This window comes from Eschrichtius robustus, chromosome 12 (genome assembly GCF_028021215.1).
Source record: "Eschrichtius robustus isolate mEscRob2 chromosome 12, mEscRob2.pri, whole genome shotgun sequence".
NCBI classification, from domain to species: Eukaryota; Metazoa; Chordata; class Mammalia; order Artiodactyla; family Eschrichtiidae; genus Eschrichtius; species Eschrichtius robustus.
Window position 1 is genome coordinate 83311603 of NC_090835.1, and position 255949 is coordinate 83567551.

Consider the following 255949-nt stretch of genomic DNA (forward strand, 5'->3'; position numbering starts at 1 on the left):
TTTTCAGGTAATCGATTCCAGAGACCACGGAGTGATAGAAATGAAGGGTAGAGAGCATCTGACTGAGGGACACGCCCTTGCAAGGTGTCATCTCTATAGTCACTCACTAGCCACACCCCCAGTACTTCCAAACCTGCAGGTGGGTCATTGAGTTTGCTTTTCAGAAACCTTGCTGTACCGTTTTTGTCCAGCAGAGGGTAGTAACGCACCACAATCACTGCAGAAAGGCCCGCCCGCGCGCGCACGCAATCTGCTTGATATCTGTCCTGTGATGTTAGGTACTGAAGAATAAGGATGTCCCAGGATTTTAAACAAATTCTAGGTAAAGCCAGCTCCGGGAAAAATGCTGAAAAAGGAGACTTTTATTTTAGGTGGCTGCTTGCAGCCTCTGCCTTCCGACCCCTCCCATCAGGAGTCCCTGGGAGACGTCATCCAGCCCCAGCGAGGCCCTCTTTCAGGTCTGGCCTCCTGGCAGTCTGATCTTCCCATTTTTTCCATTCCCCAAGCTTTGTAGCACCCTCTAAGGTCATGCAACGTCCCTGTGGCCTTCTGAGTCCAGGCTTTATGTACAGCCTTCCAAACATCGCACTTTCTACTTTAGCTGCTGGGGGTGGTCAGGCTCCCGCCCTCTCCTATATATTCCACAGGTGGGAAGTGGTGAGTGCAGGTTGATGGAGAGTGCAATCCATGCTGAGTCATCCTGATTGGGAGAAATAGGCTGTCAACTCTTAATTACACGCACCCTTCTCAGGGTTCAAGCGGTTTTCTGACGCCCTTTTTCCCCCCTTCTTCACAGACCTGTACCTGCGCTTTTTAGCACTGATGCAGTATGGCCTGGCTTCCCCTCCTCAGAGGTGATGGCATTTTTACAAGGCCAAAGGCCAAGAGAAACTTCCTTCACCTTACATTTTTAGGTCCGAAAGTAGTTAAAACACTGTTAACCATTTAACTAGTGTGCTCTTCTGGGAAAGAAAGGCATTTGAGCGGAAGGCACTCCTCCAATAGAAACAGATGCCACAAAGAACAATAGATTTAGGCATGATTCACCTTTTCCAAGCCCCACTGGCTCCTTCCCTATCCAGCCCAGGGAATACAGACCCAAGTGCAACCCTGCAGTTAGTCCAGGAGGGCTCTTCCGAGTGTATCCTAATGCCATGGATTTACTTTTATTAAGAGAAAGGGCAGGAAGGGATCATATAACTGGGAAGAGTTTAAGGTTACCATGAAGAGTCAGCAAGGATTACAGTTCCCAGTGATTCTGAGGTTGAACTTGCCATTTTGAAATATTCTCCCAGTGGCTGGCTTCTGTTGAATGAAAAAAAAAAAAAAAAAAAGCACAACCTCAAAGGTGAGAGTTATGTTTTATTCGGTGGACTTTCTGAGGACTCCAGCCAGGAAGACAGCCTCTCAGATAGCTCCGAGGGACTGTTCCAAAGAGGTAGGGGAGGAGCCCGAGTACATAGGAGTTTCTGCAACAAAAACCAGATAGTTGGAACATCAAAAGATTACTGCTAGTCACAAAACGCAGACATCTCAAGTTAATGAATTTAGTGCTTTTCTTTGTATCGGAAGGTGCCAGAGTCTGGGCTCACTGAACTCATTCCTTTGATATGCACCTTAGCTATTTGTGCCAGTAGCCTGCTTTTCTCCATCCTGAATTCCCGCAGGGTGCACAGTTGTGGGGAGATGCAGTGGCTGCTGACTCGATGGTTGGTGACATCCGTTATTTACTGATATGGCAGGTGACATGCTTTGTCCACACTTCCCTTCTAGGTCAGTGGCTAAGATATAATGCAATGGACAGATACTTTTAAGGTCTTCAGTATCTTCAACAATGCATTGATTTTTTTTTTTAAAAAAGTATTAAACACCTACATTAAGGTACTACACCAGTAGAAATTTAAAAAAAAAATTGTAAAGGTGAAAAAAAGAGAGGGGACAAAAATGGGAACTAGAAGTAGTTGGGGAGAGGAAGTGTTATTAGAAAAGAAACTCGGGGGTGGCGCGGTGGTTAAGAATCCGCCTGCCAATGCAGGGGACGCGGGTTCGAGCCCCGGTCTGGGAAGATCCCACATGCCGCGGAGCAGCTAAGCCCGTGTGCCACAACTGCTGAGCCTGCGCTCTAGAGCCCGTGGGCCACAACTACTGAGCCCACGTGCCACAACTACTGAAGCCCACGTGCCTAGAGCCCGTGCTCCGCAGCAAGAGAAGCCACCGAAATAAGCTCATGCACCACAATAAAGAGTAGCCCCTGCTCACCGCAGCTAGAGAAAGCCCGCACGCAGCAACGAAGTCCCAATGCAGCCAAAAATAAAATAAATTAATTAAAAAAAAAAAAAAGGAAAGAAACTCTTTGGGCAGGGTGTGGAGACAGCCACCAATAACTGCTTCAGGTGCCACTAGTGGATTGATGTCCTGGGCCCCATGAGGTTTACACCTATTAGTGAAACCCAGCAGGGTGATTTGCTTGGACAAGCAGCAGTAAAACTAAAGTTGCAAGTTGCTGTCTGTATTGGCAGTAAACTACCCCATGACATGGATGCCTTCTGATTGAGGTCTGTTACTCTATCATGTTCCTAAACTGGCTCATTATCAGAAACAGCTGTTACAAAAATCAGATGCCTGAAACCCATTTCAGACCCGATGAATCCAATGTCTGGGCAGCTGGGTTTTGTTTGCTTTTTTTCTTTTTAAGCTCCTCAGTGCTGCTGGATAGCTTGTTTTTTCTTTCCTGAAAATGTTTCAGGAATAGGATTACATTTCTTTTAAGGGATAGTAATTTAAACAAGTTTTGTAAAAAGAGTACCTATGATTTTGATAATATGTCACCACACTTATTTGCTTTTTTCTTATAACTTAGTTTTCTCTTTGAAGGAGATGCGTTTCCCCTCTTGGTTCTGATCTTTTCATTGCAGCTGCAAGTACGTATATACTAGAGACATGGAGAATTGACACGAGCGCCCTGTAGCTCTTCAGTCAACAAATATTGAGTGTCCTGCGGTGAATGTGTAAGACCCAAAGGCCCGGCCAACAACTGGGAGGGTGCAGAACTGCAGAGATTGACAGTAGAATAAAGAAAGGTAAAGTGGAAAAAAACCAGAATGCTGTAGTGGGAGGATTAGGGTCCAGGCGGTTGCATTTGTTCATTGAACATCCTTGAGCAACAGAGTTATAACCACGAATAATCCGCAGCCCCTGGCCCCAGGGAAGCACGGGTCCGAGAGAGGTAACACTTTCAACCGGAACCAACCATTGACACTTCAGCGCGAACTGGGACAAGAGCCCTTTTCCCACAGGTGGGAGAAGAGAGAGCGGGCGGAGCGCGGTGAGGACTGCGGTGGAACGAAGGAGGGACCGCCCCTTCCCCTGTAACTGATCTAAGGGCCCGCCCCGACCCTGGACCTCACGGCTAAAACCATCGCGTCATCACAACAGCCTCCTCCCGCCCCTCCCACCCGCTCTCACGTCGCCGCGGCCCAAGAGGGGAGGGGCGGGGCCAGCTCGCTGCGGCCACACTCCCGCGAGAGCGCCTAGTCCCGCGGGCGGCGCACGCGCAGGCCCGGCCCCTCTTCCGTGAGCGCTCGGGATGTTTGGCGTTACCAAGGAGATGCTGGGGCCCTTGAGAACGCCGCTGGTCCCCGCGGCAACCCGGGAGGACCAAACCCGACCGAGGTGGCCGCGGCGAGAGCGGCTGCGATGATGTCCAACCCAGTGCATGGCCTGCCCTTTCTCCCGGGCACGTCCTTTAAGGACTCCACGGTGAGCACTTCTCTGCCCAACCCCCTGTCCCCACCCTCGGGCGGCCTCGGAGGGCTCGCAGCTGCTCGAAAGATTGCGTCTCCTTTCTCGTCCGCGCGAGTTTGTCCTCTTTCCCTTCAAACCCGTCTCTTTGCCCCAACCCTGTTCTCTTTTCTCCCTCACCCAGCCTCACCCTCCCTGTCCCATTTTGCCCTCCGCCCATCCCTCTCTAGTTTTTCCACTCCACCCTGGCATTGTGTTGGCCTCCCAGCGTTCTTACTTGCTGCTCTCCTCCTCTAGATCACTGATTTACCCACCTTGCTCCCGAGCTCTCCCTCGGTCCTCTCCCTAGCTCATTCTCCCACCCCGTACCCCTCTCTGACCAGCTCCATCCTTAAACCCTCCCCCCTAGTCTGGGCCCTTTCCCGGACTCAGCCTCTCTACACCTTCATCCTTATTTCCACAGCCCCATCCCACCCACTCTCCCCAGGCCTGTCTTTCCCGCCCGCGTTCTTCCTCTTCTGAATCCTAGACCCAGTAATCGCTCCCACTCCCAGCTGCATTTCCTGTGTTATTTACCGCTTCCACCCATTGGCTTCTTTCTGCCAGGTCCTTTACTGCAGTCTTCTCCCTTCTCATTTATGCGTCTACCGCACCTCATCCCTTTTCTACAGTCTAGTCCCACCTTCACCCTGTTCTTGTTTAACCTTCTTTCCCAGTTGTTCTTTCTCCAAAAGTTAGACTTTCAACACTTGGCCGTCTTCCTCCCAAACCATCCTCAGCTGCTTTGTAGGAGATAATTCCACATAAATTCCCTCCACTACAGTTGATTCGTTGCTGTTTTTTCTTCTCCTAGCCCTTTTCTTTTCGCTTTAACATTTTTATAAAAGATTCCTGTTTAGATTTTGTTTCACTCTTCCCCTACTTTGTGTTTTTAGTTGCATCCTCTAGACAAAATTGAAGAGAAAAAAAAAATAGGCTTGTGGTTTTTTTTCTTTGACATAGTTTAGCCCTTGACAAAATTATTATTTAATTCTGAAATTTCAGGGTTACTGAAATATATGTTGGAATATCAACATTAAGATTCAGTAGGCTGATAGGCTGATTATCAGAGATGAAACAATAATAATTTATATGTATGTAGTTTAATAATTTAAACTATAAGTTCCTCTCCCTGATCATGAAGGTCAGATAAAATACATAGTCAATTTATTTTCTTTGGGAGAATGAATTGAAATTGAATGTTTGGTGAGGGAATTTGGATTCTGAATCTCTTCTTCATAATTCCTGCATTAAGACACAGCATTGTAGATTTTTTGCTTCAGTGGGCTTTTCAGTTTTATGAAACTTAAAAATGTTGTAGGCACGTTCTTGCCCTGTGCAGGAACAGCTTACCATTTGCTGTTGGTGAGTGTGGGTTACCCATGGGGCAGGGTTGATTTGATTTGGGATTACAGAGGTGTGGGTTGGAGGTGCCAGGCTCTGAGAACATATATTGCCGTACTACAAGTAAGATGAACTGTGCATTGGACATATTTCAGATTTTAAATACATTGGCCAAGTGTCAGCCAATTTGCCTTATTTTGATATGTGAAAAACATGGTCACTGTCTTCAGCCCTGAAAGACTAGGTATGTGTAACTCTCAAGACCTTCAGAAGATGAACCACAGGGACTAAGGTGGGGAGCCTGAGGTGGCCTTGCCTGGGGTGCCCTTGAAGTCCACTGATAAAGGTCGTATAGCTGAGTGATGGTAGAGATGTCTGTCTCAAACGGGAAAAGCAAATGAAGCAGCTGATGTTGCTTCTGTCTTTAGAGGTGGGAGAAGAGGAGCTTGAAGTTACACAGGTTACCCAGTGATGAAGTCAACTCAGCCCATTTTGTTCTGTGTCATTTGTGTTATGTCCTGTCAACTGATAGGTGACCCTGAATGTACAACCCATAAAGTTCACAGTCCATAACTCTTAGCAAAAGAAGTTTACTCTATTGCACCTTTTACGTTAGTACAGATCCTGAGAGATGGTAGGTTGGGCTGCAAAGAAATTAGGTAAGTCAGTAATTTTTTTCATAAAAAACATTTTATGATTTATGTGTGTGCATATATGTATGTGTATAAATATGATTTTGAAAGCAACATTGCAAAGAACAGAAAAAGGAAAAAATTTCCATCAAATTAACATAATCTCTAATTTTCCTTTCCACTTTTTTCCAACTTTATTGAGATATAATTGACATATAAATTTAAAGTGTATAACCTGTTGATTTGATATGCTTGTATTTTGCAAAATGATCACCACCATAGCATTAGCTAACACCTCCATCCAGTCATATAATTACCATTTCTTTTTTGTGATGAGAACATTTAAGATCTACTCTCTTAACAACTTTCAAGTATATAATACACCATTGTTAGCTATAATCATCATGCTGTACATTAGATCCTCAGAATGATTTCATTTTATAACTGAATAAACTGGAAGTTTGTATCCTTTGACCACTCTCTCCCCATTTCTTCTACCTCCACCCCCTGGTAACCACCACTCTACTCTCTGTTTCTATGAGTTTGGATTTTTTAGATTCCACATATAAATGATATCATGCATACAGTATTTGTCTTTCTCTTGCTGATGTTTTTCACTTGACATAATGCCCTCAAGTTTCATCCAAGTTGTCAGAAATGGCAGGATTTCCTTCTTTCTCATGGCTGCATACTATTTCATTGTATATACATGTATAAATATGTATATACACATTCATACACACATATATGTCATATCTTTATCCATTGGTTGAAACAGATTGTTTCCATATCTTGGCTATTATGAATAATGCTGTATTGAACAAGGGGGTGCAGGTATCTCTTCAAGATCCTATTTTCATTACCTTTGGATATATACCCAGAAATGAGATTGCTGGATTGTATAGTAGTTCTGTTTTTAATTTTTTGAGGAACCTCCACACTGTTTTCCATAATGGCTGTACCAATTTACATTCCCACAAGGGTTCCCTTTTTTTCTCCATATCCTTTTCAACAGTTGTTAGCTCTTGTCTTTTTGATGATAACCATCCTAGCAGGTGTGAGATGTTATCTAATTGTGGTTTTAATTTGCATTTCCTTGATGATTAGTGATGTCAAGCACCTTTTCACATACCTCTTGGCCATTTGTATGTCTTCTTTTGGAAAAATATCTATTCAGTTCCTCTACCCATTTTTTTTTTTCCTATGCCTATTTTTTAACCAGACTTTGTTTGTTTATTTGGATTGTTTTTGTTTTGCTATTGGGTTGTATGAGTTCTTTATATATTGGATATTAACCCCGTATTAGATACATGATTTGCACATTTTCCTCCCATTCTGTACGTTGCCTTTTCATTTTGTTGATGGTTTCTTTTGCTGTGCAGAAGCTTTTTAGTTTAATGTAGTCCCACTTATTTATTTTTGCTTTTGTTTCTTATGCTTTTGTTGTCAGATCCAAAAAATCATTGCCTAGAACAATGTCAAGGAGCTTTCCCATGTTTTCTTCTAGGAGTTTTACAGTTTCAGGTCTTATGGTTAAGTCTGATCCATTTTGAGTTAATTTTTGTGAGTGGTGTAAGATAGGGATCCAATTTCATTCTTCTGCATGTGGTTATCCAGTTTTCCCAACACCATTTATTGAAGAGACTATCCTTTTGTCATTGTGTATTCTTGGCTTTCTTGTCAAAGATTAGTTGACTGTATATGTGAGGGTTCATTTCTGGACTTTCCATTCTGTTCCATTGGTCTATGTGTCTATTTTTCTGCCAATACATACTGTTTTGATTACTGCAGTTTTGTAGTATAGTTTGAAATCAGGATGCCCCCAACTTTGTTGTTCTTTCTCAGGATTGCTTGGCTATTAAGAGTCTTTTGTGGCTCCATAAAAATTTTAGGATTTTTTTTTTCTATTTTTGTGAAAAATGCCATTGGAATTTTGATACTGATTGCATTGACTCTTAGATGGCTTTGGGTAGTATGGACATTTTAGTAGTATTAGTTCTTCCAAAACATGAATATGGGTTTCTTTTCATTTATTTGTGTTATCTTCAGTTTCTTTCATCAAAATCTTGTAGTTTTCAGTGTACAGGCCTTTCACCTGCTTGGTTAAATTTATCCCTAAGTATTTTATTGTTTCTGATGCTATCATAAATGAGATTGTTTTCTTAATATCTCTTTCAGGTAGTTCACTGTTGGTGTGTAGAAACACAACTGATTTTTGTATGTTGATTTCTGTATCCTGGAATTTTACTGAATTTGTTGACTCGTTCTAACGGTTTTTTGATGGAGTCGTTAAGGTTTATAAGTATAAGATCATATCATCTGCAAACAAAGACAGTTTTACTTCTTCCTTTCCTATTTGGATGCCATTTATTTCTTTTTCTTGCCTGATTGCTCTGGCCAGGACTTCCAGTACTGTGTTGAATGTAGTGGTGAGAGTAGGCATTCTTGTCTTGTTCCTGATCTTAGAGGAAAAGCTTTCAACCTTTCACCTTTGAGTATGATGTTAGTTGTAGGTTTGTCATCTATGGACTTTATTGTGTTGAGGTATGTTCCTTCTATACCCAATTTTTTGAGCATTTTTGTCATGAAAGGATATTGTATTTTGCCAAATGCATTTTCTGCATCTGTTGAGATGATCATGTGATTTTTATCTTTCATTCTGTTGATGTGATGTATCACATTTATTTGCACATGTTAAACCATCCTTGCATCTCAGAAATCAGTCCCACTTGACCATGGTGTATGACTCTTTTAATGTGCTGTTGAATTTGGTTTGCTGCTATTTGGTTGAGGATTTTTACATCTGTGTTCATCAGAGATATTGGTCTGTAATTTTCTTGTAGTTTCCTTATCTGACTTTGGTATCAGGGTAATGCTAGTCTTATAAAATGAGTTTGGGAGTGTTCCCTCCTCTTCAGTTTTTTGGAAACATTTGAGAAGGACTGGCATTAATTCTGCTTTAAATGTTTGGTAGAATTCACCAGTGAAACCATCTGGTCCCAAGCTTTTCTCTATTAGGAGGTTTTTGATTACTGATTCAGTTTCCTTACTTGTTATTGGTCTGTTCAGATTTTCTATTTCTTCATGATTCAGTTTTGGTAGGTTGTACATTTCAAGGAATTTATTGATTTCTTCTAGGTTATCCAGTTTGTTGGCATGTAATTATTCATAGTAGACTCTCATGCTCCTTTGTATTTCTATACTATCAGTTATAATGTCTCCCTTTTCATTTCTGATTTTATTTGAGTCCTCTCTCTTTTTTCTTTTTTTTTTTTTCGCTCTCTTTTTTCTTAATCAGTTAGCTAAAGGTTTGTCAATTTTGTTTGTCTTTTCAAAAAAACAGTTCTTAGTTTCTTTGATCATTTCTATCATTTTTCTAGTGTCTATTTCATTTATTTCTGCTCTGATCTTTATTAATTCCTTTCTTCTGCTGACTTTGGGCTTAGTTCTTCTTTTTCTGGTTTCTTGAGGTATAAAGTGAAGTGGTTTATTTGAGATCTTATTTCTCAATGCAGGCATATATCATTATAAACTTAAACCTGCTTTTGCAGCATCCTGTAGATTTTCATTTTTGTGCTTCCATTTTCATCTGTTCAAGATTTTTTAAATTTCCCTTTGATTTCTTTGACTCATTGGTTGTTCAGGAGTGTGTTTTTTAATTTTCACATATTTGTGAATTTTCCAGCTTTCCTCCACTTATTGATTTCTAGTTTCATGCCATTGTGATTGGAAAAGACACTTGGTATGATTTCAATCTTCTTAAATTGCTGAGACTTATTTTGTGGCCTATCATATGATCTATACTGGAGAATGTTTTGCACATGCTTGAGAATAAAGAGTGCTGCTGTTGAATGGATTGTTCTGTATGTGTCTGTTAGGTCTATTTGATCTAAAGTATGGTTCAAGTGCAGTGTTTTCCTTGTTGATTTTTTTTATCTGGCTGATCTGTCCATTGTTGAGAGTGGGGTATTGAAGTCCGTTGCTATAATTGTTTTGTTGTCTATTTCGCCCTTCAGATCAACAGTATTTGATCACATAAAAATCTACCCTTTTACTCCCTGCCCCTTATTTTTTTGATGTCACGATTTACATCTTTTTGTATTGTGTATCCATTAACAAATTGTTGAAGCTAGGGTTAAGTAGTCTTTATACTAGAGTTAAGTAGATAACACATCACCATGTTACAGTATTAGGGTGTCTCCGTTTACCTTTACCAGTGTGTTGTATAGTTTCATGTTACTAATAAACACCTTTTTGTTTCAGCTCAAAGAACTCTTTTCAGCATTTCATGTAAGGCAAGCTTAGTGGTGATGAAGTCCTGTAGCTTATACTTACTAGGAAAAGTCTCTATCTTGCCTTCATTTCTGAAGGACAACTTTTCTGGGTAAAGTACTCTTGGTTGGCAGTTTTTTTCTTCATCACTTTCTAGAGGCCTAAGCTGGCTGCCCGTGTGGTTCCTGGGCTCTGCTGGGGACAGGGGAGAGGAGGGAGCCAGGAGGGACTCAGGTGGTGGCCTGGGCAACCCTGAATGCCTGTGGGACAAAAGCTGGTGAAGTCTGCAGGGGCTACATGGCAGCTGCAGCAATGCTGGCTGTTGGCTGTGGGTCAAAATCTGCTGTTTGTCTGCCAAGCAGGTCTCTGTGAACCACAGTGGCTCCCACTGAGTGGGTGCTGCCAGTAGCCCCTGCTTTTCCTCCTTGTTCCTAACTAGCTCTGTACACTTCTGCTTCACTAGTCTGGGTGGGGTGAAACTGAGGTGGGACCTTCGTGCAGTGTCTCCGAATGACTGGAGAGCTGACTGCCCACCCTGCTTTTCCTTTCCTGGTTGAGGGAAAGTTGCCTCCTGGGGCTGAACAGTGCTGGCTTGGGGGATGGAATGATGCAGACAGAATGGGTTGTCTTCCTTCTCTTCCTATGTGAATATCCTCAGTTTTTTGTTTTACTGTGTTGCTGAAACCTCCTAAATGGACTCTGGACCTCTTCCAGAGGTGTTGTTCATGGACAGCTGTCCAACCGTTGATCTTTGTGGAGGGATGGGGAGGCTGGGTATCCTATGCCACTGTTTTCGTCTCCTCTGCCTTCAAAAATATTTCCTTTCCACTTTTTCTGTAATCTTTTGTTTTTTCCAATTACCAATGAAAATGTGTTGATTGTAAAAAAAAAAAAAAAAGCAACATAATTCAGAAATGTATAGTACAGACAGAGAACATTCTCCAAGTCCAGTCTTTTTTGTGCACTTGTTTGCATGCTTGTAATTAATATGCATATAATTTTGTAAGCTGCTTTTTTGGACTTATTAAATCATAAATATTTTTCCCAGATTACCACATGGTCTTTAAAACCAATATTTTAATGGCTGCATAATAGCCCATTAGGTGAGCCTTCCATCAGTTACTCATACTTGTCTTTTAGATTGTTTCCCATGCCATGTCTTACTATTGTAATTATAACTATTATAATTTACTATTGTAATTATAACTATTGAACATTATAATGGTCAGCCTTAGGCATATTGTTCTTTCCTGTAATTTTGGATTATATCCTTAAAGGATTGGGGGTGGAATTATTGAGTTCAAGTCTGTTCAATTTAAGTCTGTAATAACCATTTGCTTTCCAAAAAGTTATATGAATACATTAGCATCACTGTAGCAAGAGGGCCTTTGTTTCATTTCAGGTAAAAATTCATTTCACAGAACTAGATCTTCTCAGTTCCATGGTTTATGACCACCAGATAAAATGAAAAACATGGGAAGACTAGTACAAAATTAGGAGTATACATGAGATAATATTTTAGTTTTTTGTGGAAAGTGAGCTGGTAATTAAATTGGACGTTCAGCAGCAGGGCTTTAAGTTTTATTTTAAGCTCAGGCTGCTGCATCCCTCCTCCTTTCTGGCCGAGTGTTTTAGCTTAAAATACAAGAACCTTCTAAAGTAGGTAAACTTTTTGATGTAAGGTTTGTGGATGTTTATAAACAAAGGTTGAAGTTATGATATTTTTGAAAGTTAGCTTTTTTACCTAACAAATATTTATAATATAAAGACACATTTCTTTTTTTTCTTCAGAAAACAGCATTTCATAGAAGCCAGACGCTTGGCTATAGGAATGGCTATGCAGTTGTTCGACGTCCAACAGTTGGGATCGGCGGGGACCGGCTCCAGGTCAGCCAGCTGTCTCAGGCTGAGCTGGACGAGCTGGCCAGCAAGGCACCAGTCCTCGCGTACGGCCAGCCCAAGCAGGCCCCGCGTGCAGAATTCATTCCTGCCTATGTGGCTTTCGACAAAAAGGTATCATCTGGGATGGAAGGGTACCCCTTGAATTCAAATTTCTGAGAGCCAACTGTTTGCAGAAAAGTCAACAGTAAACCACAGCCTTTCCAGATACTCTGAGGAGAAAATTGTTCAAATGCCTCAACCCTTAGTCATAGACAGCTGAACTCAGGATTGAAAGACCCTTTCTTTACTCAGGAAGCCGATTACAGAAAATAATTCCCTGTAGACGTCACTGAAATATTTTCTAAATACAGTTTAAAAAAGTTGGATGAGTTCTGAATTCTTGAGTTCATATTGCTATGTTTACCTGTTCTGTGTTTTCTACTTTTTAAATGTCCTGTATTCTGTAGTAATGACAAATCCTTAATCTCTGTGTAGTGCAGAGTGTCATCATGACAGTGACTTCATCTGTTGTCAGGTTTCTCCAGGCTGTCTCCGTAAGTTTTGTTTTTCAGGGAACATTTCAGATTTGGCATAATATAACCAAAGGGTAGTATAACATTTTTGTTTGTGTCTTATTTACCCTTATGCTTTTGTAATGTGAGTTGCTTTATTTCCGTCTGTTAACATTTCCACATCATCCTTGATTTTCCTTGTCACTGAGCTTCCTCTTTTCACTAAGGTGAGCTTGTCCTAACCCTAGCCATGCAGCAGAATTACTGATGGGACTTTTAAGAAACTTGGATGTTGCCCCAGCCCTCACTGATTCTAATTTCTAGATGACTTTTATGTATAACTGGCTGTGAGAACTACTGACTAGTTTTTATAAGTTAGCTTTCTTCATTTACTCCTAGCCTATCTTATTTCTCTCTTTTTTGGTCTTACTTTTCATTTTATTATTTTTGTTAAATGTCTATACCATTTTCATCCAGCTGGCCAATCTTTATTAATAGAGTACCTGTTGAAGCTAGAGGCTGGAAGTTACAAAATCATCTAGTGGTGGAAATATGCCATTTACATTAATAATCACTTAATTTAAAATTTTTTTAATGTATCAGCTGTAATCTATATCATCTTCCCTTCCCCATCTCAACTAACTCATTTGATACAAACACGTTGACATGTCCACTTATAGGCTGAACCTAAACATCCATATCAATGATATGATTGGGTATTTCTTTACCTTTTTCTTGTTTCTCTTGTGTATTTACAGCTGTGACAGGCACTGCAAAACCAGTAGAAAAGGGAAAGGGGTGAAAATACAAGAGGAGTGGGATAGGCATTTAACAGTTTATCAAGATATAAATGGTTAGGTTCAATTTTTACTGAAAACAATCGCAAATAACTATTGTAAACTAGAAAGTGATGAAGTATTAATGAGGGACTTCCCTGATGGTCCAGTGGTTAAGACTTCACCTTCCAATGCAGGGGGTGCAGGTTCGACCCCTGGTCGGGGAGCTAAGATCCCATATGCCTCGTGACCAAAAGACCAAAACATAAAACAGAAGCAATATTGTAACAAATTCAGTAAAGACTTAAGAAAAAGAGTATTAATGAAATTCAAAGAGGGAGAATTGTGCCAGAATAGGAAATAAGCTTCGTATTTTTTGTTTTTCTATGTAATTTTGTGCTAATTGTCATTACTTAATTTATACTTTTAAAATATTATTTGTAATTCATTTCTTTAAAGATAGTGCTCATGAAAAGAATATTTACATTTTTGTTTTCCTATTCGTTTTACTTGGATCATCACCATTTCTCTATAAGTGATTCTTACCATAGATAATGAGGTAGAGTAGTTAAATGCATGGTTTTGAAACTAAGATTTTTTTTGCGATAGGAAAACTATGGGTGGTCTGAATTAAATCAGAGTTTAAATTTTTTGGTAATACCCAGAAGTCCACTTAATAGCCAACGTATTTGTCCATGTTTTGGACATTCTTTGTACCGTTCCTCATCCTTAGAATATAACTATTTCTTATGTAGATTATAAAGATCAGGATATCTCCAAGGAGTGCTTGCATCTTTTCTCTTTGCTCCCGTACTGTTCTCGTCATCATCACCCACTGTATCCATTTCCCAGGCTAACTTCCCACTCTGTGTTCCTGGTGTTCTTCTTCTTTCATCTTCTTCATCTTTAACGTCCATCCTACTGCCATTTCAAACACTCAGGCGACTATTTCTCTACCTAGGGTCATACCATCCTGTCTTAAGAAACCTTCTTTCTACTTGTAACCCTTTAAGCAACATTTTTCCTCACTTGATTGTCACTTCACTTAGAAGCTGACTTCTTCACCCTCAAGCCCCAAACTACTTTTTCTTAGTAGCCAGTGTTGTTTTTCTTGTCAGATCTGGAGAGGTTTTCTTTGCCAGCATTCTCTTTGACCTGTTTACAACATCTGCCATTGCTGACCCCCCTTCCTCTTTGAAACTCTACTTTTCTTTTGCTACCAGGACTCTTCACTCTCCCGGTTTTCTTCTCTTTCTCTCTCTCTCTCTCTGTCTCTCTCTCTCAATGCTCCTGCTCTGGACTTCCTTCCTCCTCTCACTTTTTAACGGTAAGTGTTTTCAAGGTTATGTTCTCATTCCTTATTCTCTATTGTTGAGAGATTTCACCCACTTTTCTGTTTTCAGCTGTCATCTCAAGGTAGACAACTATCAGTGTTTATTTCCAATTCTGACCGTATTGAAACTCCAGACCTGCCGCGGGATCTCTTCACCTGTTGAGCTGTTGGCCCCTCAGGGTCTGTGTGTCTCTAGCTCAGCTCATCACCTTTTCCCGCAGGTGTGCTCTTTCTGTGCTCCCCGAGGTAATCCAAGCTTGAAGAGCTTGAAACCTGAGCTGCGTTTGGCTCTTTCTGGCTTCACTCCCCACATTCAGTGATTTGCCGAATCAAGTATCTCTCACTTCCCTTTCCTCTCCCGCTATCTTAGTTCAGACAAGCAGCATGTTAACAGCTAACATGTCGTTGACTGTTGTATTAGTCTCTTTCTTGTTTTTTATGCTCATGACAGGTCTACTGCTTGGTTTATTCCCCAAAGCACAGCTCTGATGATATCACTTCTCAGGGAAAACATTACCACTACCCAGCTGCTCTAGTCCCCAGTTGAAAGTCATCCTTTTTTAAAAATTTTTTTAATTTAATTTTTTTAATTGAAGTATAGTTGATTTACAATGTTGTGTTTCAGGCGTACAGCAAAGTGGTTCAGTTATACATATATATATATCTATTCTTTTTCAGATTCATTTCCCTTATTATTGTAAGGTTATTATACAAAATATTGAGTATAGTTCCCTGAGTTATACAGTGGGTCCTTGTTGGTTATTTATTTCATATATAGCAGTGTGTATCTGTTAATCCCAAACTCCTAATTTATCCACCCCCTCCTGAAAGTCATCCTTGACTCTTCTTTTCCCTCAAAACCCACATCCAATCTTATCATCAAGCTCTGTCATTTCTGTCTCTAAAATATATAACTAATCCATTTACATATTTCCAACTCCACTATTACCATTAATTCATTTTCCACAGAACAGCCAGGCCTATCTTTTAAAAATAAATATCAGAACATGTCACGTACTGACCTAAATACTTCTCCATGGCTTTCTCATCATATATACAACTGTACAGGTTCCTTGCAGTCACCACGAGACCTGGCCCTCCCTGCTGTTTCTGCAGCCTTTTCCTGGGCCTCTCTTTTCCTCACCCACTGTGTTTCAGTCCCACTAGATTTATTTTCCTTATTTTCTTGAGATTGTAATACACCACCCCAGGACCTTTGCATGTGCTGTTCCCCCTACCTGGAATAGCTTTCCCTCTGCTCTTAAGCAGCTCACTCCATCTTATCCTTCAGTGTGACTTACTATGAAGCTTTTTCTGGACACTGTGCTAAGGTGGTCCCTCCGTATTTTTCTCTATCATTTTTTTCTTTGTTTCCTTCACAGTAGTGTAGTACAGTTTGTATTGCTGGTTTGTTTAGTGTTTATCTGTCCTACTTGAGTGTATACTTCATTAGCGCAAGGACTCATCTGGTCTATTCTGTGATTGGTACTCAATAAATATTAGTTGAAAAAAATGAGATGAATCATTATTTAACAAATAAAATTAACATATTTGTGTCACTGCTGAAAATTGGCAAGCTGAGCATACAACGCACAGATATAATAGAGTAAAATAAAAAATAATAAAAAAAGTGTAGCTAGGCTTTTTATAATTGTATGTGATATGAAAATATTCAGCATCTTCCCCATCAATTTGACATCATTGCGAATAGTTCCAAGTTTTTTGGGGCATTCTGAGCACTTCCTGGGAGTTAGGAGACTTGGATTCTAATTCTGAGTGTTGTGTTGGCACCTTGAGGAGTCTCAATATTTAGTGTCTTCATCTATATAATTAGTTAGAATACATGTAGGAATCTATCCAGCTGTAAAATTCCATGAAAAATAAATTTTTAAACACAGTATCTAAATATTACTTTTTCCTTCCTTTTTACATAATATATTTCCTTCTTATTCTACCTGGGAAAGCTAATGTTATCTTAACTACTTGCTAAACAGTTTTCCTAGATTAACTCTTTTCCAGTCATTTCTTTCTGGGTGGAGCACAGAACTCTTAATTCTGTTCTTAATAAGTAGCTAAGTGCCTTTTTGATTAACAGTCGAATAAATAAGTACATTCAAGGTTAGAGTGTTTTTTCCTGAGTCTTCACATGTTGGTCTGGCTCTCTGTAATATGACTTACATGGTGAAAACATGTAGTTTTAGCCATATGTATAGATCATATGCCAGAGGAAACCCAAGTACTTTATTGCACAAACTGATTCATATTAAAAAATCAGAGATAAATGTACAGACAGAAAAAAACTTCTAGGGTTTTTTTTTAATGGGTAAAATTTTTACCACTTACAGTTTATGTCAGAAAACAAACTCCCAAATAACCGAGTACTTAAGAATTTAGTGTCCTAGTTAACTGAATAGTCAGTTTCTTCAATAAATACCAAATATACCATATATACATAATCAGTTACTTCTTTTCCCTGCACAATCTGAATGTACTGAAATGAATATAAAGCAAACACTTAACTGTGCATTATTTAATTTTGCATTATTTAATTTTTCTTTGCTTCAAAAGGAATGTTTTGGATTTTACAAAATGATTACGTGGTCACAATTCACTACTGTAAATGTACGAAGATAGGAGATTAGGATTCATTTGTACTGATCACATGACATAATTCTATAAGGTTTGTTTTTAAATAACTCATTATCATTAACATTTTAAAAAACAGAATGCAAAAAATTCTGATTATTTGAGCCTTTAAAATGTGTGTGTATCTTTTCCCTGCCTCCCATTCTGAGGCCGGGTTCCTGTTGCCAAAAGTATTTTCATCCCCTCCATCTTAGAAAACAGATGGCATAGGAAACTGGGGGTGCCCCAGGCTTCAATCTTTGGTCTTCTTCTTTGTCTATGCTCACTTCTTTGGTCCAGACCCATGCCTTGAAATGTCCTTTACACAAGCGGTCCCCAACCTTTCTGGCACCTCAGACTGGTTTCGTGGAAGACAGTTTTTCCACGGACCCGGGGGGAGGGGCGGGGAAAGGTTTTGGGATGATTCAAGCGCATTACATTTATTGTGCACTTTGTTTCTATTATTATTACATTGTAATATATAATGAAATAATTCTGCTGACAGGAGGCGGAGCTCAGGTGGTAATGCGATCGATGGGGAGCAGCTGTAAATACGGATGAAGTTTCACTTGCCCGCCAGCCACTCATGTCCTGCTGTGTGGCCCGTGGGTTGGGGACCCCTGCTTTACACAGTGAATTGTGTCCTGAATTCTACGTGTAACTGCCTATCTGACATCTCCTCTTGAATGTTCAATGGATATCTGAAACTAAACGTGTTCAAAACCGAATGCCTAATTTTGTTCCCACACCCCCCAAACCTGCTCCACTGCATTCTGCTCCGTATCAGGTTGATAGCAGTTCCATTTTCTCGGTTGCTCAGGTCAGAATGTTGAGTCATCCTGATTCTCCTCTAATACTGACTTCTTTCCCAAAACCCAGCCCTGCATCTCAGGTTGCCTCCTGCCACAGTAACTGTGCGTGCTGAATTCAGGAAGTCTAAAATCCAGCTCACCGTCTGTGCTACAGAGTTGTCTTCTCAGGTAAATCTGTGTAAGCCTGTGGCTCAGGTACAGACCATTTCGTACGTGAATTACTGATCATGTCCTCTTTCAATTCTTTGCAACTGTTGTAAAATGTTACTTTAAAAGGATCTTTGTCTTTTGCTTTTACCATATGATTTTTCTCCTTTAAACATTCCATTACATTCATCCATCCCATCTTTTTATTATGAGTTTTAAGGTCTTGACTCCATTATATTCATATTTCTCCTATGCAACTGCCCGTTCTCTTTTGCTTTTTATCTTGTTCTTCCACAGCAGACATTATACATTATCTCATCTTCCCATCCATTGAACCATAATTGTCTTCACTAAAGAGTCTCCTTGGTTTGTTCCTCTTACTCTAGTAGAGGTTTGGGTTAACACTCTTGCCTCCCTGAAGCATCTTTCTAATACGTTCTTGCCCTGAAAAGAAGTATTAAAAATAGAATTATAGAAATTTTTAAATCCCAACGCATGTCAACATAAGCTTTTTTTTTTTTTTTTGGCCACGCCACACCGCTTGTGGGATCTTAGTGCCCAGACCAGGGCTCGAACCGGCGTCCTTGTCAGTGAAAGTGCAGAGTCCTAACCACTGGACCACCAGGGAATTCCCAACATAAGCTTTTTATATTATTTTAAAATGTTTTTTCAAATGTACAGTAGATGTGTCATTTTGACTTTACACTGTTGCTGATGCTCCCAGAGGACCTAGGATTTGCTTCGTCTAGGATAGATGTTTCTGAGCGCAATGAGGGTATTGACACGCCACCCAAGAGTCTATGGTGGATTGTTGATTTGAGAGTCATTCATATAAAGTCTCTAAGAATGAATATGTCATTAATGTGCATTTACAAGGGACTGCACTCCTAAAGAAATGGACTGGAGACTTCATTTTCATTTTGAAACCAAAAGTCATAGTCTCTTATTCTTTCCAGAAATTCTAAGAGGAATTTTTGACATTGAAGTAAAGCTAGTAGAGTTAAGTAAGGTCTTTAAGCCATCTTGTCAAGGAACATGTTAATAAACAGTCTACATGTAGTTTGAGTATTTAGAGCAGAGGTCAGCAAGCTTTTTCTGTGAAGAACCAAATAATAAATATTTTGGGCTTTGCAGCTGTCTTTGTCTGCTTGAGCTGCCGTAATAAAATACAGACAGACAGGTGACTTAAACAATAGAAATTAATTTTCTCACAGTTCTGGAGGCTTCAAGTCCAAGATCAGGACTCCTGCTGATTTGGTTTCTGGTGAAGGCTCTCTTCCTGGCCTCCAGAGAGATGCCTTCTTGCTGTGTCCTCATGTGGCCATTCCTCAGTGCCTGTGGGCTAAGAGAGGGGAGAGCTCTCTTCCTCTTCTTACAAAGCCACTGGTTCTGTTGGATTAGGGCCCCACCCTTAGGGCTCATTTAATCCGAATTACCTCCTAAAGACCCTATTTCCAAATACAGTCACGTTGGGGGTTAGGGTTCCAACATATGAGTATTGTGGGGGTGGGAGACAGTTCAGTCCATAGCAGCAGCCCAGCTACTCAGCTCTGCCCTCGTAATGGGAAAGCAACCATTAGCAATTACGTGTTAACTATTTCGTATAGTTTCCATGTGTTTTGAAATTTTATTCTTCTTTTGATTTTTCAACCATTTAAATATGAAAACATTCTTAGCTTGCAGGTTATACAAAAACAGGTGGCAGGGGTAGGTTTGTCCCATGATCGTAGTTTGGCAACCCTTGACTTAGAAGATGGGAGTGATGAGTATTCGAATCTCCCTGAGTGGTTCTCGGCACAGGAAGGTACTTGGTATTTTTGGATGAGACACTAATGCACCATTTTTCCTTCCCTTTTGTATTACAGGTGCTGAAATTTGATGCCTATTTCCAAGAAGATGTTCCTCTGTCAACTGAGGAACGTTACAGGATCCGCCGAGTGAACATTTACTACTATCTGGAAGATGACAGCATGTCTGTCATAGAGCCCGTTGTGGAAAACTCCGGGATCCCTCAAGGCAAGTTAATCAAACGACAGCGCCTAGCCAAGAATGACCGGGGAGACCATTACCATTGGAAAGACCTAAACCGAGGAATAAACATCACAATTTATGGCAGAACTTTCCGCATTGTTGACTGCGACAAGTTCACGCAGGTATAGTATATGTTTTTGGAAGCTGTGGTGCTGAGGCATTATTCTAATCTACGCAAGGATACATGTCACTTGTTAGGGTAAGAGGAGGGCACTGATCATCTGTCCTGAGTGGATTATCGTGGAGGTTAATTTGGCATTTGTTTGTGTCCTATGTGCCATCACTATGTAGTGACATCTTTTTTTCCAAAATGATATTGCTGCATATCCATTCAAATAAAGTTAAATTCCCTTCACAGCTGAATTATTTGATAAGAAATCAGTTCACATGCCAGTTCAGATAGAGAATAGGGGAGCTAGTTCCCTTGATGGGGTAGAAATATGGAAGAGGCATTGAGGAATTTAGCTGAAGTTTGGGTTTACAAAAATAGCACTACCACTGTTAACAGATATGAGCCTAAAATTTTTTGTACAATTTGTATTTTTTCCATAACTCATACTTGCTTTGTTCTAGGGAAACTTGCTACCTAAAGAATTCCTGGAATAAAAGCATTTTTAAAGGAAAACACTTTTTTATAGTGAGAAAAATCCTCCATTTCTCTATTTCGTAAATATGGATTTTCTTGATAGCTTAATCGTAGAGAGAGAAAGAAGCGCGCGCGCGAGAGAGAGCGCTTTCTTTAGCACAAAGTGTAGGTATTAGGAAATCAATTCCAAATTTGTTTCACTTAAAACAAATTTTAGTAGCAAAGGTATAGTTCCTGAATTTTTTATGCCTTTAATCCCATGTGACCTAATGCCAAATGTGATTAATTTTTACCATGCACTGAGCTCCTGTGAGTTCACTCATTTATTTTCTTCATTTAGTAATCTATTTAGCAAATGCTTACTGAGTGCCTGCTGTGTGCCAGGCACTGTTCTAGGTGCCAGGTATAAGTATTTGCCCTTATGGAGGTTATTACATTCTGGTTGGAGGAGACAAATAACAAGCAAACAAATGTATAATATGTCAGATGCTGCTAAGAGCTATGGAAAAAACTAAAGAGAGTAAAGGAGATGGGAGTTGGAGGGGGCACGATATGTAAAGGCTGGTCAGGGAAGGCCTCACTGATGAGATGGTGCAGGGACAGGACCTCAGGGCAGTGAGGGAAGGAGCCATGGCATCCGTGTCGCCCCAGAGCTGCCGAGAAAACCGTATAGAAGGTGGAGGTGCCAGACCATCTTTGAGATATTGTCCCCTTCAAATGTGTTTTGATCTCTCATTTTTTAGGTTTTTGACGTTCTTTTTATCATAGGCAGTTCCAGAATTGTGCCGACAGTGAAAAATTATGAAATGTATAAATTTAAGGTATTACAATTGTTTTTACAATTGTGTCTTTACAGACAGTTTGAACATTTGCAAGTTGATCACTGAGCCATTGATCTAAGCCAGTTACAGTCAGTTCTCATTATTAATGGTAGTTATGTTCACTGCAGTCGCCACAAACACTGAATTAGCAAATACTGAACCATTGCTCCTAAGAGAAATACAGAGTTAGGTTCCTACAAGCCTCTGGTCAAAACGTTACCTTGTTCTGTGTGTTCTTTCTGTTTACAGATGCCATATTTAAAATATATTGTTGATTCATTAACATTGAGGTCATGGCCAATAGCACTGTAAGTCATGCCTGAATGAAGCTTAGCTGACACTTGTATTTTTTCCTTAAGATACATCACAGCTGCCTTTTTTTCTGTGGTAAAATGTACATAACCTGAAATTTAGCACTTTAACCATGTTTAGATGTACAGTTTAGTGGCACTGAGTACATATCACAGTCTTCTTGTACTGAGAACAGAAAACAGCACTGCTCTTTGGGGGCTATTTCAGACAGCAAAATCACCAACAGAAAGCACGTAAGTGAGAAAAAGTGGCTCCAAATAGACCATGAAAAGGACACTTTTCCACCAGGAAAGCTGAAAACAAGAAGGCAGAACTTCATGTTGTTCAGCCTCAGCTGGCAACTCAGAATTTTCACTGCTCCGTGCACAGCTGTAAAGGACCACAAAAGCGCCACGAGGGTTGATTACAAATAAGTTTTAGCAAGTGGACAAATTTGTAAATACAGAAATTTGTGAATAATGGGGATCAGCTGTATTTTAATTACTAATGATAGACAAGAGCTGAGTATTTCAGGCACTGATGATTAGATTGAATTATGTTTTCAATAATTGATCTGTTAGGTTACAAGTTGGCTTCTATAACAGTTTGAGATTTGTTCACATCTTATCTAATTTGATGGTTTTCACTACAGCTGGACCTGTGAGTGGATAAGGAAGAGACTGGCTTTATAGTGTGATTTGGACAAGGAACCACCTCCATTCACACATATCATCATCACCATCCCTTCTCACCCCCTCCTCATGGCTCCACATAAATGGTCCTAGAGACAGAATGAACTGAACACGTTAAAAAATAAAGCTTCAGAACTCAGAGAGCTAGAATTTATTATCTCCACTAAAGTATTATCGCTGGTGTCACAGATGTGAATCCTACTCCACAGATACAGGTGCACAAGAAATGTTATTTTGTTTTTTAAAAGTAACTTAAGACCTAATTGAGCCCCAGTCCAACTGGCCTGGTGTTTCTGTTCGCCCTCAGCTTTGCCAAAGATTCTAAACCCGAAGAATAGCAAGTAAGCAGCAGCACTCCCAGACCCAAAGGGGTCATCTGTGCAGGGTTCCTAGGTTGTCCAGTGACCAAGGGCACCTCCCTGAAGCTTGGTGCTGAGTAAGAGACTGGGCTCTGAACACCTGTGCTGACTGGCTGCACCTGTGCTCCGAGCGTCCCTGCAGAGACCTGGGGAGTCTTGCTCTTCTAAGGCCCACCAACCTGTGTCTGCTTTCCAGTCTGGGGGAATCTCCCCCTTTTCTGTCTTCTTGCCCTCAAAGACATTCCCTTCTCACCCCTCCTCCTGGGACACTTTAGAATAATCACTGCAAAGAGTTTAGGCTTTTTCTAAGAGACAGGAAGTACAGTCAACTTCAGGAAGCTTCTACATTCCTGCCGAAATCCCTAAAGTAAGGTTGACAAAGGGCCTGGTTATCAGTTGTAAGCAACAAAAAGGAGTAAAACACCCATTAAATTTCTCAATCAATAATCCTGCTACACTAGTAGACCATCTCAAGGGAGGGGAGAATTTTATTGTCATCTGCAGTTCAGTAGTTTTAATAGATGTTGAGATCATAATATTTTAATATTGAAAGGATATTGGAGGGACTTCCCTGGTGGCACAGTGGTTAGGAATCTGCCTGCCAACGCAGGGGACACGGGTTCGGGCCCTGGTCTGGGAAGATCCCACATGCCACAGAGCATCTAAGCCTGTGTGCCCAGGCTACTGAGCCTGCGCTTTAGAACCCGTGAGCCGCAACTACTGAAGCCCGTGCACCTAGAGCCTGTGCTCCACAACAAGAGAAGCCACTGCGGTGAGAAGCCCGTGCACCACAATGAAGAGTAACCCCCGCTCGTCACAACTAGAGAAAGCCCGCATGCAGCAATGAAGACCCAACACAGCCAAAAAAATAATAATTTTTTAAAAAGAAAGGATATTGGAGACTGCCTAATAAAACTTTAAATACTAAGATGATAAGCTAGTTAGCAGAGCTGATACTAGAACCCATGTATTTTGGCCCTGAGTTCTGTATATTTTCTACTGAATTGTCCAAAAGCAAACCACACAATTCCCAAAAGAAACCCAGATTTCAGATTAATTTCCAGTTCCAGAATGTAAACAGATCCCAGGAAATTGTTCTTTTCTGATCAACAAAAAAGATAGTTTATTGTGCTTTTAAGAAGAATCGTCAAGTTGTATTAAAATATATAGTGACTTAAAATATTTTATTTACTCATAATTAGCAAAGTAAAATTCAATGATCACATCAAGTTCAGATGCTTTCACTTTTTTTTAGTGAGATTTGAGCACTTGATTCATCTTTCCTATTTAGCTGAAATATTTTTTGGTCTAAAATAACCAGTGGGTATGCTTTCTTTTCTTTTTTTTGTGGGAAGTACTTAATCATATATTTGTTTTAAATGAGATGGAAAGCTGGGGATTTGATTTCAGCTTAACTTTGCCATTGTGCAGCTTGCCCCCATACCTGATACGAATTACATATTGTTCCGACTATGGTTAGGTTCCCGATGTATGTATGTAAGCAGTTCTAGTACTTCCTCTGTTCCTGGGCACCTACTTAAATCTAATTGATCGGAATTCATATTTGAAGCCAGTTACCTTACCATCATGTCTTCCATTTATACTTAAGGTAATTATCAATTATTATCTGCATTATAGAACTGGGTCAATCAAAGGCTTAGTACTGCTAAGACATGCTCAAGCTGCAAACTAATGGTTAAGGTGGGCAGTAGCTTAGAAATTCTTATTATACTTATAGCATCACTTAATATTTACTTTGAGAAGCTTCAAGAAAGATAATCATTATTAATTTTGAATTATGTAGGTATTTTTGGAAAGTCAAGGAATTGAACTAAATCCACCAGAGAAGATGGCTCTCGATCCTTACACTGAACTCCGGAAACAGCCTCTTCGTAAGTATGTGACTCCAACAGACTTTGATCAACTCAAGCAGTTTCTCACCTTTGACAAACAAGTAAGTGACCTGGTAGGTTTACTTGTTTCCAAATGCAGCACTGCTTATTAGCAAGTTATTTTGGTAGATGTATATTTTGAAACATCTGTAATTTAACTGGTCAGATACAGTGCTATCTTTCTGGGGTTAGAGGTACAGGAATGCCTAAGTTTCATATCAGAGATTCAAAGATGATTGTGGAGTTAAGTCTTGTGGGCTCCACCAAACTTTTAAATCTTAAAGCAATTCCTGAGCAACATCTGCTCCCTGCTTTATACTTCTAACCACCTGCTTCTTTTCTCAAATATGAATTAATGTCAAAGAATCCTTTGGGAAACCTTAAATGAATTATTGGGATATTTCAAAGCTATTGCATATATGTAGGTTTCTAGTTTTAAACTAGTAATTTCACAGCATTCCCATTGCAGATGATTCCTTGTTCAATTTTATATTGATGTGTGAGTACATAATGTTCTGGGTATTTTCCAGCTCTGTTCCAACCTTCCTATCTTCCCCTTGTGGGCTGGTGTATTTGAGTCTTCTCCTTTACTGTACTAAAGGGAAAGAGAAAACAGAGAGATCACCCTCAGTGTTTCTTTGCTGCTTTTTTCTCTCAGACATGTAATTCCTTTTAGTTCAGAAAATTTTACCTAGCACTAGCAAGGTCTTTTAAGGACATTCTTTATATCAGTCATATGTCTGTCATTATTTTGTATTTAAAGATTGTGTTGTTGATACTGTTACTAGAAGGAACAGTTGAAAGAACTAAAAAAAAAATGATTAATAAATGAAAATTCTTTCCATACTAATTATATACAAACCATTCACATGTACCTTTATTAATACGCATAAAGCACTGAACAAAGGACCCACTGCTCTTTCAATTCAGCTTCTCTTTCACTGACTAATATTTTGGATCAAAATGAATCATTCTTTCTCAGCACAAGCTTATAAGACTATTATTTAATACTTTCCAGCTGTTGACATCTGGTATATGATTTCAGATGTTTTTATATCTTTGGTGAATACTTTGTTTTTAACCATCTGAGATTATGTCATAGTCTTTCTGGTTAATCTTTTCATCATTGTCTGATACAGAAATGCCAAAGTAGCTAAGTTAAACTCTCCACCTGTAGAATTTTTAGTTAAGTCACTGCTTTGGGTTCCTCAAAGGTTCTTCGATTCTATGCGATCTGGGATGATACAGACAGCATGTTTGGTGAATGTTGGACCTACATCATTCATTACTATCTTATGGATGATACAGTGGAAATTCGAGAGGTCCACGAACGGAATGATGGGCGAGATCCCTTCCCACTCCTCATGAGCCGCCAGCGCATGCCCAAGGTTTTGGTGGAGAATGCAAGTATGTGTGATTCAGTTTATCCTCTGTTAATTGGGACCTTTCCTGGATCTCAAAGGAGTTAATCAGTGTGGTCATTCCCTTTACACTTGGGAGGTGCTTGCTGTGTTCTCATAGGTACTCAAAAAGCGGCTTTCCCATAACTTCCCTCCTTTACTGGCCCCTCGATCCAAGCTTGTATCTCAAATGGTCTGGCAGAGATGACTGATACCAAGATCAAGGGAACAAAACCAAAACAGCAGTGGAAGATTTGTTTAAAGTGTGGAAGAGCAAGGCTTCTGAGCTGAAGCAATTTCATGTCAGATTTTTAATGCATTTCTAAAACAAGCTTGTTTTCATTCAGAGATACAGCGTACCATTTCCTTATGTGCTTTTCAGACTTTGCTTCTCACCTCAACCACTTCCTAATCAGGAAGTTTCTATGTGGGATAACTTCAGATGGGAAAAGGCATGTCTGTGGTTCATAAAGGTGGATCCCCATTGTATCAACCCCTTGGTCTTTCTTTGCTGGTATTAAATAACCTTATCAATTGGAGTGTGAGAATGCAAACAAAATGCAGCTGAGACAGGCTGTCTGTCACTACTTCTCTGGAATAAGTAGATTTGCTTTAGTTATTGACTTAATAGTTTAAGAATTTTCTCTTACAAGAGTGTCATCTTGGTCACATGTAATGACCAATGTTTGGATGGCTGACAGAACTCTGTAATAAAAATACTTTGTTTTTTTGGGTTTTTTTTTTTAACTCTATTTTTTGGAACTAAGAGATAAGAAATTCCAGGTATTGAGCAAGAGATTTGGCTTAGAGGTTATAAACAAATTGGCAGTCTGAAAGCTAAATCCAACCTACCCACGTGTATTGCTTGGTCTGCAGAGTGTTTTTTAAAAATGCAGAGTTATTTGGGGGCAAGGAGGTGGAGTTTTCGATCACTGGGAGAGTAGATAATCAGAATGTGGTGAAGGTATATCTTGATAAATATGTAATAGTTAGAAGCAAAATGTACAAGAAAGCAAATGGATGCATCTTAAATGCATAGTGCTGTGTAGAAAAAAAGTAAAAGGAGATGTATAACGCAATACCATTTACATGAAGTAAAATGCACACAAAACAGTGTAAATATGCATATAATCAGAAAGCTGCTCATTAGCATGGTTGCATATGAGGCAGAGGAGAATGAGATTGGGGAAAAGGATAAAAGGGAGTAAAAATTGTCATCATTTTCAAATTAAGAGACTTAACATTAAACACCTCTTTTTTTGAAATGAGAATAATTGCTAACACAGTTTACATTCTCAAATAGCGATAACTGGATCCATGCCCTAGTTCAACTTAGTCCGGCTGCTGCCTGCCGTGTTTCTTCTACTTAACTCCCATAGAACCCTCTTAGAGTTCTGTGACACTGGGACTAATATACTAATTTTGGCCTTCCAGAATGCTTAAATGAGCCTGCAATGCCTGCCATCTGGAGCTGACAAACGTCAGAGTTATGATTAAGAAGAAGAATGGGGATGTATTCAGGGTGGCATGAAAAAAGTGTCACTAAATCTCTTGAACTCTCAGGTTCCATGTTTGTGTCTGCCTTATCAGTGTGCCTTACCATTATGGCCTATGTTTAGACTTTTCAATATGTAATCATCCTCATCTATAACTTCCCAAATTTTAACAATTTTCAGCAGGGGTAGATGGAAAGGCAGCCTGGTGACCTATGTAGGGTCCTTTGAAAAGGTAGGACACATATCTTTTTGTGAAAGTTATTGTTAGTCTTGCAGACAGAAAAGGCTAAGCTTCCATCAGCTAAATAATTCCTTTAACTGGAACCACGGTGTTAAAGTGTCTGACTGACTCCCAGGGGCATTAATCCAATGGATAATTTTTATTGAATTCAGTTAAACAAGAGTTAAATATCTGCTATGGGAACTACGTCATGTGCTAAGTGCTGTGCTATGGAGAATAAGATGAAAATGTAACTCCCAGACCTAGAATCCCTGCCCTTCAGTCACTTCTAGCGGCTGGGGAGACAAGTCATATAAATACTCAAAGTGCTTAAACGGTAACACAGGTGCTCCAGATTATCTGCATGCTAACCAGTTATGTCATGTAGACAAAGCTCAGAAGAAGAGGTGTGAGCTAGAAAGACTAAAGGCTTTGCGGGAGAGCTGGGAGTGGACCTAAACAATGGACCCTTACTAGGAAAAATCTAATGTATAGAAAGAAAATGATTCCAGAAGTAAGATCTGAGATATAAGAAGTGATAAATAAAGAAAATGGTAAAATGTAGGTAAATCTAAATAAACATTGACTATACAAACTAAAGGAACAATGTTAAATTTGAGGGGCTTAAAAAATATCAAGGTAAAATTAAAATATATTACAGTAATGATATTGGAGCAGTGATAGGATTAAAAAACAACAAATTTTGAAAAATGTTTGGGTATTTTTATGGATTATTTATTTTTATTGAAATAGAATTAACTTACAATGCTATATTAGTTTCAGGTGTACAACACAGTGATCTGATCCTTTTATACATTACAAAATGATCACCAGGATAATTCTAGTTATCATCTGTCACCACACAAAGTTATTACAGTATTATTATTATTATCGTTATTTTCAGTGTTCCCCTGACAACTCTAATGCATAGCCAGGCTTTTTTTTTTTTTTTTTTTTTTTTTAATATTTATTTATTTATTTGGTTGTGGCCGGGTCTTAGTTGTGGCACATGTGCTCCTTAGTGGTGGCTGGTGGGCTTCTTATTTGTGGCTCACAGGCTCCTTAGTTGCTGCTTGCAGGCTCCTTAGTTGCCGCTCACTGGCTGCTTAGTTGCGGCATGTGGGCTCTTTAGTTGCGGCTTGCCAGCTCCTTGGTTGTGGTGTGCATGTGGGATCTAGTTCCCTGACCAGGGATCAAACCTGGGCCCCCTGCATTGAGAGCATGGCATCTTAACCACTGCGCCACCATGGAAGTCCCTACAGTACTATTGACTATATTCCCTATGCTGTACATTACACCCCCATGACTTATTTATTTTACAACTAAAGTTTGTACCTCTTAGTTTCCCTCATCAATTACACTCATCGTCTTACCCCACTCCCCTCTGAGAACCACCAGTTAGTTCTCTGTATCTATGAGTCTGTTTCTGTTTCGTTATGTTTATTCTTTTGTTTTACTTTTTTAGATTCCACATACAAGTGAAATGCAGTATTTGTCTTTCTCTGTCTGACTTATTTCACTTAGCATAATACCCTTTAGGTCCATGTTGTCAAAAATGGCAAGATTTCATTCTTTTTTATCGTTGAGTAATATTGTGTGTGTGTGTGTGTGTGTGTATACAGCACTTTCTCATTATCCATTCATCTATCCATGGACATTTAGATTGCTTCCATATCTTGGCTATTGTAAATAATGCTGTAGTGAACAGAGGGGTGCATAAATCTTTTTGAATTAGTGTTTTTTTTTTTCCCAGAAAAATACCCAGAAATGGAATTGGTGGATCACATGACAGTTCTGTTTTTAATTTTTTGAGGAATCTCCACACTTTTTTCCATAGTAGCTGCACTAATTTACATTCCCACCAACAGTGCACAAGGGTTCCCTTTCCTCCACATCCTCGCCAACATTTGTTATTTGTTGTCATCTTGATAATAGCCATTCTGAGAGGTGTGATGTGATATCTCATTGTGGGTTTGATTTGTGTTTCTCTGGTGATTAGCGATGTTGAGCATCTTTTCATGTGCCTGTTGGCCATCTGTATGTTTTCTTTGGAAAAATGTCTATTCAAGCCCTCAACCCATTTTTTTAATCAGGTGGGTTTTTTGTTTGATGTCGAGTTGTATGAGTTCTTTCTATATTTTGGATATTAAACCCCTTATCAGATGTATTATTTGCAAATAGCTTCTCCCATTCAGTAGGCTGCCTTTTTGTTTGGTTCCTAGTTTCCTTCACTGTGCAAAAGCTTTTTAGTTTTTTGTAGTCCCATTGGTTTATTTTTGCTTTTGTTTCCCTTGCCTGAGGAGACATATCCCAAAAAAAAATGTTGCTAAGACTGATGTCAAAGAATGTACTGCTTATGTATTCTAATAGAAGTTTTATGGTTTCAATTCTTACATTTAAATTTTAATTCTGTTTTGAGTTAATTTTTGTATATGGTGTGAGTAAGTAGTCCAGTTTGATTCTTTTAACGTGTGGCTGTCCAGTCTTCTCCACACCACTTATTGAAGAGTCTGTCTTTTCCCCATTGTGTATGCTTGCCTGATTTGTCATAGAGTGATTGACCATATAAGTGTGGGTTTATTTCTGGGCTCTTTGTTCTGTTCCATTGATCTATGTGATCTATGTGCCAGTACCATACTGTTTTGATTATTGTAGGATTATAGTATAGTTGGAAATTAGTGAGCATGGTACCTCCAGTTTTGTTTTTCTTTCTCAAGATTGTTTTGGCTATTCAGAGCCTTATGTGTTTCCATACAAATTTTAGAATTATTTGTTCTAGTTCTGTGGAAAATGCCATTGGTATTTTGATAGGGACTGCATTGAATCTGTAGACTACCTTAGGTAATATGTTTATTTTAACAATATTAATTCTTCCAATCCATGAGCACAGTGTATCTTTCCATTTGTTTGTGTTGTCTTCAGTTTCTTTCATCAGTCTTAACAGTTTTCTGAGTAAAAGTATTTTACCTCCTTGGTTAGATTTATTTCTAGGTATTTTATTCTTTTTGATGCAGTTGTAAATGGATTTGTTTTCTCTTTCTGTTCTTTGTTAGCGTATAGAATTGCAACAGATTTCTGTATATTTTGTATCTTATGGCTTTACTGAATTCATTTATTAGTTCTAAGTTTTATTGTGGCACCTTTAGGATTTTATATATATAGTATCATATCATCTGCAAACAGTAGCAGTTTTACTTTTTCCTTTCCAATTTGGATTCCTTTTATTTCTTTTTCTTGTCTGATCGCTATGGCTAAGACTTCCAATACTACGGTGAATAAAATTGGAGTGAGTGGTCTTCCTTCTCTTGTTTCTAGTCTTCGACAAAATGCTTTCAGCTTTTTACTGTTGAGTGTGAAGTTAGCTCTGGGTTCGTCATGTATGGCCTTTATTAAGTTGAGGAAAGTTCCCTCTCTGCCCACTTTGTTGAGAGCTTTTATCATACATGGATGCTGAATTTCACCAAAAGCTTTTTTTGCACCTATTGAGGTGATCATATGATTTTTATTCTTCAATTTGTTAATCACATTGATTGATTTGTGGGTTTTGAACCATCCTTGCACCCCTGGGATAAATCCCACTTGATCATATTGTATTATGCTTTTAACACAGTGTTGTATCCTGTTTGCTAATATTTTTTGAGGGTTTTTGAATCTATGTTCATCAGTGATATTGGCCTACAATTTTCTTTTTTTGTGGTGCCTTTGTCTGGTTTTGGTATCAAGGTGATGCTGGCCTCATGGAATGAGTTCAGAAGCATTTCTCCTCCTTCAATTTTTTGGAATACTTTAGAAGGTTAGGTGTTAACTCTGCTTTAAATGTTTAATAGAATTCACCTGTGAAGCCCTCTGGTCCTAGACTTTTGTTTCTTGGGGGTATTTGATTACTGATTCAATTTCATTACTAATAATCAGTCTATTCATATTTTCTATATCCTCTTGATTCAGTCTTAGGAGATTGTGTGTTTTTAGGAATTTATCCATTTCTTCTAGGTCGTCCATTTTGCTGACGTGTAATTGTTTGTACTAATCTCTTATGATTCTTTGTATTCCTGTGGAGTTGGTTGTAACTTCTCTTTCATTTTTGATTTTATTTATTTGGATCCTCTCTCATTTTTTACTTAATGAATCTGGCTAAAGGTTTATAATTTTGTTTATCTTTTCAAAGAAACACCTCTTAGTTTCATTGATCTTTTCTGTTGTTTTTTTTAGTCTCTATTTCATTTATTTCCTCTCTGATCTTTATTATTTCTTTCCTTCTACTCACTTTGGATTCTGCTTATTCTTCTTTTTCTACTTCCTTTAGGTGTAAGGTTAGATTGAGATTTTTTATTTCCTGAAGTAGGCTTATATTGCTATACACTTTCCTCTTAGAACTGCTTTTGCTGTGTCCCATAGCATTTTGTATCATTGTGTTTCCGTTTTCATTTGTCTCCAGGTATTTTTTATTTCCTCTTTGATTTCTTCAGTGACTGATTGGTTGTTTAGTACTATATTGTTTAGCCTCCACACATTTGGGTTTCTTACAGTGTTTTTTTCTTTTTTTTATTGAAGTATAGTTGACAATGTTGTCTTAATTTCTATACAGCAAAGTGGTTCAGTTATATGTATATATACATATATATACACACACACACATTCTTTTTATATTCTTTTCCATTATGGTTTATCACAGGATGTTGAATATTGTTCCCTGTGCTATACAGTAGAAACTTGTTATTTATCCATTCTACATATCGTAGTTTACATCTGCTAACCCCAAACTCCGAATCCATCCCTCCCCCACCCCACCCCTGGCAACCACAAGTCTGTTCTCTGTCTGTGAGTCTGTTTCTGTTTTGTAGATAGGTTTATTTGTGTCATATTTTAGAGTCCACATATAAGTGATATCGTATGATATTTGTCTTTCTCCTTCTGACTTCATTAATAAGATAATCTCAAGGTCTACAGTTGTTTTTTTTTTCCTTGTAGTTGATTTCTAGTTTCATGGTGTTGTGGTTGGAGAAGATGCTTCATATGATTTCAGTCTTCTTAAATTTACTGAGACTTGATTTGTGGCCTAGCATGTGAACTGTCCTGGAGAATGTTCCATGTGCACTTGAAAAGAATGTATTCTGCTGCTTTGGGATGGAATGTTCTATATATTTTTATTAAGTTCATCTGGTCTAATGTCATTTAAGGCCAGTGTTTCCTTTTTGATCTTCTGTCTGGATGATCTGTCCTTTGATGAAACTGAAGTGTTAAAGTCCCCTTCTATTATTGTGTTACCATCAGTTTCTCCTTTTGTTTGTTAATATTTGCCTTATGTACTTAGGTGCTTCTGTGTTGGCTGTATATATATATATATCTTTTTGGATTGATCCCTTTATCATTATGTAATGCCCTTTTTTGTCTCTTTCTACAGCCTTTGTTTTAAAGTCTACTTGGTGTGATATAAATATCGGTACCCCAGCTTTCTTTTCATTTTCATTTGCATGGAATACCCTTTCTCATCCTCTCACTTTCAGTCTGTCTGTCTTAGGTCTGAAGTGAGTCTCTTGTAGGCAGCATGTAGATGGATCTTGTTTTTTTATTCATTTAGCCCCTCCATGTCTTTTGATTGGAGCATTTAGTCCACTTACATTTAAAGTAATAATTATTGGGGAATTCTCTGGCAGTCCAGTGGCTGGGACTTTGTGTTTTCACTGTCAAGGGCCTGGGTTTGTTCCCTGATCAGGGAACTGGGATCCTACAAGCCACATGGCGTGGCCAAAAAAAAAAAAAAAAAAAAAAAAACAACAATGCCACAGAGTCATGAGCTGTGTCCTCCACTGCCCATCACTTCCTGGGGTAACTCAGAGAGCTCTAGTAGGGTTGGGCACTAGACACTGGGAGAAGGAACCCTTGGTCTATAGGGCGTTTAAGATGCATGATTGGGAAGCAGCCAACCCTTTTCTTTTGGCAAATCAAGGACTGGAGTGTTAGGTTTTCTGAATGCTGTAGCAGAACCTTAGCCTCCTTCCTTATTTTCTTAGCAATTATCAGTTAGGATAGTACCAACCCCCCTCTTATGCCCCCTGTCATCAGAGTTCTGGGGCCAAGCTTTGTGGTTCCAGCTACAAAGTGTGGCACCTTACTAGAACTGACTGATGATCTTATGGTTTCCATGGAGGCCAAGCTGCAGGGAATCAGTCTTAAACAGTCAACACCTAGTTTTCATAAGAGAGTGTGACAAATTAGATTTATTCCAAAAATGGAAGGTTGATTCTACGTTTGAAAATCTGTTGATTTCCCAGATGAACGGATTACCGGAACCATCGTGCTGACTGTCCCTCCTGTGCCTCTTGGCACAGGACTAGATCAGACTGCCCTCATAGCAGTGACCACAATTGAAATGAAACCATGTTTTGTGTGTTTAGAGTCTGTGGCCCCGAAAAGAATGTTTTCTCCATCAAGGCAGGAATTTTATCCATACTGTTAATTGTTATAATCTCTGTATTCAGCAGTGCACCTGGTACACGGTATATGTGGTCACTAATAATTTGTTAGATGAACGGATAAATGGGTGGGTGGTTGAAGTAAATGACTTGGCCCCCCCCGCTCTAGATCCAATACTCTGTCTTTATAGAAGGACATTTATTCTTTTCTCTTGTAATGATTCCTTCTAAGCGTTAATTCTACTAGATTGGTGACCTCTAGGGATAGTTCAAGCCGAATATGGGAGAGAGACTTTACAGAAACAGTCTGGGCTATTATTTATGTGTCCTGTTCGCAGATGGAAATACTCAGCCCTGTGTTCTGCCGGGAGTGTGGAGGAGCCCCTGACCCTCGGTCAGAGCTGAAGCCTGCACTCCCTCTGGTTCTCAGGAATGCCTGGCTGCTGGCTGCTGTGTGTCAGTCTTTCTTCCCATCCTCATTCCTTTTTCTTTCCTCTCCCTGCTGTCTTTTGTTAGAGAACTTCCCTCGGTGTGTGCTGGAAATCTCAGACAAGGAGGTGTTGGAATGGTATACTGCCAAAGACTTCATTGTTGGGAAGCCACTCACTATACTTGGGAGAACTTTCTTCATTTATGATTGTGATCCATTTACTCGGCAGTATTACAAAGAAAAATTTGGAATCTCCGATTTACCACGCATTGATGTGAGCAAGAAGGAGCCACCTCCTGTGAAACAGGTAACAGGACACTGGTTCTGAGGTTAGAGAGAGAGTTCATCTTCTGATGCATTAATAGAAGTTTAAGGAAAGGGATAAAAAAGGCTCTTTTGTGAATACCCAATTTAAAAAAATGGACAAAGCATGTGAAATAGAGCAGTTCACAAAAGAAGAACTACAAATGGCTAATGAACATACGGAAAGACCCTCAATTGATAATCAAACAAAGAGAAATGAAAATAATGAGGTTTAGGATCTATTTGATTTAAAAAGACTCACAATATCCAGTGTTTGCCCTGGTGTGATGCAATAGGCATTTCATGTACTGTTAATAGGCGAACCAATGAGAAAAACTTTTCTGAAGGGCAGTCTGTCTCATTTTAACTTTTTCAAAATAAAATATCACGTATCTCTTGACCCAGAAAATCTGGTTTGGGGATTATAAATAGATATGTGTGAGGATGTGTAGTATAGCATTACTTATAATAAAGTGTAAGGACATTGGCAGAATAAATTATGGTATATCCATCCATATCATTAGAGGACTATAAGACTTGTTAAAAAAAGAGGGAGTCTATGCATATTAACATGAGAAAATGTCCATAACATTTTTAAGGGATTGTGAATACATGACATGGCACTATTTTTGTAGATTACTGTATACAACATCTGCTTATATTACTGAGGAAAAGACTGGAGGAATGTTTCCCCGGACTGTTAACAGTGGTTAGTTCACCGTGGGAAGGGGAGGGAGGGAGGGAAGTGGGAGATGACCAGGGAGCTTTCTTTCTATACTGTGTGGTTTTAATTTCGCTTTTTTTTTTTTTTTTTTTGGCCATGCCACGTGGCTTACGGGATCTTAGTTCCCTGACCAGGGCTTGAACCCATGTCCCCTGCAGTGGAAGCATGGAGTCCTAACCACTGGACCACCAGGGAGTTCCCTTAATTTCAGTTTTTATACCAAGCCTTGTGTTACTTTAATAATTTAAAAACTTTTTGATTAAAAAAAAGACATCTTTTAAAATTCCAGACCCCTAAGGCATTTCATTTTTTCTTGCCTATTTATCAAACCCTTTTACTTAAAAAGTGATTGAGAGCAAAACAAAAACTGATTCACTGAAGATGTTGGAAGATGGTGTTCTTTAATTGCAACATCGCTCTCCTTAAAATCACGCAAAACCCCAAAATTCAGTTCTGTGCACCTCAAAGTCCACTCTGAGAGTAAGTTCATGGTGTCTTTAATGCACCAAAATAGTAATTTAATAAACTTGAACCTTCAGAGTGGCTCAGCCACATATTTTAGGGTTTGAAATGACAATTGCATGTTTTCAAAATTACACATTACACAGCAGATTCAACAAGCATCTGAAGTATTAAGGCCCACAGTGTCGTAGACCAAAACACTGGTGCTCGTTGTACCTATTTGGGGCAGGAACAACTCAAACAACCTCTCTGTTGCCCATGTATAAGATAGTGTGTTAGCACCTGTGGCCCATCTTTATTTTGCCAGCGTGTGTATAAAATAATGTCCGTGGGCTCTTTTCTTTTTGAAAGACATGACTGGAAGGATGGAATGATTGAATTCCTCCAGCCTGGGCTCCTGCCTTCCGCGCATCTGCTGCCCATGCTGCTTGCACTTAGCCTCCAATTCTACTGAATTACAGGTGGTTCTGCATCCTGTTTTATTCCCCTGGACTTCGCTAATGCTCGTTCTCCTGCTTGAACCACTTCTCCATCATTTCTCTACACGGCTTTTTCTTACCTCTCACAACTCAGTGTAGGCTTTCTCTCTTCCAAGAAGGCTTCTCTGAAGTCCCAGGCAGGGCTCGCCCCCCATCGTCTGTGTTCCTGGGGTACTCTGTGCCTCCCTCCACTAGCACTTATCGTATTTAAACATCTGTTTATGAATTTTTCTATGAGACTAAGTTCCTTGACAGCAGGACCACTGCTCATCTTTGTGCTCCTAGCGCCTAACACAGTGCCTGGCAAATAGGAGGTATGTGGTGTGTTTCCTGGATAGACTGAAGAAGACTGCCTAGGCAGTATGTATTTGTTCCCCTCAAAGGCAAGTGATATCTTAGGCAAGGCTTTTAGAACCAACATCTCATAAAAACAGTTACAAAGAAGGATTTGGATTTTGGTGCTAGGCCTTCCTGGGACAGTAAAACTTCCAGAAGGGAGTGTGGGTGATGATAATGCCTCTTGCTGTCAGTTTTTCCTCTGATAGAGCTCCTTACCCATGAATGTGCTCATGGATTAAGAATTATAATAAAACCCATGTCCCTATGCCCCAGTTTTGGGGGCAGCATTTGATGCAGTCTACGGGAAAAATACCATGTGAACAGATCTAGATTTTGATCAACCAAACTACTCCACCACTTGAGTTTATAGATAAGTACTGTGTGAGATTGCAGTCCAGGCATCACAATGAAAAGTACAAGGGTGATCCTGTTAAATGTCAAACATTCTCATAAGGAGGAGTCTCGCGTAACCAGGAAGTAGGATGGGGAGGGCTTGTAGCACACTGGTGCACTTTTCCTAGTGGACGGCTTTGATCTGTCTTTTGAGCTGATAAAAGCTTTGAGTCCTAGAATAGCCCTGCTCTCCATCCTCATTACTATCACCTTTCCACCCCCCAAACTTGTCTTCTAAAGAAAGAAAGGGAGGGAAGACTTGGATAGAGAGCAGAGAGAACTGAAGAACCACTATAGATTTTGGTTTGTTTGTTTTGCCCTGTCTCAGTCACTCTGTATAATACAATGAATTCTCCATCCTTACATACGGCACATTAATTGTAGTGTTTGGTCAGTTTATTTTCTCTATAATAAATAATTCTGCTACAAATAAATCCTGTCTGCCTGTCCATGAAAGCCTTTGTTGGAAATGAGTAGGAAAGCTCCACTTACCAAACAGCAAATACCTTTTAGCTCTCCTCAATCATTACCTCTCAGTCATCTAAACTCTACACAATGTAGTTGGAACACAGGGATGAGAGCCGTAGCAGGTTCTAGAGGGACCAAGCCAGAGTCAAGCTGACGGGCAGGGACAGAAGTGGATATGCAGTGCATATATTTAATTTGAGAATCTCGATACCCAGGTCAGGCTGATCTGCCAGATCAGGAGTAAGTCCACATGGATCCAGAAGCCAGATGTGCTGGATCTCAGGCTGGATGCATCTGGAGACATGCTAGTAGGGAGGAGGAAGAAGCCAGGACCAGGAGAGCTCATCTGCCGTGGAGCTGGCCTCTGAAGGATGAGGGACTCTAAGACTTTGTGTGTGCGTGCATAATTAAGAAAGCCTGGGCAGAAACTCTGGAAGGTGGGTCATACGAACAGGAGTGTCTAGGCGTGATAATGTCCACAGTCAGAGGAATGGCTCTCGTTTAGAACAGGACCCAGACGGTAGCTTGGAGCATGAAAAGCATGGTGCCAGGACCACAGGCACAGGGGCTGATATTTAGAGAAAGTCTTTATTCCAAGCAGAGAAAATGAGATGCAACTTGGGAAAAATAGGTAGAAACCTGTTAAAACAAAAGGAATTTGAGAGGAAGGTGCTCAGAAACTTACCTGCCTATTTTAAAACTCCTTAACCTCCCCCCACACCCCCCAACCAGGCTGCTCTCACTGTATATTGATATTAGACTCCACCACTGTGCATTTCCGCCCACCTCCAGAGTAAGTCAGAGCTTAGCATGCAGTATCGCACCCAAAGTCCCTCTGTCCATGGCAACTGTGTATATTCACTGAGTAGTGGTTTTGCATTTGGAGCAAATTAAGTCATCGTCCATCTACTGGATCCGTTAGTCATATTCCAACCATGAAGATCACATTAACTACAGCCCAGGAAGTGGGTGAAGGATCAGTGTTCTAAGCACCCCACCTTGGACGAAAATAGCAGAGTCCCTGGTTTCTGAGGGAGTCCTTTGTTGCAGATGGAGCAGGGCTCATATAGACTAATTTGTTAAAGTCCCTGAATACAATATATTAAAAGATTTGGGGAGGGTATCTACTAGTAAAAGCGTGGTACAAGCTAGTTTGCTGAGAAAGCATAGCAGAAAGGAGTCAGAGAAAAAGAACTCAGCTGCAGTCCGCCTAGCATTGATGAGAGGGAGGAAAACAACCTCTGAACTACTTAAGTTTTTAGACAAACAGATCTTAGCATCCTATAGTGGTGCTTTCAGCCCTTCATGGAACCTAAATGAAAAATATAAGTTCATCCTAAACTTTCACACTCACCAAATAACCTTTGCATCTGGAATTTAGTTCCATGAGTTTGCTCCTTCACTAGGAAAGGGGAATCCTGTGTGGACAGGGGGGTGTGAGTTCTCAGTGAAGTATGGCTGTCATTCTCTTAGGCAAAAATGAAGAAATAAAAATAGGGACTTCCCTGGTGGCGCAGTGGTTAAGAATCCGCCTGCCAATGCAGGGGACATGTGTTCGAGCCCTGGTCTGGGAAGGTCCCACATGCCGTGGAGCAACTAAGCCCGTGCACCACAACTACTGAGCCTGCGCTCTAGAGCCCATGAGCCACAACTACTGAAGCCCATGCGCCCAGAGCCCGTGCCCCGCAACAAAGAGAAGCCACTGCAATGAGAAGCCCATGCACTGCAACAAAGAGTAGCCCCCACTCGCCGCAGCTAGAGAAAGCCCGCGTGCAGCAACGAAGACCCAACGCAGCCAAAAATAAATAAATAAAATTTAAAAAAGTTTTTAAAAAGAAATAAAAATATTAGAAATACGGAGGTAAATCGGAAGTAAGTAGCATGAACCAAGTCCTGACACCCCCACCCTACCCCCACCTCCGACACACACACGTGCCCACTTTGGGTGAATTGAGAAAACAGTTTCCAGATCTGCCAGGCTGAGACCCACACCCCAGACAAAGAAGTCACAGACCCTTGGGCTTCACCGTGCTGGAGGGCCACAGGGGCCAGGACTGGGGCTGGGAGCAGGGCCAGGCTCTGCTTTGGCAGTAAGGGGTCAGTGGACATCAGTGATAGATTAAATCCAGCCCCGAGTGTTACTGTGTAGCATCATCAGTCACTTGTATGCGCAGTGATCGTGGTGTAAAATCTATAAAGAGGAATGGAATATGTGATATGTTATTTTTTCTGATTACATTTGTATATGTAGAAATTGCTTTTAAATAAATGTTTTCTAGATTTTAAAAAGAAACTTACAGTTACCTTTAATTTTTAGAACAAGGAGCATCTGCTTTATTTCTTGCTTCCTGTGTTTCTTCAGGAATTACCTCCCTATAACGGTTATGGACTAGTTGAAGACTCTGCTCAGAATTGCTTTGCGCTCATTCCAAAAGCTCCAAAAAAAGATGTTATTAAAATGCTGATGAATGAGAACAAGGTGCTTCGCTATTTGGCTGCACTGGTGAGGACAATTTTTATATCCTAAGATTCTGTTCTGTGTCAGTACTGTGCACAGTTGTCCGTTTTGTCTGTAAGCTCTAGAGTAACAGCTGCCAGAGGTATGTGTTTATTTAAACAACCACTGGCTCCAACCTTCAGGCAGGTTGGATAGTATTAAGTATGGTGCCCCTGAACCAAGACCCAGCTCAAGTCCTATCTGCCCTCACAGTCTTTCTTAAATCATTAATCTCTCTATCCCTCAAATTTTGACAGGCATTTTGGCCTTTTTTATTAAGCAATTATGAAAGCCTGACTTACATTCAAATTATCTATTTGTGTGCCTTTCCAGTGAACTGTGATTTTCTTGAGGGTAGGGACCATGTCTTACTAATTTTTATCATTGGTGATATCTAGCTTGATGTATTTTATATTCATTAAATGTAACAAATGGAATCATACTAATTTAATAGATGTGAACTTTGAGAGGTCATGTGGCTAGTGGCTAAGAGGTTTGGAAACAGACATGAATTCAAATCCTGAGTGTTCCACTCACTGGCTGAATTACCTGAAGCAAATTACTGATAAGAATTCAAAGGATAATGTCTTTAAAAGTAGAAAAAAATGCAGAAATAGAAATATAAGCATTTTATTTAGAAATATAGACATAAATAGGAGAAATTGAAATAAGTTACTCTGGGAATAGAAATGTATTTGAAAAAATAGAAATTAAATGAGAACATAGTTGACTAATGTATTTTTTAAATATTGAAAAAGCTTTGAAACAAGGGAGTTCTAGCAAATTCTAGGTCAACTAGGACACTCCATACGTTAAGAATTCTGATTAATGAAGGTTTTGCATTGTTGCTAAGTTCTTTGAGTTACTGTTAAAGTTCAAGAGGTTTGTTGAATTATGACATAGTAACTATGAACTCCTTGAGGGCAGGAGTCATGCCTCTTTAGACTTTGTAGGCACTCAATAACTGTTGGATGAATGGGTAAATGAATTTATTTACACATACACTATCTGTGAGTCAGGCAATATAATATACTCATTTTATGTTTCAAAACATAAGAATCAGAGAAGCTAATTGGTGTGTCCCAGGTCTTACTGCTTAGACAGAGGCAGGACTAGGACTCAACCTAACGAAAAATATAATTCGAAAAGGTACATGCACCCCAATGTTCATAGCAGCACTATTTACAATAGGCAGGACATGGAAGCAACCTAAATGTCCATCGACAGATGAATGGATAAAGAAGTTGTGGCATATGTATGTATGTATGTATGTATATACACACACACACAGACACACATACATACATACAATGGACTATTACTCAGCCCTAAAAAAGAATGAAATAATGCCACTTGCAGCAACATGATGGACCTGGAGATTATGATACAGTAGAATTTCAATGAACAAATGGAGAAGAGAAGAGTGCAATAGAAAATTACCATTAAGCACACACCGCAGCAGTACTTGTTGCTGACAAGGTCCATCAACGGATGCTAAAATTAGTGGGAAAACCTTTGAGGAGAAACAAGATTTTCATGGTTTCAGAGTATCTCCTCAAGATATTTACTAACTGCAAAGGGAAAGATGGTAACTTTACAGGGGAGAAACCCACCAGGCATCTTCTTAACCAAGTGATCAAGTTCAACATCACCAATAAAAAGATGTTTTGTTATCATGAACTCCTTGATATGCACAGAGAAGGACGTGGTTTTTTTTTTTTTCCTGTGATATTTTTGCCAAAGATGCAAAAGTGAGATTCATGAGGGACAGTCAACAAAATAATTGACCAGTACTCATGTCAGGGTCATGAAAGACCAGAGCAGACTGAGGAACTGTCACAAATTGGATGAGATTAAAGAGAAATAACAACTAATGCAGTATAGGATCCTGAAACAGAGAAAGAACATAAGTGGAAAACAGGTGAAATTTGAATAAGGACAGTAGTTTATTTAAAGCATTATACCATCATCTTCTGGGTTTGATAATTGTGCTATGGTTATGTAAGATATTACTGTTAGGTGAGGCTTGGTGATGGGCTTATGAGAATTCTCAACTATGCAACTTTTCTGTAAGTCTGATAAACTTAGTTCAAAATAAAATGGCAAAAACAATTTTTAAAAAAGTTTTAAATACTCCTTCCTGCCAGGGTGAGCTGTTGCCCCCAGCCCCCTTGCACACCTGAGCCTGTAGTCCTGCTCAGAACTTTATTTTCTTCTAAGTGTGATGGGGATCCTCTGGAGGTTTGAGAGGAGAGGAAGGATGTGATTTTATTTTTATTTCTTGTTTGTTTAAAAAAAATTTTTATTATAAGGGTGTTCAACGAAAAAAGTTTGGAGACTGTCAGATAGGGAATGGTATGAGGAAATTATTTTACCAAGAGGAAATTCAATGACTTTCTCTACTAAATGAGAAATGACACAAATAATTCCATGGTCTGAATGAGAAGGTGTGTGCTGAAATTGTAATGTGAGAGGATTTTAGTCAAGAATAAACATGTCTGTATTTAGGCTTGTTCTGTCTGGAATTTGTTTCTTGGTGATTTGATTTAGGAAAAGTCTTATCAACAACGTAGTTTCTCAGAATCACTTTCTTTTTTTTTTTTTTTTTTTCAGCACACCACCATCCCCACCCCACCGCAGTTTTCCCCCCTTGGTGTCCATATGTCCATTCTCTACATCTGTGTCTCAACTTCTGCCCTGCAAACTGGCTCATCTGTACCATTTTTCTAGGTTCCACATACATGCATTAATATACGATATTTGTTTTTCTCTTTCTGACTTACTTCACTCTGTATGACAGTCTCTAGATCCATCCACGTCTCAACAAATGACTCAATTTCGTTCCTTTTTATGGCTGAGTAATATTCCATTGTATATATGTACCACATCTTCTTTATCCATTCGTCTGCTGATGGGCATTTAGGTTGCATCCATGACCTGGCTATTGTAAATAGTGCTACAATGAACGTTGTGGTGCATGTGTCTTTTTGAATTATGGTTTTCTCTGGGTATATGCCCAGTAGTGGCATTGCTGGGTCATATGGTAATTCTATTTTTAGTTTTTTAAGGAACCTCCATATTGTTCTCCATAGTGGCTGTATCAATTTACATTCCCACCAACAGTGCAAGAGGGTTCCCTTTTCTCCACACCCTCTCCAGCATTTGTTGTTTGTAGATTTTCTGATGATGCCCATTCTAACAGGAGTGAGGTGATACCTCATTGTAGTTTTGATTTGCATTTCTCTAATAATTAGTGATGTTGAGCAGCTTTTCATGTGCTTCGTGGCCGTCTGTATGTCTTCTTTGGAGAAATGTCTATTTAGGTCTTCTGCCCATTTTTGGATTGGGGTGTTTGTTTCTTTAATATTGAGCTGAATGAGCTGTTTATATATTTTGGAGATTAATCCTTTGTCCGTTGATTCGTTTGCAAATATTTTCTCCCATTCTGAGGGTTGTCTTTTCGTCTTGTTTATGGTTTCCTTTGCTGTGCAAAAGCTTTGACGTTTCATTAGGTCCCACTTGTTTATTTTTGTTTTTATTTCCATTACTCTAGGAGGTGGATCAAAAAAGATCTTGCTGTGATTTATGTCAAAGAGTGTTCTTCCTATGTTTTCCTCTAAGAGTTTTATAGTGTCCAGTCTTAGATTTAGGTCTCGAATCCATTTTGAGTTTATTTTTGTATATGGTGTTAGGGAGTATTCTAATTTCATTCTTTTACATGTAGCTGTCCAGTTTTCCCAGCACCACTTATTGAAGAGACTGTCTTTTCTCCATTGTATATCTTTGCCTCCTTTGTCATAGATTAGTTGACCATAGGTCCTTGGGTTAATCTCTGGGCTTTCTATCTTGTTCCATTGATCTATGTTTCTGTTTTTGTGCCAGTACCATATTGTCTTGATTACTGTAGCTTTGTAGTAGAGTCTGAAGTCAGGGAGTCTGATTCCTCCAGCTCCATTTTTTTGCCTCAAGACTGCTTTGGCTATTCGGGGTCTTTTGTGTCTCCATACAAATTTTAAGATGATTTGTTCTAGCTCCGTAAAAAATGCCATTGGTAATTTGATAGGGATTGCATTGAATCTGTAGATTGCTTTGGGTAGTATACTCATTTTCACAATGTTGATTCTTCCAATCCAAGAACATGGTATATCTCTCCATCTGTTGGTATCATCTTTAATTTCTTTCATCAGTGTCTTATAGTTTTCTGCATACAGGTCTTTTGTCTCCCTAGGTAGGTTTATTCCTAGGTATTTTATTCTTTTTGTTGCAATGGTAAATGGAAGTGTTTCCATAATTTCTCTTTCAGATTTTTCATCATTAGTGTATAGGAATGCAAGAGATTTCTGTGCATTAATTTTGTATCCTGCAACTTTACCATATTCATTAATTAGCTCTAGCAGTTTTCTGGTGCCAGTTTTAGGATTCTCTATGTATAGTATCATGTCATCCGCAAACAGTGACAGTTTTACTTCTTCTTTTCCAATTTGTATTCCTTTTATTTCTTTTTCTTCTCTGATTGCCGTGGCTAGGACTTCCAGAACTATGTTGAATAATAGTGGTGAGCGTGGACATCCTTGTCTCGTTCCTGATCTTAGAGGAAATGCTTTCAGTTTTTCACCATTGAGAATGATGTTTGCTGTGGGTTTGTCATATATGGCCTTTATTATGTTGAGGTAGGTTCCCTCTATGCCCACTTTCTGGAGAGTTTTTATCATAAATGGGTGTTGAATTTTGTCAAAAGCTTTTTCTGCATCTATTGAGATGATCATATGGTTTTTCTTCTTCAATTTGTTAATATGGTGTATCACATTGATTGATTTGTGTATATTGAAGAATCCTTGCATCCCTGGGATAAATCCCACTTGATCGTGATGTATGATCCTTTTAATGTGTTGTTGGATTCTGTTTGCTAGTATTTTGTTGAGGATTTTTGCATCTATATTCATCAGTGATATTGGTCTGTAATTTTCTTTTTTTGTAGTGTCTTTGTCTGGTTTTGGTATCAGGGTGATGGTGGCCTCATAGAATGAGTTTGGGAGTGTTCCTTCCTCTGCAATTTTTTGGAAGAGTTTGAGAAGGATAGGTGTTAGCTCTTCTCTAAATGTTTGATAGAATTCACCTGTGAAGCCATCTGGTCCTGGACTTTGGTTTGTTGGAAGATCTTTAATCACAGTTTCAATTTCATTACTTGTGATTGGTCTGTTCATATTTTCTGTTTCTTCCTGGTTCAGTCTTGGAAGGTTATACCTTTCTAAAAATTTGTCCATTTCTTCCAGGTTGTCCATTTTATTGGCATAAAGTTGCTTGTAGTAGTCTCTTAGGATGCTTTGTATTTCTGCGGTGTCTGTTGTAACTTCTCCTTTTTCATTTCTGATTTTATTGATTTGAGTCCTCTCCCTCTTTTTCTTGATGAGTCTGGCTAATGGCTTATCAATTTTGTTTATCTTCTCAAAGAACCAGCTTTTAGTTTTATTGATCTTTGCTATTGTTTTCTTTGTTTCTATTTCATTTATTTCTGCTCTGATCTTTATGATTTCTTTCCTTCTGCTAACTTTGGGTTTTGTTTGTTCTTCTTTCTCTAGTTTCTTTAGGTGTAAGGTTAGATTGTTTACTTGAGATTTTTCTTGTTTCTTTAGGTAGGCTTGTATAGCTATAAACTTCCCTCTTAGAACTGCTTTTGCTGCATCCCATAGGTTTTGGGTCGTCGTGTTTTCATTGTCATTTGTCTCTAGGTATTTTTTGATTTCCTCTTTGATTTCTTCAGTGATCTCTTGGTTATTTAGTAACGTATTGTTTAGCCTCCATGTGTTTGTCTTTTTTACGTTTTTTTCCCTGTAATTCATTTCTAATCTCATAGCGTTGTGGTCAGAAAAGATGCTTGATATGATTTCAATTTTCTTAAACTTACTGAGGCTTGATTTGTGACCCAAGATGTGATCTATCCTGGAGAATGTTCCGTGCACACTTGAGAAGAACGTGTAATCTGCTGTTTTTGGATGGAATGTCCTATATATATCAATTAAATCTATCTGGTCTATTGTGTCATTTAAAGCTTCTGTTTCCTTATTTATTTTCATTTTGGATGATCTGTCCATTGGTGTAAGTGAGGTGTTAAAGTCCCCCAGTATGATTATGTTACTGTCAATTTCCTCTTTTATAGCTGTTAGCAGTTGCCTTATGTATTGAGGTGCTCCTGTGTTGGGTGCATATATATTTATAATTGTTATATCTTCTCCTTGGATTGATCCCTTGATCATTATGTAGTGTCCTTCCTTGTCTCTTGTAACATTCTTTATTTTAAAGTCTATTTTATCTGATATGAGTATAGCTACTCCAGCTTTCTTTTGATTTCCATTTGCATGGAATATCTTTTTCCATCCCCTCACTTTCAGTCTGTATGTGTCCCTAGGTCTAAAGTGGGTCTCTTGTAGACAGCATATATATGGGTCTTGTTTTTGTATCCATTCAGCCAGTCTATGTCTTTTGGTTGGGGCATTTAATCCATTCACGTTTAAGGTAATTATCGATATGTATGTTCCTATGACCATTTTCTTAATTGTTTTGGGTTTGTTTTTGTAGGTCCTTTTCTTCTCTTGTGTTTCCCACTTAGAGAAGTTCCTTTAGCATTTGTTGTAGAGCTGGTTTGGTGGTGCTGAATTCTCTTAGCTTTTGCTTGTCTGTAAAGCTTTTGATTTCTCCATCAAATCTAAATGAGATCCTTGCCGGGTAGAGTAATCTTGGTTGTAGGTTCTTCCCTTTCATCACTTTAAGTATATCATGCCACTCCCTTCTGGCTTGTAGAGTTTCTGCTGAGAAATCAGCTGTTAACCTTATGGGAATTCCCTTGTATGTTATTTGTCGTTTTTCCCTTGCTGCTTTCAATAATTTTTATTTGTCTTTAATTTTTGCCACTTTGATTACTATGTGTCTCGGCGTGTTTCTCCTTGGGTTTATCCTGTATGGGACTCTCTGCGCTTCCTGGACTTGGGTGGCTATTTCCTTTCCCATGTTAGGGAAGTTTTCGACTATAATCTCTTCAAATATTTTCTCTGGTCCTTTCTCTTTCTCTTCACCTTCTGGGACCCCTATAATGCGAATGTTGTTGCGTTTAATGTTGTCCCAGAGGTCTCTTAGGCTGTCTTCATTTCTTTTCATTCTTTTTTCTTTAGTCTGTTCCGCAGCAGTGAATTCCACCATTCTGTCTTCCAGGTCACTTATCCGTTCTTCTGCCTCAGTTATTCTGCTATTGATTCCTTCTAGAGTAGTTTTTATTTCGGTTATTGTATTGGTCATCTCTGTTTGTTCTTTAATTCTTCTAGGTCTTGGTTAATCATTTCTTGCATCTTCTCAATCTTTGCCTCCATTCTTATTCCGAGGTCCTGGATCATCTTCACTATCATTATTCTGAATTCTTTTTCTGGAAGGTTGCCTATCTCCACTTCATTTAGTTGTTTTTCTGGGGTTTTTTCTTGTTCCTTCATCTGGTACATAGCCCTCTGCCTTTTCATCTTGTCTATCTTTCTGTAACTGTCCAGAATCACTTTCAACTCTATGACAGTATATTACTCCTTCCTCCCTTCTTAAATTTTCTTTTTTAAATTATGTATAAAAATGGATTTGTTTAAAGGCGTAAGCTTTGCATAATCACTTTAGTGTCCTCGACGTTGAACATAACGTCAGCCACGAGGTTTCAAACTGGCAGCCTGTGGACAGAATGCAGCCCATATGTTTTCTTTGGCCTGCCTGGTGCTTTTAAAGAGTTGAAGTCAACATTTTAAAGTCAGGGTTTTTATATAGTAATCCAGATTTCTGTTTTCTCATGAAAAATTAGATCTAGCAACATTGGGCCTATATTCATTCCCACAATCAAGTGGAGGTGAGTTGGGGCAGCCTCCCTTAGATGAGGTATATCCTTTCCCGGCCCCCCGAGCCCCACCCCATACTGTTCATTTATATTATACTTCATATGTTAGGTTTATATTGTACCCTAGTCCCTGTAGATATTTCAGTTTGAGGCTTTTGCATAGATCACGTACCTTCGTAATATCCTCTTTTCTTTACCTTTCCAGGAATCCCCCATCCCAGAAGACAAAGACCGCCGATTTGTCTTCTCTTATTTTCTAGCCACTGACATGATCAGTATCTTTGAGCCTCCTGTTCGCAATTCTGGTATCATTGGGGGCAAGTATCTTGGCAGAACTAAAGTTGTCAAACCAGGCTCCTCAGTGGAAAACCCCATCTATTATGGCCCCAGTGACTTCTTCATTGGTGCCGTGATTGAGGGTAAGTCTCAACACAGTTTAGGCTCTTTTTCTGGCCAAGCGAATGGGTTCTTCTAATTAGGAATTTAATTCAGTTAACCCTTGTAGGAAGCAGTTAGTCTGCAGTCCAGCTGTACATGTGGTATAGTGTATAAATCTCCTTTATCAATTAAACTGTAAATTGGTTGCATTTGTTGGCTGTAGATGGAGACTCTGAGCTCCCTAAACACCAAGCAAACTAGTGCATATTAGTTTAGAGAGCAACTGAAAGTTCATTTAGTCTAGGTCACAGATACACATCTGTGAATTTTTACTCTTGGTTGCCTGATAAAAACATAACCAGGCTAAGTGTATTTCTACCCTTTCCCCAGTGTTTGGCCACCGGTTTGTCATCCTTGATACAGACGACTGTGTTCTGAAATACATGGAGAGCAATGCTGCCCAGTATTCACCAGAAGCACTCCTGTCAATTCAGAACCGTGGTCGAAAGCAAGAAGCTCCTGCACCAGAATTGGACAAGTATGTTTGACCATCTAAGGTCCATTTTGGCTTTGGCACAATGAGATATTCAGGAAGCAGTTCTTAAAATGAATGGATAATCACATTGTAGATTTCCAGATTTCCCTCACCAGTGGAAGGTCTTAGACGTACATAGGTTACCTGGGTCTAACATAATAACTAGTAACTTAGAACTTTTTCAACTTCATATATTTAGCAAATAATTATTGAGTGCCTTGTATGTATCAGACACTATCACTAGGCCCTTAGGCTTTTATCAGTAAACAAAATAGACCAGAAGTTGCTGCCCTCATGGAGTTGACCCTCTAAGCAGTGGGAGATAGCTAATAAACAGCACCAGTAAGTTAGTTATTACAGTGTGTTGGGTGATGAGTGCTGTGGGGAAGTGGAGCAAAACAAGAGTGATAAGGGTTCTGGAAGGTGGGGGTGGGTTGCAGTTGGTTGGGGGAGGTGGTCACACCTTGGGGAGGTGGTCACACCTTGTGAAGGTGGCACTGAGCAGACACTTGAAGGTAAAGGAGTCAGCTGCGTGGACGTGTGGAGGAAGAGCTTTCCAGGAAGAGGGAGCAGTGAGTGCTAAGACCCTATAAGTATGAGCAAACCCGGAGCACACAGGTAACACTGGCAAGAAGTAGGCCGGTGAGTGGCTGCAGTGGAGGAGTGAGGAAGAGGAGCAGGAGCTGGAGTTAGAAAATTAGCAAGGGGCCAGATTGTGTAGGACCTGCTAGGTCTCTGGAAGGATGTTGGCTTTTCTCTGAGTGAAAGCGAGAGCCACTGTGGGGCTTCTGAGTAGAGGAGGGGCACGATTTGACATGTGTTTTAAAAGAAGTGGCTGTTGTGTTAAGAATAGATGCAGAGGGAGATTAGTTAGGAGAATGTGGCAGTGATCTAGGCAAGAGATGATGGTGCATGGACCAGGGTAGTATCAGTGAAGGTGGGGAGAAGCGGTCTGATTTGGGGTATATTTTAAGGTAGAGCTAATATGGATTCAGACAGATGATATAGGGGAGATAAGAGAGAGAGTAGGTAAGAATGACTAAGGTTTTTGGCCTGAGCAGCTGGAAAGGAGTTGACACCAATTGAGATGGGGAAGAAGTCCATTGTGGGTAGAGGAGGGTTTTTTTTGGCAGGGCGGGGGCGGGAGGGATTTCAGTTTTGGATATGTTAGGGAGGTTTTTTTGTTTTTGTTTTTAAATTTTTATTTAATTTTATTTATTTTTTGGCTGCATTGGGTCTTCATTGCTGCACACAGGCTTTCTCTAGTTGCGGTGAGCAGGGGCTACTCTTCGTTGCGGTGCGCAGGCTTCTCGTTGCGGTGGCTTCTTTTGTTGCAGAGCATGGACTCTAGGTGCACGGGCTTCAGTAGTTGTGGCCCGCGGGCTCAGTAGTTGTGGCTCGCGGGCTCTAGAGCACAGGCTCAGTAGTGGTGGCGCACGAGCTTAGTTGCTCCATGGCATGTGAGATCTTCCCCGACCACGGCTCCGAACCCGTGTCCCCTGCATTGGCAGGCGGATTCTTAACCACTGTGCCACCAGGGAAGTCCAGTGTACTAGGTTTAAGATACCTATTAGATATTCAAGTAGAGAGATCAAACGGGCTGTTGGATATATAAATCTGGAGCTCAGGTGAGAGGTCTGGGCTGTGGGAGTTGTGGGCATATAGATGATATTTTCAGCCATGAGACTGGGTGAAATCTCTCAGGTAGTCATTGTAGACAAAGAAGAGAGAATAGCTCCAAGGATTGCGCTCTGGGGTTCTCCAGCGCTAACAGTTGGGAAGAGAAACTGAGCAGGACAACTAGTGAGGCAGGAAGAAAGCCAAGTGGGTGTGGTGTCCTGAATCCAGGCCGTCCCCTTTTGCACAGTAGTGCGGGACTGTAAACGTGACCATGCAAACAATCTTAGCACCAATGGGAAAATTTACTGCTGTTCTGCAACTTTAAAAAATTTTTGTCAAAACATGAAAAGCTCTGATGGTTATAAATGTATAGGGAAATCAAAAATAGTAAAATTGATTTTTATTTAGTGCACTGTAATTTAAGACATTGGCAACATTGAGAATTAAAAGTGTTTTATTTCTTTATAAAAAGCATATTAAGAGTAGTTGGAACAGCGCTTGCCTTCTTGTCATATAACTTATGATACAGAGTGAACGTCTTTTCTGTGCCTCAGCAAATTGTCATATTCCTTTCCAAGTTTGGATCGACTTCCAACATTTTATTATTTTTGCTTTCAATGTTGCGAAATACATCCTAGAGTTCCTTTAATGAGTGAAATATCTCAGAGTTCTTTTAATGTGAAGTTTTTTGTTTGCTGGCATCTGGGATATCTTCATCCTTTTTTTCCTTTTTTTGGCTACATTGGGTCTTTGTTGTGGTGCGTGGGCTTCTCATTGCAGTGGCTTCTCTTGCTGCAGAGCACAGGCTCTAGGCACACGGGCTTCAGTAGTTGTGGCTCGAGGGCTCTAGAGTGCAGGCTCAGTAGTTGTGGCACACGGGCTTAGTTGCTCCAAGGCATGTGTCTTCATCCTTTTCGTTACGACCACTTCCCTCATTTATGTCAATAAGCCAGCCTTTGCTAGGGTCCTCTGCCTGCACATCGAGAGTCTCTTAAACCACAGCAGTGTCAGCATTCCCACAGTCAGCTAGTTCTTCTATAACTCCATTGTGTTTGACTTGAATTCTGCTTCTAGCTCTATCTCTTTTGGTTTCTTTGCCACACTCTCATCTTTGTTGACCAGTTCTCTCTTTCAGTTATCCATTTTTGTAAAATGTCACTTGAGTTTATCCTTTAGAGAAAAGGAGGCAACATAGCTACACACTTTGCTGTCTGTGTGTGACTTGAAAAACATGCCCAGTGATCAGTCACTGACAGACTTTCAAAGAAGTGATATGATTGTCGTTGATCGTGATGCACATCTATTATTTATGTAATGATTCATGGACTGAAAATCTGACAGTCAATTTGCACTTTAGGCAGTTACTCACAGTTACTAACTGAAATTTGAACTGTGTTGTTGAGGGACTGGGTTCTTTGACCAAATGGTGGTAAGTGAAATTCATGCATATCTGAGCCTTGAAAAGCAAGAATTGCCTGCAAATCAAGGAAGACAGTGATTCATTGTGTCACATGGGGATTTAGCAATGTGTAGGCGACACTGGGGACCTCAGTGGAGACTTCCACTGGAATAGGAGGGGCGGGAGTGGGCTTAAGAGAATGGGAGGAGAGGAATTCGAGCTTGGAAGTATAGCCCCCTCTTTTGAGGAAGTTGGTGCAAAGGGGAACAGAGAAATGGGGGAGTAGCTGGCCGGCGAAGTGGGGTCAAGAGAAGGTATTGGTGTCTTAGAATAAGATAAAGAGAAATTCAAGTTCTGGGTTAAGAAATCCATGGCTATCCTTGTTTTGATCCTCACTTTACCCCTCTTCTCTTGTGATGGGTCAGAGAGGTGAATGAGAGAAGATGCTTGAAGGTGATATGAATACAAGGGTCATGCTCTAAGGAGATACAAATCCTGTATTTGAGTAATCATTGCTAAGAATAATGAAAAGGGATCCTGAGTACTTGTCAGGCCTGAGAACTTTTTATATCAAGTGTTAGTTACAGGATGATGAAATTTGGAGTTAGCCATCTTCTTTCTCTGAGCTGGAAGATTAAAACAGTGCACAAGTGATTGGAGTATTGACTTCATCTGAAGTTCTTTTCGGGCTTGGGTCTTCATTGCTGTACACTGAACTCAGCCTAACAGATAACAGATTGCCCATAAGCCCACTCCTCTGCACAAACCCTCCCTGTGTGAAGAGCGTGAACACCCGCGTGTTCGCGTATCTTGTCCTTGTTCGGTTGACTTGCCCATCTGTGCTCTTCAGCTTCAAGAGGACCCTCCTCCCCTGCTCGATAACCCTTTTCATTCTCTCTTTTTCACTTGCAGCAATTTTTCCCATATAGGCATTTCCAAATATTCTCACTTTCTTTTCCATTTTCTTTAAGCCCCAAGCGCCTCCATATTCACTTTGCAGATGGTCTCAGACAGACCCAGTGATCCAGTGTGAGCTGCTTCTGTTTTCCTACTCTTCACCTTAGAGTGTTTCTTTACTTATCTCTTTAACCTTCTTGTCACAGCTAAGTAGCTCCCATTTCTCCAAATTTAGTTCTTTTGTGTCTGTCACCGCCTCCTCTCTGACTGCTCTCGTATCCAGATACTCTTCAGAAGTTGTTTCCTTGAGGTTACTGATTGTTTTCAAATCTAATGGTCTCTTGTCATTTATTCATTAATTGAGTGATATTGGCGCCTGCACCGCATGCCAGACTTTAATAAACATTTAGGCAGCCAGGTGAGGGAATAGGAGCTCATTGTCTAGGGCAGAGGTTGGCAGACTTTTTTGGAAAGAGTAGTAAACAATTTAGGTTTGTAGGCCATACCAGAATCTCTGTTGTAACTACACAGCTGTGCCCCCGTGGGGTGAAAGCAACCATAGACAATGTGTAAATGAGTAGGTGTAGCTGTATTTTGATTAAACTTTATTTAGAAAAACAGGCTGCCCGCTGGCTTTGGCCTCTGGGCCAACCCCCTGGTCTAGTGTTGAGCCTTTTTGATCTACATATAATGTAAATTACTCTTTACCACACCCTTTTGGAAACCCTTTCTTTTGAGTTCTAGAAAGTCAGAGTCTCTGATACTCCTCCTACTTCCCTGGAAGCTTGTTCTTTGTATCTTTTTCCTATTTCTGTCTGCTAGGTTGGTGTTTCTCAGGGTTCTGGTTTTGGTCCTCCTGTTCTCTTTCTCTGAACTCTGGACGATCTCATCGCATCGCAGAGTGTCTGAATAAGTCGCTCTCCATCCTGACGTTCTTCTGATAATCTGTTGATTATTTTGTTTTGTCGATTATTTCCTTTTCCATGCAGAAGCTTTTCAGGTTGATGTAGTCCTACTTGTTTATTTTTGTTTTTTGTTGCCTGTGCTTTTGTTGTCATATCCAAAAAATCATTGCCAAGAATAGTGTCAAGGACCTTTTTTCCTATGTTTTCTTCTAGGAGTTTTACAGTTTCAGGTCTTATGTTTAGGTCTTCAATGCATTTTGAGTTAATTTTTTTGAGTTGTATAAAATAGGGATGCAGTTTCATTCTTCCTTTCTTTTTTTTTTTTAATAGATCTTTATTGGAGTATAATTGCTTCACAATACTGTGTTAGTTTCTGTTGTACAACAAAGTTAATCAGCCATATGCATACATATATCCCCATATCCCCTCCCTCTTGAGCCTCTGTCCCACCCCTCTAGGTCGTCACAAAGCACCAAGCTGATCTCCCTGTGCTATGCTGCTGCTTCCCACTAGCTAACTGTTGTATGTCGATGCTACTCTCACTTCTCCCGAGCTTCCCCCTCCCCCCCTGCCATGTCCTCAAGCCCATTTTCTATGTCTGCGTCTTTATTCCTGCCCTGCCACTAGGTTCATCAGTACCATTTTGTTTTTAGATTGCATATATATGCGTTAGTACACAGTATATGTTTTTCTTTTTCTGACTTACTTCACTCTGTATGACAGACTCTAGGTCCATCCACCTGACTACAGGTAACTCAATTTCGTTTCTTTTTGTGGCTGAGTAATATTCCATTGTATGTATGTGCCACATCTTCTTTATCCATTCATCTGTCGATGGACATTTAGGTTGCTTCCATATCCTGGCTATTGTAAACAGTGCTTCAATGAACATTGTGGTACGTATGTCTCTTTTTGAATTATGGTTTTCTCAGGGCATATGCCCAGTAGTGGGATTGCTGGGTCATATGGTAGCTCTACTTTAGTTTTTTAAGAAACCTCTGTACTGTTCTCCATAGTGGTTGTATCAATTTACATTCCTGCCAGCAGTGCAGGAGGGTTCCCTTTTCACCACACCCTTTCCAGCATTTATTGTTTCTAGATTTTTTGATAATGGCCATTCTGACCAGTGTGAGGTGATACCTCATTGTAGTTTCGATTTGCATTTCTCTAATAATTAGTGATGTTGAGCATCTTTTCATGTGCCTCTTGGCCATCTGTATATCTTCTTTGGTGAAATGTCTATTTGGGTCTTCTACCCATTTTTTTTAATTGGATTGTTTGTTTTTTTGATATTGAGCTCCATGAGCTGTTTGTATATTTTAGAGATTAATCCTTTGTCCATTGTTTCATTTGCAAATATTTTCTCCCATTCTGAGGGTTGTCTTTTTGTCTTGTTTATGTTTTCCTTTGCTGTGCAAAAGCTTTTAAGTTTCATTAGGTCCCATTTGTTTATTTTTGTTTTTATTTCCATTTCTCTAGGAGGTGGGTCAAAAAGGATCTTGCTGTGATTTATGTCATAGAGTGTTCTGCCTACGTTTTCCTCTAAGAGTTTGATAGTGTCTGGCCTTACACTTAGGTCTTTAATCCATTTTGAGTTTATTTTTGTGTATGGTGTTAGGGAGTATTCTAATTTCATTCTTTTACATGTAGCCGTCCAGTTTTCCCAGCACCACTTACTGAAGAGGCTTTCTTTTCTCCATTGTATGTTCTTGCCTCCTTTGTCGTAAATTAGGTGACCATATGTGCGTGGGTCTATCTCTGGGCTTTCTATCCCGTACCATTGATGTATATTTCTGTTTTTGTGCCAGTACCATACTCTCTTGATTACTGTAGCTTTGTAGTGTAGTCAGAAGTCGGGAAGCCTGATTCCTCCAGCTCCGTTTTTCTTTCTCAAGATTGCTTTGGCTGTTCGGGGTCTTTTGTGTCTCCATACGAATTGTAAAATTTTTTGTTCTAATTCTGTGAAGAATGCCATTGGTCGTTTGATGGGGATTGCATTGAATCTGTAGATTGCTTTGGGTAGTATAGTCATTTTCACAATATTGATTCTTGCAATCCAAGAACATGGTATATTTCTCCATCTGTTTCTGTCATCTTTGGTTTCTTTCATTAGTGTTTTATAGTTTTCTGAGTACAAGTCTTCTGCCTCTTTAGGTAGGTTTATTCCTAGGTATTTTATTCTTTTTGTTGTGATGGTAAATGGGACTGTCTCCTTAATTTCTCTTTCTGATTTTTCATTGTTAGTGTATAGGAATGCCAGAGATTTCTGTGCATTAATTTTGTATCCTGCAACCTTACCAAGTTCATTGATTAGTTCTAGTAGTTTTCTGGTGGTAGCTTTAGGATTTTCTATGTATCATGTCATCTGCAAACAGTGACAGTTTTACTTCTTTTCCAATTTGTATTCCTTTTATTTCTTTTTCTTCTCTGATTGCCGTGGCTAGGGCTTCCAAAACTATCTTGAATAATAGTGGTGAGAGTGGACATCCTTGTCTTGTTCCTGATCTTAGTGGAAATAATTTCAGTTTTTCACCATTGAGTATGATGTTTGCTGTTGGTTTGTCATATATGGCCTTTATTATGTTGAGGTAGGTTCCCTCTATGCCCATTTTCTGGAGAGTCTTTAATCATAAATGGGTGTTGAATTTTGTCAAAAGCTTTTTCTGCATCTATTGAGATGATCATATGGTTTTTATTCCTTAATTTGTTAATATGGTGTATCACATTGATTGACTTACGTATATTGAAGAATCCTTGCATCCCTGGGATAAATCCCACTTGATCATGGTATGATCCTTTAAATATGTTGTTGGATTCTGTTTGCTAGTATTTTGTTCAGGATTTTTGCATCTATGTTCATCAGTGATATTGGTCTATAATATTCTTTTTTTGTGATATCTTTTTCTGGTTTTGGTATCAGGGTGATGGTGGCTTCGTAGAATGAATTTGGGAGTGTTCCTCCCTCTGCAATTTTTTGGAAGAGTTTGAGAAGGATCAATGTTAGCTCTTCTCTAAATGTTTGATAGAATTCGCCTGTGAAGCCATCTGGTCCTGGACTTTTGTTTATTGGAAGATTTTTAATTACAGTTTCAATTTCATTACTTGTGATAGGTCTGTTTATATTTTCTAATTCTTCCTGGTTCAGTCTTGGAAAATTGTACCTTTCCAGGAATTTGTCCATTTCTTCGTGGTTGTCCATTTTATTGGCATATAGTTGTTTGTAGTAGTCTCTTATAATCCTTTGTATTTCTGCAGTCTCAGTTGTGATTTCTCCTTTTTCATTTCTAATTTTATTGATTTGTGTCCTCTCCCTTTTTTTCTTGATGAGTCTGGCTAAGGGTTTAACAATTTTGTTTATCTTCTCAAAGAACCAGCTTTTAGTTTTATTGATCTTTGCTATTGTTTTCTTCGTTTCTATTTTATTTATTTCTGCTCTCATCTTTATGATTTCTTTCCTTCTACTGACTTTGGGTTTTCTTTATTCTTCTTTCTGTAGTTGCTTTAGTGTAGGGTTAGATTGTTTATTTGAGATTTTTCTTGTTTCTTGAGGTGAGATTGAATTGCTGTAAACTTCCCTCTTAGAACTGCTTTTGCTGCATCCCATAGGTTTTGGGTTGTCGTGTTTTCGTTGTCATTTTTTTCTGTGTATTTTTTAATTTCTTCTTTGATTTCTTCAGTGATCGCTTGGTTATTTAATAGTGCACAGTTTAGCCTTCATGTATTTGTGTTTTTACAGTTTTTTTCCTGTAATTGATTTCCAATCTCATAGTGTTGTGGTCAGAAAAGATGCTTGATATGATTTCAGTTTTCTTAAATTTTCTGAGGCTTCATTTGTGACCCAAGATGTGATCTATCCTGGAGAATCTTCCGTCTGCACTTGAGAAGAAAGTGTATTCTGCTACTTTCAGGTGGAATGTTCTTATAAATATCAATTAAACCTATCTGGTCTGTTGTGTCATTTAAAGCTTGTGTTTCCTTATTTATTTTCTGTTTGGATGATCTGTCCTTTGGTGTGAGTGGGGTGTTAAAGTCCCCTACTATTATTGTGTTACTGTCGATTTCCCCTTTCATGGTTGTTAGCATTTGCCTTAGGTATTGGGGTGTTCCTATGTTGGGTGCATAAACATTTACAATTGTTATATCTTCTACTTGGATTGATCCCTTGATCATTATGTACTGTCCTTCCTTATCTTTTGTAACAGTCTTTATTTTAAAGTCTATTTTATCTGATACGAGTATTGCTACTCCAGCTTTCTGTTGATTTCCATTTTCGTGGAGTATCTTTTTCCGTCCCTTCACTTTCAGTCTGTATGTGTCCCTAGGTCTGAAATGGGTCTCTTGTAGACAGCATATATATGGGCCTGTTTTTGTATCCATTCAGCCAGTCTGTGTCTTTTGGTTGGGGCATTTAATCCATTTACATTCAAGGTTATTATGTTCCTATTACCATTTTCTTAATTGTTTTTGGTTTGTTTTTGTGGGTCTTTTTCTTCTCTGTGTTTCCCGCCTAGAGAAGTTTCTTTAGCATTTGTTGTAAAGCTGATTTGGTAGTGCTGAATTCTCTTAGCTTTTGCGTGTCTGAAAAACTTTTGATTTTTCCGTCGAATCTGAATGAGACCCTTGCTGGGTAGAGTCATCTTGGTTGTAGGTTTTTGTCTTTCATCACTTTAAGTATATCCTGCCACTCCCTTCTGGCCTGCAGAGTTTCTGCTGAAAAGTCAGCTGATAACCTTATGGGGATTCCTTTGTATGTTATTTTTTGTTTTTCCCTTGCCGCTTTTAATATTTTTTCTTTGAATTTAATTTTTGTTAGTTTGATTAATATGTGTCTTGGTGTGTTTCTCCTATGGTTTATCCTGTATGGGACTCTCTGTGCTTCCTGGATTTGGGTGACTATTTCCTTCCCCTTGTTAGGTAAATTTTCAACTATAATCTCTTCAAATATTTTCTCAGACACTTTCTTTTTCTCCTCTTCTTCTGGGACCCCTATAATTTGAATGTTGGTGCATTTAGTGTTGTCCCAGAGGTCTCTGAGATTGTCTTCAATTCTTTCCATTCTTTTTTCTTTATTCTGCTCCTCAGCAGTTATTTCCACCATTTTGTCTTCCAGCTCACTTATTCATTCTTCTGCCTCAGTTATTCTGTTACTGATTCCTTCTAGTGTAGTTTTCATTTCAGTTATTGTGTTGTTCATCTCTGTTTGTTTCTTCTTTAGTTCTTCTAGATCTTTGTTAAACATTTCTTGTATTTTCTCAATCCATGCCTCCATTCTATTTCTGAGATTCTAGATCATGTTTACTATCATTACTCTGAATTCTTTTTCAGGTAGATTGCCTATTTCCTCTTCATTTGTTTGGTCTTGTAGGTTTTTACCTTGCTCCTTCATCTGTGATGTATTTTTTTTGTCATCTCTTTTTTTTTTTTTTTTTTTTTGATGAGTGGGATTGTGTTCCTGTCTTACTGGTTGTTTGGCCTGAGGCTTCCAACACTGGAGTTTGTAGGCTGTTGGGTAGAGCTGGGTCTTGCTGCCAAGATGAGGACCTCCGGGAGACCTCACTCCGATGAGTATTCCCTGGGGTCTGAGGTTCTCTGTTAGTCCAGTGGTTCGGACTCAGAGCTCCCACCACAGGAGCTTCGGCCTGACCCCCGGCTCGTGATCCAAGATCCCACAAGCCGTGCGGGGCGGCAAACAAAAGAAAGGAGAGCAATAACAAAGTAAAAAATATAATTAGACTAGGAAACTATAACAGATATGTTAGAAAGAATATAAAAATAAAAATATAGATGAAATAACAACCAGAACGTAAAACAGAACCACAGTAGTAAAAAAGAGGAGGAGAAAAATAAAAATTAAAAAAAAACGGTGGAAAAGGCCTTGGCTGTGGAGGGCGGGGCCTAAGCAGGGGTGGGGTTTGGGTGGTGGGCAGGGCCTATGCTTAGGACCCACAGGGCTGGAAAACGTCCTGGAGGCTGTTGGGGGTGGGGCTTGGGCTCAACAGAGGGGGCCCAGGTGTCCCTCCTGCCTCTGGTCTCAGAGGGCAGGGGACCCCACCTGGGAGCCCAGCAGGCTTCCTGGGCTCGAGTGGGTGGGGCAGACACCCGCCGGTCCTGGAGGGCCCCTCCCACCTGCCTCTCCTGTTCTCCCCCTACACCCCCGGGGCCACCTCGGCCTGCAGGGGTCTTCTGAGGGCGTAGGACCTGGCCTGAGAGTCGGGCAGACTTCCCTGGCCAATTGGGCAGGGGAAATGCTGGGTGCGCTCCCCCTGATCCGAGCCCCGAGGGTCCCTCCAGGCGTGGGAATCCCTCCCCCTTCTCAGTCGCCCCTCAGGGTCTCTGGTCCTGTCTGGCCTCCACTTCTCCCCACTCAGTCCCCTGACGTCCTACCAGTTCGCTTGGGGGTTCTTCTGTCTCCTTGGGCATCGAGGTCCCCCACCAGCGTCCAGCAGGCACCCTAGTTGTGGGGAGATGGGAACTCTGTGTCTTCCCACACTGCCATCTTGACTCCGCCCCCAGTTTCATTCTTTTGCATGTGGATATCCAGTTTTCCCAGCACCATTTACTGAAGACTGTCCTTTCTCCATTGTGTATTCTTGGCACCCTTGCTAAAGATTAGTTGACCATATACGTGTGGGCGTATTTCTGGGCTCTCTGTTCTATTCCATTGGTCTATGTGTCTGTTTTTATAGCAGTTCCATACTGATTTGATTACTATAGCTTTGTAATACGGTTGGAAATCAGGACGTGTGATGCCTCCAGCTTTGTTCTTCTTTCTCAATATTGCTTTGGCTATTTGGGTTTTTATTTTGTTTTTTGTAGTTCCATACAAATTTTAGGATTTTTTTTCTATTTCTGTGAAAAATGCCATTGGAATTTTGGTGGGGATTGCATTGAATCTGTAGATGGCTTTGCATAGTATGAACATTTTAACAGTGTTAATTCTTCCAATTCAAGAACACAAAATATCTTTCCATTTGCCTTCTTCAGTTTCTTTGATCAGTGTCTTACAGTTTTCAGTGTATAGGCCTTTCACCTCCTTGGTTAAATTTATTGCTAAGTAATTTTTAAAAAGCTATTGTAAATGAAATTGTTTTCTTAATTTTTCTTTTGATAGTTCATTGTTAATATATAGAAAAGCAACTAATATTTTAATAAATTTTATTTATTTTATTTTTGGCTGCATTGGGTCTTCGTTGCTGCGCACGGGCTTTCTCTAGTTGCAGCAAGTGGGGGCTACTCTGTTGCGGTGCGCGGGGTTCTCATTGCAGTGGCTTCTTTTGCTGCAGAGCACGGGCTCTAGGTGCGCGGGCTCCAGTAGTTGTGGCACACAGGCTCAGTAGTTGTGGCTCGCGGGCTCTAGAGTGCAGGCTCAGTAGTTGTGGCACACAGGCTTTGTTGCTCTGTGGCATGTGGGATCCTCCCAGACCAGGGCTCGAACCCATGTCCCCTGCACTGGCAGGTGGATTCTTAACCACTGTGCCACCAGGGAAGTTCAAAAGCAACTAATTTTTGTATGTTGGTTTTGTATACTGAATTTGTTGATTACTTCTAACAGTTTTTTGGTAGAGTCTTTAGCATTTTCTGAAGACTAATATATGGTATTAAGATCATGTCATCTGGAAACAGAAACAGTTTTACTTCCTCCTTTCCTATTTAGATGCCTTTCATTTCTTTTTCTTGCCTAATTTCTCTGGCTAGGTCTGTGTTGAATACAAGTGGCAAGAGTAGGCATCTTTGTCTTGTTCCTGATCTTACAGAGTGGGCATCATTGTCTTGTTCACTACTGGGTATGATGTTAGCTGGGGGCTTGTCATGTGTGGACTTTATAACGTTGAGGTACATTCCTTCTATACCTAATTTGTTGAGAGTTTTCATCATGAAAGGATGTTGAATTTTGTCAAATGATTTTTCTGTATTTATTGAGATGATCATATGATTTTTATTCTTCATTCTGTTAATGTGGTGTATTGATTTGTGTATGTTGAATCATCCTTGCATAGTAAGGATAAATCCCACTTGATCTTGATGTACGATCCTTTTAATGTGCTGTTGAATTCAGTATGCTAGTGTTTTGTTGAGGACTTTTGTGTTCACCAGGGATATTGGTCTGTAATTTTCTTCTTGTAGTGTCCTTGTTTGGCGTTGATGTCAAAGTAATGCTGGCCTTGTAGTATGAATTTGGGAGTGTTTCCTCCTCTTCAGTTTTTTGGAGGAGTTTGAGAAGGATTGGTATTAATTCTTCTTTAAATGTTGGGTACAATTCACCATGAAACCATCTGGTCCTGGGGTTTTCTTTTTTGGGAGATTTTTGACTACTGATTAAATCTCCTTACTTGTTATTGGTCTGTTCAGATTTTCTATTTCTTCATGATTCAGGCTTGGTAGGTTGTATGTTTCCAGGAATTTATCCATTTCTTCCAGGTTATCCAGTCTGTTGATGTGTAATTGTTCATAGAAGTCTCTTCCAATCCTTTGTATTTCTGTGGTATTAGTTGTAATGTCTCCTCTCATTTCTGATTTTAAGTCTTTTCTCTTTTTTTAAAAATTGGTCAAGCTAAAAGTTTGTCAGTTTTGTTTATCTTTTTTTAAAAAACAGCTCTTAGTTTCACTGATCTTTTCTATAATTTTTCTAGTCTCTCTTTCCTTTATTTCTGCTCTGATCTTTATTATTTCCTTTCTTCCGCTAACTTCAGGCTTAGTTTTTTTCTTTTTCTAGTTCCTTGAGGTATAAACTAGGTTGTTTATTTGAGATCTTTCTTTTTCCTATTATTTATTTATTTTGCCTGCACCATGCAGCTTGCAGGATCTTCGTTCCCCCACCAGGGGTTGAACCCAGGCCACAGCAGTGAAAGCACCGAGTCCTAACCACTGGTCTGCCAGGGAACTCCCTCTTTTTTTCTCAATGTAGGCACTTATTACTGTAAACTTCCCTCTTAGAACTGCTTTTGCTGCATCCCATAAATTTTGGTGTGTAGTACAGGGGACCCTTGAACAACACAGGTTTGAACTGTGTCATCTACTTATATGCACATTTTTTCAGTAAATTTGTATTATACTACTACACAGTCCTTAATGCGTTGAATCTGCAGATACAGTCAGCCCTCCGAATATGTGGTTGTTCCGTAAGTTATATGCAGATTTTTGACTGTGCGAAGGGTTGATGCCCCTAAACCCTGCTTTTGTTCAAGGGTCAACTGTATTTCCATTTTTGCTTCTAGATATTTTATTTCCCTTTTGATCCTCTTTGATTTCTTCATCATACTACTATTTTTTAAAATATTTATTTATTTATTTGGCTGCATCAGGTCTTAGTTGCCCCGCGGCATGTGGGATCTTAGTTCCCCGACCAGGGATCGAACCTGCATCCCCTGCATTGAAAGGTGGATTCTTAACCACTGGACCACCAGGGAAGTCCCCATCATACTACTTTTAAGTCTGTTTCTAAAAATTTATTTTTAGATGCTGTAATATAGATGATGACAATCATGCGACTCCCACAAACACCAGACTTGGGGGTGGTAGTGGTGGTAGATTTGGCTCTTTGCAGGGATTTAATAGACGGCAGCAAGGGAGGCTGAGCCTAGTCGGGGTTCCTGACGTGAACTCAGCCATCTGCCAGCCCCTGCAGGCAAGTGTTCAGTTATTGATCAGCTCAGCATCAGAGCTGTTTGTCATCAGATGCTTCCCCGACTTCACCAAGTGAGAACTTCGGTCGCTGAGGTAAGACCATTCGAGAATAAACACCACATCCATCCATCTCCTCTCTCCATAGCCAGCAAACGGAAGAGGACCCAGGCGTGCAGGAACTGGAGGCCCTGATAGACAAGATCCAGAAGCAAGGGAAAGATCGCCCGTGCAGGGACAACATCCGCAAGATGTTTCAAATTTATGACAAGGAAGCTTCAGGACATGTGGACAGGGAGACGTTCTTTAAAATCTGTGACTCTTTTCACCTCCCAGTTGATGATTCCTTGGTTAAGGAGGTGAGTAGGAGTTGCTCTTGGGGGTTGATTGCAGAGGCTGGGCACCGCTCACTCGTTCCCAAAGGCAGTTGCATTTGTATTTCGTTTTAACTGGGGAAGACTTGGGGTGTTCACATCAGATCTGCTGTTTGGTCCTGATTATGGCATTTGCCCTCGGCTCTAGCATCGGCATCCTTTCCTAACTGCTGCTGTAGGGCATCTCTTTAAGTGGGCAGGGGCCAGACAGCACAGAGCGGCCAGTGAGCCATGTCAGGGCTAAAGGAGGGTGGCTGCCAAGGGCAGATCGAAAAGCTGGACTGAGCAGGATGGTGGGAGCCTTTGCCACCTTCACAGCCTACGTTAGCCCATCAGTAGGGCTGGCATGGGAGAGGGCGTGACCGCTGCCCTGGACGGCAGCATCCGCCAGTAGGGGTCCATGGTCAGCTGCCAGTGGAGGGATGACACGGATGATCTCCTCCGAGAGTTTCCATGAGGGAGCTGAAGAGGGCATTTCATACCTCTTTTTCATTATAAACCCCTTTGACCAGGGTTCCCCTAGAAGTCGGGACAAACTTTCTCCCACAGTTGCCAACGATGGTGGCTAATGTTATTGAGACATTCTCACTGATTAAGAACATTGTGATGCTGTAGTCCTTCTTAATGATATGTTAGCAAAAAGGGATGTTTGGAAGTTACGACTCATTTAGGGAAGCCTTCTGTTTGGGGCCAGTGTGACTAGGTTGGAGACGAGGGTTTTTCAGACGGGAACATTAGCAAGGAGTGAGGGAGGCAGTTCAAGTGGGCCAAACGCCCATCTAGCTTCCCAAGTCTCAGGCTGACAGCACACCCAGCCTTCGATTTCTAAGTCATTTGTGCTATCTGTGACCTGACCTGGGAGAGAGGAACTGCAGTCAGGGGAGGTGGGACAGGGAAAGCATGGGCGGGATGGATTTGCACACATCCTTAAAGTAGCCACAGCAGATCAGTGTGCTTACTGCCACTCACAGGTGTTTCAGGGGACTTGGTTTGAGCAGTGACATGACTAGATTTTTCTGTTAGGCTGTAATAGCAGCAACCTGCTATTCTAAGTCTTACTCTGTGCTGACTGGAGGGACAAAGTCTTGTAATTGAATATAAGAACAAAAATGCTTTGGAAATGACAGTGCTCTTATAAACGTTAAACCTGAAACCTTGGGCAGGCCGTTTACTCCATCTGAGCTTTGATTTCGTGAAGATGGGAATGCTCTGACCTACCTACCCGGTTTACAGGATCATTTCAGAATCAGCCGAGGATATAAAAAGCCTGAGCTGGTTTACAAAGGCAGGGGACAGGCACTAAAGAGCGCTCTGCAGCTGAGCTGAAAGCAGCCCGTCTGTCTCTCATGGGCTCCCCTTCTCTCTCCCGCAGCTCATCAGGATGTGCTCTCACGGAGAAGACAAGATTGACTACTATAACTTTGTCCGTGCTTTCTCCAACTGACCTGCTGAGGACAGAACGCAGCACAGTATTTTGAGGTTGGGCCTATGTATACCTGTGCTCTTCATAGAGGCATTTACAGAGCTCTTGAAATTATATTTCCTTTTTGGTTCTTTTACCACTGAAGTCTAAATTAAATTGGATCTTGTAGGAGCTAAGGTTGGTGCCTTATTTAGGGAGGGGAGATAGGGGTGTTGTGATGGTTAATTTTATGTGTCAACTTGACTAGACATGGGGTGCCTGGACATTTCTGGGTGTGTGAGGCCGTTTCTGGATGAGGTTAATATTTGAGTTGGTGGATAGAGTAAAGCAGTTGGCCCTCTCCAATGTGGGTGGGCCCCACCCATTCCATTAAAGGCTTGAATAGAACAAAAAGGCTGACCGTTCCCTGATGAGAGATAATTCCTCCGGCCTGCTTTGACATCGGCTTTTTCCTGCTTTTGGACTCAAACTGAGACATCGGCTCTTCTGGGGCTCCAGCCCGCTGGCTTCAGACAGGAACTACTCCATCAGCCCTCAGAGGCCTCCAGGTCGCTGACTGCAGACGCTGGAGCTTGTCAGCTTCCTCGGTTACGGGAGCCAATTCCTTAATCGTCAGTCCCTCTCTCTTACAGCCTATGGGTTCTGCTTCTCTGGAGAAAGAACCCTGACTAACGCAGGTGTAGGATGACTAAGAGCAGGAGGAGGAAGCATACAGTTTGCTCAGAGAGACGTCAGCTCGGGCGCGGTGCTGCAGACAGTGCCGCCCGCCCCGCCCCGCCCCGGCAGGGAAGGGAAGTAGACACCATGTTTTTCAATTGCACTTCTAGGCCCATTAGTAGACCTGCATTTTATTTCATTTTATTATTTATTTATTTATTTATTTAAATTTATTTTTGGCTGTGTTGGGTCTTAGTTGCTGCGCGCGGGCTTTCTTTAGTTGTGACGAGCGGGGGCTACTCTTCGTTGCAGTGCGTGAGCTTCTCACTGCCGTGGCTTCTCTTGTTGCGGAGCACGGGCTCTAGGCGCATAGTTGTGGCTCACAGGCTGTAGAGCGTAGGCTCAGTAGTTGTGGCGCACAGGCTTAGTTGCTCAGCGGCATGTGGGATCTTCCTGGACCAGGGCTCGAACCCGTGTCCCCTGCATTGGCAGGCAGACACTGTGATAATAGGAAATATCACAGTGTGGTACACTGATTTGTTTCATGAAACTTTGTTTCAAATGAGTGTGTATTTACTGGGTCATGATGTAAAACATTTCTTGATGTGGGCTGTAGTTAAAAAAAAAAAAAATTTTAGAAAAACTGCTTCTAGAGAACCTGGCCTCAAGATAGGCAGAAAAGACTAGTAGCAGCTACTGGTTATCGACTGAGCTCGGATGGACTTTTCAGAAGCAGGGCTGCTCCTTAGTTGAAGTCAGCCACCAACTTCACCTTTATAAATGCTGTCTCTGATTCCTTCCTACCTGTACTCTGTCTACACCACCAGGGGCCTGAAAATACCATCTAATTAGGGTGTATCAAGCCCGTATCTATAGGCTTTAGGAGTACCTGAGAAGATGTCTCTAGATGTTTCCAGAAAATCAAGGGTCACTTGGGTGAGTGAATATCCTGCTGGTGTAGGAGCACGAGCATGTTCCTATAAGAAATTAATTATTGAGTGCTTTATTTGAACCATGAACTTAGCATTCACTATCCCTAAATCTTACCACCACCATTCCCTGCAAAAACAAGCAAACCAGCCAGCCTACACACCCCCAAAATGCTGAGCCCAGATGAGCAAGCAGGCTCAGAAAGGCCGACTGCCCAAGGTCACCAGCTTCTCTGGCTGAGCCGCTTGCTCTCCGTTGGCACCGTGCCTTTGCCTCAGGTACATGGTTCCTGTTTGGTCCTCATAGCCCATGCCTGTCCTCAACTAACTGCACTCATCTCCTGAGCTCCCTCTGGAGATGGTTCTGGAAAAACAGCAGACAGCCATGGGCAACAGGCCATCTGATGCCAGCAGTGTCCTGTGCCCACTGCTGGTACCAACACTCGGACAGCGTCTATCCAGCACCTACACTGACATCTGGTGGCTTTTACACACAGACTTCGCCCCATCCTCTCCTAGCCAAGTGATGCCATAACACAGTCGTCCCCCTTATCCACACTTTCACTTTCCACAGTTTTAGTTAAACATGGTCAACCATGGTCTGGAAATATTAAATGGAAAGCTCCAGAAATAATTCATAAGTTTTAAATTGTGCGCCATTCTGAGTAGCGTGATGAAATCTTGCACCCTCCCACTTTGTCCCACCCGGGATCCCCAGCTGTCGACACTGTCATGGCTCAGTGATCCATGATCACCGGAAGCAAGTGATCCTCTCCTGACGTGTCGTCAGAAGGCCAGTAGTAGCCCAGCGCTCCAGCACAGCGTCTGCATCATCCAGCTCACGTCACCTCATCACTCGGGCATTCAGTCACCTCACATCGTAAGAAGAAGGGTGAGTGCAGCTCAGTAAGATATTTTTAGAGACCACATTCACATAACTTTCATTATGGTATATGGTTATAATTGTTCTATTATCATTGTTCATCTCTTACTGTGCCTAATTTATAGACTTCATCATAGGTAGCTATGTATAGGAAAAAACATAGCATATTTAGGGCCCAGAACTCTCTGGGGTTTCAGGCATCCACTGGGGGGTCTCAGAACATATTCCCATGGATGACGGGGGCAGCCGTACAGCAGGCATCAGGCACAGTGCGCCTCCTTGTGGCACTTCCTGCCCACACACCCCCCCTGTCATCACACTCCTTTCCACGTTCACACTTCCCTGTTACAGACACCAATAAAAATGAGGCTTATTACTACCCACCACTCAGTATAACTGACTCCTTCTCCGTCCTTAATTCCAATTCCCTAACTCACATGACCACAATGAACAAATGTATATCTCAAAAGATATGCAAGAAATGACAGAGTGAAAAATGTTAGAAATGAGGCTGAAATTGATGCAAACTCGTTCTTCATATAAAAGCAAATGTGAGCAATACAAACTTAAGACTAGTTGATGCAAAGTCTTGGAAAAAATAAAGTTGCCAGCAATATCATTATTTTAAAGCACTCTTATCCTTTTCAGTCTTCAGGGGAAAAACATACTCTATGATGCATTGAAGCAACACCCTAATCAATTCCCAGATAGCCATCTAAGAGGTGGAATAAAATAATGATTGCAACTTAAAAAAAAAAAAAAAGCAAATGTGAGCACCCAGATAAAAAGGAATAGAAGGAATTATACCCGAGATAAGTAGGCGAATAATTCAATGCCTTTTATTCAGTTATTTCAAAAATATTTGTTGATCATTTGTTTCAAAATGTACATTTAAAAAAATCCATACAAAACCGTAATTTGTTTTAAAACCGGACAGAAAAAAAAAGGATTTGGAAAAAAGTTCACTGAAAGTAAAAAGAGCCCCCCCCCCCCCACCGCCAAAAAAAAAAAACCCCTTTTACATGAAAGCATAAATATGGCAGGTACAAATTTTCCTTGAGTTCCTTGTTGAAATTTGGTCCATAACATGAACAGGCCAAAGTAGAAAAACAAAAAGACGCTTTGTCCATATTTGCATTATGAGTTGCTCAGGGCACCGGCAGCCTCAGCTCATCCTTCAGATGTTTATTAAACAAGAGGAACTGAAAAAATGAGGTGTGCAGTCTCATTACATAAACACTTGAATCTGTACCCAAGGAAGTGGTGGTACTTACAACCAGTCAGATCTGATCAGATGACCAGGGCTGTCCATGCGTGGCTGATTCCCAGGAAAACCTCCTTCCTCTCCACACGAACAAGAAGCTCTAGAACCCTTACAGCGAACTGATGGTGATGCCTCAGGTGTCACACGGATCTTATTCCCAGATGCTGACTTATTAATGCCCCATCGTGAGGATGGTGTTTTTCCTTTTCAACAGTTTTAAAACTATATGGACTTCAAAGATGATGCTACAATGTTCCACTTAGAGTGCCACCAGGGTCACAAGAATGACGGCAACAGAGGGAGCGTGGCTACTGCTGCTTCTGTGGGGATGACGACCACCCTCCCGTGGGTCCCGTCCGCCCCAGTGGCCAGGCACTGGAAGGGACAGACGGCCTGCGGGAAAGACCACTGGCTAGGAGAGGTATTGCACAACCCGGAAGAGCGAGGACGAGGCGGGCGAGGGGGGGCTGCTGCTCAAGAGGGTAACACTGCGCGGGGGGAGGAGGGGTGCGCTGCAACAGCCCCCCCGGACCCACGTCAGACGGGCACCTATGAGCGACGCTTGTGGCCGGGAAGTGAGAGTAAACACCTTACCGCAGGAACGCAGGGTCGAACGGGACGCAGCAGGGATGAGGAGAGGCTAGAGCCAGGGTACCTCTTCCTTTACGTGTGAGGGGAGCTGGATGAGCAAGGCTCACCACGTGGGCCGAGGCGCGGAGGCCTGGTGCCCCTGGGAAGCCCCAAGCTTCCCTGACAGGCGGGGGCCCGTGAAGGGGCCTCACAGCCACCGGACACAAGGGAGAAAGCGGACACCCCCAGACCCTGACAACGGCGGGGGTGGCGGCGAGGCCAAGTTGAATGAGGTGAGACTGTCACGATCCGTGTCCCTTTAACATGTAACTGTGCCGGGGCCCGGGGCTGGCCACACAGTGCAAGTGGAGGCCAGGAGACCACGGCGCGTAAGGCACTTCTGACACAAAAAGATACAGGATCCGCTCAGGGCAAAAAGGGGCCGCGCAGAGCCAGAATCCCTGTGCTTTTCGGGGCCCTCCGTAAAGACAGCGAGCCGTTGGGGGCGGGGGAGGGGACTGGTGGTCATCCTCAGCCTTCTGAGGGGCGTCACCATTCACGCAAGAACTGGGATCCAGTGAGGAGCTGGTGAAGCACCGGGCCGGAGACTCAACCCACGTTCCAAGTGACCTGTCAAGACCCAGTGCTCCAGTCCCGCCCAGTCCCGCCTGAGGAGCTAGGATGGCAGCGGGGAGGGGGAGGAAGGCCGCTCTCCACAGGAGCAGAGGCCCCGGCCATCAGGAACGGGTCTGTTCACTGGGACGCTGCCGCCCCAGCAGGGGAGTGAGTCCCGTGCAGATCTCCCTGCCTTCTTGGCCCCCAGGCCTAGGACAGGCCACCAGGGAGGCTGAAGCCCGGAAGGAAACCCAAAGTGGTGGGGGGGCATCGCACCACTTTGAATTTAAAAAGGCTCCCAGGGACTAGAATTCTCTGTGTGGAATCAGGAGGGGGCGCACTCTCCGCCCCTACCTCCTATTCAGCACTTAGGAGCAAGTCAAAGGTATGGAGAAAGAAGGTCCCCAAAGCAAACCCAGCTGCATGCATCCCAGAACAGCCAGCCCGGCTCCAAGGGTTTCCAGTCAAGAGGAGCATCTGCAGAGGTGGCCAGAGCACAGGTGTCTCGTCTGCTTTCTGAAATGTTGGTAGCTCCACCGTGGGACAGGCACGGAAAAGGTTCTCGGCAGCGATGCAGATCTGGCTCGGCCTGCTCCTCCTTCCCCCAGAACCTGCCCTGCCTTCAGAAGGGACACCTGTAACCTACTATAGCGTAGCTATCAGAGCCTGGAGGGTAAAAATAGCTTCCCATCACGGAGCCTCCAAGGAGGGGCTCTGGCAGCCGGGATCACCCGTCCGTCCCACAGCCTCCTCTCCCACGCCACCCCGCCCGGCGCCCCCGCACGCGTGCCAGCCAGGGATGCTGGGAGGGCGGGGGCTGCTGAGGTAGGTGAGCATCTGCTCTCCTCCTGGCGGATGGCGCTGAGCGGCCTCTCAAACTTGGGGGTGTCTGGCCGGGCCTTCACAGAGAGTGTTTAAGACTGAAGAACATAGCCAGAACGGCCAAATCAGGACAAGCCAACCCAACAAGTTCTCAGGACGAACTGGAAGTGAGTTCTTTCGGCCCCTGGCAACATGCTTCGAGCCAGCCTGCCAAAGGCTTGGCTCTGCTCTGAAGCAAACATGCCAGGCACGCCCGGGGTGACAGAGCACCTACAGTTTTCCTCTCACCCTCCCCTCAAACCATTCCTGAAACCGGCCGGTGGGATGCTAGCCTCACTCATGGTCTCAAGGGTTTCCCATAGCAGGAAAGATTTTCCCAACTCTCAAACAGGGACCCAACCCCGTCCTTTAGGACGCGGCGAGAGTTGGCCCGGCCCCGGGCTGGTGGTACTACCTTGAGGAGGCACACGGTACCGAGGGGCCAACTTACAGGAGACCAAGGGCACGCCAAGCACGTGTGCTCTGGCGGCGATCACCTCTGAATGTGATAAGAGCCACTGCTCGATGGCAGGACCTCGGCTGCAGCTCCCACCTCCCAAGCCCACGGCAAGGAGGCCAGGTGCCCGCTGAAGGCATGACGCAGCAGGGCTCCCTGGTGGGGGGCGGCCTCCTGCATGGAGCTGGAGCAGTGCCAAGGCCAGGGACACAGCCTGGAGAGGACTGGGCCAGGCTTAGGAGGCTGCAGGCTGATGTGGGCTGCACAGCGTCCCTAGGCCAAGTAGGAACACTGGCTCAGGCTCAGCCACAGCCACGAGCGGGGAGGGAGGACCATTTGACTGAATGGCTGAGGGGTTCCAGACTGGGCCTGCGGGGTTGGTACAAGCCGCCCTTTCACCAACATTCTGCTTTGCAGCCCAGACAGGTGTCAGGGAAGGAGAAGGAAAGACGGGAGGAATTCGCATTTTCAAAAGTGGTGTCCCTCTCCTAAGGGTAATCAAAATAAGAGAATTTCTTCCCTTCTCTCCGGCCTTATCCTGAACGGAGAGATGAGGGTCTACCAGGGTGTCAGGAAGCAAATCCCCAGGCACTGGTAGATAAAAACTTCTCTCTGATGCAAGTGATCTGGAGAAGGGAGCTGCCTTGATGAAAAGACCCACTTTTCCCCGCCTTCTGGGTAATAATCCAGTTTGGTTTCTACTGTGATGTCAGGAAGAGGACCAGCACATCACATGACACTAACATTCTTGTGCCCACAGGAACAGCTGCCCACAGCATTCAGGCCTCCTTGCTGAGAGCCTAGCTCCTTGCTGGAGTCCTCACAAGGCACCATGAGGGCCTGGAGGCCTTGTCTTTGGGGAGAGGGGGAGAACATGTGCGGGAAGGGGGCCAAAAGATGCACATCAGCACGGCTGTGTCTGCCCATCTAACCAGCAGAGCGATTCTGAGTCAGCCTGGTTTCAAACCATCTAAAACGCTGTGGCTGTGCTCAGCAAACAGCAGCAGACGACAACGACAATTCCAAAGGACACTCAACAAGTGAGGCCAGAGGGCGAGGGGCCCAGGTGACCCTCCCTGGGGCACCAGGGGCCACGGGGGGCTTAGTGTTCCTGCAGCGAGAGAGATGAAGTCAGGTGCAAGGCCGGCGCCCAACTGGGCTGCTGGGCCTGGGGTTTAGAACCAGCATGTCCCCGGCTGGGCTGGGCTGGTTTGTTAACTGCTGCTTGGTTTGGTTTTGCATGCTGGTGAACGGCGGGAAGAGCAATGCAGCTGGACCTGCCAAAGAAAGGCTAGGTTGGCGCCTCCATCATTTCTGCCGCATTACCTTTCCAGAAGAGCCCGCCGCTCTGGTCGCTTTGCCGTTGCTGCAGAGTGGGAAGACTCGTCCTCCTTCAGCACGTCCCCGACAGAGAGAGCAGGCTGGTGTCCGGGACCGGCCACTGGTGAGCTCTCCCGAGTCATGGGACCCGAGACGGTCAACACCATCCTTCGGGACCGAGTCATCATGTCCCAAAGCCAAATGCCTTGGCACTTCCAACTAGCAGCGGCCCCGCGGGGCCTCAAGATGGTGCGCGCAGAACTGGAATCATTACTCTCGTCATTTCATCGGCACCTAGGAGATGACGATCCAGGAGGGCCAGTCTCCCCTTCTGCTGCCCATCCGCACGGGGGTCTGCCGCCGGCCCTGGTGGAGGCTCCCTGGCACGAGGCTGCCGACGCGGACAGGTCCTGGGCACTGGGTGGGGGACGGCCAGCACGACAGGCTTCGCCTCCTCTCGTTGTAAAAATCAGACACAGAAAAATTGCACAGTAAGGTAAATTAACAAGTAAAAAGAGAAGAGAACAGCTGTGAAGGAAGAGAAAGAGGAGGCCAGCAGAAAGGGAACCGTGAGAGCCTGGGCTTCTAGAAAACCCGACAGACACAGGACAGAGGTGAGGACGTGAGGTGGCTGGAGGGAGGGAAAGAGGAAGATTTTTGGTTTTATTGAGAATGGTTCACAGAGAAAGAAGAGAAAGCCAAGACGTAAGGAAGAGGAAAAGGCCCTGTGTGAAGACAGGTTTCTGCTGTGTGAGATGGGGCATCTGGAGCAGGAGGGGGCCTCCCTGCTGGGCCCGCGAGAGGATTCCTGTTCTCAGCACTTCGGCCCTAAGGAGACTTGAGTTTCTTAGTCCGTGTGGAGGTTCCGTTCTCTGCCTTCACCACTCCGTTTTCGTGGTAACCTGGGAATGGAGACAAGCGCGGTGTTTCTGCCGGGGCTGGAGCAGGAGCGGGGGGCTGCGCACAGGACGAGCCGAGGGGACCCGGGCCGCAGCCCCCGACGGCGAAGGGCACCAGCACGCGGCTCCCAGGGGCTCCTGCTCCCCCCAGGGTCTTGCTTCACTTGAGGTGGGTGGTCTCTGACTGTCCTTCCGCGGGAGGGGCTGGGATGGCACACAGCCACCAGGGAACGGGCACAGGCCCGCCCGCCCGCCCGCCGGGCCAGACCCTAGTCCTCAGCTCCTCTCGGGCCCCTGCAGGGCACCAGCCCCCTTCAGCAAAGGCCCAGGAAGCGGAACGGTTGGGGGGAGGTAGAGCGGCTGCAGGGACAAGGCCTTACTCTTACTCCTCGCCTGACGCTCCTCTGACAGAAAAGCCGTGCTTTTCACTGTTGTCCTCAACACCCCCGTTTGCTGGCTCAAAGTCAGGCACACCTGGCTGCGGCCCCCCCCGCACCCGCCCCACCGCCAGCCAGGCCTGACTCCTTGTCACACGCAGCCGCGCACGCGCCCTTGCCGAGCAGGCCACACCTGGAGAGAGGCCGGCGACTCAGGAAACAGAGCCTGGTGCAGACGGCCCCCAGGCTGGACAGAGAGCGCGGGGCTGGCGGCGAGCGCCCCAGGACCTGGCGGGGGCCAGAGGAGAAGCGGCTGTCTCCCAAACGCTGCCCCCCGAGCACTGTGTCCCCTCAGGTCACCCCTGAAGAGAGAGGCAGAGGCAGAGCCAGCATCCTGGGAGACGGCCAGGCCGAGATGCGGAGCAGGAGGGCAGGTGAGGACCCAGAGAGCATCAGCCGCCCTCAACGGGGCCCCTGAGGCCACCCTGCGGACATGCTTCCAGCCAGAGCTCCCCACCCAGCCGCCGCCCTGCCCACCGCGGCCGCGAGGGCCCCCGCCGCGTCGGCCAGCCCTGCCCACAAGCCACGTGGGCCCAGCCACGTGCCAGTCAGGCCCTGGCAGGAGCCGAGGAGCCCGGGGCCTGGGAGGGGGTGGGATGGGGGAGGGGCAGTGGCAGGCCCGGTCCGGGGCCCTGGGGGGTCCCCACCCGCCCCACACGGACCCGGCACTCACCCGACTCCCTCTTGACGAGCCTGGCTGCCAGCCTGGGCGCGGCGGGCACTCTGCGCTTGGCGCTCTGCTCGCTCCAGTGCTCGCGCCAGTGCCGCAGCTGGGAGTGGATGAAGCGCCACATGAGCCAGGCCTGGGCGGCGCACACCAGGAGCAGCACACACAGCCTGTGGGCAGAGGGCTCGGTGGGCTCAGGCTGCACGCACCCCGGGCAGGGCTGGCAGGCCAGGACCCCGCGGTACCCGGCCCACCGCCACCTCCGGGAGGAGCGTGGCCCGTGCTGGGCTCCGCTCCACGTGCCTCAGGGCGGGCGGAGGGACCCGTGGGAGGAGGTGACAGTTGCGGGTCCAGCTCCTGTCACACCGCCCCGTGCCTGCTGGACCCACAGCACAGAGCACGGCCCATGTAAGCCCCGAGTACGTCGGAAGGATTCTAGTGAACTGAACTACGATGCAGCAGAAATAATTCTAGAAGTGTAGCTTCTCACCCGGCGAGCCACGTAGAAGCTGAGCAACCTGGACAAACCTCTGACCCCCGCTGGGCCCCGGGTGTCATGAAGACCGTGGCCTCCTCGCTGCCCTCCTGGCCACCGTGCGAGGCCACTGGCCACACTGTTGAGAACATGCTGTAAAGAGCCCACGCGTGGCTGTAACAGCCAACTGAGAGGCTGGACGTGAACCCGGCACCCCCAGTGAGGCGCGGGCCAGGGGAGGGGCTCCCATCGGTACCGGCACCAGGCCTGCAGCCTGACGGACCGGGGCCAGGGAGGGAAGACGGCTGTGATGGAAGCAGGAGGCTGGCACCTCTTCTCCACTCCGGCCAGATGTCTGAGATCCCCCCCAAACATCACAGTGCGGGAGACCCAGCGGTCTGCGGCCTCCTGACCTTCGGCAGAAGTTGTGCCGAGTTCGGGAGGCTCCTGCCCAACTCACCTGCAAAGTAACGTGTTGAAGTTCCCTTTCTCGGGGTCAAAGGCCTGGTTTTCCACGCGAGCAAGGCCAAAGCCAATGGCCAGCACAGCGAGGGTGAGGATGAAGAGGCGGGTGACTCCAAATGCAGCAGCCCAGGCGTTAAACCTGCCCGAGGAGGCGGGGGAGGTACGTCAGCCTTCAGGCAGCAAGCGGGGAGAGGGTCCAAGGGTGGCCGAGGAGGGTGCTTGAGGGATGAGGTGTCTAGAGGAAGACGCTCCAGGAAAAAATAACCCCAGGGCCCTGCCTACCGCCAGCGCGGGGCCCTCCCCTTCGCCAGGCCTCAGCCCGTCCGCATCACTCACAGCTTCTCGTTGTTCTCGTCTGCAAAGTAGCAGAGCCGAGCCGTGTGGAAGAGGAACTCGGTCGAGTACTGCAGCAGGAGCAGGACCAGGCCCAGGCGGCTCAGGCTGCGGAGACACAGACAAGCCTCACAGTCCCCACATGGCACCGCGAAAGCCGGGGGCAAGGGGCCTGGGCTCCTCTCTCCACTCCCACCCTCCCTGCGAGCCCTGCCTCATCCTTCAGGATTCAGCTCTGCTGCCACACCTTCAAGAATTTTTCTTAATACCGACCCCCGGTATTTCACCTGTCCCGTCTGGGCCCAGCGCCCCTCCTGCTCCCACTGTGGCCCTGGCTGACTTCACAGCACCTGTCACTCTGTGTTCATCACCTGGCACGGGACCAAGCACAGAAAAGGTGCTCAGAACAAGTTGCTGAGCTTTGCATGCAGAAATATGAGGGATTGGTGGGAGGGGATTCCTACCGTCTGATTTTTTTTTTTTTGTCACCCAAGTCTTCACAGCTAAGAGGTATACGAAGAAGCAAAACTCAACACAACATCAAAATATGTGCTAGTGAACCAACCTCTTAAACACGAGCCCCCATTCCCATGCCCCCTGCTCACTTCCGGGCACGATGGTCTTACTGACTTTCCCAGGCAGTCTGCTGCCGATGGTCGGCTGTGGTTCAAACAAACGCAAGAAGGCTGCACAGTGAAGTTACAGGTGCTGCTGAGCAGGCAGGGCCTTGGGAAGTCAGGGAGATACTGGGGGGCAGGGTGGAAAACCTGCGGGCCGTGAAGAGGGACCCCGTGATTCCACCCAGGGGGACCAAAGAAGTGCGGAATCATTCAGGAAAGTCACTGGATCCTGAGAACGGTCAAGAGAATGATGTGAAAACCCAGTGTCTCCACACAGCCGAGGATGCCCAGCGGGATCCTGCCCTCGACCGTCTCAAGCCTTACCGCTCAGCTCTGCTCCCACCTCAGGGCCCTGACCCTGTGGCCCCCTCTCCTGCACAGCTCCGCCCAGGTATCCACCTGCCTGGCTCTGTCACGCGCGCCTCTACCCGAGTCCCTCCCTCAGAGAGCTCTTCTCACCACAGGGGGCCAAGTGGACGAGTCAGCCGTCCCATTACCCTGCTTTACTTTCTTCCTCACACTTAACCACCTGGGGAAACTCTCCCATTTCCTTATTTATGGTCCACCCCCCGGCCCCACTAGAACAGACAGCCCAGGAGAGCAGGGCCTTGTCTGCCTTCACCCAGATGGAACTGCCCCTCCTGAAGCAGGGCTGGGCCCACGGGTGAGTGAAGGCCCCCAGCGCCCAGCTCTCCCCAAACAAGACCCCGCATCGCTGGGCACTTCAAAGGTCTGTCTTCCTTGGGAAATCCTGCAGCCGAGGGTCTCTCCTTTCCCCACACTCACTCACTCCTGAAAACTAGATTAAAAGGAGTGGAGAGAGGCGGCCGCACCTTGAGCCGGGCCGGCCTTGCTGGGGACGGGCCAGCGTGATCTTGGAGGACCGGCTGCTCCGCCTTCTGTTCTAGCCTCTTTCCAGAACAAGAACTCGGCCCAAACAGGGTCAGACCCTGCCCTGCTCCTCCCCGTCCCCATCCTCGCGGCACTGCTGGGCGACCGCGGGCTGGCGTCCTCAGACCCACCCCGCCCGCCCGCCCGCACAGGAGCCTGCGACACAGGAGCAGAGCTGGACCCACACGGCCTCTGCCCCTCAGAGGCCCAGCCAGGCACGGACGCTGCTCTCGGCCTCCAGAGACCACAGAGCAGACCTGGCTCCGGTCCCCCAGGTCAGTCATTCTCACGGGATGCCTGCCACGTGGACCCAGGAGACCCCGGGCCCGCGACCCCCGGGCACCTGAGCAGGTTATACAGCGCGTGCTCTCCTATACCGCAAAAGCCAAGCCCGAGAAAACTCCAAACTAGAAGGACAGGTGCTGCTCAGCAGTGATTCTCTTCACAACAGAGACACTCAAGGCGACGGCAACTCTTCTGACATGAGGACAGCCAAGCAGTGACTACGCTACCCTTCATGACAAATCGAAGGGAAGGGGAGCCCAGGGCCACGAGCTCTGACAGCGCCGCCGCCTGGACGCATGGGGCAGGCGCCCCGCTCAGGCTGCCCTCAACCTGCAAAGCCCTGGCTCGCGGCCCGCGGCCCTGGGATCCTGCCCTGGCCCTGTCTCGGGAGGAGGTGGTCGCTGCTCTGGGTTCCCGCGGCAGGTGGTCCGTACGGCAGCACAGTGCTCGCCCCACCAGCCGCCTCTACCTTTGTCTGTAACTCGTCTCTCCTGCTCAGCGGAGAATAAGCCAGTAAACGTAAAGGAACCCTCCATCATCTGTCGGTGTATTCCCAGGTCTTAGCATGGTGCTTGGCACACAGTGAGTGTCCAATAAATGCCTCCTGATTAAATGACTGTGTGGAGAGAGGCACAGACATGAAAGGCAGGGAGATCTGGCTCACTCCGGGTGTCACTCACTTTAAGAGGTACGCGCCCGCAACATGGACCAGGTACAGGCAGATGTACTGGAGCTGCCGGGGAATCTCCTCCTGCAGACAAGAGAGGCAAACAGTACACGTGCTCATTCCCTAACTGGAGATGCAGGGGGAGGCAGAGGAGCAGGGGTAGTGCAGAAGGACACGGCAGGCCTGCGGGGCGGGGCTGCTCTAACACAGACAGCCCCAGGTCCCACCGGAGACACGCGCACCTCGCTGCACAGAGTCTGAGGGAGACTCGGTGGTCAGGGGACGGAACTAGGTTGAGAAAGAAGAGACGGGGACTGGGGAACAGGGCTTTAGGAAATCAGCCAGAGAGAAGCTTTAAAAAAAAAGACTGTAGGAAAGGCAGAGACCTCTCCATCCGCTCCCCCGAAGATGAGTCAGGTCCCCCAAAGCCACACGTCTCGTGTGGGAGGCGGGAGGCTGACAAGGCGGCCCCCCTCCTGGAGGTCATCAGGGAGATTCCAACAGGCACTGGCTCAGCATCTCACTCAACCCGCCAACACACCCCCGTCTCCACCCCACGCGTGGGCGGCCAGAGGGAGGGACAGCAGGAGGGCAGTGGGGACGAGCAGCGTCAGCGAGGGGCCGCCAGTACTCACCTTCCGTACCTTCTGGAAGTAGAGCTCAGGAAGCGCGTGCAGCCAGTAGGCCAGCTGGCACAGGTAGAAGAACTTCACCTGGAAGCTGGAGACAAGGGGGCCAGTCACCCAGAGGGATGGAGAGAAGCCCCTGCAGGTGCTCGCCAAGCACGGGGTGGGCTGGGGGGCAAGGGCCAGGTGGTGTGAGGAGCTGGGCCGAGAGGGAGGAGTGGAGGGAGGAGGTGGGGGGATGGTGAGCACCACGCCCCTGAGCCCAGGACACTGCTCCACAGACAAGACCGTGCACGTGGAGGAGCATGGGAAGTCCATGAAAAGACCCAAGAAGGATGAAAAGAGAGCAGTGGAGGAGGGAAGGCTGAGGAGGGGGCTGAGTCCAGAGCGCTGTCGGGGCAGGAGACGGTGGGTGGCAGGAGTGAGCTGAGGAAGGGGGCGTCTCGGCAGCAGAGGGAGGACCTAACTCTGCTAAGTCTCCGGTGCTGCTGTTCTAAGGGCCGTGGTCTCTGGGGGACGCGGGCCCAGCTCTGCCCTCCCGGTGTCCCGTCGGCGCAGGAGAGCAGGGGTGCTGCCTCCCGTGGAGGCCCGAGGGGAGACGTGTGCGAACGTGTGCAGGTGCCAGGAGGGCGCAGCCCAGAAAGCTCTGTGCAGAGGCTCTGCTTCCCCGTCCCTCCCAGGCGCTGTAGGAACCTGCTACAGACCCTACGTTTGCACCCCCTCGAAATTCACACGTTGAAATCCTAACCCCTACGGTGATGGTACCGGGACGTGGGGCCTCTGGGAGGTGATTAGGTCACGGGGGTGGAGCCCTCCAGAGTGGGATTAGTGCCCTTGTGAAAGAGGCCCCTCTCCGCTTCCACACGTGAGGACACAGAGAGAAGACATCATCCATGAAGCAGGAAGCGGCCTCACCAGACACCGGGTCTGCCAGCCTCCAGAACTGTGCGGAAGGGATGTCTGCTGTTTATAAGCCCCTGAGAACCCCGCCGCCTGCGGTGCTCTGTGATGGCAGCCTGGGCAGAGACAGGACCCTGTGCCTTGGCTCCTGCAGATGACGTGTCATTTCAGGAATCGCCCGTAAGAACACGGGGAGGAAGTTAGCTCCCACACGTCTGCCTCCACGACACTGGGCCCTGCCAGGCTCGGGGGAGCTCCGGTCCTCGGGCCCGCCGGCCCATGTTCTGCCCACATTATGGGGCGAGAAGCCAGTGCACCAGCCCGCTCCTCCCGGGGGACCAAGGGTGACAATACTCACGGGAGGTACACATGCGGATAGTCTTCCCAGAGGCTCCTTGGGTTTGTTAAATATCCTTCCTGTAGTGGACGGGAAGAGACAGCGTTTAGAGATGTGAACGTGAGGCCTGCTGGGCGGGCCCGGGGGTCAGGGGTCAGGGTCAGGGTTGCACCTAGTCCCAGCTGCCGGAATGAGGAAGGAACAGGAAACGTGAACACGGAGGCCCTCTGGCACTTGGCCGGTCTCTTTACTATAAAAGAGAGCCGTGATGTAGGAGGAAGAGCCCTGCTCTGGGGTCAGAGGACCCGAGTCTGACTGTGGGTCTGACACTAATCAGCTGCATCCTCTGAGCAAGTTAGTCTCCCTGAGCTTCAGCTGGCTCATCTGTAAAATGAGGATAAAAATACCCTCCCAGGGTTATTGTTAGAAATAAATGTGACAGTTTATGTTTATGTGACAGCGTCGAGTATTATGCCTGGCATGCAGGCACTCAGGAAATGCTTGTAGAGTGAATAAGCAAATGGACTCCAGAACCACCATCCACTGGAAAAACGAAAAGCCTACTTTGGCTTTTTACACCACATGAATAAAAAGAATAGCAGGACCCCACAGGCCTCCCCAATGGGCCTCACGTGTGACACGTATCACATAGCACCATCAGGACTCTGCTCATGCCTTCTTTTCTGGCTCCTTTTTTCTGGCTCTTTTCTGGCGCTTCCTTGCATCTCCAGTATCTAGCCCAGGGCCTCTTACAGAGTAGGGGAGGTGACCTGAAAACCCTCCTGTTACAAAACATCTGGACATGCTGGATGCAGTCTAACAAATGTTCTTTTCAATGCAAAGCGGAACTCACAATAAGAAAGGGAAAACCCGAGGGCCCAAGAGGGTAGGGAGCTAAAAGCCCGAGCAGGGGGTGAGGCTGTAGGGCCAGAGCTTTCGTGCCTGCGTGGGAACAGAAGACCCTTAAAGGGCCAGCACCCCAGAGAAAGGGGAGACTCGGAAGGGTCCGATGAGCAAGACAGGGAGAAGAGGACCATGTCTGCTCACCCGGGGCTCAGGATGGAAACAAAAATATGACCCCCTGAAAATCTGTAACCTCAGATTCACTTTCACGTGGGTTTGGAGCTCAAATGGACATCACCTGTGTGTTTAGGCGCCCTCACACTAAGAACTCGGTATTAACAGTATTTGTGGGCCGGTGAAGCCATCGGGACGTACTTTCATCCGAGAACGTACAGGGTTCTCACACACACAACCTCGCTAAAGATGAGTTTATAATCCAAGATTACAGAACATACGAGGAAACGGCCCACCACGAGCAAGAGGAGGCTGACGCCACGCGACGCTCAGAGAGGGCGGAGGAGGTGACGCCAGCCTGACCTCCTTTTAGAAACAGGGAAAGGAGGGAGTTCCCCAAACGAGGTGGCTTCTCAGCAGCACGACGGAATTCTGAGCTGCGCCTCAAGCCTCCTGGTCCAAGCGCCCCAGGCCGGGCTGTCCCGGTCAGTCGGAACTAAACCAACCAACCTGGTGGCTTTGACGAGGGGGCCCAGAGCCTCAGATGTTCCCACCGGGACCGAGGACGGGGCCGCACTCGGCGGGGAGGAGGCCCAGCAGTTCCCAGAGGAGCCGCCAGGTGACTACTGGAGCCTCAGTCGTACTCCCACGGGAGGGCCGGTCCGCCCCCCACCCAGACCCCGGGTCACTGAGTGCCCCCGGGCATTTCAGATACACCAGGGCCTCATTAGCACAGTGACCCGACGGGTCCCACCAGGCGCAGGCCCCAGGGCATCCACAGTAACTTAGGTTTGAAGGAAAGGGTCTCCCCACCAGACCCTCCCGGCCACATTCCATCTCCCTCCTCAGAGTCCGGCAGAGGGGGGAGGCTCTGGGGCGCGCGGGGTGGGACGAGGGCTTTTCTGCACCCACACTGGGGCCACCCCTCTCTGCCCCCCACACGCCACCTGCATCAGATGCCGGGCCCGGGAACACAGGTTCACGGCCTTCCACCCTCCCTACCCTCTTTCCAGGGAAACCGAAGCGGGCAGGACGTTCCTTCCTAGAGGAAGCACCGATGTATTTAAGGATGAAAATGGTACTTCAGGGATCGAAGTGGGAGAAGAATTTCCACCAAAAAAAAAGACTGGCCAAGAAAAGCAGCCCTGACAGAAATCTAAAGCCCAGACGATCCTGTGATTTTAAACAGGGACCCTCCCCGGCTTGGCCCTTTACTTAGGAGACAAAGAAATCAGAACTGTGAAGCCAACCAGCAGAGAAAACGCCCCAGAACAATGCTGCCGGCCTGTGAGGGGCAGTCCCGGGCGGAGGGAGGCGAGCAGGGCAGCCAGAGGAAGAATGACTCACTGCTCCGAGAACAGTCTTTTCCAGACCTCGGGCCAGGCAACCGCCCAGGGAGGCTGGGCCGGGGCCCCTCGGAGCTCAGCACAGCACACCGAGTGTGGGCTCGCCCCCAGATCCCACCCGCCAGTGGGCCTGCTGTCTGGGGGGGCGGACTTTGAGATCCTCTGTTCTCTCCTGATTCTACAAATCGACCAGGAGCAAGGGAGGCCTCGGCGAGCTGGCGCACCCCTTCCCCTCCCCTGCAGCCTTCCTTTCCAGTGGATGAACGAAAAGCACCACAGGAAGAGAGAGCAGCATGCAGTCCTGACACAGCCAGCTGCTACCCAGACCCACTGGTCCTTCAGGGACACCCACTGCTGAGGTTCTGCCCCAGGCAGCCTGTGTGTCAGGAGGCGGCCCTTACCTGAGCCCCGGCCTCAGAGGCGCTCCCGTGCGGCGCTCCCGCTGCGTGCTGAGCTGCAGGTTAAACTGTGAAGGGAGGCATCCCGGGAAGCCAGGAACCCTCCCACCCTGCCTTCCCAGTACAGCGTTTTGTCTCCCCTGAGCGATGAACAGTAGCTGAGAGCTAGACTGAAGGTAGGAGGTCGACATTCTTATTAAATTATCAGTTGGCCCATCTACAACCCCATCACCCTGCCTGGATCAATGCAGAGAGAAATGTCTGAATTCAACACCAAGATCAAACTGGTTATTTCGTGGGGGGAGGGATTTAGGGTCGATTTTTACTTTCTTTTTCCAACTTTTATGTATGGCTTATTTTTTTTTAAATGATCATCTATGATGTTGATAAAAACAAGCAATTCATTACTTTAAAAACTGTTGAAGGTTGGAACAAGAAGAGGCATTTGCAGTCTACTTATTCCCTCTCACAACAATATTGAGTGAGCACCTAGTACACACCAGGAACTGTGCTTGGGGGATAGCAGTGAGCACGGTGTCTGCTCCCAGCAGCTCGGGGGCCAGTACGAGGGAGAGGCAAGCAGCAGAGAATACACAGCTCAAGAAAACGCCACAGCAACAGGCGTGGTGCAGCAGACACGAGTGCGGGGGGAGTTCTCTGCGGAGGTGACATTTAGGTGGAGACTCGGATGGCACGGGATGTCAGGGGATGCAGCACTGCAGCAGAGGAAGCACCCCTGCAAAGCCCAGGAGGCAGGAGAGCCAGGAGAGTTAGAGGAACAGTGGGGCTGGGGCCAGTGAGCCCGATGGATAAGGCCAGCAGCACCCAGAGCACAGGAGTGAGGAAGAAGAACCACTTCAGCGCGAGCACGACAGGGGATTTGAAGCAGGGGAATGCGTGATTTGGTTTATGTTCTAAAAAGATCTGTCTGGCTGGGCAGACAATGGATTGGGGTGAGCGGACACAGGAGTGGAAACGGCCTCCTTCCAGAAGTGGTCCAGCAAGAGATGATGGTGGCTTGGATTACAGCTCAGGGCCTCCTGACCGTGGCACTAGTGACACCTGGGGCCAGACTGTCTTTGCTGTGGGGACTGTCCTGGGCACTACAGGACATTCAGCTGCATCGCTGGCCTCGACCCACTAGATGCTGGTAGCACATTGTCAAGCATCCCCTGGAGAGACCCACGGGCCCGGGGGCAGAGGTGGAGGCACAGAGCGGGCGACAGACACTCCACGTGCTGGTGGCAGTGGGTGGGGGAACCTGCCGACGAACTGACCGGAGAGCGAAAGAGAAGAATCGAGAACAAGTTCATCGTAACAGAAACATAGGATTTAAAAAACTAGCTGTTTTCACTCCTTTTACAAAACGACCCTCTCTTCTTCAGTCACCTTCACTCCATGCAGAATGGCCTGGAGGGAGCAGGTGAGGGCTGAGAGCCACACGATGTATCAGGACCTGGGGTCACTGGAACTTTCCAGGCTCCCTTGGTCTCTACCTCCTGCTGGAGCTGCTGAGTGGAGAGCTGGCTGTCACCGTGGTAAAAGCCTGTCATAAACGCCCCCAGAAAAGCGGGGCAGCTCCAGACTAACGAGCATCATTTCTAAGCCCTGGGCGGCCCAGGAGAAGCCAAGAGACAGCACTGAGCCTTGCACACTCTGGAAGTGGGGGGAAATCCCTTGGCTGTCGGCCTGCGAATCTGGTGAAACTGGGTCACAGCTGGGGTGGACAGTGGGGTGAGGCAGAAAGGGCAAAAGTGATTCAGAGATGAGGCAACGCTTCTCCTGCAAGAGCAGTTAAATGCCCGTGGGACCCGAGGGCTGTTCTGCTTCACGGCAGCTCGGGGTCTCCAGAGGCCGCGTAAACCAAACACCCAGTGGCTGGGAGAGGCCTGAGCCCAGCGGTACCTAGACTTCCGGGGGCCGCACGTGTGCTGCACAAAGGTAGGGGGCGCTACTCACACAGACCACACACAAAGTCTGCCCCAGGGGGAGTAGAATATAATGTGGCAGGCCTGCTCCAGAGCACAGAGGCCTTGGGCCCTGCGTTTAAAATTCCTATTGTTCTGTGATTAAATGATAATAGAAATAAAGATAACATACAAAAGGGCATGCTGAGTCCCGCTTTGAGAATATGGATTCAGTGTTCAGCCCGCAAGGGGGTGAGAGGTCAGGGGAGGCAGGGAAGGAAGCTTCTAGGAGGTCGCAGGGTTGCTGAATTTTCCAAGCCCCGGGCCTGGATTTCTCACAGGACAATTCTAGCTCCTGAGGAAGAGACCGGGTTACAGACAGGAGGTGCTCCAGGTTGGGGGGGATAGAGGGGATTAAACACTTCCTAGGATGACAGCCTTGTTACAAAGAACCCCGAAGGGCTGTCCACATTCCTTTGTACGAAGAAATTTTGCTGTATCAAAGGTTGCTTGAAATAAGAGTATTCTTGTGCAAAAGGAGAGGCGAGTCAACTGTCTGGTCCTCCAGGCATTTGTAGAAACAGCGCTGACTCTCACAGGACCTGATGTGCACGCGAGGGGATGCTGGCCGAGCCTCGGGAGGCCAGTGTGGTGCAACAGAACCAGACCCTCACGTCCAAGGCCTGTCCACTTCAGAACCACGTGACCATGGGGCCACTGTGAAATCTGAGCTTGGATTTCTTCAATCCATAACACAGATAACGGAATGAACATAAAACTTAGCTCAGGGGACAGCACCATGCGAGGGCCCTAGGACGGAACACAGAGCCATGGAGCTATATGCTGTCACCACCGTGACATTACATCATAACGATAACAAGTGTTTACTTTTGGACCAGAGGACGCTCCCCAGCTATCAAATAGCACGTAAACCATTGACCCCTCTCTCACGGCGATAACATGGCAGCCCGGGCCCCAGCCATCAGCAGTCCCTAGGACCACTCACCGTCACCACCACGTAGAAGCACCAGATCACCGAGCTGAGGTGAAAGACGACCAGCTGTCCAGATTCATTGAACTTGCTGTGCTTGACCTTGGAGAGATGAAGCCGTTTGCTGATTTTCTAAAGAATAAAGAGAATCCTGCATGTTAACATATGAGTGTATAGGTAACGGCAGGTTTCAAACTCCTGTTTTCTCCCCACAAAAGGGCTGAAGTTTGAAGCCAGCCTCATCCAAGTTATTTCGTGGAAGCCTCGTGTGTGCATATAGTGTTTAGTTTAAGGCAAGCATCTTGAGAAAGCAGCGAGATTAATGTCTTCAGCTGAGATGTAAAGAAAACATCCCCCAAGGGTTGCTGTGTTCGACCCTTGAGGACACCGTGTCGTCATACTTCAGGCAGCTCCCTCCCGTGTAATAAACACCGTGGTCCCACGTGCTACGAAGGCTTTGAGGGGGGACGGAGACCAAACTGTGGTGCAGGAGATCCAGTTGCTAGGTCCAACCAGGGCCTCCACACAAAGCGGAGGCCTCAGAGCTGCAGCCGCTCCACCCGCCGAATCCCCCCAGCTTCCCATCTCGGAATCCAGACACGTCACTCACATCTAAAATGTACTCCTGCACCACAGCGTGCAGGATGATGGTGATGAAGATGTAGAACAAGACCGTGACCAGGTCCTTCGGCCCGTAGTGGTAGTGCACCGTCTCGCCATCTGTGGAGGCAACGAGAGTCACGTCAGCATCCCTGGGTGAGGAAGTGCTCTGGGACCCAAAACTGAAAGGAGATCTGGAGCAGAATGTGCCATCAAATGCTTCCCTTTGGCTGTAACCCCAGACTGAGAAGAGTTTCTTCCCGAGAATCCCACCCACCCTCTGGACTTGGCCCTTGGGAGCACCAGTGCGGAGGGGAAAGGACAAGCCAGCACACGGCATATCATGACGATGTCTCCTGATCTGGGCAGGAAGGCACAGTGGCTGCAGCCAGCAGTTGGAGACAGCAAACCTTCATCATTCCCTGGCTGTGTGACTATAGAAAAGTGACCAACCTCTCTGAGCCGTAATCGCCTTCCCTGTAAAAATGGGACTGCAGTTATACTTCATCGAGAAAGCATGATGCAGGGTTAAGAGTGTGGACTCAGGACTTCCCTGGTGGCACAGTGGTTAAGAATCCGCCTGCCAATATAGGGGACATGGGTTTGATCCCTGGTCCAGGAAGATCCCACATGCCGCAGACTAACTAAGCCCATGTGCCACAGCTACGGAGCCTGCGCTCTAGAGCCCGTGAGCCACAACTACCGAAGCCCGCGCGCCTAGAGCCCGTGCTCTGCAACAAAGAGAAGCCACCACAATAAGAAGCCCATGCACCACAACAAAGAGTAGCCCCTGCTCTCCACAACTAGAGAAAGCACGCAGCAATGAAGACCCAATGCAGCCAAAAATAAAAATAATTAAAAAAAAAAAAAGTGTGGACTCAGAAACCTGAGCTTGTATCAAAGCTCTGTCATTTATTTCCTCCCTCTTTGTTTTTGTTTGTTTTTTTTTTTTGATATTGATGATTTTTTTTTTTTTTTTTTTTTTGCCATACTGCGTGGCTTGTGGGATCTCAGTTCCTGGACCAGAGATTGAACCCAGGCCATGGCAGTGAAAGCCCGGAATCGTAACCACTAGGCCACCAGGGAACCCACAACTCCCTCTTTTTCAAAAAAATTCAAGTATAGTTGATTTATAATATTGTGTCAGTTACAGGTGTACAGCAAAGTGGTTCAGTTATACATATATATATTTTTAGATTATGTTCCATTACAGGTTATTACAAGATATTGAATATAGTCCCCTGTGCTATCCATTAAATGCTTGTGCTTGTCTATTTTATATATAGTAGTGTGCATCTATTAATCCCATACTCCTAATTTATCCCTCCCCCCACCTTGCCCTCTGGTAACTAACTATAAGCTTGTTTTCCATGTCTATCTGTTTCTGTTTTGTAAATAGATTTAATTGTATTATTTTTTAGATTCCACATATGAGTGATATATTTGTCTTTGTCTGACTTACTTCATTTAGTATGATATTCTCTAGGTCCGTCCATGCTGCTGCAAATGGCATTATTTCATTCTTTTTTATGGCTGAGTAATATTCCATTGTGTGTGTGTGTGTGTGTGTGTGTGTGTGTGTGTGTGTGTATGAAACATCTTCTTCATCCATTAAAAAAAAAAAAAAAAAGGATGAAAACTTTAATTCAAAAAGATACATACATCCCAATGTTCACAGCAGCACTACTTACAAGAGCCAAGACGTGGAAGCAACCTAAGTGTCCATCAACAGACAAATGGATAAAGAAAATGTCTTTTATTTCCTATGTGACTCTGGAGCACCTCTGACCTTTCTGTGCCTCAGATTCCTCATCTGTAAAATGAGGATAACAGCAGTTCCTGTACTGCAGGGTTACTGTGAGAATGAGGTGACTTCAAAAACGCAAAGTGCTTACTTAGAATAGCATCTGGTGCATAGCAAGTGCTACACATGTATTTGCTATTATTTTTGTTGTTGTTGGGCTATTGTGACGATTAAACGAGATAATCTGTATGCAAGATGCTTATCAGTGCCTATAACCATGGGTAGGCATGCACTAAATAGTAGTTTATTAAAATATTATTTAGTAGTAATAAATTAGATGGAATCCCAGGTATCTAAGTCTTGTAAAGCTCTGCTACTACAGCCTCTCTCTCCACGGACAGAGGAGGATTCGTGCCTTCGTTCCAGTTGGCAGGCCTGGATCCCTGGTGCTCTGTGGCCCACCCTCCCCCAAGCAGACACACTGGCCCCCTTTCCAGCTGTGCTGCCTTCGTGCTGAGTCACACACGAGTCATCTCTCTTTGCTGGGATGCGTTTACCAGAAGGCAGGCCAGGGTGGGTGAGTTTCAGGGTGGCTGCAGAGCGAAGCAGAGCTGATTGGGTCACTCTGGGAGTCAACCCATGACCCCGCCACCCTGGACTGGGAGAATGCACTGGTGGGCGGTGGCGGGGGGGGCGGCGTGGGAGGGGGCAGTAAGGACATGGAGCGCATGAACTTTGAGATCAGACAAGCTTCCCCTTTTCCTCTCCCTCCTACCTTCCACAAAGACCCTACTCTGTGAGAGCCACTGGGCTAATTATTGAAACACGCTGCCCCAGCTTCAGAGAGCACAGACCAGTGGGGAGACTGACAAATAAATGTACAATGACCTACACACAGGCAGACAGCCACATGGTGCCAAGAGGTAAACACAGCCACACAGGGAGCCAAGGCAAGCGAGGGCCGACTCCAGCTGGGGCAGCCCCTCAGGGTAAACAGGAAGATACAGAAACTTGAGAACAAGCTGGGGTAGTCAGGTGCGGGGAGGAGGGCATCCTGGGCAGAGGACGCAGCATCTGCTAAGGATGCAGGCAAGGAGGATGCAATGCTGCAGGCGGCCAGGGTACCACGTCAAAGGGTGTGGACTTTATCCTGAAGGCAATGTGGAAACATCAAAGAATTCAAACTCAATAGGAAAATGAGCAAATTCGGGCTTCAGAAAGTTTACTCTGGCAGCAGTAAACAGCATCGTGCCTGGAGGTAGACACCAGTGATGCAGGTAAGGAACCACAGGGACCTGAATTAAAGGGGAAATGGGAACAGGGAGGGAGGAGGGCCATCAGCGGCAGAGACCTGGTAAGACTAGGTGACTGACCCGGGATGGGGCTGAGATCAGGGAGGGGAATCAGCACCGAGGACCGAGGAGGAAACATGGGAGAAAGGGAAGAGATGGGCGAATGGGTCAGCCTCTCCTTCCTGCCCTTCCATCATGAGGCTGGCATTACCCTTTCCCTGCCTTCTTCATAAGGGAGGATCAAAGGAGACTAATTAGATGCCAGCATATTCTGAAACTACAAAATAACTAAACACATGCAAAGTTTCACCATCGAGACCAACCTTATTAGGCAAAATAGGATTTATGCTCAATCAAACAAGCATGGTCCAAAAGTAGTTAAATAACATGTCAAGACTTTGAATTATCCATCTTAAAGCCTCTTCAAGTCACCTCCATTCTTCACCCCATATACTATGGTTCCAAAGAGATGTGACCAGAGCCTTAAAACCTTCTTGAAACAAGAATGGATGGATAGACTAATACATTCTTTTTTCCTTTGCTGATGAGAGCTCCTTGCATGTTCATTCATCCACTAATAAACCACGTGCAGGGCCCCATGCTGGGTGCTGGGGGACAGCAGGGTACGAGGTGGGCATGGCCCTGCCCTCTCGGAGCTTAGCCAGTGCACACCAAATTCTCTATACCTAAAAACCAGAGGCCAATAACAACAGCAACAACAAAAACAAAAAACAACCAGACTGAAAATGGGCAAAGATTTGCAGCAATATGGATGGACCTAGAGATGATCATACTAAGTGAAGTGAGTCAGACAAAGACAAATATCATATGGTATCACTTATATGTGGAATCTAAAATATGATACAAATGAACTTATGTACAAAACAAAAACAGACTCACAGACACAGAGAACAAACTTATGGTTACCAAAGTGGAGAGGGAGAGGAGGGATAAATTAGGAGTTTGGGATTAGCAAATACAAACTACTATAGATAAATAAACAACAAGGTCCTACTGTATAGCACAGGGTACTATGATTAGGGAAATGTAGATCAAAACCGCAATGAGATACCACCTCAAACCCATGAGAATGGCCACAATTAAAATAAAGCCAACCAAACAAAAAACAGAAAATAACAAGTGTTGACGAGGGTGTGGACAAATTGGAACCTTCGTGCACTGTTTGTGAAAATGTAAAATGGTACAGTCACTATCAGAAACAGTACGATGATTCCTTAGAAAACTAAAAATAGAACTACCAGATGGTCCAGCAATCCTACTTCTGGATACAGACTCGAAAGAACTGGAAGCAGGATCTTGATGAAATATCTGTACACCCATGTTCATAGCACTATTCACAACAGCCAAAGGTAGCAACTACCCAAGTGTCTATCAACAGATGAATGGAAAGACAAAATGTGGTCTACACATACAACAGAACATTATTCAGCCTTAAAAAGGAAGGAAATCCTGTCACATGCTACACAGAGATGAACCTAAAGGACATAATGCTAAGGGAAATAAGCCGTCACTAAAAGACGAATACTGTATGATTCCATCACAGGAGCTTCCCAGAGGAGGAAAACTCACAGAGACAGAAAGAACGGTGGTTGCCAGGGGCTGGGGGCAGGGAGGATTGCGAGTTGCTGTTTAATGGATACAAAGTTTCAGTTTTGCAATGAAGAGTTCTGGAGATTGCACAACAGTGTGAATGTACTTAACACTACTGAACTGTACATTCAGATGAATGATGGCCCATATTTCACGGTATGTGTATTTCACTATAATTTTAAAAAAACACCGGCGGCCAGGTGTGATCAGTGCTGTGAGGTGGGCAGGACATGATGAGGGGCAGGGCCCTGGGGAGGAAGGGTCACTGAGGTGGCGCGGGCCAGAGAGCTGGTGAGGGCGGGGTGGTCTGGGCCGAGGCATCCGGGGAAGATCCTGCTGGACAGAGGACTGGCGTGACCTGCAGAGCAGGGGTGGGCAAGCCATGCCACGGGCGGCTCCCCCGACAGGTCGTGGTTAAGACACGCTTCCAAAGGCAAGGGAAGGTTCTGGAGGACTGAGTCACAGACGCACTCTTCCCGCCAGATGGATGGGCTAGGGGGCCGGAATGGGGCCGGGAGAGCAGTCAGGAGGCACTCACACGAGCCCAGGCTGGGGGGCGGGAGCGCCCTGCACTCAGATATCTGGTGGCAGTGTGGTGGAGAAGACAAATTCGGAGAGGTGTGGCTGATGGAACCAAAAGGACCAGACCAGCCGGCAGACTGGCCGTGGGGAATGACCCTAAAGCTCCCTCTGGAATCTGTCTGTCCTCTGCAGCCCCCACGGTTTCAGAATGCTTCAACGTGCTGTCTCATTTGATCCCTGTAACCACCCATGGGGTGGGCGGAGGGGATGAAGAAACAGGGTTCACAGGGTAAAGGGACAGGGGCCATGTCTCAAGTCTCCCAGTGTCCGACGGCCCAGCCCAGCCCCCAAAGCCACCTCACATCCCCCCCCCGGCCCCGCCCCCGCCCCCCTACTAGTAAGGAGCTGCTCCTTTGATCTCCTTCTCCTACAATAGGACAAGCAGCGTCACATCCAAATGCTCACAAGCTGTGCTCTGATTCATGCAGATTACCTCTGCTGCTTTCCCCTTGCCTGCTACCTTCCTGCTTTTGAGCAGGGCAGGAAAGTAGATTGGTTTGGCCCCTTCTGCTTGCCACAGAGCTGTGGAGGAGGTTGGAACTCTGTGTTTTTCCAAGAGGCTATAAACAAATGGATAGTTCTGGATTGTTTTTCTTTTTGAATTTTTGGCTGCTCACTAATTCCTATAAAAATCCTCTCACTCCCCAAGTTAGAGCTCTGACCCTTTAAGCAGTGCCCCTATCCTGCATGAGCTCTCAAAAAGAACGGCGATGGTCTGGCAGTGAGCGACTGTGATTTTTTTAGAAGAGTATGTTTCAGCACATCTCTGAGCTCTTAGACCAGAGAAGTGATTCCGGCCCTGAGTCACAGCAAGACGCCCGCAGAGACCAGGTGGGGAATGCAATGAGCAAAGTGGTCCAGGCGTCTTAAGATAAATCCTTTCAACACAGAGGCCGCTGCACTAAACGGGGAACAGTCTTCAGTGCCACAATATGCTCCCCACTGTTTTTCCTTAGCTCTAGGGCCCTCTTGGTCTGTCTTCCACATTTCCACTTTGCAAGAGAAACAAGTTTAAGATCCACCTCCATTTCAACCTTACTAAAAGAAAAACAATTCAAACTGGGATACATGGTGGCTGCCAGGCAGTCTCAATGCCGAGGAGACATTAGAGAGGAGTGGAGACTTTGGCAAAGTGCAGAATACATGTCCCAAGGGGTGAAGGAAGGAGTGGGGAAGGCCCTGGGAGGGGTGTGGCCCCATATTTCAAAAGCAAAGAGAGAAATCCCTACGTCAAATCATCTGATTTTTAAATGCTGGTGACTAATTCCAAAATTGTAAAAACACTTTATGGGCCAACACCAAACTGGCTAAAGAAAATATACACACAAGCCAACTCTGACCACAAGCCACCAATTTGCAATCCCCAGCCCAGATGACCCCTAACACCTCCCAACACCCATATTCTGTGAGCCCTCTTTCCTATGCACCACCATGGAGTAGGTCAGTATATCCCCCGGAGGGGTTAACCTCACCCTGGAAGGAGCACCTTCAATAACGACCCACCCTCTGTGGATGTCATCCTGTCTTCCGTCAAAAGTGACACTTGCTTTGTTTATCTCTGATCAAAGTTTAAAAAGAGAGTCAACGTGATCAATAAGAGCCTGGCTGCCCTGACAGCCTCAGGTGGAGCCGCCGGCCCTTTGGGAGCGGCACTCTTACTGGCCTCCTGTCTGGTTTCCTATGACTAACAGACATTTTCTTGTTTCCCCTGGTGTCACCTGTAAGCAGCTTCTCCCGCATGCCTTCACAGGTCCCGTCTTGTCCGGATACAGCTGTGCAGTCTCTGACCTCCTCCCCGGGACTTGAGCTGGCCCGTGGCCACCTGTGGCTGACGCCCCATCTGCTCTTCACATCCCCTTAAAGTCTGGCCACCTGCCAGCGAGGCTTCTGCCTTTGTCAGAAAACCTGGTGGCTTATAGAGCATCACTGCACACGTGGATGCCTCCTTTCTCTCCCAGCTTCCTTCCTAAGCCCTGCAAACCTGGATTTGTGAGTTACTTTCTATTGGTTTTTGTGCTTTTGGCCAACTCTGTTTTCCCATTATTTTGAATCTTTTACAATATATATAAATCCAGAACTTAGATATGAAAAAATACCATAAGCAAAATCAAAAGGCAAGTGATGACCAAGGGGAAAATGTTTACAATTCGGATCATAAAAAAAGGCTTATCTCGCTAATGTATGAAGAGCACCTAGAACCTAAGGATGAAAAGATAACCCAACAGAAGAATGGGCAAAGGGTATGAACGGACAGTTCACAGAGAAGAGAAACACAGATGGCCCTTATACATTTAAAAGGATGCTCAACCTCACACAGAAGAGAAATGAAGGGACTTCCCTGGTGGTCCAGTGGTAAAGAATCCACCTTCCAATGCAGGGGATGGGGGTTCGATCCCTGGTCGGGGAACTAAGATCCCACATGCAGCGGAGCAACTAAGCCCGCACTCCACAACTACTGAGCCTGCACGCCTCAACTAGAGAGCCTGCATACCTCCAACTACAGAGCCCACACGCTCTGGAGTCCACACGCCACAACTACAGAACCCATGTGCTCTGGAGCCCGCGCGCCGCAACTAGAGAGAGAAAACCCACACACCACTAGAGAGAAGCCTACATGCCACAACGAAGAGCCCACGTGCCGCAACAACAGATTCCACATGCCGCAACGAAGATCCCACGTGCCACAACTAAGACCCAACGCAGCCAAAAATAATAAACAAATAAATAAGATAAATAAAATAAATATTTTTTTAAAATATGCCAGACTTCCCCGGTGGCACAGTGGGGGTAAGCTGGGAAGAAGTGAGAGAGTGGCATGGACATATATACACTACCAAATGTAAAATCAATAGCTAGTGGGAAGCAGCCACATAGCACAGGGAGATCAGCTCGGTGCTTTGTGACCACCCAGAAGGGTGGGATAGGGAGGCTGGGGGGGAGACGCAAGAGGGAGGAGATATGAGGATTATATGTATATGTATAGCTGATTCACTTTGTTATAAAGCAGAAACTAACACACCATTGTAAAGCAATTATACTCCCATAAAGATGTTAAAAAAAAAAAGAATCCACCTGCCAGTGCAGGGGACACAGATTCGAGCCCTGGTCCAGGAAGATCCCACATGGCGCGGAGCAACTAAGCCCGTGAGCCACAACTACTGAGCCTGCGCTCTAGAGCCCACACGCCTCAACTAGAGAGCCTGCGTACCTCAAACTACAGAGCCCACGCACTATGGAGCCCACACACCATAACTAGAAAGAGAAAACCCACACACCGCAACTAGAGAGAAGCCCGTGTGCCGCAACTAAGACCCAACGCAGCCAAAAATAATAAATAATAAATAAAATAAAATAAAAATTTAAAAAAATATGCCGGACATCCCCGGCAGCACAGTGGTTAAGAATCCGCCTGCCAACGCAGGGGACGTGGGTTTGAGCCCTGGTCCGGGAAGATCCCACATGCCGCGAGCAACTAAGCCTGTGCGCCACAACTACTGAGCCCATGTGCCACAACTACAGAAGCGCGTGTGCCTAGAGCCCGTGCTCCGCAACAAGAGAAGCCCCCGCTCTCCACAACTAGAGAAAGCCCGTGCGCAGCAACGAAGACCCAACACAGCCAAAAATAAATAAATAAATAAAGTTATTTTAAAAAAAAATGCCACTCTTCTCAGTAACATTCTGTTTAAAAAAAAGAAAGAAAAGAAAAAACTATTTAAAAAAGAAAAAGAAGAGAAATGAACTACAGCTACAATGAGATACCATCTCATCCCTATCAGATTGGCAGCAATCCAAAGCTTGACGCACACTCTTGCTGAGGCTGCGGGGAAACAGGCTCTCTCTCACACTGCTGGTGGGATGCAGAATGGACCACCTCTTCGGAAGGGCAATTTGGTAATTTCCAGCGCGATTACAAATGCATCAGCCCTTGGATGGGGCAATTCCACTTCTGGGAATTTATCACACAGCCGTACCTGCCACGTTCAAAATGACACATGCACAAGGTTGCACACAGCAGCATGGTTTTTGACAATAAACTGATGGAAACAACCCAAGAAGTTTTCATCTACGGAGGACCGGGTAAACAGACCAGAGTTATAGACACTGGGGCTTATAACACACAGTTGTAACACACTGTGGCTGTGGACCACAGTGCCAGCCTCTCCGTGGATCCCAGGGGTACACACTGCTGCATGTATGTCCACTCCGGGACCAGTGAATCAGAAACTTGGGCATGACCCAGGGATCTGTGCTTAAATTCCCCAGGGGATTCTGACGCACGTACTGATATAAAAAATGGAGCCATTTTTAAAAATCAGGGAGAAATGAAGGGCAAGAACAGGTAAAACTAATCAGGAAACGTGAAAGCAGAAGAGCGGTTGCTTTGGGAGGGGGTGTTGACTGGAAGGGCATGAGAAAGTTGGGAAGGCTGTCTCCCGACCTGGTGCCCACAGATGTAAAAATTCATCACACTGTGCCCTTAAGAACGTGTGTGCTTTACTACTGTATAAACCACTTAGTCTGTGGTACTTTATCATGGCAGCCCTAGCAAACTAATACACACACACATACACACTCCCCCTCCCTCTCTCTCCCAGGCTGCCCGGAGAATTAAAGAATCTGCAGAGTTACCATTTTAACCCCAGACTGCATGATTTGTAATCTATTTTCTCCAGCTTTATAGAACGTAGGAAGACAAGGATATTTTTATGATGTAAAAATGTAGCAAAAAATGAGAGATGTAGCAAAAATGAGAGATGCATTAAAGAGAATTTGGCAATAAAAGTGCCCAGCCTCTACGTAGTTTTCCTGATGTACCATTCCTTTTTATAAGGCTATGTAACCCGGCCTGTGGCCTTCAAGAAAGAAATATCTCAGCAACTCCTGGTGCCAGGCCCACACTCAGCCCCTCCACTGTTTCTAAGTCTGAGGCTTCTACTTACAACTGGCCTGGGCAGACAACATGCAGCGCGAGGCGGAAGGTGTGAACTTTTTGTTAATTCACTGAGAGCCATAAAGAGGAAACAGCTCCTCGAGATCACATACCAAAAAATGTCTAAAATCACAGCCTTTTTTTTTAACTTGGATAAAAATAACATCAACAAGTTCATTGTTAAATTAAGGACAAAAATTATTTCAGTAAGAACAACGGAGTAAGAAAAAAACATGATCCTGGCCAGACAGGAGAAGAAAAGATTTGATCAGGAGAAATGGGAGTGCGGGGGAGGGGAGGCAGCCGTTCAAAGATGCTACCGGCCTGGTCAGCTTCAGGCTGGTTAACAATTAGCCACAGTCACTCAACCCAGTGGTTCTTGCTTAAACCTCTAGAAGCTCCACGTGGGATAAATTCTCCAGGCTGTAACAGGCGATTGGACAAAAATCAAGTGTAGGTGGGAAGGGGACACACTTCCAAGGTGCTGTTACCTGGAGGTGACCTCTTACGGTTTCTCCACTTTCCTGCACGACTGTTATACTTAGATAATAACTGCTATGGTCTGAATGTTTGTGTCCCCTGCCAAGTTCACATTTTGGAATTCTAACCCCCAAAGATGATGGTATTAGTGGGTGGGGCCTTTGGGGAGGTGTTTAAACCATGAGGATGGAGCCCTCATGCATGGAATTAGTGCCCTTATAAAAGAGGCTCCAGAGAGCTCCCTTACCCGCCCACCACATGAGGACACAGCAAGAAGTCTGTGACCTGGAAGAGGGTCCTCACCTGACCAGGCTGCACCCTGATCTCGGACGTCCAGCTTCCAGAACTGTGAGAAGTAAATTTCTGTTGTTTATAAGCCACCCAGTCTGCAGTATTTTGTTATAGCAGCCTGAACAGACTAAGAAAGTTTAATAAGTAGTTTCTGCTTACTGAAAAAATAAAAGATCAAGTCTAGGGCTGGCTATAAGCCCCACTCTTCCTCAGATGCCAACCAATACAGTGAGGGCAGTGAAGACTCTGGTTTATTTTCTCTTATTCATACAGACAGGACCTTAGGGCCAAAGGGGATCTTGGCAGCTGTTTGGCCCGAGGGACCAGGATGGACCCAGATCTCTGCCTTCCTCGTTGGGTCCCCTGGGCCATGCCCACCATCCCGTTTGGCAACCCAACCTTCCCACAGCTCCCCTGGGCCCTGGTGCTGCATGGGGTGTGAGCAGCCCAGACCCTCCTCTGCCCTTACTGCTGTATCCTTGGGAATGTCCAGCAACTCTCTCCCTTGGTATAAAAGGACAAGGCCAGGCTCTGTGAGTCTCAAGTCTCTTGTAGCTGGACAGACCACAGGTCCGGGTTGGGCAGCTTTCGTCTGTAATCAAGTCAGGTTTCCTCCTCCGGAGCCCCTGTCGTCCACCTGTCTCTTCACTTTTTGTCCCCCACAAGCTCATCTTACAAACAGGGGCTCGGTTTGATGTGTGACGCCAATCTTCCAAGTACATGATACAAGCACAAGACAAGACTAACTCCTACCAGCTAGCGAGGGAACAAAACACACTCTGAGCCCTGGACAAAGGCCTTTGCTGAATGAGGCTTTAAAACCATCTGTCTGAGGTTGTTTTGATGGGGCCGTGTGTCTCATCTTGGAAGGGCTGTGAGAACAAGGGCCACGCTATGGTGTGGGAGGGTCCCGGGCTTTTCATCTCCAGCTGCTAAATGCTACACGGCAGCTGGTGGTGATAAACCCACTGGGACCAACAGAGCCAGGTGATGGGTCCCTGTTCCCTTTGCTTACTGTGAAACCAACCCTTCTCTCAAAGAGGCCCCTCGCGCCCAGCCTTCTCGCTCTAGGTGCCCAGGAACACCCAGGTGCCCGTGACTTCTGGGCAGCAGCAGCCCAGCTGGAAACCAAATCCACCCATGATAGTCCCCCCTCCCCCGCTCCTAAACAGTTATAGCAAAACCAAAACTGGACAAGAACAGAAAGATGCAAATGAATTACTGGATTTACGGGGTTTCCCTCTCTTACCTTTGGGGTTGGAAGCACAGGGTCATCTGCAAGCCTACTTAGAGCTTTTCACCCAGGGCAGCAGCACTTCAAACACCTGGGGATCTCGTTAACATGAAGGTTCCGGTGCAGAAGGTCTGATGTGGGGCCTGGAGTCTGTGTTTCTAACAAGTTCCCAGGTGATGCTGGTCTGTGGACAACCTGAGTAGCAAGTGCCTCCTGCATTCCTGTCTTTAGGAATCGCTGGGGTTGAGACAGTGACCTTCACCCTCGATTTGACAGGTGGGGATGGAGACCCAGACGCTACATGGTTTGCCCAAGACAACTCAGCAAACTAGTGGCATGACTCAAAAGAACCTGGTATATTTTAGCCTCTCTGGGGTCACCTGTTCTACATCAGAAGGGGAGCCAGCAGCCCATGAGTCTGTCTGTGGGAAGACTCAAGCCTCTATTCTTTGCTGACCTTTTACAGTCTATATACTTCTGGCCATAATAGCAGATACTCTATGGTATTTGAATCAGAAAGACTTGGAGTGTCTAATGGCAAGACCAGACACATGACATTTTATTCCTTGCCAGAGCTGGGCTGGGTGTATGGTTGCAGATAAAATATAGGACGGTCAGTGAAACTTGAATTCCAGATAAACAGAGAATACTTTTCTACTGTAATTATGCCCCATATATACTTTGAGATATACTTACACTAAAAAAAGTACTTGCTGTTTATCTGAAATGCCAATTTAACAGGTGGCCTTGGATATTTTATTTGCTAAGTCTGGCAACCCTAACAGGTGGCAATGAGGAGAGACGGGATGTGGTGACAAGAACATTTCCTGCTTAGGGACCTCTCTGGTGGCGCAGTGGTTAAGAATCAGCCTGCCAATGCAGGCGACACAGGTTCGAGCCCTGGTCCGGGAAGATCCCACATGCCGCAGAGCAACTAAGCCCGTGCGCCACAACTACTGAGCCTGCGCTCTAGAGCCCGCGAGCCACAACTACTGAGCCCGCGTGCCACAACTACTGAAGCCCGTGCTCCAGAACAAGAGAAGCCACCACAATGAGAAGGCCGCGCACCGCAACAAAGAGTAGCCCCCTCTCGCCGCAACTAGAGAAAGCCCGTGCACAGCAACGAAGACCCAATGCAGCCAAAAATAAATAAATAAATAAATAAAAATAAATTTGTAAATTAAAAAAAAAGAACATTTCCTGCTTCATCGCTGTTGACCTTAAAGAAAACCCCAAGGACGCTGGCACTGCCCCGAGATGCACAACTTCTGACTGCAACAACTGTACCCATCTCTTCTTTGAGTTCATCTCTCTGAACGGAGCTTAATCTTCTTAACTAGCTATTATAATGTGACAGAATCATGTATTTACAGCTAGTATTATGAGTTGAACCACGTCCCCACAAAATTCTCATGAATTCCTAACCCCCAGCACTTCAGAATGTGAGCTTATTTGGAGTTAGGGTTATTGCAGATGTAAAGAGTTAAGATGAGGCCATAGTAGAGTAGAATGGGTCCTAATCCAATATGACTGGTGTCCCTTTAGAAAGGGGAAACGGGACGCAGAGGCTACTATGGACACAGAGTAAAGATTGGTGTCCCGCTGCCACAAGCCAGGGAGCATGGCCCTGCTGACACCCTGATCTTGGACTTGTACAATACGTTACATTTCTGTTGTTTAAGCCACTCACCTTGTGGTATGTTTGTCACCACTGGCCTATAAACACATGCTGGGAGCCGGGAAGAAGATAGGAGAGAAGGAGAGGGAGGAAAGGAAACAGGCAAAAAAACTCATCAGCGTTCCCACTGGCTATTTTCTATAGAACTTGAAAACCTCTGCTGAGGGGGAGGATGAGGGATTTAGAAACAGTAGATCACTTTGTATGAAAACCATTACTGCTCTCCTAAAATTCACATTTTAAACATTGAGTTGAACGAGTTACAGGCCACTTAAAGAAGAAACCTTAGAAATCAGAATTGACCCTGGTTATACAAATAGGATCCATCCCCAAGCACCTGCAGCCTTAAAGCGATTTTGCGGGGAGGGCTTTAAATTCGCAACCTCAACAGGCCTCGGTTACGAACTGCTTCTTTCCCGTGAGAAATCTGCCCTCCTCTGCAACTTATAAACCAAACATCACCACACTGGGTTTGGTGATCAAGGAGCTCAAAACAAAATTAAACAGGCTACTCTGATTGCACTGTCTCTCTGGATGATTTGCTTGTCCTATTTCAAACAGCCCCAAATGGCAAGATTTAAATAAAAGTCAGGCTATTTAGCAATGCTTGATCTTCTCTTTCAGTATGGATTTTATGTCCCTTCACCTCTACCCAGGCCTTCTTCTGGCCTGGAGGAGGATTCTAGGGGTAGAATTGCATAGCCCCACCCGAGAAAAATGCCAAACCTTGCAGGCTCCTGTCACACTGGCCTTCCTTCAGTGACTAGAATGCACCAAGGTGTCTGTGCCTCACTTGAGGCCTTTGCACATGCTGATCCCTATGCCTGGAACGTTCTTTCTTCTGCCCAGACCCCCTCCCTAAACCCCCCTACACCACCTGCACACACACTCGGTTCAAATGGCAGTTTCCCAGAAACACTTGGTCATCGCCCTTTCATTTTTCCTTATCACACAACCTTGTATATTTCCTTCACCACCCTTATCACAACTATAATTATTTATTGTTTGCTGTGTGTTATCTATTCTCTCCCTAATAAACAGTAAGTTCCGTGAGTCAGAGATCAGACATGTTTTATAATTACTTTATAGTCCGGCCTGACGCACAGCAGGCACACAAACATTTGTCTGGATTAATCGATTAATTAATTAGTTAAAACAAACAAATTGAGGGCATGATAGGAACTTGGGGGAACGCTCCTCCCGCTCAGAAGCTTTGGGTTCAGCCCTGGAGCAAGAAGCCTTTGCTTCATGCTAAATGAGAGGGAAGCGTTTAGGTATCACTTGTCTCCCAATTTCTCTGGGAAAGTCTTTTTTCAAACTAAAAAAAAAAATCAACCCTCTGGTCATGATCTGACTTTACAAACAGGCCCTTCCTACAATAAAGGCACGTCCCGCTCACATGTACTTCAACTGCCATGGTCCCCAGGACAATACTTCCTCCCGGTAGTTAACAAAGCAGTGCTGGGGTATGATCTGGCATCCCCTCTAAATTCAGGGACTTCCCTGGCGGTCCAGTGGGTTAAGACTCCACGCTTCCACTGCAGGGGGCACGAGTTCGATCCCTGGTCAGGAAACTAGGATCCCATGTGCCACGTGGCATGGCCAAAAAATTTTTTTTAATTTTAAAAATTAAAAAAAAAAAAGGAAATTGACTTCAGGCAGAAATGTAATGAAAATACGAGCACAACCTTTGATAGGTGGACATCTCTTTATAAATTAATAAACTGGCATTTTGACATTAAAAAAAGAAGCCTATGCATTTTATATTTACCAAAAAACAGGATTTATGGCTCATAAGAATTAGATGACCGAGGGTATTTTGGCAATACATATATAAAACCTTTAAATGTACATACTACTCGACCCAGAAATTCCAGTAATAGGAATTTATCCTAAAAAATAATCATGAATGCAGGAAGTCACAAAAATGTTTACTGTAGCACTATAAAAGCTGGAAATATCCAATAATATGGGATTGAATAAATAACTGTAGTAATCCCTATTAATAAATACTCTGTAGCTTTTCAAAATGTCTTATTGAATGGAAGAATACTGAAGGACATGGTAAAAGGGTTCATCATCTGCTAACAGCAAAAAACTGGTTATGACTCAAGATTCCAAAATGCTAACTGTAGTTTTTGGGTGGTGGGGTCATGTGTGATTTTTATCTTCTTATGTTTAGCTGTATTTTATAAATTTCCTGTGAGAGTCATAAATATACTTTGGAAAATGTTTATTTAAAAATAAACTGCAACCAGTCACAAAAGGACAAATACTACATGATTCCACTTATATGAGGCCCTAGAAGAGTCAAATTTATAGAGACAAAGTAGAATGGTAGTTGCCAGCGGGTGGGGGAGGGGAGAATGGGGGGTTATTGTTTAAGAGGTAGAGTTCAGTTCTGCAAGATGAGAACAGTTCTAGAGATGGATGGTGGTGATGGCAGCCCAACACAGTGAAGGTACTTCAATGCCACTGAACTGTACACTTAAAAATGACTAAGATAGTAAATGATATGTGTATTTTACCCCAATTTTTTTTAAAACCAAAACAACTTAAAGAAAAATTTAAATCCGTAAATCATAAGTACAGCTGCGTCTAGAGGTGTCCTAGTTATTAGGATTTTCAAGAGACAGGAGTAGAGAAGGCTGAATTTGACCTTGGACCACACAGCATCAAACAAGACAGTCTGTGTGCCTGCCAGGCTGGCGTGTGCCTGGGAATGAGCGGGTGTTGCCTTGTCTCCTGACTACGGCGCTGGCCATGGCATTTCCTGTCTCCTCCTTCACGAGCGTGGAATTTTCTCCCTCTCCTGCCAGCGTCCCTCGCTCTGATTCTAGATGAAGGGCCGAGTTGGCTGTCCCAGAGGGGTGACTTCCCCCAGAGCCTGGCTACAGGGACTGCAGTGGCAGGCGAGTCCAGGAAAGACTCCGGCCACGTCCTGCAGAGACCATGGGTTAAGGGATTTGCCCCCAGCATCCTTCAGCTAGCCGCTGGTGGAGCCAGGCCAAGAAAGGAATCTGACCTCCAAGTCCAGACAACTCGCCTGTCCACTGCAGAATGAAGAGGGGAGGGCTGGATTCAGTGAAGAACAGTCTACCTTTATTCGCCACGAGGGCACCAGCGATGCCTAGTTCCTGGAGGTGGACCCGAGAACCTCAAGCTTGCAGAGCGTCAGGCTAAAGGCTAGATGTGGCCCGAAGCTGCATCTTCAGAGCAACAGGGAGTTGGATGCTGAGTCTAAATATCTAAAATGATCATACACATACACAGGAAAAGGAAGTTTTCCAAGAACTTTGGGGTTAACAGGGCCCGGGAAAGATAGAGACCAGTGCTTTTCTTACCTGCTGTAGGCACGCTAACATTATACTGAGGTAAAATAAATAGGAAGGCAGTCTTGGCGGTGACCTGTGAAATAGAGGGAAAAAGTTCCATGTTAGCTTTTTGTCCACATCAAAAGAAACAAGCAAAGCCTGCTACCAGCCCTGGGGCCACGCCTTTCACACCTCAGACCCACAGGCCTCTCAAATGAAGGGTTTCACCTAGAGCACAAGTTAGCACCATTTGTTTTTTTCCCATTTTCTTTAATGACATCCCTCCCAATACCCTGCACTAAAAACAAAGGAAACAATCCCAAGTCCTGGATGGTATCTAGACTTGTACTCGCTGCAGATGGAATACAACAAGGTGTGCTCGGCCGGCCGAGAGCTCACAAGCAAAGGGTACAAATCTGTCTGCCATTCATTCATTCAAGTGTTTATCAAGTTAGTTTTAAGTCCCCAGCATTGGTGAAGTCAGAAACTAACAGAAGGTGAGGTCACAGCCTTCCAGAGGTTTCCAGAACTTAGGACCTAGCCGAGGTTCCCCAGCACGCTGGCTAACTGCACCGTGGGCGGCAGCCCGCAAAGTCTAAACTTGAGCCTCAGAAACAGAGAATTCCAGCTGCTAATTTCACATATGCCCTATTGCGGGGCAGGACATAACACTCCACACTGTTGGTCTGTTTATTTCGAAAGCTGCCTTTAAAATCTTGGTTGTGCTGTGAAAGAACTGTGGTTGTCACTTGGTTATTAATGGCCAGCTCAGTCCTCTTTCAATTCAGCCTGCAGGGGAGAGACTACAAGATGCAGGATTCGAAGCTTGGACTCAAGAACCGATTGCCTAGGTTCAGACGCTGCCTCTGCATTTGCCCACCTCGCAACCATGAGCCGTGATCTTACACCTGGCGCCTCACTTCCCGTGTCTCTAAAAGGCAGGATATTTGTGGTACTCCAGCTGGTCTGGGTGGCGATGGCCCAGCTGTTAGCATTGTTTAAAGCTCCCCAGATGTTTCTGACGTGCAGCTGGGGCTGAGAAGTTCTGGAGCAGGTGCGGAGGCCAGGTGAGGGGCGGCCAGACCCCAGGCATTTTCTGGGAGGCCCCTGGGGACACCTCATCAGTAGCGTTACTGGTTCTCCTCTAAACAAAAAGATGTGAAGGGTGCACCGTGGGTGTGGAGGAAACACACTGGACTGTGGCAGAAGCAGCAGGGAAATGGTTGAATGATGCCTTCCGGCCCCTCCACCAAATGCTGTACCATACTCAAGGTACAATCTCTCCTTCAGTTTTATTCAGGAAACACACTTGTCTTTTCAGCTGGTGGGCCGAAGTGGACCTCTGTGGGGTTCTGGCTGACCAGTACCCCTTTGCCCCTTCCCAACATACCAGGACTTCCAGAGGAGACACCCCTCCCCAGCTGTGTGTTGTGAGGGTGTCACTGTGGTGACCACGGTCCTCCCAGGAGGATACAGGGAGCAGACCCTCTCCCCAGCCCATCAGACCCCCTCTCCTGGGCTCTGAATCTTGAGCGGGGATGGAGGAAGAGCTGGTTAGCCCTGAGTGCCTTCCAGACTTTTCTGCTGGGGTTCCCCAGACCCCATCACCTGTATGAACCCCCAGACGGCCTCCTGAAGTTGGCCAGAGTCCATTCCTAAGAGACATCAGAATCCCATGCATAGAGCACATTCGAACCCCTGGGGGAGGTTCTAGAATCTCGATGCCTGGGCTGCCCCGGCCAATTAACCCTGCCCCTCGGGGGCATCAGGGAGCCGCCCACACGGAGCCCAGCCCGGGAGCCCCTCATGGGAGCCCCACCCTCACCAGCCTCGCAAAGCAGGCCTCTCTGGCCAGTCACTGTCTGCGTCCTCCAGAGAATTCATTTCATTTACCCAACTTATGTTTTAGGTCAATTTTTATTTTAACTTCAAGAGAAACATACTTTTTAAAAAGTGAAACAATTCAGAAATACGTAAAGTTAAAAACTGAATATTCACTCTACGGTCTTGGTTTTCCTCTCTCTCTCCACATGTATGGGGTCAGTTCTCTGAGAGCTTTTCCCATGCATTTCTACACTTGGAATTTATTTCATTTTACTCTGACATTATAACTTGGATTGTGTTTATGCCACTTGACAAGAGCTACAACTTTCTTTTCTAATTTTTTTTTAATTGAAGTATAGTTGATTTACAATGTTGTATTAGTTTCTGGTGTACAGCAAAGTGATTCAGCGATATATATATACATATACACATATATAAACATATACATACACATATATACTTTTTCAAATTCTTTTCCATTATAGTTTATTACAGGATATTGAATATAGTTACCTGTGCTCTACAGTAGGACCTTGTTGTTTATCTATTTTATACAAAGTAGTTTGTATCAGCTAATCCCAAACTCCTAATATATCCCCTTTGGTAACCATAAATTTGTTTTCTATGTCTGTGAGTCTATTTCTGTTTTGTAAATAAGTTCACTTGTATATTCTAGATTCCACATATAAGCAATATTATATGGTATTTGTCTTTCTCCTTCTGACTTATTTAGTATAAGAGCTACAACTTATTAAATACTATTTAAATCACTTTCTTAGCTCCGTTAATCAAATGGTTGTTACAGGAACATAAAGACCAAGGCACAAAAACATTCAGAGTACATGAAAGTATTCGAAGTATAGTGACACAGAAAACATGTAGGTCAACCTTTTGTTTACTGATGTCAACGTAGAGATAAGTGGTTATATAATAAAAACTTCCTACACATACTAGTGCTTTTCATTACTGTTTCCCACAGGGCTACCCCTAATGTTTAACACTGAAAAGCTCGGCCAAATAAAACGGGCTCACTGTGAAAGTGTATACAGATGTATGGACTTTTTTTTTTTTTTTTGGCATCCTTTCTTTTTATTGAAAAAGATTTTAGAAGATGGCAGTTAATAAAGGGCACAAAAAAATCACAGGGATATACTAGTGGAAAACATAGACAAGATAAAACTAAGAATGCCACTGGCTTCTTTAATTGGTTAAAAGCACAAAATGTAACAGGCAGAAAGTCTGTTTTAAACAAATTAAAAAGCTGTGTTTCTAGACATAGAAAACAGACTTATGTTTACCAAAGGGGAAAGCCAGGGGGTATAAATTAGGAGTTTGGGATTAGCAGATACACACTACTATATATAAAACAGATAAACAACAAGGACCTACTGTACAGCACAGGGAATATATTCAATATCTTGTAATAACCTATAATGGAAAAGAATTTGAAAAAGAATATATATATAGATATATATATGTATAACTGAATCACTTTGCTGTATACCTGAAACACAACATTGTAAATCAACTACACTTAAATTAAAAAAAAAGCTGTGCGCTTCCCTGGTGGTGCAGTGGTTGAGAATCCGCCTGCCAATGCAGGGGACACGGGTTCAAGCCCTGGTCCAGGAAGATCTCACATGCTGCGGAGCAACTAAACCCGTGTGCCACAACTACTGAGCCTGCGCTCTAGACCCCTCGAGCCACAGCTACTGAAGCCCGCACGCCTAGAGCTCGTGCTCTGCAACAAGAGAAGCCACCGCACCACACCGCGCATCACAACGAAGCCCCCGCTCGCCACAACTAGAGAAAAGCCCGTGCGCAGCAACAAAGACCCAACGCAGCCAAAAATAAATAAATAAATTTATGGGGGGAAAAAAAAAAGCTGTGTTGTTGTCTCAATTAGCCCCAAGTCAGATATATACACACCCACAAAAATGGTATGTGAAGTAATGCTGTCCTACACAAGAAGTTGTACCCTGAATTAAGGGAAACAGCTATTGACACAGGAGTTAACACAACAGAGCATCAGCCTGTACCTGCTGGAAGAATAATCCCCCCTTTTTTTAAGGAGGACAGCCGTTTGGCATATGGGCTGGACAGATGCCCTTGGCCTGGCCCTGCATATCCAGTCCATTCTGGTTACTCCCAGTTGTTCTGTTTGGGAAGTCACCATGATCCCAGTGACAAAGGACCACTGCTCCTAGGGGTTAGGTTCCTAAAGGCCTCTGGTCCATTTCCATCAACCAATCAACATGGAACCTTGGTTTATGTGTGTTCCTGTTGAAAGACGCTGTATGGAACACAGGCTGTTGAAGCGTGAACACTGAACCTGTGGCTCACACCTGAAGGAAGCCCTTCTAACATTCTTATGTTCTCCGCCAGGCCCCTCACGGCCTCCCCATGCTCCGGATCCCGAGGCGGCGGCCCAGCACCACGCGTGAGGGCCATTTTAAGCAGCCAGGTCACCCACAAAAGGCACAAAGATGCAAGAACGTGGCACTAAGCAGATGGCAAAAAGCCCACTTGCTCACAGCAGGAGCTGGACCAGGAGGGCAGAGTGTCGCCGGGTTCCCCTTCATCTGGGGACATCTCGTTGGGTGAGCCACACGTCTCACCGCCCTGTGCACGTCCACAGATACCGCAAAACCCGGAGATCAGGTTCTGAGGTCACACATACATGTCAGCGAGCAGCCCCACTGCACACACAAGAGGCGCGGAGAGTGAGGGTCAGCTGTCCTGCGGCAAACCCAAAGGCCAACGAGGGCCGAGGTTCTTTTCTTTTTTAACCTTTATTGAGGTGTAATTTACACACCATAAAATTCACCCTTGGTAAGTAGACAGCTTTATGGGGTTTGTCTTTCCTCGTTTTTAAACTCTCCCTTCACTGGAATGTAAGTTCTAAGAAAGTGGGGATCTCACTCATCTTGATTATCTTCAACCCACTGCCTGCAACAGTGCCCAGAAACAGCCCGTGCTCGGCAAGCACTTGCTAAATGCAGACATGATTAAGCAGGGGAGCCGGTATTGCACTGTCACCTGACCCTCAGCTTGTCCTCTGCCCTCATTCACTCCCCTGTGCATGTCCCCTCTCTCTCCCTGGGGTCCGTCCCAGTGCTGGGCACGTTGTAGGTCTCTCATAAATGCCTATTTGATGAGTGAATACGGCAAGCAGCTATAATATTTAGTAACCGCAGACGAATGCTTAACAAATGCTCTCTGAACATGATTCTAAGAGAATAGGACCTGGGACTCTGATTAAAGCAAAAAATTTGAGATTCCAGTATTTTTCCATCCCTGCGCCCCTCGTCGTAGCAGGAGAAACCATTCCGAACCGTGCAACCTTCTTTCAGGCAGCTGTGCTCACTCCCACGTTACACGTCTCAGCAAGATAATGTCCATTTCCCTGTTTCATCGATGAAGAGGCTAAACCTGGGGCACAGAGAGGTCCTCTCCCCAGCAGGACCTCACAACTTTACAAACAGAAAAGACAACATTCAATTTGATTTTTTAAAACTGTGTTCCAAAAACAAATTTAGGAGACACACAATACGGCACATAAAATAGAACGGTGACATAAAACAGAAGCAGGAGAGAACAAACAAAAATATATATTGAAGGCAAAAAGAAGGAGCCGGAATGAGGCTGATCCACAAAACCTCATTCCAGAAAGTCCAACTCGTTGGCTAAAGGTCCCCAGAAATTTGGCCCTAAGCTTTCTCGAAGCCATCAGAAGGAGGAAGGAGGGATCAGCTCCTGGATTCACCTCGCCCATTAATTAAGAAAACAAAAAAGACTGCCCTAGGGCTTCCCTGGTGGCGCAGTGGTTGAGAATCTGCCTGCTAATGCAGGGGACACGGGTTCGAGCCCTGGTCCGGGAAGATCCCACATGCCGCGGAGCAACTAGGCCCGTGAGCCACAACTACTGAGCCTGCGCGTCTGGAGCCTGTGCTCCGCAACAAGAGAGGCCGCGATAGTGAGAGGCCCACGCACCGCGATGAAGAGTGGCCCCCGCTTGCCGCAACTAGAGAAAGCCCTCGCACAGAAACGAAGACCCAACACAGCCCAAAAAATAAATAAATAAATAAATAAAATTCAGTTCTCTGGAAAAAAAATATCATTTAAAAAAGACTGCCCTAAAAAAGCAACTCTACTTTTCCAGCACAAAAATAACCATTCTCTGTGCTTTAAAAGGTCCTCTGGCACCCCGAAACTTCACTCCCAACTTCTCCCAACCCCAGACCAGGGACGAAACGGCCAACAAGCCCCCCTCTGCCAGCACTGGCTGGGTTTGTGTAACTCAGAGGGCTGAGAAACAGGAGCCTATTAAAAATGTCATTCCAATTATTGCCCATACCTCTAAGGCTATTGATAGGAAACATTATTGAGTTTAATAGCATTTTAAATGCCTGGATCAGTGGGTGAAAGGTTAAAAGTGGAAACATGCTAACACACTAATGCAAAGGAGAGCACTAAATTACGTAGCAGGGGCCACCACACACGCACGCACGCGCGCACACACACAAACACACACAGAGGAAGCCTCACTGAACTTTTAACTCAAACAGGGCATCAAGCACAAAGGCAGTGACACTGAGCATGCTTGTGTAGCCATAACAAAACCAAAACCGTTCCACATGCCGTGTTCTATTAGGGGCACATGAATCTGAGCTCTCAGTTGCAACTAGACCAAGGATGCCAGTAAACAGCTGCCGCCAGAAGAGCACAGTGGACTTGGACTCCAGTCCCAGTTCTGCTGGGGCGGCAGCTGGGAGACCTCAGGCAAGGCATTTTACCTCTCTGGACCCCAGTCTTCTCATCCATGAACAACAAAAATAATGGCTGTGAATGTTATCAAGGGTTTACTCAGTGCCACGCACGTTTCTAGGTGCTTTACAGAAATTACTTCATGTAGTTCTCACAACCACCCTATGAGGCAGACACTCATAACATTCCCATTTTACAGATAAGCACATAAAGGATCAGGTGGTCAGAACGGACGTCCTTAAAGGTCCTCTCCACCTTCAGCTCCAAAAGGCTATCATTCCCTGGTTCCACTTCCTGTCAATGCCAAAAACACAGCCTCACGCTGACAGCCTGCTGAGAGGTCTTCCCACAAGTTTAAAATATATTCCTGCTTCTGAAGGTTGTGAAGATGAGGCCCAGGTGTCATCTGTATCCAACAGCGAGAAAACAAGGCCTCTCAAGTCAACCTGCCAGCCCGCAAGCCCCAGATACCGGGCACACCTGGGCTTCCCAATACCCCAATCTGCTCTTTTACACTGCAAGCTGATATCTGGGCACCAAAGATAAGAGAGGAGAGATGTCATGAAGGCAGTCTCATGGTTTTCCTGGTAAGCAGTATTTGACCTTTGGTTTGGTTTATTGTTTATTTCTTGGCCACATTCACGCACTGGTCCTTGGAAGGGGCTGCGCTGCAAGATTAGCCACCAAGGGCAGGAGAGGGGAGGAGGCCCCCTGTTCACAGGCAGCCCTGCTCCAAACTGCTCTGCACCATGAACAACGCCTCTCTCACCCCGGGGCTGAAACACAGTCCACGTGGCCGACCCGGAACCCCTCTGACCGAGAGATGCTCATGCCCTGGTCCTCAGGAGCACAAGTAGAGCCAAGTGACCTGTCCCCCTCTCCTGGCCCAGCCTGCTCTCAGGAAGCCAAATGACCCCCACTCAGAATTTCCCAAAATTGATTTTGCATCTTTCTGCCCAGGCAGTGGATAGAAAAATTTCAGTCAGACAGGAAAACATTTAAAAGTCATGCCTCTCACAGGTATAGAGAACAAACTAGTGGTTACCAGCAGGGAGAAGGAAGGGGGGAGGGGCAACACAGGAGCAGGGGATTAAGGGGTACAAACTATTATGTATAAAATAAGCTACAAGGATATATTGTACAACATGGGGAATATAGCCAATATTTTATAATAACTATAAATGGAGTATAACCTTTAAAAATTGTGAATCACTGTACTGTACACCTGTAACATATAATATTGTACATCAACTATACTTCAATTTAAAAACACTGCAAAAAAAGAAAAAGAAAAAAAATTAGAAATAAATAAATAAAAGTCATGCCCAATTGATGAGGAAGGGTTTTTTTGGTTTGTTTTTTTCTTTTTTCTTTTTAATAAAAGAGTCTTTTAGCCCTTCTCTCCTGAAGTGTTGGCTTTATGAGTTGGGCTGGTCACCTGCACACACCTTTTTAGGGCCAGTACTTGAGGGGTGAGGTTTGCAGCCCCACTGTCACTCAATAAAAGGCAGATACAGCTGAGACAAAGATGCTTTTCATGCTTGCTTTCTGAAATTTTCTGTCTGGATGACCAGGGGCTGGCGGGGAGGGCCGAGTGCCTGCAGCCAGGGGAAGGATGCTGACAGGACCTTCTGGGTGGCTTTTAGCAACGTCTGGAGATTCAGTTTTCTCACTTGAAAAACTGCCTTAATGTAAGAACTAGGCAAAGCTACCCAAACACACAAAACAGATTCTCTACAAGCCTGTGTTCACCACGCTGACTCCCTATTAACAGTCACGACTGCAGTTTTGTATCGGATTAAAAAACGACACTGTATATTTATGAGAAAAACCCATCATTGGAGCAGCCGCAATATAATGATAGTGGCTTGCTTTAGGACATTCATCGGTTCCAAGGTCTAAACTTTATTTTGGGATCGAGAGGAATTTAGAAAGGGTCACTTATAGAGTTTTAAAAATCTTTGAAGTTGAGCTTTTAATTTTTTTTTTTTTTTTGGCCTCGCCGTGGGATCTTAGTTCCCCACCAGGGATTGAACCCGGGCCCTCGGCAGTGAAAGCACCGAGTCCTATTGAACTTGACCTACTACGTGCCTTACCGATAGCCTTAGATAAAATACCTACATTCCATGTAATAAATATACTTCTTCTCTGGAGGCCTTAATATATATACACTCTCATCTGCTCCCTCAAAAAAGAGCCCTGGGTCAATATTTCAAATACTCTTACTTGATTATATATTTCACCCCCAACCCCAGGAGCTTTCCCCTTGTTTGGGTGGGTCAGCATACTCATAAACCATTCCTCACAGAAGCTAAAAACTAAATAAAAATAAAGAAGCGCTTGGTCCATTAAAATTTTTTAAATAACAACAAAATAAGGAAGTGTTCACACAAAATAACTTTTTAGAATGTCAATGTTCTTAAAATGTGCTTCTCTTGCACCGCATAGCAGAGTTCAGATTCTTTGTGGATATTCCTAAAACACCCACATGGGTCAGGACAAAATATCTTTACCTTTTGGGCAAAAGCCGCCTGTTCAGATGCAATATGATCTTTAAAATAAATTAAAAATCAACAAAGAAAAAAGAAAGAGTTTTGGAGTGTAGAATTTTAGGCTCCGAGTGATTTTCGGAGGGTTCCGACTCAGTAACATTTTAGATTTGATTGCAGAAAAGGAACCACGGCACCAATACATCACAGGTCGTCTGAGGTTCAGTTTCCAAAGAAGCTTTAGCTCCATCAGCACAAGGAGGGGGGCAATTCTAACCAGCACAGATGTGTCTGCAATGGCCAGGCACTAATCACTGGCAACTGTCAAGGGAGGCTGCCAGGCATGGGGGACGCAAAAGGATTATTCAGGAGCTCTGAAGAGCCAGGTAGCTGGACCAGGCGGGGGCCCAGGTGGATTTGCCTTCATTTGCTTATTTACAATTCAGGAAGAAAAGAGCAGGCAGACAGTGATCGACCGCCACCATGTTCAATTATTCTCCACCATCTGGAAAGTTTCCTACTCAAAACATCAGCATGTCCATCCCCACGTTCTGACTGAAGAGCCAGGCATGGGGAGTAGAGCTTGCTGGAAAAATGAACTTGAGACAGCAAAGAAGCGTCTCCAGGGGCCACCAACCAGGCCCAACGGCGGGGCAGAGGCTGATTCCCACGGGAACCCTCAGATTCCTCTCGGGTTCGTGTCGGGCCCATGAAGGGAGGCCCTGGCCCAGGCTGTCCACCTCTGCCCACGCTCAAACTGAGCAAACTAGGGCAAATAAGCGAGTTTTTACAGTACGCCATTCCTCTGGCATTGAGGATGTGTGATCTTTGCTGTCCCGGTTTCTGCACACCCCTACCCCACTGAGGGGTGAGGGATTAGGTGACAGGTCCCAGCAATGGCCTCTGTGGTGCCACCTAATACCAGCCTTACCTTCCGCCCTCACAGGAAACTGAGGCCAGGCCGGGAGCTCTGCTCTGCGCATCCTAGTTCTGAACTGCCTCTTTCCCGCTCTCATGGGACATGCCTTATAACCCCGCCCTTGGCAGGCATCCAGCCTATTTTGCGTGAGTCTACAAAGACCTGTCAAGGACCACTTGCAGGAGGGCACCTGAGAGAACTTAATGGATGATGATTTGATTCAGGTGAATTAAATCAAGGCCATCAAGGTGAATAAAAAACACCCAGCACTCAAATATCCCTGTTTGTCAGCAAATAATATTCACAAGGGGATGTTCCAAATCGTCTTCAAAGTGGAGAAGGAAAATAACAACATAAAAGGCAAGAGTTCCCAGAAAAATGTGCTACAGATAAACAGAAAATACATATCGAACCCCAAAGGCATTGCTTGAGGTAAACACTACCCACATTTTGCCGCAAGAGTCCCTCCATACCCCTCAACTGAATAAATAAAGCCCAGACAAACGCTGATATCTAGGTTACATGCTGTATTCTAAGATACTTTCTCTCTCTCACACTCACACACGTACCCACACTCAGATAAAGCTATATATGTTAGTACAAAATCTCATTTTACTAACTGAAAGTGGTATTTTAAATGACATCTAAAAATGTGTGGTGTTTCTTCTCTGACCCGGAGGCCAGCCTCCATCACAGCCTCTCAGCACCCCAGGAGGCTGCCTGTGACCTCACACAGGTGAAGGCAGCCCAGGAAGAAAACCACACCTCAGAGGGAGAGGCCGGACAGAGTCTGAACTCACAGTGGGTTCTCGGAGGTTGACGGGAGGCCGCAGGCACCCTCATCCGACACTCGGTGTGCAACGCCCCGTTCCCCACCTGCTGGTGAAGCCAGGCCTTGGAGCAAGAGCCAGGGGCCAGGTGTGCCCCACTCTATTTCAGGGGGACACAAGAAGAAACAGGAACCGCCAGGGACACCAGGGACCTTAAGCTTTGGCCGAGAAGCACAGATGATCTCCTTGCAAGACAACCACACAGCAAGAGGCGGAGAAGGGGAGGACGCAGACACACAGGCACACACAAGGGGGCGGGGGACCCCTCCCTGCCGAGGCCTGGGAGGGGGGACAGCTCTTCAGCCACTACTCTGTCCCCCTCTGTACCCTCACCCTAAGGTAGGAACCAAGGCCGTGGCCTGCAGAGGGGAACCACCCTGAGTGCTGTTTCGCCATCTCCCTGACTGAGGAAGACTACAGATCTGCCTTCCTAAAATACCATAGGCCCCGCTCCAGAGTCCTCCCTGACTCCCTGGTGCCTACAGAGGAATCAGGACCCCTGCCTGGATCCCAGGACTCCACAGCTACCCCACCTCAGCTTTCTAAGCTTTGCCCCTTCAACTCCCAGACACAGGAATGCCCTCACCCCAAACACCGTCCCAGGCAGGAAAGGCACCACCCAAGTTTGGAGCCCAGCCAGACAAATCAGTATGGAAAAGCTCATCTGCATCACAACATCGTCATTATTAGGGGGTACGTACAGCAGCGCAGGAGACCAGAGGGGGGCCCCATCTGCCGTGGAGAACTTCAGCCAGGAGGTTCTGCCCAATCTGCATCCTGAAGGGATGGGCAGGCTGAAAGAAGGCAGGAAGGGGCTGCGTGCACGCAGGCAGAGAAGCAGAAGAAACAGGACTCCCAGGAGATGGTCTGTGTGAGGAAGGCGATGAGGTGGGAAGGCTGGCAAGAACCAGGTCTTATGAAGGGCCCTTTATGGCAGGTATAAAAACTGGACTTCATCCGACTTGCAGGAGGCTTTAAGCAAGGCATTACACGATGAGGTCTCCACTGCAGAGAACTCGTGCTGCTCAGGGCGCAGAGGACGGGCTGGGGAAGCGTGGGGGGCAGGAAGCCAGTAGGAAGGAAGGGTAACACAGGCCTGCATGAAGGGGACGGCCACAGACACAGGCAGCGTGGGGTCGTTCTCAGAGGGCTCGACGGCACAGTAAATTCAGGTGGGGAGTAGCCAAGAGCAGTGCTCTGGTCTTGTTCAGGAAACGGACGTAGAAACCTAGAGCTTCAATGAGACGTGCTTGGTGTTAGGATGGCTGTTCCAAACCTTGCGGGTGGTGGGATCATCAACTGAGAGGGAAAACAGCTGTGGTCCAGGGCTGGGAGGGGGAGGGGGAGGGGGAGGGAGGGAGCGGGCTGAGAAGGACCAGTCACAGAGGCAGAAGGAAGCAGAAGGGGTCCAACAGCCAGGGGAGGAGAGCGTCGGAAGGAGTCCGGGCTCCGGGGAGGACCAGTCAGCCTGGCACTGAGATGCTTGCTGCAGGCGGCAGGGGTCTTAACTTTTTTTTTTTTTTCTGATGGATCCAGAGCAGCTGGAACAGTGAGAGCCCAATAAATATTTGTGGAATGAATGAGTACATGAAGAGTCTATCCGATCTGGGGATGGGAAGGTCATCAGGGACCTTGCTGAGTAAATGTTGCAGAGAAGGAGGGGGCAGAAGCTGGTGCACGGGGTGAGCGTGAAGGGGAGAGAGAAGGAGAAATGAGCCTGCACCGCTTGTTCCAGCGGTCGGGAGGTCAGGGAGGGATGCAAGAGCTCGAACCTCCGTGTGGTGACGAGAGAGACCGCTGGAGGGAAAGGGACTGGATATGCAGAAAACGGGAGAGCTGCAAGGAATACATCTATTCAAGGGGGCTCTCTTCAGGGAATGAGCTCCAGAACCACAGGAGAGGGATGGCCGAGGGGAGCACCGGCCCTGGGCAGCTCCCCCCTCAGGCCCCACTCCCCAAGATCCCTGCCCCCTCTGAAGTTCTGACACTTGTCTAGATCCAGAGAAGAGGCGCCATCAGTTCGCCCTGAGTTGATGTAATTCAGAGGGGGAAACAGGAAGTCAAAGAGGGCTGTGGAGGACGTGGTGGGAGAGGCAAAACCAAAACCAACACCCCCTCCCCATCCCGCACTACAGGGCTGGGCACCATCTCTGTCTCGTCAATCGCTTCCTCTGACCCAGCACCGCACTGCCCCTCTCCGAGGCCATTGCTTCACCTTCAGTCATGTCCCGAGAGGGAGAGGCAGGGCCACCTGGATGGACTCAACAGGAGGATGGCTGTTCTGCGGGTTCCGGGGGGATCGTGAGGGTGCTGGCCGCAGGAGGCCTGCGGCTTCCCATCCCTCCATCAGCCTTCACCATCTCTAGCCGGGCTGATGGGGTTCGGAATCAGAGCCCTCAGACACGCGCATAAGCATCTGGCCGAGGGCCAGGGTCCACATTCAGAGACCTGCAGTGCCTGTCACTACTGCCACAGAGGGGGCTCCTGGGGCCTTCTCCTGGATCTGCCAGTGGTCCCCCCGGGGTTTCTAATGGATGTGTCCAGGAAAGCATTAGAAGTGTGTGTGTATGCACGCACACATGTGCACGCAAAGCAGGCTGGTAAGACACTTTCACACCCCAGAAACATACCTTTGGTTAGAACTGAAGAATTAAAAATTAAAGAATTTTAAAAACTTTTAAAAATATAAAATCAACCCGTCAATCACAGAATATTTACTGAGTCCATGCCCTGGGCAAGGCATGATGCCACTGGAGATGAAAAAAATTCTAAGACCCACTTCCTTCCCTCAAAGGCTCAGAGACCAAAATCAGAAGCGAAGTTATCAATCTAGCACAACTCCTCAATTTCAGAGGTGATAAAACTGACCGCCCGTTATTGAACATTTACTGCAAGTCAGGCTAGGCTGAGGCATTTTATGTGATTACCTCAACAAGTCTGTAAGGAACAACATTGAATGTGTGAGATCTCATTAAATGTTGGGCCCTGTGCTAAACACCAAACAGCTTCACCTCATTTAACCTCCAGCTCTAGAAGAAACTACTATGGCTGCTATCACTGCCACTACTACTACTACTACTACTATTTACTGTGCTCCTACTATGTGCCAGGAATCACTGTAAACACTTAACAGAAATTCTCTCATTAAATCCTCCCAGAAGCCCTATTATACAGAACAATCAAAGCTCAAAAAGCTTAGGAAGCTTGCCCAAAGGCACACACAGCTAATAAGCCCCAGAAGTGGGACTGGAACCCAAGAGTCACCGGACTGTGGCGTGTGGACTCCTAACCACGTGCACCCCTGAACAATGGGCCTGAAAACTAAGGATGGAGACTTTGCCAAGTGAAGAATTATTTGTGAGACAACGAGAAAAGATGTCATGAATCAGGACATGATCAGACAAAGGACAAGTCGGGGCTCTTTTACTTTCCCAAGGCAGAGGCCACGGCTTCATTCATCTTTGCACCCCTAGGGTCCTTGGCACAAAGGAGGGACTCAGTAAATATCAGTAAGTGCTCTGGGTATGGAGATCTATGGATCTCCTCAGGAAAGACTTCTGCGACGGGCGGGGGTGGGGGGGAGCTGAGCCAGGAAGACGTACAGATTGTGGTAAAGTAGAGGGGAGGGGGGAGGGGGAGAAGAATCACGATTGTGCTGAGAAAGTGCAGGAGGCCTCCAGATAGAACCAGCTGGCTTAGTGCATCATGGCGGCTTTGGGGGGCCATCTACTGCATGGGCCAACTTCAGAACAGCTGAGATCCCCTTGTGTTTCAAACAAGCTAGTCTAAACCGGGAAGCGGAGAGGAAATCTGGCCCTCAGACCCCTTGGAGCTTGCATGCATCCATTCATTCTAAAAGCTACCGGGCTCCAAAGTCAACTTTTTGCCTACTGAGTTCATCAATGGGATGCTGTCCATTCCAGCATCGTGGGCATTTCAACATCTAGCCAAGCCCAGATGAAAAAACAACTGCTTCCTTCAATTAGGGAGGCAACACTGTCACATAAAAATTCAAACTCTATTTCCAGCCACAGAACTCTACAGGCTGTCCCACATTTCATAATTTACCAATTAAATTTTATCAGTTACCTGACAGTCTAGTGAGTCTGAGCTCCTCCACTTGAAACTGTCAGGGAAGTAATCTCCCGATGGATACAGATATTCCAAGACTAGTGGTAATCGGACACATGATCAGAATCCTATTTATGCTCCCCTGGAACCTCCTCTTGGTCCCAGAGGGCCGAGGGTACAGAGCACTCACTGGCCGAGAAGGAAATGGGTTTAAGTGGTACTTGAGTATTGTCTGAACTGGGGCAAAAGAGGGATGCGGAAGCATTTGACGTGCTGCCACTTTTCAGAAGCCAGGGCAATCCTGGTCTCACCAGAGATCAGGGTAATAAGTAGCTAAAAGTAAACGCGTTACATGGTTTGGCTTATTGCAGTCAGGAAACATCTGTCCCGAAGGGCTGTTGTCAGCGTTTGCAGTATTTCAAGAGCACCGGTCTGGCTTCGCCACTCCCTCCCCCTTTCTGACTGCCCGTGGGCATAAAGGAGGCAGGACTCAAAACAGGAGATGGAAGAGAATCGGCAACTGCTACTGGGCTGCGTGCGTGAGTCTCCATCCTGCCCCGGGGCCCAGGGCAGAGGGCGGATGACCTTTATGGAGTGCAGCAATGGGCTTCCTGGACCCCTGGCTTCGCTTGAATCCACAGGAGGTGAGAGGGCACCAGGAGGGGGGTCACTGCCGGGCGCCCTCCCCACTGGGCGACGTGGCAGTGGCTAGATCCAGTACCAAAGGTCCAGCCCCCCTCCTGCAGCCACAGCTCCCGTGGCCATGACCTCTCCCTCTCTCTCGCCTTTACATCTCAACAAGTTCTGCATCCACTCCATCCCCGTTCTCTTCAGGTTTAGGGCTATCTTCCACGACTGCAAGCCCTGGGGGGTTTACCATCCCTAATCTGTCTTCCTTCATCCCGTCCCCACCCTTGTGAAGAGCGTCTTCAATAACCTTCAATCACCCCATCTGTTTCCTGTGGGACCCTGACAGAAGCCGTTAGGCTCCTCAAATAAAAGGCTTAATACTAACACCACATGACAATAATTAACCTCATCAATACAACCACTGGCAACAGGGCACTTCAAATCAGCAAAATGCTCTCCCATCCACACATGCTGGGAATATTACCTGGGAAACTAGTGGGAGGCAGGCAGACAGTCACTCTCTGAGTCCCCAGTGACCAACGATGCTGACAACCAGGAGAAACTGCTTTCTTTGTGCAGGATGCCTTGGGACTGGCTTCTCACAAACTCCCATCAAGACAAGCCCCCGCTGTGGACCAGCGACCACCTGCCTGCATGTTCAGGGGCCTTTACTGAGGACACCACTGCCCTCAGGCTGCAGGAAGGAATCCCAGGCCACAGATATTCGACCACAGAGCCTCTAGCACTGATTTTGGAAAGTCACACCCACTCTGGGGACTGACTTTACACTGACAAATAAGGTCTCAATAATCTTATCTGCTCCAGTCAGGAAGTAAAAGGCTCTCGACTTGTATGTGCTCCAAGCGCTGCACGAAAGTGGGTGGAAGGGATGAGCTGGGGAGTCCCCAGCCCAGCACCTCCTCAGACACAGAGGATTCTTTTCCCTTTTACTTTTTGGGGATAGAGTGCGCCTTGAAGGAAGGTGGGGGAAAGGGGAGGGGGAGAGAGGGAGGAGGGAAAGTCTGCAAACAAACTGGCCCTCAGCTCTGGGACGCCCTTCTACCTTTTCCTCCAGCTGAGCAGCCTGGGGGCAAGTTGTCTGCCAAGATTCCCCGTGTAAACACTCTGGCACCAGCTGGGGTTTGGAATCTGCTGAGTCTCTGCCAGCTGGCGACCTGGAGATGGGCCGGATTAAAGGAATGCGTAATGAGCGAGGGGGTGGGAGACAGGGGCTGTATTTACCCAGAGGGGGTCTGCAGGGGTCACTGGCCAAAGGGGGCTCTGGAAGCGGAAAAATCCGAAGGGAAGAGGAAAGGGGTTCGAAGGTGCCCAAGCGCCATGCCCCACCCAAACGGCCCAAGGCTGTTATGCTCATTTATTTTTTTTCCTTCTACAAACTGGCTTCTTTGTCCCCATCTCGGTCCCCCTGGCACCCACCACATCTCCCAAGCCAGTTACACATGGCCCTTTGAAAGTTCCACAGCTGGTTGCTCCAGAAGGCTCAGCGATCAGCCGGCTCGACACTCGATCCTCTGCGATCCCAATGCGGGAACGTTAACACGGAAACCCAAGCCACGTGCTGACAAGCAGGCCCCGGGCCACACTGGGCCCCAGCCCGAGGCCAGGCAGGCAGGGCACAGAGAGTCCCAGCGGCCAGCCCGTCTCCAGCCTTAAAGACAGAGGCTTCAGCCTCCCCCAAGCGAAGTCCGGAAGGCAAGGATTTGGAGGAGACGGACCACTGGACGAGACCACAAGCCCACCAGACCCTCACGTCCTTCTGCTGCCCAGGGGGAGCGTGCGGGGGACAAGAAGTGACCCAAGTCCAAAGTCCTGGTGGGTACTGGTGGCCACACCTGCAAGGAAGCCACCCGCAGCCCTCCTGAAGCACCTGCAAACATCTAACCCCGACGCAATATACACCACCAAGAAGAGGAAGCAGGCGGCCCTGCAGAACAGAAGGAGAACAGCCCAGGGGGGAGGACGGTTCCTAGGAGCTCAGCCACAAACCAGATGTGAGCCTCGGGCTACTACCCCACTCACAAGGCCTTGGGGTTCTCCTCTTTTAAAGGATGTTCTCTGAAGTCCCTTTGCTCCCTCGGATTCTTTCACACACGGAGGCCTCCAGGACAGAGATTCACCCCCCCAGGTACAGGGTTCAAGGCCTGGCCCTTCTCCCTTAGAAATCCTGCCCCAGGGACCACCTCTATTCCAGTGACACTCAGATCTACTTTTCCTACTCAGATCTTCTGCTGGGGGATGTTCCTGCATCTTTACCTAAACATCACACCATCAACTCCATTCGGCATGCCAAAAATCAAACTATGCATCTTTATTCCAAAAGCTGGTACCCAAGAGACATCCCTATATCTGCCCATGTCCCAGGCTGCAGGCAAGGAGTCCCACCATCCCTTACCTGCTGGCTTTTTCCTTTATTATGTTATTAAATCCATTATTTCCAGTCACACCCTCATCTCTCACCAGTCTACAGAAGAGGCTTCTAACTGGATTCTCTCCCTTAGGACTCAACCTTCCTCCCTCTCCTCCCACCATCCTAGATAGAACAGCCACGCTATACATAATATGAACAATATAAACCCCCTTCCAAGCTCCCTCTGCTTTCAAGATAATGTCTAACCCTTCAATCTGACATTCCTGAACCTCCTTCCCCTTCCACCCTTGATTATCACAACTCCCCAAACTCAGTACAACAGCCCCGGATGTCCTAAAAAATATTCTAGAATATTACTCCATGAAATACTCTCCAAGGTCAACAAATATGTTTGCTGCAGGTATACAAGACTCCTTACTGCTTACTACTACATTAAAGGCTCTGACAAGTCCTGCGGTAAAGAAACCTGTTTAGCCTCGCATTTCCCAAGCTTACCCGGCCCCGGGAACTTTTGTAGCATTTCCTCTATTAACTGCTTTCTTCGGTTCTCTGAACGCCTTCTCTTGCCCAGAACGCCAGCCCTCTGTCCTGCCTTCCATTTGTGTCTCTGCCTCGACTTCCCTTTGAGGGCCTGCTCTGGCCTCACCTCCTCCGGAAGCCTTCTTCCCACCCTGCCATCCGTGCTGCTTCCTTCCGTCACCCCGGAAGCCCGCGCTGCCCATGCTCCTTCCTGAGAAGCAGGAGAGCACGACAGTGAAGAGCCTGGAATCTGAATTCAGAGAGACTGTGTTAAATCCCAGCTCTGCCCTCAGCAATGCAGATGGAGCTGTTCGGCTTGCTCTGTGTAGAGGGAGAGAACGGAATCTATTAAAGAGAACTGTTATGGGGATTTAGTGCAATTAGAAGGTCAGATCTAGCACAAGGCTGGGCACACCACACATTCACTAAGTAACAATTAGCCATTTTTCTTCTAATTGGTTATCACTGCTTTGTCATTTATCATTTTCTGTGTGTCTTCTAGATGGGAAACCACTGAAAGCCCCAAGACTTCTCCCACCACCCCCTCTACATAATCAGGTTTAACAAATAATGTGTTGATAAGGCCGCCACCACCAACAGCCCCCCTTCCACCAGGGAGCAGGTGAGTGCACCCCTGGGCAGGCAAGAGGAGTCAGCAGCCCCGGGCTATGGGCACTGAGCAAGAGGCTGTCCAAAGATTCTTGAAGGCAGTCAAGTCCCATAACTTCCCAGAACCCCTCCCCCGAGGCGTTAGCATCCTGCCCTGCCCCCCACCACCTGTCCGCCTTCTGCAACCCTGGAAGGGTGGGGAGGCTCTCGGGAAACCAAAGCGAGTGGGTCTCACCCAAAAAGTGGACCGGGCGGCCCCTTTCCAGAGGCCCACACTGGGCAACAATGGGCTGCCGTGCGTGTTAGCGTTTAAACTTGAACTTTTCAATTGCTGTTTTTAAAAGCTTAAATTTTCACCACAGGCCTTTTCATTCATGTGACTTGTTCAGTTAATAACTGGAACTGAGAAGTTTCATTTCCACTTCTGGTCAATCCTGACTTGCGTTTTTCTCAATGCGTTTGTAGATGCTTCTCTGAATGGTTTAAAATACCCCCATTTCACCCTCTGAGCCACTCTTCAAAAGGCTTCTGAAAAGCAAACTTTTATTTATAGCAGGTGGGAATGACATCTCTAAGATCCAGGCACGAGTGTATCTTTACAGCATCCCCTGGCTACTCTGCGGACGCCCTCGTCCAGCTTCACACACACACACACACACACACGTGCGCGCGCGCACACACACACACACACACGAGTGTATCTTTACAGCATCCCCTGGCTACTCTGCGGACGCCCTCCTCCAGCTACACACGCACACACACACACACACACACACACGCGCACACACCCCAATTCCACCTCCAGCCTCTCTCCCCCCATTTCTCCATTCGCCTTTCCTGCTCTCCAAGCAACAGGCTCTGCCCCAATCCAAACTTTCCTTCTTTCCATCTACAAAATGATAACAGCCTTAATGTGCCTTTTCTGATTAGCAAAACGATATATATTTCGTTGAAAAAATATACATGTATGATAGATACGAGCATGGGAAAAAAATTAAAATTACTTGAAATTCTACCACACGTAGAAAACAAAACCACTGACTATATTTTGATCATTATCCTTACAGCTGTCTTTTTATAAAAATAAAACAAATCCAAACTTTTAGAGAGGACCACACTGACATGACATTCTATAACCTGCTTAAAAAAAAACGCACACCCATACGTCATGGAAATCCTTCTGTGACACTGCATATAGATTTATGTCACCATTTTCAACCGATCTAACCAATCCCTTGCTGGTGGGCATTTAGGAACAACCTTATCTTTTAAAAATGCTAACGTCTCAAAATATTTGGATATACCATTGAGTGGGGGAAAAGTCAGAATCTGGTCTGTGCATTTTTATTACAATCATGAAAAACCATAGCGTCCAGGCATAATTAAACCAACTGTGCTAAGTGGGAGAGCGCGAAGAAATCTGTTTATAAAAGTGGTATTCAAACAGCAAAGAAAGTCGTTCAACAAAAATAACTCGTAAAACGCAAACTCCTCATTATCTTAAAAAATGCTATGATAGGTCACGCCTTAGTATAAAATATTTCAAGCAGCTGATCTCCACTTCATTGGACCTCACAGTTTTCTTCCCAAGGCGAAAAGGAGACAGTGGTCTGAAGCCGTATGATCTTTGAGAAGGGGAAGAGGTGAGGGGTAATTCTGAGGCTTGAGCGCTTGAGAGAGCCCACTGAACCACGGGCTGGGGGCTCAGAGCCCACCAAGGAGAAACCCTCAGCAAACGGACTCCGCTTCCACATTTCTTAGCAGTCTTGGTGGCCCAGGAAGCAGCGTTTGAGCGCAAATGGCGTGTCTGGTATGGCATGGATGCACCAGGACTATATATAACTGTAACGTGAAAATGAGAGGCACAGAAAAGTAGCTGCCTAATGACGGCTGCAACGGTCATGGAATTAATTAATATTCACGAATAACAATCATCGATGGAGCCCTTACTTGATATCAAGCTCTGTAAAAAACACTGTATGTACAGGTACTATTAGCTCACTTGATCCTTCCAAAAACTCAATGAGGCACTATTAGCTCACTTGATCCTTCCAAAAACTCAATGAGGTAGGCACAATTACTTTCATTCCCATTTTACTGACCAAAAAAATGGGGTACAGTTGAGTAACTTAAATTATCTAGCGAAGTGTGGGAGCTGGAAAAGAACCAGGCAATGTGAATGCAAAGCCTGCACCCCCAACCTGTACACACTTCATGGTATATACAAGCCCGGCACGATCTGGCAACGTGACACTGGGAATCGGGGTGCCCACCCAGACGTCGAGGGCAGCCAAGCCTCACAACTGCAGTCTGTTTTCCAGAGGGAGGAGAGCCTGGGAGTGAACCATACTAATAAACCGACACAAGAAATCCACCACTGCCTTTCACTTCCAGGAGGTCGCCATGGAAATGCACAAAACCAAATGCGCCCTAGAGCCAGTCCTCTCCCATCTATTTAGTTTAGTTTACACATGCCCCTTGTCTGGGACTTCGGCCACGTCACCATGGTCATTTTTTAGCAGTAAAGTGGAGCGAAGGCACTCAGGACTAATCACAGAAGTCATTCCTGGAGGCAGCAGAGCTTGCAAGCTGAAAGACAGTCTATTTAACTTAAACGTGCCAGGTGGAAGGGCTAGGATACGGTATTTGGGCAAACCGTTGACTGGGGGTTTGGTAGAGCTCTGGCTTGGGCGGCAGCGCCCTTCTCCCACCCGCCCTGCCCAGAGCCCGCCACGTGGCTCTAGAGCTTGGCTCTCACGCAGGCACAATCCCCGACTCTTCCCACTCCAGGGAGTGATGGGGTGAGAACCAACCAGCACGGAGCCAACGGGAAGCCAGGAGGGAGGGAGCCCTGCAGCACAAGGTGGAAACGTGGCCCCATCCCCAGGCACAGAGCCCCGCAAGGATTCAACCCGTACAGAGCCCCTCATGACTATGGCCACACTGAACTGTAACCATCGGTTTTCTTACCCCTCCCTGCACGAGCCCGAGCACGGAGCCTGTCTCAACCATCTCCAGGTCCCAGGCACCTTCAATTAGCAGGCGCTCAATAAATATTTAGGGAAGAAATTTAAAAGAGTTCTGGTGATGGTTGTACAACAGTGTGAATGTCCTTAACACTACCGAACTGTACACTTGAAAGTTGGTAATATAGGGGTAGGGGAAAAAAAGGTTATTATGGGGTTATATGAAATCATGAGTGTGAAACTTCTGAATATTGTAAAGCACTATAGAATTTAAAGAATCTTTCATTCAATTAAAAATAATTAAAACTTTTTAAAACGGTAAGACACTTTTATGTTATATATATTTTACCACAATTTAAAGAAAACAATAATAGCATGTATTACAGAAAAAAACCGGTGGTGGCACTCAGATACTTCTAATACTCATTGTATGAAATCTGGCATTGTGTGGGTTGAATAATTGGAAGTTATTGAATAACTTCCAATAATTGGAAGTTTAAGAAGTATGGGGTGGGTTTAATTTGGTAACTGTTATCAACAGTGAATCATGATTCATTGAAACAAAATGTCACAAACAGATGTCAAATACGACACTCAGTAGGTCCTTCCTGGTGTCCTAAAGCATTAGAGAGGAGGCCCCAAATCCATCCAAGAATTTGGACTCTTCCTCACAGCCTGCCATCCGCAGACCTTAGAGCTGGCACTCTCACCTGTTACGGGAGAGAGAGAGAAAGCTGTCCACAAACCTCCCTCACTCCCATCTCCTTATAGGATGGGAGGGTGGCATTCCACAGAGCAGATCTGTGGGTGTTACTAAAGCCTACTGGAAAGAGATGGCCAATAGGTCTGAGATGTTCTGCTTCTTTAATAGGTGTATGTGGTGTATGAATCTCCAAGGGAGGGGGCCTGGAAGGAAGAGTTTCACATACCTCTGTGACCCAGAACCTTACAGCCTCCTGTTACCACCCTCGGGGATTTCAACAGCCTGGAACTCATAACAGGAAACATCAGTGTAACAGACGTGACGGATTATTTGGAATATCGTAAGTGCAGACCTGGCTCCCCAGTTTACTAGCTGTGTGATCTCCGGCAGTTATTTGAATTCTCTCAGCCTCAGTCTTTTTCCCTTTAAAATGGAGTAAGGACTCGGGCTCGGAAATCAGACAAGTGGGCTGTGAATTCTGGCTCTGGCCTCTTGACCAATGGAAGCTTGGTCAGGTTCCCTGGTCTTTCTAGGCCTCAGTTCTCTCACTGTACTATGGGAGCAATCAGTACCCACCCCAAGGGTGACTGTGAGGATGGGATGACAGGATACAGGGAAAGCGCTCACTGCAGTGCTCGGCACAAGGTCAGCACTCAACACACTTCATTCTTTGACCCTACAAACTGTAAAGTGCTATATGAATGTCAGCATCCTATAAGGCCCAAGCCAAGTCCCACTCTTCTCTTATGAAGCTTCCCTTGCCGGAATCTAAAAGCGTTCTCACCTCCAGGCTTACATGGTGTGGAAGACCACTACATTCACTAAAAATGTATCTGGCATTTAGTCATACACTGATATCTAGTATTATATCCTACATTGATATCTAGTGATTCAGATAGAAGAAATCTTCTGTCAAGTTCCTTTTTTTCCAAAACATAACTGGGGGGTGGGGTTAAATGAATTTAAAAGCTACAAACGGGGCTTCCCTCTTGGTGCAGTGGTTAAGAATCTGCCTGCCAATGCAGGGGACACGGGTTCAAGCCCTGGTCCGGGAAGATCTCACATGCCACGGAGCAACTAAGCCCGTGCGCCACAACTACTGAGCCCACGCTCTAGAGCCCGCGAGCCACAACTACTGAGCCTGCACCGAAGAGCCCGCGAGCCACAACTACTGAAGCCCGCGGGCCTACAGCCCGTGCTCTGTAACAAGAGAACCCACCACAATGAGAAGCCCACGCACTGCAACGAAGAGTAGCCCCCGCTCGCCGCAACTAGAGAAAGCCCACGCACAGCAACAAAGACCCAATGCAGTAAAAAAATAAAATAAATAAAAATAAAATAAATTTTAAATAAAAATAAGTAAAAGCTACTTTTTTACCTACTGTAAAAAAAATTTTTTAAGGGAAAGATATAACATTGAAAGCTAAAGTCTTCCATAAACTACCTCCTGGAGACAATCAATGTTGACAGTCTGCTGTGATCTTTCCAGATTTTGCATATATAAACATAAATTTTTTATTAAAATGGACTCATGCTCTATATACTAATCTATTTTTTTCCTCAGATATCAGTCCATGTCAATACATAAAGGTTGACCTTATTCTCTCTTAAACACCTATAGAGTATTCCAGCATATGGCTATACTACAATTTACTTAACTGGTTCAATATAAACAGATATTTAGGTTGTTTCAAACGAATGATGACTTTAGGGCAAGATCTGTGCCCTCTATTTCGGCATCTTCATAGAGGTGGCACTGCGCACATGGTGAGAATTCAGTAAATCCTACTGTGTAAACTCCAAAAGTATTTGCCTCTGGGTCGCAGATGGTCACTGGGACGCAGTCCACCTAATATAAATTTCAAAAGCCAGCACTGCTGTGTGAAGCCTGGATAGTAGTGGGCAATATTTGCAGTGCTGGCCCTGAGATTTAACTCTCAGACCAAAAAGACAAATAGTTCAATATAGTTTCCATGCCGGCTGCTTTTCCATACTAAAATTATTTGAGGACCCAGCAATTCCATTCCTAAGTATATACCCAAGAAGAGTGAAAATATTATGTCCATACAAAAACTTGTACACAAATGTCCACGACAGCATTATTCATGTGGTGTGATGCAAACAGCCCAAATGTCCACCAACTGATGAACGGATAAAGGAAATGCAGCATTTGCATACAGTGGAATATTACTCAGCCGTCAAAAAGAATGAGCTCTGATACACACTACTACACGGATGAACCTTGAAAACGGTAGGCTAAGTGAAAGAAGGCAGTCACGGGCTACATGTTATATGATTCCACTTACATGAAACGTCCAGAACAGGCAAATCCAAAGAGACAGAAAGTAGATTCATGGCTGGGGTAAGACCAATGGGAAGTGACTGCTAACTGCTTTGTTTGTGGACTGATGGAAATGCAGAATTAGATAACGGTGATCGTTGCGAAACATGGTGAATATACCAAAAAAACCACTGAACTATACACTTTAAAATGCTGAATTTTATAGTATACGAATTATATCTCTATTAAATATGCAAAAAAGATTCTTTCAAAACTGGTTATCAATAGGTGATTCTACTTTACCACTTCTTTACTGAAAGAATACGACGTGGAAACCACTGGAACGCCAAGTGCTGGGCCGGGTGCTGGAGACACGTGGTGAGCAAGCCCTTCTCCCGCCCTAGTGGTGAGGTCCCATACGGCGGAGGTGGGGCAGTAAGGGCCGAGATGGGGAGGTGCAGGGGACGGAGCGCTGAGGCAGGAGCAACTACCCTGCCCAGGGCAAAGGGGGGCTTTCCACAAAAAGGGGGCCGTGGTCTGAGGATCAAGGACCAGCTGACCAAATGAAAAGCCAGAGTGTCCTAAGGGAAGAATTTGTATGAAGGGCCAGAGGCGAGAGAAACCTCACAGTGGGGCTGAAAGATAACCAATAGGGAAGGGCCTCGTTACTCAAATGTGCCAAATGATGTAATTTAAAGATCCAACAAGTATTTGACTCCTGTCATGTACCAGGCGTCGGGCTAGATGCTGAGAATACAACAGGGAACCAGATCTATGCAGACACTGGCACAGCTTTTAGTATATAACGTGTATTTTCACGGCTACATGATAAATAGGCCACGGCTAACTGATTCCTTGGTTTGAACATGGTATTTTAAAAGGACGAGGACAAATTTGTCAATATCTATCAAAAATACAAATGAACTTACGCTTGGAACCAATCATGCCACTTCTGGGAAAATATGCTACAAGATATGCCTGTATAGGTACCAAATGACGTGCGTACTAAGATATTCACTGCAGCATTGTTTATAAGAGCAAAAGACTGGAAACTACCCAAGTGTCCATCAAAAGGGGACTGGTTAAATGAAGTACAGAGAATCTACACAATGGAAGACTAAGCAACCCTGGACACAAATGAGGAAATTCTCTGTGTGCTGACATGGAAAGATCTCAGGGATATTGTGCAAGCAGAAAAAGGCAAGGCACGTAAGAAAGGAGGCAGGAATACGTATACATATACCTCTCTCTATATATATGTATGTATGTGTATACACACATATACATACATACACATATAACATACACATACATATATACATGTGTGTATGTGGAAAATCTATCACATATTTATAGCTGCTTGTCCCAGACGGTGGAGGTGGGGCAGTAAGGGCCAAGACGGGGAGGCGCAGGGGATGGAGCTCTGAGGCAGGAGCAACTACCCCGCCCAGGGCAAAGGGGGCTTTCCAGAAAACCTAAGAAGGATATGCAAAAATTAATAAAAGTGGTTACCTGGGCGCAGGGGAAGAGAGCTGGATGGGAAGAAGTAGGGGAGGGACATTTCTCAATCTATTCTTCTTACATGTTTTTGATTTTTGAACAATGTGACTGTATTGCCAAATATCACCTATTCAAAAACATTATTTTTTTAAGCTTTAAAAGGCCAAGATTCTAGGCTCTCCGTCTGTATGCACATGCTAAAGTAGCCAGCATTCCTAGGGAGCTCACGAGCAGCTGAGGACCCAGAGAAGAAAGCGTGGATGGAAAAGCTGCAAACGACCACCAGCAGCAGCAGAAAGGCAGCTCAAGACACACTCCCCTGTGTGTGCACTGGCCCAGCCTTGATCGTTTCACGCCGGCTACGGGTCAGGCACAGAGGGGTGGGGGACACTGAGAAAATGTGAAGCAACCCTTCTTTTTGGGGGGCGCTCGCAGCAAGTGCAAGGAGCCAGCCTTGTCCCTTCTGCCTGTGACTTTCCTGGTACAACTCTGATGGAGTCACTCCCGTGCTCAGGAATCTGCAGTGGCTCCCTATTACCTACGCCGAGGAGCAAATCCAAACTTCGGGCCTCCGCGGCCCTGCCTGCCAGTCCAGACGCATCTTCCATAACTTCCTTCCTGAAGCACCTCCCCAGCTTTGGCAACACAGAGCCACTTTCCACGCCCTTACCTCTCTGTCCTTTACACAGGTCCTTTCTCTGCCTGGAACACCCTCTCCCCGGCCCACCTGCCCAGCCAGCATCCCTCAGGCCTCCAGGCCCAGCGCAAACTTCTCCTGTTTACAGTGAACTGTCCCCAACCCTCCGGGGGCTTCTGCGCCCTCCTCTGACTCACATTGTACCCGTGCACACAAGAGCACAGACGACACCACACCCTCCCAGAGGACTCCGGGCTCTGTGACGGCAGCATCTTTGCCTCGTCACCTGTGACCCTGGCCCCAAGAACAGTGCGTGGCAGAGAGCAAATGCTCAGTGCGAGTCGGGCTCAATGAATAAACGAGAGAAATACAGAGGCAGGCGGCAAGGAGGTGTGAACTCTGTTAGGGGCCAGGGAGAGCGTTCTGAGCAGGTGGCGCCAGTGCGATACAGGAGGTGGGCGTCAAGGGAGAAGCTCGAGTCAGTCCAATGAAAGGGGGAGAGAGAAGATGGGGGAAGGGTGCATAAACAAACGGGAGGCATGAAAGAAAAGTGTTCAGGAACCGCTAGATGGTTTGTGATGAGCGGTCAGGGCAGGGGTGGGCTGAGCGTGGAGGACAAAGGCTGGTCGGACTCCAGGGGAGCCTTGAATGCCATGCTGAGCGGCCCAGGCTTCGGGTGGGCACCACCAAAGGGCTGTAAGGGAGGGAGACCCAGGCCCAGCTCCGAGTCTGAGGACATCAGCGGAAGCTCCATGGAGGAGGGGCCAGAGGGGAGGCCAGACAACAGGCTGAGGACCGAGGTAGGACTCGCTGTCACTGTTCAGCTGAGAGAGGCCCAGGGTCTGAGCTAAGGCCGAAGAGCAGTGCTCGAGCGGGGACACAGAGCAACGCAGAAGGTCAAGCTGGGGGGACTCAGTGACCAGACGCGGGGGCGAGGCAAGGGAGCAGTGGCCACGGGGGTCTGTTCTGACACATGCACTTGCTTTAAAGCGTTTCCCTCCTCCGTACACCATGTAAACTACAGGCACTGGGGGTCAGGGGGACTTAATAAAATCGTGGGTGATCACCAACAGGCCTCGGGAAGAAGACTCCCAGGGTTCCACCAGGGGGCGAGAAATCAGACAAGGGGCAAATCTCCTCCTTCTGTTTCCAGGGGCCTGGCACCAGCTCAGGTGGAAGGCACGTGGCAGATCAGCCAGCCCTCACCTTGTCCAGCGCACGTCAAAGAATGACGACTGACACCTGTCAGCACCGCCTGACAGAGCGCGGCAGCCCCTCACGTACAGTGAGCGCAGCAACTCTGTGAACGGAGCTGCACACAGGCCAAGCCTCCCTCCTCTGTCCCCAGTCAACCCCCTGCAGCCCCATTCCCGCGCATCCCCAGGAAACCTCCCCAGAGGAGCTCCCCGCCCTCCACCTCCTCTGACACTGGAACAAACCCAGCTTCCTCGGGTCAGGCCGCTGTACTTGAGCGTAAGCCTCTTCACGGCTTATGCAGCCGAAAGAAAAAAGCGGGGGGCGGGGGGGGAGATGTTCCACCTGTCTGAGGCCCGACTTCTTAAAAAATCAGAAATCACATTAGATGCAAAACATACTGTTTGAATAAGTCTGAAGGACACTTTGGTGATAAAGTCACGCGAAGCCAGCACCAGACAGTGGCCCAGAGAGACACCGGTGCTCAAGGACAGCGCCGCACCGGGGCAGCCTCAGGGTACAGCGGGTCCCAGGCGGAGCCCTCCTCCCTCCCCGCCCCACCCGCCCTAGTCAGCTCCTCACAACTGCCAGGTCGCACAGCGTGCCTGCCACACCGAGTAGACGAGTAGACGGGGAGAGTCTCTGAGTGGACGCCAGGGAGTTCAGGTGTGGGGGTCCCGGGGCACACTTCTCAGTTGGGGTGGAGACTGCAATTGTGTTGGGGGTTTGGGGGAGTTCTCCTGGGGGTCAGTGCCACAGCCTCCTGACCAGACTCACCTCCAATCTCACCTCCACGTACCTCCAGAGCAGGGGACACAGCCTCACAGCACTGTCCTCCCGAAGCTCTTCAAAGGCCCCCACTGCCTCCGGGAGAAAGTCTCAAGCTGTCGGCCACCACCGTCCACCTGCCCCAGCCACTGCTCCCATCTTAACGTATTCTTTCTTCGGTAACCTTGGACCAGATACCCAAGCTTCCCGTAACTGTACGTAAAGTGAGTGCAGGTGGCTGTCAGCAAGGGCCTGAGTGACTCGCCCGGTGTGGAGGCCACAGGACAGGGCACAGGGCTGACCTCTCCATGCATCCCGTTCCCAGCTGTGTTCCAGATGCTGAGGGGGCCCCACACGGTCGAGGCATCGCTCCAACACCTCCCGAGTGTAACAGGAACAATGGGGAACACGCGCTGGGCTCTCACCCTGCACCCGGCCATCTTCGGAGCGCTGTGTCTGTATTAACATTTCGTATTTTGTGTTGATGTTTCTAATCCTTCCAACGACTCTCAGACATATTATTATCCCCATTTTACTGATGAGGAAACTGAGGCACGGAGAGATTAAATAATTTACCAAGATGACACTGCTAGGACATGGAAAACCAGAATTCAGACCCAGGCCATGTGGCTCAAGGCCCACGACCTCAGGCCTATAATCCATGCCTCTAACAGTCCCTAACAGAACCACACCACAAGGACCCCTTATTACTTATTACTACACAAACAAAAACCAGACTCTCAGGAAGCGACGTGGAGACCAGTGCTGTCCAATAGTACTTCCTGTGATGATCAAAATGTTCCATCTCAGCGCTTCTGGGGACTTGAAATGTGGCTGGTGTGACTGAGTAACTGAATCTTTCGTTTCATTTCATCTTGATGAGCTTACGTTTAAATAGCCAGGTATGGGCTTCCCTGGTGGTGCAGTGGTTAAGAATCCGCCTGCCAATGCAGGGGACACGGGTTCGAGCCCTGGTCCGGGAAGATCCCACATGCCGCGGAGCAACTAAGCCCGTGCGCCACAACTACTGAGCCCGCGTGCCGCAACTACTGAAGCCCACCCGCCTAGAGCCCGTGCTCCGCAACAAGAGAAGCCACCGCAATGAGAAGCCCGCGCACTGCAACGAAGAGTAGCCCCCGCTCGCCGCAACTAGAGAAAGCCCGTGCGCAGCAACGAAGACCCAATGCAGCCAAAAATTAATTAATCTAAATAAATAAATAGCCAGGTGTGGCTTGTGGCTGCCTATTGGATGGCACAGGTGAGGCCTACGTTTGGTGAGTCCAAAACTGTGACATGTCAAATGTTAACCATAACAGATAATTCCTACTTGAAACTAGGCTTCAGGAGGACGTCACTAAGTGCTGATGCATCTCCTCACAACATCTCTCCCCCTCTGTACCGCTGTTAATTCCCTCTCATAATTTCGAGGCAGAAAGCATGCCCGTGGGCAGAGGAGCTGCAGGCCTTGCAGATGGAGTGGGAGTGTATCAGCTGGCCGGGCAACGCCTTAAGAACGCTGCTGTAGGTGCTGTAGAGCGTTTCACACTCCAGGCTCACCCTACTGAGCCGAAATAAACCTGCCCCTAGGGGCGTGAGTGGTTGGGGGGAACAAGCGGGCCCCTGAACGTGCGAAAACACGCTCGAGCCAGGGCGCCGTCCACCCTGAGCACCGGCGCGACGCACGCTGAGCGGGCAGGGCAGGCGCTGGCCGTCCTGCCCAGGACGGTGACCTCTTCTTGCTCTTCCCGGGTCCCCTGTCAGCCTGGGAGGGGCCACACGGCCCCTGACTCGAAAGTCACAGACCGAGCCCACCCCCTCTCCCATCCCAGGTGATTCCTTTCTAACATATGGGTTTTCTCCTCCCTCACCGCTGGTTCCACTAAGCTCTATGACATGTCAAACCCAATATCAGGCTAGATTTCGACTCAAATAAGAAATGAAACCAAAAGCAGAAGTTGAGACCACTACCTCAACATCAGGAGGTAGTGGAGGGCAACTTTTTTCTCATTAACCCTGAATCTATGTGGCTGGGGGAACGGTGCTCCTTCCACTGAAGTGTTACCCATATGTGCCAGCCCTGCTCTGCATCAGCATCTTAGGAAGGCATGACTGAGCCGCAGGGCAACTGACACCGCCAGGAAGCAGCGGGGCCCAGACGGGAGAAGGGGCCGCACAGCTACTGAGGGGCAGAGGCCCCGGGGCCCAGTCCTCACCCCTCCACCACACAGCTCCCAGCCCGGGCTCTGTCGCGGGGACCCTGGAAGAGGAGCACGTGCCCACACGTCACGCCAAACCAGAGACCAAACTGCAATTACAAAAAAGAAAAAATCAGCGATCCCCCATTCCTTTCCACCTCCACCTCCCTCTTCCAAACAGCAGTCACGAAATCCATACAAACAAGTTATTCCCTGCCCATCGAGGTCAAAAGTTGATCCAGTACAAAGTCGGAGAGCAAACCAAACACACTCTAAACTCCTGAAGCGTTGGGTCTGAAAAGCCCCATCCCGTCCCAAGTTCCGAGGACTCCGTCTCTGCAGGAAACAGGGCATCCTGAAGGGGCTCCGCGACTTCCCGCAGGACTCCGGGAATCATGGAGCAAAGGCCTGCCTATCCTGGGATCACTCCTCCAGGTCAGGAGCTCCCAGACTGCCCTTAACCTTCAGGAAAGGAGCTGATAATACATCCCCTGTCACCTCTCACCCCAAAGCCACGTTCTCACTGACTCTCAATGCTATCTTTTCGAAGATGCCAGCACTGCGCTGGGCATGCACAACAGACCAGAAACACGTGCTAACTAACCAGCGAGGTCGCGGGCTTTCCTCAAAGCAAGGGGGCAGAGGTTAACAGAGCAGGGATAGGCATGTTGCTATACGTTACATCCCCACGCTTTGCCCATAGGTAGGCACAGCCTTCTCCCTCCCCAAAGCCACGGAAGTCTTCATCATTAAAAAGTCTCTTTTGAAAATTCTCCGTGAAAACAGAGAGTATCTGCACCTTTATGATAAAGACAAAGGAACAAACTGATTAAACTAATGATACTCTGTCCTTAAAACTTAAGGAGCTTTATTAAGAAACCCTCTTCAAAGGCAGGACAACTGAGGCTCTGAGGATGATGTCCTTCTCACCTCAGGTGCGACTCTCACCCCCACTAACCCAAAAGGCACATCACAGATCCCGCTGGGGTTTGATGTTGAAAATCTTAAGAAACCCTACGGAAGAGTTCTCTGAACCTCAAGCAAGGTTCCAATCAATGAAGGCCTCCGAGTGCCAGAAAGCATACCTTGCACACACATACACACTCACTGCCTTTGGTCAGTTCACTCATCCGCAAAGCTGTGACATACGAGATGCCCAAGAGTCACCGCCATGCTTGTCTTCTGCCTGGTGACCACTCAGGGTGTTGGGTCTCTATTCAATAAACTGCCCCCTCCACCAACGGCAATGGCTTGAGGGTGAGGCCCAATGATCTGGAAGTTGCACCTGCCACTTTCATCAAGTTCAAGACCTCACTTCTATCCACAAACAGTCTAACACCTTTAAGCTACCACATCATGACCTCCTTGAAGACAGGGACCCCACCTTATTCATCTGCATTCTCAGAGCTCCACACAGGCACACGGCAGGCACCCAGTCAACAAACAGCTGCCGACTAAATGAACGCAGCACGTTTAGGAAGGATCTGTCAATTTCGAGGCTTCTGCACACACAATGGCATTCAAAGGCAGCGTCGGGAAAGCCAGTGAGCAGATGTGTAAAAAATGCACTGGGCTTGAGTCAGACGATAGGGGTTCAAGCCCCAAGTTTACCAGAAATTCACTCTACTGTCCTGGGCAAATCACCCAACCTCTGGGGTCTTATTTTCCCCTTCTGTAAACATAGTAGATGACGTCTAGGTTTCCCTTTAGCCCTTAGACTTGTAAAACGTGAAGAAAAGATGTGCCCTTGAGCTATGGCCATGATATTCACTTGATGGTACGGGCAATGAAGATATAGCAGCCAGAAGCAGCGACTCTCACGCAGATGTGGGCTAACAGCAGGCAGTAACTTAAACAGGAGGTAAAGCCTCTGCCCACTCGCCCACGGTCACATGTGATACACACATTTGGGTCACTCCCTGGAGTCACTGCCAATGGCAACGACGCTTCCAGGCAGGAAAGCCTCCAAGTGGAACAATGACCCGCAGACATTACTTCCAGGTAATAAACAGATTCCACTCAGACAGAGAAAAATAGAGCAGCCTGTGGCTACATTCCGTAGACGCCCCATTAGTGGAAGCATCGGGGCTGAGCTCTAAATGTGAGCCAGACGTGGCTGACTTCTTGTTTTGGCTCCAACTCTAACTCGGAGCGGATGGTCCTTGGCCAAGTCTCTCCTCTAGAAGCCAGGCTCTGGATGGGTATGACAACTCCCATAAACCATCCAGATTACAGGGTGAGGCTAGTAAAGCATTTCACAGATGGAAAATGCTGCCAATCCCTCGAGGCAGATGAGGGGAGCTGTCATGAGGCAACGTGGCTCGGGCAGAGAGCCACAGAGCAGCGGCTCACCTAACCCTGCGTGCCCCCAAATTCCCTCCAGGGGCCTCCCAGTCCCCCACTCACAATCGGGCTCCGTTCCTTCATGCAGGAAAGCTGTGTGAACCTACACTGTCCAGGAGACCTGCTTGCAAAGCTCTTCAAACCGCAAAGTCAACTCCCAATGTTAACCAGTGGTGACTAAGTTGGGCTGGGTTTCCTTCCACCGGGGACACTTGAGACACCGAGGTAAGTCAAGGCAAAGCAACAGGCTGTGTAGGAGACAAAGGTCTGCTCGTGAAATGAGAAGGGCTGTGTCAGGAGCCGTGGTAGTAGCTTTACCGTTTTCTTTTGCCTTTTTTTTGCCCCCTTTTCTTTAACCATTAGGTACCAATGGACACCAGATACACAGTGCTGGATGAAAAGGTTAAGAGATGGTATCAGTAAAGTTTCCCACCAAAGCTTGCTAATAGCACTCAGGCTGATTAGAAAGCACTTCTGTAGTTTGGGAACTCTGATCCGCTCTTATCAACCCTCCAGCTTAGGCATTTATCAGGGTGGGAACGGGAGATATATCAGCTCTGCCACAGACTGATTTCTGGGGCCCCTGCCCACGACGAAGCAGATCAGAAAGGAGCTCATGCCTGCCAGAGTGAAGTTTTCTCCATAGCAACACATGCGACTCTGCAAACAGGCAGGACTAAGGCACTCTGCTGTGACCGGGCCGGACAGTGCCCCCAGGAAGCAGCGGCTGAGGGTGCAGACAACAGAGGAAGCAAGAGGAAAGTGGCACCGACGGAGCTGGCGGGGCAGCTGACAGCGGCAGCTCTGAGACCCTCCAGCACCCCCGGCCCACCTTCCAATAAGATGGATGGCAGAGGGACAACAGACGTTCTCTGTGGAGCAGGGGAAAGAGGCACCCAGGGCAGAGTGATCGCCCGCTTTGGAGCAGACGGCTGGCACTGGAGAACTTGGGGGAGAGGTCCCATGGAAAAAACAGGTCCTATCTAAACTGAAATTCAAGCCAGTCTGATGGCGGAAGGTGTTCTCACACACCCAGCAATGCCGCCAATAACAGCGGCCACCAGCGTGGTTGCTGAGACCATCAATTAGGCACCCGTCTGCCAGGCCCAGTGTGGGACCTTTGTACCTTTATCCTGCTGTGAGGGTTAAAAACTCACTCACTGGGCTTCCCTGGGGGCGCAGTGGTTGAGAGTCGGCCTGCCAATGCAGGGGACACGGGTTCGAGCCCTGGTCTGGGAGGATCCCACATGCCGCGGAGCAACTAAGCCCGTGCGCCACAGCTACTGAGCCTGCGCTTCTGGAGCCTGTGCTCCGCAACAAGAGAGGCCGCGACAGTGAGAGGCCCGCGCACCGCGATTAAGAGTGGCCCCCGCTCGCCGCAACTGGAGAAAGCCCTCGCACAGAAACGAAGACCCAACGCAGCCAAAAATAAATTAATTAATTAAAAAAAAAAAAACTCACTCACTGATAAACACCTTTCTGGATGTCCCATTTTTGCCAAAGGAAGAAACAGGGATCACCAAGGTGCCCTTACATCCCATAGGACAGGGTTACTTACACTTGAGGCTGGACCAGGAGGAACACTAGCTCCAAATCTCTGCTCTTTTGTTCAGATCACTGAAATGCGGGTAAAAATCCAACCACAGAACAAGGGCACCTAAGAGACTAAGTGACCCTTCTCGGCTTCCCCTGACTCATTTCTCTAGAACGCCACTGATGGGCCACGTCAGAGGCTGGAGAGGAAGATGCGTTAAGTCAGGAACTATAACAGCTGGCAGAAGAACGTCTTCAAAAGCGATTAGGAATTAAAGTAAAAGCGACCTCTGCCCTCAGATGTACATCTGTGCCATATACACGGCTCTTTGTCCTAACAGAATGGGAGCAGAACTGTCTTACAGCACTAATGCTAAGGGGCAGGACCAGCGGCCTCCCTTCAGGCTGTGACGTCTACAGGTATGCCTGGGAGGATGTGGACTGGTGCCACGGAACCCGTGTCCTGCCAGGTTGTGATACGACGGGCTCCCACTGTACACGCTGCAAACACATCACCCTGACAAGTCGACCGTGGTGTCAGCAACCGGGAAGAAGGTAGTTCCTGGAGAAAAGGTGGCTCCACCACATCTGCCTCCAAAACAATTAAAAAGCAAAAACCAGCCACTACCCCCAAAGTTCTCTGGGTCCTAAATTCTTAAAGTCATCACAGACCAAACAGGAACCCAACCTCCAAATGACGGGCCCAGAATTTCAGAACCATTTCCGTGCTGCAGAGCCAGCAGCGCCTGCAAATGAGCTTTGCAACAAACAGAAAAAGTCTATCTCGAAATGACATTTTGTAGGTAATGTACAAGTGGCTTCCTCTCTGCTGGATGTGCTCCCTTGTTCTCATTCTCTGTTCTCGCTAATGAGCGCCTTTTCCTCTCTCTTCCCCCTGCCTGTTTCAGTTTGAAACGTGGCACCGTGGCACCAAAGGAACAGGACATTGGAAAGGGAAAGGAGAGGGGAGGCGGCTTTCAAATGTGACACACACCCCACTGGCTGCCCACACCCTGAAGGCCGCTCCGGCCGGGCTCCACCTCAGACAGGCCTGAAGGACCAAAGTGTGGAGTAGAAATCCCCCTTGCACCACCTCTCCCCAGCAGAGTCAAGAAAGAGAAAGCTGGAAGGGAAGGAGGGGGGAAAATAAAGCTCCACATTCCTGACATTTTTTAGCCAAGTGCTGTGGCTGCACAGAGCAGCTCTATTGCAAACAGCCCGCAGGATGGAAAGAAAACCTGGGCTCAGGGGGAAGAGCCTGCCCCTGGCCTCGGAAATGGCAGAAGGAACCTCAGGAGGGTTCAAAACTGAACCAAACGGAGGTGGGAGGGCAACCCTTTCATGTGTGTTCCCCAAAGGAAGTGATCCCAAGGGAAGGAACTTGGGAGTCATCATCTAACTAAAGTCCTGGGGCCCCTGCGGGGGAACGAAAGCCCCTCTGAACGCTGGTGAGCTGACCAGTGAGTTGGGGAAGGGGCGAGGCAGGGAAGAAGTGGAGACCAGTTAAGATGCAAGGGCCAGGCTGTGGCTGGCTGGGTCGGGGGAGAGGGCCCCAGCTCATTGGCAGAGGCTGGGCAGGGGACCCCAGAGGGAGAAGTAGCCAGGAGACTCGCTCTTTGTGGGAAGAATTATAATTGAGTTTTCCTGATTCAGCTTCTGAATGAAGGCATCCTAGCCCTGCCCAAGTTAGAAACCCAAAAACCTGCCATCCTCTCTCCCTGCCTTCCCCTCCCCTTTCCATCTCCTTCCGTCCTCACTCCTAAGAAAAAGCGAGTTGTGTTAAGTGCTGGCCTGCCCCCCACCATCTGCATCCCTACATACACACACACATACACACCACCCCTCCAGGGAAGAACCCAGATGACCCTGAGTGATAGTAAGTCCCTTGCTGGTTTACCCCAACTGTGAGGATGCCCACACGTGTTTCTCTGAGGTCCTGCTCTCATTTGGTAGGGAGAGCAGAGTTCCAGAAATCTGAGCCCACCCCCCCTCCCGATACCTGTCTCTGTGGAGAGTCAGTTGGTAGGTACAGACAATGAAGACCTACTGTGTGCCTAGTGCAGCAGAACACACGTGATTCATAAGGGAGGTCTGGGCACGGCCCTCCTCCTCCCAGACCAGCCTGCACCGACCCACAACGTACCTCCAGTGCACCTTCCTGAGGAGACAACGTGTCCTGTACGTACAGATGCCGCGGGGCTAAGGTTCTACCAGAAGAGGGTGGTGGGACAGGGAGCCGTCAGGCAGGCATTTCAGCCCTGGCCCTTTCCACACTCCCCAGTCCAATCCCAAGAGGGGGAGGAGGGCAGGGCAGTTTTTTCGGGTTCTTTTTTTCCACCCTGGGCCTTCCTCTTGTCATGTACTGGGATTAAGGGCTCCTAGCACTTTCCACCTCCCATGGGCGGCCAGGTTTAACCAATAGGACTTTCCACCAGACCAGAGGCAGCGAGGGAAGGAGGTACCGAGCTCAAATACTCGGCAGCTCTTTTTGAGCAAAGGTAAAAGCAGGTAGAGCCACCATCCTAAACGAATGCCAGAGACACAGCAGAGAGACCCACCAGGCTATGCAAGAGACGTCGCTGGCTGTGAGGGCTACAGCTGTCATGTGTGTCTTTCCAACCACACCCTCCAAGTCTGGTGACAAGGCACTGGGAGGCCTCTTAGAATGGAGGACAGCAAGGAGATACTGAGAGCCCTGGCTGGACCAAACAAATTTTCTCCTATCCCGCTAAGCTATTACGATCAACAATAACAGGGTTTCAGGAGCAAACGACCTGCTTTCACATTGGTAGAACCTGTTATGGCTTTTGCTGCTCACATGATCTCAGTTAAACCTCACAATAACCCTGTGAGGAAGACAGGTTTTACTAATCTGTAATGATGGGGAAACTGAGGCTGCATCTGTTTTTTATTTCATCAGATTAGTGACAGAGCAGGGACCGTGACACGGGGACCACCCTGGCTTGACAAAGCCCTCGCCGCCGATACATCACGAGAGCTGTCGGGGTGGGTGGAAGGAGTAAAGGAGGCCTGCAGACCCTGAAGCCCAGCCAAGGACACATGCAGACATCCAACGCTGACTCGGCCACCACAAGAATGTCCCCAGCTTGAGGGCAGCTTCACTGACCAAGCAGGGCCCTTGTCATCCTTAGAGAGGAGATAGGGAACCCAGAGACACAGAGACACGGAAGAGGAAATTAGCCACGCCAGGAATCTTCCATCTTCAAGGCAATTTATAGAGAGTTACAGCTTCCTAACCCATTCCTGAGAATGCAGATAAGCTGCCGACGAAGTGTCACTCACGTATCTGACCCTTGAGACAAGACAGACCACAGCAAGTCCTATACCCAGCGTTTGCCAGTTCTCCCCACTTGTGAATATCACATTTTTCTGGCTGTCGGGAGTAGGGAATCCTTCCCATCAGCCCCCTTGGATTCTGACCCCATTCGGGCTTACTAAAACTCCCTGCTCTATGAGGCCTGCCCCAGCTGTCCTGAGCAGGTCCCTGTCGTCTCCCCCTACCCGAATAGCTTTGAGAGAATCACCTTTCCCCTAAAAGCAGAGGGTATCCCTGGCCCACGCCTTGCTCCTGTCACAGGAGAAGCTCTGGGTCCACCACAGATGGATCTGAAGGAACAGTTCACAGAGTGAAACAGGGTTTATGAAAACTGGCCTTTTGGGCAAGAGCAAAAAAAAAAAAAAAAAGGGGGTGGGGAGGGTGGCGGGAGGACGGCAGAAGTGCACTGCTGGGATGGGGCCAGGGCCACACGTGAACACCCCGAGTCTGGCCCAGAGCGGAGGATGCAAAAGACCCCGAAAATCAAGTGGGAGGAGGAAAAGGGCCGGGGTCCCTCCCACTGGAAAAGCCCAGAGGAGCTAGCAGCCACGGCTTGGGAAGGGGAGTTGTGCAATGACTGCGGGTCTGGGAGTCTCCGGGCTTGGCTCCCGCACACCAGAAAGGAACCCGCGCTGGGCGGGCTGGGTGGCAGCTCTGCGGTTGGTTCGAGGCCAGGCTGAGGATTCGGGTATGCAGGGAGAGCTGCAGGGTACGGTAGGTGCCCCAAAGGGCGGCAGGGCAGGCGGGCACGGCGCGGAGCTGGCGGCGGTGTCTGGGCTGACTAGGAGGCCGAGGGGCGCACAGTGCACAAAGCCGGGGGTGCGGGGGACCGACACGGCGGCCGGGCGACCGGGCGCAGACGCGGACCCCGGAGACGCGCAGGGGGACGCCGGGCGGCGCGTGAGAGGGGCGCTCCCCGCCCCGCTGTCGCTCACCTCGAACATAAGCCCGATGAGGACGCAGAGCACCAGGCAGAAGCCGATGTCCGCATGGTTGTGGATGACGAACTCCTGGCTGAAGAGCGGGTAACTTTTCGTCCTCCGGCGGAAAGCCATGGCAGCGGGCGCGCACGGCCGGCGGGGCCCGCACCCGGCGCTCACCAGCCGCCGCGCAAACTTCTCGAGCCCAGGCCCACTCCGCCCGCCGGCCCGCCGCCCTCTAGCCCTCCCGCCGCCGGCCCAGCGCCCAACAACTTCTGGGGCCCGCCCCCTTCCTCCGCCCGCCCCCGCCCCCGCCGTCCGGGACCGCCCCCGGCGCAGCCCCTTCGCCGCCCGCGGCCCGCACTCAGTGCGCCTGGCTCACTCGGGCCCCGCCCCCGCGCGTTTAACCCTTTCGCCGCCGGGGACGCGAGGGGGCGGGGCTAGGGCCGGGGCGGGGCCGGGGGGCGGTGCGCCAGGCTGTGTTCCCCTTGCCCCGGGCTCGCGCCCCGCCGCGTTCTCCCGGCCGGGAGCCGGCAGAGGGGCGCAAGGACGCACGGCCCTGCCCGGACAGGAAGTGGGCCCGGGTTTCCCACTCCTCGGCGGGCGCTCCTTCCTCCGCGGGAAGGGAAGGGCCGCGGAGGCCGGGGGGTGGGCAGCTCAGCTCGCTGCTTCCGGAGGTGCGGGCTGTGGCCCTGGGGGGCTGAGAGCAGCGCAGGTTCGGTGCGGGCCGGCATCCTCGTTGGCCACAGCGGCCTGCACGGATGATAATGAATGGACGGTTAACCAAATATTCACTGAGAGCTAGAGAGGGTTAGGCACGGTTCAGATTGCTAGGAATATGCAGCAAAGACCCTGCCCTTGGGGAGCTTGCTTTCCAATGGGCGGGAATGGATGGATCCGTGCAGTTGTGCTCTCTTAACTTTTGAGAACTTTGTGCTACTATAAATTAGTTTTACACTTTTTACCCAAAGTCTACCTTCGATATTAATTGATCTGAAAAAGTGGAAGAATAAACACTGAAGAAGAAAAGAACTTTCTCATCGAAAGTTTCTGTTTAATATTAAGTTTTTTAAGTACTCATGGAGGGCTTCCTTGGTGGTGCAGTGGTTGAGAATCCGCCTGCCCATTCAGGGGACGCAGGTTCGAGCCCTGGTCCCGGAAGATCCCGCGGAACAGCTGGGCCCTGGGCCCGTGTGCCACGGCTGCTGAGACTGCACTCTGGAGCTCCCGAGCCACAACTACTGAAGCCCGGGAGCCTGGAGCCTGTGCTCCGCAACAAGAGAAGGCACCGCAATGAGGGGCCCGAGTGCCGGAACGAAGAGTGGCCCCCGTTCTCCGCAACTGGAGAAAGCCCGTGCACAGCGACGAAGACCCGATGCAGCCTAAAATAAATAAATTTTAAAAAATATATAAAAGTACTCATGGAGGACAAAAGGTATTTTTCATAAATTAAATTGGCAAATACTGGATTTATTCCTACCAGTAATGAAGGAGTCAACTAATCACTTTCCAGAGGTACAAAAATACAAAATGAGAAAAGAACTATTTAATTCCTAGTCCCTTTTTTATTAGGTCCACAGCTATTTCACTTCTAAGTAAATACAATTTCTTAGAAATGGCACAGTGTATGAAATGTGATTGAGTCTGGACTTATCTGGAGTTCCGAGATAAATTTTCCATCTTAAGTTTCTTGACTCCAGTATTTAGTCTTTGGTCTTTAATTCCTTTATCTGACATAAGGAAATAAGAAAGTAATGCCTATATCGGACTAAAGCTAATTTAACTTCAAGACTGACCTTTCTTAAAGTTGGACCTTAATCTCGTAAGGAATAGAAAGATCCAGAACTCTGGAACATCTTAATTTTCCATCTGTGAAAAGGTGTTCAAATCTTCAAACTGCAGCCATATCTATTAGGTTGAACCCTATGAAACTGATTTCTTTATAGGTCAAAACCAGAATACCAGCATTTCAGATGGTTCAACCTAATAGTTCCCTTGTGTTTCCACATGACCATTTGTAGAGGATGTGGTGGTGGGAATTTCTTGCAAAGGTGGGATGTTGCTATCCCCTTAACATTAAGAGTTTAGTTGGAAAGACCTGGGACATAGTTAGGTACTAGAACCTCCACATTTATAAATGAGAAACATGAAATAAAGGGGATGACTTAGGGCTCATACTGATGACCGCCAGCTCCAGACCCTTCCAAATATAATTGAACAACTAGACATGGGGTTCTTAGCTGTATGATTTAATATTTCATTACCTTGAAACCCCAAGGAGGAAGTCCTAGATGCCTACTTCAGCCATCACAACCATCTCTTAAGTCCTAGCTTCAAGACCTTCAACCCCAAATGGATCTCTTCCCGACCCCTCTCATGCAATCGGTCATGGAGTCCCATGAATTCTTACCTCAGAGTCTCTCCCACCAACTCTCACCTCCACCACTCTTCACGGGGCCCACACAAATTACCCATGGTTACACTGCCTCCAGTATCTCCCCCCTTCAACACATCTTTCCATTAGAAACATCTACTGAGCACCTACTAAGTGCCAGATGCTGTGCTAGTTACTGAAGACAGAAAGATAGGACAACCCCTGTTGGTGGTTTTAAAATATGTCCTCAAGTTCTTTGATATTCCTCCCTTCAAGAGATAGCAATTAATCCCCCTCTTCCCCTTGAGCATGGGCTGGATTTAGTGGCTCACTTTTAACAAATAGAATAAGTGATGGTGTGTGACTTCCAAGACTAGGTCATAAAGGCATTTTGTTTTTCTCCTTTCTCTCGTCTTGATCACTTGCTCTGGGGAAAGTGGGCTGCCATGTTGTGAGGATACTCAAGCAGCTTTAGGGAGAGGTCCACATGGACAGGAACCAGGACCTCCAGCCAACAACCAGTGCTAACTTGCCGGGCTTCTGCATGAGCCATCTTGGAAGCAGATCCTCCAGCCCCGGTCAAGCTTTCAGATGACCACAGCCCTGGCTGACCTCTTGACTGCAACCTCATGAGAGACCCCCTAGCCAGAACCAGCCAGGTAGCCACTCCCAAATTCCTGACACACAGCAGCTGTGAGATAATAAATATCTGCTGTTTTAAGTCACTGAATCTTGTTGTCACTGGTTATGCAGCAAGAGGTATGCTGGAGCTTACAATCTATTAGAAGAGACAGAGACATCATTACAATTCAGTGTGATGATGGTGACTCTAAGAACAACTTGAAATACATACCCTATGAGTGCAAAGAAGAGGTAACTTAATTCCGTCTGGGGTATTGGGAAGAAGATATTTGGGCTGGACCTTTATCTGGTAGGATCTTACTGATAGAGAATGCAGGAGCGGGGTGGGAGATGAATTTTGGAGGCTTAAGATGTTGCTAGGTTGTAACAGGTTTCAAATGCCATGATAAAGAATTGTGACTTTCAGTGTATCATAAATACCTTACAATTTTATTTGTCAATTATACCTCAATAAAGCTGAAAAAAATTTTTTTAAAGAATTGTGACTTTATTCTGCAAACAATGGGAATTTTTAAGCATGACCAAATCTGTCTTTAAAGAGAGAACCATCAGGAATATGAAAGATTGTTTTGATTTAAAAAGAGTGGTATCAGGAAGACCACTTGAGAAACTATTAGAACAGCCCAGTTAAAAACAAAACAAAACAAAACAAAACGCTTCTCAAAGAATAGTGGCGATAAGAATAAAAGAGAGGTGAATTATTTCAGGGACATTGCACGGGTTAATTAATTGGATTTGGTGATTGCTTTAATATATGATGTATAGGAGTTGGAGGAGTCAAAACTTTAGGCTACAATGACATAAATGATGATGGGACCATTAAAAAACATATATGGGGACTTCCCTGGTGGCACAGAGGTTAAGAATCTGCCTGCCAATGCAGGGGACACGGGTTCCAGCCCTGGTCTGGGAAGATCCCACATGCCACGGAGCAACTAAGCCCATGTGCCACAACTACTGAGCCTGCGCTCTACAGCCCGCAAGCCACAACTGCTGAAGCCCGCGTGCCTAGAGTCCATGCTCCACAACAAGAGAAGCCACCGCAATGAGAAGCCCGCGCACCACACGAAGGGTAGCCCCTGCTCTCCACAACTAGAAAAAGCTCACGTGCAGCAATGAAGACCCAACACAGCCAAAAATTAATTAATTAATTAATTAATTAATTTTAAAAAAACACGTATATGGAACAACAGAGAAAGAACAGTCATAAGCGAGGAGAAGCTGGCCTCAGCTTTGCACAAGCTGAGCCTGAGGAGTCTCAGGATGTTCACATCGATGCTTTGACAGGTCAGTTGGAAACCATTGGATTGGATTAAGGGAGAGAAAGTCAGAATTAAAGGTATTTGTGCTTCATCTGCAAGGGGACTGTGGAAGCCATGAGGTTAACTAAGTGTTCCCAGGAGAGTGTGCTGAGTGAGGAAAAGCCCGAGGTCAGCAGAATCAGAGGGATCCCCAACCCCGAGAAGGGGGGAGAAGGAAAAGGAAAGGGGGGGCGGGTTGAGGAAGCCATAATGCAAGCATTTCACCAGGGCAGGTGAATAAACCAGGCAGGATAAGAGGATGAAGCCCCTAGGTGCTGGCATTATGGCCTTTGAGGCCCACTCTTTTTAAAAAAAATTTTTTTAATTGAAGTATAGTTGATTTACAATGTTTCAGGTATACAGCAAAGTGATTCAGTTATATATATATACATATATACTTTTTCAGATTCTTTTCCATCATAGGTTATTACAAGACATTGAATATAGTTCCCTGTCCCATACAGTAGGGCCTTGTTTTTTATCTATTTTATATATAGTAGCATGTATCTGTTAATCCCACATCCCTAATATATGCCTGCTCTCCCTTTCCCCTTCAGTAACCGTAAGTTTGTTTTCTATGTCTGTGAGTCTATTTCTGTTTTGTAAAGAAGTTCCTTTGTATCATTTTTTTTAGATTCCACATATAAGTGATATTATATGATATTTGTCTTTCTCTGTCTGACTTACTTCACTCAGTATGATAATCTCTGGGTCCATTCATGTTGCTGCAAGTGGCATTATTTCATTCTTTTTTTATGACTGAGTAATATTCCATTGTGTGTATATACAACGTCTTCTTTATCCATTCATCTGTTGATGGACATTTAGGCTGCTTCCATGTCTTGGCTATTGTAGACAGCGCTGCAATGAACATTGGGGTGCATGTATCCTTTCGAGCTATGTTTTTCTCCAGATATATGCCCAGGAGTGGGATTGCTGGATCATATGGTAGCTCTATTTCTAGTTTTTTAAGGAACCTCCATACTGTTCTCCACAGTGGCTGTACCAATTTACATTCCCACCAACAGTGTAGGAGAGTTCTGAGGGCCCACTCTTAATTGGACATTGGAGGAGGCATAGTTAACAGTGGGTAGAAGACGAGAAAAGGTGAGAAAATAGTCTATTATTTTAAGAAGTTTGGTGAGAAAAAGGGAAATGGATGGTGTCTTAGGAGATACAGAAGATCCAAGGAAGGATCTTTATTTTTTAAGATCAGAGCATATTTGGAGACAGAGAAAAAACACTCAGGAGAGAGAGAGGGAAATACTTAAAATACTAGAAATATGGGAGATCGTGGATGAAACCAAGGAGGAGGCATGAGGGTCACTCCAGCAACAGGAGGAAGAAGGGAAACTCCTCTGAGGCTGGGGCAACAACCTAAGATGGGTGAATATATAGTTAGGTCTGGACGTGGAGGAGATAATAACCTTTCATGTTTATATTGTACTTTACAGTTGCCCTGTGAGGGAGGAAAGACAGTGATTACCAACCCCTTCTTATAGCTGTTCTGAGACACATGAAAGACCAAGGGCCACATAATTAGCAGGTAGCTGAAACAGGACTCAGACTAGAGATCAGCACAGGGTCCCCTCTGCCCACCCAAACTGGAGCCTTTCAGGCTTCCTAGAGCATGGCACTGATCAGGTAAGCACCATCTGTCTCTCCCCGCCTGTCCCATCGTGGCAGCATGATAATTCTGAAACACCAATGCTTAACTAAATTGGAGTAGCCCCTCTTTCCAGAACAGACCCTGTGGTTTCCAATCTCTGTGTCTTTGTTCCCCTCACAAGGCCCTTGTGCTATGTCCCTTTGCCTATAAGGTAACTATCCTTGAAGATAAGGGGTGTGTACCTCTTCCTTCACAAAGCTGTCTTCAGGGCACTTAGGCTGGAGGTGTCACATAGCACCTGTGCACACCTCTCAGGTAGCAGCAAGTTCTCCTGCAGTCAGTGGATTTGTCTATGAGTTTTACACCCCCTTTGGATGGTGTCACCTTTTAGGGCAGGAATCTAGCCATTCGCTCTCATATTCCATCAGCACCAAACACAATAATCGCACGTGGTGTGCTCTCACCAAGTGTTGTTTTAGTGAATAAATGATTGAAAGAGAGATGCTGTTGCCATGGCCGGTATAAGTGTGACCACTAACCCCAGGAAATGGAAAATGTCTTTTCTCATATAACAAGAAGTCCTGAGTTAGTTCATTCCCAGGGGTAAGTGATTCATCCAAACCTGGAGTCTCACTGTCCTGCCACTTTGCCACTCTGTGTTTGCTTTTGTCTCAGACTTGTCCCTCATGGTTACAAAGGGGCTGCAACAGCTCCAAGCATTCTATCTTTCATACGACAAGACCCAAAATTCAGAAAAGAAAGAGGGGGGCATTTTGAAGAGTGAAGAAAACTTTCCCAGAAATCCCGGACTTTCCCCTCATGCCTCATTGGCCAGAAATGCATCACATGCCCATTCCTAAACCAGTCATTGGCAAGGTGAGTGGAACTGACATGATTAGATTAACCTCACCAGGAAGGCATCCTCAGAGGAGATGAGGAGACTTTCAGCCTCCTTTGAAGATCCTGACTAGATCCTGGCAAGGAGAAAGGTGGGGAACTAGCATGGAGCAGGCACCCAGAAGCATCTGCACCATAATTTTTGTCAGGGCTTCTTACTCTATATATTTTCACCTCTTTTCTTCACGGGGCTCATGGCACTCTTACCCAAAATGAGTCTTGCTTTCTGGTTTCCGTACAGTAGACACATGAACTTTGCCAATGTCACACACCTACCAGTCACTGTTGAAGTGTCTCGCTGATGGAGCTCCAGCTTGACAAAGTGTAGTGTTGGTGCTCCGACGGTCCAGCATATTATATCAGGCACAACATTCTTGCCTCTGATACCACAGCGGTTTATTGGAATCAGTGGTATACTAAGGTCAGGGCAGTGGAAGCAGTCAGCCCTGGGGGCACGCATGAAGGCATTGCCTGATCTACAGAGAATTTTAAAACAATGATAAACCTCTAAAGGCAATGTGGTATCCTGGATTTAACCCTGGAACAGAAAAAGGACATTAGTGAAAACACTGCTGAAATCCAAACAAAGTCTGTAGTTTGGTTAATAGTATTGTACCAGTGTTAATGTCTGTGTTTTGAAAAATGTACCATGGTTACATAAGCTGAGTGAAAGGCTTATGAGGACTCTCCATAATATTTCTGCAACTTTCACGTAAACCTAAAATTATTTCAAAGTTAGAAACAAATTTTAAATGACAAAAGTGACTAAAAATTCTTTGTGTTTTAATTACCACCATGGCAATTCTAAACAATGTTAGAGGTAAAAATACTTCCCCAAATCTTTTGGTCTAAATTCTAAACAATTGTTGTTGCTGTTGAGTTTTAATAATATGTGTGTAAATTTCGACCCTGCCCATTTTTACTATTTATCTTTTAATAAACATTGCATCCTACATGAAAGTTAATTCTAGCAACTCTCATATATACAGCCGACTCCTAATATACAGGGTCTCAGATGCACATATTTGTTTCCAGTAAGTTCATACCCATCTGGAATCAGCCTAGCTCGTTTCCAGCACAGCCAGGTCTCCAGTGTGACAGAAGCTTGGGTTTGAACCACAAATCGGAAACAAACAATGATAACAGTGATTTTATAGATGAAGAAACAGAACTTGTTACTTTAATTCTGTCATTCTTTGTGACCACTGGCAGCTCTTATTTGTGTTTAAAATTTAAAACAGTAAGACAGAGTACAAAATGCCTGCATCCCACACTCACTCACCTGCAGCAGTTAGGCAATAACTCAGAAAAACCAAGTCGCTTGTCCAGTGGCAGCTAGTGACTCAGTGGCAGAGTAAGGCATGGGAACCAGGACTCCTGACCACTCAGGGCTCTAACCACTGCCCCCTATTTCCTCTTTCCAAGTCTCATTCAGCTGGAGACAGACTTATTCCAGATGACTAATGAGTGTGCCACCTGACATTCAGAAGGGAAGTGGGGGCATTTTTAAAAAGAGACACAACTCAAATTAACATTAGAAATGAGTACATTTCAGGGGACTTCCCTGGCGATGCAGCGGTTAAGACTCCGTGCTTCCAATGCAGGGGGCGTGGGTTTGATCCCTGGTTGGGGAACTAAGGTCCCACATGCTGCACGGCTGGGCCAAAAAAAAAAAAGAAATGAGTACATTTCAGTCAGAATTCCTGCAACCAGGAAAATACTGGAATACAACATTTGGGGAGCAAAGGAATGATTTCAGATCTTGATTTCCACCGAGTTCTCCAATTTGGGGGGCATCTTTCAATGGAAACTCTCTGGGGAACTTATCCTTAGTTTGTTTAAGAAGAAAGCAAGAACTATCAGAATGGCACCTCTGTGATGCAGTGGGCATCACAGTGAGGAAAAGCGCAATAGCAAGAACTCTGTGGAAGGACAGTTTACATGAGCCTCTGCCTTCCCCAAGCAGCTCTCACCCAGTCTGGGGAGAAAGGTAGACACTGTTTTGATTAAATTTAAGCAGCTCCCTGTGAACCTTTGTAATCAGTCCTTGAAATTCATCCCATCTCTCTTTCTCATATCACAGCCCAGGATTCAGGAACCATTCACTTGCGAGTTGTCAATCATGAACACTACATGCAACTACTGGGTAGTGTCTTTGCCCAGCTCCCAACCACAATAATGGTTTAGGGGTGCCCCACTCCTCACTGAGCTGTTAATTGACCTCCTGTTGCATGCTTGGAAGGATGATGGATGAGTGGAAGGGTGGGTGGATGGATGGATGGATGAGTGGAAGGGTGGGTAGATGGATGGATGGATGGGTGGAAGGGTGTATGGTTGGATGGGTAGGTAGATGAGTAGATGGACGGATGGATTAATGGATCAACGTGAGGGAATTCATACCACTCCATCTTTATATTGGTGCCCAAGGTAATTCCATAGTGAAGGGGCCCCAAGGGGATTCTGCTTCCACACAGGAGGCATGTTCAAGAACAAAGATATATTTAGGTTGGGTAGAACTTAGCCGTGGGGTAGATTTAAGGCCCTGAGAGACGGGAACCATAGCTTTCCATCTGTGTGCCTTAGCAACCAGCTCATTCTCTATTGCCTAATAGGTGCTGAGAGACTGTTGACAAAAATGAATGAATGAATGAATGATTTGAGAAACACTAGGAAGTCTCCCCCTGACCCTGATACTCACCCCCACATTCTGATTTTTTGTTATTATATTCCAACGTGAAAATTTCATCCCTTTGTAAATCAGTTATGTATCCAGAAAGTGTCCAGTTATGATGCAAAATATTCCTGGATGCTAAACACATTAAGCCCTTTCCATCTGTTGTCTCTTTGGCAGGAGTGAGCTGGTCACATTGCCGTCTCGCTTGATTCTTTGCTGATGAGGTTGGGCACAGGGCAAGCCCAGAGGTTTCTCTGACCGGGCAGAAGGGCTCTTGCTGAGGAGTGGGGGAGGGCCCTCCAGTGCAGGAGGCACCAGGACCCCTCTCCCCTGATCTCGGCAGCCAGCCCCTGGCCCCAGCGCCTTCTCAGCAGCCCCTCCTCCACAGGAGAAGAGTTCCTCACTTTGTCCCCTGGGTTTCCACGAGCTGGGTGGGGCGCTGAAGTGAGGAAAGAAAGAAAGAAGAGGAAGAGTGAGAGCAAGAAAATAAACACGAGAAGAGGAGAGACACAGGACAGAAAAGAGAGAAGAGTGGAAAGAAAGTGAGGCTAGACATAGGCAGGGGGTAGGAGAGAGGGAAAAACTAGATTCTCTTTGCAGCACAATGCTTCTAGTAATAATATCATCATTATCTCGCCTGAACAGATGTGCAAGGACTCTGTCTACTCATTATACAGCATGAAAATGGAACGAGTTTCCATCAGCCTCATCGGAAATCTTGGCAGATGCTGTCAGAAAGTGGTGCTGCTTCTGAGATGTGATATTTCAATAGCAGATACAGTACTTTTTGACTGGGGTTGGGAAAAAGAGAAAAAGGGAGTTGATTGTGCTTTCTTTTTTTTTTTTTTTTTTTAATTTTGAAATTCTTTTCTCCAAGGAGGTTTCGCCTTAGACCACATTGAGCTCCTTGGACCAGCCACGTCAGCGTGACCAGTGGTCTGGGGCTGGCCTGCAGTCTTAGGGCCACGCTAGACCCCGTGCCAAGGCCTGTTCCTTGGAAACAGCCCCTCTGCTCAGCCTCCAAGGCATGCCCTGCGAGGCCCTGACCTCCCCTACTCCCCACGATTCATCGTCTCCAGTCCCCTCTTCCACTTCCGCCTGGACCTCGGTGTCCCTGTCTTGCACGGAGACGTCTGAAGTGTGTGGTTCAAGCAAAGAGCCTTTTGTCTCCAGCTGAACAAGGCGCAGGGAGCCCGGCAGCGCCAGAGACAGGAGTGGACACCCTCCGTCCCTGGACGGAAGCCTCGCAGTGTGCAAGCTCCTCACGACCAGCGCCACCTTCCCCGGGAAGGCGGCCAAGGCCTGCGGCCCCGGGTAGGAAATCCCCAGTGAGAGGCCCTTCCTGAGCGCCACAGAAAATGCTTCTTTTCATCGACTCCAGTCCCCTTCCTTTCTAGCATGAAGGCCCAATCACACCCCCCTTCCTGGCCTTCCACACTCCGTTCACATGCCAAGTGCCCCACCCAGCGCCTGTTGGTTCCTGCACCCTCAGCTGGGCTCCCCCAGCCCCTGGAAAGCCTCCTCTTTCCCCCAGTGGGGCTGCCCGCTCTCCCTCCACCCAGCTCCCTGGGCCCTCACACCAAACTCTTCCATGCCGTGACCTAACATCTCCAAGAGGCTCCTGTCAGGTTGGACGGAAAGGGTTTGTTGACTTTGCCAGATTAGCAAGGGGAGCAAATTCCACGGATGCCTCAGTTCCAAAGTCTCAAAGTTCAGACCTCCAGTTTGATAGCAGGAGTGAAGTGATGGAGGCGGCCTGAGATAGCACAGAAGAATAACAGCAACAGCAATCGCTCTGGGTGGAGCAATTACTAGCTGGCAGGCAATTGTCTCTGCCCTCTCACGAACTTCTAAACTTAATCCTCACAACAACCTCGGCTACAGGTACTGCTGGTAGCCCCAACTTGCATAGGAGGAAATAGAAGCCCAGAGATATTAAGTAACAGGCCCAAGGCCCCAGGCCAGTAGGAGGCAGAGCAGGGTGTGCCTGGGGATGGCACTCCTGTCCCCATCCCCGCCTCTCCAGACATGCCCTGGGGGTGGCAGGAGATTTGGATTCCAGCCTGGTTCTGCCACTCTGCAGGTGGGTGACCTCAGGCCAGCTGCACTCTTTCCCAATCAGAAAAATTAAGAGAATGAGGTGATTTCTTGGGGCACTTTCAGGTGGTAATGCTGTGATTTTTTTTTTTTCTCCTAATTATAAAGGTAGTCAGGTATAGCACAGGGAACTCTGCTCAATATTTTTTTTTAAATTAATTAATTATTTATTTATTTTTGGCTGTGTTGGGTCTTCGTTTCTGTGCGAGGGCTTTCTCTAGTTGCGGCAAGCGGGGGCCACTCTTCATCGCGGTGTGCGGGCCTCTCACTATCGCGGCCTCTCTTGTTGCGGAGCACAGGCTCCAGACGCGCAGGCTCAGTAGTTGTGGCTCACGGGCCCAGCTGCTCCGCGGCATGTGGGATCTTCCCAGACCAGGGCTCGAACCCGTGTCCCCTGCATTGGCAGGCGGATTCTCAACCACTGCGCCACAAGGGAAGACCCTGCTCAATATTATTTAACAACCTAAATGGGAAAAGAATTTGAAAAAGAATAGATACATGTATATGTATGACTGAATCACTTTGCTGTACACCTGAGACTATCACAACATTGTTAATCAACTATACTCCAATATAAAATAAAAAGTTAAGATAAAATAACGGTACTCAGAAAGATCTCCAAACTTCCTGGATTCGGGGCCAACCCCAGATAAAGGGATGGAGTATGTGGCAAAAGTGATGCTCGGTGACCCCTCAGGGCTCCATCTGCAATGTTTCCCTCTGTCCAGACCAGGCCCCTGGTGCAATCCCTCCTACCCCTCCAGGCCCCAGAGTCCTGGGGTGGGTGAAAAGAGGGTTTGTCCGTCACCTAATAACTCAGAGGACACTCAGACCATGCACATCAGGATGGGTAAACCCAAGCTCCTTACTAAAAAAGAGTTATCCTTCGAATGCATCCTCACTTGTACCAGGGGTGACCAGTGCTAGTCAAAGGTGAGCTTAGAGGTTGCTCTAGGCCAAGTCTCTTGGGCAAAAGGGGAATGGTCTCTCATGCTCTGCTATGAGATGGAGTTGTAAATACCGTTTCGGAAACTAGGGGCTGTGTGACCAGAGATGTCCTACTCCCCTCCTTCCTGCCAGGAGCCCCTCAGTGACTGCCCATTGCCTACAGAGGGAAGCCCGCATCCTTTGTCTTGGCTTCAAGGAGCACCATAAGCACACTCTCACCCTCCCACCTTGGCCTTCATCTTCCCTAGAAACTCATAAGTACCACCCCTGCCAATTTTGACTGAGCTGGCAGCATCATAAGAGTTAACTCTTGGGACTTCCCTGGTGGTCCAGCGGATAAGACTCCATGCTCCCAATGCAGGGGGCCTGGGTTTGATCCCTGGTCAAGGAACTAAGATCCCACATAGCGCAGCTAAGCCCATGCACCCCAACTATTGAGCCCGCGAGCTCTAGAGCCTGTGCCCCACAACTAGAGAAAGACTGCACGCCTCAACGAAGACCCAGTGCAGCCAAAATAAACAAATAAATAAATAAATATTTAAAAATAAATAAATAAAAATAGGGAGGTCTCATTTAAAAAAAAAAAAGAATTAACTCTTACTGTTGGTGGCAGATTTGTAGCATCCTATTTGGTTGATTCTAAGATGCACCCTTTTTCTCATTTTAACATCTTACTCATTTAACACTGATCATGCAATCGATGGCATGTTGTTGTTTATCTGGCAGCACTGTTTTCTTTTGCTGGTTCATGGAATAACGATGTAGCTTACAAATGAAGGCATCTCGGGTTTGATGAAGTATGGTAAGTAGCATTTTCCAGAGTTGAGCTCTGGAAGCTTGGCCAGAGACTGGGAAGCTGCTTGCCCATTCTCTGCATCTTTTTCCCCCAATCAGGCCTGGGTCCTGGTGTAATGGGGGTGACTTCTGGGGGCCTTTATGGACCTCTGGTTGCAACCACTGGTGATACTTAAAATGTTTAATGACTAGACCAATCAAAACAGAAGCTGAAAAGCACTGGCATGTCTGTCCTGGAGCTTACTTGATCCCCACCCTGGCTGTGGTACTCCTTCCTGATTTTATGGACCTGTTGCCTGCACCCTCAGGGAATGTGGCCTGTCACCCAGTCCCAGGGGAAAATCCCCAACTGGATTAAGCCAGGCATAGTTATCTCAGTCTCCTTTGCCTTTACTGGCTTAAGGGATGGGCATGTATATTAGTTTAGTATTGCTGCTGTAACAAATGAGCATAAAACAACACAAATTTATTATCTTATGGTTGTGTGAGACAGAAGTCGGGTACATATCTCACTGAGCTAAAATCAAGGTGTCTGCAGGGCTGAGTTCCCTTCTGGAGCCTCCAGGGAAGAACTGGTTTCCTTGCTCTTTAGGTATTGGTAGAATTTAGTTTCTTGCACCTGTAAGAGTGAGGTTGCTGGCTGTCAGCAGGGGGCCTCTATTAGTGTCTAGTGGCCTCTCTCCAGGTCTTACACATAGCCCCCTCACTCTCAGAACCAGCGACAAATACCCCTCATGCTGCCATCTCCATCACTCAGCTGGGTTTATGTGATTATGGTTTGTTTTTTTGTTTTGTTGGGGTTTTTTTTTGGCCACTACACGTAGCTTGCGGGATCTTAGTTTCCCGACCAGGGATTGAACCTGTGCCCCCTGCAGTGGAAGCTTTGAGTCCTAACCACTGGACCACTGGGGAAGTCCCATATGTGATTACGTTGAACTCCCCATCTCAAGAGTCTACCTTTGGGACTTCCCCAGTGGTCCAGTGGTTAAGACTCAGCACTCCCAATGCAGGGGGCCCAGGTTCAATCCCTGGTCAGGGAACTAGATCCCGTATGCTGCAACTAAGAGCCCGCATGCCGCAACTAAAGATCCCGCCTGCTGCAACGAAGATCCCATGTGCTGCAACTAAGACCCTGTACAGCCAAATAAATACATAAATATTTTTTAAAAAGGGGGGACTTCCCTAGTGGCACAGTGGTTAAGAATCTGCCTGCCAATGCAGGGGACACGGGTTTGATCCCTGGTCCGGGAAGATCCCACATGCCGTGGAGCAACTAAGCCCGTGCGGCACAACTACTGAGCCTGCGCTCTAGAGCCCGCAAACCACAACTACTGAGTCTGTGTGCTGCAACTACCAAAGCCCGCGCCTAGAGCCCATGCTCCACAACAAGGGAAGCCACCACAATGAGAAGCCCATGCACTGCAACTAGAGAAAGCCCGCATGCAGCAACGAAGACCCAAAGCAGCCAAAAAATAAATAAATAAATAAATAAAACGAAAAAGAGAGAGAGAGTCTACCTTTAATCTACAAAGTCCCTGTGGTCATGTAAGGTAAGAAATTCACGGGCTCCAGGGCACAAGCGTGTGAGGGTCTTTATAGGCCATTGTCTGCCTGCTACTGCATGTGACCCACTCTGGCCGATGAGATACAAGGGGAAATCTGCTGGGGCTTGGGGAAAGATTTCGCTCCCTGATATAACGATTCTGAGGCTTGCCGCACTCTTACCTGCTTTGATTGAAGGGCTATGAGCTATGGCAACCATCGTGCCACACTAGGCATCAACACCAAGAATAAAAGCTGACACACAGAGAATAGTAGTGGGAATATCAGAGTGAAAAGAGAGTGCTTGGCCTTTTGATGACAGTGTTGAGCCACTGAACCAACCAAGCATACTTAACCTAGCTCCTACTGGCCCCCGCTTTAGGGCTGGAGGAGGACCCTGTATTTCCAGTTACGGCCGGGGATTAGTCTTAGAGGAACAGATTGCCCATAGTCCCTGATGCTGCCTGCTAGACTGCACCTCCTGGTTGAGAGGATTGTCTGAATTATGCCTGAACGTGCTGTATCCGTCAAACTTGGTGGCTGGACTGCTGGCCTCCCTCCCAGTGGCTCAGTCTCCCCAGCCCTGCCCCAAGGAGTCTCAGCTCTTTCCTCCCTGTTAATCCTGCATTTCCAGGGTCACATCCTACCTGTGCTCTTCCCACCTTGATGCTTCTGGTGTATCGTAATATCCAAACATCCTAGACTGCTGGCCATTCTCTGAATAGTCCTTCCACTTTCCTGCTTCTACGCTGTTCCTTCATGCTGGTCCCTCAATTGGAAATGCTCTTTCAACACTCTCATATCTTCACCATTAAATCCTCGCGACCATCTTGTGATGCTATTATTCCCATCTGGCAAATGATTCAAAAACATTAGGTAACTTATTTAAGGGGATGTGGCCAGCAAGTGGCAGAACTGGGATGCTGATGTAGGTCTCCCTGACTTCAGTGTCCATGTCCTCTGACTCCCCCGTTTGACATTTTAGAGAAGACACTGCCCAACTCAAGTCATGAAGGACTTGTCCCCTCCCATGTATTATAAGCACCCTGAGAGCAAGGAGTGAGTCATTCCTTATTGACCCCCAGAGTCAGCGGTGTGCAGGTCAAGGTCAAACACTGGCTTGGGGGTCGGAGGTGGGAGCCCTGATTTGTAGTGTTTTCCATGGGGTAAATACCCCATAGTGGCTGATTTCAATGTCCCAATATGACCTTACTGAACCAGGAGCTGGGAAGAGTGAACAGTGCACAGCGTTATAGGATGTTTCCACCGTACAGATATACAACAGATGTGAGTAACCTCAAGAGCACAGATAGGGACTTCCCTGGAGGCGCAGTGGTTAAGAATCTGCCTGCCAATGCAGGGGACACAGTTCGAACCCTGGTCCGGGAAGATCCCACATGCCGTGGAGCAACTAAGCCCGTGCGCCACAACTACTGAGCCTGTGTGCCACAACTACTGAACCCCGCACACCTAGAGCCCGTGCTCCGCAACAAGAGAAGCCACTGCAATGAGAAGCCCGTGCACCGCAACGAAGAGTAGCCCCCGCTCGCTGCAACTAGAGAAAGCCCGCGCGCAGCAACAAAGACCCAACGCGGCCAAAAATAAATAAATAAATAAATAAATTTAAAAAAATTAATAGCTTTAAAAAAGAGAGCACAGATAACAGCAAAATGTAGTAAAAATCATTAGGAAGTGAATGAGTTTTGATCATTGATTACCTTTGTTTTAAATCCAGTTGCTTCTATTTTATGTAACTTAATCTTTAAAATTGTTGTGTTTAACAATTGGCTTGCAAATTTTCTGGAAACTTAACAATTAGGTTCCTAAGTGGTTAGAGCTGGCTGCAGTGTGCCATTGCTGGAGTCTAGTCCGAGGCTTTGCTTTCAGTTGGTTCTAGAATGGTGGTGGGTATGCTGATAAAAAGAATATGCTCATCCACTAATGAGCTCCGAATAGAGCTGGTAGCCAGACTTCAACATCCTTTCCCGTGTCTGAGAATGCCTTAGTTCCACCGCTCACACAGAAGGCCACACAAATAAAAATTAGCTGAGGGTGGAGACCAAAGAACAGCCAAGGCTCCAACTAAGGTCTGTGAAAACTGATCTCTGCCCAGTGCCAGGGTGGGGCCTTGTGACTGCTTCCAGTTCAAAACAGTCCTGGCAACTGGGTTTGAGCAACTGTCCTCTCTCCGACTCTCACCCACAGCCAGAGCGGTACTGAAGAAAAAGCACCAGTCATCTTGTTATTCTATCACATTCCAGAAAGGACAGCCCCCCAGGAAGTGGGGAGCCTAAAAAGAAGTAACAACTAGATTGCTCCTCCCAAAGGCACAAAGAAGTGCTGCGCTGGGACTGTCTTAACGTTTCGTTATGGGTTCAGCGCTGACATCACTGGAAACTGGAGTGGGCAGGCACAGCTTGGGGAGGGAGAGGGCCAGCTGGAGAATCAGCTGCGCTGCATTGCACTCAGAACTATCCCCGTCCCGGTTCAGGGACTGTACCATATATGGACTCAGGCTCAGGACGGCAGTCCCGCTGATTTGCATTGGGGCTCCCTGAAAATTGCATTTTGGGATTAGGTCATTGCTACCAGCAAAAGGGAAGACTTGGTGGCTGGACTGCTGGCCGCCCTCCCAGTGGCTCAGTCTCCCCAGCCCTGCCCCAAGGAGTCTCAGCTCTTTCCTCCCTGTTAATCCTGCATTTCCAGGGTCACATCTTACCTGTGCTCTTCCCACCTTGATGCTTCTGGTGTATCGTAATATCCAAACATCCTAGACTGCTGGCCGTTCTCTGAATAGTCCTTCCACTTAAGGCTGGTCAGCATAAAGAAATCGGGCCAATTGTGGTCTGGCGTGGACCGAGGAGGGAAGGGGGTGCCGCCCCTTTCCAGCCAAGCTGCTCTTGGGAACAAAGGCCGGAGCCTGAGCAAGCTGTGGGAGTGACTCTCGGCCACAGTGCACTCAGTAACAGTCCAGGCTCCCAGTTACTCTGGGGTCAAGATGGGTTCACCCAGGTAAACCCCAGCTAGTGAACCCACAACCTCATCCCCTAGGTCCAGACTGGGTCAGCCCAGGGTGACACAACTGGGCCTTGGGAATCCAGGGAAAGGGGAAAGGAAAGGGTGGGTTGGAAGTGATCTGGGAAAGTGGCTTTTAATAAATGGCCAATAAATTGGATCCAATTTGTAAAGATTAATTAATGTGTTTTGCTGTTGTTTCAGCAATTGGATGGCTTTAACTTTTGTTTTTAAAGGACCAGTTTGAATTATTTCAGGACACTTCTCTCTCTGTGCACCTCTTGATTTGATTCAAAAGACAAGAAGCATGGATTACTCTCTGGCAGTGAGAATGAACTGCTCCATATGCGAGATGCAGAGAAACCTCACAAACATAAGGTAGAGAGAAAGAAAGCAGACACAAAGGAGGACTGTGAATCCCATTCATACCAGCTCGAAAACAGGCAAATCCATCTGTGTTGTTAGAACTCGGGATAGTGGTTCCTTTGTTGGCATTAGTGACTGGGAGGGGCAGGAGGGCTTCGGGGTGCGAGTAATATACTCATTCTTTGTCTGGGTGCTGCTTACACAGATGTAGACACACTGAGATGTCCACTTAGGATCTATGACATGTTTGTATGTCTGTAATATTTCATTCAAAAGTTTCATTAAAAAAAACACAAAAACCAGGCCTTCCAAGATGGCCCACACTCTGTCTATAGAGTGTGTATCTCCCGAAATAAACCTTCTTTTGCTTTAAAACACACACACACACACACACACACACACACACACAAACCAGAATGTAATCTTGTGAAGTAACCTGTAACAGCAAAACAGTGAATTCCTCTGTGCCAACCAAAAAGAAGCCCTGAGGGTCAGTGCAGCACAATGCGCAGAGCGACATTGGCTCTGACCCCACTGCTGCTGTTCACTGGTGAAAGGGTCTTGGGAACCCAGCTCCCCACTTCTCACATCCTCCGCTGCAGAACAAAGGGGTGGGATTCGATGAAATGCTCTCCCAGAGAAGACTCCTCTTCCTACCTGCTTCAGTGGAGATGGAATAGAGTTAATGTTTGCTTTGCCTCTCCTGTGATCTTATAGAGGAAAGTTCTGCAGGCTTGGTGAGCCCACAGATCAGATTTCACAGTCAAAGCGTACACACGCCTGTGCTCACACACACACAGGCGCACGTGGGAGTACCGAGCCCCTCTCAGCATCCTCTCATCACCCATCGTCTGCCTTGACTTTCCCATTCATCTCCGTTCTCAGCTCATCTCCTCCCCCTTGATCTTAGTCAGTGTATTTGTCTCCTAGGGCGGCCATACAGAGCACCACAGACTGGATGGTTTAGGACAACAGAAAATTTTCACCTCACAATTCTGGAGGCTAGAAGTTTAAGATCAAGGTGCTGGCAGGGCCACGCTCCCTCTGCAGCCACCGAAGGAGCTTTTCTATGCCTCTCTCCTAGCTTCTGGTGGCCTCAGTGATCCTTGACTTGGGGATGATCACGCCAATCCTCCACCTCCACGTGGCGTTCTCCCGTGACCTCACATGGTCGTCCCTCTGTGCATGTCTGTGCTCAAATTTTCCCTTCTTATAAGGACACCAGGCATATTGATTAGGGCTCATCCTAATCACCTCATTTTAACTTGATGACCTCTGTCAAGACTCTATTTGCAAATATGGCCATATTCTGAGGTACCAGGGGCTAGAAATTCAATACATATATTTTTTGAGAAGGACATAATTCAACTCATAACAACCAGTGATTAAAAGGCTTCAGGAAAACCTCAAGTAGCCCCCAACTCTATGCCCTGCCAGGAAACAGTAAGGTTTCCAGATGAAGACCAAACACCGAGAGACTTGAATTAATCTCTTGTGTTTGTATCATACTTCCCATGCCCAAAGCACTTCCATAATCAATATATCATTTGATTCCCCACAGTAAGAAAGGTAGAAATGCAGGCTCTGGGGCCAGACCGCCTGGGTTGGAATCTCAGCTCCATTTGTTACCAGCTGCTTGACCCTGGGCACGGGACCTCTTTGCCGCTGTCTCCTCCTCTGTCAACCAGGGATGTGCTGAGAATCAAAAGAATTAACACGAGAAGGGCTTACAACAGTGCCTGGTACACAATTCGCATGGATAAGCCTTAGCTACAGCAAGATCAGAACACCAGACAGCGTCATCCCCATCTTACAGATGAGGAAACTGAGGCACACAAGAGTGATTCTAGGCAGATCCAGAATGGAAACCCAGGCCTTGTGGGTTACAGCACAGACTCATTGGGTTATCTGGCCTGACTTGCTGTCCCTTTTAGGTAATAATAACAACAACAATGACAGCTACCTTTCACTGAGCACTCACTAATTGCCAGGCACTGTGCTAAGTGCTTTACATACAGCATCTCATTTAATCCTCGTGTGAGGTCTTGTGATCCCCATTTTAGAGCTGAATCACCCAGCTAGTGATGGGGAGCCAGGATTTGAGTGCAGGCCTCTGCAACATCAGGGCCTGAGTTTTCGACCCTTTATGTACCATAACCTCTGGAAAGAAGATGACCACCGTAGTTGCTTGCTTTATAAACCAGGTGTTGCCAGGATGGATTAGGTGATATTTGTAAGCTCCCCAAAGGTCAGGAAGAAGCCATTCCTAACCATCCTTCATCCTAAGTGTCCCATGTGCTCCCACGGAAGGATTTGCAGATCTGACACCAGAGCTTAGGAAGCCAACCCTGGGAGAGGAGAGACGCCAGATGAGAGCTTTATAGCCAAGGCCAGGGCCGGGTGCCAGCGAGATTGTCTGATGCTGCTGAACAGATAGAGGAGAACCCAATGCCAGAACCCAGAGGGAACTGCAGTGCCCGGGCACAAAGGCTTCGTGACACCTTTCAAGTCTGTGAGGAGAGAGAAGGATGACACTTCACTTGGGTGCAGCTAGTCCTGGGGGAGGGGGGACGCTGCTCAGGTGGCCACCTGGGAACACCTTCCTGGTTGGGGAAGTCAGGCAGAGACCTAATGGAAGCAGCCCCATGGGGGCTTTGCCCAGGCCGGGCTGACACACATCCCGACGCACACACATGGTTGTGTCTGGTGACCCAGACAGACACAACTGTTTGGGCTTCTGTCGTTTCTTCTTCTCCCTCTATCAGCAGCATTGCACTCAAAGTCCTTGATCCCAGCTTGTCTGATTAGGGTCGTCACAATCCCTGGGCCCTGCCTGTGCCTCCTGGGGCCCCCTGGTGGATGCACCAAGGTTAAAGGAACCAGTGGAGGCCGAAAATAGGGCAGCTGTGGTGGTGCAGAGGGGAAGGCGGGGTATGGTGGATTTTTTTCCAACAGAATTTAAAGAGCGCTGTCCTGAATCTCTCTTGCCCCCCTGGGTGAATGATTTACCATGACAGCTCTGACCCTGGAATGGACTTTGAGGGGATGGCAAAATAAAAGGTTGGCCGCCTCCTTCGATTTCCATTTGGAGCACCCCGCAACTCTCCAGGGCATTGAGAAGGCAACACACTTGGAGTTTTCCCAGAAGAATGTGGGCTGTGGCCTGAGCAAAAGGTGTTTACTCCCTTGGAGGTGGGATTTTTATTGCTAGTTTCAACATCAAGGAGGTGTGAACGTTAGGCACAAATCCTGACAATCAATACCACCTGAGGAAGGCCAGAAAAGGGCTGCACGGGTCACTGCTTCTCAAAGTTCAGAGGCACAGTTTGGAAGCAGCTGGGAATCTCATGAGAATGCAGATTCTCAACCAGTAGGTCTGGGGTGGGGCCCGGGAGTCTGTGTTTCCGACGTGTCCCCGAGGCTTGTCCTCTGGACTAAGAAATACTCCTGTACCGTCCTGGCATTCTCCTCCACACACACCACCCCCGCCAAAAACCTAAAATAAAACCGGGGAATCGCATTTCCTGGTAGTGGCTTACATGACCCCAAATAACTGGGAAAGGACTGCCATACGGTATTTAGGGTTTTAACTGTCCCCTCCGCTCCCGCCCACCAAGAATGGCCTTACACTAGAACAGGTCAGAGGGTAGTGCAAAGGATGAAGACGATTTCATGGACAGTCTCCGGCAATCTTAAAGAAAAAGCAGAAACAACAGTATTAAAACTACCAGATTTTGCTCTAAAATACATTCTTAAAGGTGGCTTGGACTGATATATAAGCATTAACAATGACTAGAAAGCATGGTTACAGGCAAATTTTGTTCTTTGTGCTTTTCTGTATTTCCCAAATTTTCTACAAACAAACGTATGTTGCTTTCATTTTTTTTTTTTTTAAAGGCTAAGCTTGAAACATTCTGGACTGTGGAAGTGCATAGGCCTTTTCCCTGGTGCTGGGAACTAGGATGGAATCTTTAACATCCAAGAGCTGATACTGTCTAGACAGGTACACTCTGCAGATAACTGAACCTTTGGGGATGGAGGGAGGGCTAGGATCTTCTGGTGTTGAGGAGACCAAGCTGGCAAGGCAGGTTGGCGTTGAGTCGCCATTTGGCATTGAAGGAGGGAGGGAGGCGGCGCGTGGGGAGCACCCGGCCTCTGCCTCCTGAGGTCATGCTGACTGCTTGTGGCCCAAGGTCTGATTTATTTTAGTTTCTACGTCTGTGAGCAAGGCCAGTTTGCATAAATGATGGTCTGGCATTTTGATCCATGTTTACAAATCAATGAGCAGACTACCAAAATCAATGAACTGTGATTGTGTGCATTTTATAGGTGAGAAAAGGCAGGTTGGGGTAGGGAGGTTGGAGAGGGTAGAATTAATCACGGAAATGGAACCTTCATAACTCAGTTTCCCTTCCAAGGCACTTCCTTTCCATCAGGGATTCCCAATCTTTGGAAGAGATAGTGCAGCGTAACTCTGGGTAAACACAGTCCTCTCCTTATCAGCAGGGTGCTTTGTATACAGTAGGTACTCATTTTTTAAAGATACCCTAATGCTTCTTTCCTAATGGTCTGAGCATAAAGCACAGAGCAATTTTAGGAAATTGCCATCTTTTCCCACTGGTAGCAACAAGCTTTGCAAAGAGGTTTGCATGTGCAGTCACCAATACCTATTTGTTAAATAGAATAAAAGAATATTGAAGAGACAAGATTTAGGAGGTCTGAAAAAACAAAATGGATTGCTAAGAAACGGGAAAAGAGCTGGCTCTAAAATGTAGCAATGTTCTTTTATGTTTACACATATAAGATGGCTTTATAGGTTTCACGCATGTAATTTCTAATGTTTGAGAAAATAAAATTATAGGAGGGCTGCCTTCTCAGGTCCCTCCACCCTCTGTTCAGGAATGAAGACTGGCCTTCTGTTACCAACTTGGCCGATCTCTCTGCTGCTTTTTTGCCAGGCCTACTCAGATTTGAATACCCTTCATCCTTCATGCTTGGGCTGCAAAGGTCAATGTAAGTGACATTTGCTCTTTTGTCTCCAGTCTTCATTCCTCTGGGTCCTTTGTTGACCTAGACCCATGACCCTGCCAATCAGTTGTCCCTTATTTTCATGGCTTCCTCTAGAAAAAAGGAAAAACTCCTTTATAGGCAGGTACGAACAACTGATAAGTTTAGAGTAGCCCAGAGAGGTTGCATTCCAGGCCAAACTGTGAGCAGACCAATTTGTCTCCTAAGGCTCTCCTTGACTATTTTTGATCCTCTGTTTTTAGTGTCAGGGTGTCTCTGGCCTCCAGAGCACATCTCTGAGGCTCTCTATTACCTCAGGGAAGGCTCCCGACCTGCAGACTCACCCTGACCCCCATACCTCTCCCCCTCTCACCATCCTATCCGAACTTACCCAACCTTGCCCCAGCCTTCAGCATCTTTGTCATAAATTGACCAAATGTACCAACAGACCCCTTAATAGTGAGAATTAAAGACAAGTGCATTTGTGAGATGATAGACCTTCAAATCACCCAATGTAAGCAACCCTGCCATTGGGTCCACAGGCCCCATGGAGACTGACGACAGATAAGTGAAGCTGTGGCCTACATGATCTTCCCTCAATTGCACAGCACCTTCCTCTGGCCCTATGGACATCGATGACTCACCAGGAGCGTCAGAGGACCAAATTGCTCCCTAAGTAAAGCAGATAAGAAGAAACACAAGGTGGTATTTGCTGGGGTGAATCATTGCCCTTTCAGCATGTTTGAAATGTCTACTTCTGATCCAAGGTCCCTGGATGAGCAAATTGATATATGACCAGTTAGATTCTCCCTGCAGTGGATTCAGCACATGCCCAAAGCCTCTGTCATAATGATGTGCACTCCCTGACCGCCTTGCTAATGGTAACTGGGCTCTGCACCATACGTACCAGGCTGGGAGAACCAGAAGACCAGAGGTGGGCCTAGGTGCCCCTTTCCCTTGGCAAGAACCAGCCCCGAGTTCCCACAGTTTGCCATATCTTACCACTGTCCTACATCGAGCTCCATAATTTATTATGGAAAGCACTCTGCAGTAGAGAAAAGCAGCTGGGAAGACTCAGAAGTCCCGCTGTGCTAGCACCGGCAGCTAATGAGAACAGTGCTTCATTTGCTGTCAGAGGCAGCATGGGCTGGAGTTCTCAGACCCAAGTCAAGCAAATACGAACTTAAGAAGGAAACTCTTGTAAGAAGAGGAGAAGTCTGCCACTGTTGTTACACCAGGCTGCGGTGGTATCTGGGTTGGAACTGCAAGACCCCCAGTTGAGAGTATAGGTTGGAGGCCTGGTCAGGAGTCTGAGCTATGGTGGGCCACACAGACCCTGGAACTTTCCAGGGGATCCTCCTCACCAACAGTCACCCAGATGTGACACATTCTTTTTTTTTTTTTTCATTTTTAAATTAATTAATTAATTAATTTATGGCTGCATTGGGTCTTTGTTGCTGCATGCGGGCTTTCTCTAGTTGCGACGAACGGGGGCTACTCTTTGTTGTGGTGCACAGGCTTCTCACTGCGGTGGCTTCTCTTGTTGCAGAGCACAGGCTCTAGGCACGCATGCTTCAGTAGTTGTGGTACGTGGGCTCAGTAGTTGTGGCTCAAGCTCTAGAGTGCAGGCTTAGTAGTTGTGGCACACGGGCTTAGTTGCTCCGCGGCATGTGGGATCTTCCCGGACCAGGGCTCGAACCCGTGTCCCCTGCATTGGCAGGTGGATTCTTAACCACTGCACCACCAGGGAAGCCCCTGACACATTCTTAGCTCACTGACAGTCATGGGTCTCTCAGTCTTAACTGAGGATGTTGGATTGGGGCAACTGGAGAAATATCAATACATTCCTGGTATGTGTGTGTGTGTGTGTGCGTGTGTGTGTGTGTGTTTTGGGGATGGGGCTTACCACTTACTTTCTGATCTGAGAGCAAATGTGATTGAACTGAAAAAGGCTCTAGGTAGGGCAAGTTACAGGCAAACATAGACATTACCAGTTTACTTCTTAAATATTTATCAGCCTAAACTTATTTTAAAAAATATTTATTTATTTATTTATTTATTTGGCTGTGCTGGGTCTTACTTAGTTGCCTCATACGGGATCTTTTAGTTGCGGCGTGTGGGCTCTTAGTTGCAGCATGTGGGATCTAGTTCCCTGACCAGGGATCACACCTGGGCCCCCTGCATCAGGAGCTCGGAGTCTCAACCACTGGACCACCAGAGAAGTCCCAAAACTTGCTTATCTGGAGAGGCCATATATAACATAGCAGTGAAACTGACAGGCTTTGGCATCAGACAGATCTGAATGTGAATTCCAGCTATGCTCACTGTGTGGTCTTGGGCAAGTTACTTAACTTTTCTAGGTCTCAGTTCCCTTATCAGTAAGCTGGAGATGATGATAACAGTAGTACCCTCCAAATAGAGTTATTCTGAGGATTGAATGAGCTAATGCAGTCAAAGTGGTAGAACAGTACACTATTTAATAAATGTTCAGTACATGTCAGCTATAATCTTGGGAATGTGAAAGCTCATCATTTTTGGTAAAAGTCAAGTTTATTTAAGTCTAATTTATGTACAATAAAATTTGCCCCATTTGGTGTACATTTCTATGAGTTTTAACAAGCACATACAATCATGTAACCACCACCACAATCAAGATGCATCACCCCCAAAAGTTCCTCTGTGCCCCTCTGTCATCACCTCCTCTCCCCACCCCTAACCCCAGGCAACCACTGATCTGTTTTATGTCCCTATAGTTTTGCCTTTTCCTTAATGTCATATAAATGGAACCATACAGTATGTAGAAGAAAGCTCATCATTTTTAAAGGCTGACATATACTTGCCATCCAATACATTTCTAAGTAGATTTAAAGAACCAAGATACAATTTTCATTCCAAATCAGATGATATGTTTCCCATTGACTTATAGAAGAGGTATGATTTTCTCAAATGCCTCCCGAGTAGTTCCTTTATGGGTAAGTGGGTCTTCCTCATACACTGTCTATCAGTCATTAAGTCTCAGCCTTGAGTCTGGGGTTGGCAAGGAGATCTCAAGTATTCAGAAAGGGGAAATACAAGTTCCCCTTCTTACCTGAATGGATAAAGGGAGGAGGAGAGAGTCATGTGAGGCAGGAAGTGAGTCACATGGCTCTCCATCTCTCCATTTTAGGGGAAGTCTGGGGAGCTGTGGAGAGGAATGCCAAGGGCAGGGGCATTTCGTTTCTTTGTTTCAGTTCATGGCTTGGACACTGGGATGAGGTTGCCTTGCAACCTCCCTGCCCCAAACCTTGGAGGTAGCCACTCCTCAGTAAGCCTGGTAGCACCACAACTATTTCAGTTCCCATGTGGCATGGAGGGGCCCCAGAAGTCCCCTCGTGGAGGCGAAGGAGAAGAAGGAGCTGAGTTAAGAGTGGCCCACTGTGACCAGGGGAGGTGACCCTAGAGCAGGGATCATGGGGTAATCCCCAGATCAGGGGCTCGACAGAGGACATGGCCTGGAGGGTTTAACACCAACAAGAGGCTGCAGAAGCCAGGCAGCCAGGAATCAACCCCAAACCCTGGCCAAGAGGCCATATGTTGAGTGCATCTCCAGTCCACTTGGCTGTATGCAAAGGTCAGCAGGGAGGGGCGATGGGCAATGGTGGGGATTGGAGCACCAGGGACACTTCTGGATTCTAGAACCCCTCTACCCTAGTCCCATGATGACTCAGTCAGCACATCCCTCCCCGCAATCCCATCTCGGGGAAACAAAGGTGAGAGCAACAATATCAGAAAGCCTAAGCATTTTCCCTCAATTATTGTTTGAATTATTGCAGCAGACTTAAGGTGACTCAGTAGGCAAGAGCTTGAGAGGAAGTCAAAAGTTGTTTTCTCAGCTAACTTGAGCATAATGTGTATAAATCTCCAGCCCCGGTGCACTCCCATTACAACTTCACAGCCACTTTATCTTAATTTCTGATCTATTACCTCTTGACAGTGGCCTCTAAAACTGCAGCTTTAAGAATCATGGTCTCGCAACCATAGTCCAATAGTGCAACTCATTCCTCTGCAAATAATGATTTTTAAAAGTTTGTTACTCAGGGCTTCCCTGGTGGCGCAGTGGTTAAGAATCCACCTGCCAATGCAGGGGACATGGGTTCGAGCCCTGGTCCGGGAAGATCCCACATGCAGTGCAGCAACTAAGCCCGTGCGCCACAGCTACTGAGCCCGCGCTCTACAGCCCGCGAGACACAACTACTGAGCCTGCGCTCTAGAGCCCGCGAGCCACAACTACTGAAACCCGCGGGCTTAGAGCCTGTGCTCTACAAGAGAAGCCACCGCAATGAGAAGCCCACGCACCGCAACGAAGAGTAGCCCCTGCTCGCCGCAACTAGAGAAAGCCGGCACGCAGCAACAAACACCCAATGCAGCCAAAAATAAATAAATAAATAAATAAAAAGTTTGTTACTCAAATAGGCAGTCTGTAACCTGTCTTTAAGTTCAGGATTTCACCACCCAGATTTCTTCAATGAGCCCTCTCCCTTTCTCTTTGGATACACACAAAGGTACATCATGCCTTTAGATGCATTTCTGCATTTCCACAAAGCAATATGAGTTTTTCATAATGAGCAATTGAAATGGGATTTGGCTGCTAGGAGATTAAGAAAATGATTATAAATAACTGGAAAAACAAATGTCCTTTACTTGAGAGCAAATAAACTTCATTTTTTAAAATTTATTTATTTATTTGTATTTATTTTTGGCTGCACTGGGTCTTTGTCACCACACACGGGCTTTCTCTAGTTGCGGTGAGCAGGGGCTACTCTTCGTTGTGGTGCACGGGCTTCTCACTGCGGTGGCTTCTCTTGTTGTGGAACATGGGCTCTAGGCACGCGGGCTTCAGTAGTTGTGGCGCATGGGCTTAGTTGCTCCGCAGCATGTGGGATCTCCCCGGACCAGGGCTCGAACCCGTGTCCCCTGCATTGGCAGGCGGATTCTTAACCACTGCGCCACCATGGAAGCCCAAGAGCAAACAAACTTTAAATGTTGCATGTTACAGTGCCACGGTGATCAAGTAATTAGTAGTTCCTATTGAAATAAGCTTAACCCAGGGAAACTCAATAGGCAATTATATTTTCCATGTGTAACTGGGCAGGAAAAAATATGAGATTTAAGAAGGTGGAAAAGGAACTTCTTTGTACATCTCTATTAAAATCAGATGTTGGAACCCAAATGCACTTTAAAGTATATAATTATTTTATTATTATTATTTATTTTTGCATCCTTTTATTACTTTGAAGCAAGGAAATCAATCTAGGGAAAAGGTGAGAGTTGGCATCTTGAAATGCATTGGGAAATTATAAACTATGAGAGCTATTGATAAAGCTGGTATTTATAGCTCCATCAAGGATTTTATATTATTTACCTCTAGACTATATACACAATCAACGCCCACTAATCCATTCCAGGTAATTAGTGCTGTTTCCATTTTCAAAGTCACACAAGACTCTTCTTGCAGCCAAATACACATGAGACAGAGGTGCTTTGAGAGGGTCACTTGGATCAAGATTTAAAATACAACCATTTACAATAAAGGCCTTCCAAGCCAGACGGTTCATTTTGACATAAATTGGATCCAAATTGGCATCACTGAGGATGTATTTCTGGTATTCATCTACAAACACAAATTCTCGTGAGTGATGTCAGATAGGATCTGGGCATATAAGATGTCCATTGACCTGGTGAATTTCTGATTCTGAAAACTCTGGAAGAGTTTTCCCCCAAACCCCACCTTCAGATTCTGTAGCCGGGAGAAACAAATAGGAAGCATTAGCAAACAAACAGGAAGCATTAGCAATTGTCATTGACTTAGCACCTCAGTTCATTCCCCCAAGTCTGAAGTTCCCCCTTTTTTGGTGAGGTCTTCAGTTTCATACATTCATGTACTGATTTATTCATTTATTTGTCTTATTAGTTATCTACTGCTGTGTAACAAATTACGCCCCGAGACTTAGTAGCTTAAAACTACACGCATTTATTACCTCTTGATTTCTGAGGGTCAAGAGTCTGGTGTGGCTTAGCTGGGTCCTCTGCTTCAGGGTCTCCCCACAAGGCTGTAATCAAGGCGTCGGCCAGGGCTGGGAGTCTCCAGTCAGGAAGCATCCACTTCAAAGCTCGTGTGGTTGTGGGGAAGATTCAGTTCCTTGCAGGATGTTGGACTGGACCTCAGCTCCTCCTGAGGCCTCCCTCAGTTCCTTGTGACATGACCGTTTCCAACAGGGCAGATTGCTTCATCAAAGCATGTAAGCTGAGAAGGTAACTAGCAAGATGGAAGATACACTCTTTCATAACCTAATAATGGAAGTGAGATACCCTCAACATTGCCATATCCCATGGTTTAGAAGCAAGTTTCTCAAGGTAAGGAGAATACACAAGGCTGTGAGTACTAGCAGGTAGGGATATTTGGGGGCCATCTCAGAGGTTGCCAATCACATCTGTTAAGAATTTGTTGAGCCCCTCTTAGCTGCATGACCCTGTGCCAGGTGCCGGGGATATAGTGACGACCACCCTTCTCTCATCACAACTCACAACCTATCTGGGGGAAAGGGAACAGACATTCAGTAGATTATTGCAATTGGTGATAAACACACTAAGTTAGAAATACAGGGAATAAAAGCTCCAATCCAGTCTAGGTTGAGGGAGGTAGGATGTCAGGCAGGGACATTTCAATGGAGACTTAAAGAAGGACTGGCCCAGGATAGAGAAGGAGGAAGGAAGTTTTCCAGGCAGAGGAAACAGCCTGTGCAAAGATACTGAGGCAGGAAAGACTGTGTTGTATTTGAGGGAAGAGTGGCTGGAGTGTCGAGTGAGAGAGCAGGAACAGCAAGAGAAGGAAGTGAGGCCTTGTCTGCTGTCTTAAGGACTCTGGCCCATGGCCAGTGACCTTCTCAAGGAGGCCCTTGAGAAGTGACTTGGAGACCCCTTTGGCCACTTTTCTCTTCCTGAGGTCTTCTCTCTACTGGCCTGCAATCAGTCTTGAGGCTGTGACCATGCTCAGATGCACTGGAGTGCCTCATTCCTCTTTATCTTGTGATGATATCCTGCTGATAATGTACCATATAGACCCAAAAGCTCTTCCTCCCCCCACCTATAGGATTTTTCTAGAGGTTTTCAAGCAAAATCAGATGTAGACCCCTAATATGTAAAACAGACAAAAGCAGAACCTCTCAGATCACAGACAGTTACAGGAGGAGAAGGTGCCCTTGGGAACACCTTTCCCCACATTCCCACGAGGGTTCCCAAGACACCTCTCTGGGGCTCTAGGACCCTGACAATCCTAGTTGGAGAAACATGTCCCTCAGCCACAACTTTGCCAAATATTATTCCCAAGGACTCATTCTTTCAATAAACCCTTACTGAACCCTTACAATGCATCAGGCAGGAGGGAGGCACTGAGCATACGAAGGTGATTAAGACAGTCTCCTCCTTCCATGAACTCACTAAGGAGGGATTCACGTGGGTGAATGACTCATCGCATTACGATGTGATGTGCAATTACAGAGGGTAAGGCAGGGAACCATGGTGGCTCAAAGGGGACACACGCAGAAAAGACTTCAGGAGTAGATGAAGCTTGAGTTAAGAGGAGTTTGCAGGTGAACAAGAGGCCTGGCGATACCTGTCTCTGAGGATTTGCCCTTGAAATCACTCCCTTCCCCCTGTACCTCTCAGATCTCACCATCTAGATGGGGTACCCCCTCTCTCTAGGCTAAAAGAAGAGCCCTCGGCTTTCACTAGAAAGGCCTTGAGTGAGCTCCCAGGTTCCATAACAACCATGGTGTAAGCTCATATTGGGTTTTAATTTCTCACAGTTCCTGGATTGAGATAGAAGTTGAGCAACTTTACACAGTTGAAGACCCCATATTGTCTTTCCAAACTTCTCAATAGAGGGACTGAGCAGGGAACACTGGGTATCCCACCTTAGAGCATGTCTTCCCAACCAAGGCTCTTTTCAGAAGGGGCAGTGACCTCCTGTCTGCTGTCAGAGTCTTAGATTGGGGTCACTCATCAGGTCGAGCATGTTCTGTTGGCTTCTGGGGTTCTCCCTGATGGGCCTCGAGAGTCCAGAATTCTAGGGAGAGCTGGTTTCCATTTGCTAAGTAATTATGCAGAGATTTGACTAATCATTCCTAACAACAACTAAAAGCTCGTACCAGTCCTAAAACAGTAAATTCAGTAAATGTAAAGTCTTAAAATAGTAAAGGATGCAATATGCATTGCATATTGCATAGCCTCAGTATGCTGAGGCTATGTGATATCAGAACAACTGGCCATTCAGAGGAAAAGCCTTCAGGATCGGATGCTGGGTTGTGCAAGCCAGGCAGTCTGTTGTTTAATTGTTTTATCTCTGGTGACTCATACATCTTTAGCTTAGCCTCAGGCCAGGTTTGGATAATAACAGCAAAAGAGTCCAGCTCAACTCTCTCCTCCTCCCAAAGATCTTCCTTCCAACAGAAAAATAAGCTCTGTCTTTGTCCTACAAACTCAAACCACCTTTGGATTTTTCCACACATTGTAAGGTCCTAGCATATTCTCTTGGGACACCTACGCCTCTTATCTTGTTTCTATGTTGATTACAATTTTATACTGTTTTTCTTCTCAGGGGATGCCTTTGACTACCAGAGTAGATGGTAAGCTCCTTTCACGCTCAGGGAATGCTTTCTCCATATTGGAAGTTATGGCTCTTTGTCATCTCCACTAGACTTAGCACAGTGTCAGGCAAGTAGGCACTCTATAAATATTTGTGTGTAAATGAATAACTATGGCCCGTCCTGTGTATTGCGCAGCCAGTCTCCCTGACATGAGGGGACCCAGCCGGGGCATTTGTGAGGAAAGGAGGCAGTCTGGGAGAGCTGCAGGTGGTTCACAGCTGGCAGGCAACGTCCACAGAGCCCAGGTCAAATACATGTGAAAATTAACATCTTTATGCCTCAAAAAAAAAAAAGAAAGAAAGAAAAAGAAAGAAACGCCCCTAATTGAACCTATATCGAGGGTGATTGCCATTTACTTAATCCCAGTTTGGACTACACATCACCAGGCTTCACTTGCACCCTTTCCTTTAGTTGTAAGTTAGCCATTTTTACCACATTTCACTTCTTTACCCTAGAAAGCATTTCCTGAAAACAGCCCACCGGAGGATTCTGCTAAGAGCAGCGAGTGGTTTTATTTCCTTTTCCTTCCAACTTTTGCCATTTACTGAGATGGCCGGCAGTTAGAGTTTCATCTCCTTGAACCTTGGTGAAAAATTGAAGAGCAGGTAACACAACCAGAGTATCATGATGTGCTTATTTAAAGACGGAATTTGCTTTTTAGTGCAAGCAAGGAGATGGCGTGGTCTCCGCCCTGGATAACGTGTCGGGAGGGGGCTAGGCTTCTGTTCTGAGGACAGCCTCTCCTGGCTTTATGACTGTGGGTGACTCACTCAACCATCTGGCAACTTTCTTCCTGCCATTAAAGGTAAGAAGGAGAGTGAGGATATTACAAATGGCTTCTCAGGCCTAAGGATATTATGAGAATGTACTGCTTTATGTCCATCCCGTCTAGGAAAAAGATCCACAAAAATTGTGCATTTCTGGAGTCACCTTTTCCATAAACTGGATCCTCTTCCCGTCTCCTCTGTTTCTAGCAAAGGGACCATTTTCCACTTGACACCTTTCCAGAGGCAATAGGTCAAGTCTTATCAAGTCTTCCTTTCCAAAGCCTGTGCATTTGTCCTTTTTTATACACCTCATTCATTTACTTAGTGACAATTACTAAGCATCAGTGAAATGCAAACCATTGTATTGGTTGCAGTGTATAAAAATAAGACTAAGAAGTGGATAGAAATAAGAAGAATTGGTCTCGCCACTAAGAAGTTTACAAAGCTTCTTAAGGGTCACAGTTATCAACTATTTCTCAGGTATTTTCCTCACATGTGAGAAACTAAAGGTCCAATTTGAATCTCCTGCCTGAAATCTCATCTATTTTCTCTATCAAGCATTCCACGGCCAAAATAAGATTCCTAAATAAACATTTTAATCATGTCATTTCATGGAGTTAAAACTTTCCCATAGCTCTTCACTGCTTACAGGATAAAGATCAAACTCTTAATTTAACTCAAGTTCAAGAGCTTCTAAATTTGGAATTAACTTATTTTCTGATCTTACTTCCCACAACTTCTCATTATAAATTTTCTGCTCAGACAAATTGATCAGATTATTATGCTAAAAGTGTATGTCCAGTCTATTTATTCATCTAGTCAAGAATGAATTGGATATCTTCTGTGTGCCAGTGCTATGATAAAGGATGGTGTACAGTTTCTGCACTCAAAGAGCTTATTCTTTAGACAAGGATACAGACAAATGAATTGACCATGACAATGACAGAAGGAACACTGGATGGAATTAAGCACTGGATGTGACGGGAGCACACAGAACCACGGCTAATCCAGCATTGCAGAAGTCAAGGAACATCACTCAGAGAAAATGACATCTAAAGTGAGCAGTTAGGCAAGAAGTTGAAGAAAGTGTGTATCAGACAGAAAACGCAGTGTGTTCAATGGCCTGGTGATGAGAACAGGTTGGGTTTGAGTAACTTAGAGAATGTGAATCAGAATGGAATATGAAACAAGTGCGTGGTGTGTGTGGTGTGTGTAGGGAAATTGCTAGAGAGGCTGAAGAGGGAAGCAAGCCCAGATCACTGGAGATCTCATCAATGAGGCTAACAGGTTTAGGCTGGATGGGTTTGAAGCAGCAGATTCTCATGACCAGATTGGGCTGTCATCTAGAGAATGCTGTACCCGAGTCCCACAAATCCAAAGTGGAGTGCCTGGGAGTGTTAAGTAAGGTCTTTCTTTCTAGGATTATTGTTAATGATCTTGTTAAGATGTTTGATCAATTTCCCTGCATTAGTCCTAAAAGTATGAGAAATCCAACTGAGTCAGTCTTTGAGGATCCAAGCTCTTATAGGGCCTTAAGAGAATAATGTAGGAGATTTGCCTAAATGAATACAGAGACTAGTCTATCACCTGGTCGTATTTCCTATCAAACTCTTGCCATAAAGATAATAGCTATCGCTGGTTGAGTGCTCACTACAAACTCAAACACTCACATGACATTGAGTGAGATACCTACTACCACACCCATTTTAGTGATGAGAAAAGTGACTCAGTTTAAGCAACTGGCTCGAGGTCTTAGGGTTGATTGTAAATATTTGTTTATTATGAACAAAGAAAGCTGGAATTTGAACCCAGAACTAGAACAGGTAATTTTAAGGTCATTTTAGTTGAAATTTACTCTGTATTAATCAAAGATGTTTCAGGATATTTCCTTTCTGTCACCCTTCCTCATATGTCCAGGTATATAGGCTGCTCTATGCTTTGCCTAGATTGGTAGGTATATAACAGATACACATGGCGTTGGATGAAGAAACGAGTAAAGGAAGGATGTGCAGGGAAGAGGGTGAGGGGTGTTTTGGGGTGATTTGTACTGATGAGATATGGGTGAGCGGAATTTAAACCGTGCAAAATGAGGAGGACTAATGCTTCCCCCACTGACTTCAACTCAGGCCCACACCTTATAGTAATAACCAGTTGGGGTTGGAGGGAAATTGCTTCTCTCCTATGGCCCATTTGGGAGGCATGATGAATGGCTCCTTACATAAGGCTCCCTTGTATGGAGGAACACAAGTACACAGAATGGAGTCCTCCAAACACAGAGGCCCATGTCCAGGTTTTAAAAACCACCAACCAACCTGTACCCAGAAACAGCCGTTCATTTAGATGTGCAGGAACTGAACAACTTCAGAAATGTTCCAAGTCAAACGGCCCAGGGTATAAAACAAACAGCAGCAGCTTGCTTCCAGAGGTTTCCAGGAATCACCCTGCCCAATAAAGAAAACAACGGCCAAATCTGCTTGTTAACCAATTCTAGTCTGAGAAGATAACTCTGGGCCTCAATATTGTTTAACTATTTAACAATGGAAAAAACAATGAAAATGATCCAAGACCTTGAAAATAGGTTAGGAACTCAATGAGAAGTCAATATTTCAGTTGATATCCCACTACTTACTATCTACCCTAGGAAGCAAGTGCACAGATGCTTATCACAACATTGCTTGTGATTGGAAAAAACCCAGAAAACAACCTAAATATCCATTAATGGGAGAAGACCCTTTAATCATGGGTCATGATTAATGACCCATGTGTAGTCATGTTGTGGAATATCATACAACAAGGAAAAGGAAGTACTAATGGGTACTAATAAGTACTCAGGGGGCTAACTCTCTTTGTCAGTTGAGTGGAAAAAGTAAACTGCAGGATAATATGGACAGTTTGACAACCTTTAAGTATTAAAAAAGAGAAAGTAAAACTAACTTTGAGTAATGCTATATCTTTTCTGAGAGTAAATGTATTGGAAAAAGTTCTGGAAAGATACATAGCAAATGGATGAGTGGTCACTTCTGGAGAGGAGAACAGGATGGGGGTGAGGGCAAAGTGGGGTCTTAAGTTTCATTTATAATGTTTTTATAAGCAGATATATTCATGCATTTGTTGTATAATTATAAATTAGTATTAATTATAAAATATATCATAAGTTCACTTGAAAAAGAACAGGCTTTAGGGTTACTAATATGAGGATCTCACTTAGCTATCTGCCAAATTCATGTAGGAAAAAGAAAACAAAAAATTCTTAAGGAAATTTAGACTTCTCAAGGAAGAATTTCCACTGGTGTTATTGAGACTATGAAACTATGTTTTCCATTAGTTGGTGTTTTGAGACTACAAAACAGATAACCAAATGAAACTGTTAAGACTTTCTTTCTGAAAACCTTTATTACTGGGACATACTTAATGAGTAAACTTAGAAGTAAGTAAGAACCACCCGCCCCCTAGAATAAAGTGAAATTGAGTAAATTATCCAGAGTTATGCTTAGTTTTCCAATATATGATCAATTATTGATTGGAGGACACTAATGAAAAAAATTATGTTCATAATAGCAGCAGCAGAGCATAAAGCATCCTAGAATACACAGGCATGATATGACCAAAACTTTATTAAGAAATATGCAAGTAGGTTGAAATAAATGGAGAGGTAGATTACGTTGTTGGGGGAAAAAAAAATGACTGTTGGAAAGGATGAACAAATCCTTCTCAAATTAACTTACAAGATTAAGCCAATCCCATCGAAAAATCCCAACGGAATTTTGTTTTGTTGTTGGAATTTGAGGACATGATTCTAAAATTCACTTGAAAGAACAGAATGATGAGAAAAATTAAGATTTTTCTTGTTCCACTACATATTAAAGTATAACACAGAATGTCAGTTTTTAAATGTTGTGGTATTGTTGTAAGAATCAAAAGAAGAATTAATACAACAGAATAGAACTTCTGTCCTGAAACAGTTCTATCAATATATGTATGTGAGATAAATATCACAATCCAATGATAAAAGGAAAGATTATTCAACAGATGATATATATTTTTAATTGGCTATATGAAAAGAACGACAAAGCCAAGCCTAATTCCAGAAATTTTGGCCTCAAAATTTCCATATAACAATAAGACATACAATTTTTATTTGAAAATGTAGATTAAGATACAATTGATATTCAGAGAGAAGGACATTCTAAACATAAACAAAAAAGAGGTCATAAGAGGAAAGATTATGTTTTGAGCATGGAAAAAAGTAAAACTCTTTTACAGGGCTTCTGAGTTACATGATTACAGAGGAATGGTGACTGCGGGAGCTTGCCCAGCCCCACAGCCTTGCTTCTGCATACCAAAACCACCACCATCCAAGTGAAATGAAGGCAGAACTGAAAAGCACTTCTTCAACATATGTGACAAAGAGATTCAGATGGAGTGATCTTTTTACAACATAGGACACCACCTCCCTCTTTTCAATCCTTCCAAGAACTCCATCTCATTCTAAGCAGAGACCAAAGTCTTCCAGCGGCCTCAAGGCTGTGCCACCTCTGTCCTCATCTCCTCCCACTCTTTCCCTCTATTTCTCACTCCAACCTTACTGGCCATCTTGTACCCTGAACCCACCAAGCACAGTCCCACTCCCTGGCCTTTGCTCTTGCTGTTTCCTTTGTCTAAGCCTCTCTCCCTCATTTTCTTCAGACCTCTATGTCACTTTAAAAATGGTTACCCCTCCTTGAGGGCTTGCTTTATTTTCTTCCATGGCACCAGTCCCCACTGACATTCCACATATTTACTTGTTCTTCTGTTTTCTGTCTACATGCCTCTTGAACATATGCTGCATGAGGGCAGGTGTTGTGTCTACTATGATTACGTCTCTATTTCCAGCATCTTAAATAGTATCTGCATATAGTACTCTGAATAAATATACTTATTAATTAGTTCTTTTATTACAATTAACAGAGAACCATTTGAGCTACCTTAAGTTAAAATTGACTAAGGGTGGGAAGGCAGCTAGACCTCAGTTACTAGAACCAGCATGAGAACATTATCAGAATCTGAGACTGCTCTCTTTCTCTCTCTTCTGCTTCATACTTACATTTCCCTGCAGGTCTCCATCTCTGTTTCCCAGAGCACATGGTGGTCAAAGAGCCCCCAGAAGCACCCAAGTTTTACCATAACTTGTCCAGCTACTTGGAGAGAAGATGATCTGACTCTGTTGGTTCTATTCCAACTCCCTGGGGAAGGCTGTGATTAACTTGGTTGGATTGAAGTCTATCCCAGGACCAACTGACTGTGGCCAGGTGACCAACTGACTGAGGTGGGTCAGAAGTTCACATGAAATCATGGCTTCCCTGCTGCAACCGTATGGGCAGAGGAGAGGGCAATTCCTAATGAGATGTGTTATGCAGATAAGCTAACAGGTGTCTGCTACAACATAAAATTAACGCTTTCAGATCAATTATTTAAAATGCCAACCCCTAATTTAAAAATGAAAACGATACAAACATAATCTGCAAAAAAGGAAACACCACTGTCCAATACATTTTAAAAAGGATTTGACCTCATTTATAGCCCAAGTTTAGTCTAAATTAGTATACTGCTGGGCAAAATATTTGTCACAATATGACAAAAGGTTAATGTTCTGAGTATATAAAGAGTTCAAAAACATTGAAAAATGAAAGATATTAACACTGCCTGGAAAAGGCAGGGGATATGAAAAAACTATTCTTAAAAGGGAGAAAGCCTGGAAAGATACCCACATTCATGGACTGGAAGACTTAATAGTGTTAATGTGTTAGTACTATCCAAAAGTGATATAAAAATTTAATGCAATTCTATTAAAATTTCAATGGTGTGTTTTACAGAAATAGAAAAATCCATCCTAAAATTCATAGGGAATCTCAAGGGACCCCTAATAGCCAAAAAAAATCTTGAAAAAAACAACAAAGTTGGAGGTCTCATATTTCATGAATTTAAAACTTATTACAAAGTTACAGTAATCAAAACAATATGGGAATGACATAAAGACAGATATGAAGACCAATGTAATAGAACAGAGAGCCCAGAAATAAACCCTCATATAAATGGTCAAGGAATTTTTCACAAGGATGCCAAGACCATTCAAAGAGGAAAGGACTGTCCTTTCAACATGGCTTTGGGAAAATTGGGGATCCACAGGCAAAATAATAAACTTGGACGCTTACTTTACCCCATATACAAAAATCAACCCAAATGGATAAAAAACCTAAGGGTAAGACCTAAAACTATAAAACTCCTAGAAGAAAACAGAGGAAAACCTTCATGACTTTAGATATAGCAATGATTTCTTGGATATGACACTGAAAGCACAGGCAATAAGAGCAAAAATAGACAAATGGGATTACATCAAACTTAAAAACTTCCGCACATCAAAGGAAACAATTCTCATAACGAAAAAGCAACATACAAAATGGGAGAAGATATTTGCAAATTATGTATCTGATAAGGAGTTGATACCCAGTATATATAAAGAGCTTCTACAACTCGACAACAAAAAAACAAATAACCCAATTAAAAAATAGCCAAAGGACTTGAATATACATTTCTTCAAAGACATACAAACAACCAACAAGCATATGAAAAGATGCTCAGCATCACTAATCATTAGAGAAATGCAAATCACAACCATACCTCACACCCATTAGGATGGACACTATCAAAAAACCAGAAAATAACAAGTGTTAGTGAGAATGTGGAGAAATTGGAACATTTGTGCACTGTTGGTGGGAATGTGAAATGGTGTAGCTACTATGGAAAATAGTATGGAGGTACCTCAAAAAATTAAAAATAGAATTACTTTATGATCCAGCAATCCCATTACTGATAATATATCCAAAAGAATTACTTGCACACCAATGTTCATTACAGTATTCACAATAGCCAAGAGGTGGAAGCAACCAAAGTGTTCATCAACAGGTGAATGGATAAACAAAATGTGGTATATACATACAATAGAATATTATTCAGCCAAAAAAAAAAAGGAAATCCTGTCACATGATAAAACATGGGTGAACCTTGAGGACATTATGCTAAATGAAATAAGCCAGCCACAAAAAAGACAAATACTATATTATTCTATTTATATGAGGTATCTAAAATAGTCAAACTCACAGAATCAGAAAGTAGAATGGTGGTTGCCAGGAGCTAGGGGGAGGGGGAAATGGGAAGTTATTGTTCAATGGGTTTAGAGTTTCAGTTTCACAAGATTAAAAAGTTATAGAGATTTGCTGTCCAATATGAATATACTTAACACTACTGAACTGTACACTTAAAAATGGTTAAGATGGGGGCTTCCCTGGTGGCGCAGTGGTTGGGAATCTGACTGCCAATGCAGGGGACACGGGTTCGAGCCCTGGCCTGGGAGGATCCCACAGGCCGCGGAGCAACTGGGCCCGTGAGCCACAACTACTGAGCCTGCGCGTCTAGAGCCTGTGCTCCGCAGCAAGAGAGGCCGCGACAGTGAGAGGCCCGCGCACCGCGATGAAGAGTGGCCCCCGCTGGCCGCAACTAGAGAAAGCCCTCGCATAGAAACGAAGACCCAACACAGCCAAAAATAATAAATAAATTAATTAATTAATTAACTTTTTAAAAAAATGGTTAAGATGGTAAATTTTGTATGTCTTTCATGAAAAACGAAAACAGAAAACAAAAACCCAGGTGGATTTGTACATGCATTCAAGTTTGAGTTGCATTCTTCTACATCCTAAAAACCCTGAAATTGTACCTAGAGTTTCAAAGCTTTGATACCCTTAAAAATTATTTTATAGATGTGGTCTGGAGAATATAACAAAACAACATTTGAACAAAGCAATGAATAAGATGGAAAGAGACAATGAATTACAACGTTCAAAAGTAGCATCCACCAAGGAGATTTAATGTTGATTTGCAGATTCAATACAAATAAGACTTTCGCTAATTGGCCACAGTGGGAAATTCTAATTGTTAAAAAAAATATATTGATAATCAAAGAAATTTGGTGATTCCTCTTTCAGGCATAATGACCCACTTAGTAAGATCAAACAAACAAACATACTATTCCCATCAAGTTGTCAAATTTAAAACATAAATACAACGTAAAAAAACCATATTGAGAAATAATATACATACAGGAAAGGGCAAAATCTTAAATGTAATAGTCAATGAATTTTGACCCCTATGTGCAACACACACACACACACACACACACAGTGAAACCACACAAATCAAGATACAGACCACTTCCAAAACTGTGGCAGACTCTCTCATGCTCCCTCCCCAGTCAATCTCTCTTGAGAATGTTTTGGAGCTGATACTCGGTACTTGTAATTATGTTGTGTGACACGCACTTCCGTACATCATTAATAGGAGTGTAATTAGTGGATGTTTTCTATAAGGCAATTTTATAATATTATCCAAAGTATTCATAATTCTTAAATTTCTTTACTAAGGAAGGAATTGAATTTCCTGGAGTCTATCCTAAGCAAATAATATGAGATTTAATAAAACATATACATATAAGGATGCTCATCACTGCAAAAATGTTTTCAATAAGTTAGAAATTGCAAAGATATAAGTCAAAGAATACAAATTTTCAGTTAAAGAAGAATAAGTTCTGAGGATCTAATGTACAGCATACTGACTACAGTTATTCATACAGTACTGTATACTTAAGATTGTTGAGAGTGGATCTTAAACATTCTCCCTACAAAAAAAAATTTTTAAAGTTAACTATGTGAGGTGATGGATGTGTTAATTATTTTGATCTTGGTAATCATTCCAAGATGTAAATGTATATCAAATCATCATGTTGTATAATTTAAATATATACAATTACATTCATCAATTATTTCTCAATAAAGCCTGACAAAAAATAAAGCACACACAAAAAACTAGAAATAGCCTAAGTAATCTTCACAAGGGAATGGTTAGATATTAATATATACACTTGATGAAATAGTTTGCAATCATTAAAAATTAGGTTTTTAACAAATTTATTACATGAAAAAATACTCATAATCATTAGGTATTAATTAATAAGGATGAAATAAAATGGGAAATTCAACATGATACTAATTTTGAAAAACATTAATAAAAAAAATTAGCTTGGTGTTATCTCTAGCTAATAAACATATAGGAAATTTTTATATTTTCTTTTACTTCTTATATTTTCCAAATTTTTTATAATCAAATGATTATATATGTAGAGAATATATATAAAAAGATATATGTAGATATATAGATATATCATATGATATGTATAATCAGAAAAAACCTTATCAGAAAAAGTAAGTTAGGAAAGTAAACGAATTATCATTGGTTCGGTTCCTTTGAGGATGAAATAACTGCAATTCCCATATAATTTACACTGGAGACATAAATAACAAAAACAACAAAGTACAGATAGATCAAAGTCAAATGCAGACATCTATGAAGAATCCCATGACACACCTTGTGTTATAGACAATTGACAAAGGCTCATCATTTCAATGTTTTGTCACAAGGAAAAGACTGTGAAAGCTGCATAAAATTCTGTGCTATTCCCACAATGGAAAGAAAGGCGGAAATAAAAGAAAAATCCCAAGTCTCTATAATGACTCATTTTCATCTTCTTTCCAGAGTTCACAAGAGATGTCAAAACCAATCCAATCTGGAAGCTTCTGGATGGGACCCAAAGTCCTCCTGACACCCACAGAACACAGATGACACAGAAGAAACAAACATCTGACCTGCTCTTTAGTAGTTTTGAAGTTCTTTACCAAAGAGCAAAATTTAAGGCCTGTATTCCCCGGTGGATCCGTAAATAACTCTCTCTCTGCTTTATTTTTACTGAAAGTTGGAGGGAAAATAAACTTGCCAAGGTTTGTGCAACACAATCCATATAGATGGAGCAAGAACATATTAGAGTTTTGATTTGTATTTACTTTCATGTCACCTTTTAAAAATTTCTATTCCCCCTGTGTACAGGCTATATCAGCACAGTGGTACATGAATGTACTTTTAAAATAAATATACATACACATATGGGATGTTCATGCTCACATTTTTTAATGGTAAGGGTATGTGCAAAAAAAAAAAAATCTCAGACTATCAGTCTAGACTGGAGGATCTCAGCCTCAATTAACTGTGAAATATGTTGCAGTGAATGTTTTACTGATAATAATGAAATATTATATCAGATTGGGATTTTTAAAAATCAGAGCAGATTCAGTTTATCACTCTCAGTTCTTATACAGGTAGTGTGCTTTACCTTTTTTTTTTTTATTTTAAAGACTTTATTTTTTAAAGCAGGTTTAAGTTCGCAGCAAAATTAAGAGAAAAGTACAGAGATTTCTCACATACCTCTGTTCCCACACATGCACAGCCTCCCCATTATCAGCATCCCCCACCAGAATGGCACATTTGTTATGACTGATGAACCTCCACTGACGCATCATTATCACCCAAAGTCCATAGTTTACATTAGGGTTCATTCTTGGTGTTGCACATTCTATGAGTTTGGACAAATGTATAACGACATGTATCTATCATTATAGTATCATACAGAGAATTTTCACTACCCTAAAAATCTTCTATGCTCTGCCTATTCATCCCTCCCTCCACCCTCCAACCCTGGCAACCACTTCTCTTTTTACTGTCTCCATCGTTTTGCCTTTTCCAGAATGTCTTATAGTTGGAATCATACAGTATGTAGCCTTTGCAGATTTTCTTCTTTCACTTAGCAACATGCGTTTAAGCTTCCTCCATGTTTTTTCATAGCTTGATAGTTTATTTCTTTTTAATGATGAATAATATTTCATTATCTGTATGTACCACAGTTTACAAATCCATTCATCTACTTAAGGACATCTTGGTTGCTTCCAAGTTTTGGCAATTATGAATAAAGCTGCCAAAAACATCTGTGTGCAGAATTTTGTTGAACAGAAGTTTTCAACTCCTTTGGGTAAATACCAAAGAGCATGATTGCTGGCTCATATGGTACGAGTATGTTTAGTTTTCTCAGAAACTGCCAATTGCCTTCCCAAGTGGCTGTATCATTTTACATTCCCACTAGCAATGAATGAGAGTTCCTGATGCTCCACATCCTCACCAGGATTTGGTGGTGTCAGTGTTTTGAATCTGGCCATTCCGATAGATGTGAAGTGGTATCTCACTGTTATTTTAATTTGCACTTCCCTGATGACATATGATGTGGAATATCTTTTTATTTGCTTACTTGCCATTTGTGTATGTCCTTTGGTGAGGTGTCTGTTAAGGTCTTTGGTCCATTTTTTTATTTAAAAAATTTTTTAAATAAATTTATTTATTTATTTATTTTTATTTTTGGCTGTGTTGGGTCTTCATTGCTGTGTGCGGGCTTTCTCCAGTTGCGGCGAGCGGGGGCTACTCTTCTTTGTGGTGCGCAGGCTTCTCACTGCGGTGGCTTCTCTTGTTGTGGAGCATGGCATCTAGGAGCACAGGCTTCAGTAGTTGTGGCTCATGGGCTCTAGAGCGCAGGCTCAGTAGAGCTTAGTTGCTCTACTAAGGGCTTAGTTGCTCCGCAGCATGTGGGATTTTCCTGGACCAGGGCTCGAACCCGTGTCCCCTGCATTGGCAGGCAGATTCTCAACCACTGTGCCACAAGGGAAGTCCCTCATGTTATTTATATTAATGCTAATTTTTTAAAAAAATCAACATATGGCATATTAAGATAAGTTTTATCTAAGCCTATTCTTCAGTTGTAGTATTTCCTTGCCATGTTAATATACATGTAAAGAAATGAGCTGAAAAACAACTCATCTTGCATTGTAAATAAAGTTTAAAAATTAGACAAACCCTGTGGTTTTCCATGTTGTATTATAATTTTTAAAAATCCAAATGACTGATTTATCAGATGGATAAAATTGTATTAATGTCAAATCAAGAAGAAAAAGTCGGTAGTACTACTTTCTTATTTTTCTTCTGTAAAATATTTTCAGATATTTTTCAATATCTGGATAGATCATGAAAGAGCGGCATGGCTGTGAACATCACCCATCATTCACGTTGCAGTAGGAAAAAGACGAGAACCTTGGGCCTATATTTCAGTCCCATCTGAAGAGATCATCTCTACGTCGGTATTCCAGAAATCCAGAGTGATCCTCAGTCTCCAGGCAGTTCACGTGGACTGGACTTTCAGAAGTGCAGATGGTGTCAGGACCTGGAGGGACCCTGAGGCTGAGTGATGGGAAGGAGAGAGGTGTGGAGTCAGGAACAGATGACAGTCACAAGTAAGTCGATGTGTTGACTTGTTCCAGTTTCCCCAGAGATAGACTGACCATTTGGCAGGAAAGCATTTTAAGTCAACACCTCCAGCATACACAGCTTAACTTAGCCATTGATGGGATCATAAGATATAGGATTAAAGTGAGAGGTCACTTCATTCCCTTTAGATCTCATGGTGATTTTGTCAAGCCTAGAAGGCAGTGTGTGTCAGAAGGGTGACAATCAAGAGCCAAAAGGAAAAAACCAAACTAAACCAAACCAAACCAAACACACAACACAAAAACAAGCAACAAAGTCCTTCTAGTCTTTGTACTAGAGATGGTGAACAGATTGTTCCTCAGATAACTGAGAAATGGCCTTAAGTTGTAATAATCAGAATTTAGACATATCATAATTTTGGTACAGGTGCGATAGAGAGCCCAGGGGATTAAAAATCTGGTGATAAATAGGGAAGTGGGTAAGAGTTTCAGAGAGAGACTTAGTTAACATTGGAATGGGTTATATTGATGAAGATTGTTCAAAGGACATTTGTTCTCAGCAGACATTAAAACAGGATAAAATCTCACCCTGCTTGGCCAACACAAATGAATTCTCAGGCCTCTTAAGACTTTGCAACTCTATGATTCTCTATAGGGTGCAATAAAATTTTACTACCACATTTTTCCTATGGAATGTCATGAAACGGACATCTCTCAGAAGTGGATCATCCTGGTCAAAGTAAACCCCACTTCCTTATGCCTAACACAGCCACACATGGACACATAACCTAAGATTTGTGATTTGGGGGGATAATCTTCAGGACATTAAACAATGATCCTTAACACTGGCTGCATATTGTAACTATCTGAAGAGCTTTAAAAAAATTGATGCTGCAAGACTTTCAGTACACTGAAAACTATAAAACACCATTGAAAGAAATTACAGAAGACGTAAATAAATGGAAACATTTCATGTTAATGGTTTGGATGGCTTAACACTGTTAAGATGGTAATACTCTTCAAATTTATATACAGAGTCAATACAATTCCTATCAAAATCCAGTCTGGCTATTTTACAGAAAGTGGTAAGCTGATCCTAAAATTCATATGGAAATTCAGGGGACCCAAAATAGTCAAAACAATCTTGAAGAGGAACAACAAAGTTGTAGGACTCACGCTTCTCAATTTCAAACTTACTACAAAGCTACAGAAATCAAGACTGTTGGGTACTGGCATAAGGTTAGACATATAAATCAATGGGATAGAATTGAGAGTCCAGAAATAAACCCACGTGTCTATGGTCAGTTGACAAGACTGCCAAGACATTCAGTGGGGAAAGAATAGTCTTTTCAACAAATGGTGATAGGACGTGCGATACTGTGATTCACACTAAGATATGTTTGGTCTTCATCCCCATTTCTGGCACAAAACTTGTTGTGGATTGGTTATGATTTCAAATCCACTTGTTTATGACTTAAGTGAAGTCGTTTGATCTAAGGGTGACTTTGTTTATCTTGAGGAAGCTGTGCCAAGATGATGTCATTGACATCTGCTGTGGATCAGCACGCAGTAGTTCAGCTATTGAGAGGTGTCGCCGGGGGGCTGATGGATCAGAACATATGGAAGAGTGGCTAACACGTGATGGACATTTACACTTTAAATACCGAGTATTTGTGAAGGTTTACCGAGAGCATTCAGTCTGTGCAAGGCTATTCTTTGCTGATCAAAATAGCTCTCCGAAGAGCTTAAGACACTGGCTCCTGCCATGGCCACTCCTGGTCGGCAGTGGTGTTAAACCATGCAGCAGTCTCAGGAAAAGAAGGGACATCTGTTCCTGCCTTGGCGAGGCTACTCCTCAGAGGAGTGGTGCAAGCGTGTAAGGGTCCCCGGAGCAGCCCACCTTACTGGCCAACACTGGCACCTTCACTCCACTAGCATTGAGCTCTAGCAACAAAAGGGACTTTCTGTTGGCACTGGCAGCTGGATATCTGCTCTTGGGTGACTAAGCTGACTCTACTGAGAACCAGCTTGTAGAAAGGTACACCTCAACTAAATTTGGACTTACTTCTTTCACCTCCCCTCTGCCTGGGGCAGTAGTATAATTCATCTGTCATTGGTTTGAAGTACGAAATCTCTTTATTGGCTTATTAAGAGACATTATCCTGTATGCTATTGGCTTGTGAAATATTACTATTATAAATTACATTACTGCCTTGCACCTGTGTTAAACAAATTATTGGCAAAGACAATCTCAGTCTCTGAGCATAATTTGCTGGACAAAACAGAACTCCCAAAACACTTGGAATTTCCTAAGTGATGAGAGCCATAAAGGTTTTTTGTTATGTTAATGAGGAGACTTTTGGAAAGCACCTAAGGATGGTGGCTGGTTGCCAGGAGAATCAACCCTGTGATTTGAATGTTGGAACTTTCAGTCCCACTCCCCTGAACTCCAGGGAGGTTGAATCGATTGCCCATAGCCAGTGCTTTAATCCATCATGTCTAAGCAATGAAGCCTCCATAAAAACCCAAAAGGACAGGATTCAGAGAGTAGAGAAAAGATGGGGCCAAGATGGAGGAGTAGACAGACCATGAGCTCACCTCTTCTCACGAGCACACCACAATCACAACTATTTGCAGAACAACCATCAATGAAAAAGACCAGAACCTACCAGAAAAGATCTTCTACAGCTAAAGACATAAAGAAGGAACCACAACGAGACGGGTAGGAGGGGCATACTCATGATATAATCAAGTCTCATACTCCCAGGTGGGTGACCCACAAACTGGAGAATAATTATATTACAGAGGTTCTCCCACAGGAGTGAGAGTTCTGAGCCTCACGTCGGGTTCCCCAGCCTGAGGGTCCTGCAACTGGAAGATGAGCCCCCGAGTATTTGGCTTTAAAGGCCAGTGAGGCTTAATTTTGGGAGTCCCAAAGGACTGGGGGAAACAGAGACTTCATTCTTAAAGGCCACACACAAAATTTCACACTCTCCAGGACCCAGGGCAAAAGCAGTAATGTGATAGGAGCCTGGGCCAGACATACCTGCTGATATTGGAGAGTCTTCGGAGAGGCAGTAGGCGGCTGTGGCTCACCCTGGGGACACGGACACTGGCAGCAGCCATCTTGGGAGCTTCTTTTACAGCATGGACACTGGTGCTGGCAGGCGCCACTGTGAAATACTCATTAGCACCAAGACCTGGCCCCACCCAACTGCCTGCAGGCATCAGTGCTGAGATGCCTCAGGCCAAACAACTAACTGGGAGGGGACACAGCCCACCCCACATCAGCAGCCAGGCTGCCAAAGGCTTCCTGAGCCCACAGCAACCACTAGACATGCCTCTAGACATGGCCCTACCCACCAGGAAGCCTGCCCTAGCCCCTGGACCAGCTTCGCCCACCAGGAGGTAGACACAAGCCACAAGAAAACCACAGTCCCACAGCCTGCTGACCCAGCCTGCCCATAGCAGGCCAGACCCTGCCCTGCCACCAGCTGGGCCATGGCCTCGAGCTTTGGGACACCCTGGACTCCACACCCAACTGTGTCAGGAATCAGCCCCCCACACCAGAGATCTGACACCAGCTCTGGGATCCCTGGGCCCTGCAGCCAGACTCCAGGACCTGGCTCTGCCTGCTAGTAGTCTGGCACTAATCCCAGGACCTGGTTTCACCCACCAGTGGGTGGGCAACTATCCTGAAGTCTTCTAGACCCTGAATCCACCCACCAGTGAGCCAGCACTAGCCCCAGAGCCCCCTGGGGTTCTGAAGTCAGCCTAGACCCTGAATCCACCCACCAGTGAGCCAGCACTAGCCCCAGAGCCCCCTGGGGTTCTGCAGTCAGCCACCTCATGACCTGGTCCCGCCACCCAGCAGCCAGCAGCCTCTGCACAAGGCAGGGCCTAGCAACCAACCAGACTAGGAGCCAACCAAGCCTACCAGACTGCCCACATAGTCAGCCTGCCACAAGAGAAGGACCCATGCAGCCCTCCTAGGGGGAACGCTGAGAGCATATAGCTTGGGTGACGAGAGAGGAGTACACTGCTAGGACACATAGGATGTCTCCTACAGAGGGCCACTTCTCCAAGGTTGGGAAACGTAACTAACCTACCAGATACATAAAAATGCAAACAGCAACTTAGGCAAAATGAGGTGGCAGAGGAACATGTTCCAGACAAAGGAACAAGATAAAGCCTCAGAAGAACTAAGTGAACTGGAGATAGGCAATCTACCTGAGAAACCGTTCGGGGTAATGATAATAAAGATGATCAAAGAACTTGGGAGGAGAATGGATGCACAGAGCAAGAATTTAGAAGTTTTTAACAAAGAGTTAGAAAATATAAGAAAAGCCAGAGATGAAGAATACAGTAACTGAAATGAAAAAACACGCTAGAAGGAATAAGTAGTAGACTAAATGACACAGAGGAACAGATAAGTGAGTTGGAAGACAGAGCAGAGGAAATCACTGCCACTGAACAGAAAAAAGAAAAGAGAATGAAAAGAAATGAGGACAGTTTAAGAGACCTCTGGGACAACATCAAGGGCAGTAATATTTGCATTATAGGGGTCCCAGAAGGAGAAGAGAGAGAGGAAGGGGCTGAGAACATATTTGAAGACATAATAGCTGAAAACTCCCCTAATCTGGGAAAGGAAACAGTCACCCAAGTCCAGGAAGCACAGAGTCCCATACAGGATTAACCCAAAGAGGAATACACCACAACACACTGTTATCAAAATGACAAAAATTAAAGATAAAGAGAGACTATCAAAAGCAGCAAGGGAAAAGCAACAAATAACATACAAGAGAACTCCCATAAGATTATCAGCTGATTTTTCAGCAGGCACTCTGCAGGCCAGAAGGGAGTGGCACAATATATTTAAAGTGATGAAAGGGAAAAACCTACAACCAAGAATCTCTACTCAGCAAGGCACTTGTTCAGATTTGATGGACAGATCAAAAGCCTTACAGACAAGCAAAAACTAAAAGAATTCACTAAACCAGCTTTACAACAAATGTTAAGGAACTTCTCTAGGCAAAAAAGAAGGCCACAGCTAAATACAAGGAAATTACGAAATGGAAGAGCTCATTGGTAAAGGCAAACATGCAGACGGGGTAGGAAATAATCCATGCACAAAGCTAGTAGGAAGGTTAAAGGACAAAAGTAGTAAAATCATCTATATCCACAGTAAGCAGTTAAGGGATAAAACAATTAGATGAAAAATATGATTATCAAACAGTAATTGTGAGGGGAGGAGAGTACAAATCAAATGCAGGGTTTTAAAAATGCATTTGAAATTAAAACAATCACCTATATATATATATATATATATATATATATATAGACTACTCTATAAAAACTTCATGGTAACCACAAACCAAAAATCTATTAATAGATATACACAAAAAAGAAAAAAAGGAATCCAAACATAACACTAAAGATAGTCATCAAATTACAAGAGAACAAAAGAAGAAGAAAGGAAAAAATAAAGGTCTACAAAAACACCCCCAAACAATTAACAAAATGGCAATAAGAACATAGATACCAATAATCACCTAAATGTAAGTGGACTAAATGCTCCAATCGAAAGACACAGAGTGGCTGAATGGATATAAAAACAAGACCCGTATATATGCTGCCTACAGGGTACTCACTTCAGATCTAAAGACACACAGACTGAAAGTAAGGGGATGGAAAAAGGTATTCCATGCAAATGGAAATCAAAAGAAAGCCAGAGTAGCAATACTTATATCAGACAAAATGGAATTAAAAATAAAGACTGTTACAAGAGACAAAGAAGGACACTACATGTTGATCAAGGGATCAATCCAGAGAGCAGGGAGGGTGGCATGCCCGGAGGGCACAGAATTTCCATGCCCTTTTCCACTTGTATCCTGCCCTAGGCGTCTCTTCCATCTGGCTATTCCTGAATTATATCTGTTGACTGAAAAAAGAGTGCACAACTCAAGAGCTGTGAGTTCAGTTTTATTTGGGGCAAAATGAGGACTACAGCTGTGGAGACAGCCTCTCAGATAACTCTGAGGAACTACTCCAAAGAGGTAGGGAGGGAGGTCAGTATATTCATGATTTGGTGAAGGGGGTACATGCCATCAAGCACAGATCTCGGTGGAAGGTTGCTGCTAGTAACGAGGAGCAGATGTCTCTGTTAGTGATTTTAGTGCTTTTCTTGGTATGAGAAGATGCAAAAATTGGGTTCATAAAACTTTCTTCTGAAAATATCTAACTATCTAAAGGCCCGTTCTGCCAGTTTTTCCAGAGCAAAGAGTGCCTCATTTCTGATCTCCATCCTGAACTCCTTTCAGGGTGTGTTAAAGGTCAGTGACTACAGTGGCTAGTGATTTAACTCTTGTAGAACCAGATGGAGAGGACTTTTTTTTTTCATTATCATATTCTTTTATAATAAACCAGTAACCTAGTAAGCAAATGTCTTCCTGAGTTCTGTGACCTTCTCCAGCAATTACTAGAACTCAAGCAGGGGGTTGTGGGAATCTCTGATCTATAGCCAGAGCCCAGGTGATAATCTGGACATGCTATTGAACCTGAAATTAGGGACGGGGCAGTCTTAGGGGACTGAGCCCTTAACTTGTGGGTCTGATATTGAGTTGAATTGTAGGACACCCAGTTGGTGTCAGAGAATTGCTTGGTGACACAGGGGGAAAACTCACACACTGGAATTAGGTGCAGAATTGTAGTTGGTGATCAAAAGCAAGACCAGAATCAGAATTTTAAGATGATTGGATATCCACATACAGAAGAATGAAGTTGGACTCCTACCTCATTCCATATACAAAAATTAACCCCAGGACTTCCCTGGTGGCTCAGTGGTTAAGAATCTGCCTGCCAGTGCAGGGGACATGGGTTCAAGCCCTGGTCTGGGAAGATCCCACATGCTGCGGAGCAACTAAGCCCCTGCACCACAACTACTGAGCCTGTGCTCTAGAGCCCACGAACCACAACTACTGAGCCCACATGCCACAACTACTGAAGCCCGCGCCTAGAGCCTGTGCTCCACAACAAGAGAAGCCACCGCAATGAGAAGCCCGCGCACCACAACAAAGAGTAGCTTCCGCTCGCCGCAACTAGAGAAAGCCCGTGCGCAGCAACAAAGACCCAACGCAGCCAAAAATAAATAAATTAAATAAATAAATTTAAAAAAAATTAACCCCCAATACATCAGAGACATAAATGTAAGAGGTAAAACTATCAAAGAAAACATAGGTGTAAATCTTCATGATTTTGAACTGGGTAATGGTTTCTTAGGTTTGATACCAAAAGCACAACCAATAACGAAAAAATAGATAAATTGGACTTCATCAAAATTAAAACTTTTGGGACTTCCCTGGCGGTCCAGTGGTTAAGACCCTGTGCTTCCAACGTAGAAGGCACGGGTTTGATTCCTGGTCAGGGAACTAAGAGCTCACATGCCGTGCAGCATGGCCAGAAAATAAATAAAGAAAAATAAAAACTTTTGTGCCTCAAAGAGCAGTATAAAATGAAAAGCCAACCCACCAAAAACTGGGAGAAAATATTTGTAAATCATATATCTGCAAATCATATATTAGATATCAATAAATCTATACTCTGGTATCCAGAATATATAAAGACTCTTACAACTCAACAATAAAAAGACATACAACTCAATAGAAAAGTGAATGAGAAATCTGGATAGACATTTCCCAGAAGAAGATATACAAATGCACAATAAACACATGAAAAGAAGTTCAACGTTATTAGTCACAAGGGAAATGCAAATCAAAACCACAATGAGATACTACTTCTTCATACCCACTAGGAAACTATACTTGAAAACACAGATAATATCAAGTGTTACTGAGGAGAAAGTGGGGAAACTATTACCCTCATACACTGCTAGTGGGAATGTAAAATAATGCAGCCACTTTAGAAAACAGTTTGGTAGTTCTTCAAAAAGCTAAACATAGTGTAACTATCTGACCCAGTAATTTGACTCCTAAATGTATACCCAAGAGAACTGAAAACATATATCCACACAAAACCTTGTACACGAATGTTCATAGCAGCAGTATTCATAATAGCCAAAATGGAAACAATCCAAATGTCCATCAACTGATGAATGGATAAACAAAAGGTGGTATAGCTATACAATAGAATATTATTCAGTCATAAAAAGGAATGATGTAAGGATTCATGCTACAGTAAGTATGACCTTGAAAATATGATGCTAGGTGAAAAAAGTCGGTCACCAAAGGCCACATACTGTGTGACTCCATTTTAACGAAATGTCCAGAATAGGCAAATCCATAGAGACAGAAAGTAGATTAGTGGTTGCCAGGATTTAGAAGGAGGAAGGAATGGGGAGTCAATAGGTACAAGTTTCTTCTGGGGGAGATGAAAATGTTCTGGAATTAAGGAGTAGTGATGGTTGCACAACTTTGTGAAGACACTAAGAACCACTCAGTTGCATACTTTGAGAGTGTGAATTTTATGGTATGTAAATTATATCTCAAAAAATTCTATGAAAAAATACTGATGACTAGTCTCTAGTCAGATCAGTCAAATCCAAATATCTGGGCATGAGACCGGGGCATTTAAATTTTTAAAGGCACCCTGGTGATTCTGAAGCACCAGTGGCTTGTAATCCACTGCATTAAGTAAACCATCAATCTTTTTTTTTTTATTGTGAATTTGTTGGCAGAGATTAACAAGATTCTTTGACCTTCCATGGCTCTAATGGTAATTTTGATGGGGACAGATGGTAGGAAAAGGTCTAGAGTAATGGTAGCTAAAATTTACCAGTGTCAGAATTCACCAGTGCTATCAACAAAGGGATATATTGCTTCAATTCATTATAATGTGTTTTTTAAAAACAGTTTTCCCCAGTGCTAATCAGTTGGTGTGTTCTTACATGTTCTCCGTGTTGCAATATCATTGAAGATTTTTCAAAGGAGGTAACATTACCCTTAATTACAGTGTCACTGTAACAATGTGTACAATCTGTAATGTCAGGGTTTTATTTTTTTAATCTACTCCTGCTTCAAAGTTCCCACTGGGACAGCTATGGTGACCCCTAGCTCTGAGGATTTCCCTTTGGACCCAGAAGTGGGATGCAGACTTCAGATCCTGGGGCTGTCCAAAGGGTGGGGTGCTTTAAGCAAGCACAGGCTAAACTATTTCACCTATCCTAACTGAAGGCAAGAACCACAACTGCCAAGTAGTTTTTAATTTTACTTTATCATTTGTTTAATATTCCCACTTAATTCCAAAAAGGAAGTTGAAGTAATTTGATTGTCTAAGAAGGTAGATTTAGGCGCAAAGTAGGCCTCATAAGCAAAGTATTCATTTTCCAGCATGGTTCCTCATGCAGAGAGATATGAGCCTAAAAAATCCACTTAACCTGAATATTATGTATCATTTTGGAAAATGTTTTCTACATGGTCTAATCCCGTGATGAGAAGCAGCAGGGACAAAGCCATGCAGAAGATGTAATGGCAAAGTTCTCTACTGGGAAACACCTTGTTTCTGCTAAGATACCAGAATTATACACACTTTTTTTACTAGAAAAGTTTAGCACATTTAAGCAATAACCTTTCTGAAACATGTAAGTCTCTAAATAATGGCTTTCAAACTTTTAATCTCCTATTAATAAGCATAATAGATGGAATGCAAAACACTCTCCTGAAGCATATCAGAGTTATACAAAATAACTCTACCTATAACTTTGCTACTTTGTACTCCTTACAAGAAAGCATATCAATATTGAAGTAAGTAAAAGCAATGTTATTAATATTGAATCTAGACTTCTGTTCATTGTACTAGTCTTTGCTAATATTGAATTATACTAATTACATTAATATTTAATTTGGGGATAGATTCAATAGAAATGCAATTACGACAAGCTATTGTGGGAGGTTCAATACTAGGGCAATATACTGAATCTACTGAATTTAGAATTACCCTAATACTAACATCAATTTAGACAAGCTTCTTACTAGATATTTCTGACCTAGCCATGATGAAGAAACTGGTACCACACAGCCCTGTTACTATAAACAACCACAAAACTAGGTAAAGTATATAAAATAGACACTGGACAACAGTCTGGGAGGACTGTAATTCCTGAAAGAAGGGAAACAAACAAGGTAAGTTACATATACACACAAAAAACTTGACTGATGAATTATCTCAAACATTTAAAGAGAAAATAATACTAATCCTACACAATCCTTTTTAGAAAATAGAGGAGGGGGGAACACTTACAAACTTGTTTTATGAGATCAGAGTTACTCTTATATCAAAACCAAAAAAAGACATTACAAAAAACCCCCCAAAAACTGCTGACCAATATTATCAAGAACATAGATTAAAAAGTCCTTAACAAAATTTTAGCAAATTGAGCCCAGCAACATGGAAAAAGAATAATTATCATGATCAAATGGGGTTTATTCTGGGAATGCAATGCTAGTTTAACATTTGAATACAAATTGATGCAATAACAGAATAAAGAAGAAAAATCATGTGATCATCTCCATGGACGCAGGAAAAACATTTGACAAAATATAACACTCATTCATGATAAAACCTCTCAGCAAACACAGAATAATAGGAAACTCTCTTAACCCAATAGAGTACATCTACAATTAGCAACATACTTACTAGTGAAAGATTAAAACTTTTTTCCCCTAAGATTAAGATCAGGACAAGTATTCCACTCTCACCACTCCTAGTAGAGGTCTTCAACAGTGTAATAAGACAAGAAAAAAAAGGCATAAAACTATAAAGGAAGGAGTAAAACTATCTTTGCAGATGACATCATCCTATACATAGAAAACCTTAGACAACTTAACAAAAGCTACTAGAACTATTAAGTGAATTTAGGAAAGTTTCAGAATACAAGATCAATATACAAAACTCAGTTGTATTTCTATATATTAGCTAATGAACATTTGAAAAATTAAGCTTAAAATAATGCCATTTAGAATAACATAAAAAACCCAAAGTCAGGTATGCACTTAATAAAACATATGTAAGATATATACCATGAAAACTACAAAATATTGTTAAGAGAATCAAAGAAGACAAAAAAAAATGGAAAGAAATATTTACTGTCTCTTGTTAAGATGTCAATTCCCCAAAAGTGACCTAAAGATTTGACACAACCGTAATCAGAATCCCAGAAGACTTTTTTTTTGTAGAAATTAACAAATAGACTATAAAATTTTTATGGAAATTTGAAGGGTCTTAAAGAGATGAAGCAATTCTGAAAAAAAAAAAAGTTGGAGGATATACACTATTTCAAGATTGCTAAAATCCTATGGTAATCAAGACAGTGTGGTATTAGCATAAAGGCAGACAAACAGATCACTGGATCAGAACACTGTATAAGAGTAGAACCATATGTATTAATTTTTGACCAAGGTACTAAAGAAGCTCAATAAGGGAAAAAAATACTTCTATCAAATGGTGCTGGAACAACTGGTTATCTAGGGAAAAAAAAAATCAATTGCAACTCATACCAAACACAAAAAAATAGTTTGAGATGGATCATAGCTTTTAATGTAAAAGCAGAAACCATAAAGCTTCTAGAAAAAAAACACAGGGGGTTATCTTTGCAAATATTTCTTTGTCAGGACCCACAAAGCACTAATCATAAAAGAAACAAATTGAGAAAATTGACTTAATTGAAATTTAAAACTTTTGTTCATCAAAAGACCCTGTTAAGACACTGAAGAGAGTTCCTTGGTGGCCTAGTGGTTAGGATTCTGGGCTTTCACTGCCATGGCCTGGGTTCAGTCCCTGGTCAGGAAACTGAAATCCCGCAAGCTGTGCAGCGAGGCCAAAAAAAAAAAAAAAAAAAAAAAGACATTGAATAAGCAAACTATATGTGGGAGAAAATATTCACAACATACAATCTGACAAAGGACTTGTATCCAGAATATATGAGCAACTCTTATGACTCAATAATTAAAAGATGAACAAACCAATTTTTAAAAAGTAGTCAAGAAGATTTCTATTTTCAGAAAGATGGAGTAGACATACTTTTCCCATACTCCTCCTGCTAAGTACAGCTAAAAACTCTGGACATTCTATATAAAGCAAAGATAAGAATACTCTGAAAGGTGGGGAAAAGGCAGACCAGCTATAGACCTCAGGAACTGAGGAACAAGGTGGTAAGTTCCCTGGGTTTTCTTTTTGCCTCATATATCCCAGACTGGATGCTGGAGAAGCCAGCAATCTGGAAATGCCAATGGCTGCGCACATGCACACACACAGATACACACACACACACACACACACACACACGTGCTCTAGAAAAGCCTGCTGGCTCTAGCCAAAGGACCAAAAGGGACAGCCTTGGGTCTGGTTCCAGCTGTTCAATCTTTTTTTGTACGCTGTGAGGAATAAATCACCCTTCTAGCCTAAACTTTAATGGGGTTTAACGAAGAGCCCTAATTCAACTTAAAACTATTCTTTTTTTCTGAGATCAAAACTCTACTTTCTTATCTCAAGTTAATTCTGCTCCTTTCTTTAACTGTGTCAGCCATGCTTGCCCCACTTTCTTCAGTGTTTAGCCTGTATCCTATATTGCATCTCCTCAACATCAGTTTTATTGAGCCATAATTTTCTTCAATATGTACCCATTTTAAATGCATAATCTGATAAGTTGTGATGCATGCATATACCAAAGAAACTATAACTGCAGTCAATATATAGAACATTTTCATCACCCTCAAAAGTTTCATCTTCCTTCCTGGCAGTCCATCTCTCAGCCCCAAGTGTTTTTTTGGTCACTAAATTTGCATTTTCACTATAGTTTGTATTTATACTTTTGGGTCTGGTTTTTTTCACTCAGCATATGGTTTTGCATGTGTGTCACATTTACCTGTAGTTTGTTCCTTTTTATTGTTGAGTAGTATTCTACTGTACAGATATATACCACATTTTGTTTATCCACTCACCAGGTGAAAGACATTTGGGTTGTATCCTATTTGGGCCATTAGTGTGAATAAAACTGCAATGATCATTCATGGAAAAAGAAATGATGACACAGAAGTATATTTATTGATAGGGAAAAATGTTCATGACCAATTGCTAAATGAAAAAAATAGGTTACAGAACAGTTTATATAATATGGACCCAATTTTGTAAAGAATATATTTGTGTAAATAAGTAAATGCATAGAAAAAAGCCTCAAATGTTAATGATGGTTATCTCTGGGTGTTGAGATTACATGATTTTTAAGTTAAAAACCAATAAAGTGGGCAAAAGACTGTAACAGACACTTCACAAAGGAGGATCGGCCAATTAGAACATGAAAACTGATCCTTAGTCATCAAGGAAATGCAAATTACAGCCACCATGTGATGCCACGACTGACAGCACCAAGTGTGGGCCAAGATATAGAGCAACAGAACCTCATATGTTACTAGCAGGAAAGTAAAACTGTACAACCACTTTGAATACTGGTCTGGCAGTTTCTTGTGAAGTTAAACATGCACCTACCCTATGACCCAGAAAATACACCTCTAGGTATTTACCCAGGAAAAATGAAAACATTGGACACAGAAAAGACTTGTGCATGAACATTCACAGCAGTTTTATTCCTAACACAGAATGTTCCAGTAAGAAAATTAGATTTCAAAAAATTTTACCTTTCTCTCTTTTCTTTTCCTAGCCCTGGCTTCAAAACTAGAATAGCACAAACTAGAAACAACTCAAATGTCCATCGGTAGGAGAATGAATAAACAAAACGGGTCCTTCCATACAAACAAATATTATTCAGCAATAAAAAAAAAATAACGGAAGAAAATCATTTCTGATACACACAACATATGGATGGGCCTCAATATCGTTATGCCGAGTGAAAGAAGCCAGGTACAAAAAGATACATACTGATTCCACTTATATGAAGTTCTGAAATAGGCAAAACCAACCTGTGGCAAAAGAAATCAGGGGAGTGGTTGCCTGTGGAGTGGGGTGGGCTGGGAGGGGTTGACAGGGATGGGGCCTGAGGGATATCTGGGGGTTATGGCAGTATTCTGTATCGTGATGGGTATGGGTTACACAGACAGATGTGACTGCTGAAACTCAGAACTGTACACTTAAGACCTGTCATTTCCGGCTTCCCTGGTGGCGCAGTGATTAAGAATCCGCCTGCCAATTCAGGGGACAAGGGTTTGAGCCCTGGTCCGGGAAGATCCCACATGCCATGGAGCAGCTAAGCCCATGCGCCACAACTACTGAGCCTGAGTTCTAGAGCCCGTGAGCCACAACTACTGAGCCTGTGCACCACAACCACTGAAGCCTGCGCGCCTAGAGCCCGTGCTCCGCAACAAGAGAAGCCACTACAATGAGAAGCCCGCGCACTGCAAGGAAGAGTAGCCCCCGCTCGCTGCAGCTAGAGAAAGCCCGCGTGCAACAATGAAGACCCAACGCAGCCAAAAATAAATAAATAAAATAAATAAATGTTTCAGACATTACATGAAATTTCTAAAAATCTTATATGTTCTGGTATAATGTTATAAGTAATAATCCTAGTTATTACTTTAAAATGTATATCTCAGAAATAACTAATTTTCTTGTCAACTGCATTATTATGAACTTTCATCAAATCTTTAATCGTGGTCATTTTTAAGTCTTTTGTCATTTACAGACAGTTCTGGGTGTACTCTGATGATTTTGCAAATATGTTCCTATAAAAGGGTTTCATCTTCAAGAAATTCATGGAAAAGACTCTGACAAGTACAGGTTTCTGGTAACTGTACTGCTGAACTGAATGAATAAGCATTTTCAGAACTCTAATGAAAAACTGATGAACTCATAAAAGTGCTAACAAAAAGATCAAGATGAAAAAAAAAATTAATTACATGGGACTGAGTGAACTGATGAGGATGAGTATAATTTTTGTGACTTTCTGTCTGAATTTAAAAAAAAAAAAATCCCACAAGGACTCAGAGGCAAAGAATATACAAATCAATTTTCACTGCAAAGTAAAGGAGCTGTTACAGTGGAGGATTACTGGACTGAATGTCAATATTATGACATAGTATGAGTGTGTTTCATGTTTGGTAATTGCAATCATTGTTGCTTTTGTTGTGGTCATCCATGTACAATGCTTGGTGTCAGTCTATTTATCTCTTGTAAAAATAAAATACAGTGTGTGTGTGTGAAAAAAAATAAATAAATTAACTCTTATTAAAAAAAAAATAAATAAAAATAAATAAATAAATAAATAAATTTATAAAAAACAAAGAGCGGTCCTTTCACTGTACATGAGTTATACTTCAATAAAAATGGGGAAAGTTAAAAACAAACAAATCTTTTTGTTAATGTAAATTTCAAACATAAAAACAGTAGAAATTATACTTTTATGAGTACTCCATTATAATTAATGATTTGCTAACTTCTGTTACTGGCAATAAATTGCTTAGACACACGTCACAACTAATTCCCCACTTGTTTATGAGCCAAGAATGACTGTGTGTTGACTTTCTAATAAAAGGCTTTTTCCTCCCTTGTCAGGTCTCACGGTTTGAGAAATTTCTAGAATTTTAGAAAGGTAGAATTTTCTAGCCTTCTCAGGGATTTCAATGGAATGTCAAAATTTGACCCATGGACATCTATTGAAAAAATGTGGTCATTTTCAAATACCAGAGAGGTTTCATATTTTAGGTTTATTTTTTTTAACTGGTCAAGATTGCCTTTAGGAGGAAACAACCAGGATTGATTGATTGATTGATTTTAAAATAAGGTCAATATTTTTTCTGTTTCACCAACTGAAGGACTACAATGGTAATTTATGCCGTACTTCTCTCCATTCATATTTTAGAAGATGAATTAATGAAAGGAATGAGGTAGACTGGGGTTAGAATGCTGTTTTTACCAATTATCAATATTTGTTATGTGATCTTGAATAAATTTCTTCATCTTTCTGACCCTCAGTCTCCTCATCAATAGGCATAAGAATATGTACCTCAAATTGTCATAATGAAGATTAAATATCATCTGAGAAAAATGCCTGGACATCTGCCAGGAGCTCAGTAAATATTACTGCCTTCCCTTAACTCCTTAGCAGAGGACAAGAGTGAAGAATGTTCCTTCCTCCATATTTCAGAGGTAGGTACACTCTGAAATCTGGACCTTCTTTGGGGAATTTATACAAGCCCAGTTTGAACTGTTTTACAGGTGAGGTGGCTATGGGTGGATCGAGGCAGGTGCGAGTGGGAGGGCTGTGCGATCCTCGCCTTTTATCTCCCTAGAACATAATAAACATTTTACAATAACTAATGATGAAAATATTGTCTGCAGTTTCTATTCTTCTCGATGAAAGTGTACTTGGAAAGCCATTTCTTGTTGTTGTTCTCCCTGGAAAGCATTGATCTGGGACCCAGCTGGTGTGTGGGAGGCCAGCTTTCCCATGAACTGGTGGTGGGGACACGTCAGCACAGGCTGCCGAGATAAGTCTCAGACCCTGAACCATGCTCCCCAGTGTGTGTCAGGGAGGGCAGGCATGTAGAGGTCTCTCTACCCTTCCTTCCTTTTTGTTTAAAGACAAGATCCATTTCTACCTTTGTCACCCCCTGCAGAGCCACCAGATCTCTGAAGCCAAACCAGATCTCTGTAATAAATTACCTGAGAAAAGAGAAAAGGACAAAGTAACGTGTTTAGAAATCTGACTTTCTTCCTGGAGCATTCAGGGTTACCTGTTCCAAAAGGGCAGGGTTGCACTAAGGTGCGTGCTGGGGAGTTTGCAGGCTAACGTTCGTAGAAAAAGTTCAGTTGGTTCATTTAAGTCGTCATTTATACATTTTTCATATTAAGGGTGAAATGTTTTCAAACCTGGGAAAATAGTGTTACAAAACAGCACTGGACATTTGTACTGCATGTACAAATAAGCCTATAGTTGACTAAACCTTTACAACAATTCTGCGAGGTTGGTAATGTATCACTCATTTTCTAAACGAGGAAACACAGGCTCAAAGAAGTTGTGTGCTTGCTTGGTGTCATATACGTGGTAAGGAAGAAAACGAGGCCTAGAACCCTGGCCTCCTGGCTCCAAATCTTTTCCCACTAGATGGTCCATGAATGCTAGATGACAGTTTGAATTCTTTTGAGAGTAGTATTAGTGACTGGCCAGCGGAAAACTAGCCCAGACTATGAATCTGGGGATCCAGAGAGTGAGGGGAAAGTTGGAGACGTAGGAAGCAGATGTGAGATGCCGCACACAAACACCACAGCAAGGGCTTCAGGGCTAAGATTTGAGAGGAGCTTCTGATGGACTCTCTTGAATTGGATCCCCTTTCATATATTTATTTCCTTTCTGAGATTATACCTCTTTCTGGGCTGAGAACAACCAACGCAGAGTGAAGAACAAAGAAAATAGAAACACATATCATTTCCAGAGAGTGTCAAAAGTGTCATCAAAATGAGGAAGAAATTCATAAATGTACATACATAATTTTTTTCGATTAAAAACAGTGTCACACCAAGTAAAAGCTTGTTTGATTTTTTTTTTTTTTGTCAGCCCAATGTATTTTTGTTAGCAATGTTGACCACTGAAATTATTTTCTTAGCACAGAATTTTCCAGTAAACCTCCCACATCGGTGTAAACTTCCTGTTCCTCTTCTGAGGCCCCTCATTACACGCAGCAGGAGAGCTGATATTCAGCAGAAAATTAACTTGGCAGCGTGTGTGCTTAAAGGCATCAAGTTCTAAGGAAAGGAAGTTTTTGTTTTGTTTTGTTTTTTTTGTTTTACAAAGCATTGCTTTTTACTTGTGGTGGGCCTTTTGAAGTTATGGATTTTATTTTCTGAAGATAGAGGCTTTTGGTTTAGCACAATTCTCAGTACCTGGAAAATATTCAGTGTGAGTTGTTGAACTGAGTGTTTAACATGTACTTCCCCTTGACCAAATAGAAACTTTTAGGGGTCATTTTTTTATTGTAGACAAGCTTATAGGAACAGGCGATCTTTGGAAATTGGGGAAATTGATTCGTGAGGACTATGGTCCAAGAGCACACTTTTTAAAAAGGGGCCTTTGACCCTTTATTAAGCACAAAACAATCACACCGCTAATGTAAACCTCCTCTTAAATTCGTGGTTATCAGGCTTGGCTGTATATTATAATTACCTGGGGTAGAACGAGTGGTAGGATTTTTTAAAAAATACTGCTGCCAGGTCTCAGACCCAGTCTTATACACTGTATAATGGGTCTAATCTACAGCCTGGGCTTCAGGCTTTAAAAAGCTTCCCAGGAGATTCTAATGGGCAGCCAAAGCTGAGCATCATTCTCTTACATGAATGAACACATTTTTAATCAGTACCTATTAAGTACCAGGCACTGTGCTGGGCACTTGTTATCTTTTATTTTTACTAACATGGAAATTGGGACTCACAGAGGTTGATTTGCTTACCATGATAGAGCAGCTAAGTGTTAAAGTTGGAAAGAAAAGAAAAAAAGATCCTATGACCTTACACTCTTTTTGCCATTTACATCATAGTAGTTAAAAAATATGCTAGTGACTGCAGAAGCCAATGTCTGACCTTTGAAAATGTAGACATGAGTAAATGAAGACTAACTCATTGAAGATCAGAAGGACAATCCTCAGGATGCTATGAGAAGCCAGTTTTTAAACATATATGGAAATAAAATCTGGGTGTCAAGCCTATTGGATAGATATTTCCTTCTAATGTTTGAAAAACATTCTATTTTTCAAAACCCAGCAATGTCTCCTATTGAATTGGAAATTGCAGATTGTTAGAAGGGCCCGATGTCGGTCACTGCTGAGTTGGGCATCGGAGATGTATTTAGCCATTGAGGGGCAGGACCTGGGTGGTCACCACAAAGAAAATCAGGGCTGAGCTGTCCACAGGATGAGACTCACAAAGGTGCCCTACAGCAGAGTCAGGTCACATTCATTGCCCCTGTTGTAAACTAGCCAGCTGTGGGCTGAGACTGTGTATCAGTTATGCACATCCAGACTGCTTAGAGACCCAGGGAGCAGCTATTCCGTTAAGAAAAAGTAAACTAAGAAAAACAAGACTTCAACCAAACTCGACTGTAACTGTGGTGGAGAAGCTCAATGCCTGCCTGAAGGTGGCTTGTGACTTTAATGTGTGTGTGTGCTGTGTATTTTTTGGCTTGAATAACCTCTTATTCACAGTGCTATGCCTCAGGTGCCCCATTAATGCTTCCTTTTTCTTTCTAAATTTCCCTCCCTTCACGGTCTTTGCTCCATCCTTATAAACTCTTTGTCTGTTGGCTAAGAAACATTTGGAGTAAGCATGGATTGTGAACATTTTAGAGTCATGTCTAGAGCAGTGGGAACTATTTCAGAAAGAAAGAAAAATCTGAGACAAAGACAGATAAGAAAGGGAAGTAGACACAAAGAATGAAAGGGGCAGGTAGAGAATGTAACAGGAAGGTACTTAAATAGACGGAGATAGAGAAGAACAGACAGTATAAGAAAGAATGAATGAGACAGAGACAGTCAGAATCCCAGCAAGAGAGGATGGAGAGAAACAAGAGACAGGAGCTCAGAGAGAGCTAGACATATATATAGAGAGAGAGGGAGACAGACAGACAGACAGACAGAGGCAGCCAGTCAGCAATGGAGAGAGAGAAACAGAGACAGGCAGCAGAGAAGACCAGACAGGAGACAGAGGGGGTCAGGGGTGAAGGGAGAAAGAAAGAGAGACAGATGTGCCGAGAGAGGAGCCTAGGGGACAGAGGCAGGCTGACGGGGAGAAGGCAGTGAACAGAGGGGTGGGGCCGGCAGATGTGTGGTGTGGATGGCGCTCTCACAGAGAAACGAGAAGCCGGGCTGCTGTGCCAGGAGGGACAGCCTTTCCATCGGGGCTGTTGGAGGGGATGAGTTTAGTCATCCTAAATAGAAGGATTCCTTCCTCCCCAAGCCCAACCCAGGCTCCATCTGGAGGGCGGTCTGATGAATGTGGCTTCCAACACCAGCACCCTGGGCCATGGGAGGACCCCACAGAATTACAGATGTGGGAACCGAGATCCTCGTGGTGGACGTGTGTGGCTTCCTGGCCAGCCCTTCTCCATTCACTCCGTTTTCAGAAACAACCTCCCATGTTCGTGGGGAACCACCCCTCCCCACCTCCATCCCCTGTGGTTTTGTGGCATTGGCAGTACCTCCCACCACCCTCATTCCAGGGATAGTGTACAACTCAGGCTTGGCGTCTGATCCAGAGTATCAGTTTCCCCTGTGGTCAGTGACTGACTCAGGGGTAGGCACATAACTCAAGGGAGGCATATCAGAGCCAACCAGTCTCCTTTGGGGGTTTGTTTGGGCTCCAGGGTTTGCCCTCAGATCCAGACTTGAACCCTCCAGACATGTTGGCTGGAGCTGGGGCTGCCATCCTGCCAACTTGCATAGCCTGAAGATGAAACCAACACACAGAGCAGCAGAGAGTAAAATGAAGAACCACTGCATTCTTGTGGCCTCTTCTGAACACTGTCCAAGCTGTTTCTGAAGTCAGAACTATCTCTAGAGTTATTATTTACAAAAGCCAATAGATAACCTTCTTCTCTGACAGCATAAACCAGTTCGAGTTGGAGTTTCTGTTACTTGCAACCAAATCCTAATTGATACAATGTTTTGGGTTATATCACCACATTCTATAGACATGGAGTTTAAGTAACTTATCTAAGATTTTAGCTAGTTGGTGCCAGCACATGAACTGAGGTTTCACCTACCTCTACGCCCTTGAACTCACTCTTTCCTTCTCTCCCTCTCATTTGATTTTACAGTTAAGATATCAGGCCCATTTCAAACAAATGGTTTTACTCTAGCGACTGCACAAGTTCTGGAAATGCCGACTCTAGGCAAAATTGCCATCCCCAGGCAATGCTTATCTTGGCTCAGCTATTTCCTTATTCTGTGATGTACTCCTCTCCCTTCCTAGCCATGGTAAGCAGAATATGACAGGTATCACAGATACTTTTATATGAACTTACCCAGTAGAACCTTTACCTTTTAAAAGAGACCCTGAAGGAACACACTTCTAATGCAGGGATCCCAAATATTGTAGCATATGGTTAGAGGACATACTTAGAGTTGCTGAACTGTCTTAGAATTCTCTGAACTGTCAGTGAGCACTAGGTCCAATAGTCATTTTATAAGATTGTAAATGAAACCATACTGAAGAATCCTGAAAAATGTCCCCCATGTAACACATTTAGAGCAGTGGTACTCAAGCTTCACTGCGCATTAGACTCACTGGAGAGCGTGTTAAAACAGACTGCTGGCCCCATCCCCAGAGCCTCAGCTACAGTGGGTCTGGGGCAGGGCCTGAGAATTTGCATTTCTAAAAAGTTCCCAAGTGATGCCGATGCTGCCGTTCTGGCTGGGTGGCACCCCACTTTGCAGATCAGGTTTAGATTTAAAAATACACCTCTGAGAGAGCTCGGCCGGCTGACGTGAAACCTCCACACTGCGCTGCCCTAGTCCTAGATACTAGCAGACTAGGAGTAGACTACTTCCTTCCACCTCCCACCTCATCCCCCAGCAGAGATGCCGGCCAGAGCTGGAGGTGCAGCTTGGGCAATGGTGGAAGGGCCCCTGGTGCCCCACAGGTGAGCCCACTTGTGAATCAGATGCAGGACTACACCAGGGGTCCAGGAGGGCTAGGATCTGTTGATGCTTGTGTGGTGGGAAAACATTCTTAAAATATGAATTCAGGGTTTTTTTTCTTTCTGATAATTCCTATAACTCTAGGAACGTCCCCTACCTACACCTCTACCCTCACCCCATTGCTAGAACCCTTTTATTCTCACTGCACCAAGGAAGGGCTGAGGTAGTACAAGAAACAAGAAGTCTATTTCCAGCTTTTGTGTGTCTAATCACACAGGCCAGCCTGTTTGGCTGTGTGGCCAGTACCGCGCACAGGGCACCGCTCCCAGAAGGCCCTCGCACTTGGGTCTGATGCTCTGCGGTGGCCACCTTGAAATTCTTAATAGTATAAGCTCTGAATCTGTGACTTGTAAAGCAGACCACAGGACACTGGAGCTTGCACCGGGGGCTTGGAGCCTCAGCTCTTGTGCATCCTGCCTCCACCGTGTCTGGCTTGGGATCCCTGATGTTCGCCATCCCCGTACCCTGGTGCCACAGGCCCTGCCAGCCTCCCTTTGCCTGGGCCGTGCTCCGCTAGCTCTCTCCACAACTGGCGCGGGCCTGGGCGTGGCTGCGGGCACTGTGGGTGTCAGGGCCTGGTGCGCCCACCCCACGGCATCTGGGGGTGGGATTCAAGGAATCTGCCTTTTGGCCTCAGGCTGAGGGTACCACAGGCATCGTGGGGTGTGCAACTTGGTGAGGTCTCTTGCCCACCCATCCAGGGACCAAGTATGTACATGTGTACCGGCATGAAGGTGGCCATCCCTTGAGGATTGGCTGTCTGCTGTGGGCTGGCACTGTGGGCCCTTGGGAAGGGGATGTTGGCTTCCCCAATCCCTACCCAGCTCGGTGTTTTCATTCTGCATGGAGTCTGGCAAACGATGTAGCTGCCCCGAACACGGGCTTGAAATAGCCCACAGAGACCTCTGCACCCCAGAATAGCAGAGATGAAAGGAAGTGCATAGCTAGCCCCATGGAGGTTTTTGCTTTTCCCAGCACCGCATGGGAAAAGAAGACCCATCCTTTGCACTCAAACTAGTAAGAAGTTGAGCTGAGAGCAAGCTGGAACTGGGGGGGCCTTGGGTCAGGGATCACTTAGCAGTGACCAGAACAGTCCGAAGGCCAGGTAGGAGCAGGCATAATAGGGGGGAGGCCAGCATGGATAGATGGTGACCCAGACTAGGTGGATATGTACGTGTGTATAAAGCCCACTTTGACAGACTAAACTCCTGCCATCAGATGAAATGGAGGTTTGAAGTAGAAAATAAGCTGGTTTACAGAAAAAAGAATATTAAATGTCTACTTTCCTGAATTTATAAATTGAGGTTCATACCTGATACACTTGCCCCCAAAAATGGGAAAAGGAGTTTATAGAGACATGGGGTTAAGAATGTGCAAGAAGCGGAGGGATAAACTGGGAGATTGGGATTGACATATACACACTACTACATATAAAATAGATAACTAATAAGAACCTACTGTATAGCACAGGGAACTCTACTCAATACTCTGTAGTGGCCTATATGGAAAAGAATCTAAAAAAAGAGTGGACATATGTATATGCATAACTGATTCACTTTGCTGTACCTCTGAAACTAACACAACATTGTAAATCAACTACACTCCAATAAAAATTTAAAAAAAATAATTTATCTTGAATATAAATAAATTTATTTAAGCCCATTAAAAAAAAAAAAAGAAGAACGTGCAAGAAAAGGCATCCTCTTACAGACTGGGAGCTGAGAGCCCGGTCAGCCTGGCAAGGAACCACCATTCAGAGGGTCTAAGAAGGGAACTCTGGACACTACCCTCAAGAGACAAATCACCCAGGGTCAAGAAATATCAGGACCAAGGCTGGTCAGAGGAAGCCAACCTAAGAAGCAGTGTCGTGGCACACTTAGAAGCTTCCTTATAAGAGAGTTGTTTAAACTGTTCATTAAAATATTTTGTTCTATCATGGATATATGTTCCTTTTGTACTTAATTTGGGAGAACACTTTCCTTAAAGCACCTTCGCTACAGTGGTTTAGGAATAAAAAATGTTGGTTGCTAGGGGCACCATCCCCATGCAAGGCAAGATCAATACTTGATGAAAGCGAGCAGGAGTTAGTCAGAAAGACGGGAAGGAGGGAAGTGACCTCAGCCTGATATTTTAGTGAAAAAAAAATGGGATGTTTCTTTTTTCTTTTTATCTCTAATTTTTCTGCAACAAACATGCTTTACTTGTGCAGTTTTTACAAGAGGGGAAAATCTCTAAAACAAAAGAAAATTGGAGGGACACACAATACCTGCGGTGAAGATGTATTTATGATTGTAATCTGCCTTTCTCTGCATTCGGGAGGAGAGGAGAAATAAAGGAAGAAAAATCCTAAACATAGACTATCTGTCACATTCTCTTTCCATTAGCCGGATCCATATATAAATGAAAGAACAAACATTCCCAGGGAGCAACCAGAAAGTTGTGGCGGCAGGGAGGTCCCCCTAAGGGGGCCGGGTCTTCAGAGGAAGAAAGTCCACCTGCAGGAGCCCTCCTCAAGGAGTCAGCTTAGACTAAATGGCAGCCCATCTGGAGGATGCACCCCAGCAGGTTGCTGGGCTTTTGAGACTACAGGGTGGGGGCAGGGAGTGGATTCTGTGGCCAGACCAGCCCCATGTCCGTAAAAATTCTTATATCATCAAGTATGCTCCAGGTTGCAGCAAATTATACAAAACTCAGATAAAACCAAAACCACTGCATCCAAAGTGCATGGATAGTTCCCTGGAGCTCCCTGGAAGTGGATTTGACTTAGGAAGGGTTTTAACTTCTCCGTTTGGTGCCAAACCTGCCATAAGAGAGAACTCCTGATATGGATGCAATTCATACCTGTGATAAATCAGGACAGAAAAAGCCATTCAAGAACCCAAAGCAGCCACACAGAACAAAAAGGAAGCAGAGAAAAGCAGACTCAGAGAGAAATGGCATTTGATCACTCAGAGCAGATTACTGATTTGTTCTTATGGAATCAGACGGAGTGAAAAAAGGGACTTCAGAAGGGGGTCAAGTCCCCAACTCATTTGAAAGAGTGTGCACCCTACTTGGCTGGGTGCCCTTCTCCACCGGTGTGGCCTCTATGTAAAGAGAACTGGACCCTGGTTCTCAGAAGCTTGTGTTTCCTCTCTGTCAGGGATCCTGTTTAGCTCATGATGGGAATTTTGTCTTCAGCAGCATCAGTTTTCAAAATTCCTCACACGGGCACAAAATGAAAAGGGAAGCGGAGTCCCTTTGGGATGTTTTATCTCATGAATCATCCGTCCCTTCCTGACGCTCCTGGGAATCCCATCCACGCACAGAGGTCCCATTGACTCCTGTGGTCCCTGTCTAAGCCAACATCAAGAATGGAAAAGATGAACCCTAGTCGATTTCATGTTGAACTCACCAGCTAAATTCTGCTGCCGGCAAGGGTCAGAGCACCCTAGGATTAAAGAGGCAGAAATAAAAGAGCCTGCTATTCAAGAACCTGGAAGTTTCTCGCATTGTGATTGTAAATGGATTCCAATAATTTATATGCAGATGGATGAATGGGCAATAGAGCTCTGCAGAGTTTTTTTAAACTTACCCTTCAGCCTGCTTAGGTGGTAATTAGGTTGTAAACACATGCAACTAAAGGAAGTACCTCATCAATTTCATTTTATTTTCTTTTAATCCTAGAACAGGTAAAAGAGTTTAAGAAAGTTCATTGAAACCTATGCAACGCAAACCCTTTCCAAAGAGGTAGCAACTTTGGTTTTTGAAATACTTATCTGATTTAAAGATTCAACAAGAAAAATTATTTTCTTAATAAACTCAGGCTAGATCTGTTCTGTATGCCTCATTCTCCCAGTAAGAGAAGAGAGAAGAATTGACCATGGAATGGTCATCAGAAATTTGTTCTTTGGAAACATGAGTATTTCTGTGTTATTTGTAAATTAATCATATGACTGATTTGTTCACTCGCTCATTCATCCGTTCACTTTGTTCATACATCCGTTCACTTTGTTCATTCAGTGAAAATCTGTTAAGTCTCTTCCATATGCCAGGCCCTGTGCTAGGTCCAGGTGAGTAAAATGAAATTAGATAGATTCTGGTTCTATGTCAGATGGGGTAGGCAGCCTTGTGTCTTCCACTGAATGCAGCTACAAAACCTGGACGGAATACACGGAGCAGGTATTTACCATGAAAAGTAAATGGTAGCAGGTGGATTGGAGACAAGACCAGAATTTGAAGTACCACTGTACTGGTGGTGAGCCTGACACTTTTTTTCCCTCTGGTATCCCCTGGCCTGGCCTCGCCTCAGGGCAGCCCCAGACCTAGAGGTGAGCCTTGGCAAGGATGGAGAATGAAGGCTCCAGGAGATGCTGTTTAGTTCTGACACGAGAAGTGAGAAAGAGGTCTCCTGACATTCAGAGAGAATGGGGAAAATTCCCCATCTTTCTTTTTCCTTCTTTTTCTTTTCCTTAATCTCTCACACGACCTAGATTGTGATGGCCCACAGGTACCTAAAAACTCTGAGGGAGAGGAATCTTCCTCTCCAATCAGAAGAACTAGCCCAAGAGAATAGCACAAACGCCTGTTGCTTTTTTTCTGTCTTCCCGCCATTTGGCCCTTGTAACGATGGATCTGATTCTTTTCTTGATGTTCGATTGTGCATAGCTTTCAAGCCTTACCACTACCCCTTCCCTTTCTGCCACACATCTGGGCAAAACTGATAGAAAGCTCAGATACTCCTTTGTAACTAGCAGGTGGTTCAAACCACGGAGCTCCAGCTCCAGGAATTCAACCCAGCCTCACCCCCCAGCATCAGAAACACCAAGCCGGCCTCCTCTCCTGGCTCTCTCAAGCCATTTTCAGACCAGCTTGGGAGCTCTCCCTGCTCTCTCCAGAATGTGAATAATAAAACTTTTCATACCCTCTTGTTGTATGTGTGGCATTATTGATCTTAATATCCAAACCAAAAAAAAAAAAAACTGGGGATGGGGGTCTATCTCACTCTCACTGAGTGACCCCAACAGCTCCAGACATGGGCACAGTTAAGAAATGCACAGCAGATGAGGGTCAAAAAGGGACACTTCAGGGAACCAGAGAGCACCAGGGAGATCTCAGATCTCAGAGAGGAGGCAGCTTGGGGTGCTGCTCAAGTTGTTTAAGAATTTGGGCTTATTCCCAAGCTGTGTATGTGTGAATCTGACCATGAAGAGTCTACGGGAGACTGAGAAATGAACCACGGGAGAAATCACCGCCCACCGTCAGACTGGCCACTAGGTGGTGTACACACCAGATAGATCAGAAGAGCCCTGGGAAGTCTTTGAAAACAGAACTGATATTGAAAGCACCTCCCACAGCAAGTTGGTCAGACCTTGAAGCCTGAAACCAACTAGGTTGATTGCCTGCTAAAACAGAAATGTCAACATTTTATAGGATTCAAACAAGACTCAGAGTCTCATACATAATTTCAAAGTGGCCAGGATACAATCCAAAATTATTCAGCATACCAAGAACGAGGAAAATCTCAACTCTAATAAATATATACAATTGTTAAACTTCATAAACTGTACACAAAAAGTCAGATTTGCTGTATGTCAAAAATTTTTTTAAATTATTACAATTTTAATAATGTCCTTCGCTTACAAGAAGCACACAACCTAGGGCAGGAAATAGAATAAAAATGGATAATGACATAACCTTTAGTAACTGTGATGTTAGAGGTGGACAGGATACTGTGGATGCACAGAAGGATACCTAACCCAATCTGGAGAGCAGGGCATCAGAAGATTGAGATCAGCTTCTTGGAAACACAGATGCTTAAGTCTTAAAGAATAAGTAGGCAAAGAGGAGGTAGGTGAAGAAGTAGAAGGTATTCACACCTAAGTAAGGGGCTGCAGGAGCAAAGCAGGCACTGGGAACTATAAACAGTTCTGTTTTGTTGAGGTTCTAGCTGCCAAGTGGGAAGGGGCAGAAAAGAATCTTGGAATGACCAGGATCCAGCCATAGAAGGCTTCATCATATACTACATTTAACCCTCTAGGTCATCCTATCTAGAATCTGATCTTAGTTCTGTCAACATTAACAAAATGGTCATAATGAAATCATGGCACCTCTCTGGGTTTTGGCTTCCTGTGGCAGAAACTATAGGTGTGCCACTGATACCTGTGTGGACCTCTGTTTCCCAGCCTCCTTTGCAGTTGGGTTGGCTGTGGGATGCATTCTGCCTAATGGATGCGAGTGGTAGTGATGAATGGAATACTCAGGGCTTGGATGTCTAAAGTAGCCAGGTGCCTTTCCTCAACCCTCTTCCCTTTTCCCATGGACCTTAGAGGCCATGTGTTGAAAGGACATGCAAGAAGATGGAAGGAGGGCTTCCCTGATGGCGCAGTGGTTGAGAATCTGCCTGCTAATGCAGGGGACACGGGTTTGAGCCCTGGTCTGGGAAGATCCCACTTGCCACGGAGCGGCTGGGCCCGTGAGCCACAACTACTGAGCCTGCGCGTCTGGAGCCTGTGCTCCGCAACAGGAGAGGCCGCGATAGTGAGAGGCCCGCGCACCGCGATGAAGAGTGGCCCCCGCTTGCCACAACTAGGGAAAGCCCTCGCACAGAAACGAAGACCCAACACAGCCATAAATAAATAAATAAATTAAAAAAAAAAAAAGCCCTTGACCCTGCCTCTTCTCCATCAAATCTCTTTAAAAAAAAAAAAAAGAAAGAAAGAAAGAAAGAAGATGGAAGGAATCTGGATCACTGAGTCATCACTTGGAGAAGATGCCTGACCAGAAACATCTGCGAAGGAGTTTGCACGAGGGAGCAATAAAGTTTTCTTACGTTAAGCCACTGAGATTTCATGGTTTGTTTATTAGTGCATCATAGTCTAGCCTATCTGACTAATACAGTTTCTTCCTCCATCTCTTTATCAAGAGCAAGATAGCTGCCCCTCAAAGTCTTTTCCAGCTCCATAAATCCAACTTTTAGATAAGGCTCTCCTCCAGTTATCTGGCTTCTTCCTGGTGCTTTGCCTATATTTCTTGGGATCAATCCTGCCTATACTCTTCCTTTCCAGGATATTCTGAATCTTGTATTGGAGAAAGGTCATGATGCCAGAGACACTAGGATTGGATAGGTTCTCAAAGCTCACCTTGTATACCTTACTTTCTAGTGTCTGACTCACCTCTCCAACACCCCTGCTACGTGGTGGTCCAGGGTCTTCTTGAAAATCTCTAGTAACTGGAAACACTGCTCCGACTATACAAAAGTTCTTCCTCCCCAAACATTCTAAATAAGGGGACACACTGACCATAATTCATAATCCCCATGGACTGTGCTTAAATCCCCCTATTTTATTTTTCAAATGAATGAGTAGTAATTCCATTCAAATGAATGAGTTTTAATTCTGTTTGGGACATCTGAGCCTTTTCCTGACCTCTTCCCATCATGACAACAGTTCTTTTTTTCTTTATACAACGAACTATTTATTTGGTGAGAGTTGTATTGCCTCTGTGTGACAGTCCAGAAATTTCTCTTTTATCCATCAACTCCCTTATCCCCATGAGTAAAGAGCTTTCTTTGAAAGAAGCCTGTCTAGAATGTCAAGGACAAGATCTGATAAGCAATAGTAGTCTTGAAGTTCACATCTTTGGAAGTTTTAAGTCTATCTGTATGTTCATGGGGTTTCTCTGAAACCACAAACATCTTTTAAAAGTCAACACACCTAAACAAGACAACAGAAGGGAACATCTTCATCTGGATGGAAAGTTTTAACATGAAAGCTTTTTGTAGTGAGGGACTCTGATGAGTTGACGAAATGTCTGTTTAGTGCATAATGCTAGATAGTCCTTGAATAATGTCAAGCGCAACCCATAAAAAAATGATAAATTGGACTGCATCAAAAGTTAAAACTTTTGCTCTATGGAAAGACTCTACCAGAAGCATGAAAAGACAAGTTACAGATGGGAGAAAACATCTGCAAACCACAAATGTGATCAAGGACTAGCATCTAGAATATATAGAGAACTCGCAAACTCAAGAGTAAAAAATAAATACTCCAACTAGAAAATGGGCAAAAGACATGAATAGACATTTCACCAAATGGTGGCAAATAAGCACATGAAAAGGTGTTTCATTAGCCCTTAGGGAAATGTAAGTTAAAACCACAACGTGCTATCACTACACTAAAATATAAAAGACCGACAACACCAAATGCTGGCGAAGATGCAGAGAAACGGAATCACTCATACATTGCTGTTAGGAATGTAAAACTGGTTCAGCCCCTCTGGAAAAATAGTTCAGCATTTTCTTTAAAAACTAAACATGCACTAACCATATAACCCAACAATTCCACTCCTGGACATTTATCCCAGAGAAATGACAATGCATGTTTACACAAAAGTATGTACATTAATGTTTATAGCAGTTTATTCCTAATAGTCAAAACCTGAAAACAATCCAGATGGTTAAACAAACCGTGGTACATCCATACCCTGAAGCACTACTCAGCAATAAAAAGGAACAAAATATTGATACCTGCAACAGCCTGGATGAATCTCCAGAGAATTATGCTGAGTGAAAAAAGCTAATCCCCGAAGGTTACATATTGTATGATTACATGTATATCATATCCTTGAAGTGACAAAATTATTGAAATAGAGACTAGATTAGTGGTTGCCAAGAGGTTAAGGAGGGGGTTGGAGTGGGTGGGGAGGTGGGTGGGGAGGTGGGTGTGGTTATAAAAGGCCAACAAGAGGGAAGGATCCTGGTGGTGATGGAAATGTTCCAGATCTTGCATGTATCAATGTCAATAAGGTGGTTGCGATATTGTATTACCGTTTTGGAAGATGTTACCATGCAGGGGAAACTGGATAAAGAGTATAAGGAATCTCTCTGTATTATTTCTTACAACCCATGTATATATAAAAAGATTAACAAAACCACTCCCCATGCCTGGGGTGCAGCCCATACCTGGTAAATTACAATATCAGGAGATGGGAGCCAGGCATCGGTAGTTTTCAAAGATGCCCAGGTGATTCCAATGGGCAGCAAATTTGGGGACCACTGAATTAAGCATTTCAGAAGCCTCCAAGGAGACAATTTAAGAAGAATGAAAAAAAGTTTTCCTAAAGTTCTGTCTGTAGTGACATCTTTGCAAAAGGGAATGACACAGAAGCAGCCTATTACATTTTGACCACAGCCCCAGTCAATTTCAGGGAGAAGCCCTGACCGTTTCTTATTCACCTGGCAGGCTCCTAGTCTTGAAGCTTCACAAATTGAAAAATCCAGCCTAAAAGCCAGCATTATTAACCACTTTGCTAATTGGAATAATTTACCAATTTAAAAAAATGTATTTCATAAATAGTTCAATTTCTTCCTAACCGTCTTCATCCCCCAAATCTTTATTAAATCCAGCCTGAAAAGATGAGTTATACAAATGCTGCTAGATGTTCCAGAGCCTGCCCAAGGTGTTACAGGTGTGTGGTTGTTTTTAAATTTATTTATTTATTTCTTTTTGCTGTGTTGGGTCTTCGTTTCTGTGCGAGGGCTTTCTCCAGTTGCGGCGAGCGGGGGCCACTCCTCATTGCGGTGCGCGGGCCTCTCGCCGTCGCGGCCTCTGTTGTTGCGGAGCACAGGCTCCAGACGCGCAGGCTCAGTAGTTGTGGCTCACGGGCCCAGTTGCTCCGCGGCATGTGGGATCTTCCCAGACCAGGGCTCGAACCCGTGTCCCCTGCACTGGCAGGCAGACTCTCAACCACTGCGCCACCAGGGAAGCCCTGTGTGGTTGTTTTTAAACTAACTCTCCGTCCACATCTGGTTTGAATTTCAGAAACTTTTAATATTCATTGCCCTTCTTTCTATGAAATTTGTTGGATATACCACTTAAACTTGCTCTAACAATTAGCCCCTTAGAATGAACTATAAGAAGAAAGGAGAGAGAAAGGGGCTGAATCTCTCTTTTCATTAAATGTGGTCCCAATTTCACCTTTACAGTGAGTCCCGCTGCACTGTTGAGTGGATTTTCAGAATGTTTCTCCATTGCATGTTTCCAAGTATTATCATGCCCTGTTTTTCGGCCTAAGCCTTCTCTTGGGACCTTTTCTTTTAAATTAAAAACATTGTTTAAAATGCATGATCAGAGCAACATTAACGTAATGAGAAAAGGCAGCCTTATCACACAAGATAATCTGCTTTTCCTCAAAGATGCCAGTTTTATTGCATTAAGGGTCGTTTGCTCAAAGAGATCTGAAGAAGACACATGGATTAACTCTGTACATCAAGTCCTCTTTCTCACATGTTTGAGTTTTACACTACAAGTACAGTAGTGGCTCCATGGAGGCCGTTAGAATAGGAAAGATTGAGTTCTTTTTTTTTTTTTTTTTTTTTTTTAACACTGACAACACCAAATGCTGATGAGGATGTAGAGGAACAGGAATTTTTTTTTTTTTTCCCTTTGGCTGCGCCAGGTCTTAATTGCAGCAGGCAGGTTCCTTAGTTGTAGCATGTGAACTCTTAGTTGTGACATGCATGTGGGATCTAGTTCCCTGATCAGGGATCGAACCTGGGTCCCCTGCATTGGAAGGCGGATTCTTAACCACTACGTCACTAGGGAAGTCCTAAGATTGAGCTATCTTTAATATTTGTTTTTATTTTTTATTCTAAGAAATATTTGGGGGAAGGTGAAGTTAGACAAGTATGCTAGTGAATGAATGCAAATCCATTTTACCATTCTTTTACTGCTAAGCAAAAGAGAAGAGTCAGGAGTCATCTCATCCAAAACAGAGGCTCTTCTGGGTTTAAGCATACACAGACACAGAGCATTAAACTCAGTTAAGGACAACCAATGGAAAGCAAGATGCACACAAACATTACCCCTCACCATGATGGAAAGTTTCCCCGCAGCAACATCTGGCGACTGCACAGTCCAGATTTGGATAGAAGACTCAGAAGCAGGAAACCATACTCAGCCCAGCTCTTGATGAACACAGCTTGTTGCTGAACCAATTTATTCTGCTTCTAATTCACAATTCTCTAGCCCCAACCAAACACCCTCCTTTGGTTTCTCAGAAGGCACGGAGCCCTCTCCCCACTGAAGGGCCTTTTTGCTCAGGCCATTCCTGCTACCCACAATGCGGTTCGCCTGATTCCCTGCCTCTCAGGCTTCAGGTTTCAATTATAGTACCTCTTGCCATCCCCCTTGAGAGTCAGTCGCTAACTCTCAGAGTCCTATTCTAACTCAGACTCCTTTTCCATGGCTTGACATCTGTTGGGCTGTACCCCACAGGCCTGCAAGCCTTGTAGTTGTCCAGCCTCGGGACGGAAGAGCCCAGAGACAGTGACAGAGACATCAGTGGTTTATTGGACATGGGGAATCCTACAAAGGGTCCTGGAGCAACACCCTAGCGCATCCAAAGGACAGGACATGGCAACAGTCTTTGCTACTCAGGGGAGAAGGAGGCTACCATTTACAGGGGGGATTGACATCAGGTGGGCTCAGTTACCAGGGACTAATTGAGCCCTATAATTAAGAGGATTGAATAGTTATGTGAGGGAAGCAGGGCCTGGTCAAGCAGGGGATGCACAGAGAGCAGGAGAACAGCCATCTTGAATGGCCTGACCATATAACATCTAACAGATTTGTGAAATTAATAAATGCTTTCTCTGAAAAATTAAAAAATTAATAAATGCTTCCTCCAGCTAAAAGAGCAGATACCATACCATTCCTCAAGACAATTTTAGTGACTAATAAAAATCGACTACATTTTTAATTAAACACACCCACCCATATGATAACCAAACACAAAGACTATAGTGATTAGCTCAAGCCATTCAGGATCTGAGACCACCTTCTAATGATGACATGCAGGTTACCCATTTAAGCAGGTGCCATGCTGAGTGACCTGTGACCCAGACCTGACCACTCTTCACAGCTGTTCCCTTCTCCAAATACTTCCACGCATCTATTCTCTGTCCCATTCACCCATTCAATAGGCATCTCTACTGCCTTATGAATCTTACCAACCTCTTAAAGTAGATTTTAAACTCTTGGAGAGCAAGAACCACTTTTAATGATAATAGCAAACACTACTGAGTATTTCCTCTGTGCCAGTCATAATGTTTTGTGCTTTCCTCTCTTAATAAAATATGCAGTGGAGCCATGATAGGAGCCCAGGAAGAATGACTGCAGAGCCTGCATGCACACTCTTTTCTATAGCCTGGATCTGACACTTCTCAGCTGTGTGCATGACCTTTGGCAAGTTGCCTCAGTTTCCTCCTCTGTAAAATGGGGATGACACAGTATCTACCTCGGAGGGTTATTGGGAAGATTAAATGCTTAGAAGGTGGCTGGCCCGCAATACTCATTAAATGTTAGTTACTATCATTATTGTTTATAGTAAAGTGCCAAATTCCAGGAAACCTCTCAGTCCCAGTAGCACGGAAAGTCCCGTGTTCTTGGCAAAAGTTCAAAATGAGTCCAGATGGCAGGGCTAGGACAGGGAGTCAGCGGTACCCTGTTCACTCTCCACTGCCTGTCTCTTTCAGAGCCCACCTTAAAATCCCCCCTTATGTCCTGTAATTGACCTTTTCTCCCCATCACAACATTTCAGGAAACTGTACTCCTTAGTCAACAGGTTGTAGTGCAGAAACTGTTACCTTTTTGGTACATTCTTTTTTTTTAATTAATTAATTAATTTATTTTTGGCCACACTGGGTCTTTGTTGCTGCCCACAGGCTTTCTCTAGTTGCTGCGAGCGGGGGCTACTTTTTGTTGCGGTGCGGGGCTTCTCATTCCGGTGGCTTCTCTTGTGGAGCACGGGCTCTAGGCGCGTGGGGTTCAGTAGTTGTGGCTCGCAGGCTCAGTAGTTGTGGCTCACGGACTTAGCACCTCCGCGGCACGTGGGATCTTCCCAGACCAGGGCTCGAACCCGTGTCCCCTGCACTGCAGGTGGTTTCTTAAACTACTGCGCCACCAGGGAAGTCCTCCTACATCCTTGTACTCAGACCACCGCCCTGTTTTCTAAGAGGAAACCATTTGGAGTTTGATAATAACTCTAACAAGGTTTAAAACGCCTCGCCTACCTGAATGAAACTAGAGCATCTAGTGCCCCCTGCTGCCGTTTGTAGGAAAGGCAACCAAATAAGAAAAGCTGGATTCTTTGACAGCGAACTTCTGCTTATCAAGGTCTAAAAAGATAATCGGTATAAATATCCTATAACTGAAGTTAGATTCCCGTTTCACCTTTTCTTGAATTCACCCCCTTGAAACTCAGTTGTTTACTCTGCCTCTGCCAAAAAATGACTCTTGCTTAATTATACTGAGAAAACTCATTTACCTTTGCTTTCCTTGAATTTGATTGTAGCTGTTTTGACTTGGGGATTTGTACTGGTTTTGTTTTACTCTTGGCTTGTTTTCATTTCCGTGAAGCCCGAGACCGGCGCGCGGGGCGAAGGCTGAGGCGTCAGCCGGCGGACTTAACCTCCGCGGGCTCGACGGGCCTCAACAACCCTCTGAGGCGCCCGGGCTCCGCCGCCTTCGAAGACGCCAAACTTCCCAGGATTCTGAGAGCTCGCCGTCAGGGTCAACGGGACGCCGGCCCAGGGCTAGAGTGTCAGGCGGGTTCAGCCAATGAGCATGCGCTTTAGGAGAAGTGGGCCCGCCCCAGCGGACTTGGGCCTTATAAACGGTCGCCCCGAAGGGCTCGCGGAGAGATGTTCGGTCAGTTGTCGAGCGCGGGTCCAGCGCCCGCTAGCGGTCTCCGCGGCGTCCTCGGCGGGGAGGGGACAGCCGGCTCTGCCCCGCGCGTCAGAAGCAGGTGAGGGCGAGTAGCCCGTGGAGACGACGCGCCTGGCCGAGAACAGGCACGGGGCCGCCTCGAGAACCCGGCAAGAGCGAGGAGGGAGCGGGTAGGGGCTGGGGAGCTGGCGGGAGTCGCTGGGTGGCTTTGGGCGCAGTCCCCAAACCGCCTGGCCGAGAGGGTAGGTGGCCGGGAGCAAGGTGTGATCTCGGACTGGGTCTGAGCCAGGTCCGGCCGCGCCCTACCCAGGGCCTCCATCCTCCCCTCCCGCTGGGAACAGACTCGCTGTGTGACCGCAGTCTCTGCCCCAGGAGGGCCAAGTTCCTTGACAGCAACATCTGGGCACAGAGGAAGATAGGGATGGTTGATAGCACTTTGATAGGAGGGTGTCTTCCAGTTGTGGCCTCCGCCGTGGCCAGGTTGCCCTTTCTTTTCCCCTGCCAGCCTAGAGGGGCTGTGGAGTTGAGATCTCAGTAAGGAGGTGGTATAAATTTGTTAACGTCTTTCCAAGGTACAATCTTTCATACTTAGGGTGCGTGGGAGTGGACTTTTGCTGCTGGATGGTGGCTTTATTTGTAATCCTTCCAGTGAAGGCTTTGGGCGATCTCGCCCTACCTTAGCTCATGGATTTCTAGTAAGACATTCAAAGCTCATGGCTTCCTTGTAAGACTTCTTGTGGCCATGTGTCTCACCCGACCATTTCAGAAAATTGTTCGTTGGTGGCATGAGCTGTGATACCAGCCTGGGGATTAACTGTTGTGCTTTGTATCAGAAGAGTGCTAGTTTAATTTTTTTTTTTTTTAAACATTGTGAGAACTGTGACCATGTTTTCTAAGAGGTCAGATAATGAAAGTGAGAACGTTTATACTACTCACGCAAGCATGATCCCATCACCGAAAAAGAAGGCTAAACGACTGTGTTATTTTAACGACAAATGGAAGGACACATGTAATTGGATCAGGGATGTAAATAACCCACCCAGAGCATCCTGCACACTGTGCGGGAAAGAATTTGGGATTGGGCATGGTGGAGAACGGGATGTGAAAGGGCATTTCGAGACAATCTCACAAGTCCAGAATGAGACAGGCAAGTGCCTCCAAACCAACCAAAGGTGTTGTCTTTTTGGGAAATGAAATCAGCATTCACCCAAAAGTAGCAGCTGGTGAATTAGCATGGGCGTCCTACACAGACAGACATGCCTTGTCCTATGGATGCCATGATTGCTCTATGAAACTGAGTAAAGTCACTTTTCCTGATTCAGAGGTTGTGACCAAAATATTCTGTGGGCAAACAAAAGGAGAAATTTTGATAACAGATGTGTTGGTCCCTTACAGTGTAGAGCTGATTTTGTCATCTCTCACCAACCATCATGCTTTCTATAGTATATCAGCTGCAAGCCATGCACCAAATCATGGCAACAAAAAAATATTCTTTGTAGCTCTCAGGTACTTTGACTTGAAAAATGGAGTTTCAAATCGTCTTCTGGATTTCTATGAGGATTTTAATGAAACTGCCGAAATCATAAAACAAAAGGCTGTTGGTATTTTGCCCAAATACAAACTAGACTTAGCTCATCTATCTGCATATTCGTCAGATAGCGCAAATGTAAATTTTGGCAAATTCCACTCAGTCTGTAAACTTCTTTCCAAAGAAAATAAAAAGGTCTTACATATTCGATGCTCTGCACATCTTGTATACAGCACTGCTAAAAAGAGTTGTGATTTGCTTAAATGTGATATTGAGACTTTCATAATGAAAGTTTTGGGTCACTTTTCAGTTTCCTCAAAATGTGCAGAAGCACTTAGTGAGATTTTTGCCTTTATAGAGATGGAAGGAGATAACCTCTTTAGACACATGCCTACCAGATGGCCAACACGGCTGGCAGCCATAGTAAAGATGCTAAAATGTTGGCCTGCCGTAAAATCGTATTTTCGAAGTGTGGGGCAAGAAGGATGTCCTTCTTTGATTTGGAAATATATTGAGGATGAGAATGGAGAAGAGGATCACAGCAGAACAGAAATTTATATGCTGTTTCTCCAGAACTGTTTGATGATCTTTGAAGGGACCATAAGGAGTCCTGAAAAGGGTGAACTGACTGCACCTGAGCTGTTCGATGTCATGTATAGGTTGAGACAAACACTCACACAGCGGAAAGGTGATTCATTTTTGGGAAATAAGACTGCTTCCGAACTGAAAAAAAATGTCACTAGAACAGGGCAACCAAGTTAAACAGGACTTTCTTAATTTCTTCACTAAAACTGTAATTTATTTGGACTCTAACTTCGATTTCACCAGTTCAAATTATCTCTGTGCTTTAAAGCCATTTTCCCTGAGGAGGAGATGTGTAACTTACCATGACATCCAGCGTGCTTCAGGGTGTTTAAAAATGACGGATGTTGCAACCACGAATAGCCTGTATGATGAATTTATAGATGCAAAGGACCTGATTGACAAGCAGCTGGACTGTCACAAGCCTGTGGATACAAAGTAGGTGGACATTTCTGGAGAAATAGAAACGAATTCCTGCAAATCTAAAAGCTTGCTGTTGCTAGTAAGTAAAATCCTAAGTATTCCATGCTCAAACACTTCTGTTGAGAGGAGATTTACCTTAATGTCATCACATTGGACTGATCCAAGAAATCAGTGTAATGTGGGCGTGAGAGCAGAGCTGCAAGTCACAGTGAATTTGACCTTTGACCGTATCCAGTTTTACCACTACATCAAAGAGAAGAAGGATGTCCTAAAGGCTGCAAGCAGTTCAGAAAAGTGTTATTGCAAAAGAAGACAGAAAGAAGGAAAATATCCTACTGTATCATGGGGCAGAAAGAAATATGTCATTTTTTAAAGTAAAGATAGGAAATATCTGTTTAATCTTATTCGTATTTTCCTTTTAAAGTCTTACATTATGTATATTATTTTGATTTACATATTTGTATTTAAAATATCCATAGCATATGAGTACATGTATTAAGATATTTGTTCAAAATTTCTTTTTACTGATGAGCAGAGAGAGGCCTAAATGGTAAGTAATCATGTGGGATCTGAAGAGAAGAATCGAGGACCTGAAACAGGCTTTGTTTGTTTGTTTGTTTGCTTAAAAATCAGTAAGTCCCTTGTGACTTTGGTTTTTATGAATCAATCTTCCAAAGCCAGGGTGCCCCTGGAAGAATGGATACAAACTGAGTTTCTGAACATTTGAAAATGAGGACCAGGCTCAGGACCACAGAGCACTCAGTGAGGCGCAAACGTCCTTGGAGGTCCTGCCTGGGCTCTTAGCCTTGCCTTCCCTTTATCCAAGTCCACCAAATACAACTTAGGAAACCCTGCATCACTAGAGACTGGGAGTTCTGCAAATCCAAGGAAGACTGAGGATAGAAATCAGAAGATCTGAGAACTTGGATGGGAAAAAAGTTTCTGTATTCACCAACGTCTAAGTAAAATTTAGTATTTCTTTCCATTAGGAGAATTGGCAGCAAACCACAGCAGTACTAGAACCTGTGACTGTCATCCCCAGGAATCACAGATATTCACGTTACAGATACCTCAGAGTATTGTTTATGTGCACAACTACTTGGAAGTTATGGTAATTATTAAAACCCACTTCTAGATCTCATAATTTAATAATGAAGCACATCTTATATCACAGACTTAAACGTTTAATACTTTGATAACTTTATTTCAATAAAATTGGCTTCCTTGTCAATCCTACATATTTTATCTTGTACATTTGTCCAGACTGCCAAAGGGTTGATGTCACATTGGAAGTTAAGAATATGCTGTGGATCATGAGCAGACATCTTTACAAAGAGGTGGAGGTGAATAGGCTTTATTGCACCCTCGTCTCGTTCTCTATCTAAGCTGGAGGCGTGTGAGCTGAGAGGACAGTGGCCCTTTTGCCTAAGAACCTTCCTGTTCCCACATGTTGTTCACCTTGCTCTTTTCGATTTAGGTGAAAACGCCTTGAGTAGGAATACCATGAGGCTGTTTTCAGTCTCTAAGACCTCAGTGACAGGGGTGGAAGGGATCTCAGCATCTTATAAATCCAGGCACTGGGGTCCAGGGGGAAGTTATTTACTTGGGGGGGGTTTATATTAGTTAAAGACACTGAGGCATCCCAAGAAGGTTTTTGGTTTTATTCAGGTTAGGGAAAGTGTCCTGGGAGTCTGTGGCGGGGGGGGGGGGGGAGAGAGAGAGAGAGACAGAGTGAGAGCATGCACCCGCAAAGGTGCCAGCATTACCTGAGGTAAGGATGGGCAAAGAAGGGGATGAGAAGGAGAGCTGGGAGAACTTGGAGCCAAAGTTCAGGATACCACTTCCTCCATCCACATTCCGGCGCCTGCCATCAACTCTCCTGTTAATCTCCCAGAACCCTATTTCCTTATGCCCACCTTAGACTTCTCATCTTAGATACAGTCTCATTGCTTCCTTGAAGCACTTTTAAACACAAGGAATAGATTCAGCAAATTTCACAAGATATAAGATATATTCTTAAGATTTCTTTTTTTTTAATTTTAAGAAATTCTATTATTCCCAGCCCCACGGCACCCCTAGAGCTGCTTGATAAGCCCTAGATGGCAGCCTTCTTCAAATCTCTGAAGAGCTATTATATAAGGAAGAGGGTTGGAGTTACTGTCAGTGGCCTGGAAGGCAAAACTGGAGTGAGATGAGAAGTTGTAGCCAGGATGCAGGATTCCAGATCAATTTAAGGTTCATCCCTGGGAACGTATTATTCTGGAACGAAAGATGATTTAAAGTGCCTTTCAATTCTGGCACTCTGTACCTTTCCCCTTCAGGTACTTAAGTCCAGCAAATCCTGGGCTTGAAGTATGAAACCGGGATCCTGGTCTCCCCACCACATCTAGATGACTTCGTAGATGATGCGGTGTAATAAAGGGTGCTCGGGCTTTGAAATCAGACAAACTCGGGCTCTAACCTTTGCACCCTATGGAGTTGAGTTTGTGGACAACGAAATCCCTTCGCCTCTCTGAACCTTACCTCCCTCCGCTGAAAATGGGGACAATCTGGTGGAGAGTATGTAAAAGGCCTGCGTTGCTGGAGAGGTCCCACAAACGTCCCTTAAATATTGAAGGAACTTCTTCAACGGTTAAAAATCTTTTGCCATCTGGAATCCCTGGTACACCCAGGCCCACTCCTTGCGAATGCGTGTCACTCCATGTCCGTCCGGCAGGAGGCAGCAGACCCGAGTCCCGGGATCAGGGCCAGGACCAAAAGTCGGGTCGCCAGAGCGAGTGGCCGGGTCCGGAGCGAGTGACCAGGTGTGGCCGCCGCCTGGGATGCTACAGCACAGGCGCTGCAGGTGGTAGAGCCGACTAACCTCCACAGCGCCCGGCGGGCGTGGGCGGGACAGCGCTGAGCTGCAGTGGAAGGAGTGCTGCGCATGCGCGCGCGAGGGGCGGGGGCGGTGCCTCCCGGAATCAGCGGCCCCACCCAGTGCTGGGAGGTAATGCGCAGAGTAGAAGGCGCAGGCGGCGGGGTCAGCTTCCCTTTTCCAGGTACGAAGTTTTCCCGCACCTAGCTCCCGACTTTTCTCTTTTCAGCCGCGGAGACAGCTCGGGGCTGCAGGTGAGCTGTACATCTCGCAATCGAGACTTTCCTGCCCGTAATTTTCATGCAGCGGTGCAGAAATAGGCAGATAAAGACGCAGAGAACCTTGGGAGGATTTTGCAGGGGGTGGAGTCTGTTCTCCCGGGGAATCGCTTCTCTCCTCCTCCTGGGAATTCCCGGAATTTCTTCCTTCCGCGGTCCTGAATCTCCCACCTGTCCTCCCTCCTACCTTCCTAGAGCTAGAGAGAGATGGGGAAGAGGGTGGGGCTCTTGGACCATCTAGAAATGCTAGGCAGGGTTTTAAACCTTCCCAGCACCACCCAGACTTCACTCGAAAATGGGTCTTTCGAGTCCCAAGGAGTTCAAAGGTAGGTGATTATTGATACTCAGCATGTGAAAATGCTTTTTATATAATAGCTTACGGGAAATCTCTTAGTGGTTTCCCCAAATTTTAGAGGGCTAAGGGCAAGGCAGGGCCCCTTCATCTGGTTTTGTGCGTTGTGCAGTAAATCATTTTGCTGCATTGCACCCAAGATGCTTTCTGGCCTTTCCAAGGGCTGGGCATAGCGTTTGCGATGGGAACACGTGATGCGTCAGATGCTTCGTACCCACGCCCATCCCTCCCTTATTAACGCAGCCTCTGGCTTTCCTGTGTGATTCTGAGCAGGACATACGGTCCTGCCACGGAAAAGGAGCACCAGAGCTGATTGCCTTTTGTTTGAATTTTCGCTGTAAGCACGAAACTTCTTACAAGGATTGAGAATAGATTTATTTTGCCTCCTTAGAAAAACACTCAGTTCACTAAGGTGATGAAGGGCTTTTTCCTGGCACTAGAGCTATACCGAGGGTAGGTCAGTTACAGAATGTCTTAAGGCAGAAGTTATTCCTTTGGTTCACTCAGCAGGCATTTACTAAGCACTTGCCTAAGTGCTCGGTAGTGAGCTTGGTGCTGTGAGGAAGACAAGATGAATTGAACCTGAGCTTAGTCCTCAAGGAGCTTGACTGGCCCAGAGGAGAGAGAAGCTCAAGGGAAGTAAGTCTACAGCAGGTAGAAGGGATGGGGCCCCAAGAGAGGGTCAGAGGAAGAACTGGGGGACTCAGAGGAGGGAGAAGAACCAGGCTTCCACACCAGGTGATTAACTTAAGGAGAGAATTAGGTCCCTAAATTACTACGTGATGATGAGTGATCTCTCTCATAAGCTTCACATCTCTGTGGAAGGGTGTTTCCTGACTGTGTGTTGGGCATCTTAGACTGATTATGTTTAAGTTGGGCTCCATCATTCCAGGGCACCCCCCTCCTGCCCCCACCACACACCTGCTGCTGTTTCATTGTTCCCTGTCTCAGGGAACAGCATCAAGGCTCTCCTCTCCCCTAGTGGTCCAAGCCAGAGGCTTATCCCCCCTGCTCCCTCCCCACACCTGGGCTTGTTGAGTCAACCTCCTGACCTCTCTCAAATCTGTCCACCTCGCTCCACCCTCATTTCTCCAGGCCAGGCCACCATCATCCCTTGCTTGGCTTACTGCCTCCCAGCTTGTCTTTACCAGACTCCCTTTACAGGGCTTCCAGGGGCGGTCTGGCCCTTGCTCACCAGCCCCCCCTCTTTCACACCCCTTGCACTTGTCTCCATTTTGAAACCATGCCATGCTTTCTCATGCCACCAGGCCTTTGCACATGTCTCCCTTCTGCCTAGGACATGTGCTTCCTTGCCACCCTCCTCCCTTGGTTTACTCCTGCCCTCCCCGTGACCTCAGCTGGGTCCCTGCTTCCTGGAGGAATTTTCCTTTAGGCTCCAAGCCTCAGTAGGTGCAGCTCCTGGTTGTGCTGCCGTGCCTCCCCTCCTGAGGGCTCCCTCACGCAGCTGCCGCCTCCATGGTGCTGCGCTGGAAGCCCTGGCAGACCAGGGCCGTGTCCATCAGTGGGGCTTTCCATCCCTTCCTGCTGCCTGCACACAGAAGACACCCAAGAAAAAGTCATTGATGGAATTTGGTATAAGTGCAGGTTGTAGTATTATGGTTTGAGTCTATGAATGCCAGCATCATAAATCCACCCTACCTCAGTTGATTTCTCGCTGTGCTGAAATAGTATTGCCCTTGTTTACGTCAAGCTTAAAAATGTGTATAAGTGTGAAAGAGAGGAATCATTATTTGAGCAGCTGGTATTTGTTGGGTGTTCATTGTGTGCCAGGCACGGTTCTGAGTGCCTTATAGCATTAAATCATTTCATCACCACAACAGCTCTGCGTGGTAGATATTTTTATTATCCCTATTTTACAGATGGAGAAACTGAGGTACAGAGATTAAGGAACTTGCCTAACATCACATGCTGGTGAAGCCAAGCATGCATTGTGGAATGTGATGAGCTCTTTGAGAAAGACAGGAAGTAGGACTGGACGTGAGGCTCTCGTAGGGCTGAAGATGGTAGGTCACCAGGTGGAAGACGGTGCAGCGTGGGCTAAGCTACGAGGCCCAGCAGAATTACTTAATCCAGAATTCAAAACTGAGGAACCTCAGGCTCACTTTCACATTCATTCTTTCAGCAGCTAACTCAGTTTTCAGAGGTACTACTGGTTAGGCATGAGACTTCTCTGAGTCTGAAATCTTGGTTCTGCTGTGTGACCTCGGGGCTGCTGCTTGCCTTCTCTGTGCTTCAGTCACCTCATCTGGAAAATGGGGATAATAATGGGGATAGTACTTACCTCGTAGGGTTGTGGTGATAATTAAATGAGTTGTTACATATAAGGCCTTAGTTAGAGTGGTGCCTGGCACATGGTAATTGCTCAGAAACATCATCCTCATTATTTGTTTATCCATCATTCAGTCAACAAATGGTTTTTGAACACAGGTCCTTCCTTCCTGTATGTTCAATCCCACTGGACAACTTCTTGGGCATCGACAACTATCCTGTTTTAATTCTTTGTCCCACAGACGTTGAGGATTTTCCATCGTTGCCTCCTTTTCAGTGCCATCACCTCCTCCTGTGCCTGGGGCTCCCTCCCCAGACCTTTCCTCACAGGTAAGTGCTAGCTTACTCTCTCAGATCAACTCAAGACCCCTTTTCCATTCTTCTGGGTCAGTTTGTTACCAGTTGCTACAGAGAATTAAAGACCAGGTTAACCTGAATGGCAAGCAGTGAGAAAATTGTGAAAATACAAAGAATTCTCATATACCATTCCTCATGGATACAAAGATAACTACTTTCTCCAGGGAGGAAATAGAGATGTAAAAAACTTAAGATGTGCAATCACCACCAGGAATCTTAGAATTTAAAAAGCTGCAAGAACCTTAGAGCTTATCTTGTCTATTTCCCTCACTTTGGGGGAGTTGTTATTAGGGATGGGGGGTGGTCCAGGGCCCAGCAGCCGCTAGTGACCAGAACCCGTGTCTCCAGCCTGTAGCTAGCACACTTCCTCCTACGTCTTAGAGAATCCCAGGCAGGATTTCAGTGGAGCTTCTTAGAACTTCCCACGCCTGGATGTTTCAGCTGCTGCTGTGATGCCTGCAGAATGTCACGGTCACTCAGTTAACTTCGTGCCAGGGCTGCATTGTACCCTTTAATGGTTTACCATGGACCAAGCGTGGGCATCTCTGCCACCACAGGAGAGCTGTCTCATAACCAAGCTAGTGCAAAGCACATGTTGAAAGGGAATCTTTGGGGACTCCCTGGCGGTCCAGTGGTTAAGACTCCATCCGCGCTCCCAGTGCAGGGGGCATGGGTTTGATCCCTGGTCAGGGAACTAAGGTCCTGCATGCCACATGGCTCAGCCAAAAAGAAAAAAAACAGAAAGGAAATCTTTGTTTCAGTCAACAAGCAAACGTCCACATTACCCCTTTCCTGTTTTTCAACGTGAGGAGGAGGGGGGACAAATATCTGTACAAATACGAAAGAAAGAATTACAAGGTGGAGTTGCTGAGATCAGGGAATTTAGAGGAAGAAGAGCAGATGCTCCAGACCGGGTGGACGGTGCAGGTAGGAGTGGTTAAGGAGCTTGGGGGGTGGCTGAGAAGGGGAGCAGGTTCAGAGGGAGATGGGGCGTAGAGGGCAGCTGGGGATGGAGGTGGGGCGGCGGGGAAACATTCCAGGCACGGGAGTGCAAAGCGGAGATGGCAGCGTCAAGGCCCTGTGACGAGACCCGGCTAACCAGAGCAGAAGTCCTCCTGGGGAAGTGGAAGGGAGTACACAGCTGAGAGAACAGCAAGTCTTGAAGATAGGGAAGGAGAATCAGCCTCAGGTGTTGCCCTGAGCGTCCTTGAGAGTGATGTGGGTGGCGGGACAGCAGCTGAGTGTTGGGAGAAGTGAAGATCTAGCTACCCTTTTCTTAGTAGGTTAGAGAAATTAATTTCTGTAACTCTGTGGAATGCATATCATTTTTATACACATTTGCTCCCCCAGAGTCTTTTATCTGGTAAAATGTGTCTCTTCCGCCTTGCTTTAGACTTGAACCTTGCCAATGGACCTGATTGGTTTTGGTTATGCAGCCCTGGTGACATTCGGAAGCATTTTGGGATATAAGCGGAGAGGTGAGCCCAAACCAGATTTTTCATCAAAGAGAGGTTGGTCGTTGTGCTGGGATCATCTGAGGGGCTGTAAGCAGGACAAGAAGCTGATAAGCGACCTGGTGGGAGGTTGGTGGTTGTGCTAGGATTGTCTGAGGGTCTGTAAATAAGACAAGAAGCTAATGAGGACCAGCGCGTGGTGGATGGGATTCTCGGAAGGATGGGGGTTCCGTGGGGCTGGGTGGACAGAGCCTGTCATTCCAGAGCCTGGGCATCTGGGTCTCCCTTTACCTGTTAATATCAATTGCATAATTAATTGACTTACCCTTTTCAGGGCTACTCACTTATTATCAAATGAGGTTTCTGGTTTGTTTATATACTCATAGTGTCAAAAAACTGAATTATGTTGATACTGTGTGTTGCAAAGGAAAATTACTTAGATATCATATCTGAAGTGGTTTCTGCATCTCTGTCCAAAGATGGAAAAAAACACCCAGTTGATAAATTGAAGGATTTTCATGGAGAAAAATGAAAGATCAAGTTTTCTGTTTTGCTTTGTTTTAAGGTAAAAGCATTTGCAGTCATGGTGTCTCATATTTGTTTCTTATATTTTTAAGAAATTCACTAAATGAAGTTATATTTCGAAGAGTGTTATGTTGGTGACCTTGGGGGACTTGAGTTTCAGCTCTATATGGTTATCAGGGTTACTTCCTTCATTAGCGGTTTTTCGAAGGGTAGGAAAAAGGGAGAGAGAGTGTGAGAGTGTGAGTGTGTGTGTGTGTGTGTGTGTGTGTGTGTTGGGGTTGCTGGAGGGTGTGGGAGGAGAGGATTACTTCCGTTATAAGGCGTCTTCCTTCGCTTGTTGCCTGTAGAATTAGGCTACAACCTAGTGCATGTGGCTTCTTGTTCTGGATGGGTTGTGTGTTTTGGTGTGGGAGGTGCTGCAATCTGAATTTAAGGGTGGTTCTTAACCCTGCTGCAATCTGACTTTCCTGTAGATGTTTAAAAAACAGAGCTACCTTACAACTGAATCACTTTGCTGTACACCAGAAACTTAACACAACCCTGTAAATCAACTATACTTCAATAAAAAAATAAAAATAAAAAATAAATTTAAATCTAAAAAGAAAAACAAAAAAAAAAAACAGAGATGCCTTGACCCTGGGGATTCCAATCCGATAAGATTCTAAATAGATTGAGTGCCCTGAAGTGGGGAGTGTGTGTGCCGCTGATGGTGTCCCTGGCACGTGCCCCCTGCAGTGCTCCGTGTCTGTTGCAGTGCCCCAGGCAGCGCTGAGCAGGGCGGGCGCTGGGTGGGGGAGGGGATGGATGGGCGGCTGGCTGGCTGCGTCAGTGACCAGGTTCTCCCTGTTACTCAGTGTGGTCACGGGCCATCCCTGAGTCCTGATGTGTTGAGGCTGGAAGGTTGGTTAATTATTCAGGACAGAACCATCGCTTGGTTTGAATAGGCCCCCCTCTCTACCTCCATGAGCTGAAAATATCATTTCATCTTATTTTTATCATCACAACCTCAGTAAAAAAAAATGGAGGCAAGGAGAATAGGGGGAATAAAAGAGGGGCGTAAAGAAGTCAGGTAATTGTCCAGGACCACGCAGTCGCTGTCAGAAGCACTACTACAAGGCAGGCTTTATCACCATACCTATCCCTCCCATGGCTATGTACTTGGGGTTCCTCTGCCTCGCATTTGGGGTTCAGCATGAAACAGTCATGTCTTAGAAGCTGTCCATGGATAGCCGATAGTTACAGTGCCCAAGGAGAAATGCATTTTTCCACATGTGAAGTGATGAAGGCATACCTTTCATTTGGGGATTCTCTCTCTGAGCCTGTGCTTTTTTCACCAGGTGGTGTTCTGACTTTGATTGCTGGTCTTTTTGTTGGATTTTTGGCTGGCTGTGGAGCTTACCGTGTCTCCAACGACAAGCGAGATGTAAAACTGTCCCTGTGTGAGTAAGGCGTTTTTCCCAGTTACGGAGAATCAAAGCTTGGGGATAATGTTTTGATAACCTAGCCTCGGTGTACTAGAAGATACTGGTCACATGGCAAGTGGGCATATGCATGTGCGGAGACAGAACACTGTTCTTGTTCCGTTCTACACAGACCTGATCAAAAATAATGATGTTGCTGCCAGGCCTTCCAACTCAGAAGAATATTTCTATAAAACTTGTTACTAGAAAAATAAAATAAAATTAGAAAAAGCAAGGAATTACGTCTGGATTTTCTGCTAATGCTCCTAAATGCATATTAGCATAGTTTGTGTTACTGTGAAAATATCTAAAAAGAGACAGCCTTGCATTATTTTATTTAATTCACAAACAGCTTTTAGATCCCACTTTGCCTTAAGATTTAGAAAAGCAAGCCTGACTCTTTTAGCTTCTTCCCTTGTTGGGCTTATAGTAGGAGAATGTCCACAGGGAAAATGGAAAAAACTTGTGTGTGTTTAAAGCCCCAGGATGCTTGGCGTTCTTCTGTCTGGGTTGAAAGACAAATACAGGGAAGGTTTGGAAAACTACACCAAGGAAATGGTCTCTGTTTAATTTGATGATTATTCAAAGTGCCCTGGTGGGTGTGGAAGAAAATACAAAGGAAGGCAAATTGTACCAGTTCTTTGTTTGAGGGAGAGGAAGAGATTAAGTGGGATTTTTTCCCCTTATTTTAAGTAAGAGCAAGGGATATTTTTAATAATGAAATTATGTCAGAAGATAAAAATATATCAGCAAAAAAATATATATATATACACACACACATATATATGTATGTGTATATATATATAGGGCTTTTTATTCATATGCACTTAAATAGTTAATGTATGTTTATTGTCAGTCATGTTTTTTATATCAGCAAGTGATTTTTCCTTAAGTTCTTAAATTGTGACATCAGTGCCCTAATCTCTTACATAAAACTGCTTCCCTCATCATATTGGTTTAGCTTCTAAAAGGCTGGTATGATGCTTCTGAATTTAATATTATTAGGCTGTTTTTATTTACTCTTCAGGCATCAAATTTCCAAAATAGAATGCTATAAAATAAAAACAGTCAGCCTTTTCTTAGGATTATTTTATTAATCAGGTCTTACTTTAAAGATTTACTTTAGAAACTGATTCTTTTCCTGCCATTCAGCTAACTAAACATTTATTGGCTATCTCTTGTGGGTCCAGGTATATACTGCCTAGTGTTCCTAAGGAAACTTGAATAAGACACAGTCCTGACCTTCCCAGGAGTGTTCTATAAATAGAAATTAAGTTAGAAAAAGACTTTTTCTTTTGAAGATATTTCAGGAATGGATTTTAACATGCTTGTTTCCTCAGAAACCATTTTGATAAGCTATTTTATAAAGTGTTTTAATAGAGCACTTCATCTTTTCAAGAAAATAGCAGCTCAGTACCAATACATAATAGTTATTATATTAGAAAGCTAAAATGAAATCCATTTTTTCCACAAGCAAGCACTGATAACATGTTTGAAACTCTGGTTCACGCACTGGTTTGGTTTTTAGTTACAGCTTTCTTCCTGGCCACCATAATGGGGGTGAGGTTTAAGAGATCCAAGAAAATCATGCCAGCTGGGCTGGTTGCAGGTTTAAGGTAAGAAGAACTTATTTTGATCTATTCTTTCCTCTGTTGTCATTTTGAAGTGCTGAATTTTTGGCAAAAGTCAGTTTTAACTTAAAAGGTCAAAGTAATTTGTATTACAATCAGCATGATTATAAAACCTTAAAATATCATCCATTCAATCAGTTGTCAATCAATTGTTGACATTTATGTGCGAGTGAACATTTTTATCAAATACACTTAGCGTTGCTGTGCTATCTGATCACATGTACACAGTTACCTCTTTCAGAACAAAGAAATAAATTCAGCCTCATTTTTTCTCAGGATTTACCTGTCTGAGACAGTAAATGTATTCATTTAAATCTGATAATCTCTCTTAGAGAGTTGGACAAAGTGAAAGTCTGTCGCAGTTACTTTGAAATTTTAAGGGAGAAAACTTAATATTTTTTAAAAAGATAAATAGGGAGCTTCAAGTTTCTCTTAATCTCAGTAATTCAATCCATGAGATTAAGCACATTACCAAGTAAAAATTTATACATAACATTTTAAATTCTTTGGAAGCTGCCTTTATATGTTGACAGCTATCGACATGTTCATTTTCTTTGATGTACGTTTTCACTTTTTGGAATTTATTCCAAAGAAATAATGAGATGTATACAAAGACTGGTGTTTATTGCAAGTTTATTTCTAGTGGAAAACATGATGAACTGAAAAATTAGAAACAACCTGAAAATTCACCAGTAAGGAAATGGTTCAATAGGTGTTTTGTCCACTTAATGGAATATTGAGCAAGCATTACATGTCGTGTTTTCAAAAACTGTTTAGTGGCGTTAAAAAATATTGACATAATAGGAAATGAAAACAGAATAAACAAGCAAATATAGTGTCATCTCAATTTTTAAAAAGTCTGGGTATAGAAAAACAAGATAGGAAGGAATATTTCAAATTGTTAGTAATCTCTAGGTGGTAACGCAATGGGTAATTTTCTCCTTTCTACTTTTCAATAGAATTTTCTAGTGTGGCTGGATATAGTGTTTATGATTTGGGAATGAAAGTGTGATTATAAAGGACTACTTTCTAATGATAGCCCTGTTCTAATAATGATACTTGGTGGTGGAAGGGGTCAGAAGTAGGGTTTATAGGTCAAGAAGACAAGACCCCAAACGTGGTAAGAAGCTGAGATAGTAATTATGACATCCCCAAATCACCCCTTGATTAGTTTTTCAAGTTGCTGGCCTTTACTAGTCTTTGAAAGTTTTGTGTTTCTTTCCAGACCTTTCTCTTACAAAGGTTCATCCCAGATTTTCAGAACAGTGAGTTCTGATTTTTCTCCTTCATTCAGTGAACATTTTTAAGTGACTAATTCAGTCATGTCTGGAAGTTCAAGTACAGGGATCCAGGGATGGTGAGATCACTCCTGCCCAGGGAGTAGAAGCAGTACCACATGGGTTAGGTGAATGCACAACCCTTCCGTCTCACACCTCCTGAGTCACCCTCCCCTTGCCTGTCTTTTATTTTAATCTAGCCTCATGATGATCCTGAGACTTGTCTTACTGCTGCTCTGAGAATCCGCAGGAACTGAAAACTAAATTTGAGTCATTCTGCTGTAATGGGCAGAGCCTACTCTTTGTATTGAAAAGATAAATTCCAATATGGAATGTTCACCGTGGTCTTATTTTATGGTAGAAACTGCAAAAGAAACACTGTCACCTCTAATACAGACACTAGTTTGAGGGATTTTTTTTTTTTTTTTAAACAAATGGTTCAACTGTTTTCTAATTGTCAGGTACTGGTTTCATTAAAGATATTTAATAAATCGTGATAGACTGTTTCATTTGCTGTGTCATGTGGTTTTTGTTTGTTTTTTGTTTTTTGGGGGTTTTTTTTGACAGTTCCAAATACTCATGTCTGAAATAAGCTTAAATTAAACTACAACTTACAGACGATGGAACGCCCTAAGTGGGCTTCACAGAATGCTAGTGTATCTATTTGTCATTTGTGTTATATTTAAAATTATTTTTTTTCCATTTTAATTGTATGGCTACCAGTGTTTTTTCTTTCTTTAAAATACTTCATCCTCAGCACACTCTGTACCAACGGAATGTATTCAGTATTCAAATAAAAGAACTTCTGTTTTAAACCTGTTTCTCTCATTTTAGTATCCTCTCTGTATACTCAAATCATCTTTAACATGTAAGTGTTCAATTATTAATGCAAGAGATTGGGAAGGAGGATTATTTAAGCCAGAGATTTCCTCAGGAGCAGATATTCTCATTCTCTCTCTCTCGCTGTCTCTGAAACAGTAATAATTCTGAAACAAAAGCGATTTGTCCCAAATCACCCCTTCACTTTTAGGCATGGTTATGATTGTTCGTGTCCAAGGTGCTTACCAGTAGACCTGAGTCAGCCCAATTCTCCCACTGACTGCTGTGTGCCCTTTGGAAGGTCATGTCCCCTTTCTGGGACTCAGTTTCTCATCCTCGAGGAGGAATTTGGACTAAGTGATAGACCAGACTCCTTAAAGCTCTAAAAATCTGCAATTTTGGTCCTGTTGGCTGTGTGCAATGGTGTCAGATCTCAGACCTTTCTTTACATGAGATGGTGGGTAGAGTCCCAACTGATGGCAGCAGAGCTGATACGGTTATGTTTCCCAACTGACCTACAAGGAGGTTGTTAAACTTTCAGAAACCATTCAATTAAGGGTAGAAAGAGAAGAAAAGGAAAAAAAAAAAAAAAAAAGCCTAGTAGTTTAACCAAATAGGAAACCCAGACAGAATCCTTTGATATACTTTAAAAACAAAACAAAACAAAACCCACTAGTCCTGATGGTGCCAAAGAGGTGGTTCCATAAGCAAGGCTGGGAAGGCGGTGGTCATTGGGATGCTCCAGGCACGTGCTGACTGTCAAAGATGATGGAGAAAGACCTCCAGACCTGAATGGACAACAGCTTGTACTCAGATTGTGATTCTGGTACTGAGGTAGAAACTAAATGGGAGATTGATCATAGAAATATATACCCTATCTGTAAAGTACTCCAGTGATTGGAAGTGTAAGAAGCTAGTTTGAAGCTATGTCCCGGACTTTTCAAAAGGAGGTGGAAGTGGCTGAGGGTTGATGTACGGTTGGTTGTTTTTTTGTTTGTCTTTAAAGAAATCCTTGGTATCCATTAGATTACTTACAATTCTACTCTTTTGCAGTAGAATGCAGAAGAACTCTAATTTGTATGATTCTGATTACTTGGTGTTTTACCTTTTTATGAGAAACAGAAAAGGGGTCGTCTGACTTACAGATAGGTATTAGTTTATTTCTTTATGCTTTTTATTACTTTATTAAGATGGCCTTATGATTTCTTTCTGGGTGGTGCTACAAATGTAAAGTGAAATATTTTCTGAGTTCTTTAGACTTTTTCATTTGTTAATACTCAGCTATTACAGTGCCCACGTTTTTAAGAAACATGCCACGTTCAGATTTGAATATATTCTTCACAGTCTCAATGGAGTCTTCATCTAGTGGAGATTTCGTCTGGCTTCCAGGCTGGAGAAACTTGTTAATTGTGGGAATGTAGCTGCTTCTGGCCTTGAATTCCTAAAACGCAAATGTATACTATCCATGAGAAGAGAATATGGCAAAATGCACAAAATATAAACGAGGCACGTTTTTATATATGAGAAAAAGTGTTTATATCTTTCTCATTGCTGGTGGAGGAGAGGTATAAAATGGAATTTTCATACATTGTGTGGTCCTGCGAAGTGATGTCAGCCTTGTAGAAAGCAAGATAGCAAAATTTCTCAAGGAACCCAAAAATGTTTATAGGCTCTAACCAGGTGATCCCATTTTTAAGATTGTATCCTAATGATGTAATCCTAAATGTGGAAAAATTCGTATCTGTGAAGATGCTGTTGCAACATTATTTATAAAAGCAAATATTCCGGAGCATCCTGATGTGTAACTATATTAGAAGTTCTCATTTTTCTTAAATCATAAGCATTCTTCATGTTATGTTATCTCTGAAAACATAACTTTCAGTGGCTGTGTAAAATTCTATTCATGGATGTATCCTCATTTGTGTAGACATTTCTCAGGTATTGAATATTTAGGTTGTTCGCGATTTTCACTATTTAAAATTATTCTGAGTGGAATAAATAGAATATTATATAATCATGAAAAATGTCAAATATATATATATATATATATAACAGACTACATTGTATAAAAATGAGCCAGACTAAATATAACAATACTAACACATGCTTATAACGTAATGTGAAGTGGAAAATTGAGGCTGCAGAATTATCAAACTTGGATGACAACTATTTTAAATCAGTGTATTTTAAAAAGGATATAAAGGAATCCACCAACATAGCAAAGTGGTTTTGAACTCAGGCTGTGGAATCAGACAGATAGGTGTGAGTCCCAGTCCTGCCACCTACTAACAGTGTGACCTAAGAAAAGTTAGTTAACCCCCCTGAGTCTCGTTTCCTGTCTACATAGAGGATGGAATAAAGTGCATTCAGTGCTGGCACAAAGCTTGGCGTGTAGTAAGTGCATAGTCCATGGTTATGGTTATTGTTATACTGTGGCTCTGTTAGGATGGGATTATCTTGAGTGTTATCCCCTCACCTTATCCACAGAAGAAGCCACTGGTATTGAGGGTCTGCTACATTCCAGGCAAAGCCTTTGAGACTTAACTCCTGCAAGAAGCCTGGCCCGGGTGACCCTCATCTGCATTCCCATATATCGTTTTATTTTTCACTTGCTCCATTATGTTGGCGTCATCTGTCTGTGTGCGTGTCTCCCCCACTAGGGAGTATTCCTGGAGGGCACCTTTGCACCCTTAGCAAAGGTCTTGGCATAAAGAAGTTAGGAAGTTCTTAAAGGATAATGAACGACTGAAGGGAAGGTTAAATGAGTGATACAAATCCCTCCTCCCTGCTTTCTTGGGAGGTGTTTGAGGAGCAGTACCTGGAGCAGACGGAAGCCCTAGAGGACACTGGGTCTGCACTCTTCAGCCATGAAGATGACTTCCAGGAGCTGGACATCGGCCCAGCTCAGCTGATTGCCCACCAGAAACTCTTGCCCGTGGTCTCTTAGCGCCTGTGTGATAGTTGAAAACGAGAAGGTAGAGGATTTAGGGACATACAAGTTAAAGTCAGTGTGATTTGGCAGAAAGTCCCCTAGAAGTTCAGAGACCTAGTTCCTGATCTCTGCCACCAGCTCTCTGTGTGAGTTCGAATAAGTCCCACCTCTCTGAGGGCTTCGGTGTGTTCATCTCAAAGAGGCAGAAGAGCTTAAATCTTCCTAAGGATGCTGAACCCTGGAAACAGCTGCATCTCATGTGCCTTTGTCTTCATCTCATCTCCCTGTATCTGCTCTGCGAGCCTTTATAGAACGATTTGAGCACCGAAGCCTGGATTGTGGCTCCTCTAGGTCTGGGACCATACATTCTCCCCGCACCATAGCAGGGTGGGATTTTCAGGGGTGCAACTCATCCTCACTAGGACCCACACCTTATTTTCACGAGAAAATTTTCCTCTGATAGGGCTCTGGATTATGGGGCATTTTGAGTCAAAATCAATTGAACACAAAATAAACGATTGGAATAGGAGGAAACTAAGGAATATTCTATCCCTAAAGCTCTGTGAGGTTATGATACTCGGGCGGGGGATCAGGAGTCAGAGACATGAGTGCAGGCTCCTGTGTTTTTAGTTGCATGACATTGCGTCTTTAGGGTCTGGTTGCCTCATCTGTAAAATGGGGATAACAATAGCACATCTTTCATGGAATTATTGTGAAGATTAGATGGGATCGTGCATGTAATGCATGGCACAGTGCTTGGCACATAGTGAGCGCTGAGTGGAGGTGAGCCATCTATATGATTAGCACTGCTGGTAGTGGTGATGTTACTGTTTTTAGCCATGAACGTAGTCTCTGTACCACATAGTATCCAACTTCAGTCATCGGGAATAGTGGTGTTAAACATCCATTCTGTTGTCAATGTTGGTAAAATTATAAGATAAAAATCTCTTAAATTACACGCTAATTGGTCCATCTTCCATCTGGGACCACGGGGACTGAAAACGCACCAACTGTAATTAAGGGAAAAGTACAATCTAGGAAGTTAGAGTACCTGTAATCTATGTCAAATACACAAGTATCAATTAAATAATCTACATCACATGAGTGGTCTCTAAAATGGTTGCTCATGATAAATATATTTAAATGTATATACTAAATCATCCAATGAGAACCAATGTTACTCAACCCAGAAAGGATGGAGTAAACCAGCATTGCAGGTGGGTTTAGAAAACTAACATTTTTCATGATCCTTTCCTACATTAACTCATGTTATAATGAATGCACCTGGAGGACAAGAGCATTGATAACTAAGCAGTCATCCAACCCGTGTGTTAGGGATGGCACGGAGTATTTGCTTAAAGTTCAAGCTTTTTCAAACATTATTTTCCAGCTGTTAAAAATGCAGAGACAGGGAGTTCCCTGGCAGTCCTGCGGTTAGGACTTGGCGCTTTCCCCTTCCCCCTCCCCTTCCCTTCCCCCTCTTTTTTCTTCTTTCCCCTCTTCCTCCTCCTCCCTCTCTTTCTCCTCCTCCTTTTCCTTCTTCTTTTCTCTCTCTCCTTCTCTGTCTCCCTCTTTGCCTCAGGAGGGCCACAGTAAGGCTGGCCCTGCCCTTTTCCCACTTAACACCCAGTTTTCCTGGCCACTGTCTGCATTTCTCAGGACTAGATTCATGCAAGAGCATCGTGGCTTTTCTGCTCTTGCTACCAGGTTTCTCTTCACCCTAATTACATCAGTCAGGATCCAGCTGGGAGACAGAACCATACTCGTTACTCTAGCAGAAGAATTTAATATAAAGAATATATTTTCTATCCTTATATAAATATTTGTATATTCTTCTTTACTATAAAGAAGTGACTAGGTCCTGGAGAACTGAAAGGCAGCACAGGAACAGTGTGGTTTTCTGAAGGTGACAACTGCGGAGTAGATATCATCCCTAACAAAAGGATGGGGCTGGAATCCTTCCAACTGAGAGCTTGGAAGTGGGCTCCTCCGAGTCGGATCGGATCTCTCACAAGCGAGTTGCGAGTTGCAAGTTCCCCGTGCTGCCTTCCTTACGTAGAGACATTGAAAGATACTGTCTACATCATTTTCACTGCTCTTATTTAGAGTATTTGTGTGTGTGTGTGTCTTTCACAGTACGGAGCGACCATCTCATCCTTAGTCTAATGCAACATGAGTAACAAGGCTTTTATCTCACCTTGGATTAATTTCTCAAATTCTTCACGTGTTTCAAAAAGTTCTTCTTCACACTAAAGGATGAAAGAAAGGGGCTTCCCTGGTGGCGCAGTGGTCGAGAATCTGCCTGCCAATGCAGGGAACACGGGTTCGAGCCCTGGTCCGGGAGGATCCCATATGCCGCGGAGCAACTAGGCCCGTGCACCACAACTGCTGAGCCTGCGCGTCTGGAGCCCGTGCTCCGCAATGGGAGAGGCCGCGATGGTGAGAGGCCCGCGCACCGCGATGAAGAGTGGCCCCCGCTCGCCGCAACTGGAGAAAGCCCTCGCACAGAAACGAAGACCCAACACAGCCAAAAATAAATTAATTAATTAATTTTAAAAAAAAAGAAAGAATATAAGAACACGTTGTTAAAGGAAATCCAAAAAAGAGGGGATATATGTATATGTATAGCTGATTCATTTTGCTGTACAGTAGAAACTAACACAACATTGTAAAGCAACTATACTCCAATAAAAATTAATTAAAAAAAGAACGTGTTGCTATTATATTTTTATTATTATTATTACTGGTGATATCATGGAAAAAGAATTAAATAGAAGGGGGCTAAGCACCAGTTCAACCACTGTTTCAAGTAGTTATTAAACCCATGCTGTTTTTTTCTGGGTCCCATGCAGCTAAGGAATTTTTTTTTTTTTATAAAACCAAAGCAAAGGGTTTACTGAATTTAGTCAATCCAGGAATATGTATCCCTACTGTTTGCAGATGTAACATGCCCGGTGGTACACTTTTGGGGCCACGGTTTGAATTCGGGTTCTCCCCTTAATTAGCATGGACATGTTACTGACTCCCTTCTAATGTCAGTTCCCTAATGTGTGAAAATGAAACTAACACCTATTAATGGTGCCCTCATGATGGTTAAATGAGATCATACCAAGTAAGACTAACTCTCGTGCCTGGTTCAGCAATTGACCATTGTTGTATTTTTTCCACATCATTTTCATGTGGATGGTATTTTTTGTCCCTTCTTTCCATTGTTCAAGAACACGCAAGTGTTTGTTTGATCATTCCATTATAAATTCTCTTTTTAAACACAAGAGGCTTAGACACAGAGGAATTAAATGGCAGTAAATCTCAGAAATAACTTGGTAACAATCTAACAGTAGAACTGAGTGAACTCAAAAGACCCTCTGTTGCATTACCCAAGGAAACATGAATCAAGGTGTAGTCTATTTCTTGCTGCTTTCAAGATTTTTTTTACTTGGTTTTCAGTTTTATTGTAAGACCGTTACCAACCAACTTCTGGATGCTTTCTCATTAAGATAAATAACACAAATTGAATGTGTGCATTTGGCATAGTACAATTTTAATATAAAATTTAAACACAATGAGTTTTTCTGTATTATTTCCTATCATGATTGGAGATGGAAAAACCAACACACAACTGAAAAATAGTATTTTTCCCAAAGATTCTACTCTACCCCCTTTATAACAACAAAAAATAATTAGAAGTTTAAATGTTTACAATTTGGAATAATAAAAAAATATTAAGAAAGTATATTGATGCATGGTTCCTTGGTTGTCATTTCTGAATACTTTATGTTAAATAATGTTAAACCACGGAGGTGTCAGATTACCCTCATCCCTAAACCTTGAAGACCAACATTAACTACAATTCTCAAGAGCAAGAAACATCTCAGTTTCCAGGGAATCCTGCCATTTTCAGAAGACAAAGAAGACAGCAGCAAAGATGGAAAAAAAAATCTGTCTTCCCCTTATTCACTTACAAAATATTTTCAATATTATTGCACAAGTTATAGGAACTCATTCTAGAAAAATTAGAAAATATGCTTAAGCTAAAAACATTCGTCCTCCTTATTGGCCTTTTCTCTCAGATTGAGCAGGTGTTTAGTAGATGTGCACTTCTCCTTGCGATTATGTCTTAATGAGTAGAAACACAGCATTCAGAAGGTAGAAATTGGGCACTAAACTATATTTTAAAAGTATCCTTGCGTGAGGGTGGAGTGTCTGTGTGGGCATCTCTTCTTTTTTCCCTCTGCTCTTTGTTTTTGCAAAATAAGTTATCTCTCACCCTACTGTATATAAAATAGATGACCAACAAGGACCTACTGTACAGCACAGGGAACTATATTCAATATCTTGTAATAACCTATAATGGAAAAGAGTCTAAAAAAGGATAGATAGATAAACTGAATCACTTTGCTGTAAACCTGAAACTAACACAACATTGTAAATCAACTATATTTCAATGAAAATTTTTTTAAAAAAAGAAAAAACAAACCAAAAAAACCCAGAAAAAGTTATCTCTGAGTCTGCTCAATGATGCCCAATATTAAGTATACTTCTCCACCTCCTCTTATTCTATGCCCAAAAACTTTCTTGGTTCAGGGAGTCGGTGGTGGGGATCCCTCTCTTTCTCTCTCACATATTTTCACCAGCAAAAAAAAAACAAAAAAGGCAAGAGCTGACATGATCACCTTCATGCTCTTCTTCTCTAAGTCTTCATCTGATGTTTGGGAAGCCCAGAGAGGTTAAGTGACTTGCTTAAAGTCCCTCAGCTAAAGGGTGGAAGAACCAGGGCTGGAATCCCTTCTCTCCAAGCCCACTACATTATAGATATTCTCATCTTTGCAGATGTCTAATTTGTATTTAACTACTTTTTATAGGAAGAAGCATATTCTAAAGTTAATAACAAACATGAGAATACAGATAGGGGTAACCAAAATATAAAACAAAGCTTCCCCCAAAAGCATTTTCCCCTAAATTTAAAGATTACTTGTGACTTTTATGAAGTGTGACTTGAAAAAAAAAAAAAAGCATATGTTCATGATTTCAATTTCTCCTAAAATTTCTCATGTCAGGAACTCCAGGCTAATTTTTTACTGTCTGGTTTGGCCAGGCTCCAGAAGCTCGGAGAGTGGGGGGCCCAGTCTCAAATTGCAACAAGGGCATTCTTGTTACCTTGTTAGGCCCTATGGGCCACTGGGGAAGGGGAGAGAGGGCAGCTGTGAGCCCCGCCAGGCCCACGGGTGCACAGTCTGGATGGGGCAATGAAACAGCATGGTATGCCTCAAAATTCCTGAGCAGATACCATCTGAGGAATTTTCTGGTAGATTTAGATTGAGTTTTGCCAGATCACACAGAAAAGTTTTCCCAGGGAACTTTTTTACAAAAATGATGTGTTTTCCTCAGTTTTATCATATGCTTGAAGGCTTACTCTATGACTGCTGGGGCTCCAAAGATAAACAAAGCACAGCCATTTTGGCAAAGTTGTATATACTAGAGCATGATGATTCAGCTTTTGAAAATTTGCTGTGACTCACATCAAAAGGAAAATTCGGGCACAGAAAGTAGATATTAACTATCAAACTTTCTCCTAACTCTGGCCAGCTCTGACAGTATCAATGCTGAATATCAAAACTGGGAGGAATCAAAAGATCCAAGAAGAGCTTCATGTGGCTCAGAACAGGCCTTTTTCTGTTTTGAAAAAATTAGGTCATCAGAAAAAGAAATGACAAGTTCAAGTTAAAAATTTTCTGTACTAAACAGTATTTAGTGCCCTGTTACCTGTTTCTTAATATTCTTGAGACAAATGTAGTTAAACAAACACAATACTTGGCTGATATGAATGAAATGAAAAGAATTGTGTGTTGGAATGAGTCGCTTCTTCCCTTCCTTCGTCCTTCCTCCCCTCCCTCCTCCCTTCTTCCTTCCCTCTCTTCCTTCCTTCCTTTGTTTATCATTGTTTTCATGACCTTGGATGAGCTCAGTATCAACAACCAGTTACCACTTTATCTGAGTTAACTAACTCAAGTAATTAAAAGAGCTAACTCATTTAAAACAGCTAACTCATTCATTCACAAATCAACATTTAAAGAACAAGTGGTAAAAACTGCTTTTCTTTTGGGTATCATATAAAGAGTTTTCCACAACTGCTCCCTAAGTAAGTACTCAATGAACCCCCGAGATGAAAGTCATTTTTTTTTATGTTGAGCTTTTATTTTTATTAAAGTTATTTGCATTTAGTTTTTTATACAAATTTTAGAGGTTACTTTCCATTTACAGTTTTTACAAAATATTGGCTATATTCCCCATGTTGTACAATACATCCTAGAGCCTATCTTACACCCAATAGTTTGTGCCTCCTTTTCTCTCACCGCTATATTGCCCCCCTCCCCGCTGGTAACCACTAGTTTTTCTCTATATCTGTGAGTCTGCTCCTTTTTTGTTATACTCACTAGTTTGTTGTATTTTTTAGCTTCTACATATAAGTGATATCACACAGTATTTGTTTTTCTCTGTCTGACTTATTTCACTAAGCATAATGCCTTCCAAGTCCATCCACATTGCTGCAAATGGCAAAATTTCATTCTTTCTTATGGCTGAGTAGTATTCCATTGTATATATATAACACATCTTCCTATCCATGACATGAAACTAAATTAAATAACTCCAGCATCTCACCTCTACTCCTGCTGTGGCCAAGGGCCACCAAATGGTTTCCATTCTTCCCCTTCCATTGAAGTAGTAAACCTTGGGCTTCCCTGCCATGCTTAAGGATTCCCGAAAATCAAGAGTGAGCCTAAGACTCTTCTGCACACACACACACAGAGAAATACAAGCTTACAGAGCAGTACAAGGTTGACCAGAAGGCTGTAGACTCAAAACTTATGCCAAAAATCAAAGCTGTTCCTCAGCTGCAAGGTACCTGTGTTCTGTGTTGTTTCTCACAAATGGAGTTTATGCTCACAAATTGGTGTTCTAATTAAATAACTGATATATTTTTAAAATAGAGAAAGAGGATGAGAGTGATGAAGCCAGGAAGATAGAAGAATAAGATTCCGACCAGCTTTCCTCCCGTGACAGGTGGCAAGATTTTAGCTTTCCAGATTTTTTTCTTTTTATCTACTTGCAGATCATCCTCCTTCCAGGACAAGCCTTGACTGGTGAAATGGGGTGAGATTAGGGGATGCTGAGGTTTTTCACTTTCCAAATTACAGTCATCTCTGTATTTTAATGCTGGCATCCTCTGTAGCCCAAAGACGTCAATCAAGAGGATTTTCAATGACTCATGGGGATTTAAAGCAAAAGTGTAGAGTTAGAAAAAGTGGGTCTTTTCACATTTTCCTTTTCTTCGGAAAATGAAAATGTTTTTTAGAAATATAACCCATGCTCATTTTGAAGAAGGTAAAATAAAATAGTATAGAAATTAGAAGCCCATCCCCACCTCCCCAAGATAGCCTTGAGAGGTTGATGGGGCACGATGGGGGAGACCTGGTGGAGTGATAGGCTCTGGACAGCTTGAGGTACCTGGGGAGGGGGTCCCTGAAAGCAAGGAGGGCTGTGGGGATGGGAGGGAGTGGCTTTGGGAGGAGGAGGAGTGAGTGTCTTCATGGTATGAATGGGAGCTGATTTATTTTGTAGCCTGTTACCTGGCTCATTTTCCAAGCCAGCACTTCCACACATTAAGAGCTCAGCAAAATAAATGAAGAAAAGAGGATAGATTGAGAATATCACCATTTGGAAACCAGAATGAAAAAAAGTGAGCTAGGCCAATGGGTTTTCAACCCTACGTGATACCTGTTAGAATCATGTGAGGGGCTTAAAGCACATTCAGGTACATGAGTGTGCAAGCATGCACACACACACACATACTGCCTGGGCCTCACCGCAGAGATTCTGATATAATTGATCTGGAATAGGACTCTTGATTCTAATGTGTAGCCAGTGTTGAGAACCATTCATCAGGATGATGATGATGTCAATAGCTGCTAAAACTACTAACAGGGGTCTCTGTCGTGGAAATATCGGGCTGACTACCCTAAATATTTAACGTCACTAAATGTGAGACAACCAGACATGATGGTCCTCCTGGTGTGAAGCAATAGAAAGCATGCAGCGGTACCTATGAAGAATTCTTGCCAAAATAATTGACCTGGAATTCATTCAAACCTCTAGGTATCAATTTACAGGAAACACAGGAAACAGAGAAGCACCTCAGGAATGTACTCAGCAAAATCAGCAACATTTATAATGTGGAACTCAGGCTTGCTCTTCATAGAGTGGTCCCCAGACCAGCAACATATACAGATCACCTGGGACGTTGTTAGGAATGTAGCAACTCAAGCACCACCCCAGAATCTGTATTTTAAGACCCCCGGGAATTTGTATGTACATTCAAGTTTGAGAAGCACTGTTCTCCAGCTCGAGTGATTAATACATTTAAAATGACTCTCTACTGTTATATTTCTGTAAGAAATTGTGTAAACTTAATGAAAATCAAAGACGCAGGGGGAGCCTGTAGGTTAAAGAGATTTAAGAGGATGAATTCATTCTTCAAATGAATGCAATGTGCAGACCTTTTTTAGCTTCTGGTTCTAACAGAGCAGTTATTCTTTTTAAATGTGATACAATCGGGAGTATTTGAACCATGACTGAACATTTATATAAGGGAATTACTGTTAATTTTTTAAGTATAATAATATTATGGAATGTTTTTCCTAAAGGATCTTTATCTTTTAGAGACTCATGTCAAAGTACTTATGGATGAAATAATATGATACTGGGATTTGCTTCAAATTAACCCAGCTGTGAGGGGGGGTGGGTAGAAATACAGATGCAACATGAGTGACATTTTGTTGCTAATTGCTGTGGCTGGGTGATGGGTACATGGGGTTTTTTATACTCTTCTTTCTATTTTTGTAAATGTATGAAATTTCCCATCATAAAAAATATTTTTAATTGCTCAGCAAAAACTGATGTTATTCGTAATGGATTAAAGCTTTAAAGGCCCTGGTGTGACTTCTGAATCATGAGATTTGGAACGGTGTTCACTCCAGCTTTAGGGATGAATGGGTGTGATCAATGCTCCACCCAGATGAGCCTTCTGAATTCAGATTTAAAGATTCCAAGCCCTGCGGGCACTATCTAAACAGTGACGTCGTCTCAACTGAATCTATAAAACTTCATTGCTTCTGCAGAACTTACAGAAGAAATGCAATGAAAAAATTAAGCTTTTTTGTCTGGGTTTGACCTAGCACAAATAACCTCTCTGAGCCTCAGTTTCTTCATCTGTAAAATGGGGATAGTAACACCAGTCTCATGGGTTATTGAGAGTTTTAAATGAGATAAAGCATGAAATGTGTTTAGCCCTCAGTGAACGATGAGTGATCCATATGTATGGGGAAGGAAGCAGACCCTGGAAGAGCGAGGAGACTAGAAAGAGCAAGAACAATCATCTTAGCAGTGGGGTCGTCAGAGAGATGGTGGTGGGGGCAGGAGGGAGATCGGGAGAGAGTTCATAGCAAAGAAGTGTGAGTTCTCGGGGTTCCCCTGGGATCCAAGGAACAGGCTGGGGAGAGACTGCCAGGTTCAAAGCAACAAGGACGATATGGCTGAAGATGGCCTTGACAGAGGGTCTAGACACCACCTGGGGTTGGCGTCTGTCTCTGGGCAGGGCCAGGCAGAGCAGCCAAACCATGTGATGGTACACGGAGCTGGGAGCTGCCCTTCCCCTCTGCGGAAAGGGTGCATGGAGCTGTGGGCAGCTATGACAGGACCAGAATGTGAGCTCTGGGGAGCTTCTCAGAGGGAAGGGCAAATCTGTGGGAAATCTCTGAGATGGGGCTAGAGCCAGAGAAATACTGTGGGTTATTGTTGTTGCCAACCAATCATGCCTCCATGCTGGATGGCCTGGAAAACACTGGTTACATCTTAGAGGCCTGTCCCCTCACCAAGACCAGAAAGCCCTCGATGACCATGGTCTTTCTGTCTTTTATCCTCAGTTCCTAGAAGCGCCTGGTTCATGGGTTGGATGATGGGGCAGAGGATGGGTGGGTGGGTGGAAGAATGAAAAACATCATCAATAACCAGACTGTTTGAATAATAGAGTTTACTAACCTTCCTGAGTCAAGACCCTTCATATGTAGTAAAGGAGGGAAGGAAAGAATAGAATGTCATCAGAAGGTGTCATTCATCATCCAACAGCTGTTCGTTGTGTGCTGCTGTGTGCCAGGCACCATGCTGGGTGCTGAAGGTGCAATAGTGAGCAAGACCAGGCAGACCCTGGGTCTCATGAAGGTGACAGTCTAATGGCCCTACTGTGTGTCAGTCTGAGGTCACATCATTGTATCATAAAAGCAGGGACCAGAGACTAGAGCTCTACCGGTCTCTGTTTCTCATCTCTACTCCCTTCACACAGTGGCAGACATAACCACTGGTAGCTCCTACGATTTATGTATTAGAGCTACAGCAGCTGGAGAGAGACCTGGTGAAAATTCTTGACTCCCAATCCAAAGATACAGGACAAGGATCTGATCAGCTCAGCTGGGGTCTAGAGCCTACTTCTTAGGGCCCCATCACCTGTGAAGAGGAGGAGGAATGGGGCTATGGAGGAACATTGAAATTCCTGCGGGAGCTACTAGGATGGAGAGGGAAGTTCCCCGCTCTTTCTTTTTCAGGGAGGTGTGGGGGACGGATGGGGTGGGTTGAAGTGCACACTGGGTCAGCCAGGGACGAAGGGCTGAGAGGCAAGGGCGCATGCTTCCAGGCAAGTGTGTCAAGAATCAACAGACACCAATATTTTGTAATAAGTGTAAAATGGAGTGTAACCTTTAAAAATTGTATAAAAAAATAAAACAAACCAACGAACAACAACCACCACAAAGAATCAACAGACAGAACTGGTTTGAATCCCAGTCTTGCTCTTTATTTGCTAAGAAGTTACTTAACCTTTGAACTTCACTTCTCCATCTGGGAAATAGGAATGATTACACTAATCCCGTAGTATGAAGGTGAACGTTAAATGGGGTAATGCTCTCAAAGGGCTTATCAAGTCACAGTAAGCATCCAATAACTGGCAGCTATTGTGATGATTTGGGACAAAGGCTTCCCTCTGCAGGGATATTTATGTACCAAACAAAGAGAGTGATTACCTCTCTTTGTTTATGATTATGCTGACTCAGCTGATTGTGGTTTTTGAACATTACAGAAGATTAATCAGCTTTGGTGATGTTCTCAGTAAAGACCCCAGGTCAGTGTAAGATTGTGTGGTCAGTCTGGGGCATGGAGGAAAGAAGTTCTTAAATTTTTGCCCAGTGAATGTCTTTGAGGTGTTCCCTGGCATATAGAGCATTTTCTGGTGATTAATCTAAGCACAGTATTATTGTCACCATATTCTATAGGTTCCAAGTGAGTCACTGAGGCCAGCTCAGACCCAAGGGGAGGGGAATTATACCTCACCTCTCCTGGGGAGAAACGCCAAAGAACCTGCCTCTTTTTTTGATCTAACGTGTGCCACAAACAAATGACTTAGAAGAATTGGGAAGCAGCCCAGTTACCCTCTGGAACTGAGGTTGAGGGAGAGAGTTGGAGGGGACGGAAGGGAAGTGAGACATGGAAGTATACAAGAGAGGAAACCCTGCTCTTTCCTCACTTCATCCTGGTCAGATGCTGGAGGAAGCAAGCTAAGAAACGCCAGAATCCCAGTGTGGCTTAGGGTACCTGAGAACCCGGGAAATGTTTGCTTGCGTCTTGCAAACTCGGAATGACTCAAAAGCATTGAGTAGAAATGTCTAGGTGCTGTGTCTAGGCAGATGGGCTTGCGATCGCCTCAGAGTTCTCCGCATTCCAGCAAGGCACGAGGTGAGCGGGTGTCTCCAATGCACAGTTCCAAAGTCAAAAGACACATGAAATTCAAATGAAGGGTGCAGCAGTTTTCTGCAAGACTGTCTCCCTGAGACTAGGTGGGAATGAGGATGTCTTGGCAGCCTCCTGGGTGGACGGATGTCTATTGAGGACAGGATGTTCTCTCCCTGTGCCTGGAGACTTAGATACAACCCTGGGAAAAACATGGGGGTGTATGCTGGGGAGGAGACTGTCTGAGATGTAGTTAGTTTGTTCCCTTGGTGGAATGGGGCTCAAAATAGAAATTAAACTCAGTTATAAAAATAGAAAGAAATTCACTCTTGAATTTCTGAACTGATTCACCCCTATCTCCACATATAACATAAAGTTCCCTTTTCAGAGTGGACACTGCTTAGAATCAATTTTAACAATCAGTAAAATATTAATTATTAAAAAAAAAATAAACCATAAAACACACACATTTACATTACACCGAATAGAGGGAACATTCAACATGTTTCCTTTGTTGACACCTTTGTTTTGTGCTCCAAGGTCAGTTCTTCATAATAATTTCTGAGGCTCTAATACATCTCGAAGTTTTAGAATCCCGGATAGATGACCTGGGTAGAATTTATTCTGAATAGCAAGACTGGAAATGCTTTAATATTTCCTAAAAGCAAAAGCATATTCTGAATGCCAGGGTCTAAATTAGTTGGCTGGGTTAAATATTTCAAGACAAAATGTCTTGACCTTATATTTTACTGGGGTGTTTATCTCCTAAAAGAGAACGAAATTAGATTAAGGTGGGTTACCTCTGAAAAGATGTACCATCATTCTATAATAATTTGAAAAACTTGCAATGATATGAAAGTACAAATCAAAACTAAGGTACCATGATTTATATAAAACTTGATTTCAATTAAACGACTAACCAAAAAAGATATGTAAAGAATTTAAATAAACTCAAAATGAAAATTTCAAACATGGAAAACAGGTTGATGATTTATTTAGAAATACATTCTTTTTTTTTTTTGAATTTATTTATTTATTTATGGCTGTGTTGGGTCTTCGTTTCTGTGCGAGGGCTTTCTCTAGTTGTGGCAAGCGGGGGCCACTCTTCATCGCGGTGCGCGGGCCTCTCACTGTCGTGGCCTCTCTTGCTGCGGAGCACAGGCTCCAGACGCGCAGGCTCAGTAGTTGTGGCTCACGGGCCCAGTTGCTTCGCGGCATGTGGGATCTTCCCAGACCAGGGCTCGAACCCGTGTCCCCTGCATTAGCAGGCAGATTCTCAACCACTGTGCCACTAGAAATATATCCTTGATATTGCATGCTCACATGCCTATATTTAAAATAAAATATCCATATTTGTAACATATAATGGTAAATCTCCAGTCTACTCGTTCAAATTTTACATATTATTAATATGAGGCAAGAGAGTAACAATAGTATTTGGCAAATATGACTGAATTAATATGGCTAATTCATTTTAAACCATTCGAATCATAATTGTGGCTTTCATTAAACTTATAACTATTATAAACAGAAAAAATTAGAAATATTTTTAGTATCTGTGACTTAAGTGTTACGCATACAGTAAAAATATTCTAGAATAATTGCTGGATTTTAACAACTGAACTTGTTTGCTTA

At 44.7% G+C, this 255949-nt stretch overlaps 3 protein-coding genes and 1 long non-coding RNA gene across 11 annotated transcripts; 2 read left to right on the forward strand and 2 right to left on the reverse strand.

Annotated features, from left to right (window-relative positions):
• The first annotated feature begins 3591 nt into the window (after positions 1 to 3591).
• On the forward strand, positions 3592 to 65746 carry EFHC1 (EF-hand domain containing 1). 2 transcript variants are annotated; one of them, XM_068557572.1, is made up of 11 exons: positions 3592 to 3759; positions 11820 to 12041; positions 19980 to 20267; positions 24699 to 24848; positions 26001 to 26193; positions 34832 to 35052; positions 40276 to 40416; positions 48477 to 48690; positions 49040 to 49187; positions 63775 to 63985; positions 65373 to 65746. In XM_068557572.1, the coding sequence occupies exons 1-11, from the start codon at positions 3697 to 3699 to the stop codon at positions 65442 to 65444; spliced, it is 1923 nt and encodes a 640-aa protein (XP_068413673.1). In that variant the 5' UTR covers positions 3592 to 3696; the 3' UTR covers positions 65445 to 65746. The 2 variants fall into 2 exon arrangements, with proteins under 2 accessions (XP_068413673.1, XP_068413674.1); XM_068557573.1 differs by lacking the exon at positions 11820 to 12041 and having other exon boundaries at positions 65373 to 65745.
• Positions 65747 to 68884: 3138 nt separating this feature from the next.
• Positions 68885 to 143666, reverse strand: TRAM2 (translocation associated membrane protein 2). Of its 2 annotated transcripts, none has more exons than XM_068557277.1 (11): positions 143436 to 143666; positions 104027 to 104090; positions 86851 to 86960; positions 86256 to 86372; positions 80603 to 80661; positions 79363 to 79438; positions 78732 to 78802; positions 76259 to 76363; positions 75918 to 76061; positions 74989 to 75152; positions 68885 to 73881 (listed from the first exon to the last, which is right to left on the reverse strand). In XM_068557277.1, the coding sequence occupies exons 1-11, from the start codon at positions 143553 to 143555 to the stop codon at positions 73808 to 73810; spliced, it is 1104 nt and encodes a 367-aa protein (XP_068413378.1). In that variant the 5' UTR covers positions 143556 to 143666; the 3' UTR covers positions 68885 to 73807. The 2 variants fall into 2 exon arrangements, with proteins under 2 accessions (XP_068413378.1, XP_068413377.1); XM_068557276.1 differs by having other exon boundaries at positions 79354 to 79438.
• An 844-nt stretch (positions 143667 to 144510) lies between these two features.
• LOC137773757 (uncharacterized) lies at positions 144511 to 223523 on the reverse strand. Its single transcript, XR_011075724.1, has 5 exons — positions 223318 to 223523; positions 178451 to 178579; positions 172705 to 172982; positions 150520 to 150781; positions 144511 to 144802 (listed from the first exon to the last, which is right to left on the reverse strand). It is a non-coding gene; the product is annotated as an uncharacterized lncRNA (long non-coding RNA).
• A 5673-nt stretch (positions 223524 to 229196) lies between these two features.
• Positions 229197 to 239157, forward strand: TMEM14A (transmembrane protein 14A). 6 transcript variants are annotated; one of them, XM_068558713.1, is made up of 6 exons: positions 229197 to 229292; positions 232270 to 232357; positions 233778 to 233862; positions 235701 to 235802; positions 237352 to 237439; positions 238932 to 239157. In XM_068558713.1, exons 3-6 carry the CDS (start codon positions 233793 to 233795, stop codon positions 238969 to 238971), a joined length of 300 nt encoding a protein of 99 aa, XP_068414814.1. In that variant the 5' UTR covers positions 229197 to 229292; positions 232270 to 232357; positions 233778 to 233792; the 3' UTR covers positions 238972 to 239157. The 6 variants fall into 6 exon arrangements, with proteins under 6 accessions (XP_068414814.1, XP_068414812.1, XP_068414811.1 ...); XM_068558711.1 differs by having other exon boundaries at positions 229199 to 229292; positions 232187 to 232357; XM_068558710.1 differs by having other exon boundaries at positions 229209 to 229362; positions 232187 to 232357.
• The last annotated feature ends 16792 nt before the right edge of the window (positions 239158 to 255949 follow it).

Coding starts and splice junctions, on each gene's coding strand:
- TRAM2 (XM_068557276.1), bottom strand. CDS start 143,555: ATGGCTTTCCGCCGGAGGACGAAAAGTTACCCGCTCTTCAGCCAGGAG. Junction 86,373..86,850: donor TGCAGGAGTACATTTTAGAT/GTGAGTGACGTG, acceptor TTTATTCTTTAG/AAAATCAGCAAACGGCTTCA. Junction 79,439..80,602: donor TATCCGCATGTGTACCTCCC/GTGAGTATTGTC, acceptor CCTTGTCTCCAG/CTTCCAGGTGAAGTTCTTCT.
- TMEM14A (XM_068558713.1), top strand. CDS start 233,793: ATGGACCTGATTGGTTTTGGTTATGCAGCCCTGGTGACATTCGGAAGC. Junction 233,863..235,700: donor TTTGGGATATAAGCGGAGAG/GTGAGCCCAAAC, acceptor TTTTTTCACCAG/GTGGTGTTCTGACTTTGATT. Junction 237,440..238,931: donor GGGCTGGTTGCAGGTTTAAG/GTAAGAAGAACT, acceptor ATTTTAATCTAG/CCTCATGATGATCCTGAGAC.
- EFHC1 (XM_068557572.1), top strand. CDS start 3,697: ATGATGTCCAACCCAGTGCATGGCCTGCCCTTTCTCCCGGGCACGTCC. Junction 24,849..26,000: donor TTCTCACCTTTGACAAACAA/GTAAGTGACCTG, acceptor GGTTCCTCAAAG/GTTCTTCGATTCTATGCGAT. Junction 63,986..65,372: donor ATGATTCCTTGGTTAAGGAG/GTGAGTAGGAGT, acceptor TCTCTCCCGCAG/CTCATCAGGATGTGCTCTCA.